We start from the raw sequence: 288,358 nt of genomic DNA on the forward strand, positions 1-288,358 counted from the left end.
ACATATGGAAAATGGAATAATTGCGAAAAATTGTGAGTTACAGTATACGCGCAATATTTTTTGCGCATGGGAGTACATACTACTCTCACACAAATTGCATTCTGTTCATATCCTTTTGATTTTCTCGAAAACCTGACCATAAAAGAAATCTCAAGAAACTAGTACCTCTGGCGACCCTGCCATGTTCCTCATACCACTTGTAAACAAGAAGTTAGTTTCCAACTTCGCCGCATACAGAGAAAAATCAGACGAATAATACGCTCCAATGTTTTCGAAAATGTGGTAGAATCAACAGGACCGAGACAGAGTGTACACCGGCTAAATTCAAGTAATGATTTGTGCATGCTACGAACTGTGCTTTAGGGCTCATTTCTTTGATACATTGTTGGACTCCAATATGTACAACCGCCATCACATCAACATTGCCGTATGCCTGCCCTCTATATTTCTGAACGTAAAATCTATCTTTCTTGATCTTGTCCACAATCAATGTCATCAGATCTTCTGCATTTCTTCCCCAACAACTCAATAAAATTTTCGAATGATTTCCTCTTTTGCGCCGTTCATTTTCACATACCGTAAAACATGATACGTTTTGGCTTTGTAGGAAACGTTGGACGTATTGTCAATAATGGTAGGCAAATACTTTTCCCTAATAGCACAAGTAGTCCACGGGACGTCCCATTATGATCCCGTACGACCCACAACGATCCTAAAAAATCCAGGATATAAATAGGTAATCCCAGGGAAGTCCCGCTTGGGACAGGCATGGGTCTATATGCATGGGAATCCCACGGTTGTCCCGCAGGATGGCCACTAGCAACGGGAAATAGAAATTCACAAAATTATACGTATTTCTCTCATAATAAAAGAATATGTTTAAAAATCTGCAGAAAAGAAAATATAAACCATAAAATTTCGCCTGGTCCTCAGTGCTGTGGTGCGCGTTCGGAACCGTCATTTGTTTGTCACAATTGCATTGTGGTTTGTGGTATTGGAGGGAATACGTGAGGTTCAGCGGTGACGCAGTGGTAGATGTTAGTGAAAATTGTGTTCCAACAGATTTTAGTCTGCAGCATAATTGATTTCGGTAAGTGTGTGAAATGAAAATTTTAGTGATTTAAAAAAAAGGGTTGTTGTTATTCTAGTTGTAAAAAAAATGATGAAATGGTGATCGTACAGCCGTAGTACTCAATGTTTAAAGTTCAACAGAGCAGGAATGCTATGAACAATGGATTAATATGAGCAGATTTACAATAGGTCGGAATATTTTAAAATATTTTTCACTTTTTATGTTTCAAATAATTATCTAAAACCTTCTTACTCTTATTTCACACTGTTATTTCATGCGGAAATTATGGCGTACAGTTTAAGAATAAACACGCAAACTGATTTACCATAAAACCTGCATTGTACCTGATGTACCAAACTGATAAGCAGCCATTCAGTGTCCAGCACCAGCCTCTGGGATTTTGTTAAGATATGTGTGGTAAAGCGAAGATGAGCAAATATTGTCTAGTTATTTTTTACTAGATTTGGGGCACTAGTGTTACAAAACGCTCCTCAAAACTTATAGCTGATCGACTGAAGGGTCTTAGAAGCCCCGAAGGGCTAGTTGTTTTCTACCTTTGAAGTGACACATGATTTGCACTGCAACCATTGTTTCTAACCATTTCCCAAATCTTCAGATACAACACTTACCATCTCTTCCTAACTTGTATTCAGCCGCCTTTTGCCTTAGCAAATAGTTCCACCATAACATATACTTTCCTATGTTACTTACTCCCACATATGGTTTATGAAATTGAATGAAATGAAATATTTATTTTAACGTCTCACGATTGTGCACCGAGGCTATGGGAAACGGTGATGATGAGAAATGAATGAAATGGTGGAATGAAGAAAGTAGGAGGAAACGGGAGAACCCGAGAAAACCCACGCACACGGTGTTTGTCCACCACAGAGTTCACTTGGCGCGAGCTGGGATCGAACCCGGGACCCCAATCACCAGAGATGAACGCTCTACCTCTGAGCCACCGCGGCCCCATATGGTTTATGAGTTTAAACAATTATATTACCGTTTCACTATTTTACTACTAATATTTTTCGACCTATAAATTTTTCTTTTGGTAGAGCCGTCTGCTAAAGTTAACCCGCCAAGGTGTTAGTTAGCGAAATTGATGAACATGGATTATTTTCAATTAAAACTGCTTTCATCATATGTTTTGTGTTTCTTTTCTGTTGTGAAGTGACTTAAGCAAACACAACAGTGTTGCACTTAAAAGCAGCGCAGCAGAATCTGCCTTTTTACAAATTTTAACCGGACGTATCTCATGCAAATTTCATCATAGTGTTGAAATTTGCAAAGACGATGCAATGAAACAGTTTAAAGGCTACTGGGGAGGCTTTTTTTTTTTTTTTTACGTAGCTTGAGTTACATCTCTCCACTATATTAATGTTTAAATTAAAAGTGGTTTATTTACTTTACGAAATGCAGGTCTACCTGAGCGAGCGAACGGGGTTAGAAGCCCCCCGAACATATTTGCGACTTACAACTACAAATAATAGCCGAACCCCTTCAAAACGCAAAGGAGGTTGAAAGGTTAGAATTTCCAAATATCGAGACTGTGAAGCGTGATTCGGGTTATCAGGCACCAGTGACGAAAGATTTTATACGAAGAACTAAAGTCTTAATGAAATTCAATTTGGGGGTTGCTTTTTGTTTCTCCTCCAGTCTTTTACGGTAGTGATTTTGATTTTAAAAAAAAGCAGGGTTGGCTGGTTTAAGCCAGGTGTTTTTTTTTTTTTCAAAAAAAAAAAACTGGTTTAAACCATAAAACGAAAATGTTCGTAAAAGTCTAAGTGTTTGTAAAATCTTGATGAACACACATTTGTGGGTTATCACGTTTCACTCCCGTATATTATTCGTATTATATTCAGACCTAAATTCCCCATTCATTACTCAAAAAGATTATACTACAAAAGCAACTCTTTTTATGTAAGTTTATAAATGTTTGTTTTGTGATTTTTTTTTGTAGTTATTATTGTTATGTAGGCCTAATTGCAATCAAAGAAACATTCTAAATATTGTTTTGTTTCAATGTTTACTATTAATAAAATACATCGAAATTCCGTACTTTGTGTGTGTGGGGGGGAAGGGTGATACAGACCCCACGAGAGGCATTTAGTGAAATGAGAAGTATCTTCGATATCTATTTATGTATAAATGAGTCTGAGCCAAAGTGGACCCAAATAATTCGTATCTTTGTGATATGCAAATTTAGTCGTTGTATTTCTTTAATTTGGACCAATATAAGTCGTTGTTAACTAACTTGAATTAAATTAGTTCTTCTGTACTCCGTAGTACTTTGAAATTGTCCATATGTAATTCAGTATAATGGTTTCACTTGTGCAACTGTTTATCTTTTTGTCCTTCTGAAATGACTCTTGAGAGCTATATTAGGAAGCATGTAAAGATCAGTACAACGTATTTTTATCAGGATTCCTTCGTGAGTGAGTCGGCAGACGTATCGCATTTGTGGCCAATTAGTCCTGGTTCCGAGTTCAAATGGAGGACAATTTCTATCGGATGTAACTCGAGAAGCAGTTTTTATTCCGCTTTAAGCTTATGTGACCCCTTCCAGCATAACCCGGCTGTTGCATAATAACATCAAGGCGAAACAAACTTATTTCTGTCCATATATGATAGGAATATATAGAGCAAATTATTTAAACCAAATAAACCTGGTTTAAACAAAAAAAAAACGTTTTTTTTTTTTTTTGGTTTTTTCAATAAAAACCATGGTTTTTGCCAACCCTGAAAAAAAGTGACTTAGTTGCGTTATGAAATATAGCTGAGCGAGCGAAAGGGGTGAGAAACCCCGCAGTTTTTTTTCTTTCTTTCATTAGCACAATGGTTCACTAAGCTGCAGTACCAGTTCCATGGATCGAGTTGGGGGAAATACTAAATGCCATCCCAGTTAGGCAACTTCACTCTTCACGCACTTTATTGTATTTTATTCGCAAAATACGCAAACCTAATTTAATGCTAATATATTAAAATATACTAGTTTAGATTTTTTATGACAACGATTTGTAATATAAGAAAAGATAAAAGTATTGCAGTAACTCAAATTGTAAAAGCTGAGCGAGGGTTGTATTCTGAAAAGAGGAGGAAAAGAGAAAAACAATATCTGTGAAGGGTAATATTGGCTGGAACATGTTACCTTATTCTTAATCTGCACGGTGTGATTTACGTAAAAGTGGTAATTCGCAAATATAATCGAAAAATATGGATGACTATCCCAGTCATGTGTTTCTTTTATTTATATATTTATTCAGCTTAGACAAAAGGTCTAGTGAGCTTTTGTCCTACACCCGCCAGTGAGTGATGGAAGGCAGTGTTGGATGTAAAAGTAATGGAAAGCTACAACGTATTGTGCTTACTGCTCATAAATCCTTGTTATTGCCAGGGTTGGCAGAAACCATGTTTTGTCGAAAGAAAGAAAAGAAAAGTTACTTTTTGTTCAAATTGATTTCTTTATTTATTTAGGTTACATATAACTAAGTTTGTGTAGCCTTAACATCCTTATGCAACAGGAGGTTGATGAGCCCTTTCACAACATAAAAGGCTATTCCGAAAGTAGACATCAATAAAAATGACGTAATAAAGTTGTCATGCGCTTAAAATACAAGTTTTCGTAAAAAGCACCTTGTTTGGTTTGGTGCAATCAGTACATTAGCATAATTACAATCTGATTTTTTACTAGGGAACAACAGAATTTGGGCTTCGCCCACTTCACTTTATTCTAATACGGATAGTATTCTGTGAATCGGGATTGTCCAGTTTCAGTACAGAGCTGGGCGGTATATGTATATTTTACATCGAAAAGCTCCCGCTTTAATCGTGCCGGTGTGATTTTTCATAAGCAGATATTTTGCATATTAATTTTCCTAGGGTTATGCCCTAGGCTAAAGGAGACTGATGATAATAATAAGTGAAATGGTGAAATGAAAGAAATGTAAGGAAATGGGAAAACCCCGAGGAAATCAACACTCATGGTGTTAAAATTTATTTTATTGTCACTGTATAATAGCCAGTTCGCTAAAACCGACGTTTATTTCTTAAAAAAGGCTGGAACTTTAAAATTAAAACTGAAAAGTCCAATTGATAAGATGTGGATGTAGCCAATAAGGTTTCGCAACTTCTAGTTCTGAAACTTAGTCGACTATGATCCTGCCAAGTTCGGTCACCAAATACCTGGGACTAGTTCTGTTAAATAAATAAATAAATAATAATAAAAAAAAGCTCGCTCACCTCAATAATCTGTATAGTGATTTCACTTGTGCAGTTGTCTTTCTAAAATAATTTAAAATATTCACAAGTACGCAAGATCAATATAACACATTTCTATCAGGTCTCTTCTGTACATGAGTCTACAGAGGGTCGAGCTAGGTCTTGGGTTCGGGGCCAGGCGGAGGACAGTTTTTCTTGGGTGCAAACTGGGTAAGTGATTTGATCCCACTTTAAGCTTTAGGTTCCATCCTTCATAAGGTCTCCGCTGTTACATAAAGATGTTAAGGACAATCTAGGCTTGGAGTGTAGGGTCTCTCAGTAGCATGGCTATATGAGACGTGCAACTACAGCTTAACGTGGAATCTGAGTCACATGAGCACCCATCGCGAATTTGAGTCTCCCGCATCAAAGGCGCGTACGCTAACCATACAGCCATGAGGGAGCTTGCTAAGGTCAAACGAAATTAGTTCTATTCACATGTAATCTAAATAATTAAAGCAAATCAATTTAAACCAAAAAACCTGGTTTAAACACTAACAAAAAAAAGGTCTGGTTTTAAACTCAAAGCTGTTTCTGTTTTCAAACATGGCTTTTGCGAGCCCTGCTGAAATTTCAAGCATTGATTTTTTTCATTAATTCTAGGAAATGGAAAGAAAGAGAAAATCCGCAGATTGCATATCTTCGAGGCATTTACGAAGACGGATAAAAGAAGAGACAGATGAATTGATGTTAACAATCTGTGAGAAGACTGTATCATCAGATAAGGAAGTTAATATTGAATCAAACAATGGAAAGTCCCCGATCACTGGTTACGTGTCAGCAAATGTTCGAGGTAATACTTTAGATGTAAAGCAGGCTGTACATCGATTAGAAGAAAAGTTAGACACTATTGGAGCGTTCAAGACGAATGATAACCAACCAGTAGAGGAATATAACGGAAGATCACCGCTGGAGAATTTCCCTCTTCAAACGCTGGACGACCTCTATGAGTGTGAGAGGAGGATTGCAAATGATCCAGCATTTAGGAGACGTTTGGTATGTTTAGCTCCGTATTTGTTGAATATATTTAGTTACGAGAAGAAAATGTATGTTTTCTTACAAATGACAAATATAGGGTTGCCACCTACCGCGAAAAGCCAGTGAATTTGAAGATTCTGGAAAAGTCAGGGATTTCTTTTTTAAAAAACGGGAAATTTGAGCTTAACTGAAAACATAAGAATCACTGCCAAACCAGTTTGTTTCTGTATGTCTTATTGTAAAGGAACTCATACTGTTCTTATGGGTGAGACAGATAGTATCCCCATTTCTGTTGGCTGAGCACTAAAAGAAGTAAACTATTACGTGATTAAAAGAAGAGCGGTAGTTCGGTTCTCCTATGTTATGCATGTAAATTATAGGTAAAAGGACATGTGCGAGTCATGTACATTTGTCAAATCAAAGTATTTTAACTTACAATTGTGCAGTTTTTTACTACTCATTTTTTGTTATGCTGGTGATCACTTTTAAATGTATAAGGAACGTTTGTGGCGTAACTTGCTTGCAGTTTTAGGTCCCATGCTGTGAAATTTTAAATTTAAATTAGAGTAGTAACAATCAGTTTTTCAGTTCTTGTTGTTGATCATCATCTTGAAATTTACGTTTTCCTTTTAGTTTAGGTTTCTTGTAATGTAAACGTGCATACAGAGGTAGACTACTGTATTTTTGTGGTGCACTAATGGTAATGTAAATTGTGCTAAGCTTCAGACTGAAAGTTGCCAAATAGAGATACATATTTATACCTTCTGTAATATTTAAAATATTCTTATGCTTCTACAATTCCTTACTTAGCTCTTCTTATCCACTATAGTATAGCTGAAGTGTTATTTATTTTCAAAATTCGAAAGTACCCATTTGAGTAACTTAGTGTAAAATTTTGTGAGAAAACTTGGAGTAAGGGAGTTTTGAAATCCCAAAAGAGTAGCCAGCCTCAAATATGTTTCTAATTCAGTTTTATTAACGATATGTGTATGTTTAAGATGTAGCAGGCCCGTTGCCACAGGAGACTACGAAGAGCTAAGACCCTTTTAGAACATTTTTTAAAAACGTTGATCATGGGTACATATGTGCTCAGCCAATATGTTCTTAAAAAAAAACCTACATACGGAAAAAAAAATCATCAATAAAAGAGGCATTTACCATACGTACAACAGACAAATCAATCAACATTTTTCAAAAAACAAACCACAAGAGACACCAAATGAAACTAATAAATCTACAGAACCAGACAACCGGCTTGAATGTGTCAGATACACCTTGAGTGCCTAAAAAATTTGCTTTATTTCTTTCTTTTTTATCTTGATTTAATTTCTTTTTTTCTTCTTCTTCTTTCTTTCTTGTCCACACCGTCGGAGACAAACATTTAGCCGAAGCCCAGTCTTCGAAATTTTTTTGTTGTGCGATAAAGCTTAGTATGTATCGTGAATATAATGGTATATGTTCTCGCTATGTGTACAATATATTGAGTATTTTTTGGTGTTTCTTAATGTCCGAGAAATATTTTTAACTGAAACATTGAAAACAACCAACTTCGATAAGAATGAAGTATACTTTAATGTGTTAGTATCGCTATTGTAATTTAAATACTTTTTTCAAAAATAATTACAAAGAATACCTCTAAAAAAATTTTTATGAAGTTCATAACGTTTAAAGTGCTAAGACCTGATAATTCCTGAAATTACCAAGTTTGCAATCAATAGAATTTTATATTTGTACTCTGATAAATTTGGTGCGTAATTTAATGTTAAATTTTATATTTCAGATTGCAGAGCTTCGTAAGATAGGGGGTACTAATATTGACAGTATTGTTACGAATATAATGAAGCGAATTCTAACCAACATGTTAGCAGCGGAAATAAGTTGGACAGGCGGAAAGACGAAGACATCATTCTCAGCCCTTGCACTTTGTGATGTTCTTACAGGTAATATATTATGATTTATTATATATTTTCTTATGTTATTATTTAAGACGATTAACTAGAATTTGTATGTGTTTCCACTCGATTCGACCATCCACTACAAAAATTATCCAGAAGTTAGTATTGTAAGACAATTCTCCGAAGTAATTTGTTCACAGAGCTCAGTTTCTCCAAAGAATTTGTATGAGAAAATAAATGTCGATATGTTTCGAGAAATTAAATTCAGGATTGTGAATTAGTATTTTATACCAGCTTACATAAACTTGTTCTCTTAGTTTCTTGATACTCACTACTTGTTTAATATCATAATTGACTTTTCTTAAAATTTAATGATCGTGAACTGTTGTTTCATTCTATTTTAAAATTTATTTTTGAGAAAGAAGAATGGATGGTAGATTTTTTTATAATGTTGAGCAGTTTGCGTTATCCAGGAGATTTTTTTTTAAATCATGGTATAGTACACAAATATTTCTCATGTTTTGAAAAACCTCTAAACTTAATTATAAGGTAGAATTACAAGCTACCACGTGTCTGAAATGCTTCGTGATTTTAAATAAAATTAAGATGTTGTTTTTGAAATACACTAAAGTCCTACAAGTTATGGAATAGCGGTATAGAACCACTTCATGTGTTGCGGAAAACAAATATAAATGCACATAGCACTCGACTTCTGTTACTTGAACTTCTGTAAAAGGTCATTGACCGTGATGTTGCTTCTACGACGAAAACTATCAATGTGTGTGTTGCTCTTGATAACTGCCAATATGCCGGATAGCCATACTGATCATGATCCCAGTTGATACGAACTGATGGTAGATTGCGTATGTGGCGGAGACTCTAGACGCCGTAGACTCAAGTTATCAACAAGGCAGTTACAAGCTTGTGGCCTGTAATTATGTGGTGCGTGTTTATATGGCATTCTTGGATCCTCGAGTCCGATTGACCTAGACAATATCAGCAAGCCAAAATTATTCGCGATTGGTTTGCAGAACATTCTAAACAATGAATCGACCAACTATACTGCTAGACATAAAGTTAATAGAAACATGTACGATATCATCGTACGAACCATTTGTGCACACGTTTTACTTGCAACAATCACGTCATAATAGCCAACAACCAAGACTTTATGAAGGATTTCCACCGACTTGTCGAGTCCATGCCATTCCAAGTTGCTGCACTCGCCATGCTCGAGAAGGCATAGCACGATAGACCTATTATCTTTGTATCCCATAACTTTTGGAACCTCATTTCACCTATTGAAATGCATGTCGAATATTATATTTCATATTCCTTCTTGTTATAACACATATCTATTGCAGAAATTTGCCAGTTTTTCTCATTCAGAAATATTATATTTCCAGAGACAGTGAGGCAACACGCGTCCAGCAAATTTGCTACAGATGCTGAGATCAAAAGACCAGTTCAAAGCTGGCTTCGTCACGCAACGGAAAGAATGAAAAGAGAGAAACGTAAGTAACATATTGACACTTTTAGGTTTGTAAATTGCTTGCTCTTGCTTAGTCGACGTGGTGAACGGAAGCTTCAAGCAATCAATTATAATACATAAAATTATTCTGTATTATAATGTAATGTATTGTTGATGTCGCACCAAAGACACCATTGTGCGACCCTACTTAATAGTTAAGAAAAGTCGTTGTAAAATTAATAATACACTCTCTTTGCATGTGTAACGCACCCGCGATAGGCATGGAAACCCATTTACGAAGTGGGATGTGTCTACTAAATACGTTTTATGACTTTTAAATAGTGTAGATGGCTATTGTAATTATTATAGTTCTGTATTTTTATCTTCATACAGGTCAGGCAGTCTTCGTTTTTAATGTTATTTTGCCATGTCCCAAGAAATCCTACACGATATACTTTCACATAAACTATAAACATGCCAAAAGACTGCTTGGGGGCGATCGTCCTTCGGGATTCTACAGGGTGTTTACTGGAGTTGACTTCTTGACTTACAAATTTTCAAAACACCACCCTGGATAAAAAAATAAAAGGCATACTATGATATTCAAGAAGCTGTAAAATGTGTTGATAAAGCTAGTTCTTCAATATTCTGATGGAAAGAATGCATAGAAACTAGTGGGTTAAAAAAAAAAGGAAACACTATTGATTTTCTTTCTCGAATTACCAAGTTCTTTCAATGTTTGACCAATTAATTTTATCATCACCTACACCCAGATAATGGGACTGCCATCTTGAAGGGTCTCAAAGGAAATCTTTATATTTCTCCAGTATTAGACAATAATTTCCAGTACATTCCAATATTTCCAGTAAGAAAATCAAATACCAGTATTTCAAGTACCAGTAGACACCCTGTTCTACACCACAGTTGATTCACATTATCGTCATTGTGTGTGTGTGTTTGTGTGTGTGTGTGTGTCCAGCGGAAATCTTGTTCTTTTTTGTACGGTTCGGGTAATTTTTGGTCATCCCATTGCAAATACTTGTATCAATATTGTATTTTGTTTATTACTTAGTTGCTCCTTTCTAACTTCTATCTCAAGGTTTGTAACAAAGTAATGCTAGTAATTTGGCTTCATATGTTCCGTTTTCCACTTTTTACATGACATCTGATACAAAAGAAAGTAAATGAATTCAATGGATAGTTTTTTTTTTCTTTCATTGAAACAATTTTTTACTTACGTCAAGGGATAGTAATGTTCAACAATGAATAAAAGAGACAAACGTCATTATCCAAAGCTCGAACTGGAATGTGTGTGTGCCTCGATTGGCCTGGACAGTTAGCTATGTTGCTTGTCTTTGCCTTTTGGCTTGATTACTGATTTAAAGGCTAACTTTATATATTCATCGCTATGCGAACTAAATCCAAACTTGGTGTGCTTTCTCTGCTTTTTAAAGTTCGTTGTTGGTTTATAATTAATACTTAGTATTATATTCACTTCTTGTCAGAAGCGCGACTGATTCGCAGCATCACATGTACTTACATATTTCTAGCGAAAAGATTTTTCAATTCAAGCAAAACAGGTCTCATTGTCTTATGACTGGATCATAATAATAAAGCGAGTAATTCCAACAAGTGTCATCTCCCTACTACTTTCCATACATCCATACGTATTTAACGTAATTATTAGATTTTTCTGTGGCTAATTTTTTATGAATATTTGCACTCACTTCGTCTTTTAACAGAATTTTTTTCCTTTTCCATTTTGTAGGGAAAGGGGATGAACAAAGCGCGATGTTGACAGGCAAATGAATACACATAAAGTGCGATGTGACTGAAGCCGGGATGAACATGCAAATGCTCACATTATAAAACCCTAGATGTATATTTTGAAAGGGTGAAAAAATCCCTTCATGTATGATAGCTTTTGAATAAAAGATTGTACGTGTGTAACCCATTTGTTTTATTAAGCATATCTTTCTTTGCTACACAGATGCTAGATTACTACGATCCAAACGTGACCTTCGGTTATTAATGATTAATTAGGTTCATGTTTCAGAAAAGGCATTTTTTTTCCCTAGTTGAATCATGTTCCATTCTTATTTTCTTTCTATCCCTTGAGGAGAAATTTACAGCTGAACAACACTAAGTTAGTTATTATTACAAGTAATGTGGAAAAATACTATATGCAGATAACTTATATATTGTAAATAGCTACATCTTCGCTCTTATTTCGCATAGTCCCATATATGACTATGTTGAATCGTACAGATCACTTTGTCACAAGGAAGACGTCTGAAGGATTTGATGATGATACAATGTGGCGTCAAGCATCCACTGGCTACATTTTGCAGTTTATCCCGCCAACAAGGAGATTGTCCAAAGGCACCAATTGATATATTTTCTCACGAAATTTAAATTTACCTAACCATAGCTAATATCATTGGAAACGTTACTGCGGTAATAGAGAGTGCAAGTCAACGAGTCAAACATTTGCTTTTGAAATGTTTACCTATAGCCAGTGGCGTATTTAGGGGGGTGGCTTCCGGGCTTAAGCCTCCCCCCCCGAAATCTTACTTAGTAAAGTAAATGAAATATCTTGCAGAATTTTCACATTTCCAGGGAAAGCCCCCCCCCGAAAGATAGCAAAGCCCCTCCCGAAACAAAATCGTAAATACGCCACTGCCTATAGCCTATAAATATGTACTACCATGAGCAAAATAAATGACGCGTCTCTTTATTTTGAAGTTTTTTGAAAATATCTCCGTTTTCTTTATATGTTCGAAATTTCGGAAAGTTTCCCCAGCAGGAAACGTTAATAACAAGCCCGTTTTAAATATTTGTGTTAGATATTAGCTTAAAATAAATAAATTAAAACGAAAAACATTAAATCGACTGAAATTACGGGAATTACCAACTCTGCTAAAGTGGGAAATTTTCAAGAACGCGAGGGAATTCTGCAGTTCAACACGAAGCAGCGACATCTATGTCATTGAGAGAAATGTGGATTAATTCTACAAACGAAACATTTCTAATATGGCTTATTACGTGCATTATCTGCAAACTCCAAATATATGAATCTATACTAAGTATTAACGTATAGATAGAACATATAGTGGAAATTGCCTATGGAAAAGGACGAATTGGTAGCACGATCGTAATGAAAAATCATATTTACCGTATAACATGTTCAGTTTGCGTAAGAAAACAAATAGCTCAGTTAGTTAAAGCAACGACTCTGTATGCCGATGGTAGCTCGTTCGAACCCCACAGAGGTGCAACTGTCATTTTTATTACTGTGGTTATTTTATTTATTTTTTATGTGGAAAAGAATCAAATTGTAACATATGTGTAAAACTCATGACAATACCAAAAAAGAAAAAATGTTGTCGCACTTGCATTAGTGTCCCTAATTTTGTTTGTAAACAGTTACGTAATTATTTTCCCTGTGCTCACTGCTCACAATATGCTCGCTGGTGCATACTGAATGTTTCCCAGTAAAAGCTAATTCTAATTTGGAGATTTTTATAAAGTTTCACAATGTTTATCATTAAATAGTCTTCTATCTACTTTTTTGGCCACTTTGATACCAGATTTCCCTATTAAATGTTTAATTTTCAGTAGATGTTTCATTACGGAAAAGTTTTACAGTGTATTTGTCTTGAATTGAAATTGTTTTGAATTTACCCCACGAGGTAAGTAGCCCGGAGGAGGAGAACTGAAGTAGCTGATATCTTACGTAAAAGCAACCAATTTTAGATTGATGACGCTTCTTACCTTCAGCACATAATCTTTACATTAGAGAGTCAGAGAGAAAAATCCTTTTTTTTCCCTCCCCTCTGACCACTCATCTTAAAGCTCTGCATGTAATGATTCGTGTCACATAATTTCGTCTCTCCAAAGATATTCATATAATAATAATAATAATAATAATAATAATAATAATAATAATAATAATAATAATAATAATAATAATAATAATAATAATAATTGTTATTATTATTATTATTATTATTATTATAATAATTATTATTATTATTATTATTCCTGAATATGCCACCCTTACATAATGTAGTAACCTTAGCCATCTTAGTTTAAAGTGCTTTCTTTAGTAATAATTTTAGCAATCACGTAACAAAATTTAAACTGTAGGAGGAACACGACGTGTTATTTTGCCCCTCTATTTTCAGCACCCTCCCAAAAAAAAGTATTTAATTTCTGACAAGCAGGGCAGACAAAATGAATAAGAAATATATTTAGAGCACCCTTTCCTCCGTGAGTGGAATATCACGTAGCATTTTTTTATTCTACCGAAGATGACTCTAGGCGGTTATGATTAGTTAACAAAAGAAATACGTAACATATTTATAGCGCCCTTTGGCTGTAATATTACAGCTTCTTTATTTGTTCGAAGGCTCCCTACACAACCAAGGGTGACAAAAAGAATAGGAAAAGTGTCTAAAGATTATAAAACACTTTATATTTTGTCAGAAGCATGGCAGTGTATGCACAGCATTGCTTTCGTTAACAAGTGTTTCACCCTTGAGTCGCTTATAAAATTAGCCAGAATAAACTTTGGCCGATCGTTGCTCTAGAGGGATTTGTCCAGGATGGTTTGTTGTCGGGCTAATAACGATGAGTATGTTTATTTACAACTTCGTTAAAGAAATATCAAACTTTCTGAAAGGAACTTACTTAGGAAATATCAGATCATCCTTATACTTAGCCAGAGCCCATTCTGAAATATTGCATCTGGTGTTCTGGGTGAAAGTTCTATGGGACTATTAGAAAAATATATATTCCCGTTTCCACGCTGATGGTAGAATTTCTGAAACAGTTATTGAATTACGTTCGAAGCATTGGCGTAAATAGCGCCCCCACAACCCTGTGGCGTGGGGACCGCACAAGCTGCAAAGTCAAAAAATATATAGAAAGTACGCAGGGACGGACCAGGCCAAATTTTCACCTGGGCAAAGTGACTTTATGGCGCCCTCCCCCCTAGTATTAGCCTATATTTTACATTTTATCCTAGTGTTTTTAATAGTTTAAACCCATTTTTTCAAAAAGACATTCATTACCTAGGAAAACTTCACAAAAAATATGGCCTGCTATAAACAATACGAGCAACGCCCCCCCCAGCTTGGTCTAGTGGCTAGCACGCCTGCCTTCTGTGGTCCCAGGTCCAATTCCCGGTGGGTTACTGTTGAACGATAAACGTGGTTCGGATTTCACTACAATCAGTATCCACATCTCCTTTGGCCATTAAGGCATAACTGTGGAACGCTAAACTCAAGCAAAGAAACAAACAATACTTACTCCCCCTCCACTCTTTATTCTACATGCCATCTCTCCATTTGTCGATACAGTCCCCTTAGTGCTATGAAACTCTTCTTCCATGGTGAAATGGAAAAAGATTATGTAATTGCCGCTACTTTACAAGAATATAAACCAAAAAAGTCAGTAGGAAACACATTATAAAATTTACTTTTTGAGGCTCGTTTTGGCATCCCTCTGACTCTTGCCCCGCCCAAGGTCCGGCCATGAATGTATGGACGCATAACTAAGGGCTGCGGACGTGAGGTTAACCTTCATGTTATGCGACTGGTGTTTGAAATGTTCAGTAACTGATGGGTTAGTAAAATAATTTCGACGGTTACTGATATTTAAAGTTTAGCTAAGACAAAGTTACCTAACCAAATACATTTGATATCGCGATGTTACAATTTGATTTTTCCTCACATAAAAAAAAGAGAAAAACAATAGTAAAAAAACTCTTACTCGTATTAGGCTCCAACTAACAACCTAATTCGTACAGACTAGTTGCTCTGACCAACAGAAGTCTGTTATATTACGAGGCATGCTTTTCATTATGATCGTGCTGTTGATTTATTCTTTCGATAGGTAATATCCACTCTTTGCTTTACCTATATAAATAAATGTATGGATTCATATATTAAGTGTCTTTGGGTAATGTGTGAAATAATTTCGCGACAAATATACTTGCTTAAATGTATTGTATGCTATGATTTGCCCTGATTGTCTGTTCATATGGTGGTTGGAAAACACACGTCAAAACTATTCGAAGTAATACCAACACAGCTTAAGAACAGGGACTGAACTGAATCATCACTCGATTGACCTTGAGGGCAAAAAACACCAAAGGGTAGCTATAACGAAAGTTCAGCATGCATTTCTGTGGAGCTCTGTTCAGTATCACGGTTCTCTGGCAAATACGTTTGTTCTTAGGAGTATATATTACAAACCTAACCTTTCGATACAGCGCAATTGCAGAGAACCAAAGTAAAGGAATTCTTGCCCTTGTTAAGTTGGGGTACCACCATGTGCAATAAAAAATATCGCGTCTCCTTGAAGTGATACTTTATCGAAAATAACTCGTTTTCCTTTATATATTCGAAGTTTCTGAGGGTTTCAAAATGAGGAAACATTACTGAAAAACAAGGACGCATTTAGGGGTGGGTTCAGGGGGTCCAGACCCCCTCTGAAATCCCAACTTTTCTGTAAATTTAACCTAATTTTGGGGGTTATTTTTTTAAAAAAAATATTATAATTTATCCTAATATTGAAGTCGGACCCCCAGATAACTTTGGACCCCTCCCGAAATAAATTCCTGCATACGTGCTTGCTGACAAATATATTTTCAATATATTCGTTAAATAATAAAGTAAAATAACTAAATTAGGAGCAAAAAGCTTCAACACGGTCCAACTTTTGTCCACTGCCAATATTGTTAGAAGGGATATTAATAGCAAAAACTTATAGTCAATGCTGAACCTTGGAACTTCATCCCGAACACAAGCATATTTTCGAAACACACTAAGGCCTAGCCAGAAAGAATTGTAACCGAGTTACGTTTGGCAACATCGCACGGAAACAAATGAATGCTGAATTGCATTGTAACCCGTTTCTACTACTACTATTTTTATTACTAACTTCGCTATGGATCTGTATAGTACAAGGGCAAACTTATTTTAACGAAAATTTTAAAAAAATAATTGTTAAATCACTTTTTCAATATTATTTTAAATCTTTTTTTAACGAAAGAAGTGTTATAAACTTTTTTTAAAAATAATAAAAATAATTGTCCCTAGGAAAGATTTGAACCCACGCCAAAACCAATCTTCCTAACTAGAATGCTGCGCTAGCTCACTCAGCTACGAGAGCCAACACCATTTAGCGTTTATTTTGTGCTATATTCACGTCATGACTCGTGATGTCACCAACAGGATCACGATATAGACGTCATTATTTTTCCTACATTGCAGAGTCCCCCGAGAATTGATCATTGTCTACTCGGACTGGAATTGTCATTTGGAACAAACACTTGAATATGAAGCCAAAAGTTCCTTTAAAATAGACGAAAACTTCGAAAGTTTTAAGAATTTTAATATTTTTGCCTTTTCCCATATGGGGTCATAGCCTCTACACCGAAAATCCCCCCAAGATTTGATCATTGACCACTCGGACTGAAATTCTCATTTGAAACCAAAACTTTAATATGAAGTAAAAAATTAAACTTTTACATCAATTTGAACTGACTGGATTCCGGTTAACCACACCATTATGTTTAGTTTAGTTAAGTGGTAATTTGTGACAGCTTCATATCAACAAAATAATCCTTCACTTCACCGCTTCCCCCCCACTCAGGAATCCGCGCTGGATCAGCCACTAGAATCAATAGACACTTTTCCTATTCTTTTTGTCACTCTTGGTTGTGTAGGAGCTCCCTCGAACAAATAAAGAAGCGGTAATATTACAATCAAGGGGAGCTATGTATTAGGTATCTCTTTAGTTACTTACCCCTAACCGCACAGGGTTATCTTCAGTAGAATTAAAAATGCTACGTGATATTCCAATCATGAACGGGGAGAGGGTGATATAAATATATTTTCTTATTCATTTTGTCTGCCTGCTTATCAGAAATTACGTAACGTTGTCCGTGTTTTTCAGTAACGTTGTCCTTGTCTGTTGGGAGGAAACTGAAATGAGAGGGGCAAAAAACCGTCGTGCCGCCTCCCACATGGTTGCTCAAATTATTACAAAAGAAAGCATTTTAAAGTAAGATGTGTAAGGTTACTACATTAGGTAAGTATGGTATCATGGGCGGCATTAGGGGGGGCAAAGGGGGCATTTGCCCCCCCCCCACTTTTTTGAAGTAACCCATTAATGTATATAGTTTCATTTGGAAATGTAAAGTTTTTGTATGTATTACTGTCTCATAGAAAAAATGGTGCCATATAATATTTGTCATTGCGTGAGTATATATTGGTTGTTTTCCCGTGAAGTTAAGAAAGCAACAGGAATTGCGTTTTAATTGCCACGGAAAACATCCCCAAAATTAACCTATTGAAGCACAATAATTCCAGCATACTTTCAATTCAGTGGTATAGAAACAAAACCTGATAAATCCATTATTCAATTTTGTCAGGAAACGAAGAAGTGACGCCCTTATGCTTCAGAATTGTTGAACATTTTTTTGTTTAGTGATCAATAATACAAATGAGTGAAATCAACAACTAAACAAAAAAGTTGTTAAGAAATTCTGAAAACATGAGGGCGTAACTTTTTCTTCGTTCCCAGCCAAAATTCAAAAACGAATTTAGAAGGTTTTGCTTCTATACAACCTTCTTACAACGGCTCGATATGTTAGTCAGTCGCTTTGAAACTAATTGAGAGAACATTTGCAAAAAAAAAAAAAAAAAAAAAAAAAAAAAAGTATTTCACAAGGAATTCTTTAATTGCACAAAAATTGACAGTTCCTAAAATGTCTTTTCTTCTTTCTAAAGTAAGGAATATTGATTAAAAAGAGCGTAATAAGAAACAACTTCTACCTTTTCCATTGTTTTGTAGTGTAATATACGAGTGAAGTGGTGTGTTTAGGGGTGTACGAGTTTATACACAATTAGATTTAGTAAATTCAACATAATTCTAGGTTTTAGAATTATTTTGTATAACTGGAGTGTGAAATGATTCTAAGTGTGGTTGTGTTTTGATGTATTCCAAGTGAGTTAAAACTGCACCTAATGGCCACGAACATGTTTCGAGAAGCTGCACAAGCAAATACATGTATTGCTTTAAATCTCGTAGCAAATGTTTGTTGTATTTACTGGCTTTGATTTTCCAAGAGTAATAACATTCATTTAAAAGCATATGTGGAATTAAAAATTAAGTTGTTCATTAATCCCCAATTTCAATATTATTCTACTTCTACATAGCATACCTCATTATTCATTACTATGATTAATATTATCCTTTCTATTCATTTGTTTTGTAAATTTGTTATTAAATAATCTGATTACACAATTTTCTAGACAGAATGTTAAGAGAAAGAAATGAAATGAAAGTTTTGAGTTTTATGTCCCACGCTTATGCCGGCTAGGCTAAAGGAGACGGTGAAGATGAGAAATACTGTAAATGAAATGGTGGAATGAAGAAAGTGGGAGGAAACGGGAGAACCCGAGAAAACCTACGCACAAGGTGTTTGTCCGCCACAAGATCCACTTGGCGGGAGCAGGGTTTGGACCAGGAACCCCATGCACCAGAGGTGAACGATCTACCACTGAGCCACCGCGACCCCCAGAATTTTAAATGTTCATGAGCAAGTAATCAAATCTCTTCTTACACCTTTGTTGTTTAACAGTACAAAGGGCTAGTGCCTACTTCTGTTGCTCTTGTCAATTTATTTAATAAAATTTAAAAATACGATATACGGTATTTTAACTGAAAAAGATAGTATCCTATTAGTTATACAACCTTTCGTCAAACAAAGTGTTGGAAACAACCAGGGAAACTAACAGTGATATACAAATATTCAGATCATGTCTTGCCCCCCCACTTTTAACGTCCAATCGCCGCCACTGTATGGCATATTCAGGATTATTATTATTATTATTATTATTATTATTATTATTATTATTATTATTATTATTATTATTATTATATGAATGTCTTTGGAGCACCGAAATTGTGTAAGACGAACCATGGTATGTAGAGGTGGTTTAAGATGGGTGGTCATAGGAGAGGAAAAAACAGGATTTTTTCTCTCTGACTCTCTAATGTAAAGATTATGTGCTGAAGGTAAGAAGCATCATCATTCTACAATAGGTTGCTTTTACGTAGAATATCAGCTACTTCAGTTCTCCTCCTTCGGGCTACTTAAATCATGGGCTAAATTCAAAACAATTTCAATTTAAAACAAATACATTGTAAAACTTTTCCGTAATGAAACATCTAGGGAAAATTAAACATTTAATAGGGAAATCTGTTATCAAAATGTCCAAACAAGTAGATAGAAGATTATTTAATGATAAACATTGTGAAACTTTATAAAAATCTCCAAATTAGAATTAACGTTTACTGGAAAGCATTCGTTATACACCAGCGAGCATATTGTGAGCAGTGAGCACAGGGAAAATAATTACGAAACTGTTTGCAAACAAAAATTAGGGACACTAATGCAAGTGCGACAACATTTTTTCTTTTTTGGTATTGTCATGAGTTTTACACATATGTTACAATTTGATTCTTTCCCACATAAAAAATAAATAAAATAACCACAGTAAAAGAAATGACAGTTGCACCTCTGTGGGGGATCGAACCAGCTACCTTCGGCATACAGACTCGTTGCATTAACTAACTGAGCTATTTGTTTTCTTACGCAAACTGAACATGTTATACGGTAAAGATGATTTTTCATTACGATCGTGCTACCAATTCGTCCTTTTCCATAGGCAATTTCAACTATTTGCTCTATCTAAACGCTAATACTTGGCATAGATTCATATATTTGAAGTTTGCAGATAATGCATGTAATAAGACATATTAGAACTGTTTCGTTGAAAGTTTCGTTTGTAGATTTAATCCGCATTTCTCTCAATGACATAGATGTCGTTGCTTCGTGTTGAACTGTAGAATTCCCTCGAGTTCTTGAAAATTTCCCACTTTAGCAGAGTTGGTAATTCTCGTAATTTCGGTCGATTTAATGTTTTTTGCTTCTAATTTATTTATTTTAAGCTAATATCTAACACAAATATTTAAAACGGGCTTGTTATTAACGTTTCCTGCTGGGGAAACCTTCCGAAATTTCGAACATATAAAGAAAACGGAGATATTTTCAAAAAACTTCAAAATAAAGAGACGCGTCATTTATTTTGCTCATGGTAGTACCTGACGGGACTCACTGGGACTTTGAAGCGGAAGTTTATGTACAGGCCACCCTGTGGTATTGCACGATAGCTCTATCGGTAATTACAGAGTGAAGCTATTGGTTATTTTTAAGCTCTGGCTTTTCAAAGGCGCCTCTCAAGTAGCTACACGTGAAATAACACATATTCCGTTTGATTTGCACTGTACATTGTGTTTGCAAATCTGAAACCAGAGCCTGAAAACAGTCAATAGATTCACATCGTCATTTCTGGTGCAATGCTACACGGTTACACATGAGCTTCCGTTTGAAGTCCCGTAGGATTCTCATCAGGATTTCACGGATGTCTCAGGAGTCCCACGGGATCGTCCCGGGATTATCCCATTCGCGTACGTGGTTCTGCCTGAGGATATCCTCTGGTTTCCTACGGGATTCTTCCTGCATGACTCCCGCTGGAGTCCCACGGGTCGTCCCGTTTCCCGGGACAAACGCGGACATCTGGAATTCGCGTGTCAGTCCCATGGATGTCGCAGGAGTCCTATGGGAGCGTCCCGGGATAGTCCCGTTTTCCCGGGCGGGAGGGCCATGGGACATCCTAGGGAAGATTTTGTGCTATTAGGGTTGTTTCTTAATCCTTTTGAAGAAGAGAAAGTTATCCATGAAACCAGAATCTCCTTTCCATTTGGCAGTGTATAGTAAAACCAATCCCGAGTCATTACTTTTTTTTTTTTATTTACCTTCGGTTGAATGTCGTCCACAAGCAACATCGGCGAAATCACAATTCGCGTGTTGAACTTCGTTAAAATTGACGATCAAGAAGCATCCTGAGGATATTCCTAATAACAATCGACCATTGAACCACGTATTCCACACAAGTCAACGAAGGTGCTTAGTGAAGCTAACTTTCTACGTCGTCTGAACATGAGCGGTTGTTTCGAGATTCAGGTTCTTTGGTAAATGTAATTTCTTCTAAGATGGACGTTCCTTCAGGCTCATTAATGCCGATTGAACAATTCGCCCTCTTTCATTACTAGTACGAATTCTGTCTTCTAAATTCTCAACACCAGTCGAACTTCCCCTAGCAGTAGGCATGTAAGGAGTTGGCTTTGGCTACCTGCACTTTATGAAGAAAAATGCTTCAATAATTCACCCTGGTTACGCTCTTTATTTTCGTTTATCCTTCCATTTTTTCCGGTACTTTCTTCTCGAAATTCGTTTCATCTAGAAATAACTATTTCATCAATTTCATACAAAATACGTGTATAACTAAGTACTTACCACTTCCTGATTTTACAGTGAATTAAAAGTAGGACACTGTTATGTCAGAATTAAATTGTAATTGAGTAAAGCAAGTAAATGTAGATTTATTTTGGGTGGAAGGTAAAATCGAGTGAAAAAATTTATCCTTCCTTCAATGCAAAACTACCGCACATTTACTTATGTTATTCGATTATAATTATATTAAATTAATACTAATAACCACGAATTTAATCGCATTTAATAACCCGAAATTCATATTCAATACTCAGTACTTACCACATACTACTACACAATCACCAACTGAAATCAGGTTCTTGCCTACTGGATTTATGTTCAGTAGTTAACAGGATATAAAACAAATTGGGGACTAGCTTATCAACGTTGACTTTCGTTAAAGTACAGTATTGTCAACCGAGAGAAAAAATTAAATTCGAGTACAGGCGAAAATTTTAAAACTGCCAATAGTAAACATTTTCAAAATTATTCTTTTAAAATTGAATCCCGTACTTCTGCCGATTCTTTCAGATTGCTGCCCGTGGCGGTTCGCTCCTGCTGCCTCTCATTCACTACGCCACTTGCCAAGATGAAGTGTATCAAACGGACAATTCGCCGTACGGTAGGCCACCACTTCGTCAGTACCTTCAGTCATTTTTTATGGCAGTGTCGATGAATGCTCAGCATCATCTGATACGTGAACTGTTACTGTATGACGTCGAACACGGACATAACTCTACAACAGCAACTCAAAAGGTTTGTCATACGAAAGTGGAAGTTGCAGTGAACGACAGAGCTGCAACTTATTTTCCAGAAACTTCGTGCATATTGTAAAAATGTCGAACATCAGTGTAAGTCCGCCATCCTAAAATAATAGATTCTAAGGTCATATGATACGCCATTGAGGGAAATCCATCCACCAGCAAACAACGATTGTCAAACTAACTCGGTATGTTCCAGTCCACTGTAGTGTGTTACCTTCACGAACTCGGGAAAACAATCAGGAGCTCCCGCATTGTACTATATGAGTTGACCCAGCTCAGGCCTAGAAAGAAGTAGATATGTGCCGACAACTACTGCAAAATATGTGATGCGTTAAAAAGTGAGTGCTTTTACCAAAACTCTTATATGCAAAAACTGGTTGAGCAACGGCCAGTTCCAAGAATCGATCTTCAAATAGAGCCATTTCGAGTACAAAGTTTGCTCTGTGCATAACGGAACTACAAGGCAGTTCAAATTCACTCCTAACGGTAGTGCCATCAACGCCGATCTTTGTCCCGAATAGTTGGAATGGATGTACTTGCATTACACCAAAAATACTTTGCATTGGTAAAGCAAAAGTGCTTTCTGCAGCAACAGCATAATGAAAATCCATTCTTGGCTCGGAAAACGAACAGAAAATGGAAAGCCTTCATGTTTTCTGTTCTTGTTCCTTCAGATTATTTCTTGTTTTGTTTCATTTTATACTTCCTGAAATAACGATGCTTCACCAACTAGTAGAATGTGGAAACAGGACCGGCTAATTTCATTTCTTTTATGTTCAAAACGCAGTATCGACGTGGAATCGAGCAGGTAAGAAGATGGTTGCAGACAATCTAATACTTGGGGCTGCAGTTTGATTCTTAACTTGCTTCCATTGTACTGTAAAAATACAGTTATCATATAAACAGGAATATTGCAATACTTACTACTTATCCTTGCATACTCAACAGCAAAAGTATTTCTCCCTTCTTCCTGAATGATATAACTCCATTAGGCTGGTTCCAGTATTTATTTACGCTGCTATCACAAACGACTGAACAGATGCAATTCAATTTACATCTAACGTTTCACCCAGCAGGTGACAGTTGGACAGTTGATAATCAACTAAAAATATCAAATCTGGAACGATTGAAACAAATTAATTTGAAAATCTTTATCTCCATTCATGGAGTTACTTCAATTCTCCACCATTCTGGTCAATCCAACATCTCTTTCTCCATTTCCACAGAAGATCTTGCAAATCACACAGAATATGGATTGAAATCGCAATTAATGCACATTAAAAATTTGTCCGTCTCTCCAACAATGTTATTTTATTAAAATTTTAATAAACGAACATCGTCTTACAGTTACATCATCTTATAATTTACCAATCGTCATTCTCATAAACAGTAGTATTTTTTATCTCCTAAGGAAAGACATACTTTACACCTTGAAATGAGAGGCAGTAGGGTAGTAATGAAGACGTCTGAATGCCAAGTTGGAGGCCCGGGTTCTATCTGAGGTATGAGTTGAAAGTTTTGTTCTTATATCTTCCTTCCATCCCGGATCTAATATTCCTTAGCATCTTTAAAATTAAACGTGCGTAAATCCAGTAAAGATGCAGGAGGAATGTGTTGATTACGTTAATTGCAAAGTTCAAAAAGCGTTTCAAAGTGGCCGGGTTATGCAGATTCTAACCAGAACGAGTAAACTGGTTATGCAAATGAAAAGGAGTCAACCAAATAGGTGAGGTACAATAAAACTCGTGTAACACTGCTCATGAAAACTCGAGTCAGAGTAACACTGCTCATGAAGACTACAGCAGATACGAGGAGTAAACTGTGAGCATCAGTTTAGAATGACTGGATGTGAGAGCATATAAATTCGTGCCCTCATTCCTAGTCATTCAGTTTCCCTGTTGTCTGAAAGAAAAAATATATTCAATACGGAATAAACGGATTGTAGCCTTTTAAATTTTTACAATTGAAGACTTTGGGGCAAAAACCCGTCAAGTCCAAAAAGTGAAAGTGTAGAGGAGATAGCTTCACAAGGGTTTCTCTTCATGCGATTTTCTTCAAACTTGGCACATATCTACCAGACCGAAAATAAATCGACACTTTTTTTTTGTTTCTTTCGGAAAATAGGTTAAGGGGAGCAAAGGACGCCTTTTCTAAAAAGGGTCCCCTTCATTAAAGGGAACACTTTAAAGAAACAAAACTCTGCCGATGCAAAGATGACTTCGAACTAGGAAATACGGGTTTTGTCGTTTTCGCGAAAAGGGTTGCAGGGGTAATGGCTCCCTTCGAAATGACGAAGGACTTCGCACATCCTTATGGGAATTGGTGTTCAATGGAATTGCTTGAAACTTGATATGTTGTAAATATTGTGTTCTTAAAAAAAGTCTCAATGGCTACAACTACAAATCACTGACCGTTTGTCCACCATAAGGCCACTTTTTTGAAAACAGCCGAAGATAACGACATTACGGATTTCAGTAAAAATGACTAAAACCGTGATATGTTGTAGATATTGTGATACCGAGAAAAAGGTTTAATAGGAATAACCTCAAATCATTTACCGTTTGACCACTACAGGTTCGGTTTTTTTGGAAACAGAAGGAGTAAGAAGTATATTGGATTTCGGTGGAATTTCTTGAAACCATGATATGTTGTAGATATTGTGATCCTGAGAAAAGGTGTTAATGGGCACAATCACTAATTACTGACGGTTTGGTCACTACAAGGCCACTTTTTTGAGTTGAGTTGAGTTGATTTTAGTTTAGCGTTCCTTTCAGCAGCGAGGCTATATGAGACGTAGACCTAATGGTTGTGTCCATATAGTCTTTTTCTGTAGATATTGTCATTCTGAGAAAAACACTAAATGGACACAAATACAAATCAGTAATCCTTTGGTCACTACAGGGCTACTCCCTAGAAAACAGCCTAGTATAAAGATACTCTGGATTTAGGTAAGATTGAGTAAAACTAAGATATGTTGAAGATCTTCTCATCATGACAAAAAGTCTTAATGGACACAACCATCGAATTATGACCGTTTGTTCACTACAGATCCAGATTTTTAGAACAGCCGGATATAACGATATTTTTGATTTCAGAGTAAATGAATGAAACTGTGCTATGCTGTAGAAGTCGTGATCCTGACAAAAAAAATTGCCTAGGGCTTTCCAGGGTTTTCCTTTGTCACACAAAATGAACATCTGCATGTTGTCTATGCTTATATGATATTGGCCTCTACTCTCCCCATCTCTTTTTCCGGGTTGTGGGATCGGACTTTTCAGGGTTTTATATAATTCTACCAAAATTCCAGAGTATCTTTACCTTCTGATGTTTTTTAAAAAAAAAATGCGTACCGTAATTGCCAAATGGTCACTGATTGGTGATTGTGTCCATTAAGACTTTTTCTCAGGATCACAGTATCTAGAACATATCACACTTTCAAGAAATTACACCGAAATCCGGAATAGCGTTACCTGCTCCACGTTTTTTTTTTTTTTTTTTAAGTCGCCCTATAGTGGCCAAACGGCCAGGGATTTGTGGTTGTGCCCAGTGAGACTTTTTCTCAGGAACACCGTATCTACAACATATCACGGTTTTAAGCAATTCCACCGAACACCAATTCCCATAAGGATGTGCGAAGTCCTTTGTCATTTCGAAGGGATCCATTGCCCCTGCAACCCTTTTCGCGAAAACGACAAAACCCGTATTTCCTACTTTGAAGTCATCTTTTCATGGGAAGAGTTTCGTTTCTTTAAAGTGGCCAATTTAATGAAGGGAACCCTTTTTAGATAAGGAGTCATTTGCTCCCCTTAACCTATTTTCCGAAAGAAACAAAAAATACGTGTCGATTTATTTTCGGTCTAGTAGATATGTGCCAAGTTTGAAGAAAATCGCATGAAGATAAACTCTTTGAAGCTATCTCCTCTACACTTTCACTGTTTGGACTTGACGGATTTTCGCCCCAAAGTCTTCAATTGAAGATAAGACACAAAGGAAAAGTAAGTTGAAATTTTTTTTGCGGCTTCAGGAAAATAAACAGATAATATAGGCCAGAGCACTAAACATTATTGCACTTGGGTTGAGTTGAGTTAATTTTGAGTTTAACGTCCCGTTCAGGGGCAAGGCTATATAAGACGACAATCTACCCATTTACGTGGAGTCCGAACCACATGAGCTTCCGCCGGGAATCAAACCCGGGTCTCCCACGCCAAAGGCGCGTACAATTCCTGCACTTATTCCTTACACTAAATCATGCCATGTTGCAGTTATCAACGAAATATTTTCGTGTGAAACAAGAAACTAAGTTACAAGATATTTTCTGGAAAATTCGTGCGAAGCAAAACACACTCTCAAAATTAAACTACCCATTTTGTATTTTTCATAAGATATTACTAATCCAAAGTGTTAGAGTTATTAAGGAAATATTTGCTCATCAAATATTAACAAAATCGTATGAGTCATATTTGAAAAATTTGTCAGAAGATAAACACTTACCCCGAAAAACAAGAAAAACACCCATTGTGGATACTTGTGTAGGAAATGATTCAATCACCATTATAGAGGTATTAATGAAATATTTATTTTTGAAACATAAACAAAACTGTCTGATATTTTAGACAAAATGATCTGTAAATCAGTTATGTCGTATTGTCCGAGTGTTAATGAAAGTTTTGTTTATGAAATGTAAACAAAACTGAACGAACCATTTTTGTAAAAGTATTCCGAGCTAAACAAATAAGTAGACTCCTTGTAGATGTGTTCAAAACAAATAAGTAGATAAATAAAATTATCTCAGTCAGTTTTGAGAAAATCAGCCGAAAAATACTAATTGGTATTAATAAACTATCACTCGTAGATTTCACTAGAAAAATAATTTAGAGCACTGAAATATTATAAACATCTTTATAGTTGCATTCGAAAAAATAGCATTTTTTTAAATTGCCACCTTTTAATAAATTTCCCTTATTTTGGGGTAGACTGAAAATTCGAGAAACTCTCCTACAGAACTTTGAGAGTTTAAAATTTGATGAGGATTCGTTGAATAATATGATTTCTAGAGAAGTGAACACGTTAGATTGGGACGTACGAACCAATATTCAATATCTCGTTTTCAATATATAGAGGCCATGCAACTTTGAAATAGCGGCCATGTAACTAAAATTCATTGAAATTTCGAATTCGATGGGGTTTGTTTTCAGCATTGTCATACTTCCTTCTCCCGTGCTTCACACTAGGTTTTATTGGTCAGACATGATTGAATTCGTTTCTTATAATTGGGACTTACAGCTCTTGCAAAACAAAAACGTAGTTTTCTCACAAACTACATTTTCATTTGCATCACAGTAACTTATGTAAAGTAGAATCCGAGAACTGGTGGAGGTTTGAAGTGATCGTTAATAATAATAATAATAATAATAATAATAATAATAATAATAATAATAATAATAATAATAATAATAATAATAATAATAATAATAATAATAATAAAGCAATAACAGAAAGGAATAATAATTAGCTAAACAATTTGAGGAAACTTTCGGAACTTTCTTTTTATTTAGAAAGGTTTATTTGGTCAATTTTTGAGTTGAAGAAGAAAATAATAAGTAACCCAACTAATGATTATCTCTTCGTAAAGGTCTTAGCATCTGAGCTAGTCTCTTACATGAAAAGTTTTCAACTAGCTAACACTTTTTGTGCATCAAGTAAGTAGTCGGTCTAGACAAGTGGTTACCCCATCGGTTAGTCCAAAATTTATAACATGCTTTAATTTTAATTTCAATCCTTACTCTTGTGTGAAATGCAAGATCTCCTGTGGAGGAGAAAATTGATGTTCGAATAACGAGAATTAAGGGAGAATTGAAGTAGGTCCATGAACTGAGACAAAGATTTACAAACTTGTTTCTTTCCATTGTTCTACGTTTGATATTTTTAGTTGATTTTAATCATTTTCTAACTCATGTATGATCAGTACTTTCCTCTTTCTTCTCACATGTAAGGTATAATGAAATAATATATTATGCATACAATTAATGATATTATACTTATATAGCGCTCAAAGTACAACATGTTCCAAACAGTAGAGAATATTCTCGAAATGGAGAAATTTCTTTGTGAATCAAATTCACAAGCAAAGCCTGTTTCAGTGCTCTGCAGGCTCAGCAACTGTCTTCTGTTGGTTTAAATGTTAGGTGTAAATTGGATTGCATATGTCCAGGTGTTTGCAATGGGAGTAAAAGTATTGGATTCGACCTAATGGAGTTATAGGATTCAGGGGGAGAGTTTTTTGTTGTTGACTGTAGTTCTTAATGATTAACATTTGTAGGTTCCTTATGCAATAGGTCCTTATTCAAATCCTACTGATGTTATTTTGATTTTAGACTCAAGTTGAAAAAATTACTTACGGTGTTCAGATCATGAATATAGGAGTTTTCTTTTTCATCGTCAGCTGCACACACAAAACATTTCGGAAAACATTCATATATTAGCCATCGTAAAACTCTAAATGTGCTGTAAAAGTATGCGAAATGGCAAACATACTTAGGTAAAATCTTCCATTAAGCCATGTTTATTTTCTTGTGTGTATTTATCAACGAGCGACTTCAGGAATGATATCTAAATGGAATCTATATGCATATATAGTAGTTGTTGATTTGTGATAACTATAACATGATGCCCTATGTGGTTTTAGTATCACTTTCAAAAACCTTTCAACACTAATGGCACAAACGTCACGTTGATCATATCTTACATAACCTCTATTTATAATGCTCGCTTAGCGTCTGTATGATTTCTGAGTGTGATAATCCGTGCTTAATATACTAAAGCCATTAAAAGTTGCATTTCTCCCTTTCAAAATTGCTTTTAATAGTATTGTGCAAGAAATTTCATTCTAAAGCTGGAAAGACTACATAATAAAAAAATAAGTAAATAAAAATACTTATCAAGATACTATGTAGAAAACATTCAAGTAATTTTACACATTAATGTTTCTTTATTTAACTTTGCAATCAGTATCTAGTTTTTTAATTGATACGATAAAAAGTTAATCATGAAATTAATGTTAAAAGTTCTGTTTTACGATTCATCTGAAATTCGATAACATGCATTTAAAATAGTTGAGGGTGTTTTAGAATAACAAATAGCATTGTTGCTTGTAAGAACATTGTTGCTGCAATATAAGAAGCAGAAACTACCTTTCAAAACAGTAGTAAACGTCTTAGTAAGACGGAAACGTCTTTTTTTTTTTAACGTATTTTGTTTATTCTTGTGTGCTGTTGTTGTTTGTATGAAACATATACCGTATCATTGTTTTATAGTTCTACAAAGTAAGAATGGCATCCACAAGTAGACAGAAGAAATAAGAGGTGTGTGATGCAGAGAAAATGTGAACACTGTTTGAAGATGACGATTCAAATGACAATATGGATGACTGGTTTAATACAGATGATGAAAATGAGAGAGACGTCAGAAAATGGTTCAGAAAGTGAATATAGTGATGGTGGTAATGACATTTCAGACAGTATGATTTGGAGTTCCAAGTCTTGTAGCTACGACGTAGTACTACGTCTGCCACCTGAGAGTATGCATTTTCATAAAAATATACCAGTCAAAATGTTAGTCTGTGTTAAAATATGTCCATTTTTCTTCTTCTAACCAGTGTTGGTGTATATGTTTTAATTTAGAACGTTTTGATGTGTTTATCTATTCTTCGTTCCATTTTGTCTGTTAGTTTATAAAGTTCTTCATCATTCCTGAAATTTCGATTAATGTTTCTATTTCTTTATATTTTATCCAGAACTTAATTAATTTTTCTAACATTATATCCTCTCCGTAACCTATTGTTCCTGCTGTTTTCTCTATGCTTTCCTGCATTTCAAAAGCTGTTTATCACTATGTCTGATTGTAGGACCACAAATAGAACCTTGTGGAAAACTTTTTGTAGTTTTTTCTATATATTTGTCTGGTAGCTATAGTTTTACTTTTCTGCCTTGAACAGTAGTTTTCATTTTTTTGTATAAGATGTTATTAATTTTGATTCTTCCTAATTTATTAAAAGGGGATGGCCACAACAGGTTGCAGAGAGCATCACTTATGTTTATAAATATTGTTACCTGATATTTGTCAGTCATTGCTAGTTTTATTAATTCTAACAGTCTTCTAATAGCTGCTTCGGTGTTCTTTTTCCTAAATCCATCTTTTTTACTAACTCTCTTTCAAATAATTTTCCAATTAAGTTAATTAAACAGATTGGTCTCTATGGCTTAGAGTCTTCCTTCCTTTTATCTTCTTTTCTAAGTATTATTAAATTTGCTTCGTTCCATTTCAGTGGCATTTCTCTAAAAGCAAAAATTAAAGACTCTGGCTAATATTATGATGGGAGTTTGGATTGGAATCCTTTGTATCCCAGATTGGGAAAGCCAGCTATAAGAGTACGGGTTCGAACCTTGGACCTTTCAAATAAGAAAACCACTTTACGACATTATTCAGTTCCACGGTCTAGTGGAATCACAAGATAAAAATTAACAAACTGAAATGCTGGCAGAATAACAGAAATTCTCTCCCACGGTCTCAGGATCGGGTGCTATAATAAATTAGGCATTTGCCGTGTGCCTACCATCACTGCCGTGTCAAGCTGTGGAGAACATCATCGAAACCTGTAACAAAGTACATAAAATGGGATCCATATGCTAGTTCAACACCAGATGAGTAGCGGAATACAAAATAAATGTTTGGTTTGATCCACTTCGGAGATACTATACCTTACTCAAATCCTGGATCAAATTAAGTATCCATTTAGGTTGATATCTTTCAGCCACTGAAAAGAAAGCATGAGATTATTAAATACACATATGGTTGGATATTCTTACTTTTCAAAAAATAAACATGATTTGTAGGTAAAATTTGTATTAATATCCACTTCCACTAAACAAATCACATATGACTTTAAAACAACACAACAATATTTTGAATATTTGTAATTTTCATTTATCACTACATTGGCCCATAATTCAAATAATCACGGAACGATACCGTTAACGCGCACGATATTCGCGATCGATGGATGTGGTGATTCGAACGATGATAAAAGTTCATTGTAGATATTTCACCTCCATTAAGATGCGTAATAAATACGATTCAGTATACGAGCTGTCAGGAACTGCGTATTGTACGTTTGCATTACATTTTCTTGCTGTTTAACGTCATTTACTGATAGATGAAATTGTTACGATTTCTTCAATTGTTTTTGACACAACAATGCTAGAAACCATTTGGGCTTTTTGTTTAATAATTTAACACTAGAATCTTATGCACTTCAATGATTTATGCCGAGAGTGTAGGCTTAGTACGCCGAACTCACATGGAGGATGTCAACACTCTGACGCGCCTCTTTTATGCGTCACATAGTTGCCAGTTAAGCAGCGTAAGAATACATCACAAAACAAATATAGTGCAGATAACACATTAAGTTTTTGCTCCATTGTTTTTCTAATAATACATAATGGATAATCCATAAATTAATTAAAATCATATTGAAGACACTGATACTCCCAATAAAATATGAAATCAGTGATTATAGGTAAATTTTACGTTATCACATAAAATCTGTTGTCACTACATTAGTCTATACTGCGAGGGCGTTCAGCATGAGAGTAGCAAAATTCCTCACCTAATTTGGTCTGACGGGAGGAAGCAGGGCTGTCTGGAAAAGTGAGGCACCTTTTGGGGTAAAAATTCCTGTGCTTCATTCTCCTCCGAATGTTAGCTGATTGCGTTTCACTTCTAAGAATTGGCGTTGGGAAATACGAGGGTTAATTTAAAAGTTTATGTCTATTCATCTCGTTACAATATGGTACCCAATTACTAATGTTTCTTTTACATATTTCTCGTTTTTATTATTTGGGACAGGTGATTTATTATATTTTAATCTTCTAATATACGTTTCCATTTCTTGGTTATTTAATTTCTCCGTTCCTAATTCTTCTATAGGTAATATTCTCATTTGTCTTCTTAATTCTTTTCATTTGTCGCTTTCATTTTCTACACTATCCTATGGTAATAAAAATTCCATCAAATATTTCACAGTATTGTCAATACCTTTTGTACGTGTTCCGTTTTCTTTTTTAACTGTAGATAACGAAATTGGTTTATTTATTTTCTTGTTTGCTATTTTGTATGGATTTCTCTATAGGTTATGATTTAGGTTTTCTGTTACAAATGTGTGCCAGCCTTTTTTGATTTATTTCCCTTAATTTTGTTTCGAATTTTGCCTTTAAATCCCTAAATTTTCTGCGTCTTATTTCTATCGGTTCTTCTGGAATAGTATATTGATATAATTTATGCGTGTTTCTAAATTTCTTTTTTTAATTTTCTTAATTCTTCTTTCCAAAATATGCTTCTGTTAAAACTTGCATTTATTGTTTTATTTTTTGTTGGATTCTTTATTGCCTTGATTGTTTCTATTTCTATTTCCTTTGCTATTGACTCTATAACGCTGTTTTCATGTATTTGCGGTAACTTGATTGTTCCCCAGAATGCATCTCAATTGATTTTATTTGGATTGTATTTTATGATTTTGTTCCCATATTATTCATCGTTTTTTTCTTTCATGTTATCTTTTTATATGACGGAAAATATTACACTGTGATCACTATTTGTTGCAGAAATGAGCACTATCCAATTTTTAATTTTATTTGCTATTTTTATTGTTCATAATGTTATGTCTATTTTAGATTCTTATACTTGGCTATTTTTATATTAGAGGTTTTCCTTTTTCATTGATAACCCCAAAATTGTTCCCATTATTAAGTTTTCTAATTTCTCCCCTCTTTCGTCTGTGATTTTACACTTGCAAATCACCGATTTAGCATTGGCATCTGCACATATAATTATCATTTTATGTATAGAGTTCTTGCTATATTCGCTACGTTTTCTAAAAAAAAAAAATTAAAAAAAAAAAGACTCAATCCATAAACTGACTTAACAATAGCAATTTATTAGTACAAAGTATTACATATTCGAAGTTACTTCTAAACAGTTTGTCCAGTTATTTCCAAATTTAATTATATCTAGTGTTTTGTCATATTTGTCATTGTCATAGGTTTGTTTTTATTGTTTAAATTTCCTGTTTCTCCAGTTTCTGCATAAATTACTTCTTCATTTGTCACATTCGTAATTTTAATGCTTTTTGTGTAAGGTTCTTATACGACAATTAAATCTATGTTTCATCCGTTACAGTTATTGATCTACTTGTATTTATTATGAATATGTGTACCAGTGATGGAATGGGTCACGAACTTCATGCCCCATGACCCCGGAAGAATCAGAGGTAGTAAGACCCATGACTCAGCAGACCAGGTTGCCCGGACAGACCTATGTCTCGCCTCTGCAGAATAACAGGGTGAGCAATAAGCATCAAACATCAAAAATTGTTCACAACCTGTAGCTCTCAAACAGTTGAGAGTAGAACCCATGTGTATATGAACATTTTTGCTCATAATCACCCATGCTATCATTTCCCAAAATAGTACCAGCACAAAATATGTATACAGTCATTGTCAAACGTCTGAGCACATTATTGATTTTTCAGAATTTTTCAAATGAAAGACACTGTGTCCACACAAAACATGTTTATTGGACTTGCTTTTGAAAATAAAAACTTGTTCATATAAGGATAGGGACATGGTCTTGCTAATATCGAGACAAATTTATTGAGGAAAACAGCCTGGCAATAAACAGATAACTAATGGGAACACAACTAACGTCACGCTTTGTTTGATGATGCTTCGTTTTAACGACACTTATTTACTGATGTGTATATGAACCCTTGTCAGTAGGTGTCTCTTTACTTCAACGAACAGTTATTTATGCGCTATTCAGTCATGTCGTAATATGGACAAGACTGAATGCAAATCTGTGACATGTAACCTTACTGTTCTCGTTTGCGAGAACCAGTCGAATAGTGTTAAGAATTTGCAAATATTATAAAATGCGGAAGAGAAACTGTTAACTAAGAGTCGAAACACGGTTCAAGTAGTTATTTTGACAGAAGAGTCATTCTTTGCGAAAAATCGCTCAGTAATCGGGCGGAGCATTGCGCCCAACTCTTAAAAGATATTCAGAAAGTGGTGTAAATATTACACGGAAATGCATAGATCGTACAAAAATTAAACTTCTTTTAACAGACAAGTTCACTGGGAAAATAATCAAATGGAATTAGATGTTAACCGCTCCGGAAGAATCAATAGAACTATGGAAAGGTCATTTGCAATCGGACGATGCGCCAGCACCTTCAGATCTGTAGTCTTGGGGGTAGGATTGCGGTAAGGTAATCATTCCTTCGAGCAAGATACATTACAAAATGATACTTCTGTGCCCAAAAAAGAAAATAAAATAAAGCCTGGAATGATGAACAATGGAAGAAGGCACTCTGGACTGACGAGTCTAAGTTCCAACTTTTCATCTTACAATTTTAGAAGTTTGTATGTCGTCGATCCCAAGGGAGCTTCCATCCTGACCGTCTAATAACTACAGCAAGACACGGGGAAGTGGCGGCACTGTTTGTTGAAGCTTTACAGACTACCAAGTTCACAATTTAGTTCGAATTAATGGAATAATGGACAAAAACATGTTTCGCAACCTTTAATTAGGTATGGAAACCCATCAGGAACGTTAATTTTGGGCTATAAATCTTTATCCGTTTGGCTACCAACGGGGTACATGTGTCCTAGATGAATACTTCAAACATCGTTGGGAATTTGTTTTTAGAAAATTCTAATATATATATATATATATGTTGTTCTCCCAGATGTGACCTGGAAACTGTGTTTAGTTTCCAAAACTGTGTAGAGATGTCAGGAATATCCCGCATTAAACGAGTTGTACACTCCGCATCAAAAAATTGCGACAGCTAATCTCGTGCAGCTAAGCCACCCAATATACACCTTCTTATCCAATAATCGTGTCTGGTAAAGGGCCCCCCTCTCTCTCCTCCGTCCTTCTCTCCCATACTAAAATTAGCTAACAACATCAACGCAATTCTAATTTCAAATACACATGCATTAGTATCGATAAAATGAAATAACAAAACCGAGACGAAACAAGATTCATAAGTTAATTTAGGGAGAAACTGGAACACACACAATGAAAAATTGAAACCAATGGATGTCTATTACACAGATTCAGAAATGAGGCAGAGAGAGAGAGAGAGAGAGAAGACGAGAGAAGAAGAAGAAAAAGAAAAGGAAGAACAGAAAAAATGTGGAATTTTAAACTTAGCAAGAAAAGAACCTAACATTATACATTTCCGTTACCAAAAATCCAACAGTAATACAGAAATAACGTTTGTTTTTATATATTTTTTCAGAACTATTCGAATATATAGAGGAGGCTTGAAACATTCTTTAAGTCACTTTCGAAAAGGATAGCATACTCAATTTCCAGTAGAACTGTAGATCTCACAGACACATCTAAGATAATGTCAAAAGTTTAACACATGCTTTGTTTCCGCGTGGTTCGGTTGTAAATTCGGTAGTGTTCATTGGACGTACTGATGCAAACTACATTCTAATAAACCCAGTATGTAGCGTAGGTCATATCTTCCATTCCAGACTACTAATGCAAAGTGAACAAAAAAAGAAGTAAGAAACGAAAAGAAAAAGAAAGAAACAAAGAAATAAAGAAAGATAAAATTGAGTGAGTGCTATTTTACTGGTAAATTTTTATCAGAAATATCCTATATTAAAAGTCCAAACTGTATCATAATGAAAAGTTACAAATGTTCAAATGAAAAATTGGATGTTCCTTATAGATGTAGCAGTCCTTGAATGTTTCAAATTTCAACATGAATAAATCACATTGAATTATAAGATGTCAACAAATTTGTGTCGAACTAGTATAACTAAAATTTTGTTTTCAAATAACCAAACAGGTTGCCATTTTCTGGTCTTTTCCGAAGAATTGTCTGTTCCGAACATCCAGCATCACTTTCATCTCTTGCGGATATAACGTTGTAATTTGCACAGATAGAATGAACACGCTGGAGCTCAAACGAATCATACTGTCAGTCGGATGATGTTGGTTAGCTTATGGACCACCACTGGATCGAGGATAGTGACCCGGTAATTCGACTGAGACTCGGTAACTCAGATGATAAAAAAGATATTTTGCTTATTCCGTTGCGTTTAAATAGTATTTCCTTCAGAGATAACCAGGACTGGAGATGTTATGCCCAGAGCACGAAAAACTCTACGCTGAAGTTGCCAGTTATTTACATTTTCCAGACCAGGTCTATCGGTCTCTTGCTCCGTTTTAACTTTGGAACACGCACATGAAGTGCGGGTGTACGTGAGACAGGGGGGAGAAGTGAATGATGCAACGACAGGATAGGTAAACGTCAAGAGAAAGAGAGACAAATATAAATATGAAACATACTTATCATTACAGTGTATGATGAAGAATGCACACACTGTTTATTCGATTTCTCGCCAGTGATGCTTTGTAAGTTCTCCAACAGTAAGTTCTCTGTCTGCAGCCATTATTTTATGCGAAAATGTTATATTACGTGGCGGGGAATCGAACCATGGTTTTCTGCTTGAAAGTCTGGTACTTAACTACTACACCACCGATTGCTTTACCCAAACTTCGTCCAACAAATGCTGTAATATATCTTTCTGGGAACGATAACACGAAAAGTATTTACTGCAGATCAATGAAGTGTTTCGAATGTTCTGGTAAATCCCTTTTCCTTTCTGAACCAACATTCGTAAATCGTCTCTATCCTGATAAAGGTGTTTTCTTCCACATTCTTAAGCATTGCACGTCTAATATAAGAAATCGATTCTTCACTATCACTATGTAAAATATGCAATTTTGGCGTGAACAGGATTCGAACCTATGCTGGAGAGCTGTATAAGTCGAAACTCTATTACGTTACCGCTACACTATCATGCCACCTGAAACTAGAAGCCAAATATTACTTACTTTAGCCTTGATCATTAAAACGCTCAAGCTTCTTTCTGTAAGGTTATTTTCACCTAAGTGCACAACGAAATTCATTTATACGACGACCTAGAGAGAAATTAGTGCCCACTAATAAAGGAAAGCACATTCAATCCAGGAAAAAATACAGAAATAAAAACATATTATGTAGTGCAAATTCAAAATTACGCGAATAATAATAATAATAACCTATATTATAAAATTGAAAGTGACTGTGACTTATAGTGTCTTGAACCACCCTACCGATCTGGATCAAATATTCAACATTGATAATGTTCGGACCTGGGAGTATTTTTATCTATTCGTTTTGATGGTGTTACTTAGGAGAGGGGGAGGAAGGAAAATCAAAAAATAAAGAAAACTGAATAAGTCTTGAATCAAACGAAAAATCTGGATGAAATTTTCAACATAGAATGCGTTTGTGCATGGAATGCTTTTAATCGTTTCACTCTGATGGAGGAATGTAGGGAAAGGGGAGGACGGGGAGATATACAAAAATCAATGCAAATAAAAATAAAAGTGACAATATTAATGAGTTAATAAGTCTTGAACCACCGGATAGATCTGCGCAATATTTGATATTGCTTGAAATATTGCGACCAAACCAACGAATGGCATACAAATGTAACCATCACGAATACGTTACAATAGAGACCCTACCTGACTGCTGCAGCAAGTCCTTTATGTATGAACTACAAAAATATACCGGAAGGTATTCAACTCTTGTTTAGCAGTATGAATAGAAAGTCCGAGTTGTGTGTTCATCGCATATTCGTTATATTCACGTAAATGATCTTGATATCGAGAGAACATTGTCGAACATGCATTAGTAACAAAACATATATGTGTTGTTACGGAATGAAATAATAGTTGAAGTGAATCGAAATTCAATTGTTCTTTAGTCTTCCTATTGTTTCTAAATACATAATAGAGAAAAATAGAGATTTAGAATTGTACTGGTATGAATGATATAGGTTTTAAGCGGCCATCTTGGATTCAAGGTGGCCATAGATTTTCAATTAAGCTTTGTTTACATTTTGACCCGCTACTATTTTGCACAAGATTGTCGTAGAGAGTCGAGACTTGCTCCATTTTCTTTCATTTTACAACTATTTTCAAAGATTTGCTATTTAACCCCCCTTGCAATTTGAAAATTTTGAGTTGGACCCCGTCTGGGACACTGCGGGGGACCCTGGAGCAAAGATTTTTACCCCAAAAAGTGTCCTTAAAAATGATGGCATACGTGTTCGCCGAGCTTTCCATTTACCCAACGGTTTCCCAACAAATAACCCGGTTCCAACTATTCTGCTAACTTTGTAGTTTTTATATTACAAAATATGTTATAATTCACGACATTCCACCCGGTGGCACGTTGGGATTGGTCTAGTCATAGCATATCAATGCAAATAAAATTGTCTCGTTGGGATCTCAGCGGAGCCACTTCGTGACCCTCCCTTGTAAGTTATATAGGTGCTCTAGGTGAGGTGGTTGCGCTGCTCTTCCTCCATCGTCACTTGACCAGTGGTGTCGCTGTTGTCTCCGACGTCTGCAGCTATAGTAATCCATAGTAAGACGCACATGGTTAATGTTTGTTGTAAACACAACCATGTGGGGATATTACAATGTAGTACAAAAGCAAATATGCACTAAAATGTGCAGTAAAGAGGAAAATATTCAATAATCCTATTCTACATTTTATTTAGCCACGTTATTATATCTGTTTAGGTACAATAGCGCGCTAAATATGAGTGTTACAGTACAAGAAAGTTATGTATATGCAGAAAGAAGGAAGTAATACATAAAATTGTGCCTATATTTAAGTTAAAATAGCGATTGAACTAATAGACATAGTTACTGAATTTTCCATATTTTTTTGGAGAAAATATTTTCGCCTGTCACTTATTTTTTTCTGAACAGAAAATGATCTGTAGGTGTTAAAATTGTTAGTAGGCAATATTTTACACTTTCGCTTCTGGGCTTATGGAAGAAAAAAAATCCAGTTTTTTGTCAGTTTACTGCATTTTTAAAAGATGTGTATCGGGTAGTAGAAAAGAGGCAGGCATAAGAAACACATAGCAAGTAAGAATTAAATCTTTAAACTTTCCATTTCAAGATGAATGCAACTTTTATTGATATTGTTAGGTGGAATTGCTACAAGTGCAGTACTACTGAAGATTCTGACTTCATTCATTTGTATGTATACGGGATACTTCAAGTAATTTATACTCACATTAAATTTACGGAAGAATGAGTGCTTACAGTTGACTACAAGACAAGATTTGGGGCTTTGGCTTTCTCGTCTCGGAACTCTATTCTGAAAGTGAAATCTCGTCTCGAAAAGTATGTTTCTACTGAAAGATCCCCGTCTCGTCTCCCCTGTTCTTTTTAGCACTTGACTCTGCATTTCACACAAATGCTTTTCCAATTCTCCCTGGAAGTATTTTCGTTGTTATTAATTAGAATAGTTCTATTGCAGTTGAAGTTCTAAGCCTCGTTCTTCTACTTGAATCCTTAGATGCACTGGTAATCCACGTGGCGACATACCGCGAGAAAAATTTCGATGCTTTGGGTATGGGTGAAGGTACTCCCCCCCCCCCCCCGGAGACCTCCAGAAATCATCATTGGTGCCAACTACATATATTTATGTAAAGCATCAGGGAGGAGTCTGACAATAGGAGACTTGTTCGCTTTATCTAATTCTTTACACACAATCAGACGCTGACTATTGAATGATAGTTTTAATGAAGAAAACTTTTCCAAACCATATTCCTGGGTATTTGTTTTTAATAGTTGGTAGAGAAGTACATAACTACACAGACAGTATTTGCCCCATATTTGGAGAATTCAGGTAAAGTTTTCAAATTCTCTATTTAGAGAGCCAAATAACAATTATTTTCTTCTACTAACAAAAAAGTTTTAAATACTTGTTTAGTACATACTTTGCAGTATACATACTCTCCATCAATTGGTAATGTTCTGTCGCGAGTTAACATAAAATCGAGAAGGACTTATGCTTTGGAAAGACTATACTTTCGGCATCCCGATTTTAAATACAATATACCCACTACAGAACGATTTTGTGAACTGACTTAATTGATTGAAGAAATATATTGTTGAGATGAGTTATGCCTATTGGGAAACAGGTATCAAGGTTTGTTTAGTCCTAATCCCAGCACGTGATTCTCGTTCTCTTTCTTTTTATTTAACCCATAAAATTACATTTCAATTGATAAAGAACTATTTTAAATTCTCATACCAGGCAGTTGAGTACCTATGATTTCCAATTTCTTAATTCCAGGGCTTTTATTTTATTTCATTTTATTTATTTATTTTGGTGGAAGAAGTTTGAAAAAGTAGCAAACGTATTAATCCTACGATCTATACATTTATATGAAGTTACGGTGGAAATATGCACTAACTTCCGAAATATTCATTATATACACTATAAAACTTTGTCGTTTTAGTTCTAAACTAGCTGTAACAGATATATATTAAAACAGTATATCGATATCACATTAGAGTAAAAATACGCAAAAATCCGAACCTGAGTTCACACATTTCTATGACTGTTGCAGGTTGGCCTGTTAGCAATCAGTTTCATTTTCTGATCTTCAAGCGTCTGATTGGCCAATATTTCGGGAGCTTTTTGAGTTTGTCTTTTTATCTCTTTTCTGTAGAGCAGAATGTTATCGATGTTGTCCGTGATTCCATTCTAGAATGCTGACGCATCGGTCCAGAGCGACAAGATTCATGATGGTCAGCTGAAATTTCGAGGTTACTTGGCTCGTCAGTAAGCTCTTGCCATGTTAACCGCCGCCTCGTTTCCAAGACTTTTCAACAGTTTCGTATTTTGCTCTTTTATGTCCGATATTTTGTTAAATCTTCAAAACATCAAGGTTGGGAAAGTTGTTCCGTCCATCAAAAGCCGAACGCCTGTGCGACGTCAGTTTCGTTCACTAAGTAACTATCGTTCGACTATTAGTATGCCTGCTCAATGACGTCCTAAGGACTAACCCCACATATTTTTCTAACATTTTGGACTTTCTTTCCTCAACTATTTCTAGTTCTGCACGTTATCTGTACTTTAATTACTTTCGTATTCTGAGCCGAATCTGTTAAACTTCTGTATCATTAATGCTAAGAAAAAACGTTCACTACCCGGATTTGGAGTTCTACTACAGTATGTCTTACGTAAACCGTCCAATAATGTTACAAAGATTGATTACACAGCTCACGATATGTTGCGCCATGTCTCTCGAGATACTCAATTTGCATTATTGCACTTGTTTATACGTATCTGGTCAGAAAAGACTTTACCATCTCGATAGCGTGAGGTTCTGGTATTTCCCATCCTTGAAGCATACATAGCCGCAACGAGTACTTCAGGCAAGAGGGTTATACTTCTTACGAATTGCGCCTTTAAGCTCTTTGAGCCTACGATGAACAAGTGCCTGCTGTGGTATTTGAAGTAAAAATCTCTTTTGAGTAAATTTTAATGTGATTTTTACAGAAAAAACTGTCTCCCCAAGACAGTTTACTTAGTGTTGTGTGGTTTGCTGTCACTGCCAACAGTGTTGTCGCAAATCCAAGCTCCTATCTGTTGGCTGCTCTATGTTCACAATTTTATTATTTATTGTCGCTCTCGATACCATCAATCATCGAACTGTTTGACAGATATAACTAACATCAAATAATCCTATTCGGGTTGAATCAGATAGTATTTTAGTTTTGTACTGAGAAAACCTGGGCGCACACTTTCGCCCCAACGATATTGACTCCTGACCCAGTCTTTACCTCCATGGCCATCGTTCCTCATTTAGTGACACAATCCGATTTCTGGAATTATTGTTTACCACTTAACGTGAGCACCACACATACTTAATACTAAAAACTTTTGTCCCCAAGTTATGACTTCGCTTCGACTACTTTCCCACACAGCATCTAGGGTGCTGAACGTGTTGTGTTGATTTTCGATGAGAGAATTCTTCGCTTCTAAAACGAATCGTTACTCTAAAATAACAGTATTAACAAAGCAAAACTAACCAAAGTACAAAATGTATATTAATAATACTTGCGTAATAGTTTCGGTAATGTAACATGGTCTTCATCGGGCACATTATGAACAAGATACAAATCCAAAATAACATTAACAATAAAATAATGTGCCGGAATGTATCAAAAGACGAGAACCACTGCTCTAGGATGTTTCCGAAAAATTGGGCTCCTATTGCCCCAGCGCTTTGATAGAAGCTATTGATTTAAGGTCATTATCTTCACAACCTGAAGCTCATTGGTATCGGGAATGATGCCCGCCTAAATTTTCTGACACACTCTAAACCACGAACTATATGCGCGGCTATAACATTCTGAAAATTTTATTTAGTACGAACCTAGCCGATTGATATCCCTATAGAAAATATCTATTACCTACTCTTCTTCGTGCGGCATGCTATAAATTATCCAAGACAATAATGTATATTTTTAAAAAAAACTCAAAAGTAAGTGTTACGGCACTTATTTCAGAGCCTACTTTTATTAGTCAATCACTGTATTTCTTATCTGAATTATCGATATCAGCAAAGGCAAAAAAAGTTACCTTTGTCTTTTCAGAAAGCATTACAAGCACGTCTACAGGTACCTTGAATTCGACGTCCTTGGATCTTCTCTCGGCCACCATGACTAAGAAACGACTGTTTCCTTTGGCTTTGACCAGAATAAGAGAAAACGTCCATGCAGCCTTCACTGAACTCCTGCTTTATTAAAACGCCATTAAGTGAAGAGATACCCTTGGATTTGCAAGTTGACTGCCTTTAGAACAGCGTAATATCTTCAGTTCATTAAACTGATTCGTCCTGGTCTCCCTCCAAATAGGAAAGAAATAGGTGGGCCCTGTTGTAATTCATTTATCAAGAAAAATAATAGTTTCATGAAACTGTGAAAAGTATTGCGTCGGTCTTGATGGATGACCAAATGTTCGCAATGATCAAACTGTGTGTACTACAATAACACCAAAGAAAGAAGCTCATTTAATACAAACAATTGATACTTCAGGTAAGACGCATCGCAATACCTAGCCGAAATGACTACTGAAACTATTTTAAAAAATGAGTCAAATTTGAATGTAAAATCCGTTCTCTTGTTATCGACAATGCGTCCAATGTTTCAAAGATGAACAAGGTCTTAGGAAATTATGAAAATTTTAATCTAATTACACATGGTTGCTCCGTCCACATTCTATAATTTCTGTTTAACAATTTCCAAGAATTTAACGTTAAAATACATGAAATACTTTGAAAACAGCCATTTTGCAAATGCGTTTTTGTCAAACAAATTTTTCTGAACTTGTCATTTGGAATGAAAATCGGTGGAATACTATACTGAATTGCCTTAACTAACATCAAATAATCTATGGAAGGTTGATCTAATTGCTTAAATTATGTTAAGAACATCGTGACTTCATAGACAAAAAATAATCAGAAATTAATTTCCGATTTGTCTTTGTTGTTGTAAAATTCCTAAAGCTCATTTCGATTCCTTTGGACAAAGTACACAAAAATAGTTGTACCCTCTCCGAGTCAGTCAATACATAGAGGGAGCTCCTAGCACTATTGCTAATCAGAGTACTAATAATAATAATAAAATAAAAGATATACAATATGGTTATAACTCCAACACAATTTTTAGCACACATATTTCATCGTAAAGAGAGCACTCGAAGTGGAGTCAATTCCAGAAGAGAAAAAAAATTGCATTAGAATTTGCTAACGACCGAAAGTTGATACAGTCTACTGTAAATATTGATACAATTTCAGCCATCCCAAGAGGCACGTTTTAGCTCACACACAATGTGAGGTAACGACTTATGAGTGATAAAGAAGTCAGAAAACAATATAATCTAGTTCAACGACAAATTTTCTTACAATAGAGCAACTGCACACAGCCCAGGCTTCTTCATCTGCATGTGTACAGCGAAAATTTTTATCGTTTGGTTTGATTCTTTCAAAATTTAGAAACACATTATGCAGAGCGAAAGTATTTAAAATTGCTTTCTTTTTTGAGGTGTTCGGCAATGAAACAAATATGGAAGAGCTTTAAATAAACATTTCCTTCAAGCTCATGTTTATTTGCTGCTCTTAGTTACTTTTACAGTGCTATTCCTTCTGCCTAGAAAAAACACTACAAGTCATCTTTCTCAAATCAAGAATCAGAATTATTAAGTATTGTAAGGAAAACTTGAGAAAAGATCATAAAAATCTGTCCCAAACTTGTTACAAAACGTGAATTCTTCTATTGTAAAAGTACTTTTGTTCGAGAAATGGGTAGTTAATATAACATTTAAAAATAACATGTATTTAGTTTGATATTTAGTAACAATGTGTATGCTTTTATTTTAAAGATCACCAAAAATCCACTGTTTAAACTAAGTTTGACATTTCGTAAAGTGTACTCTTACGGGGGATTATAAGTTCTCGGCCCTACCCCTTCCACATATCCCATCCTGAAATTATCATTGCACTTTCAACATTGACCTTTTATAAATTTAAGTGCCAGCTGGGATGATCGTAGCCCTAACAGTGTATTACTATTACATTATTTATTTATTTACAAGTCATTGACTGAACCGTGGTGCAGTTAAATATGAAATTCGCCAAGGAGTTGTTGCGATGTGTCATAAACTTCATCCTGCAACAGAAGTTGCCGAAGGAAATCGATGGTTGCATGCTAGACATACTGAGTGTGTATTGCCCTTTATACTTACTGTGAACAAATGGCGCTTACACTTTAAGCATGGTAACTTTTCAACACAAGGCGGTGAAAGGTGCGGGAGACCAGTATCAATGTCAACTCTAGAAAAAGTGGATCAGATTGATGACCTAATTTTGAGTAACACGAATTCCACCTCAAGCGATAGCTGAGATCTTGCACACATTCAAAGACCGCGTCTGGTCAATAGTCCATGATCAGTTGGACATACGCAAACTTTCCGTGAAGTGGGTGCTCAAACGTTTGAACGAAGAGAAAGGCTAACGTGTGATATCTTCTCAGTTGATTTTGTGGTATTTTGCGAACTCTACGAAATTTTCTGAATCTGCTTGTAACCCAGGATGAAAATTGGTTCCACCGCTTTGATCCTCAAACCAAACAGCAGTCATGCGAGTGGCGCCATTCAGAATCTTCAAGACCGAAGAAATTTAAAGCACAGAGGTCCGCAGGGAAGGTGCTTGCCTCAACATTCTGGGATAATAATGTATTTTGTTATCAGATACCTTCCAAAGGAACAAACCGTAACATTAGGGTATTACTGAGGTCTTCTGGCTAAACTAAAGGACGCTATTAAAGAAAAGCACCGAGGAAAGTTGGAAAGAGCTCTATTGTTTATACAGGACAGTGCTCCTGTTCACAATGCTGGAAGAATAATGAAGTTTCTGAGGGACCTAGGATTTCAGTGCGTTGACCACCCAATTACTCGCCCTCTGATTATTATCTATTATCTCTTCCGTAGACTAAACGAGTTCTGACAAGATAGAAATTTAGCAGTGATAACATGGTTATACCAGTTGCAAAACATTTTTTTTTTTTTTTTTTTTTTTTTTAAATAAGGGTTAGAAAAGTTAGAATATTGATGTGACAAGTGTGTTAATCTTTGGAGAGAATACATTGAATAGCTTAAACCTTTCGTGCTTGTAGCTAAAATCCTTCTGGATTGGCTCGAAAACTTATTAGTCCCCTCGTATATTTTAAGAATATAAAATATATTCATAATAATATATTCATAATAATAAATTCATAATAAATATATATTAAAGAGTAATGAAGAATTTCCTAAGAAACACATTTTGTGGAATGATAAAACAATGTCAGAGACATAACTAGATTTTTATATTTAACTGAGCCAGAATTACTTTCACTCAAAGGGTCAGTTTTTCCATCTCAAGTTAATACAAATTACGGAATTTTTAATTACAGTAAACAGAACTTTAACAAAAACTTTAGTTTTTCTATGTATTTGTAACTGGTAGTTTCCTAAATGATGCTGACACTTCAGCACTTTAGTGGTGATACTTCAGTTGTGTAGGTTAGAGCATCCTTTCGATCTATCTCCCACCTGTTACTATTTCATGAAGCATAAATAAAGCAAATGAATGCAAGTGGGCTTGTGTTACGAGTGGTGCTGTCCTTCGATTATATAAATTTACTGAAGGTTATTTGTGAGAAGGGAAATATGGAACAACTTGGCCAGTGTTGACTTCGAACGAAAACAGTTCCAACTTTACAAAAGAGGAAATGGAACCGTGTAGGTTTACAACAGGCTGCCAAATTATATATATGGAAGTTGTATTCATGGGTGCAAATTCACTTTAGAGCGACTTCCTCTTTGGGGATAATTACGCGTCTGGACGTATGCCATAAAAACGACTGTTCAAAGAATATTAACCATCTTGTGTTGGATAGCTACTAAAAGCGAGAACGCTATCTAGCTGAAACAAAGCAGGGGCCCGCGCCGGTTGCGTCTGTAGGAAGCAGACGCATCAGCGAAGAAGAGTATGCGCATAAACAACGACAGTGCAAAAAGCACTTTACATCGCATAAAAACGGAGCAGTTGTATAGGTTAGAGCACTTGTTATGGTATGACATTAGTAACTCTAAGTTCTATACTTATAAACATTTCCTACATTATGCAAAACTATGTTACACAGTCATCTTTCATATGCGCTCACTCATTTTAATCATAGTATAGGATTTGTATGGTTTGACACTTCCTACATCGTGCAGATCCACCGCCAGTGGAAATTTATATCCTAGACAGTCCTCTTTCATTTGCACTCACTCGTTTTAACCGTAAAATTACAATTTTTATGACGACCTATTGTATTGTAAACCTACACCAACGAAGCTATTGATAACGTGTATTGAAAGTTACAGACACATGATTTTCAAGAAAAACACCGATGCTGTGACCTGTAGGTATACACCCACCATGTGTCTCATGTAATGTGATAATAACAATAAACATCAAAGAGCAGCAAATTGGTCAAGGCACTTATGTATCCAATCGTAATTCGGGGTAAACTAATTCCCCACGTTAATCTGAAAGATTACCGCATACTGTATGAAACCCGTTTACAAACGCTTCCTCTCTCTCTCTTATTCTGTTCTATTGTATTTTAGGGCAGACACTACTCCATTCGTTCATTTAACATTGCGTTTTGGATTCAAATCAATCTAATGTTACTTCATTAGACCAGAATATATAATTGTACATAAACTACAAAAGGAATAAGAAATAAAAGGTATGGGTCATCGCACTAAACTTTCTCGCTCCAACACCTAAAACTAATCATTTTACGCTGCAATTATTACTGAAACAATTATTAGTGAAATACGAACAAACGTATAGAGCGTCTTCGGATAACTTCCTTTTAAAAAAATCCTTGTCGATTTTTTTCATGAGAAATTACATGCCATATGTTGGACTTATTAATGAAACATGTATTTACGAAATACAAAGAAAATCCCCTCAGAAATTTTTTGAGGAAATCGTTCAATAAAACTCACCCCCAAGAATAAACTATCCCTTTTGGATTTTTCCGAGAGAAATAACTTATATAACCTACAAGGCTGCTATTGATGTATGAAATATATTGATGTATGAATTAATATTGAATTAATGAATTAATATTAGTATTGATGTATGAAATATAAATAAAATCGTTAGAGCCGTTTTCGAGAGAATTGCAAGTTTTGATGTTTACCCTTCAGCAAACTATCTGTAATCGTGGGGTATACAGAAAATTTCAAAAAACACCCCTGCAAAATTTTTGAAAACCTTAAATTTATAATTTGATGTGGATACGTTCAATGGTATCGAGTCTAGACGAGTGAGCACTTTTACACCGAGAGGAACGAACAGACCAAGAGATACTCAAAAGTCACTTGTTCGGCTTCTAGAGGCCTTGAAGCATGTAAATTCGTTGAAATTTTCAATTAGAAAATCAACTGGAATTCGTATCTATCATTTTGACTTCTCTTCTTTCACGAGAACAACATTCAAATCATGAAGTTAGAGCTGTAATAAAGCACTGTTTAGCTTACCTAATAGTTTGCAACGTTTAACTGAAGGAAAAGAGTTGACTGAATATTGCAAAACACAATAACTGTTCGTGATTCTATAATCAGTGTTTACAGTCTAACAAGAAGTTTAACCGTGAATGGAAAAATTGGCCCTAATAATTTGTAAAAAGAACGTTAATGTTTAAACTGAATATCAATTTTAACAAGAAAACATACAAAGAAAAAGATGATTGTGACTTAGCGAACCACATTACATTATCAATGCAGGAAGTAGGCATTTTGCCATTTTACATACCAATAGTGTAGTATACACAGATTAGTACAGATAATACCTTTGTTTTATTTTAATTCAATACTATACAGATATGACTGAACTTCATTCACAAGCGATACATTTGAGCAGATAAAAATATTTTACTAGAAAATTCTGACTAGACAGTTATGTTGCCTCATTTGTACATGAATAACAAGTTAGTACCAAAAAATGAAGTTTGTAGAATTAAACAGATACAATTAGTAAATACAAAATAATACATACAACTTCAGAAAGTAGAAATTACTCTTCTACGATTGGAGGGTAAGTGCACCCATGGAATTCGATTAAATTATTTCATAAAAAATCTGGTTTCGTTAGTCTAATTACTTATAGTATTACTTTTTTAAAACATATATTCAACACCTGGTGAGAACGTTTCTAAGTACATGTAAACACACACGTACTTCAATATGAATTACATTAGAAAAAGTGCAAAAGTATCTCACTGTCTTCTGTTATATGGACAGTCCGAATATAAAACTGTACAGTCGGTTTCTAGAGTTGAATGCGGTTCGTGAAATTTAGCTCGAAGTCTTTGCAAGTCTCACAAAACTTAATAATCTGACTTCACACCTCAACAAGAACAAGAGAAGATTATACTATTACTTGAAGCACCCATGAATTGAGTGCACATGCACTTGATCTTTGAGGAGAGAAAAAAAAACTTTTGAAGTGGACTGGATACCAGTATCACTTCCAAAACAACAATATTTTATTGTTTTGCTGAATATTCACTCTACGTCATTACCTGGAATACATGACCACGATGAAATATATTTTAAAAGATAAAACTTTAGCCTGCCGACAATAACGATGAGACATAAAGAACTTGAATGTTACAAAAATCATCCACATGTTATCACCTACAACATGACGAACATATAAATATTCCTCGACGCCGTGCACGAAGTTCAAGCCACTGTTCCTGATTAGTCACATACATTTCTGCTGGCATTGCGTCCAGTCCAGTAGACTGTGGAGATCCTGTATTGCTGTCTGAAAAACGAGAAAATATTCTGTACTTATATATATATATTTTTTTAAATCCAATTTTATTTAATAGTATGTAATTAAACATTTGTTTGATAATACATTTGTTTTTTTTTTTTTTTTTCTCCGTCTCCCCTCCTTTTTTCATCTGACACAGTGATATAAACTATTTTGATAAATTTACTCAGTCAACTATTGTTGGACGAATAGGTTTGACATGTGGTTACTTTTGCAAACTAAATAATACAACCAAAAATGGAAGTTTCCTCTCTGGCTGAAGGCTTTAATTTAATCTTCTACTCGCGTAAAATAATCTTAATATACCAGATACTGAAAATCTCAGCAAAATAGGGGAAACTGGCTGTCTCCGAAAGAGAAAGGAAAACGACTTGCTAGTGGTTTGACATTACGCATCCCTTCCACTCTGACAATGTTTCTATGATCCCAGTAAGTTTCGTGACTGTTTTTACATTACAGTGCAGTACAACATACTGTAGTGTTCATTGAAAAAATGTTAATACAGTAAACGGATTTTCGAAAGAAGCTTAATAAAATAAGTAACCCATATAAAACTGCGTACTAATTATAACAAGCTTAGTTTAAAATACACTTTATTTACCTATAATGACAATCACTGAAAACGTGTTCATTGTAATGATATATTACACAACAGTTTTCTATTACCGGTTCAGTAGTAGTATACAATTCTCATGTGTTTCAATCAACTTGGGTAGCCAATTTAAAAAACATTTCAATCGGTTTTCTTGCGTTTTTTTTTTTTTTTTTTTTTTAATTTCTTCTACTGTCCTCAAGATAACCACATGCAATAGTTTTGTAAAAATGGTATTTTTTATAACTTTCACGGACAATGAATCAAATAGTTATTTGGGCTAACTAGTGTGTCATGTCGGTCCAACCACAGTAAATAATGAAAAAATTTACGTTTCACTGATTTATTAGACTGATATTTGGCGTCCCTTTCAGCACCAAGTTATATGAGATATGAACCTATAGCTTAACGTCAAATGTATGATCGATATCACATAAGCTTCCACAGGAAATCAAACTTAGATGTACCGGGCCGAAAATACGTACACTAACCATGTGTCTACGAGGGAGCTCTTAAAATTCATAAAATCACTCCGTAACTTTTGTATCAGTATCCGGCATAGTCTACACGGCAGGGAAATTTTGCGATACTTGTGTGGTACAGAAGTCACCAAACTTAACCGGTACTTGATTGATATAAACATATTATTTCACCTTATACTTCCTTCTTCACTTGTAAACATTTGAACATATGTATTATCACGTATATGTGTGCAGAAAGAAAATTTAAAAAAAAAAAAAAAAAAAAAAAACGAAATTTGGCAGTTATGTCTACTTTCATAGATTGAAATTAAAATACAAACTATATATACACGAGGGTTGGGAGTAAGTTATAGCAATCCAGTAATATTTCGACAGTAATATTTATTTGTAAAATATGTTATACTAGCTGAATATACCCATTCTTCGCATGGGGGCTGTATTTGGAAGTCAACGCCTGTGGGAGTATCACTATTCATTTCAGCGACCGCGAAAACTATGGATTTGACACTAATATCTGTCATTTTGCGTCTCTTTTACATGTCTCAGTATTTCCTCCTTCCACTGACCCCGGCCCGCAGTGGAATAGGGTGAATTTGGAAGTTAATGCAATCAGAGCTTCACCACTGATCTCAGCGACCGCGAAACTGAATTCGACACTAATATCAGTCATTTTCTACTACTTTTACATGTCCAGGTAAACGCCCCTCTAAGACCCCCTAGTTCGAATTTTGAAAAAAGCGCTTCGCCCTGGTCTGGGGACTGGATCAAGGTATCCGTGACCAAAGTCAGTAACTCTCGTTCAACTTGTCTGGTCTCCAAGCCGGTCCCAGTAAACCCCCTTCTCTGAGACCCCCTGGTTCGAAATTATAAGAAAAAAAAAAAAAGCTTCGTCTTGGTCTGAGGCCTGGACCAAGGTACAAGTGACCCAAATTTGGTAACTCTCGGTCCACTCGTCTGGTCCCCAGGCCGCACACAGACAGAAACAGACACACAGACAAACAATTTTATTTATATTAGATAAAACTGAAAGAGTATCCATAATGGATATTTTTGGGGGAAGAATCATGAAAGAAAAGCCAAAGTAACCTTGTGACATACAATGTGTTAATCAATGTATTAATGCAAATGATACACAAACTTGTCTCATTATGATAAACCCTGAAAATACGTCATGGCAACCCAGTAATTTTTAACGATATGCAAATGTGGGCGGCCAGAGTACGGAAGGAAGCCTGAGACAAGTACTTTACTCTCTGGTCAATAGATGGCTGTTGTACTGGATGAGCACGGAATACTGGGAAAACAGTTGTGAGTCAGTCATGGCATATCGTAAAATGGAAGTGACCAGAACGGAACAGCGATCGTACATCAAAGTGATTATTCTTCCGGGGAGAAATGCGAGTGTGTGTCAAGAATTGGTAGAATAGTTAGGGAATAATGCTCTGCTATATTGATCTGTCACAAGCAGCAGCAGCTTTTCAGCGAGGACGTCAAGCAATCAGCGACAGGAAACGGTCAGACCGGCCTATGAATGTCCGGACCGATATGTTACATGCCGTATCGGAAAATGAGAAACGATGGTCGCTGCGTGAATTAGAGAAAGAGACTGGATTGAGAAGCACACCATTCATAAAATTTTGACGCAAGATCTGAACCTCAGTAAAGTTGAATGAAATGGGTTCCACATACCCTCACGGAGGTTCAAAAGTGGACACAATATGCAATTTTTCCGATCACCTACAGCGCTATGAGAATGACGGCAACCAATTTCTTTCCAAGATCATTGCCGTGGATGAATTCTGAGCCAGGTCGTATGAACCTGAGTTGAAATCGCAGTCCTCAGAGTGGAAACACTCAGGATCACCGCGTAGGCAAAAGTTTCGGTAGAATTCTTCAAGTGATGGTGATTGTGGCACATGACAAGGGAGTACTTGTCACTTCGTTGTTCATGGAATCACAGTCACGTCATCGTATTACAGGCTTCCTATAGCGATATCTACGACGTACCGTTAGGGAGAAGCACCCAGATCTACTGCATAATGCAATCATACTGCACGATAATGTAAAACCACATTAGGCTGGTTGTGTACGAGACCTGCACAGATGGGGATGGAAAGAGTTGGACCACCAACATATTCACTCGATTCGTCACCATTTTTCACTTAATTCTCAAAGTCAAGAAACCACTGTGTGGTAGACGATATGTGACCCTCCTGGACATTGAAAACGCTGTGCGCCAAGAGATCAACCGTTTTAGATATGGTGCAGAATGGTATTCGACGTCTTTAACACTAACGACAGTGTGTTGTGGATAATGTGGGAGGTAATTTTGAGTTTATAATAATGAGACGAATTTTTGTAACATGTGCATTAATACACGTGTATGTCACAGAGTTGCTTGGGTTTTCTTTCATGATTACTAGTAACAAAATATCCATTATGAATATTTTTTCAGTTGTATATAATACATTTTTAACACATCGTTCGATTATCGAAATATTACTGGGAGCGCATAAGCGCGATGAAGTGATGATGAACCAACATGCTACACAGCAAAAAATGAGGTGTTGAAACAACACAAAATGACTACCACTTTAGCATGTTACTTGTGTGCTAATTCAGCACCAAGACATCGCTTTCCGAGCATATCAGAAATAACTAGTTACTACCTGAGAGAATTTGCATTGGTATTTATCGTTTAATATGAGCAAGCTTTGCAAAATATCTTTGGCACTTATGCCAAGTGACGAATAATGTTTTATGTTTTCTGTAATCGGTCACAATAATATTGTTGTAAAGCTGTGAATCGTCTGACAACAGTTACATAGGCAACAGTTCTGCCATCTTATGTTCATATATGCTAAGACACAAGAATAACAAATAAAGAAAACAGATGGAAGCATAGCTATCTGTGTAACTCTTGTCAGATGATTCACAGGTTTACAAGAATATTATTGTGACCGATTACAGAAAACAGGGAATATTATTCGTTACTTGGCGTAAGTGCAAAAGATATTTTGCGAAGCTTTGCTCATATTAAACGATAAATACCAATGCAAATTCTCTTAGGTAGTAACTAGTTATTAATATGCTCGGAGTCTTGGTGCTGAATTAACACACAAGTACCACACTAAAGTGGTAGTCATTTTGTGTTGTTTCAACACCTCATTTTTTACAGTGTATCATGTTATTATTCTGTAAACATTGCTGAAGTATGAATATATGTTGAAACAGATCTGTTAGAAAAGACACGTTAATAACTGCATTCATTTCTTTCTTTCTTTTTTTTTTTTTTAAAAAAAAAAAGCTACTTACGTAAATACAAGATATGAAGTTCAAAATGACTATGAAAACTGGCTTTGTGCACTTCCATCAGTAGTTTGAGTTGTCCGCTCAAATTCTTTATACACCTCCTAAGTTTTGATGAGGACCCTATACATACTAGGAATTACTTAATAAATTCAATGTACTGATTTCAATACTAACGGTTCACTCAGCTATTTCATTACTTACACATGTGAAATAATTTCATGTGTCGTACTATAAAATCTACCTTATTGTATTACCTTAACTGTAAGCTTGTCTTAACTTATTTATTGAGTACAACCAAATGCCCCTATATGTTACTGCGGATAATATTTGGTGCTTCTAGCCCTACGTCAAAGATACTGAATTCATAAAAGTGTGCGATATTTGTAATATTTGCATCGAATAACTCCTATGTAACACTATTTCGTGACTTTACCTCCAACTGCTAACAAATAAATAAATAAAACATTGAAATAGTAAAATTTTTCTTCACTCTTACCCAACGAGCTGAATATCAAAAACTTCGAGATTGTAAATATCGGATCCAAGTGATTGGCTAATATGATTTTTTTAAAATCTTCAGCTCAAAATTTCAATGTATTTTCTACGTAAACTTTATTAGTTTTTAAAATTATTCCTTAATTTCCCTTCCTTCAAACACACATCTGCTTACTATTAATTAGAAATGTATAAGATGGTTTTCAAGTCTTTAGCTGTAACGATTCCAAAATACTTTTTACTTAAAATATAGTCTTCCCCTCTCCCTCCACTCTCCTTTCCCCTGGGAGGTAAATTCAATAAACGCGTTTATTTTAAATGAATTTATGTTACGCTGAATTTACATCTCAATCTTTAGCAACCATTATTAATTTAGCATATATAAATCAAACCCTTTTCTCTCTCCTTAGGACTCACATTTACAACTGTTCTTTTCTTAACCCTTGTTTACCTACACCATAGCAGCTTCAGATGGGTATTTATGAAGTACGTCACTTAAGCCTGTTATAATGTAGATATTGAAACAGCTGGAGATAGATACGAAGATATACATATATTTACTTTCTAAAATCCAGTAAATCTTTTAATTTTCTAGTTCTAGCCCTTCTTTGAAACAACGATGTCATACAATTAAAACAAAAAAACATTCGGAGTAAGAAGTTATGATTTATTTCGCTACAAAGTACCAGAGCTCGTTTCCGCGAACAACGACGGATGACATTCAAATATGGCGGTCATTGTTTTCAGCAAGATGTGAAAATGGAATTAAATTGCCAACTTTAAAAATTAACGCATAAACAGAAGTATTTTCGTGATCAGTTAATTCCAAGATACTTTTTAGAATTTAAAAAATGTTTAATGATAAATTAATTCTATTTCAGTATAATTCTATAAAAGCTAATTCAAACATTACAAAATACAAATATTGCCGTGTATTACGATACTTACAAGGGAAGTTCGGGAGAAAGCACTCGCCTGCAGAGAAACTAAGCATATCACTTGAAGGACGAATTCATGCTGATTACTACAAGCTAATAAAATTCCTGTACGGTTTAGAACTGTTCGAGAGATTCAACTTGGAAGTTTATATGAAGAAATGAGCATATGCGCATTTGTACAACATTATTAGCAACGAATATTGGCATACGAATTAAAATCTATCGGAGGTAACAGAGAAAACTGTTTTGCAATAACTAACGGGTTTGTTAGTTAAAATTAGTCACTATACTGATCACAATAGTGATAAGTTAGAGATGAAAATTGATCACTGTTGAAATTGATCATTGTTGTTGTTGTTATCTGTTCTATGAAGAAATAACACAGGCAAAAAACTTCCTTGCACCACGAACATTTTATATGGATTGTGCAGAACCAGAGTGAACCAAACGCCATAAAGTAGAAAACGGAGAAACATAGAGGTAAAATTTCTACTCTACTGGTACGCCTGGTGAATTTGAAAGAAAAAAGTAATTCCGTATTTTTTATTACGAAAAGACTATTTTTTATTTGTCCAAGTTTCATACATCACACATTTCTTCTTATTAGAATGAGTATCCAAATAAGGCTAAGTGGAGATGGTTTGGTCTGGCAGCAATTAAAAACACTAAAGTTGGCATTTAGTACAAATATATCGGAAATAGTTCAGTCTGACAGAAACCACAAAGCTTTTAATGTGACAACTAATACTGTAATAATAATTTTCTATGTAAAATTGGACAAGTGGAGATGAATGAATTTGGTGCAGCTAGATATGAGGAGGTACCGGAACTTCTCTGGCCTATTCAAATAGTTTTCCCTTCTTGCTCAGTGATATGATCAAGATAAAACGCCATTAACAACTGCCCAAGATTATTTTTATTTGCAAGACAATACTTCCGCCCATTCAGTCTATGTTGTGATGGATAATTTGCATTACGTGAGCGTTGGATTGGTATCAGACCCTCCTACTTGTCTCAGCTAGCCATCTCTGATTATTTTTGGTTTCCTAATTTCAAAATGCACCTCAATTTCCGGTTTGCAGGAATTCAGTTGACACCAAAACCACACAAAATGGGATTGAGATACAACCAAAAATATTTTGTTTATTTATTTTTCAGAGGCTATAGGAGATACAGGAGTGATATACAAAATGTGTCACTATGAAAAGGGATCATTCTTGTCATATGTATAGCACCAAAGCTTTAAATAAATTATTTTCAAGGTAAAGCCAGCAACTTAACAGCACCTCCTAACATATGTACGAAGGGATAGCAAATATTTAGTTTCTTTGGTAAAATAAATTTAATAGTGTACTAGAAAAGTCCTACCTATCTTGAAATAAATAACCGAAGTCAGAACTAGCACATTTTTTCTCAATCTATGACAAATCAATGTAGTAGTAGTCCACTCTTCTATCTCTAGTACCTCTATAGTATTGTCAGATTTTCTATTTTGCACAGAACCTACAGTGATGATGCCAGCTTTAATTTCTAAGAAGGACAAGCAGAGAGGGAGTTCTGAGAGATCAGGTATTTCTTTTGTATTCTGAAACCAGCAGTTTTATTACTTTACATATATACTGCAATTTAACATGTTTGGAGGACAGTGGGAATAGACAAAGCCACCGAGCGGCACCTGCTCCTTCTAGTGTCGTCATTGGGCTTGTAGCCAATCTGATTGACCTCCGATATGTTAAGGCACAGGCAGCAATATGATCTCCTAAAAGCAACTAACCCTTAAGCATAACGGTGTATTCTCGAAGAAAGGTTCAATTAGCAAACCTGTTGTTTGGTTTGAGCCAGATATCTCCAATTATCTGTCCTCTATTAGGCATTTCTCTATTAAACAATTCTCTATTAAGCATAAAAGCACATAATAATTAACACGTCCTTCAGAAGCTACATACTATCACACAGTTGTTTATGGTGATTGTTGTTTAACTATTTTCTACTTAATTGTTCACTTAGTTCACTTTGGCATGAGACGAAACAAGCAGAACTCGTGAACTTCAACATAATTTACTTTCAATGCCTTAGAGAACCAAATAAATAACATTTCATTTTGTGCACCTGTATTTTCAATCTATGGTATGTACTCTGAATCACTGCTACGCATTTCCTCCTCTGTTTCAATTGCTTCCATTAAATATGATCTGTGGTTTTCCTTCCGACGCTTACCCAGTTTGAACTAAACGCCATGGCAGCTTGTATTTGGTTCACTCTGGCGGAACAAAAAATGAGTTTTTTTTACCACGAGATTACATCACTTTACAAGTGCTACAGCATGTTCATTCTACCAGCACAAACAGTTTGCCAACTCAAGAATCAGTAAATACCAATATCTGAAAATCAGCTGAAAATGGAGTTGGTTCACACTGGTTTTAACACCATCCATATGTGCAAAAATTGCGTTGCATCCGTCAAGGGAACAGTTCGCGTAACCAAAGCGAAAAGCAAATTCGACAGATAATTCAAAAAGTATATCATTTGTTCGGTAACTTGCCTTGTGGAGCGCAAACTGAAACAATCCAATGTATTGCAGTGATCGGAACTGATTAATTAGCATGGACACAAACTTTATTTTGCTTCGTTGGTATATTATAACGTCCGGATGAAGAAGTTTCATACTATGTACAAATCTCCTGCCATAATCTTTCATTGGTCGGAATCCAAACACATTAAATGGTTGAGCAAATCATGTGCAGTTCTTTGGTATATTCTCAACCATTAGTGTCTTTGCCATCCGTCATCCAACTTGCAATGGACAATTTGTCTGTGAATGGACCCCAGTGATCAAGCAGTAGCAAGTTTAAACCATCAAAACTGCATAATAACGGTAGATCGCTAGAAGGAACAATCGTGCATTTAACGTTGAATCTCTTGAAAAGTTCTCAACCGTACAGGAATTTTATTAGCTTGTTATAATTAACATGAATTGGTCTTTCAAATGTCATGCTTAGTTTCTCTGCAGGCGAGTAGTTTCTTCCGAACTTCCCATCTTGTTAGATTTAATTAAAATAGTCTAATTTTCATCAACTTATCGTTACCAATATCAAACAAGAAGAAAATAATGGATAATAAATTAGGACAGAATAAAAAGAAGTAAAATAAATATAAGAAATACACAGCAATATACACAACATATAGATGGATTTTCTTGTACTATTCTCATAGTTTCTCGTCGTAAATATTCTACCTAACTGTTTCTCTTTTTGTGCTGTGAAGGTTTATTTACTTCTATCAGTTCAGAGTACCAATGTCAAGAAATGCGAAGCGAAAGTATGATGGTTTCACTCAATCAGCTACCTTATAGCACAAAATAGAAGGGCAGCTTTATTAGTTGCTAATGCAGCACTTCAAGAGCTTATAAATTAAATATTTTAAAAAAATATAGTTCTAAACTTGTACCTAACAACATGAATGGAGGGTTTTCTTATTTATTTTATTTATTATTATTATTCTTAAATAAGCTGTCTTTACCTCTTCATGTTGTTAGCCTCTAACAATCGTTAATACGCATTTCTAATTAAGAAAAAAAATGTTCCATTTGATCTGAATGAATTTTTTAAAAAAGAATAATATCAAAGGAAGTTCCGACTAACTTTTGGAAACGATGCAATGAATTCCACAAAAAATTAGTATGCAACAGTAAAATTAACAGTGCAACAATTCCAAAACTAATCAAATTAGATCCTCTAAAACAACATTAAAATATAAAACTTATAAAACTATGAGTTTTAAAATTTACTAACCTGAAGGTGCAACTTTATTCCTTGGTACTGCCATGCCTAATGTTTCACCAGGGCGTCGCAAAAGAAGTCTGCCAACGCCTTCGCAACGTCGTAGTACTTCCATTCGTAGCAAATGCCTCTGGACTTCGACAGAAATAGTAACACGTTCTTGCAACCAAGTGGGAACAGCTCCAAAATCTGCCAACAGTTGTAGTGCACCCCACTCGCTTTAAAATAAAATATGTTTCAAACATTCCAGACACACACATTGGAATTAGATAACAATTCGAAATGCAATTCACAAAATTTGCAAAGCGTATTGAAAACACCAAGACAAAACTAGGGAAATGATCGTTTAACAAAATTAATAAACACAGCCAGAAAACTTTCAGAACGCCTACCAGAACTTGGAAATATAATTTCTTGACTTCTGTTTGCCTTGAGTATTAAATAGTATGTCCCTAAGAAACACCAAACAAACTTTAGTTGCCACTGGAATTAACGATTTGGAAAATGCTTACGTTCGTATTAAATTTGAATTACAATCTTTACATTAAAGCATCCGAAATTACATTTGTGTTTAATTCCAAATTATTCGACTTGTCCTCAGAAAGACTGAAAAATTCTAGACGTCAGAATTAATATTAATGATTTTCGTAATCAATAAACATTATCTACATTTAGAAATTAACAAAATTATTAACAGACTAAAGTTTACAATCAGAAAAATGTTGGTTCAATTGGAGAGAAGCAGCACTCGTTCATAGAACATTTTAACTCAAATTCATTCATTCATATAAGGTGGAAATACATTTAAGAACATTACGTACACATCGTCCAATCCGATTTGAACGAAATTCGCACTACAAAATATTGTCTGTGAAGGTAATACTAATCTTATTAGCCGAGAGGGCAGACAGATCGGGAATGTCTCTAGAGTCCGCGCTGGACTTAGTTGGAAAGTTCCATCACAAAGGCCACTTATAAAGGGTACGTTGAAGGTCGTTACTCAACACAACAAGTGTAGTAGTGTGTGAAAAACCGCTGTGTGGGAATCACAGTAAAGGTCCGCAACGCCAGCCCAGGACAATGCCAGTCACTCTCTACAATTAAGTGACTTCGCGCATGCCACATAATATGCAATGCCTCATCTGTGCTGTTGAAATCATCACATTATCCATCTCCACTAAAACCTATTCGACACTTATGTACGGTCGATCGCATCAATATAGCCTTTTCTATTCGTCACATAGTGAGAATTTTATTTAGATAGTGTTTGTCTCTCATTTCCCACTACCTACGGATATTGGACAAGCACATTTGCAGAGAATCAGTTCCAAGTTTCGCAACGGATACAGCTCATTATTGAGAGCCACGTTACAGATGAATTCGCGATAGGTGACTCGTTCGGTCCGGGGTCGCTTTAGGTTTTATTTTCTAGATACAATAAGTTAAGATTTCACGCATGCAAGTTCTTGGAATGACCTACCATTGCCCAAGAAGTGAAGTGTGCTTAAAGATACGCGAAAACTGGTAATATCAATTCAAGACAACAACTTTATCAGAAAATAATCTTAACAACACGTCAAATCAATTTCAAACAATATACTGTTAATCATTTTGAAACAATATAATTAATTTTAACACAAAACATGCTTAATCTGAAATAACAAAGTACAGTAATTAATTAACTTTCATTATCACGTTTCATCCTATTTCTGGTCTCAATTTTCATATATCTGAAGAGGGGAAAAAAAGGGTTCTAGACGTCGTCCAACACCCAGAGTTAGAAGATTTCCATCGTACCAGAAGTGAGAAGAAATTTCAATCATTAACAGATGAGAAGAGTTCCGATAAGCCACCCAAAAAAAAAAAAAAAAAAAAAAAAAAAAAAAAAAAAAAGGAGTTCCAGAGATCATCAAGAAGAAAAGAAGACTTCCAGGGATCAAAAGAGGAAAGAGAAGTTCCAGGATTTTCCAGTACAGGTAAGTACACAGTGTTGTAGTTACCAATATAAATTGTAGTGTAAGAGAACTTTAGAGTATGTAACAGCAGAAATATTGTAGATGTTCATCATCTGGCCTGTAATGTTGTATAAATTCTTAATTGATAGTCATATGTAGAGTTATGTAGAGTTATGAGAGTCATATGTTCGTAGACATGATTTGTATTTCGAAGTAATTATAACACACTTGAGATTTCATATGCTTTGGCCTATCAAGCATCTGCCAAATAAATAGAGTAATTACCATTTATAACGACTGGTAGCTGATTCCTTGTATTAATTACTCATCGCTGAATTCTTGTAATATGCATTAATATTACATTCGCTTTATTTTTACACTACTATTCTTTATTGTTTATATATTTATTTATCCTTCCTTTCGTAACTGATTTTATTAATTGTTTACTCCCTTTCTTAACTAAAACTACGAGGGCTGACCAAGTTCTCGGTCCGACCCCCTTCCACACATGTCATCTGGAAATCACTCATTACATTTGAAATATTGTTCTTTCTTAAGCAGTGGTCGAAGTGAGACGGTATGCGGTGGTATGCAATACCGCCTCTGTTTTTTCCGTGATGAAGGCATACCGTCTCTGGTTTTTCGGTGATCAAGACATACAGTCACTGGAAAGCAGATGCTAAATACCTTTAATAAATCAATTCTTATACACAGTAATTTACGAATAGCTTTGCACGTTAAAGATTTTATTTTTTATGTAGAAATAATTTCTAAGTTGACAACACCAACATTTTTGTTATCTTTTTCCTATCTTTTGTTTTTAAAATTAGATGTCTTCAAAAACGTTCCTCTAGTTTATATTTTGATGTGTCATATTGAATGGTTTCTTTCGTATGTACGTGTGTGTCTTCTATATAAATATAAATCATATAAATCTCGTTTTGAGCATGGGCGCTTTTACGGGTTGTGTGCTGTGGGGACGATTCTTCCGGGGGTTTGGAATATCCCTCAATCGAGTAGGGGATCCGGAAGCTTTCCTGCAGGAAATTGTTTAACATTTTCGTGTTAAAATACAACATAAGGGGATATTTTTAATCCCCCCCCCAGAAAGTTGTTGGAAGAGGTCAAAGTCTCTTCTTGCCCCACCCCCATAACAAAAGAGACGCTCTCCAGTGGTTTTCATTCATTATGTATCATAAATAGAAATGCAATCTTTTAGACAACATACCCTTACTGTATTTCAACATTTAGATAGCCGGTATGTCGAGTTAAAATCGTAATAAACATACCGCCTCTGCTTTTTTTCCACTTCGGACACTGTTCTTAAGTTTAAGTGCTAGCTGGGATAATCGTAACGATTTTATTTATTTATTTATTTACAAGTAATTGACTGAATCATGACTACTGTTGTAAAATTTCCGGAAATTTTGAACCCGGTGGTAAAAAACCGTTTTTTTCAGTTTCTTTCCGGAAAATTTGGAAAAATTGAGAAAATAACAAAAATCTTTGTATTAGATTAATTTTACTAGTAATGAAACATTTCTTTCTCTCAAATGCGTGAAAGTGTAAGTTGAGAAACTTCAATATTGCGAATATTAAAAAAAAAAAAAAAAAAAAAAAAAAAAAAAAAAAAAAAAGCAATCGAAAATAAAATTTGTAATTATTCTTGAAAATGAATAGTCTGCACTCATTTTTTTATGTTTTTTAGTCGTTTATTCGTGGTTGTACATTAATTACTGGACTTTAACAACTCATACACATCTACCATCATGAAGCATTTCTGTTGCAACAAATTAGGCTCTTGAATGAAACTGAGTTCTTAATATACTCCTTGATCTGGTGAAGTTTTCGTTATTTTTAACCAAATTATTTCTTAAGAGAGACAGTAATAGGCAAATTAATACTAATACAGACAGTAATACTAGAGGGACAGTAATACTAATACTCATGCACTAAAACATATAATTACTAATATTAAATATTCTAATATAGACTTTTATATAAACTTTATACACAAAATTGTGTATGTAAACAAATACCTGTTTTTTAGTGTGACAAATTATATAAAAATGTAAGTGACTATATTTGTAACTTAACAACTTTTGAACCACCAGACCGATCTCGAAAAAATTTTCAACATAGATGGGGTTCGGGCCTAGGATCGTTTTTTATCATTTCACTTTAAAGGTGCAACTTGGAGGAAGGAAGGAGGGATATATATTGAAAATAGCCGATATTAGTGTCGAATCCATAAATTAGGGGCGAGGGAGTGATATATATATACAGGGTGGCAGGTAACTCCACCGAAAAACTGTTGGGAAGTGTCAGCCACAGATTTAGCATAATACATTTGTATAATTTGAGATAGGTAACTATCTTTCCTCTAACAGACAGAAATGTCGAAATTTTCGTCTTTAAGAAAATAAAGCCTATTTTCTATATCAACTGCATTATCCTCCTCTGTTGGCTCATTTACAGGGTTTCTTGACAATGCATCCGCTATTTTATTGGATACGTCCTTACAGTGCAAAATGACAAAGTTATAGTCTTGAAAAAAATTACTCAAACGAGCTAGCTTGCCTGTAAGATTCTTGGATGTTTGTAAGTAGCTTAAACTAGCATTATCGGTGATAACAGTAAATTTCTTACATCCCAACAAAAATAATCTAAAAACACGAAATGCATAAGCAACAGCAGCAATTTCTAGAGACATGACATCATAGTTTTTCTCCTGTGGTCTAAGACTTCTACTGCAAAATACAACTGGATGTATATCATTATTCTCATCTTTTTGTTGTAATAAGCAAGCACCAAGCCCGTCATAAGCTGCATCTACATGTAAAAAATTCTTACGCGTATTGTGAAAGGGCGCTAAAACAGGCGCAGATGCAATGCACTTTTTCAACATTTGAAAACTTTTTTTCACATTGCTCGTCCCAATGAAATTTCACTCGTTTTTTCAATAATCCCTCAAGAGGTAATGTTATGTTACTATAATTCCTTATGTGCTTTCGTAAGTATCCAGTAAGCCCTAAAAATGACTTTACTTTTTTAACTGTTGTAGGACGAGAAAATCTTTCACAGCGTTAAGTAAATGCGGCGCAATTTGTATACCACGCTCGGATACAAGATGTCCCAAAATCAATGCTTCATTATAAAATAACTGAGTTTTCTTAACTCCTAATCTCACATTAGCTCTACGAAGTCTCTTAAATACTTCTTCCATTGTACTGAGCATAGAGGAAAAGTCTTTAGAATAAAATATAAAATCGTCCACAAACGTGGAGAGTTCAGAGGCTGAAATACCTGCAGTTATCATAGCTACTAAGCGACACATCACTGAGGAAGAAATACATAATCCCTGGAGCATACAATTGTACTCCCAACTACCAATATTAGGAATGCTAAAAGCTGTTTTAGGTTTAGAACTCTCCGTCAATTCAATGTTAAAAAATCCAGAATTTAAATCAAGAACACTGAACCACTTGCAACCTGCTAAATTCGTAAATATTTGCTCCATGGACGGTATTGCAAAATTCTCATTTTTTTGCACAATCCGATTCAAAAATCGAAAATCAGATATAAATCGATAACCACCTTGAGGTTTCTTTACAAGAAGAGCAGGATTATTAAATCCTAAAGACCTAGACTTACGTATCACACCCTGAGATTCTAATTTTTGTAATTCATCTCTCATTTGATCTACCAAATGCAATGGAACAGGATACTGCTTTACATTAGCAATAGTGCCATCAGTAGGAATATCACACTTAATAAGACTAGTAACACCTATACAAGTTTGGTCCCAAGAAAATGTATCGCTATATTTAAAAATTAAGTTCAAAATTGTGTCCTTTTGAGACTGAGACAAAGCCGGATTCACATTTAACAAAGAAGGATTATAGCGCTCCTAGTGAAACTCTATATGGTTTCTAAGCTCTTCTTTTTCAGTTTCGCTTAACTCACTTTCCCAGTCTAGTGCCTTTTCGCCTTCTCCATCTTCCTCAAATATTTTACAAACAACGTCACAAGGCGATGCATAACCAATAATTGTATTCTTCTTTAAAACTACATTGTGAGGATTAGGATTTATAATGGGAATCAGTCTATTTGATTTGGCAGCAATGCATTGGGAATAAAAATATTGCGCTTCAACAACAAATCTACGTTTGGTTCAAAACACGAATATTCCTCTACATTCTGAACATTTACTAAGTCTATAGGAACAAAAGTACGTGTGTGAGGCAAAAGTTTTGTTTTGACCTTTAATACTAATTGAGGCTGTCCTTGCATATTGACTTTTGACAAAATACTATCTGGTAAAACATACTGCATTTTCTGAGAATTTGTAAAATTTGATTTGGGAGGTTTACCATATCTATACAATGTCAATGTCAAGTCGGAAAAGGAAATGGAGGCATTCTGATGACTTAGAAAATCAATGCCCAATAAAGGTTTAGAATTCAAAGGTATAATTCTAAAACAATGAACGTAAGACTTACTTCCTAAGAAAAATTTCAAAAATATTACTTCCTTTGAAATAATTTTAGCACCAGATACCCCTATGAGATTGCTAGTAATTTTTACACGTTTCACGTTTTCTGGAACCAAATGCTCAGGCCAAACCGAAATCATGGCTGCAGTATCAATTACTAAGTCCTGTTGCATTCCATTAACTTGAGCTGTAATAAGACATAACCTTGATTCTACTCTTATGGGGATTTGATGCTTTCGAATATCTACCAGATCCCCCCTTCGATCCGTAGATGATTCTAGTTTAAATTTTGCTTAGGAGCTCGACAAAATCTAGCAATGTGGTTTATTCCTTTGCAAGCCCTACATATTATAGGTTTGTACGAATCAGAATTATTTTGACCTGTGTTCTGGTTACTGGCTGAAATACCCTGTGCTTCGTTCTCCCGGTTAAAATAATTCTGAGTTTGTGTTTTTTTTTTTCTTTCTTGTAATTATTGTTATATTTTTTCTTATCCTTCATGGATGATTCAAGAGCTAACACAAGATTCTGCATATTTTCGCACACTTTCTCAATATCCGCTTGGGAATTAGAGGTGCTAGCTTCACCCTTACTCGTCTCATTATGGCTTTTAGCTAAAGCTTGTTTAACTTCCCCTAATTCTTTAGAAAGTTTCTGTATTTCATTATTATGAAAAGAATTTGGAGCTGGTACTGGCGGTTGATAAGTAGGTGGTAAATGATACGAAGAAAGAAGTGAAGAATCATATTGCATCTGCGGAAATGAATGAGAATTCCCCTGTACATGAGGAAACATTGGTGTCTGACCAGACATCCAAGAGCTACCAGGAAAATTGTAAGATATTCCTTGCGGAATGAAGGGATTTTGTGCATAAGCATTAATTTCTTGTTGTTCTTCCTTAAGACGTTCACTTAACATTGTTTCTTTTCGATCTACACTGTTCAGCTGCTTTATTAATTCGTCCACTGAGCCAAAATGCTTGTCGGCAAATACACTCATGTACTTGGACCTAAGACCATCTATACTATACATAATTGTCTGCTGAACGGTAGCAGTGGGCAAATACAACGCGACTAATCTGGCTTATCGAATGGCATACATTTGTGGAGATTCACTAATAGATTGCTTAGCCCTACGTAACGTGTCTTCTACTGTTAAAGGCGAAGATATGCCTCTAAAGGTGGAAATCATGTCTTTCTTTACATCGTCATAAAATTTTCCATCATGTGTACTTTCCTTCTTATAATTTAAGAACCAATCAAAAGCTAAATCTGTCAAACAAGTAGGCAAAACTTCTTTTAGCTTGTCATTATTCCACTTATAATATCTTCCGGCGTTTTCTAACTGTTCAAAAAATAAATCTACTTTATGAGGCTCATAACCTGTATAAGACGGAATTTTCACCAACTGTCCTATACACTCCATAAAATTATTCCGATTTTCACTAGTCATTTTGCTACGTTGTGATTCTAATTGCTTACGAAGTTGTCCCCTCATACGTACGCCACTAAAGACCTCCGTAGTTATTGAAACAGAATTTTCCGCTAATACACACAAAAGGAAGTTTCAACTCAGTTTATTCATAATAGCGTTGGGAAACGAGGCCTTTAACACAGAGCAAAAGAAGAATTCATTACTACGCATACAAGAAAGAAAAAAAAAAAATGAAGGGAAAAAAGACAACGAATATTACTCGAAAACAACACGACATACGAGACAGTTCAAACACCAGATGCTGATTCGTCAAAAACAAAAGAAAATAAGAGTAAGCTATACAACAACCTTCACAATGCCAATCATGAAATGGATTCTAAATAAATTCATATTCTATTCTAACAAAGTTGAGTATTTTAAGCACTACTAAATAATGGGGAAAAATCAGAAGAGAGGGGAAAAAATAAATAAATAAGTGCCTGAGACCAGTATTCCACCATGCTTATTTGGGATCGTAGCAAGTCTTATGCGAGAGTAGTAAGAAATTGGGGATGCACTAATGAACTAATATTTGATTGAATTAAATGAACAGATGCAAGTTTATAATTTTTACATACGAATTTATTCCCTTCCTATTGACAAATAAGTCTATTGGCCTTTGTGTACATACCTCTTTTCCTGTCCATACCGGGTCCACTACTTCTCCTTTTGCAGGACGTCTTTCACTTAGGATCACCAAGACGACGGACAGAGGTTCTAACGAGAATTATCCTTAGCCTTACTGTAGTCTGGATTTTATTCAGAAGTCACTTCCTAGGTTTAATTCAGCCGTTTTCTATCATTGAACCCGGCAGTACACTAAAGAATGCGGAATGCAGACAGGGTGGTATGATCAGGACAGAGCAATGTACTCATAGAAAATACAGTAAAACTTCAATGGATCGTTCTCTCAAAGTATGATACAAACAATATCAGGGTGGCCACTCATTTGGAATTTCAAAATTCCCTGACTTTTCCCTGACTTTTCCAGAAAATATCCCGGTTTTCCAGAAAATTTCTAGAGAGATCTAAAATTGGTATAGCATTGTTTTTCAAAGCTTAAACAGAAGCTACAAGCGAAATGCAATGTGGACTAGAGGATCATTATTTAAAAAAGAATCACAAAAAACACTAGCGAAGAAAAATAGTTTAATTTTAATCACTTACTTGCCTAATTTTCAATTCTCCTGTGTGTTTCCACTCCACTGTAACCAACTGCTGCACAGGACGAGAAGAGGAATGTCTATCCCTATCGCTTTCCAATCTTAAGCTTAATACTAGTCACAAAAGTACACACACTTACAGTCCACTACTAAAATACAAATTACTGGAACGAACACTACTTTACTGAAATGTTTTAAAACCTTAAATCACAGACTTGCAGTTCACTACAATCAAACTGAAGTTAAGACCACATCCACTTAAATATTTTAAGACCTCAAACCAATAATCTCATCATCAATTGCAGACAGTTTCTCCTTGACATCATTCAACAACTTCATTTTCTTCGCCTCGAGTTCAATAACTTTATCCTTAATGGCATTTCTCTTCTTCTGTTTCTTCTCTTCCTCTTCTTGATTCCTCAGAGAATCAACATATACTCCATGAGCATTGCGGGCAGCATGGACAACCCTCTTCGTAATTGGAAACTTATCAATACCACCCACAGCTGAAATTTTATCATGTACCTGCCTGAGTGCAATTAGACTCAACTCGCTTTGATTTTCAATTAAACATTCTTTGTTGATTGAAAATCCCCTCTCCACACTAGCATTTCCATGAGATAAAATGAGGAGAAATTTCACAAAATCAGTCATATGTATTGAGCATGCGCCTAAATGCAGCATCTCCATCCAATGGTCATCTAATCTCTTACTTTTCCTGTCATAAGTCCTCATTGCTTCCAATACAAGAGGACTTTTAGCAAAAACTTTGAATTCACCTTGGATTTCATCAGCTAATGTTCCTGAAATCCAATTCTTGGATACTACAATTTCTAGGCAATTGGACAATCTCTTTGCAGCTACAGTATCATCCATAACAAACACACTTGGATACAGGAAAGAAATTGCTCTTGTCAGGTTGAATTTTAGAGGTGACCTGTCCATTATTTTCAGTATGAATTTCTGACATCCTGCGCGACAGTCTTGTCGAAATTTAAGAGTCTGTCTATCCGATACGGTATTGGCTTTTCGTATAGCATCCTTTGATGTGTACCCAATGTTTACAAACTGGGCTGGCTTTAAGTTTTCGCTATTATTTAAATCAATCTTAACCAATGGCCGGCCTTCCAAAACACTATCTTTCACAAAACGACCTGCAACAGACAATACTATGGCCTGGAGCGAGTTGTAAAGGAAAGGAGCTAATGGAGCTTCTCCCTGAAATTCACGCAGGAAAGGTTCAACAGTTTTTTGCTAATGTTGTGAAAAAGCCAAGTTTTGCACCAAGCAGGTTATCATTTGTGAAATGTCTTACAGTATCAAAGCTTTTGCACTGTGGTACTTTCTTCTCATCAACAGCCCACTGTACGTATTTCTTTACGTTCGGTAATATTTTCATCGCCCGGGAAGCAACGTCTGAATTTTCTGTCCATCTAATGCTGCAAAATTTTTTCAGAAACACAGAAGACCCTGTGCATCTTATGTAATCTGCACGACGAGCTGGAACGTCTTTGAATAAATTATAAGACGCCCTTAGGAATTCTTCTAATTTCCAACTTGTTGCTTGCATGGCAGCTTTAGAAGCACAATTCATAGTATGCAGCCCACAACTTCCAATATCAAGAAGAATTGGATCTGAAGGTGAACTTGCAAGATCTTTCTGCAGGTCACTTAAAAATTTGAAGTTAACATGTGGACCATCCATCGAAACTTGAACAATTTTCTTGAGGTCCAAACCTACGACACCATTCTTGAAACTAACTTGAATGTCTGCTGACGCTGAATGTCCGAGGAACACTGAATTTAAATATCTTGCTGACACTTGGTTTCTTTCATTATCCCAAAACCGAATCGTAAGGTCCATTTGCTGCTTTTGCGAGACTTTGTTAAGGCTTTCATCAAACAAAATAACATAATGCTTGCAAGCTTCTATTTCTTTGAGAAGATAACCTTTAAAAAGTCGTCCAAGACCATGAACGATAGTATAAGCTAACTTGGTACGTTGTAATTGTATCTTACTACAAATTTCGCTATCAGGGAACATGAGCTTGAAATTTGTTGCCAGTCGGGAAGCAGATCGGAATGACAAGTGTTCCATTACTGCCTGCAAACACCACAGAACTTCAGCTTTAGTTACTGACTCAGACACTAGAAACGACTTCATAACATTAGCATGTTTACTTTTAATAGATTCTTCGGAAGCCACCAGCATCTCTTTACTTACAACCAGTTCTTCAGCGGGACAAGAAGGACCTGGATTCTGACCACTACATTCCACTGCATTCTTTTGCTGACAAAAAGTTGTTATCGGCCGAGTTACTAGAGAGTTCTTCACAGCTGCAGTGTGTTTTTTGCCTTCCATGTGGCTAATAATAGCCCGTTTCCCCATGTTGCTGAGGCTAAAAGTATTTCTGCAAATCTTACAGAATGCAGCATTCCTGTTGTCCTTCACAGCAGAAAGCCACAATGAGAAATTTGGGTTGGAGAGCCAGTCGTTCGAAAAAGTAGCTTTTTTGGACATGATTGAGACGCAAACTGAGATGAAAAATAATAATAATATGAATATGAGTGTACAATCATTCACATCAGAAATTAATATATATAACAACATCAATAACATAAGTACACTGTCTATTGTTTCTCATTGCTCAACGTTGTTACTGAATTTGGTATACCGAAAAAGTTAGTTAGATTAATAAGATGTGTTTAAGCGAAACCCAAAGCAAAGTCCGCGTAGGAAAATACTTGTCCGCAAGATTTCACGTTGAGAATGGCCTGAAGCAAGGAGACGCTTTGTTGTCATTATTATTCAACTTTGTCCTGGAGTATGCTATAAGGAAATTAAAGGATAGCAACCAGGGCCTAGAGCTAAAAGGTGTTCACCAGGTTATGGCATACGTCTATTATGTAAATCTGATAGGGGAAGATAAAGGAACAATAGAACGAAATGCAGAGATTTATTAAATGCTTGCAGGGAAATGGGGTTAGAAGTAAACGCAGATAAAACTAAATACATGAAAGTTCGCCGGAATCGTGATAATGCAAATTGCAAATGCGTCAAGATTTGGTACCCGTAGCCCCTTTAGCTTGTAGTCTGAATATTTTGGGTACAGATAGACAGACAGACACGCGCATTAAATATATAGATGAGGCTTGTTTTGCAAAAGTTATTTTGAAACTGGGAATTAATTAACAACTTATATTTTTAATTCCACGCATGCTATTATATGTTATTACTGTTAGAAAGAGTAAATACTACAAGCTTATGCTGCGACATTTAAAGAAATACTTTTGCAGCTTCCCGAAACATGTTCGTTGCCATTAGGTACAATTTTCACTTTCTTGGAATACATCAAAACTCAACAATACTTAGAATCACTCCCCACTTCAGTTATGTAAAATAATTCTAAAACCTAGAATTATGTTGAATTCACTAAATTTAATTGTATATACAAAATTGTACCCCTAAACCAGTGGCGTATGCTGGGATTGTGACTTGGGCTATCACTAGACCTAGCAGATCCAGACAATAAGGCTAGTTGATTAAATGTTAACTTCACTAACAGTGCAGTCTTTTCTGTAGTTGTTTTATTACACATTTCGAAGAATTAGCACTAGCAACTGTCTAGTTCACTTAAGATATGGGCTTCAGTGATAGCTTTGATAGCCCACAATATACGCTACTGCCCTAAACTCGTATATTACACTGCAAAACAATGCCGCGTCTTTGACGTGGGAGACCCGGGTTCGATTCCTGGCGGGAGCTCATGTGGTTCATATTCCACGTTAATCAGTAGGTCCATGTCTCATATAGCCTCACTGCTGAACGGAATGTTAAACTAAAAAAAAAATCAAATTAAAATATCCCTTACTAGTAGAAAGAAGAAAAGACATTTTAGGAACTGTCGATTTTTGTGCAATTAAAGAATAACTTGTGAAGAGTGTTTCTTCCAGACATGTTTTTTGGGGAGCACTGCCCCCTGAAGCTCTGAGAGTTCCCCCCGAAGGAAACCAAAATAACAGTCTATCATATAATAATAAACAGAATATTACCTGCAGTGCCCCTCTGGAATACTAAGGGTGCCCCAGGAACATTGTTTCTGAAAGAAACACTCCTTGTGAAGGATTTTTTTTTTTTTTTTTTTTTTTTTTTTTTTTTTTTTGCGAAATTTTATCTCAATTAGTTCCAAAGCGGCTGACTAACATATCGAGCCCTTGTAAGAAGAAATGAAAGTACACTCGAATTGTGGCGTGCTAATAGGTTAATTTTTGAGCCATTTTTCGTGGCAATTAAAACGCAATTCTTGTAGCTTTCTTAACTGCACGGGAAGACAACAAATACGTACTCACGGAGCGGCAAATATTTTTTGGCACCATTTTTATTCTATGAACCGTTAATATATACAAAAACTTTACATTAATGGGTCATTTCAAAAAAGTGGGGGCAACTGCCCCCTCACCCCCCTAACGCCGCCCATGAATCAGACATCCGTTATTCTCTTTACATATTTAGAAGCGAATAATTTATATAGGACGAATCAACATTTACGCAATGTTACAATCAATATGCATGCTTATTTCCTCAGACCAAAACAAATCTGTACCAGAATTTAGGATCGGAAAATCGAATGTAACGGAAACTCAAATACGAATACGAACAATGCGCCAAAAGGTCGATAAACGGCTCAAAATTACAGAAAATAAATCCAACCCATCATAGAAATGTCGTTTTACATAATATTTACAAATCATTGACATTGGAAAAATTCATAAAAATTATCAGTGTATATTTTATCACTCCTACGGGTGGTTACGCGCATTAACGAAAACTGACACGTTAATCATACACCACGACAGGAACCTTGGGCAACTCAGGGACACGAACTCCTAAATCCCAGTAAAATTATTGTTTTTAATTATTCTTTTGTGATTCCAGGCTCCCGGGCATTTGTCCCCTATTCCCCCTCCCCTGTCGCCGGCCCTGCAAACCATTATTAAACACAAATCATGTGAGTTATACGGCAAAGAAGTCCATGTGTTAAGAAAAAGAATTACTCGAAAGCATGGTATTTTGATCCAGGCCCATAGCTAGGAAATGGCCAACGGAGGTGGAGCCCGCACCCTGTGACAATCCTCAACTCCCTTAACTGAAATTTTCATTTCTTTTTTAAACAAATATATGTTTAAAAAAATAAGTAGTCAATAATTCTTAAAGTTATTTTCTTGGAAAAACACCATTACAGAATTTACATAAAATCGGTTTAAAATTGCAAAATTCAAATCAAGAAACTGTTCTACTCATTATCTGCTTATTTCGTTAATTTGCAATCAAATAATTCTCCGGATTTAACAACAAATATACAATACCTTCACCAGCTGTGCTTATTAGCAACCTCTGTCATATTGCACTACAAGGTTATGCTATCGTTCTTTGACGTCACAAATGAATGTCACAAAAATACAGCAGACAAAGAACTCGTTTCTGATTGGTTATTAATTTCGGCATTTCTTTGATCTAACAACATATATTGTTGGCAAGCAATAATTCCATTGTTGAAAACAGTAAATTGAAACTTTCAGTTAAATATTATTTTATAATGTAAAATGAATTAAAATACAACCATATTGAATTAGAAATGAGTAGTTATGTGCAGATATACTGAATTTAGACCGAAATCGATTAAAATAAAGATATTTTATATTTGAAATTAGGCCTATTATACTGACGTACAGGCCTTTACAAATTGTTAGTATACTTTTATTTCATAGTGTTGTTTTAAAACTCTTATACAGCTCACACACGAGTGATAAGCTGGTTTTTCTTATTGTTCATTCACAGAATGAGCAAAGATCATCCCACATGCAGTGTTGAATTCAGGGGTGCCCCGGGGGACATTTCCCCCGGAGATATAAAATCCCTCCCCCGGAAGACACGAGAAAATTTAAAAGATATTAATAATGGTATGATTTTCTCCAACATATCCATCCAGCATTATCCCCCCGGAGAAAAGTTTCTAAATTCAACACTGCTCACGCGGGTTTTTCGCAGACCGTCAACTTGGCGGTGCAAAACGGGGGGAGGGGGGCGCCGAAGCGTAAAATCGCATTTTTTTTCTTTATGAAATTTTCACGAATTTTTTGCGACCTTACTTTTCAAGGTATCATATTGAAATTTTGCATACGTATTTTGTGGACCTTTGACTATTTTTCATGGAAATATGAAATTTCCATGCTACGAACCCGTCACCACTAGCTCAGCATATATTTCACTATGTTGTAATTGAACAGTACTATGCATCAGTCACGAACAAAGGCGTCCACAGAAAATTTCGCAGGGAGGGTGAAGAATACAAGCTTCCTTAATAAGTATAAACTTTTAATTTGAAAGCATAACTTTCTATTATAGAAATTATTATTAACCTATGCAATTTTCCAGAGTGGTCGACTGACCCTTCGAACCCCTCTGTGGACGCCCATGGTCATAAATATCGTGAGGAATTATGTATTTTATTAATACCCAACCCCCTTGCACGTAACTAAAAGATACCGTCTTTAATGGTCACACAGGCCTACATGAAAGAATAGTTAGGCCTATCTACATCCTTATTGCAAACAGTGTATCACAAAAATTCAGTAGGCACACCTCTATGGCTCTATAAAGTTACGTGTTTTCATTACTAATAATTCAAAGTACTCACAAAGCTGAACACAAACAAAAAATAAATAAAAAATAAATAAATAAATAAAAATAGATAAATTTATAATTTCGCTGTTGTTACAAGCCACACGACGTATGATCCCCCTCTCACACGCAAACATAAAACAGCACAATCGTGATTCGTATGTATTCTGAAATAACTCTTAATGCTTCATATATTTTTTAACTGCATATGCATCTATCTTTACTTACCTCCTTAATCCTCAACCTCTTAAATCCAGCTGTCGGATCATAAGGTCCAAAATACACGCGTAGCACGTTTAAATACCACACAATTTCACACAAGCACACATTGATGCGGCGTAGCTAACGTATATATATATATACAGGGGCGGATCCAGGATATGATCAAGGGAGGGGCTAAACCATATTTTGCCGTTTTATCCAGTGTAAAGCAGGATCGAAGCCCATTTTATCCAGTGTATACCTGAGCGTCAAGGGGGGCTATAGCCCCCCTTGGATCAGCCACTGTATATATATATATATATATATATATATACTGAACCGGATAGTTAGCGCGTGTGCGTACGATGCACGTAGTCCCGGGTTCGATTTCCTGTGGACACTCAAAAGTTTTGGTGTTGGCCCAGAGAGTATGGAGCTACCTGTATTAAGAAGTAGCGAACTTCGGTCTAGAAAGCCGGCATTAACAACTTTAGGTAAGCCCGGGTCCCAAAGGTTTTGTTTGCCAGCAGTGGCGTGCGATGGATATGCAACCGGGGAACAGGTCGACATAGATAGGAAATATTGTGTAACAAAACAACGGAACTGAAGTAAATGAGCACTAATAAAATGTGCTTTTAAGAAATCAGAAAATTTTGTTTGTAGCTGATTTTTTTAAAGAACAGTAGTACATGCAGTAGCGGAATTGGGTGTAAAAACTAGGGGGGGAGGGGAATGCCATTACTTCAAATTGGTGGTCAAAAGGTCAAATATCTGTAAAAAGCATAGCCAATTAATCGTGTGTCGCAAAAAGTACTGCCGCCACTGAGTACAAATGCATGTGGAATCCACACAGTTTTTGATTCCACATAGAAATACACGCATTAACCAAAATTCCACACATTTTGTGGAATTCGACACACATTCGGAACTCTTCCGGCAGAAATACTCAACTACCGTTCAGCCTTTATATTAATCACGTGGCTACCAAAACGGGATGCAGGGGCGCAGCCCCGAGCGAATTCTGGAAATCGAGCAGCCATCAAACAAAACAAGTGTGTTAATTACAAAATGGTCCCGATTTCGCTCCAGCTCAATTCATGGGCAGCACTAAATGACAAAAGAATATGAAGAAAGTATGCGCAGCCCAAACCAGCAGAGCTAGATAAACGAAACCTGGAACGAAGGAGAGATCTGGGGGCGAAGCCCCTAGCGACCAAAACTATTTTGTACATAAGTAAACCGGCTAAATGACTAGGAATACAGCAGAACGTAAATTTTCCCCCGAGTAAAAATTCCCGGTTTTTCATCAAAATTTCCTGACTTTTCCAGAATTAAAAATTTCCCTGACTTTTCCCGATTTTCCAGGTGAGTGGCCACCCTGAATATATATATATATATCGGGTGTTCTAAAAATGGCGCCCACGGACCACAGAACACTATTCTATATGTCAAAACAAAGAGAAAATATATACTTTCCGGGTCGTCCCCTGGAGACGCGAATTGCACTACGTGGCAACGTCGCAGATAAAGAACCATAGAGTAGGTCTACCAATCAATCAAATAATTACTTCGATTCTTGCCAGATGACAGTTAAAGTCGATAGACGTCGACACCAGCACCACTTATTAGCGTAACACTTAATATAACTACTTGATGGATTCGTATAGCAATGCTAATGGTTCCAAAATTAATCTGCGACGTTGCCACATAGTGAAATTTTGATTCCCCGTAGCGGCTGAAGGAGGCCCTGGAGGGTGTTTCATCATATAACATTTTCGCTTTACAGAGTCAGTCCTTAAAGTAGTAGGACTGATCTTTTTCTTTCCTTTTTACAGACTGACGGCGGTTACTCCACCTATTGTTGGTTGAGGTGGGTCTAAGGAAAGACAGGAAGCAGCGCCAGTCGGCTGCCAGCCACAGCAGGGTAAAGATCGCTCGTCATCGTAACCCCTGTGAGTGACCCTCGTCACGCTGCGTCATGGCCAATCTTTTGGAACAGCGTTACGCCATCAAATTTTGTGTGAAGCTCGGTAAAACTCGGAAAGAGACTCATGAAATGATCAAGACGGCGTACGGTGATAACGCCATTGGAAGATCGAGTGTGTTTGAGTGGCACAAGCTGTTTAGGGAGGGGAGAGAAGAAGTTGAAGACGCTGCACGGTCAGGACGACCTTCGAGCTCCAAAACGGAGGAAAATGTTGCAAGAGTGAAGAATTTACTGGACAGTGAACGAAGATTAACTGTTCGCATCATTGCCGATGAACCTGGCATTGCTAAAACCCAAGTTCACGAAATCGTGCAGGAACGATTGCAAATGAGGAAAATTTGTGCAAAGTTGGTGCCGCGAGTGCTGACAGGCGAGCAAAAGGACGTTCGCAAACGGATCTGCCAGGACCTTCTCGAAGAAGTGAGTGAAAATCCAAACTTGTTAGACAATGTGGTGACTAGGGACGAGACGTGGACGTTTGATTATGACCCTGCGACCAAACGTCAAAACGCGGAATGGCACACCCGAAATTCCCCACGTCCCCAGGCCCCAAAAAGGCGCGCATGACGAAATCAAAAGTGAAAAGCATGCTCATTTGCTTTTTCGATTCACAAGGAGTGATCCACAGGGAATTTGTTCCACACGAACAGACTGTTAATGCAGTTTTTTATCTCCAGGTCCTGGAACGGCTGAGGAAACGCATCGTCCGCGTCCGCCCAGCCATCGCCAACTCCTGGCGACTGCATCATGACAATGCGCCGAGGCACACAGCCCTCCGAGTGGTGGCGTATCTGGCCCAACATAACATTGCAACCTTGCCTCAGCCACCCTACAGTCCCGACCTCGCCCCACCAGACTTTTTCCTCTTCCCCCACCTCAAAACCACCCTGTGTAACCCACCCAAGTTTCATAATAAAATGAAAAAATTTGTAAAGGAAAATTTGTGAAATGAAACTCCGGCTTACTGTTAAGTTGGTTATTTCTCTCGGAGTTGGAAGCACTGCATAACCTTCGGTGGTTTGCGCGAGTCGTGTCGTTCGGGATGACGTCACGTTGCAACCGAGGTTCTTGCTCTAACACGGGAGCTCTTCGCAGTGTATAAAATTGAGGTGTGTGTGTTGGTCCTTTGAATGAACAATGGGTCTTTAAAATATCTTTCCGTATATTGCATAGTTAGATTAACTTCTTTTGAAAACTATAACAGATCCTGACTATGGTTATTATTCAGAAGATATCATTATTACTCAGTATATTTGGAAGCATTTATTTCTAATAATATTGCGGAAGAAAAAGAAAAGAAAAGTAAAAATAATTAACCGACCTGTTAATGTAAATGTTTTTGAGTAGGCAGATTTATGCCAGAAGTTAAAACATGTTGATTCTTGTTTTCTTTGATAAACTAGTTTAAAGTTACTAGTCAGGAAGTTGAATATATTGCAATTACGGAAATATTCAGGCTTGTGGAGACATTAAATGAATGATATATGTCTTAGTTCAGTTTAAAAGAGAAAAAAGAAAAGGAATCAATAGAATTACAGTTGAGCTGTTGCTCGTAATTCATGCATATTGACCCATATTTAAGGAATCCTTTCCTCCCACATTTTCATTCTAATGAAAGCCACTTGGCAGTAACTTTGAGTTCCATACATTTTGATGAAATTATTGTATAGGTTCGTAAGTTCTATATTTGGAATTACTATTGGTTATAATATTTATTTCAGAAACATTTTGTTACTGGAAAAAAAATCCTTTTTGGAAAAATAATTTTGCTTGCTAACAGAGATTTCTATTAATGCTATTATTACTTGTTACAAATTGTTAAAAGTTTTCTATATTTACATATATATATATCACGTTTCGGATTTGTTATAATAAAATTTTTCATTTGTTAGAAAACTTTTTACATTTTCAAGTAGTTGTAGAAATCAGAGTTGGCGTGGGTCAATGAAAACTTGACCCACGACCCACTGACCCACCACCCAGCGTGACCCACGACCCACTGACCCACCACCCAGCGTGACCCACTCTGACCCACCACCCACTGTGACCCACCACCCACGGTGACCCACTCTGACCCACCACCCACCGTGACCCACCATGACCCACCACCCACGGTGACCCACTCTGACCCACCACCCACCGTGACCCACCACCCACCATGAACCACTATCATCCACTGTGACCTACTCTGACTCACCAAAATCCATCGTCATTAACTCTGAACACGATCCACGGCCTATTCTTTACTGACCAAAGAGTTTACACTTGTAATAAAACAAGACTGTGAAATTGTCACTAATCGGAGTTTGAATTTCTAGTCAATCGCTCAAGCACCACTCTGCTACACTAACGGTGGATCTGACCTTTACGATATAAAATGGTAAAGTGTTTGTCAGTGAGGAAATTGAAACAGTTCGAGGTGGGGGGAAATTAGTGTGAGCCTAAAATATACTTGTACTAAGAGAGTATTCTTGCAAGTGTTAATTTCTGAACGCATTCCACAAGAAACTTCTATTCGCAGGAAAATACCCCTGTACAATATGAAAAAGGTTATAGTTTCTCAGTTCACAGTATTTTACTCACAAAACACTTGAAAAATCATGACCCACTGTGACCCACCACCCACCGTGACCCACTGCGACCCCCACCCACCGTGACCCACTGCGACCCACCGACTCAGTATGATCTACCGATCCTCTCTGCTCACTGCATTGTAGAGAATATCTTCTGAAGACTGGTAAATTTGTCTCCGTTTTACTTTCAAGACCTTCCTTTCCCTTTCTTTTCCACTTGTTTCTGTCTACTTACCTGAGGTGATTATATCTAACCAAGTGAAAAGAAAACCGGGCACTTTTGGATATTGATATTTTTAATAGTAATTATAGCAACAGGACTTACACTACAACTTGGCTTTCGAGACCTGTGGGTTTTTAGAGCTACTACTGGAAAAAATACATTTTTGAATCACTGTAATATATAAATTATTTATAAAAAAATTAAATGTAACTATGTGTGCCTGATCATCACGGTCAAATTGCAAAGTCAAATGAAATTACTTTTGGTATGTAGTTAGGCCTTAATCCAAATTGGGATGTTATATTGCTTTTATTATAATGCATAATGTCCTAAGGAGGAAGTGAGGATCCGAATTTTTGCGAAAAAAAAATGAGTATCTCGCAAGCCGTTAAACTTACGGAGTTGAAATTCAGTGTATTAACTCCTTATTGAAAATAAACAGAATGTGTTCTAGGATTTTTTAAAATTCTCCTTTATGTGTGTGGGGGGAGGCACTTTCTATATATGGAAACTTGGCAGTGAGTTGGTTTGTAAAAAGAATCGAAAACGATCGATGTTATTTCAGAAAAAAAATCAGAAACAAAAAATACAGTGCTTGGCTTCATATATCCATTGCTTTCTGCTGTAATAATTGCTGAAGCTTATGTTTATTGTATGGAGCGCTCACAGCACAGGGCAATCAACCCATAAAGTTGTGAGAAAAATAGGCATAAAATTTGTACTGTGAGCTTAATTACACGGAAATTTGAAGTTTGGATTGTACCGATAATTGTATGGAAAATTTTACACCTTGTTTTTTCCTTTACGTTGGTCTACTTACTTTGATTTGGAACTTTGAAATTTCATCCTTTTTTCCACTGAAAAGTATTGATAATTCAACAAGGAAATAATTATACTATGATAATTTAATTGAAATTCATCGTAATTTGGCACATGCCAAACGGCAGTGTGGTAATTGAAGTTGAAGAAGGAGGGAAATTCCCATTCACCTCTGAATACTTTCCAGAAACCTCGTTCCCTTTCGCTTTCTAGACGGGGGAGGGAAGTTCGTAATGGTATCAAACCTTCATGTGAAATTACAAAAATTAAATTTATAAACAAATAAGAAATCATCAGTTTATCAGGCTTTAATTGATAATTTATTCACAAGATTCCCTATCAAAGGTGTGGTAGATGAAGTTTTTGTTCTACATGGGTCGACACTGCCAACTGACATGGTCGATATGGAAAAGATGTTGTATGGTGATGGAGAGATGATACTTCTTGCTGAGTATTTCAAAACTGACCGAGAAAAATCGTTATCAGACTTATGTCTAACTAGTAGATTGTCGATGAGAAGTTGCAGAAATCGGGTAGATGTATTATCAATTTCCACGACAGAGTGCGAACGGGGATTTCCCCTTATGAATTACAGATGACTGATATTAGAAATAGATTAAGTGCTCAAACATTGTCTAACTTGTTGTTCATCAATGTTAATGGCCCACCGCTAGACAAGCTCAAAGTAGACGAGCTAGTTATTTCTTGGCTGAAGGATGGACATCATTCCACTGCGGATGATTTACCACCAAAAAGTTACTAACAGGAAATAAATCCGATTTCAGATTTGTTTTAAGGTGGAAAATTACGAGTTACGGAAAATGTGTACTTGTATTACTAATGGCTTATTTGTGTTATTAACTTTGTACCTACTTTTTAATAACTCTCTTCTTTGCTTTAGGTAAACTACTTTGAATAAATATTCATAATAATTGCAATTATGCATTCGGTGGGTCGCAGTGGGTCACGGTGGGTGGTGGGTCACACTGGGTCATGGTGGGTGGTGGGTTGCAGTGGGTCACGGTGGGTGGTGGGTCGCAGTGGGTCACATGCTGTTGACCCACGACCCACTCAGAAAACTTGACCCACTGACCCACTGACCCATTCCAACTCTGGTAGAAATTCTCCTGATTATCTTAGTAGTGATACTTTGCATACAGTATAAGCCTTTTCCAGTATTGAACCTCGCACTCCTCGTCGTCATTATTCTCAGCCGTGGGGGAGTGGAATTCTCCTTTCTCTCTCCTTTTAAAATTCTTATATTCTAAAGGGGGAAGTGGGGTGACGTCCGTTCTCGCAGGACTCTGGGTAGTGGGGGCTATTTAAAGGTTATATATGTGTCGTTCATCCGTTACACCTGACAGGGCATCATCACGGCTCGGTGGAAGCATTACAACAGGCCGTGACGAGGCAGCTGAACAGCATTCCAGTTTCCGCCTTCCAGGACGCGTATGAAAACTGGAAATCCCGCTGGCAGCGGTGTGTGGATGTAGGAGGATCATATTTCGAAGAATATTAAGCGTAAGTCTTATTTCTGTCAATATCTTATTTTTAATTGACTCAGTCCTACTACTTTAAGGACTGACCCTGTATTTTGACCTGTAGAATAGTGTTCTGTAATCCGTGAGCGCCATTTTTAGAACACCCGATATATAAATCCAAATTCAGCACCGTAACTTCATTGAGGGGGAATGATTGATATTAAAAAAAATTTTTAAAAATGATCGATATTGGTGTCGAATCTATAGTTTTTGGAGTCGCTGAGATGAATAGTGACACTTCCGATGTCGTTTAAATCCAAATTTAGTGCCATAACTTGGGGCTGCGCAGAGGGGAGATATATAAGAATGATCGAAAATGGCCGATATTAGTGTCGAATACATAGTTTTCGGGAACGCTGAGATGAACAGTGATACTTCCAATGTTGTTTAAATCCAAATTCAGTTCGCATCAGTACTCCTAAAGGGGGAGAGTGACATGTAAAAGTAATTGAAAATGACTTGATACTAGTATCGAATTCATAGTTTTTGGGGTCCCAGTTCATTGGTAACAGGATTGATGCCCTTTATGTCCAAAATTAAACGTATTCTCCCCGTGCGAAGAACGGGTATTTTCCTAGTATTTAATAATAATGAACGGAAGTTTCACATGTTAAATTGTTTAATATATTTCTCGCTACTCAAATTTACATTTGTGCGGTGTATATGGATGTGTAAATAAATCATCTCTTTTTCTAAGTTATTCGAAAAATATGCAAATAATAAAGAGGGATTTTTACCAGAAATCAGAAAACTAAAAAGTAAAATTAAAACCTGTTGCTTTAAGTACTTTTCCTGCTAGCGAAATACATTGTATATACGCTACAGACACGTTACAGTAAATAAGATTAACATCAGGCGAAGAAATAGTTTTTAAATAATATTTTCCAGTTTTTGCCGATATTTCCGAAGGATTTTTAATGAGTTCAAAATTAGCAGAAATTTTACACAGCACAAGTAAGATAGATCCTCCATAAAATATATAAATTTGTTTTTAACACACCAGTATTGACTAAAATGATTCTGGCCCCATCATTTTAACACTTCCCTGCCATAAAGTGGGAACTTCATAAGATTGCTTAAGATAATTTAAATGTGTTTATCTTAATTAATTTTATTTTACTATCTTTTGTTGCCATAATTCCATTTTATCACGGTGCTAACTTTAAAGGAGTACTGCACATACTCGCATGTTTGTTGACACAAATTTTCTCTATTCTAATACACGAAATACAAGCACTCAATGATCTTAAGTGTAAACTAGTAAAAATAAAATATTTTTCATTTTAAAAGCATAATGTAGTAAAATATTCGAAAATTTCAATTTTTCCTAAATTTTCCGTTTTCTTTCAAGCTCCGGAGAACAACGGTAAAAAAAACTGTTTTTTAACCAAAATTTCCGGTTTTTTTAAGGCCTTCACAACACTGTTCATGAGACAATCAAAGGAAGAATTCACCAAGGAGGAGTTGCAAGGTGTTATGCACTTCTTCTTCCTGCAACAGAAGTCGCTGAGAGACATCCATGCTAGACACATTGGGTGTACATTGCCCTTTATATGATGGCACTGTGAACAAATGGTGAGGTGGTAAGTACAAATTTATGTAGCCTATTTTTTGTCTTACTTTCAGGGGAATAAAATTTAAAAAAAGAAAATAACTTCTGTAAATATATATATATTCAAAACGTCAGCTGAGTTGAAGCCACATACACCTAAATGTGAGCGACATTTTAAGAGATAATCCCTTTTACAACTACAGAGGTTCATTTCTTTAAGCATTATTACAATTACCTGAATTTTATTTTTTGTTGGTAAATGTGATCAAGCCAAGCTTCACAAAGTATTCTCAGAACCATTCCAGTTACTGTTTCCTGTACTCGGATTTTCAAATGAGTAACTGCTGACAACACTGGACGAAGAATTTTATCTACAATAATAAAACATTGGAAGTATTATTTAAAACTATCTAGAAATGGAAAATTCTACATTACGTTAAAATCTGATTATTTTAATGTTAGACTAAAATGATAATACAAACAGTGTAAAGGAAAAGAAAAAGTCATATAGTAAGAACAGTATTAAAATATGATGTGATAAATACCATATTGCTCAAAGCATACCAGTATAAGATGTCTGATAAAATTCCAAAATGAAATTTCGTTACTTTTTCGTGACCGTTTCTTTACCAAACAATAAAATTTCATAACATTCTCAAAAGAAAATTTGGGTGCGAATTAGCCCGAATTTTCATGCATGCGATAGAAGCATGCTTTACTTGCGATTTGGTAGCGTCTAAAGGCGGTCATAAACATTTTTGGTGGTGAATTTTGACGTTTTATAGATCAAAATTTCCCAGTCTGTACTTATATTTGTACAGATAAAAAAAGAAATCGTGAACCAAAAGCCAAATTTCGTGACTTTTTCTCGACTTTCTTGACCGTTTTCTGATTTTGGGACTTTCGTAACTGATACACACCCTGTAGTATTATCGTATACATATACACACAAGGTTGATAAATGTACATACTTTCAAAATATAAAATAATCAATGCTAAAAAACACGGGAAATCTGTACTCTTTTGTTCCTTTTTCACTATCTTCAAGTAACGAGATACAAAATGCAGACTTAATGTGTCTACGAATATTTCTAATGACGGGTTATAAATTGCACGCAATAATGTGATACACGAAATTAATATTTTGAAAAAAAAAATATATATATAGCTGTTTGGGCTTGTTCTTTACATGTCATAATGAAAATTAGCTAAATTTAAATTTTCGGAATGAATAAATTGGTTAGTCGTAAATGATCCTCCAACAATTAGCAAATATGACCAGAAAATGTTCCAGTCTCGAAAATTATTCGAATGTACAAATTAGAATAACAAAAATATACATGTCGTTCATTTCGAAATTCTTTCGTCTTTTGATTAGGGGAGTATTCTCAAACTAAGGTTTCTGGGGAGCATAACAGATCATTGAATAGTCGTAGCGTATAGAATAAAGATGGTGATAATAATGACAGCATTTCCATCTGAAAGCGAACCCACGATAAAATGAATCAAAGGCACATCAAGTACGGTAGTACACTAATGACATGAGAATTTGACTTCAAAATTTACAAGATGGAAGCATCAGCTTAAAAGAAAATAATAATAACAACAGAAAATTTATTATTACCTGTTCGATGTCATTTCTAAACGATTCATAAACAAAATCACGAACAACTAAAGTACGCTGATTTGCTGCTAAGTTACTGACGCAAAATAGTACATTACTAGAAGTATAATTTTACAATAAAACAACACAGAAAACTGAAACACTACGGTAAGACACAACATCATTATAGAAATTAAGTAATAATACTGCAAAATGTATATAATAAAATAATAGTACTACTGCGTGTAAGCACTTGTGATGATTGTTTCTTGTAGTTCACGTCAATTACTTGTAGTGTGGTGAATATGTTCTGCTTTTAAGTTGGGAAGATGGCTTACTCCTCGTTCCACGGGTACGGTGGTGAAATAAAGACAAGGAAGGTCTTTACATACCAATGAAAGGTACTTAACTATAATCATTGGTTGCTCATGAAATTTTACAAAACAAAGAATAACTTTATTTTAGACAGCACTGTCATAGTGTTCTTAAGAACTGCGCATCATGTAGTCTGAAAGGATGAGCACCAACATGAATTGTGGTGTTTGGCTGTTCAAAGAGCGAACTCGCTAACGTAGTAGTTATAGCAACGACACAGTGTGCTGAAAACATAGGTACAATTACCAAGTCAGACCCATACTCATTCATTCTGAATTTTCGTACAGTGCTAATTTCCATACACTGTATGAAAAAAAAAAAAAAATGCTGAAAGCACTTATATATTATTATTATTTTCAGATGTGTCTGTGCACATAAATAGGGTTAACTAAAGCTAATGAAGTGAATATTGTATTCTATTTACTGTGATTAAATTATATAATATTTATTCTGTATATATATGTATGTATGTATATATATATATATATATATATATATATATATATATATATATATATATATATATATATATATATATATATCTTTATGTATATTTGTATGTTCCAGTATAATTGGAACACCAGAAGCAATTTTAATCAAATTTGATAGACATATTACTTACAGTCGTGCAAACAGTAAGAACTGCGGGGGTGAGTCTTCCCTTGCATACATAGGAGGAGTGGAAGAGGTTGATAAAAAATTATCGAAAACGACCGATGTTACGGCCGAAACCATAGTTTTTGGAGACGCTGAGATGAATAGTGACATTCCAGATGCTGTCTAAGTCCAAGTTCAGCCCCCATTAGAATGCCTGGGGAGGGAGGAGAATTATGGACTGTAAAAATAATCGAAAACGACCGATATTAGTGTCGACTCTATAGTTTTCGAGGTTCTTACTGTGGCAGAGCCCGTATTTTATTTATTAGAATTTTATTTTAACGATCAACTTCATTTATTTTGATATTGGGCTTTATGAAATATATTAAATTATGTGGGGAAGGAAAACATTTGTTAGAATTGAGGTTAATGCAAGTTGGTAGAATTGCATTATTTTGTTGTCAGCAGATAAAGTAAACAAAATGAATAATTGGTAGTCTGCGAATGCAGGAAGGAAATTTATGAAATGCGTTAGCTATAACATTTATAACATTCTGTAAAAATCATGAATTGCAGTTGTAACATGTTTGTGAACATCCAACACATTCACGGATATGTGGAAATTGCCTAGAATCGGGAAATCAGAGCGTGTCGAATGTTGCAGTTTTTGTTCTTGACACGAGGAAAGAATTTGTTTTCCGAATGAAAGGAGGTCACACGTGCCTGACAGCAGACGACGCCGCAGAATTCCGGGAGTGGATTTTCGAACAAAACCAAGGGACAGGAGGTGATTGGAGAAGTGTTACGGCTTTGATTAGGAGAAGTGTTAAGGTCTTTGAATAGAAGTCATACGGCTTGGATCGAGGTTCCAAGTTATTGGAGAGAAAAGTTCTACGTTTGTCTCCGAAGTAGTTTGAGTTCATCGCCATAAAGAGTGAATGAGATTCACTGTAAGAATTCAATCGCACCATCGGTGATCCGATCTTATAACGACTAACAGCCAACGTTAGTTCGTCCAGAGCATTGGTTGGAGAGGCCAGATCCAATGCAAATCATCTAGGGACCAGCAACGCCTGTCAGTAACGGTATCAACCTGGCGATACCGAAGTCAACGTAACAACCCCGGAGGTCAACAGAGAACGTCGTCAGAAAACAACAGTAAAGGTATGTGTTACTCCAATTCAGGGTACAAATGCTCAATGCTCGAAACGCACTACTCGTCTGGCAAAGATTCTAAATATCCGTCATTACTCACAACATTTACACTAGCTACACTCTTTTAATAAGAAACACAGTTGTTGTTGAATAATTGAATTGATGTGTTATCATTACGACTTAATCCCCAATAGTTATGTGCTTACTGTGAAACCTCTCGCTTACGAAACAGATACTTGCCCACTCATTCTAGATGGTGAGTGGAAGATGATCTGCTCAATTCAACTTTCGCATCCCCAAAATCAGGCACGAATTGAGCAGGTTGTCATTACGTTGATTGGTGATAGGTCTAATGTACCTTAAGTCCAACTTTAGCCCCAGTGGAGATAAGATCCTCTAGCACACCTAGAGGAAGTTGAAGTGTATGACATAAAAATGACCGAAAACGACCGATATTCGAGTCGAATCCATAGTTTTCGAAGTTCTAAGTTGATTAGTGACAATTCTGATACCCTCGAAATATAGCTTCAGCCCCCTATCATACCTAAGGGAGTGGAAGGAGGTGACATATAAAAATGATCGAAAACGACCGATATTAGCGCCGGAACAATAGTTTTTAGAGTCGCTGAGATGAATAGTGACATTCGGGATGCCGTTTAAGTACAAGCCTCCATTAGCGCCCTGTAAGAGAGTTAATTGTGGTATTTAAAAATAATCGAAAATGGCCGCGACCTGCGCAGATCGCCGGTTTATCATATCCAAATTTGTACGTGGAACAAGAACACACATATTCATGAACGAACATAACAATGAAAATATAAACCTAAAACACACGAAACAAAACTCGTAGCGTCGCCTTGTTGGTGGTTAATTGAACAGAAGTATAAGCCACTGAGCCGGTTGTGATTTCATTGCTGTCAACACGACAAATTTTAGTGGTAGAACCATATCGTTAAGTCGTAAATGCACATCGTGGTCGAAATTTACAAATGTCACTCGCATATTTTGTAAGTGTTTCGGATAATTTGGCGTTTTGTCATATAATGGATCCCTTATAGGTATGATTCGGAACAATGGAAGTTTTCTAAAATTCGATATGTCTCGCCTAATTCGGGACAAGTGGCAACCCTACCCTACTAGAAGATAAGATGCTTTGGCTGACTCCCAAATGGACAAGTAGCGCGTGCCATTGGGTCCGGGAAATTGACATGCGTATGTGGTACCTCAGCACGAAGTTTGAAAGCTGAGGAAAACAGGGCCAGGAAATAGCAACTCCCTTTTGGATTTCCAGAAATTCCCGGATTTAGGTTGGTCCCAGCAGCCTGTAGTCACACCATGGGATTCGATACCTTAGTGTGTCAGTGAGGCAGGCACGCATCGGAGCGTCTAATGGCATTGAAAATAGCTACTTTGTAGATTAAATGAAGCACAAAAGGAGACTTCGTAGACAAACTTGCCTTTGATAAGGAACTTCACAAATCAACTTTCAGTCATAAGTTAGAAAATGTAACATTTTTTAATAGTGATTTACCCCTACCAAGATGCCGGTTAAGACCAAAAATAAAAAATATATTTATCTACTTTCCAATCTTCCCAAATGATTAAAGTCATTTTTAATTTTCGAACATATATAAAGAAAGCTGAGGGACAACTCAGTTGTAGTCTTCAACAGAACAAAGCTTTTATTTCTGGTCCTGGATGGGGATTGGCTTTTTTTCAAAGATTCAATAACATCATTATGATTTGACATCTCAGGAATATTATATATAATCCTGTATGTAACATCATATATAACAAAACCATTGCTCTTCGATAAATTTTACTATTTTTCAGACTGTGCATTAGTGATTTACTACCAAGACGCCGCTTAAATTCAGAAATAAAAAAATATATTTATCTACCTTCCAATCTTCACAAATGATCCAAGGCATTTATTTTGAACATATATAAAGACAACAGCTGTAAAGACTTCCAACAGAACAAAGCTTTTATTTATCTCTGGTTCTGGATGGAGATTGGCTTTTTTTTTTCAAAGATGCAATAACATCATTATGATTTGACATCTCAGAAGCATTATATATAATATACATATTTAAAAAAAAAAAAAAAAAAAAAAAAAAAAAAAAAAAAAAAACCTTTGTGCTTGAATAAATTTCAGTTCTTCTTTGACTGTGCATTAAAAAACGATGTAATTAGAGCATTTCTCTTCTTTTCAACACTTTTCTGAAGAGCTTGAATGTTCTTGTACTCTTTGCGTTTCTCTTCTTTCAATGACATGACACCTTCCAACATCCTTTGAGTGATTTGTGCCTCCTTCAGTTCCCCTTTTTTAAGAGCCTTCTGAAGTCTATCTGTGTATTCACCAAGCAGAGAATTTGCAGATTCTTTGGTCTTGCTATACTTCCGCTTCCTTTCACTAAGCTGGCTTTCAATTTCTTCTATGTTCTTAGCATTTCTTGGATTTTCCAGTTTTTATTCTGCTTGTTTCAACTTCTCTTTCTCTTCTCTAAGTGTGGCACTTCTTTCCTGGGCTAGTCGCTGTTCCTCCAGAAACTGTTATGAACATTTTGATCCAAGGTAATCATCTTTTTAAGAATGGGAACGAGATGAGGCTTGTCACAAAACTTTAAGGCATCTTTCAAATCAAAATACTGTTTAAAGTTCTACAAGACATTTGAGTCTTTTCCTCTGTCAGAGCATTTTTTGATACTGAAAATCTCCTTTCAATATCTGCATTACCATGGGACAGGCAGAGTGTAGCTTTTATTACTTTACTTATTAGAGGAAATTTTGGTGAACCATCCGCCTTCTTAAGTCCCATAAAGAGAACCCAATAACTGTCAATACGTGAAGAAGTAATTTCACTTCCAGCAGGTTCATGCTCAAGCTGCAGACATTTCTATTCATCAACAAGGTGATCATCTGGCACTGCTACAGATAGTGCTCTTGCTACAGTTCTGATGTATCTGCAGCTACTTTGTGATTTTCTAGCCTCAGGATTGAGAAATGCTATTGCTCGTTTAATGTAAACAGAATTAGTAATTGTATTTTGCACCAAATGTTTACTATCTGAAATATAATGTGCTTGTACACTCTTCAAGAACTGCTGAGCATCTACTTCTGGTAGTTTGGTTAGTTCTTTTCTTGTTTCCTATGAAATGACAATTTGTTTTAAAGACAGTAAATTATTGAATTCAAACAACCTACAATAATTGGTCCAGTCATATGACGCTGACTTCATTTTATTAATAGCAGCACATTTAGACACTCTGTTTGCAATAGTTTCAATGACGTCTAATAACGCTGCATGTAAAATATTAACCAGCGGAACTTTACTCTGAAAACGATGTGTAAATTTCTCACATAACTTGGCAGAAGACAATGTAAAGTGCAATTGAGCTAACATCCCAGGCTTCTTGAGTACACCTACAATTTTCCTCACAGACTGCTTGTCCAAAACAACACTTTTCTTTGTAGATGGAATATACTTCAAGAAGTACTGTTGTACACCAGTCCACTGTTCAAGTAATCTTTCACGTATTTATTACCTTGTATTTATGTCATTTTCTATTCATCATCATTATTACTCTTTTTATTTAATTACTGACTGGCCACAATCCAAACCATATGACTAAGTAAGGATAAAAAAGAGACTTAGTAGACTAATGTTTCAAAAATAGAGACTGATAGAGACTGCCCCCCCCCCCCCAAAAAAAAAGATACTTTTAGATGAAAAAGAGACTCGCTCCGACGCCTGGGCAGGTGAGCTTGATCTACAACACTTGTGCGCCAACATTGTAGATGCTCGAGGATTCTCCTACTCGCTAAGAGAGTAACCTCAACCAATACGTATAACTGTTAAGGGGTCTTAAGGAACTGGAATCGGTCTAAGTTAATGGTTTAACCCAATACCTTTTTTAGAAAGTTTTGAGAATTGCATGGGCAATTACAAGAAAGGAACAATTGCTGTCAAGGTCTTGTAATTATGGACCAGCCACACGCTTTCACCCAGGTATTTTAAACTAGGGTATATACCCATCCCACAACAGTTTAACACGAGGTGATGTAGACGCTTCAGATATTACACACTCTCTTGTATGGGTATTAAGAATTTTAGAAATACGTTCCGAATTTTATGGAAAATTGCTTCAGGACATTTCTATTTTCGTTTAGTAAAATGAGCATCCCTGAGTCCATTGCTCGAAACCAACAGTTGAACGTGCCCATTTCAACCATTTCCGAGCATCTACAGCGAAGAAAGATGTGGACAACTGACCCCTTTAGAATCCTACTCAGTGTCACACATGGCAGCTAGTGAAGATCTGCAATAATTTGTTGGTATGTCACTGAAATAAGCTGTAGTCAATCGCATTATAATGTTTAATAAGGAAAGCCTCTTGCAGCAATTGGTAGCGGACGTTTTACTGGATATATGTTTATAAGCCCTCTTCAATTTCTGAAGAAAAAATCTAAAATTAAAGTGCCACACACAGATTCATTGTTAGTGTGGTTGACAGTATTAGGCGTCGTTCATTACAAGTTCTTTTCTTCTCGTGCAACCATAACTGCTATCACGTACCGTACAGATATTATCGAAATGCATTAGCATTTTTTAAACCCTCTGACCAATACGAAGAGTCCTCTGATCTTGCACAACAACACTAAACCACACATGGCAGAAATTACGAAGGACGGTCGTAGAAGCTAAAAGACTGATAGTTTGAATCCTATGAATACTATAGCATGAATCTAAGTAAGTCACGTTCTAAGAGAACAGGATATTTAAGAATAGAATGGTAAAGAAAGTAACTTCTGGGATGGGACTTACAATCTTGAAGATGGATAGTATTTTCAATGAAGTAGTAAGTTTTCTTCACTGAAAACTCAACAGCAGTATGTGGTACGAAAATGGTCATTTGTGAATAGGCTGGTATTATAAAATATAAATATCTCATATATCTGAGAGAAAGACATTACGAAAGATTAATTCGATTAGTAACACAAAATTCAAGCAGAGAAACGCTGTTGAGAACAACACCCGAAGAGCATTTTGTATCAGTTAAGTGCAAAGCATTATTTTCTACCCAGTTGTGCTCATTACAGAAAACTTACTTAAATATTCTTCCACATAAGGACTAGCAAATTCCGGTAAAGGACCACTTCCTCTCCAATATTTAGGGTTTGGCATACACATATGTAAGTTCGCCAGACACACAGTTCGGCACACAATTGCCATTCCAGCAATGCATTCATCTGGTTGTTTCTGCAATAAAATAACAGTTATTCTTAAATTTTGATTTCCATCTATTTCGTATTTAATTTTCATGTTTCCAAAACATTAGAAAAATACACTTTAAAAGGCCATCACTCTGTCGTAAACAACCAGTAGAAAATTAGAAGGAAAAATAACTTTTTGCAGATTTCAAAATTATTAGTAACAGACACCAGAATATTTATGTTTTGATAGAGAAAAGAAAAAGACTACAGCTAATCTTAAACATTTACTGGTGTCTGCATACTGGTACTTTAACGAGAATTATGTCATAAAATAAATCTTTTCGGCAACTTGCGTCGTATTATTTTGTTTATTATTGTTTTCCATGAATATTTTTATTAAAAGAATATTTTAAGAAATCTACAAAAAGAAAGAAAAAAAGCTGAAGATAGAAACAAAAGGCAGATCATCTATGAACAGCAGCGCTGGTTTCTAAGCTGAAGTGAGAGATATTAAATAGTACAAGAATTTCATTGTTACACATAAACCAACATTTTAAAAACTTCTAGGGTGTACAGAATAGTGAGAAGGAAATAGTACTGTACGTCTTTTCAATTACTAGATGTTATATTTTCATAATACGAGGTACATTCAAATTATAACCTCTATTTTCTTTTCTCAGGACCGGTAACAGATAGAAATGTGCTGTTTTAAAATACGCGAGCACTCGTTGTCAATGCGTGACAGAGATGGCAACACCGTTCGGCACACAGAACTCTAGCGGTAGCGGTGAGAGTGATGACTGTTTTTGTTACTACAATACTTGTCGTTTTCTCCATTTGCGTGGTGTGACACAGCTTGAAAGTTATTGCCAGTTGAGTGAGAGATGTGACGATATGCAATTACACATGACCGCATGGATGTGTCTAATGTGCGTTCGTGTGGGTACGACAGTTCAAAGAAGGCAGAACGTCGTATAACATTTATATATATATCTATATATATATATATATATATATATATATATATATATATATATATATATATATATATATATATAAACCTTTATAAAATACAGTGAAAATATTCTTTTTTCATTGAAACTGAACACAGAAAATTGAGTGCTCCTCATTTAATGATATATACAGTAATATGAAGATGTTTTAAAACGGATAGTAAAGAGCACGTTTTTAGCCAGCATCCTATGTAGGAAGGCCAATGGAATTGAACGCATCTTGCAAAGAAATTTTCTTTTTAATATCGCCATAGGAGGAAAGATGGAAGGAAAGAGATGAATAGGAAGAAGAGTACAACTGATCGATGGTCTGAATAGATGAAAATATTGGGAGTTAAAACAGGAAGCTGAAGATCGGGAAAGGCAGAAGAAACATATCCAGGCCCAAACCTAAATAAATAAAAGAAGACGTCTTGTTAGTCGCAGGGCGTGCCAAAAGGCAAAATACTTAATAATAATAATAATAATAATAATAATAATAATAATAATAATAATAATAATAATAATAATAATAATAATAATAATAATAATGTTGAAATATTGAGATAAATGAAGAATATGCGTATATTTGTATAGCAGAGGTGATGTGTAATGAGAAGTTGTTTAAACAATACACTATAAGGTAATATTCGATAAATATTGGCATAACCGCGGGACGTAAAACTCAGAGATTTCATTTTTTTTTTCGATAAATATTGATGCATTTTAGAACCTACGCTAGCATTAGATTGAACATGAAAATATACGGTGCTCTTAAAATAAACTTCGAATTTTCTTACAAATTTTAATCTTCATCTTTTACATCAGTTTTAAGGTAGATAAAGATGCGTTTAACATTCTTAATTTACGTCTATTGTTCCAATTATCCTACTAAAAGTACATGTTCACCTTCCGAACAAGTTTCTACCACCACAAAAGTACAAGCCCAGACATGCTTGATTACCTTTAAATATCCATGGTTAGTTCTAACTTCCGATACCAACTTCGTTCTCATTTTGGCACAAACAATAACATGAACACTTTCTACATTCGTCAGATCTTCCATATTCGATAGCTTGAAAGAGAAACAAAAACATATACAAATATTAACGTTTGAAAAGAACAGTATAAACTGCATATACAACTACTTTAGATTTTTACTCACAAGCAATAAATTTTGTGCTACTGATCACCAGTTATATTTTAATTGAACTGACTTTTGGTAACATTAAACATTTGTGTTTAGAATAGACGCTTCCTTTGACAATATTTTTTTCAATGTTTTTATTTAAATATTTATTTATTTAACCAATTTCCAGATATAGCGTTCGAAACCAATTTTCGCTGAAATTATTAACAATCTACAACATTGAGAAAGGAAGCCGGACAGGACCTATATCTGAAGGTGCTATTCGGCATTCCATTAGTGGAACTGACGAAAAACTTGGAAGAAACGCAATCAAGATGGGCCACTCATAACTTCCTGATTGCGAAGAAAGAACTCTATAAACACTAACTTCGCTCTCTCGGTAAATTGCATACACTGCCAATCATTTTCGAGTGAGAATCAATTGAAGTACAGTCTTCTGTACTGCACACAAAGAATTTAAGATGGTCAGTGATATACTGAAGTTTCATTAGTCGTCAAGTTATTAATTTATTTATTATCACATCTGCGAGAGACTATCTTTGAGCGAAATTCTCAATACTGCGAATTTTGTTAATTCTCTACAAATAAAACAACTTAAGCTGCTCTAAACTTCAACATTCACACATACAAGCACCCCTCCGCTTAGTTCCAAACTATATCAATTTTTAAATTTTTTTCCAACATTCGGACGAAGTAATGATTATGATGATTACAACTTGAAATAGATTGATTGGTAAACTTGCAATTTACTGTTCGTTTTTAGCATCGGAGCTACATCAGGAGTAAGCACACAGTTTAACATGAAATCTGAACCATGCAATCTCTACTGAAAATCGAGCCCGGGTTTTACCCGTCAAAGGCGTATGTGTTAACCATATAGTCGAGTGAATTCTTCTCCAACAATTGTTCAATTATTTGTATAATTATTTTGTCTGCAAATTCGAATTGGCCGAATTATTTAGCTTTTAACAACACTAGTTCAAATTAAAAGCATGTTTCTTCTGTCAACATGCTTTTGTGTTTTTGTGAACGATGCAATCATGCTCTTAACGAACTCATCATGTAAAATTTCAAGCATTTTAATATAAACTCAAAATAAAAATAACTTGTAATTTTAACCTAGGATTAAAATGTTTAATTAATTACAAGAACTAGATTCAGGAGTAACGAAATTTATTTTAACATGAAGTCAATCAAAACTTAACACTAATTTACTAACGCTATTTTAGAAGAGGTAAACTAACAAGATGTTCCAATAATATACAACGAAAGTTTACTTGCGTTGGGTGCAAAATTTCTACAAAAGTGATTAAGATAACAATAGGCATAATAGTTTCTGTTTAATTGATCTATGTTCAAATCTCATCTTCCACTCCAAGATATGAGAAAAGATAAGCATACTAACTTGTTTCTTTTTCTTTGTGAATTTAGAGCAGGGCGCAAAATTTCCGGTCGCCAGGTCGCCATTGGCGACTAGAAATTTAGAGCTGGCGACCAGTGTTCAGTAGGAATGGTTTCTGCCTAGGCTCAGAGGGTTGCGCAGTTTCTGTTTTGCACGAAAATAACTGTCACTGAGTGAGAAAAAAACACGGAATATGAAGTCTGGAAAATGCGTTACACAAACGTAGTGTCTTAAGGTAAGATGTTTTAACATGTATATGAATGGTCCAATTCAATATTAAGTATCCTGAATCTAATTGTCTGGTTTGGAAATTTTATGCCCTGCTATAATCTCTTTGATTGCGAAGAAAGCCGTGAGAGGAGGGTACCTCTCATAATTTGTAGTGTAGAGGGTACTGACGACCATCGCTTTTGGATTGGCGAGTGCGTCTGACTGACATTTTGCGCCCTGATTTAAAGGTTTTAGTTTTTAGAGATATAGACGTATTCATCACTTAAGAAATATTAGAGAGATGTGTATGTGTAATATAACTAATAAATTGGTAGTATCAAATTACCCCGGAAGTATTCCTAAGTGTACGTGAAAATAAAATTAATTATATACTGTACCTGTAAATTTTCCAAAACGTCGAGACACTTGTTAACATCTGTCTGGGAAATGAGGAAGAACATTGTTACAGACCAATTGTTGATCACCTGTTTGGATCTTTTGACCACCCACAATCGGCATGTATGGATTGAATGATCCAATCGATGGAGAATGGGAATCTGTTCAACTAATGGGAATTCTTCAGGGTGTCTACTCCGTTCACATTGGTTCACCAAAACAACAAGGCTCCGTAGTACTTCCATATAGAGATGACCAGGTACAGTCCCTTCACGGGAGTCTGTCCCTTCTTCACCCAGCAGTCTACAATGGTTATAGTTCGCATCTACCAAAGCTTTACGGAAGAGCTGGTCCCAGCTAACGGTCGTTATATGACAAAGAAGCCCATCAACTAGATTTTGAAGTGCAGGCACAACGATTAATGGAAGACTATCTGCAATAAGTAATTTACACTTCTATAAATTTTGTTTCAATTATGGGTGTACCTAAATTTTATACGGTGGCATTGTAGAACTCACAACATACATCATTTAATGTATTGGGTGTATGAAAAGTCCCTTACCACCCTTTTTAAAATCAACACGGATATAGTTTCATTGAATGTGAGACGGACGATACACATTAGTCCCAGGAGGACAATTGTAAGAATATGTCACGCGGACGGCCACCATCTTGGGTTGGAAATTTTTATTATGATCAACAGGTAGGTAGTGTGATATATAACCATGGGTTAAACTTCTCTCAGGATGTTAAATATGCAATCAAATTTCATATAACTTAAGTTGGTGAAAAGTTCTTAACAGCTGAAAGTTATGTTTATCTGGCCAACAAGTGTTCCACATGTTGTTTGTGCTTAGCAATGCACGTTTGCAGACGCTTCTCCCAATTGCTGTCAACACGAAACAGGGTATTGTATGAAATTTGTGCACAGGCAGCGCGATACGTTGTTCCAGATGACAAAGATTACGAATTTTTGCATCATAAACCATAGCCTTAACATGTCGTCAAAGGTAGAGATCAAATGGCGTTAGGTCTGGCAATCGAGAGGGCCATTCAACTGGCCCACGTCGACCAATCCATTTTCCAGGGAATTGTTCATCCATGCAGTGAAGTACTACGACGCCACAATGGGGGACGCCATCATGTTAAAAAAAAAGGAGGAAATACAGTCTTCGGACATCGCAGCTGGCAGTATCTGCTTCTGTAACAGGTATCGTTCCGCAGTTAAAGCTCGTGGAATGAAAAAGAGGCCGATTATTCGTATTTCTCATAAGCCTGCCCACACCATGATCTCTGCACCCGTCATTTTAGAAGAGTCTGTCCAAGCGGGATTGTCAGGTGACCAATAGCGCACGTTCTGCCTATTACGCTCCTCATTTACGTAGAAATTAGCTGAATCCGAATGCAGTATCTGCATAGAAAGTTAGGGTTTAATCGTAATTGCTCGATAGGCCACTCACAAAACTGCACCCGGCGTTCAAAATCGTCCTCGGAGATATGTTACTGTATTTGTACCTTATATGGATGCCACTTATATCTGTGCATCTCCTTGTGCACTGAACTATGATTCACCCCACATTGCATTGTTAAACGACGTGTGCTCCGCTGGGGTGACATCGACGAGGCCGTATTGCCATAGCTGTTGCTTCGTATGTAGCTGTTTGCAGTCGTCCGCTACAAGGTCTGTCCACAAGTGTGCTCGTCTTCTCAAATTTAGTTTATAAATGTGACACTGCAATACGTGACACTGCAATACGTTGTGAATGACGCTGGTTGAAATCGGAAGCTACTGCGCAGACACTTCTTCCGCCCCACAGTTTGATTATCTGGCTGCATGTTAACACGCATTCTTCACATGTTAACGGTATGGTTCCACATCTGTACGAAACAGGTAAACGTAACTTTCACCAAATTAAGTTACAAGAAATGTGATTGCACATTTGACAACCTAAGAAAATTCTAGACCACGGTCATTTACCACTCTACCTATCGTCCATAATAAAATTTCGAATCCAAGATGATGGAAACAAGACGCCGTCCGCTTGACATACTCCTAAAGTGTAGCCCTGGGAGTAACGTGTATCGCCATCTTACATTCAATGAAACTAAATCCGTGTGGATTTGAGAAAAGGAACTTCTGATACGCCTGTATTATAAATCTTAAAATAACTTCTTAATTACGGGCCACGGTGTCTCAGTGGTACAGCGTTCACCTCTGGTGCTTGGGGTCCCTGGTTCGATCCCAGCTCGCGCCAAGTCAACTTTCTGGTGGACAAACACCGTGCGCGTGGGTTTTCCCGGGATTCTCCCGTTTCCTTCTACTTCCTTCATTTTATTCATTTCTCATCATCACCGTCTCCTTTAGCCTAGCCGGCATAATCGTGGGACGTAAAACTCAGATTTCATTTCTTTCATTTCTTAATTACGGTTTAATACATACATACAGACATACATACATACATACATACATACATACACACATACACACACACACACACACACACACACACATATATATATATATATATATATATATATATATATATATATATATATATATATATATATATATATACACTTAAAAATCTGTACAGTCATAATAAACGGAAACGGGTAAATTCCTTACCATAGATGCGAATGCACTCGTACAATAAAGCGGTGCAACAACATTGCGGAAATTTTTCTAAGGATTAGATCGTTGATAATCTCTGTAACTTATAACTTATTAATAACGAGTAGAAAGTGCTGAAATTGCGCAAATTTCCACCGCGACATTGCCAACAACAGGATTGAAGAAATTATGTGAAATTTTGCACCGAAATAAAATGTATGAACGCCACTTCTTAGTGAGATATACTTGCATTGCGTTCTAATATTTACAAAGCATACAGAACATTTGGCGTTTACAGCTTGAATCCTTGGAATTTAAATCCTACAGCTTTTAAAAATGTCATACGTGTTTTCTCATGGTTTATCTAAGAATTCCTAATCTCAGAGTTAGTTTATTTGTACCTTAAGAATGGTGAACGAATTAAGATTCGTCAAACAAAATAACACTACTCTCAAATGTGTTCTATATTAATCTATAATAATAATAAAAAAATCTCTACATAACATTATTAATAAAAAGGAATAACAGACAAAAACATTAATTGAGCGTTGTTTTTTTTTTACTTGGCGAAAAAAACGATACTTAAACACATAAGGTTCCATTAATGCATAAGCTACATCCTTTCTGTTTTTGTCAATATAAACTCCATGCTGAAAGTTTCACTAATGTTTCTCCAGTTTATTGCTTCTTCTTTATAGATATTACCCTTCTCCCTAAGATTTGCTATTAATTCTCGATCCTGATTGGTTCGTTGTGATCCTCGTTTTTCACTGGCTTCTCATATTACTGTCTATAGTCCGCAACCAGCATACTGATCGCTTATTCTTGTAATAATTTATATAATATATATATATATAACAAATCTCTCTCACAGCATCTAAGAACAGTAATTAAGAAATATAAGGATCATATATAGAAAGGTGAAAGGACAGTTACTATACACAAGAGAAACACACTTGAAATAAATACTTGTTTGTGATTGGCCAAAACTGGAAAATGTAATTAAATCCTTATCTCTGATTAGTTGAACGCCCGTCCAAGATATTTAAAGGGAACTTCTAGAAATATTTATATGTTTTGTTTATTTTATATAACTTTGTTTTCCTTACATTTTTCCAATAACTATTTGTTTCCAATAAATACATATTTAATCTTACAGGCAATATTGCAGTTAAACATGAAACAGAAAATTATTGACTGGGACTTGTTACCCCGCTCCCCTCTCTAACGACGCTCCTACACACATACAGTATAATAGCAATAACTAAAAATGCTATTGTAGTCCATTACTTTGTGACTTTAGCATTTTGATGACTGTTTTTATTAGTCGAGTTGCTTATGGTAATGATGGCAACGTTGCACAACATTTTTTGCGCAATTTCCAATTTTGTTGCCTGTTCATTAAAACTTTATCTGTGTCAACAGATAAGAGAGTGAAAGTTTGCGCAATTTCAGTTTATCCCAATAAAGGGCCTATCCGGTATGCCATAAGGACCAGACTGTGTCACGTGATCAGGTCAAAAGTCACGTTGTGTGCTAAATCGAGTCTGGAGATTTCAAATCCAGATGTGAGATATTTCAAGCAAGTGCCCTGGGTAATTCGCAGAAGATGCATATACTTTATCATTATTATTGACTTTACTCAAACAACTTGATGTTTGACCATGTTCTATCCATATTTACTTTACGTGCTATACATCGTTTTTAAGTACTTCATTGTCTTTACAATAAGCTTCTAATTAGTGGACAACTTTATTTTTTTCATTGATTTTCCTTTGACTTTAATGTTTATGGTTCGTGCTTTTTTTGACTATGTTCCATCCATTTTAGGACTATTTGCTTTTAAAGTATAAAATCTATATAGTCTTTTCTATATTTAAGCTGAACTTCAGCCATCTCCCTCTTTTAGTTTTTGAGATAAATAGAGAAATTATTTGTTTTTCATTGATTTTCCATCGACATTAATGTTTCGTATTATTATTATTATTATTATTATTATTATTATTATTATTATTATTATTATTATTATTATTATGTATCATGCATTTTAAGACCATTTGCTTTTGGAATATAGAATCTATATAGTCTCTTCTACATTTAAGCTGAATTTCATCCATCTCCCTCTTTTGGTTTTGAGATAAGTAGAGGAATTGAAGGGCCAGGGGGAAGAACGCTTTCAGTCCAAAAAAATCGATATCTCCAACACCAATTTTCTCCAACACTAATTTTCTAATTTGCTGTAAAAATAAGTTTTCCTTTACATATATACAATATTTACCATGATATAAACTTAAAACTATTTTTCTAACAATGTAATTACAATGGTTATTTAATGAATAACTTAATTTGTTTCCCCTCTCCTGAAAAATTTCATTAAATGGACTGAAAGCGTTCTTCCCCCTGACCCTTCAATTATTTGTTTTTAATTCATTTCCATTGACATGAAATGTCGTTCGTTTCCTGCTTTCTGATTATGATCCATCCATTTTAGGGCCATTTGTTTTTAGAATATAGAATTTACATAGCATTTTCTATATTTAAGCTGAATTTTAGGCATCTTCCTCGTTTGGTTTTTGAGATAGGTGGAAGTTTTTTTTTTTTTTTTTTTTTAATAGATTTTGCACTAACTCTAATGTATATGTTTCGTGTTTTTTGAATACGTTCCGTCCATTGTAGGTCAATTTGCTTTTGAAATATATAATCTACATTGTCTCTTTTACATCTGAGCTGAATTTCGGCCATCTCCCAGAAAGTCTGTTCACATCATTACAACCGGATAGGCCCTTAAGAAGGAAAAAGTTCACACAACACTTCCAAATGTACTATCTAAATCAATCCAGAATACGATATGAATAACGCAGAGATAAAAAAAATAAATGATCCCTATAATACTCCTGATTTCCTTTGAGAAGACTAACATATTCTCTCACTATTAAAAGTATTTGATTATTACGACAGATATTAACAAATACCATTGTCTCTGCATTCATGAGACTAGTGATTGATATTATAATCATAATAAATATCTTAGTTCTTCTTTCCAGCATTTCAGAGTATATTATCATGCAACTTTCTTTGCATGTTGTAGTAAATATTTAAGTAAGCTATTGCATAAATCTGAATTCAACAGCGATTTTAAAGTTTCCACTTCAAAAACAAGTATCCAGATATATATATATATATATATATATATATATATATATATATATATATATATATATATGTATATGTATATATATATTTTGTCAAATTCACAAATTAATTATGTTGATTATTTAATTTCATATGTACAGAAGGCTGTTTCAGCCTTATAGTAGTGAAGTACGGACCCGAGCCCTAGGGCGTAAAACCCCGTTTCCACCAGCGATCATATTCGATGTGAGAGCCCCGTTGGTGAACGATTGCACGACATCGTAGTTTCCACTGAAGGAGACCTCTATTGAGCACTGCCTGATCCAATTTCGCCTACTCCTCCTTGCACACTTTCCAAAAGCCACCAAGTGTGGTCGGACGACGCTTATTGATGTTCCGTTTGAGGAGGCCGAAAGCACAGAAGTCCATAGGGGATGCATCTGGTGACTTGACGGGGATGTCTCGAAATGGGATAGCCTTTACACTTGTCTTCTCTTCCATACGTGTCATGTAGGGCACCGTTCGTTTGGCAGTATGGCTGCTGGCCTTGTCCTGGTGGATGAACACTCTGTCAGTGTCATTGCCATACAAAGCCGGGGCATGTTGGCGATAGATGGGTTCCAGTACATGCTCGATAATATAATATGCTACATTCACCTTGACATTTGATGATACCCGGTGTATCGGAAGCTTTCCTTTTGCACAGAAACCCGTCACTACCATAAATCCCTTTGGAAAACTCTCCTTGCAGGAGCGAACCCACTTTGCATGATCGGTTCCATCACTGCGGCGGTAGTAAATTGCACGCATCTGCTGGGATCCTGTCAAACAGACCCATGCTTCATCTAAGGTGATCACATAACGCCATTTGTCACCTGCCAGGTAACCTTCATACAGCCTTTTGCATGCCACCCGCCGTTCTGCGATGTGCGTTGGTTTCAGAACATGGACCTGCCGCTTGTATGCACTTCTGAGTCGCAAATTGTCGCGTATGATTCGGTGTACAGTTGCAGTTGACCGTCCAACACGCCTCGCTATGTCACATTGGGTGGGTGGATTCTCCTGGGTCACAAACCGGCGGACCTTGGCAATGACGTCTTGACTGCATTGTGGAGCCGGTTGCTTCTTTTGCCCCTTTTGACGACGCATGACAATGGTTTGCTATGAGTTTGCATTGCGATGGATGGCTGCATTAATCCCTTATCAGACACTGTGAAACCTTTCTTCTTGCACTGTTCTTATTCGGCTATAGCTGTAGCCTATATCAGAGTGCTACGATGTAGCCCTCCCAAAAAGGGTCGATTTTCGGCGGCATTCTGCTCACACACGTCTCTCCTCTGCACGGCTTGTACACAAGTGTCTGGCTATTCCGTACTGCGTGCGTCACGTTGCTGACGCGAAACTAGCGCCTCTGGTGGCGACTCCAAATTGCTACCATAAGGATAAAACAGCCTTCTGTAGTGACTATTAGGTAATATTAAAGTTTGCATTATTTTTTAAAGAATTTTTGCTTTTTAACGTGTGCGCACGCGAACACGCAACAGAATAACAAATATTATATAAACAGAGTTGTTAAAGCATAAGGCTAAGAAAGGTGTTATATTGTAGCATAAAATTAAGTAACTAATATTTTAAAAAGTAACTCATCTTTAAAAGCTTCAAAAGTAAGAGACTTACTGAACATAAATACTATCTTATAGATAAGCAAATGAAATACTAATACAGTGGAGTCCCGCTAATCCGAACTAATTGGAACCGAACCCTGTTCGGATTAGCCGGAATAACAGTAAAGTCGCGGTTTGAAGCGGGTGAATGGGTCTATTGTATTGTAATACATAGCGTATAGTATTTCAAAACATGTTTTCTGACTACAGTATATGTACTACACTGGAAAAATGTTTAAAATGTTGAGAACACTTAATGCCTTTATTTTTCCACATATAGTACGTACAGTGGTTACAAATCTTTCCGTTGGGGTATTATTATCTTTGTGTAGTTCACGTTCAGATTTATGTTACAGTACAGTACTTATTCTACTACATTACTCTATTTCACTTATACTAAACCTATAAGTTTCAATACTGTACAATACGTACCGTATTCTATTTCAAACTTTGTGTACTTGTCGTAATGTGGTTTAAAGCCTAAATACAGGTATTAAAAGAAAATATTGTATTTAAGGAAAGTTTACTTCGTTTTCTACGAAAACATGCACCCATTTTCATCATTTTAGTTAAATAAAGAAACTTTTCCTCCCGGACCTGTTCGGATTAACCGGATGTTCGGATTACCGGGACTCCACTGTATAGAAACATATAGTAATTTCTGAAAATATAAACATAAGATACGTACATATAAACATTTTGCAGAATTTCTGTAACTTTTTTAATTAGGAAGATCTAGGCACAGATGGGAGAACAATATTAAGATAGGTCTTGCACAAATAGGGATATAAAGTAGAAACTGTATCCAATTGGCTAACGACAGAAGTCAATGGAGAGCTGTTGTGAATGCGGCATTGAACCTTCGGCTTCCATAGGCCATAGAGTTAGTTAGTTAATTAATTAAGAATCAGATTCTAGAAAGAATCAATTACCTTTAGTACTTACAACATCCTGTAACCAATTTCTGAGTTTAAGACAGGTTTCAGCATACCATGTTCCAAATAGAGGCAAATCATTTGAAATCTTCTTCCACCACAGAAGAACATGATCAATGTATGTCCCTACTTCACCCCACAACACTTCCTGATAATATGATAACACTTTCATTTGAACACTTTTAGTCACTCGTATCTCTCCATTTTTGGAACGTTTTGTACCATTTGTCCCCACAAGCTCTGGAATATTAGCAACAACAGACAACAAAGCACCAATATATTTCTCTTCCATTTCCATGAAGTCATTAAGAATTTGTAAGTCAAGTTTAATATGATTGTACGCACTACTTCTCATATTACATTCCGGAATCAACGGGTTAGTTCTTTCCACAGGTGGTAATTGACAATTAAGCGGAGGAGTCAGATGCCCTGTTAAATCACGTGCGATTTCAAGACTAGTTGCATGAGAGCTATCACTACAAACATCACTGCCATCATGATCGTGATCTAAACACACTGTTCTCCCTTCTGGGGAGGTTACACTAATACTTCTTCTTAGATTTACTAATACCGGTACTTTGGCCCATATAGTACTATCTGGCGGAGCTTCTACATCCGGTAAACTATAATTTTTGAAGATTACTCCAATCAATTCGTGGCAACCATTTTCAGCACGTTGCTGAGCCAAAATCTGAAATATTTTTGTTAGGGACAAACGCCTCAGAGGATATCTTAAAACAGGACACGTATTTGCACGCAAACTACTCACATTTAGAGAAATTTTCGCACCAAGATTACCCTCTCCTGTAGGAGACTTTTTATCATCGGATCCACCGCCTTCAGAAAGCATACTATTATATAATACTGCTAACCTGAATAAACTTTCCAAATAACTTTGACTATTTTCTAATCCACTTAAAGTGCCACTTGATACCTCTTTTAACACTGTAACGATAACTTGGTTTACCATATAGTAAATTGTACTCTGACTATTTTGTAGCTGCAATTTCATATGTTGCACTTTGTACCATCTCACTATGGAACAATGTTCCTTCTTGCTAGTGACAAAATCAAGTTTGTCTTGGGTTGTTTGTAATGCACTCACTAAAGACTTCATTTCCTCTACAATGGGATTCAAGTCCACTCCTACACGGGATAGTGGTGGTAGTGTTTTCCTCATGATATTCCGATCAGTAGAGGATGAAGCTTTTTTCGCCGCGGATAATTGTTGTAGAATACTGCGTAACGCAACGATTAATTTGGTGGCTCGGCGCTGATGTTCCCAGCTTTCATTGAAGATCAAAATACAATCAGCATCTGCTGCCGATGGATCCCCAGATGATAACATATTCGTTACAAAGCAAATAATTAAACAAAAGCAGGAAAATATTTTAACCAGGCTGCAAACAACTTGAATGAGTCCTTCGATACCTAGGAGGAAGTTGAATACTAGGGCACCTCATGATGACGTAACTCATACAACTGAGATTTATTCTTTACATTATATCTGAAAATAAAATAGATTAAATCAGCATTCAATAATCCAAAATTTTAAATTACATTAAATAAAAAAATGGAAATAAAATTACAGTAAACAATACTTTTTTAATCTATACCGGTAACTATAATATATTTATACAAGCAAAACTTTATTATATGTAAGCATTACTTTAAATTTCCGGTTGATCATAAATTGTACATAGGCATAATGTTGCACTTTCTCAGAATGTAAAAAAGAAATGTGATAAATATTGGATTGGTGCAACTAAATTCTGTAACGAAAAATGATTGATTTATTGAAAGAGTTGGACTGGGCTGAGGTCTGCAATGTGAACAAGTCCACAACTTTACGTTGCATCTTCTGATCATCAGGAAAGTTATTTCTTGCTAAAAGTAATCAAGATGCCTGAAGAGGTAGTAGTCGGTTGGAGACATATCAGAATAAAGTTTGTGAGGAAAAAGTTTCATACTCCAACTTTTCACGGAGTTTCATACTCATACGGAAGACTCTGCACCGTCCTTTGAGCGACATGAGGGTGTGCATCATGAGAATACCATATCTGTTGGCCATTGTTGGATGTTTGCGGTTTGTGGTACAGTCAGCGACAAAAGTTCTTTCTGTTCGATGAAATTAGTTTCATAAATAACTTCTGAAGCGAAGGACAATTTAAGTAGACTTTTTCAGTAAATTCAAAAATATATATATATAACTGTTATATTCTGTATGTTACAGCCTTGAAACTCGGTGAAACTGTGCACATTCCACCGTTATTCTCAAAATAAATTTTACCAAACGAAAAGAACTTTAACGAAGTTCAGCAGTGTAACGATCTGAGTGATGGTTTCGTCTCGACGAAAAAGACACGATACATTACCCTCACCAAAAACTATCGTGTCAGAAACAACTTCTGCGGGTTTTGGAAAGCATTCTGGACATTACCCACGATCCAAACACTGTCCTGACCGTTTACAGATGTTGTAGCAGAACCATTTTTCATTTGAAATGAAAATTCAATACAGTAAACCCTTCGGTTATTCCGTACACTTAAAGAACTGTACATATTCAGACGCAGTTTCTGTTAGCAGGTGTCACCCGTGATTCCAAACTTTTTATCTTACAGGTCGCGCAGAGCCCCGAACGACAGTGAATAGGATATGCCTAACTCATTTGTATTTGCACAAACATTTTCCGAGAAGTTGCTTCCACGGTATTCCTGAGAAGCTCATCAGAAAATGCTGTTGGTCGGAGGTCTCGGGGATTATTTTGCAATGTTCTTCCACCAGCATGAAACTTCAAAAACCAATGGCATATGATGCGATCATTCATGTCTTCTACGTCAAATTAATTACTGTCACGGCTAAATGTGCAGAATGCTTCTGTTTGAAGCCGTAAAACTAGCAATTTTGTCCTCTACATGGTACACTTTCACACAATCCTCCTTTACTCGTACACTGCCTCCTGACTCACTGGGCCCTGTAGCCGATTTTATAAACATGCGTAGGATTCCTGGCATCAAATACTTTACTTTAGTCCATCAATTTCCATTAGTTGCATTACAGACGGTGGGTTCCAACCAGATGTATGTAACCAAGGATATTTCAATCGAATCAAGCCAATACAGTGTGCGGCAAAACAAACAGTACTGAAATCATATCGTTGACATTTATGTATTTATTTGTTATACAGCATAATGAAACATAAGAAATTTTGTCAAATGGAAATTTAAGAGGACGCCTGTAAATCGTGTTCAAAATGTTGACCATTATGTTGCGCACATTCTTCATAGCAGTCCTGTAGGACGATGAGCATGTTAGTGAACACAGGTTGCTGAAACGGTAAAATAAATCACCGGATCTTCTTTCTTTACTCTTCTATACTGGTACGGGGTTATCTTTTTGGAAAATTCCTTGCTTTAGCATTCCCCATATGTAGGCATCTAGAGCCGTGAGTATCTGGGAAGAATATGCAAAATCCGTCCAATGGAAGATCAAGCGATATCCAAACTCTTGTGGGCAGAAGGGCAAGTGATTCATTTGTAGTGTGGGCAGTAGCTCGGCCTTGCTGCATCCATTATTGTTCTAACGACAGATTTTTGATGCGGTAAAACCCACGCAAATCATGCAAGCATGGGTCAATAATCAACTGCCGATTGACATAGCGATTAAGGTACACATGGTTTTTAACACTGAACCATACGTTGCTGATGAAATCTTCATTTTCGTGTGCCATAATTAGACTCCACAGCAATACAATAGACGTGCGCACTCATCTCCTGCAGTTAGATGCTGCTCCATGCCGTATTGGCGGGAATAGTGGCCGACAATAAACATTTTCTTCTCTGTTGTGGATAACATTATCTTCACGCTAACTTTACACTACGCTTGTCCACACACAACTGAGTACATACGTGGCGCTCACGGCTCATACCACATTGCATCTGTGCGCCATCCGTACGTGAATTTCAGTACTGTTTGTTTTGCTGCATACTGTAACTACTACAGCAAGAATATTTTCCATTTTGGTTTATTAGAGTTAACCGGCCCGTTCAGCAGCGAGGCAATATGAGACGTGGACCTACAGCTTACCGGAATCCGAATCACATGAGACCCACCGGGAATCAAACCCCGTTCTCCCACGTCAAAGACGCGTACGCTAACCATATAGCCAAGAGGGAGCTCATGAGCGGTTTCGAAATGAATTTAAATCACACTTCTAATTTAATATTTCGTGGTTCAATTCTGATTTAACAGATGAACAATAAAAATAAATTATGGAAAATGGTGGAACAAATTGAAAATGAAATGAAATCTTTAAGTTATACGTCCCACGATGTGTATCTATTAGGCTAAGGAAAACGATTATTAAAGCAAGTGAATGATGATGGAAGAATCAGTAGAACGATAAAGTGGAAGGAAACGGGAGTACTCCGAGAAAACAGACGAACACGATGTTGTCCATCACAAACTTACTTGGCCGGAGATTGAACAGGGACCCCACGCACAAGAGGTAAGTGCTCTACCACTGAGCCACCGTGTCCCCTTGAACAAATTGAGAGGCAGGAAGAGAAAAATCAAGAAGAAAATTCTCGAATATGATCTTATCTACGAGAAATTTCAATGATAATAGTCGAACAAAGTACACGTATTCTCTGCATCACAAGATAATGCCCTACTGTCGAACAGCAATTCCCCGGCCATGCCTATCACTCCATAACATTGTGGTATAATTTAAACAAGACGCAAAGCTCAAACTTTTTCCTGTTTTAGTTCATAATATATTTTTAATATACAATTGTCAACAATTCCCGTCAAATCTACCTTCTTTTATGAAATATAGTACACAAAATGATGAAATATTCGTCTGTTATATGGAATATTGTGTTGTTAATTCACAATACACCTTGTAATGTCAAAACTCGTTTGATTTATTCATTTATTAACACAACTTACGACACAGATGGAGCCATTTTATACTGAAAACGTTAAATATGAAAGAGAAGAAGAGAATTTTGGGAGTCGACGCAAGAATTGCTGTAGGCAAGTCACCCATGATTAAAGATACCATGGAAAAATCACCTGGTACAACGGAAGAAAAACCCCAGCTAAACCTGTCTGAAGGGATAGTTCCGGGGCTAGAAACCAATTTTAATCAGGGACTCTCCCAATTATTAAGCAACAACGTTGACCATTTTCTATGCCCGCTTAGTTTTCAAACAAGTTTCAGATAAGAGAATGCTTTCAAGTGCGTAACATTCAATTTCAAATTTTTTTTACAAGAATGTTATTTGGAAATACTATTCTTTTACGGATGAATCAAATCTTTTCTAAACTTATGACCAAGTTCATACGAAAGCCAATGTTGAAATATTTGAACAGCAAAATAAACCAAAATAATAGAACACAATATACAACTTTGCTTACAAAAATTTATATCACATTGAACTAATAATATATATATATATATATATATATATATATATATATACACTTTTGTCTTTGAAAGTGGATATTATTTTGCTGGTACTTTCGTTTATACGGTTTTCGGATAAATACTGCAGAAAAAATATGGTGTTGGCTTCTAATAAAATGTGTGGTTTTGACAGTAATAAGAGGATTATTAAAAACAATTACGATTGTTCTCAAGTAAGTAAACATATACTATAAATTTAACCACACACATCAACTCCACTTTACACGGAAACAGAAACATACCTGCAATCTTACAAAAAGTGTATCAGTGGTACGGTGTTCACCTCTTACATGGAGTCCCTAGTATGATCCTACCGCACGCTACGTAGACTTTGTTATGGTCAAAAACCGTGTGCATGGGTTTACTCGGGATACTAATACCACTTTCTTCATTTTAACATTACATCCATCTCATTATCACCTTCTTACTTAGCAGTGGCACCTCAAATTCAAAGCGAACGAGCAAACACGATAACTTTAAGTTTGCAGTATGGAATATACTTAATAAACGCAAGACGAACACATTCGTGTGTTCATACATTAATATAAATTTCATTCTTGATGTTTGCAAAATTTTCAAAAAAAAAAAAAAATGTGAAAAAGTTCCAGCCGTGATATGAAGAAGCAAGTCACACATAAAAATAATGGAAGTATTACTCACATGTTCAAAGCAAACAATTTTCTATTAGCCTTCCATAATTAACTAACAAAATAAATCTTAAGATCCACTTCAAACACAAGTACTTTTTAAAAAACTTTTTCTGGTTGTAACTCTTTTCAATGATTCGTCTTGATAGCAACTGTTTCATGGTTATCCACATCATACTGGATACAGAAATATGAAGCACTTTACATTTAACACGAAATACATGATAAATGTTGCTTCCTCTCTTCATCAATCTTTCAACTTTTTGCAAAGTAGGTCATGAGGGCGTGACAAGATCACATACATACAATATATATGAAGGAAAAAAATCTGAAGGGGAGATATTTGGAGTTGAAGAGATCAATATCCATGGGGCAGTCGTGCAATCGGTGCCAGGAACCACCTGACACAAAATCACGAACTGCTCTTCAATGACAATTTTGCGCTGCCAACAGCCATTCCAACGCACCTTTCCTCGTTTCGGTGATTACGAAAATTTGATTGATATCACTAACAACCATCATCTAGCTCCAGTTAAAGTTGTGTGATTTCGATACCAATAATAATGTTATTGAACAGATGAGAATTCACAGCCGAAGTCATTCAACAAAATGCTTTTCTCTACTGAATTGACAAAACCATTAAAAATATTATATATATAATAATAAAACCAGAGATTTTAAAAATCTTTCTCGAACAAGATTACACTAAAATGCATTTCATAGAAAACTACATTTCTTAAAGGATATCGAATGAAATTTGTAGTTTTATGTTCCTCTACTATGTCCTATAAGCTAAAAGAGGTGGTTAACGAAAGTAAATGATAATAAAATTATTGGACTGCGAATGTGGAAGGAAACAGAAGAACTTCGAGAAAACTTACGGTGCTGACCACCACAAACTTAAATGAGCTGGGATCTAACCAGTAACCTCTCGCACCGGACGTGAGCGCTCTAGGATACGGACAAAATCTGGCTGCCGAAACATCGCCGCCCAAAACCTCGTGGTTTAAAATTTCGCCTGGTCAAAACCATAGTTTCTTAATATGCAAGCAATTATTATTATTATTATTATTATTATTATTATTATTATTATTATTATTATTATTATTATTATTATTATTATTATATGAAGACGAAGAAGAAAAGAAGAGGCTTCAGTACCTGTTTGAGATTAGAAGTGTAAAAATATTGATGGGTTTAAAATGAAATGAAATCTTTGAGTTTTACGTCCCATGCTTATGCCGGTTAGGCTTAAGTAGACGGTGATGATGAGAAATTAATGAAATGGTGGAATGAAGAAAGTGGTAGGAAACGGGATAACCCCGAGGAAACCCACGCACATGGTGTTTGTCCACCACAAAGTTCACTTGGCGCAAGCTGGGATCTAACCAAGGACCCAATGCAAAAGAGGTGAATGCTTTACCACTGACCCACCGCGGCCCCGGGTTTAAAATGAATGGACATATACATGTAACACAAACCCACAATCTCCAATCCTTGAATTTGAAGTCTTGGGTGACTGCACTGAATAAAAAAATCGTTAAACTTCAAATATGTTCAGGACGTCAATAGAAAAAAAACGTTTGTCTTTGACTTAGGTTGGAAATTAATTACACTTAATTATGGAGATAGGACTAATTAAAGATAATTAGTGAAAATGATTGGTCCTCCAATTACCTTTAATTAGCCCTATGTTCTTAATTAAACGTTTCCGATTAAAGTTGCAGATACACATTTTTCTTGTATTGCGGTCCTCAACATGAACGCGAAGTTTGTCGGTTGCTTTATTAGTGCCGTCGCCTTACGACCAATTCTAATAATTAGCCTTAATTAGTCATACTATCTCGGTAATTAAGCGTTTCCGATCAAAATCACAGATAAACGCTTTTCTTGTATTCAGGGTCCTGAATACGTATGCGAAGTATGTGGATTTAGTGGGCGGCTATTTGAAGCGATCGCAAAGCGTATTTATTGCTCATACGTATGCTTGAAATACGCTGACCATGTATTTAAATCTGAGCGGCTAAACATGAACGCGAAAGCAATAAGATCGCTGGGAAAACGTCGGCTCGAGCGTATTTGGTGCAGATCGGAACAATAGACCGCCTGCTGTTTAAAAGATTTCGAAAGGAAGGACAAAAAGGAAAGACGTGTTGCCGGGCAAGGGGATAGTAGCAAGAAACAGCTGCTTGGAAGACGCTTTGTGCAGAGATTGGAACTCTGCTATTATAAAGTGTGTGTGTGTGTGTATAACAAAAGAAAATTCACAAAAATAGAAGGAAATTCCGAAAAATTAGCTAATCACAGAAAAATCTATGTAACACAATAGGGTGATTTCTCGTGATACACTTGATTGACAGTTAGCTGGTGCCATGGTAATCTATAAGCAAAATATTTGGCTTTAGGCAAAAAATGAAACAACGAAATAACTTGAATTTGAGCCCTATCTCCGAAGCTCGAACTCCACCCCAAACAGATAACCAGAAGTGTAATCACAAAGAGAAATTTTCAGTTGTGTTTGAAAACGTGTCCTGTGTACATATCCAGTCATGGTTAGTGTGTTTAACACAGAGGCGTTTATAATCGAAATACAAAATAGGCCATGCCTATATGATTTAAGAGATCCGAACTACATGAATCGTGACTTAAAAATAAAAATGTGGAGAGAAGTGGCTGCGATATTTGTTCCAGACTGGGAGGGAATGGAACGGAATTCTCAGAATGAAGAAGGTAAGAATATTCTTATTTTATGATTTCATTTAGTACTGTTAAGTAGAGCTACATCGAGCCAAATTGTATGTTCACTATGAATAATAATAATAATAATAATAATAATAATAATAATAATAACAATAATAATAATAAATACTTTGTTAAAGTTGTGCCAACTTCCAATATACCTAATATATACCAAACCTTAAGGCGCAACAGCCCGAAAGGGCCATATGCGTCATTTTATGGGGTGAATACGTTAGATGATGGAACAATTGCCCTTAGATGGTCTAAGCCATAGATGTATGCACAGTAGAAAGGCGGAAAATGCCACCTCTAATAGTTTGGTACTTAGGTATATCGAAAATGTTTTAAACAGCAAAGACCATAATTTTAATCGGGATTCAATACATCTTATTCTCTTTCCAGTCTTTGAAATGACCGAAAAACTACGTTGCCAAATTATTTCGAAACTTAGTTTTGTAAAACAAACACATAATGTTTCAGTTTCCAGACATTTCTTTCCATGCAGCTTAGAAATATTCCTGGGAATGATATGTTTATTTTATTTATTTATTTTAACTGCAACTGCTCGTGTTTTATCAACTTTGTTCTGAAACTGAAAATAAGATGCTAAAATTGGTAGAGAGTAGGAATTTCAGAAGAAGCCAAAATCATGAGAGGAGAAAAAAAAATTAAAAGATTAAACCAGAGAATTGGTTAAAAATATCATGATGTAAATTTTATACTTGGTGGCTTGGAATTTAGCGGTCCTTTCAGCACCGAAGCTATACAAGATGTGAACCTACAGTTTAAGGTGGAATCTAAACTACCTTATGCGCTGAAACTTTTCAATGATCTCCCACATGATTCGAATCCGGAATCCCATTCTCCAAAGGCACGTGCATAGCTAGTAAAGTATAAAGTAGTGTAAATATTGGAATTTATTGATTGGGGTCTAATATTTGTTTTCGATACAGAGGATATCTTTTAAAAAAATGCCTCTTGCTCCGTCTCTTTCGACTATATCAGCGAGGCTACATCAGACGTGAACTACAGCTCAACGCAGGACCCTAACCACATAACCTCCTGTCTAGAATCGAATCCAGGTCTACCACGCCACAGACACGTACGCTTATCGCTTAGTCACGAAGGAGCTCCATATATTGATGGAAACGAAACCGAGACTAATACGATGTTTTTCGACTCGAGACGAGACCGAGAGTGTATTGAGTTTCATCTTGTCTCTATACCATTCCTAACACATACACATCCTTTTTAGATACACAGATTAATATGGATGTAGCAATAAATTGAAAAAGCAACAATCTAACACCAACTGAATTGTTTTCCAAGCTTGATTAAGATAAAGTAAGCTGTTTTGGTCGTTTACTTTGTCTGTACTTAGTTCAACAAAGGGTAAAAAATAACCATGACAAAGTTTCCTATATGTTAATACTATGCTGATAAATTTACCGATGACGAAATTACTGGTAAAAATTTCTGGTAACGAAATTACTTACATGCTAATATTTTGGTGACAAAATTACCCAGTGACGAAATTACCTAAGTTCGGCAAATTGCCCAGAATGGAGGTGGCAAATTGACCTACATAATGGGTTTTGTATCCACTTAATTTCGAAACCATACGCACAATAATCACTATGATCGCGCTAAATTGGGTCAACGTAACTCAAACCACTTTGCAAAACGAAGATGAAGTGCATTCTGTAATATTTGTAATATTATATTTATCCACTTGACAAATGTTTGATATTTAATGCTGTGATTTCGTTGTTCAAATATCTTTGGAAATATAAATGTTTTTTCATTGTTTTTTGAGTGGTGTTTGAGACTGACATTTATTTTTGTTGTTTTAGTAACAATTTCCATGTCACCCCTTTTTTTTTAAGATTAAGATCATAGAGTAAGGAAACTTCTTGTCCTTCCCAGGTAGGAAATTTATAATACTAACAACTAATGAAACTGTGCGTTCATAGAAAAGTCGAGCGCAATCTGTATTATTTTAATTGTAGGTTTGATAAATCCCAAAAAGAGTAGCACTTAAGAGTGTTGAATATCGACATCATCATGGTTTCTCAGCCCTTTAATTTATGTGAGAAAACATTCTATTTATTCTTTGAAATAAACGAGAATTTTAACAAGTTTATTTTATGGTACTGATTTATTCTTTTGAGATCTTTAATGTATTCTATGCGAAATTTAACTACTATATTATGTAATTTTAATATTTATAAAAAAACCTAAAGCAATATTACACTAATGTTAGAGTATTAATATAAGAATTATAATTATACAAGAATATTTTTAAAGCAAGTGATATTTAAATAGGCCACAAGGAAAAATTAGTAAAATCATACAATCAAAATCCTGTCCATTTAAAAGAAAAATACTTCCTCATATAAATCAATGGTGAAGAAAGTGGCAATCCAACATCCGAGAAAACACGCACACGCTTCCTTTCATTAAAGTCTATTTTCGAAAGCTACTCTGAAATGATGGCATGTCGTTTGCCAGAACTCGATTTTGGTGTAGTTTTTCTCAATAATTTTATTGCGGTTATATCAGTTCCTGACGAAATAGCTAGATATTGCTAGGCACTCAGGTCCGGAACCAGAGGGGAGCTAGGGACCCCTAAACTTTTCGCCTCCCCTGCAGACCTCGATATAAAATGCGATTTTGTAATTATTAATACAAAAAAAAAAAAAAAAACGCTATTTAGATATTTGTAAGAGAATTTATAATGACTTGGGCCCCCCAAACCTATATGGCTAGTTTCGGGCCAGCAGGCACTTATATTCATACTGATTTCTTGCGAATAAGTGGTGAGTGTTCTCGCCTTCGGGAGGAGAGAAGTCTCATATAATCTTGCTGCTGAATGAAATGAAATGAAATTAAAAGAAAAGACCTGGAAACCCTGACTGGTTCATAGTATGATTTACAACTTTGGTGAAACTAAAATTACCGTGTAGCCACCTAGGCCGCGTTCGCTGTGGGGGGTAACGCTTTGTCGACTAGCCTAGTACTTAAGCCAGGAGAGATTCTGTGTCGCGAGATTTAGGACCACGAGATTTTGGGTAAGACGAGATTTTGGAACACGAGGTTTTGGCAAGGCGAGATTTTGGCCCGCGAAGTTTTGGGGGCGAGGTTTTGGACCGCGTGGTTTTGTGCCAAAACCGAGAGCTTTACCGCTACGCTATATTTCTCCTTACAGTTCTTAATATGTTTATTAAACACTTCGATCAAAACCAAATACTTTATCTCCCAAACAATAACAAGGAGCCGCGATGGTTCAGTGGTAGAGCGTTCACTTCTGGGGCATGGGATCCCTGGTTCGATCCCAGCTCGCGCCATGTGAACTCCCCGCTCGGTGGTGCACAAGTACTGTGTGCATGGGTTTCCTCGGAGTTCTCCCGTTTCCTCCATTTCCTTCATTTCACTTCATTCATTTCTCATATCACATTCTCCTTTAGCCTAACCGACATAATCGTGTGACATAAAGCAAAGATACCATTTTCCAAACAATAACAAAAACTTATAAGATTTTCCATCTTCATTAGTATGAGGGTACCTTAAAGTGAGGTGAATTTAAATGCGAAATTATTCTGGTTCCACTGAACTTTTAACTAATCTTCCAGAATGAATATTAAACAAAACACAAATATAAATATCTATGATACAATAATTCAAATATAAGAAAAGTGGAACGGCAGTGCCTTTTTCAGTTTCTCAACCAAAAGCTTCAAATAGAAATATTGGCCTTTGGAATGTTTTCTTAGTCTACCGAGAACACAACTCATTTTGATTTCATCAACGTACTAATACTATACTCACATAGGAGATTCTAAAACATGGTTTTATATTATATTAGAGTTAATTACTAAAGACTTCCGACACTTATGCATAGCTTAAGCTGCAAGTGTAATAAGGGCGAACATTGAATATATTCTTGGGACACTGAATTGGTTCTGGAAAACCGCGTCTTTCTATATATTACCGTTTGTGTTCTATGGTAATCAACAATGTAACCGAAAACGATAGATCTCTACCACTTCTGGATTAAATAAAAGTCAAATAGATTAGATGAATGTATTCCTTTTGCAAAACTATGTATGCTTCTCGCTATTTCTTACCGCTCTTGCTCTGACACCTGTCGACAGACGAACGAATGGATAGACAGACAGATGAACATAACCCTTCTATAAGACTTCCTATACGTATGCATAGTATACTGTAGTTTGGAAGTCCTAACCAGTGGCGTATTTAGGGGAGGCTTTCGGGCTTAAGCCCCTCTCCGAAATCTTACTATAGCCAAGTATATGAAATATCTTGCAGAATTTTCATATTTTCAGGCAAAGCCCCTCCGAAAGTTAGCAAAGCCCCTCCCGAAACAAAATCGTAAATACGCCACTGGTCCTAACAAATAAAATGAATTCAGTTTGTTTTACGAATGTTATCCGTTACTTGGCAGTTTTCGTTTTCCGTTTCACGAAAAATGTTTTGTTTTTCCTTTTTTCGAAAAAAAATCGTTTTCCGTTTTTCGGAAAATATTTTCGTTTTCCGAAAAATTATTCGTTTTTCGTTTTCGAAAAATTCATTTTTTGAAAAAGTATTTTTCGAAAAAAATGTGGCCATCCCTACTTTGTTCGCCTGTAAGACTACTGAATGCAACCCAATTAGCATTTACGACGTTTGGGTTGCATATCCATAACCTTATCAATATCCGACAATGATCATTTCTGTAATTAATGATACCATCGTATAGAATTAGCCATCAATATAACACACACAAAAGATATATTATTTAAAAATATTTCTTAATTATGGAGAACAAAGCTTCGAACAATGCAAAAATTTGCTGTTGACGTTATAGCAACAGAAACAAGCTGTTTTAGTGTGACGTCATGTATAGTTTCCCTCTCTGAGCCGTATAGAAGGCTTAAGAGACAGGAAACGTTTTCATATTGCTGTTTCTTACTGTAAACTACAAACGAATTTAATGAAACAGTGAAAGGGAAGTGACAAAACAAGTGAAGTATATATACAAGTAACCTGTTAATAAGACCTACCGTCCAAGTTTAAAATACATTAAAAATCGCCCGTAACGTTCTATTATTATAAATATTTTAGGTATATATATTGAGTCAAACTACTAATTCAATTCAAATTAAAAATAAACTACGCGACGATTGAGAATATCTAAACCACCTTATTATAGCTACAAATATAGCTTTTCTTTATTTTCAAAACATATTTTCCAGTGCTTTGAAAGTTCATGTTCTATTGGCGTCTACACATTTCTCATATACTTAATTGTAGACATTGAAAATTTGTTGGCATACATATTATAAATGTATATAATGATAGAGACCGCTGTGCGCGGTGATATGTTCAAAAGGTAAAGATCAACAGCTTGGTGTCCCGACAAAACGTACCAGCGACAAAACGTACCACTTGAATTTTCGCGACAAAACGTACCACTTTTGACGACCTGTCACAAATGACAACCTATCATGGATTAATTAAAGCATTTCTGATATTTATTCCACGACAAAACGTACCACTTATATAAATTACAACCTGTCATGGACTAATTAAAACATTTTGGATATTTAATCCGCGACAAAACGTACTAGTTCATGTTAAGAAACTACTTCCTCATGAGCAGGTAAAACAACGGCAGTATAAGGTTGAGAAGAACAGACAGGTAATGTATCGAGTTGTCAAAGTGCAGAAACTCATTGGTAAAAGAGGGCTCATTTACAGAGGAAATGTAGCAGCCTATAAACTGAAAGATACAGCTATAGATCATGGAAACTTTTTGGATATTATTCCTTTCTTAAGCAAATTTGATCTTCCGCTTAAAAGTAATTTAGAAAAGATCACCGAGAAGAGTCATATATGAGGAAGTAAGTGGTCACATAACTTTTACTAAGCATGGTGAATTATGTTTTGAATGCCATCAGCACACTTATCAGAGAAGATATTTCGAAAGAAGTCTCTCAAGCTTCAATATTTTCTGTTCTATTAGACACTACTCAAGATATAGTAGTTTCAGGCCGGTGCTCTGTTGTTTTACAGTATGTTGTTAGAATGGTTGTTAAACAAAGTATTGTTGTCATTGTAAAATGCATATCTACCACAGGCCAGTGTCCTTGCGGTTTACTGCTGGAAATTCTGCTAAAGTTGAACCTTGATATTAAGAAGTGTATTTGAAATTCAACTGATGGCTCAAGTAACATGCAAGGACAATATTCGGATTTTTTCAATTCACCTATGATCAGTTATACGTGTGATTCAGTTGATTTTGAGTTTAACGGCCCTTTTAGCAGCGAGGCTATATGAGACGCGACATACTGATTTACGGGAAATCCGAAGCACATGAGCTCCCTCCGGGAATCGAACCCAGGTCTCCCACGTCAAAGGCGCATACGCTAACCGCTTAACTACTAAGAAACTCAGTTACACGTGTGGTGTTACGCTCATATACTCAATCATATCATATGTAATCTGACAAAAAATTGTATTGATTCTGTGTCATTGTTCTGCTGAATGACTGTGCGATATTTATGCGTGAGTCTTATCAGCGAATGTACATTTGGAAGATCAAATGTTAACAAAGGCATCTTACAGTTATTGCGGAAACAAGATGGTAGAAAACACACTGTTTTTCAGAGAGAGTTTGGTCATTTTTCGAACCCAAAAAGTGCTTTTTATATAGAGTTGACAATAATAATTAAGAAAATTGCTTCTACAGAAAATATCAAACCAAAAGCTAGGTGTAAAGCGAAAGGATATATAAAAGATCTTCTCAAGTTCAAAACAATTCAGACAGCAGAAATGTTCGTTAAGATATTTCAAGTGACGACCTCTCTGTCAAACTATCTCCAAATAGAGGGTGCTGCTAGTGTAGTCCTATCGGATGGTGCAGACTACTCTGTTCCAACTGAAAGAGTAGAGAGATGATTTTGAATCCGTTAAGAATGCAGCATTAAGCTTTGCAGAATGGGCCAATAACAAATTTGAAGACTTAGAACGTGATTTCTTTTTTGCTATTGACCTATCGACAATTCGCCTTCAGAGATAGACAAAAATTTTTCCTGTGAATATATGAAGCTGCTTCTATCCAATGACCAGATACTGCATCGAAGCATTCAACACAATATTGGACATGGTAGTTTTGAGTATTTCTTTAAGATTCAAGAAGCAATGTACTTTATGGATTGTTTGGACCCTAGCCACTTCAACCAAGTAACAGAACTTCCAGACGTGCCTTTCGATAAACTTACATATTTTCCGAAAAACTTCAGTTAAGAAGTTTCCAAGGATACTATAAATGTATTCTCTTGGACTTTTGAAGGACGTGGATATCCTTGAAAGTCAGTCTTGATGACGAGCACAACCGTGGAAAAATGACTGCTGATGGTGCAAGTGATTCAGAATTAGGAGAAAATACATTTGTTTACAAGGAAAGCGAATGCAAAACGTATTGCAAAATTGTCCAATGTGCTGCTTTTTAATTTTGCAGAATTGTAATTTGTGCAGTAATACTTATCCAGGTTTCCAGCATACAAATTTTTTTTAACTTTGCCCGTAACTCAGGTAACATGTGAAAGAAATTTTTCAAAATTGAAATAAACTGAAATACATTAAAAATAGGCTAACGAGTACCATGTCTCAGGAACATTTGAAAACATTTTGTTGATATCTATTGAAAAAGATTTATTAAAAAAAAATATTTCGAATGCAAAAGTGAAAGATACAGTAGCATCAAAAACTAGTACACTAGAACATCTGCTAATTTTATAATATAGTATACGTTCTCCTTGAACTTCATATAATATTTTGAACAATTCAGAATAATATACTGATGAAAGAATATCAGGTTTTAATTGTCAGTTGTTAATACTATTGACTGACTGTAGAAAGAAAACTGCAATTGATTTGTGACATTGAGATGCTGGTGGTCCTTGTGGGAGAAAGCGCCCGCGCCCCTCTAATAATGCCTATCCGTCTCTGGTCCAAAGCCTGGATAAAATGTGATGGAAATCAGCAAATATTCCAATATTGCATATGCAAGATTCTTGCTGGTCTTGGTCTGGCGAGAATCTTGCAGGTATGGTCTTGGTGTTGCGAGAATCTTGCAGGCATGGTCTTAGTCTTAGCCTTAGTCTTAGTCTTGGTCTTGCATCTGTTCAATTTTTAACCTTATTTTGGCCGATATACTTATATGCCGTCCTATCAAGTGGTACGTTTTGTCGCCTGACATTATTTGATGGCTGATTGGAAGACTCTTCGCAAGTAGCTCTCCAGGCAAGTGGTACCTTTTGTCGCTTGTCATTATTTAAAGTGTTTCTAGAAAACCCTTCACAAGCAGCCCTCAGGGTAAGTGGTACGTTTTGTCGGTGGTACGTTTTGTCGCTAGTACGTTTTGTCGCGTATTCCAACAGCTTCATCCACCAAGAACATCTACTCAATTTGCCTAAAGCTGAGTAATGTGTTGGTAAAATCTTGACACCGAAGCCCTTCTGTCTCAACTTTACTGGTGACGACTGTGTGATACACCGCGATTCATAATCTGTGACTGGTGTGAGAAAAGCTTTTGCTTTGAACATTTTTATCGTAATGTTCACTACCATGCAGATGTAAATGACTACATAAAATAACTGTATAACTGAACATGTCAATCCTTGTGATTTGAATGAATCCTGTGGAATATAACAATTACAGTATGTCATTCAACATATAGCTATATAACATAAAATAGAGAGTCATTTCATAAATAATGCACACTAATTTTTTGTAACTTACGTGTTTATTGTTTGGAGAGGATCTCTTTACAGTCCTTCAATACAGTAAAAGCTCCTTATTCGCGCTTCCTTCATTCGCGTTTTCACTATTCGCGGATTTAAAAAATGCGACCCAATTCCTATATTCGCGGCTAAAAATTTCTTTATTCGCGGATCTAATCAGTACGTACATACATAATAATAAAAAGGATTCCAATAGGTATCCAACCCAATATCCTTTGTAAACGCCGTCAAATGGACTAATAACATATAAAATAGACCTTATTACAACTTTGCCTAAAGTATGATGTTAAATGATATCGCCGCTGTATTGGTTCGGACTTCGCCGCCTTCGCCGTGATCGGTGTTTTTGAGAATGTAAACAAACAGAATGAAAGCAACCTTATTACTCAATGAATAAAGTATATTTTTAAATGCCGCCACATTATTAGACGTTCCGTCCTTTGGTAAGAGCCGCTTTGCGTGTTTTATTGTTTCGTCTTTCCATTCGTTACAATAATTGTGATCGAGTAACACGTCTCTACCGCTGTCTTCCTAATTTATACAGTAATGTCAACTTTAAAAAAAAAAAAAAAAAAAAAAATGAGAAACGAGTTTCGATACGAAAAAAATCTGTGTTACTGCTTAAAGTGAAAATAGAAATGCTTGGTCGTTTACGCCTTGGAGAGTCGTTTGCATCCATATCACGCTCATTCAATGTTAACGAATCAACTGTACGATCGAAAAAAAAAAAAAAAATCCGAAGATAAAATAAGGTCGTCTGTAGCTTCAACTTCACTGTCAGCGAAAATTGTTCGTGATCCAGCAATAGAAAAATATGGAAGTGGCGTTGTCATTATGGATCGAAGACCGCAATCAAAAAAAGGTGCCCCTGAGTGATCCAATGATCCGGGAGAAGGCAAAGTGTCTTTACGCTCATTTTAAAGAACCTGATGGTAGTTGTAGTGGTGAATGAACAGATGGAGGATTTCAAGCATCGGAAGGTTGGTTCAATAAATGTAAGGTGAGACAATCATTGCATAACATTAAAATTGTTGGAGAAGCTGCATCTGCAGACACTGCTGCAGCAGAACGATATTCAGAAGAATTTGCAAACTTAGTAGCTTATGGAGGATACAAACCTGAGCAAGTATTTAATGCAGACGAAACTTCACTGTTTTGGAAGAGAATGCCAAACAAAACATTCATTTCTAAAAGCGAAAAGTCTGCTCCTGGATTTAAGGCAGCAAAGGATAGAGTTACACATCTGCTATGTTCTAATGCATCTGGAGATTGTGTCATTAAACCACTGATGCTTTACAGATCGTTAAATTCTCGGGCTTTAAAAAATCAAAACAAGGACGACCTGCCAGTGTTTTGGCGTGTTAATAAGAAAGCGTGGGTTACAAGCGCTATTTTTTGTGACTGGTTCCGGAATTGTTTTGTTTCTGAAGTTGAAACTTATTTTTAAAAAACAGAATTTAGACTTTAAAGCAGTTCTAGTTTTGGACAATGCACCAGGTCATCCTCGCGAACTTGAAACTATGCATCCAAATATAAAAGTGACATTTTTACCTCTCAACACGACGGCTTTGCTTCAACCTATGGACCAAGAAATAATCCAGGCCTTTAAGCTCTATTACATTAGGCGAACCTTCAAAATCGTATTGGATAATATGGAATGTAATCCTGATATGAATGTTATTGAATGCTGGAAGAAATTTGACATAGCAAAATGCATCGTAAACATAAAAGAATCATTGGAAGAACTGAAGCCATACACATTGAAGTCATGCTGGAAAAAACTGTGGCCTGCTCTGACTGCGGAAAATGCCGAAGAATGTGTGCAAATTCAAACTTTGACTGCAAACATAGCCGAAATTGCGAATGGAATAGGACGAGATGGGTTTGAACAGATAGAATCAAGTGACATTCAGGAATTGCTTGAATCGCAAGATGAAGATTTGACTGAAACCGATTTGGATGAAATGTTAAATTCACAGCCCATTGAAGAAGAGGTTTCAACAAGCACTGAAAACGTGACGTTTAATTTGAAAAATCTTAGTGAAGTTTAAAGAATGGCAAATGAGCTTTGTGATTTCTTTATGAAAATTGATCCGTCTATGGAACGAAGTCTTATTTTTAAGAGGCAAATTGCTAATGCCACTGCTGAATATCAGTCAGAATTGAAGGAGCTTTTAAAAACTGCCAAGCAAGAAAAAATTACAAAATTCTTCAAACCATTGCCTAAGCCTGAAGATAATAATTAATCAATATGGTCAAAAACTTCAATTACAGTAATTGATTTTTTTATATATGTATTTTTTTTTTTATTTTGTCACCTAGGAACGTATCCCATATAAATTACCATTCCGTATTCACGGTTTCTGTATTCGCGGCATATTTATGGAACATACACCCCGCGAATAAAGAGCTTTTACTGTATAATCTCCCTGCTTGAGAATGACAGAATCCCAATGTTCAGGGCTTGAAAAATCTTGCTTACAAGTACTTGCCAGCCAAACTGTCTACTAGTCATATCATTTTGCATTCACAGTGTTTATACAAATAAACAAAAACACTTCTCTGGGACACAATATTTTTTTTAGTTTGTTTATTGACATATCTCTTACAAATAAAAAAAAAGAGTGACATCTGTTATTCTTGAATTCGCATTTTTGATTCATCGGACTTTACTCGCCAAATGTAAAAAAATATTCGCCACTGGACTGAGAAAAAAATGTAGGTAGCGTACTTAAAAAGGTAGGTTACATGAGTATTTCCTGTAGTTTTTGGACTTAACGTACAGCAGACTGAAAACGCATGTTTTATAATACTTTCCGTATAAGTGTTCCATCTATACGTATTTTTCGCATAAAACAATATAGACGGTTAGGATCTCACATACAAATGGACGTATATAACATGTAGCTGAGCAATGTAACATAAGTATATGCATGTGATATACGGAAAACTTTTAGATGCCAGACATCGTGCAAGGGCATGATGTAACATCTAAAGGCAGTGCCTATGTAGCATACGGATAACTTATGCTCCGTACTGATTTCTGTAGTACACAAGAGGATACCGTATATTTGTACAATATACCGCTGTCCGGAGAACGGATTTTTCTCAGTGTGGCGAGCAAGCGAGTAGATTTTTCAAGCCCTGCCAATGTCTAAGTAGTTTTTGTATTCCATCAAAAACTCCATCTTCTTGAAACTGTAGAATTGTTCGAGTCTGCAGAAAGCTCTTCCAGATATTGAAACTGACGTCCACGCATATGTTGTTTCAACTTTGGAAACAGTCGTAGTCTGGTAGATGTGTCCGGCCTGTAGGGAGCATGAGGTAACATTTCCCAACTGCATTTGCGAAGATTTTGATGCACAGCATTAGCAGTGCGGGGGTGGGAGTTGTGGAGAATCAATGGAACTTCCCTGAGCAATTGCGGTAGAATTTTGTGCATTTTTTCTGTGCAGTTTCAGCAGGAATTCACAATAAAACGCTACTGAAACACTTCTTCCACATGGAACTCTGCCCGTTATGATAATGTCTCCTGGTGATCGTAAGCAAAAATCATTTTCTTAACCTTTGATTGAAATCGGCGATACTTGAAGAAGATGGAGCTCTCCACTCGTTGGATTGTGATTTCAACTCCGCCTCAAAGTTTTAGATCCACGTTTCATCAATAACAATAATGCAACGCAGAAAGTTCTCAACTTCAATGTTGAATCTTTGTTTCAGCAACATTGCATTCTCCAGATCTGTCTGCTTCTGTTCAGCAGTCGTGGTGGACCCATTGGGATTTTTTTTCCCTGTAAATCGCAATTCGGTATACTGACGCAGATAGAATCCCTGTAATGTCAGAAAGTTCCTCACATGTCACACGGCAATTTTGTTGACGTGCATCTGCTACAAGCTGTACATTTTTTTCATCGGCTGGTGATTTTAGCCTTCCTTCAGCCGAAGTCCCAGGCGTTCTGCACGCACGCATGCCCTGCGACTTGGCATACCGGATCGCAGTGTAACGCATACGCACAAGGAACTGCAATATCACGCATACAAAATGCAGATAGTGCAACAACTGAATGCGGACGACCTCCCAAAGAGACTACGCTTTTGCCGGGAATTGTTGGAACTCATGAACGACAACACAGGCCTGTGCGACAATCTGATCATGAGAGATAAGGCCAATTTTTATGTATCAGGCTTTGTTAACAAGTAAAACTTTAGATACTGCTCATCTGAAAATCCTAAAATGCTTCATGAAAAGCCACTTCACAGTCAGAAAGTAGTAGTGTTGTGTGGCGTATCATCATTTGGAATCATCGGGCTTTTTTTTTTTTTTTTTTTTTTTTTTTTTTTTTTTTTTTTTTTTTTTTTTACGATCGCGGTAATGCTCTTTCTGTGAATACAGAACTTAATGTTCACATGTAGAACTATTTCCTAGTGCCACAGCTTGCTGATCTTCCAATAACTGCAAACATTTTTTTCAACAAGACGGGGCCACATGCCATATTTCGGGCATTTCCATTAACGCGCTACAGAACATTTTTCCTGGTCATCTCATCTCCAAGAACGGGGACATTCCCTGGCCTCCAAGATCCCCTGACCTTTCAGCGTGTGATTTTTTCCTTTGGGGTCATTTGAAATCTGATATCTTCCGGTGTGACCCATTACACACATCCAGGAACTGAAGGATCAAATTCGCGAGGAAGTTAATCGAATTTCAATGCCAGTCCTGCGAGATGTGATGTATAACTTCCGTAAAAGACTTGGAATGTGTGTGAAGGAAAAGGGGGGCTATTTACGTAATGTCATTTTGTGTCGTGACATGCCTGTGCAAGATGTGCAAGTTCTTCAGAAACATTCCTTACAAATTGCAAGCAATGTAAATTCATGTTGCAATTCTTTTATATCGCTGTATATAAATTTGTATCGCTGGTGGAGGTTACAAAATCGCCCGTTTCACTGCCGTACCTGTTATATATATAAACGTATGTGGGTTTTAACACGGTTGGCCGAAGGGAAGGAGGAACACCGATTGTTCTTTCCATTACCTGTACGTGAATGACACGCAATCAAAACTTAATTTATGAGTATCATAACTCAGGAGGAAGGTTGATGGCCCACTTGCAGTAAGGAAGAAACCCCAGAGTCATGCCTGTATCAGACACTGGTTCCAATGGTTGTCCTTGCAATTCGACAATATTCATTTATAGTTAAGTAAATGCCGTACCGAGTAATTTTATAAGTGTTATCGGGGATTTTGACCGTCGTTTGACAGTGATGGGTATGAATTTGAGCTGCCATCTGGGTATCGTGGGCGAAGTGGGTTCCTGAGCTGTTAATTCCACTGTGTGACGCGTGACAGTGGAAACGTGTAACGATGGAGTGGAATGACTATGAGAATCGTATTTCAGTCATAATGCTACACAAGGTGAGCCAAGGTGAGCATGCCACCACCACAGATCTTCGGCACCCTGAAACCCCTTCAAATCAGTGAACGATCTGTCTATTCCAACACCGAGTATTACAACGAAACGGGAAATGTCAATGACCGGCAGTGTTGTGGCAGAATAAAACCGTAGCTGCAAGGATTCGATGAATTTCCGTCAAGGCTCAATCAGTGATGTTCCGAGAGATGCCAATTCAAAAAAGAAAAAGTGAAATAAAATCTTTGTTTTACGTCCTGTGATTATGCCGGGTAAGCTAAAGGAAACTGTGACAATGTTTGTCAACCATAAAGCTCACTTGGCGTGAGCTGAGATCGAACCATGGACCCCACGCACCTCAAGTAAACTCTCTACCTCTAGCCACTGCAGTCCCCATGTCCATTTCGAGACCAACCATGTCATAATGAGTTCCATCAGAACCTGGGATTCAGAGCATATAAACAACGTACATGTCCCTTTTTGACTGATGCGTGAAGTGAAAGCCAAACGTCTCACGTGTTATGCAGGAAATGGTCACAGGACAATTCTCTTTTTCGACAAGAAGCTGTTTACAGTTGAGCAGTCCTTTAATGCCGCATACCCCTCATCACCAGTGCAAGCTGATAAATGTGATTCCAGGGCGCAAAGGTTCCATCACCCAGTATCAGTCATGGTGCGATAGGGTATCAATTTAACTGCACAACACGCCTCCGTTTTTGTGAACAAGGAGTGAAAATTTACCAAACCGTACTCCTGGAGCCTATTGTGAAACCACTGCATACCACCACCATGTTCCCCAACCAGACGCCCTAATGTGGACTCCTTGAAGCGCACCCTGGTTAAGGCAGCCCGTCACTTTCCTATCGACACTGTTCGTAATTCCACTGACGAGTAACTCAAGACTACGGGTCTGGATCCAGCTCAAGGTGTGTATTTTGAAAACTGATTGGTGCTCTTTACACTTCACGCTTCCATGTATCATCTTACAAAAGGAAATAAATATTTCGTCAATATTGTTTATGTACTTCATTTCCAAACCTCTGACTGTATTTATGAAATAACTAGATAGAACTTAGCTCACGAATCTCTGCCGCGACTGACGCCAAGAAAGAATTGCATTCCGTTGTTGTTCCAGAAAAAATGTTTCGGGGGAGGGGCACACTTAGTACTCTGGGGGGGGACTGCCGATACTATTCTATTTATTACTATATTGTAGACGTATTATTTAGGTCTTCTCCGGGGGGCAGTGCCCTTCAAAATCATGTCTGGGAGAAATACTGATTTTAATCGCGGCAGAGATTCGTGAGCTAAGCTATAATCATAGCATAAATAATAAATAAACACGCGTTAATTACTATACTGTTAATATCTTAACATGTGGAAATATGTTAGGAGGAAAGGAGCTAGACATATCTTGACAAGGTCACAGAAAAGCATGCAGTTAGTTATCTAAGTTGCGTACTCTTCTCCAAAAAGTGCTCTAAACATTTGTAGCAGTATTTATTGAACAATTAAAATCCATGCATTCAGGCTCTTCAAACCTCATATTAATATTTAAATCTGGATTACTCTACTGAAAATCATATAAAATGGTTTTAATCAACACCCATGAGAAAATATGTAACAAGATAATAGAACTTGAATACCTATTCACTCAACATTAATCCAAGGCAATAAATCACTTCCAAACACTGCTGACGCGATTGAAGTATAACCAAAAATGACAGTAATCACAGAATGGTACATGTTCGTTTACATCGCGTGATTGTTCGTGTGTAGTTTTGTTTATTTCAAGTAGGATTCAAATCAATAGACGTACCACACGAAAACATAATGCAGAACATTTCGTCAACAGTATGTGAAAGGTCGCTTTCCTATCAAACGAAACAAGTCACGGAAAGTATATTGCAATCGTTATTAATAAATGAAATATCATTATCGCTTCATCCAAGAAAGAACTACGGTAACATAAATAGGGGTCATTATTAGAACAAACGTGTTATAAATTTCGCTTGACCGTAAGTCACTGACATTAGGCTTGTAATTAGTCCGTTAATAAATAACAATTAATCAGTTAAAAATTTTGTCAATTTTTAATTTAATCAAATAAATTTCCAGGTGTATTTTTTTATTAATAACCGTTTGAAAAATTAGTAATGATTAAAAATTAAGCATTATTTCTTCTTGTAAACAATATAAAATGAATATTTTCTAAGTTGTTTTGCGACTTATTTCAAAAACTTCATAGCGGTTTTACAACAGTAAGCTGTCTTATACACAGTGTTCAATTCAGACTTTGTACAAGGAGGGGCAATAAAAATTTAAGGGGGGCTCTGTTCTAGATTACAATAGAGCAGCAGTAATCTGTCGCAACAAAACTCGTGACTTGTTATTGTCTGGTCGGTTGCAATAACCAACCATTTGCAATATGGACATTTTTCCCTAACTAACGTTGTAAAGCGTTTGTGTGCGTCTGTATCTAGTTTCCAAGTTTTTATTTAACTTCGACTTTATATGAGAACGTGGTTTGTTAATTAGAACAATTAGATTAGGCAAAACAAGAAAGTAATTTTCTTTAGCGAAACAAAAATATTTGCTTTTAAGACACTTTTATTTCAGAAAAAAAAGAAAAAATCAAATGTGTTATGCATGTATATAGATATTTTGGGGGGCGCATATATATTCTAGGTGGGGCTCAGCTCCCCTTTGGACATGCCTGAATTCAACACTGCTTATACATCAGACCTTTCTCCCAAAGAAAACACTATCCAGAGACGCAAGAACTCGTCTTAGCTCACCCCAACAGAGTTGGCGTGGGTCAATAAAAACTTGACCCACGACCCACTGACCCACCACCCACCGTGACCCACGACCCACCATGACCCACCACCCACCATGAATCACTCTCATCCACTGTAACCTACTCTGACTCACCAAAATCCATCGTCATCAACTCTGAACACGATCTACGGCCTCTTTTGTACTGACTAAAGAGTTTACACTTGTAATAAAACAAAACTGTGAAATACGGAGTTTGAATTTCTAGTCAATTGCTCAAGCACCACTCTGTTACAATAACGGTGGATCTGATCTTTACGATATAAAATGGTAAAGTGTTTGTCAGTGAGGAAATTGAAACAGTCCGAAGTGGGGGGAAATTAGTGTGTGCCTAAAATATACTTGTACTAACAGAGTATTCTTGCAAGTGTTAATTTCTGTACACATTCCAAAAGAAACTTCTATTCGCAGGAAAATACTCCTGTACAATATGGAAAAGGTTATGGTTTTTCAGTTCACAGTATTTTTCTCACAAAAGACTTGAAAAATCAGTTTTTCATACAGTGACGACGCCAGAGGGGGACAAGGGGGCAAGCGCCCCCCTAGTAGCTCCTTCTGCCCCCAGACTCCTACAATCTTTAAACATTCTACATCTAGTATTTTATATCAGTATCTTAACCAATCTCATTGTCAAATTGTACTCTACTTTCCATGCATTTACTATGTGCCAGATTAGTTCTCAAGCTTTCTTCTTTGAGCGTCTGGGCATGCACGCATATTTCTGTTTTCTAATTTAGCGCCTTTTGAGGTAAATTTTAGTTATACTTCTTTCTTCTGATTTTTAATTATTGTGCCTAGCGAACAATAGTAGATTTGGTCGACTTGTTTTCTTCTCATTGGATCAACTTCGATTGGAAACAAAAGAAAGTTAAAACAAGTTATGTAACTTGTTTGTATTTATCCAGATTTGAAGTTTTCAGTTTCATATTTTGTTTTATTTAAAAGTTCTATACTTCTTTTTTCTGAAACATCATTCTCACCTTTCAATATTCAGAGGATGTGCTTATAAGAGCTTAGTTTGCAACTACCAGGACTTAATTTTTTGAAGGGGATAAAAAGAGTTGTGTTTTCCCTTCCTGCAAATAATAATAATAAATGTATGGAATTAAATTGATTCCCAATAAAACGTATTGTCAGAGTGCTGACCTTTCGTTAGTAATTGGTATATACTAGTGCTTCCTTACTTATCTTGTTTCAAAGTGTGACGTCTACCATATTGACTAGGAACTGCTGAAAAACTCGTAGCCCAACCCAGAAGGAGTGCACATGGAATGGTGAAGTTTTACTTCTTCTACACTTCCCACGAGAGTGAATATACTACCTTGTACAGTTCTCCAGTTTTTGCAGAAAAGTTCAAAAATCTGAAGATTTCCTCGCATCACTGTTCGTAGAACTACCCCTACCAGATCTAAATTGGCGTCCTTTAATTGTTATTTAAGTTTGAGAAATAAGTAGGCTACACGTAATAGCTAGACGGAACTAAATCTGCGGAATAAGAATGATGATCTAGACATTGAAATCCTAGGTTATGCAATGTCAGTTGTGTTCGCAGGGCTTTATGGACAGGTGTATTCTCCTGAAGGAGCAGAATTCCTTTCTTTTTATTTTCCGCGGCGTTGAACTTTGAATTTTTCTTTCAGTTTTGTAAGTAATGTAGAGATTCTGGATTAAATATCTGACCGCTATGGAGGTAGTCTATGAGTACGACTCCATACTTATCCCAAAAGAATGTTGCAAACAGTTTCTTAACCTACTTCTGTGTCTTGAACTTCTTGGGACGATGGAGAAATGAGTGCTACTACTCCATTGACTGTTGTTTCGATTCAGGATCATAGTGGTACAACCGTATTTCATCTATGGTTACTACTCGTGAGCGAAATTGATCAGCATTACCGTCAAAATGGAAGAAGACTTCTCTTAATGCCGTCACTCTTTTATTCTCCTAACAGATATTTTGAAAACCCATTATACCGAGAACTTGCGCATACCCAAGCCATTCTTAATTATACCACCGACGAGTTCCAAAGAAATGCCCAGAACTGAGAAAGAGGGGTGCAGCCAGACCTCAGACTATAATAAGTATATCGTGAGTTTACTATACACTTTAAAAACTATATAAATAATAGCTTAAATTATTTTCGTCACTCAAAAACTGGGGTGGCCTAGGCCCTCCGGCCCCGGACTATATCCACCACTGGATGAAATGCTGGAATTTTCAAGAATAATGTCACAAATTGTATCCATGATTTTGGGGGATGTAAAGCATTTGTTGTTGAGAAATCGCCACGTTTATACTAAGCCACTTACTTCTTCACCACTGAATATAACGGAGGAGAGTCCCGTGGTGTTTCACTGATTTCCTAATTAATTTACTTCAGTGACTTTTCTTGGTGGAACAAAATGTTATAACAGTTAGGATCTGGATGTTCGTGAAATTCGCTGTTTGGGCACACATAATCACTTTAGAGGCCTGAGAAACAATAAGAATTTCATTATTAATATGAAAATTTGTATTTGTACATACAGAGATATGTTTCTCTAAACTACGGTCTCATTCTTCTACCCAGTACCTACACTCCTTCTGGATTGGACTACGACATTTTCAGCAGCTCCTCGTAAATTTTCTCTCTCTCTCTCTCTCTCTCTCTCTATATATATATATATATATATATATATATATATATATATATATATGTTATCGTCAGAACCCGAAATTAGCTAAAACTAGAATTTCCTAGTTAAAACTAATTTTCTCAAAGCCACTTCGAAAGAACTAGTATTAACTAGTCAATACTAGAATTTACGATGTTAGTTAGGTAGTTCTAGTTTTTACTATTTTTCCTTCTAGTTAAAACGTGTTATTACTAGTCAAAACTAGTATTAACTGAAATGTGTTACCGTCAAAACCCGAAATCTGTTGAAACCAGAATACCCTAGTTAAAACTAGTTTCGTCAGCCTTTCGTATTAACTCAGTATTAACTAGTGAATTGTAAAATTGACAACGCTTATTAAGAATGCGTAGTTTACTATTTATTTTCATTAAAATACAATATTACTAGTGAAACCTGAAGAAATGTATTTATTAAGACACTTAGAAATAACTTTTCTTTTGCACAAACATCATAAATTTTTCTATATATTTCTAAAAAGTATTATGGCACTCACAATATCATAGAAATCCTTTGTTTTTGCAGTACCTTGCGAAATATAAGCCCTCTTGCATGCATAACATGTGAATCCTTGTCGTTCAAATACAATTCTATAGAAACACTTATTTATTAAGAAATACACAGAAAAGACTTCCGTCTTGCAGAAATATCTGAAATGCTTTTGTATGTTAGCACAAGGGAAAATACACACTACTATTGCACTACTACTCATTCAATTCCGTGGTGCCAAAGCCAATCTACTGACGTAAAATAGTATATTTATTATGAAATACAAAGAAAAACGTTTTTATTGCTAAAACATCTGAAATGTTTCTATTTGTTACTACAAGGTAAACTATCATGGCATTTTGAGTTGCAGAGTTGATGTTGACCAAGCTCCTCCCCATTAATTTTTCCGTTTTTTGAAGATTGTGAGAAGTTGTAGGTCACTATCACCATTTTGGAAAGCAAGCAAGACAGAATTTAAGTAATTCTATGATCTAAAAGGATCAGCGCTGTAAATAGTTTACTTTCTGTATAGAAATTTGAATAGCTGTGAATAATGATGTCACACGCTGACTACTCAAAAATCTAAACAAAAAAATAAGTTGTTTACAGGAATAATCCTTTCAGATCACAGACTTATTAAATTTTATCTTGCTTGCTATCCAAAATTGTGATAGTGACCTACAACTTCCTACAATCTTAAGTAAAAGAAAGAAAAGAAAGTGGTGGGGAGCTTAGTCAACAGCGTTAACATATACAATATAGCTCTTAATTACCGAGCGGCCATAGATCAGTTGGTAAAGTGCTGGCTTCGCATTCGGAAGGTCGCAAGTTCGCGTCCAGCGGCCTACCATCCTGACTGAGGATTTCCACCTTTTATCCCTCTCATACCAATCAAAGAATGTGATAGTACCTAAAAAACTAGGCCTTAACCAACTTCCTTCTCATATGCTATCTCGTACCCCATCCCGGCGTGTACCAGAGATGCTTAAAGGCCATAAATGAAAATGCTTAAGGCCTTCTGCGGGCGTGGTCGCGGGCTCTAAATCCCGCTGGGAGCCCTCCTCCTCGGATACAAGCCCGAGCAATGGTTCGGATCCCACTTTAAGCTGTAGGTCCCGTCGTTAGAAGCTCCTTAGCTTGTTTAGGACGTTAATACAAATTCTATCAATAAGGAGCACATAAAAGACAGAAAACTTACCTGCAATATAATTTATCCAGCTTTCCATCCTTGGTTCCAATCTTGTGCAGATCTTCATTTTTTCTAGAACAACTCCAATGACATTCCGAAAATCCGCCTTTGCTCTGTCCACATCCGGGATTGGTATTATGACATTATCTCCCACTTCAATAGGTGGATGGGTGGCATCAGAGATAGTTTCATTTTCTTGGCCTGCTTTGACAAATTTTCACGTGCTTCTTTCCTGATATCAACCGCACTAGGACCAGCCTCATTTTCTCCTTCATCAAATGTTTCATGTTCACTAAGGCGCTCATTCATGTCCTCAATAATACTCACGAGGTCGTCCTCATCGTTTATGTTTTGGAGAACATCTAATGACAGTGCTGAAGTCGTAAGTCCTACTCTTGGCTCAATGCCGAACATCGCACGGTATGGAGACTGTTTTATCCCGGAATGATAAGCTCGATTTTTCATAAACTGAACAAAGCGGAGACCATTTGACTAGTTTTTTTGTTTTATTATCATGCATTAACGAGGCAAGCATATTTTCTATATCTTGATTTGCCCGATCTACTGACCCTTGGCTTTGGCTGTGCCTGGGCTTTCCGTTGACTAACTTTAACTCATGCCAGAGTGTCGTTAGTTCCTTGATGACAGAATTAACAAACTCTCTGCCATTATCAGAATGTAAAATGCAGGGGGCACCAAATGTCAAAAATATGTATATCAGTTGGTAGGCTACTTCTTCAGCTCTTTTGGTTTGCAGCGCTCGCAGTAAGACAAACTTCGTCAGATGATCTTGGTATACATGATAAACTTGAACTTACGATCAGGGTGTGCTTGCATGTCTATCAGGTCCACTTGACATCGGCTGTTCATTTCTGTGTTAAGTATTGGCTTAGAAACAAAGCCCTTCCTTTTCATACTTTTCTTCCGTTAACATGTTTCACACATTGACAGAAAAATATTTATCATTTGAGTCGTAACGTTGGTATATTTCCTAGAAGCTTCAGCTTTCATTCTATCTCGACCTCCGTGTCCCACAGCAACATGTAATGCTTCAATAACATCAAAGATCTCCTCGGCAGGTAAGTAGTACTTCACAGGCTCACTATTCGACACCAGTTTTTTTCTTTCACCAATTTCCAAAACATTAAACCGTTTCAAACGTCTGTACTGTAAAGGTGTTTTCTTTGCAGCAGATTTTGCCTCTTCAACTTCAGTTAAAAGTTTACTTGCGTCCTTACGTTCAGTTACGTCCTTGGTCATTGCATTATAGTGACTGTCTTTTTCATTTTCCAAACGAATAATTTCTTTGAAGAATCTTTCCTTCAAAATTGTTTCTTTATCGGACTGACTCATTACAACGAATAATCACCTCACACTTCCCGAAACACTAACACACGCGTAGCCACGACAAGAGAGACGCACCTGCACACTTTACAAAGACTCCGAACAGACTGAGAGAAAACAAAACAATACTTTCCCAGTAGGAGCAAGTCCGAACTTGCAGAAACACTGTTAACTGATCCATTGTGGTCAGAAATAGTTTTAACTAGTAAAAACTGTATATGATTCACATTATATAGTCTTTTTCGTTAATTCCAGAATAACCTAACTAACATAGTAAATTCTAGTATTGACTAGTTAATACTAGTTCTTTCGAAGCGGCTTTGAGAAAACTAGTTTTAACTAGGAAATTCTAGTTTTACCTAATTTCGGGTTCTGACGGTAACATATATATATATATATACATATGTTACCGTCAGAACCCGAAATTAGGTAAAACTAGAATTTCCTAGTTAAAACTAGTTTTCTCAAAGCCGTTTCGAAAGAACTAGTATTAACTAGTCAATACTAGAATTTACGATGTTAGTTAGGTAGTTCTAGTTTTTACTATTTTTCCTTCTAGTTAAAACGTGTTATTACTAGTCAAAACTAGTATTAACTGAAATGTGTTACCGTCAAAACCCGAAATCTGTTGAAACCAGAATACCCTAGTTAAAACTAGTTTCGTCAGCCTTTCGTATTAACTCAGTATTAACTAGTGAATTGTAAAATTGACAACGCTTATTAAGAATGCGTAGTTTACTATTTATTTTCATTAAAATACAATATTACTAGTGAAACCTGAAGAAATGTATTTATTTTAAGACACTTAGAAATAACTTTTCTTTTGCACAAACATCATAAATGTTTCTATATATTTCTAAAAAGTATTATGGCACTCACAATATCATAGAAATCCTTTGTTTTTGCAGTACCTTGCGAAATATAAGCCCTCTTGCATGCATAACATGTGAATCCTTGTCGTTCAAATACAATTCTATAGAAACACTTATTTATTAAGAAATACACAGAAAAGACTTCCGTTTTGCAGAAATATCTGAAATGCTTTTGTATGTTAGCACAAGGTAAAATACACACTACTATTGCACTACTACTTATTCAATTCGGTGGTGCCAAAGCAAATCTACTGACGTAATATTGTATATTTATTATGAAATACAAAGAAAAACGTTTTTATTGCTAAAACATCTGAAATGTTTCTATTTGTTACCACAAGGTAAACTATCATGGCATTTTGAGTTGCAGAGAAAACCTTTTTTCTTGCACAAGCATCTTTTCGAAATACATGCTTTCTTGCACACACAACGTGTGAACCCTTGTGGGGTTAATGCTGCTTCCCTGGCTGCAGTTCTCAACGAAATTTCAGTATCTGGTACTTCGACTGGTGTCAGGAACTGCTCATGGCAAATGTCGAATTCAGACCTACAACAGACACATTTTGTTTAATCACATGGTGTGGGAATCGTGAATCACTTATGTAAAAAATAATAATGACTTTTCAAAACAAAATAATAGTGTATTTTAACGCACAATTTCCACACTCGTCATAATTAGTATTTCAGAGAAACACCGGTAGTTAATCTGCGTATTTCCTACAAAAACGCCTATGCACTAAAGCACATTTCACGAGTACCGGTTTCACAAGCTAAACAACAGTCTTTTACCGGGATCAAGTTCGTGACATGTTATCAATCTACTGGTGAGTACACAGCAGACAACAACAGATGGATTACACATTATTAAATCGGTTCCGGAAAAACATAATGGACATTATAACAGAAAATTATTTTGACATAAAATGATGTGAAGAATCCATCATTATTTCGGTTAATAATAATATTACAGATACGTATAAAACACTTGACCAAACTCCTCCCCATTAATTTTTCCGTTTTTTGAAGATTGTGAGAAGTTGTAGGTCACTATCACCATTTTGGAAAGCAAGCAAGACAGAATTTAAGTAATTCTATGATCTAAAAGGATCAGCGCTGTAAACAATTTACTTTCTGTATAGAAATTTGAATAGCTGTGAATAATGATGTCACACGCTGACTACTCAAAAATCTAAACAAAAAAATAAGTTGTTTACAGGAATAATCCTTTCAGATCACAGACTTATTAATTTCTATCTTGCTTGCTATCCAAAATTGTGATAGTGACCTACAACTTCCCACAATCTTAAGAAAAAGAAAGAAAAGAAAGTGGTGGGGAGCTTAGTCAACAGCGTTAACATATACAATATAGCTCTTAATTACCGAGCGGCCATAGATCAGTTGGTAAAGTGCTGGCTTCGCATTCGGAAGGTCGCAAGTTCGCGTCCAGCGGCCCACCATCCTGACTGAGGATTTCCAGCTTTTATCCCTCTCATACCAATCAAAGAATGTGATAGTGCCTATAAAACTAGGCCTTAACCAACTTCCTTCCCATATGCTATCTCGTACCAGAGATGCTTAAAGGCCTTAAATGAAAATGCTTAAGGCCTTCTGCGGGCGTGGTCGCGGGCTCTAAATCCCGCTGGGAGCCCTCCGCCTCGAATACAAACCCGAGCAATGGTTCGGATCATACTTTAACCTGTAGGTCCCGTCGTTAAAAGCTCCTTAGCTTGTTTAGGACGTTAATACAAATTCTATCAATAAGGAGCACATAAAAGACAGAAAACTTACCTGCAATATAATTTATCCAGCTTTCCATCCTTGGTTCCAATCTTGTGCAGATCTTCATTTTTTTCTAGAACAACTCCAATGACATTCCGAAAATCCGCCTTTGCTCTGTCCACATCCGGGATTGGTATTATGACATTATCTCCCACTTCAACAGGTGGATGGGTGGCATCAGAGATACGTTTCATTTTCTTGGCCTGCTTTGACAAATTTTCACGTGCTTCTTTCCTGGATGATGTGATATCAACCGCACTAGGACCAGCCTCATTTTCTCCTTCATCAAATGTTTCATGTTCACTAAGGCGCTCATTCATGTCCTCAATAATACTCACGAGGTCGTCCTCATCGTTTATGTTTTGGAGAACATCTGATGACAGTGCTGAAGTCGTAAGTCCTACTCTTGGCTCAATGCCGAACATCGCACGGTATGGAGACTGTTTTATTCCGGAATGATAAGCTCGATTTTTCATAAACTGAACAAAGCGGAGACCATTTGACCAGTTTGTTGTTTTATTATCATGCATCCACGAGGCAAGCATATTTTCTATATCTTGATTTGCCCGTTCTACTGACCCTTGGCTTTGGCTGTGCCTGGGCTTTCCGTTGACTAACTTTAACTCAGGCCAGAGTGTCGTTAGTTCCTTGATGACAGAATTAACAAACTCTCTGCCATTATCAGAATGTAAAATGCAGGGGGCACCAAATGTCAAAAATATGTCTGTCAGTTGGTAGGCTACTTCTTCAGCTCTTTTGGTTTGCAGCGCTCGCAGTAAGACAAACTTCGTCAGATGATCCTGGTATACCATGATAAACTTGAACTTACGATCAGGGTGTGCTTGCATGTCTATCAGGTCCACTTGACATCGGCTGTTCATCTCTGTGTGAAGTATTGGCTTAGAAACAAAGCCCTTCTTTTTCATACTTTTCTTCCGTTGACATGTTTCACACATTGACAGAAAAATATTTATCATTTGAGTCGTAACGTTGGCATATTTCCTAGAAGTTTCAGCTTTCATTCTATCTCGACCTCCGTGTCCCACAGCAACATGTGATGCTTCAATAACATCAAAGATCTCCTCGGCAGGTAAGTAGTACTTCACAGGCTCACTATTCGACACCAGTTTTTTTGTTTCACCAATTTCCAAAACATTAAACCGTTTCAAACGTCTGTACTGTAAAGGTGTTTTCTTTGCAGCAGATTTTGCCTCTTCAACTTCAGTTAAAAGTTTACTGTAAACGTCCTTGGTCATTGCATTATAGTGACTGTCTTTTTCATTTTCCAAACGAATAATTTCTTTGAAGAATCTTTCCTTCAAAATTGTTTCTTTATCGGACTGACTCATTACAATGAATAATCACCTCACACTTCCCGAAACACTAACACACGCGTAGCCACGACAAGAGAGACGCACCTGCACACTTTACAAAGGCTCCGAACAGACTTAGAGAAAACAAAACAATACTTTCCCAGTAGGAGCAAGTCCGAACTTGCAGAAACACTGTTAACTGATCCATTTTGGTCAGAACTAGTTTTAACTAGTAAAAACTGTATATGATTCACATTATATAGCCTTTTTCGTTAATTCCAGAATTACCTAACTAACATAGTAAATTCTAGTATTGACTAGTTAATACTAGTTCTTTCGAAACGGCTTTGAGAAAACTAGTTTTAACTAGGAAATTCTAGTTTTACCTAATTTCGGGTTCTGACGGTAACATATATATATATATATATATATATATATATATATAGAGAGAGAGAGAGAGAGAGAGAGAGAGGGGAGAGATACGTAGCATATAGTACTAGACGAATGTGTTACTTGTAGCATACGCGAAAGTGATTCGATTTATGTTTAGGCTTCAAAAGTTTCATTGAAAAATATTTCATGTGCAGACGTTACTTATTTGTTAGTTACAAATTTTACTTGAAATAACTTTATAATCATATAGGTGTAATATAAAAACAACAACGAAATACACAATGTAATGTAAAATAGGTCAAACGTAATAAATGTCATTTTTGGTATGGCAAATAGCCCCCCCCCCCGAAAATGTATCTACCCCTCCTTTGCACCCTAAAGAACTTAAAGCTGGTGTCGTCACTGTTTTCATAGTGTATAAAGGTGCTCGGGTACCCTATGTGAGAGTATCTCCATAAAGTATGTTCATAATTGTAATTTGTGTAATCACTAAAACACCACGTTAAATTTGTTATAAATATGCATAACTGCAATTATTATAAATATTTATTCAAAGTAGTTTACCTAAAGCAAAGAAGAGACTTATTAAAAATTAGGTACAAAGTTGAATAACACAAATAAGCCATTAGTAATATAAGTATACATTTTCCATAATTCGTAATTTGCCACCTTAAAACAAATCTGAAATCAGGTTTATTTCCTGTTGGTAACTCTTTCGTGGTAAATCATCCGCAACGGAATGATGTCCATCCTTCAGCCAAGAAATAACTAGCTCGTCTACTTTGAGCTTGTCTAGCGGTGGGACATTAACATTGATGAACAACAAGTTAGACAATGTTTGAGCACTTAGTCTATTTCTAATATCAGTCATCTGTAAATTCATAAGGGGAAATTCCCGTTCGCACTCTGTCGTGGAAATTTATAATACTTCCACCCGATTTCTGCAACTCCTCATCGACAATCTGCTTGTTAGACCTAAGTCTGATAACGATTTTTTTTGGTCAGTTTTGAAATATTCAACAAGAAGTATCATCTCTCTATCACCATACAACATCTTTTCCATATCGACCATGTCAGTTGGCAATGTCGACTCATGGAGAACAGAAACTTCATCTACCACGCCTTCGATAGCGAATCTTGTGAATAAATTATCAATTAAAGCCTGATAAACTGATGATTTCTTATTTGTTTATAAATTTAATTTTTGTAATTACACATGAAGGTTTGATGCCATTACCAAGTTCCTTCCCCCGTCTAGAAAGCGAAAGGGAACGAGGTTCCTGGAAAGTGTTCAGAGGTGAATGGGAATTTCCCTCCTTCTTACCCTTTAATTACCACACTGCTGTTTGCCATGTGCCAAATTACGATGAATTTCAATTAAATTATCATAGTGTAATTATTTCCTTGTTGAATTATTGATACTTTTCAGTGGAAAAAAGGATGAAATTTGAAAGTTCCAAATCAAGGTAAGTAGACCAACGTAACGAGGAAAAAAGTGTAAAATTTTCCATATAATTATTCAATACAAACTTAAATTTTCCGTGTAATTAAGCTTACAGTATAAATTTTATGCCTATTTTTCTCACAACTTTATGGGTTGATTGCTCTGTGCTGTAAGCGCTCCATATAATAAACATAAGCTTCAGCAATTATTATAGTAGAAAGCAATGGATATATGAAGCCAAGCACTGTATTTTTTGTTTCTGATTTTTTTTTTCCTTACCAACTCACTACCAATTTTCCATATATAGAAAGTGCCCCCCCCCCCATAAAGAAGAATTTAAAAAAATGCTAGGACACATTCTGTTTATTTTCAATAAAGAGTTAATACACTGAATTTCAGCTCCGTAAGTTTAACGGCTTGCGAGATACTCTTTTTTTTTCGCAAACATTCGGATCCTCACTACCTCCTTAGTATATTATGCATTATAATGAAAGGAATATAACATCCCAGTTTGGATTAAGGCCTAACTACAGGGTGTGATTGAAAAGTACCGGAACTTTTTTTTTTAGAACAACAGGTTTATTAAACTTTTTTACAAAAACTGTTAAAATTCTTCAAAATACATTCCTTTTGCGTCAATACAACGCCAGTAGCGGTCTTTCCAGTGTTGAAAACAATTTTTGTAGTCGTTTTCCGGAATGGCTGTAAGCTCCGCGGTTACATTCTTTTGTATCGCATCAACCGACGCGAAACGCTTTCCGTTCATCTTCACTTTGATGAGAGGGAACAAAAAAAAAAGTCTGGGGGAGACAAGTTTGGACTATAGGGGGGAGCACTGGGATGCCACGCTTGGCCAGGTAGGACGTGCAGATGAAAGCGGTCCTCGGTCCTCGGTCAACACCTTGGGGATCAGTTTGGCGCACACCTTCCGCATGTTCAATTCTTCAGTCACAATTTTTTGCACTGCATAGTATATCAAATTAAGTTCTTCGCTGATCTCCCGGAGGGTTGTCCAACGGTCCAGGTTCAGGTATTCGCGAACTCGGTCGACGTTTTCATCGGTTTTCGACGGCCTCCCAGAGCGTGGTTCGTCATCGGCGTCCTCCCGGCCTTTCCTGAAGGCCTTGTGCCACTCAAAGATCCGAGTACGGGACATCACATCTTCCCCAAAGGCTTCCTTGAGCAGGTCCTAGGTCTCGGTGAACGTCTTTTTTAGTTTGACACAAAACTTGATGGCGTAGCGTTGGTCAATCTTTGACTTTATTTTCGGCGCTCAAAAAACGTGATCGACGACCAAAACGACGTTCGCGCGGACAGCGATGCTTTCTCAACCGCTGCTCGCAGCGCACTGGGCCAAGTTCCGCTTGAAAGAGGAAGGTCCCGCGCACATTTTCCCCCACCCCTCACATTTTTAGAACGCCAGGGAGCCGCGCGGCGGGAAAAGTTCCGGTACTTTTCAATCACACCCTGTATATACCAAAAGTAATTTCATTTGACTTTGCAATTTGACCGTGATGATCAGGCACGCATAGTTAGATTCATTTTTATATAATAATTTATATATTAAACTGATTCAAAGATGTATTTTTTCCAGTAGTTAGCTCCTCTATAAACTCACAGGCTGTGTGTGTGGAAAGCCAAGTAGTAGTATAAGTCCTATTGCTATTATTACAATTAAAAATATCAATATCCAAAAGTGCCTGAAGTTCTTTTTTCACTTGGTTAGGTATACTCACTTTAGGTAAATAGACAGAAACAAAAGGAAAAGGAAGGGAAATGAAGGTCTTGAAAGTAAAACGAAGAGAAATTCACCAGTCTTCAGAAGATACTATCTACAATGCAGTGAGCAGACTGGGTCGGTAGATCATACTGAGTCGGTGGGTCGCAGTGGGTCATGGTGGGTGGTGGGTCACAGTGGGTCAAATGATGTTGACCCACGACCCACTCAGAAAACTTGACCCACTGACTCACCGACCCACTCCATCTCTACACTCCAATGACCAACCAAACCAAAACGCTCCCCCAAATATCTGCCCAATGTTGTACCCATTTGCGTCCTAATCCGGCGCCCGCGGCACACGCCCCATTTGCCTCCCCCCCTAGTTATGTCACTGACCTATCGGCCTTATGCAATGTTGTTCTGAAGCGTGATTAATGTCATACTAAAGAGTTCGACTAACATGTTTCCTGCAGTAGTCAGGCTTTGAGAATGATACTAATCATACATCAAAACGAATCTACATAAGGCCCTTTAACTTGTGACGAGAGGTCAACGTCTCCTCCCAAACTCTTGAGGACGAGTTTGTATTATATTGCTCATTTCCTTTCGTATTAGAGGCACAAAGATGATTGTTTGAGATTTGTTTCCTCCCATCTTTTTATTTCCTTTTCATCAGCGTAGCGGTCAGTATATTTTTAGAACTGTTGGCAATCTGTCGACTTAAAAACAAAACCCAAAAAAAAAAAAAAAAAAAGTGCAAAAGGCAAAAACGACATATGTGATAAGTTCATTGATGTTGAGAATGTACGTCCTGTAAATATTTTCTCTCTCCTGATGTTTCTAATTAGATACACAAAAATACAGAGACAAGCCAAAACATTATGACCATTCGCTACTTTTTAAACGAAGTCATTAGGATGAAGCAAAATACTCATGGAATACTACAGAACCGCTTGCCGGATGGTGACAGGTAGTGTTTCTTTCAGAGGTATTCTCCTCCTGAGAAAAATTGTTAATGCCCACGATAAATTATACAGGGCGTTTCAAAAGAACATCGACAACGTTTGGGAGGTGATTGCTGACACCAAGATACGAGGTGTGTTAGAAAAGTAATGAGACATTTTGTACTAACTAAAGTTTTTGTGTTTTTCAAACAACAATGTTATCCCCTTCAAAGTAGTTCCCTTGGGCAGCTATACACCGCCGGAATCGTTGTTCCTACGTTTGGTAGCAGCGCTGGAAGTCTTCAACTGGTATGGCCTTTAACTGGTCGCAGCCTTTTGAATGTTCTCCAGAGTTCCAAAATGACGTCCGTTTAAGACATGTTTCAATTTCGGGAAAAGGAAAAGGTCACAAGGACTCAAATCAGGTGAATAAGGGTTGAGGAACGACAGTAATGCGTTTTGAGGTCAAAAATTCACTAATGGAAATGGCCGTGTGACACGGGGCATTGTCATGATGAAGCATCTACTTGTCTGCAATGTTTAGTCTCACACGAATCACTCTTTTCCTGAGCCTTTCAAGGACACTTGTACAAAACACTTGGTTGACAGCTTGTCCTGGTGGAACAAATTCTTTGTGCACGATACCCTTACTGTCAAAAAAACAAATGAGCATCGTCTTGATCTTTGATTTGCTCATTCGACATTTCTTCGGCCGAGGAGATGACGGAGTGTGCCACTCTTCGCTTTGCCGATTTGTTTTAGGATCGTACTCAAATATCCAGGATCCATCATCTGTGATCACACAATGGAAGAATTCTTGGTCATTGGCAATCTCTCAAAAAGATCAACGCACACGTTTTTCCGATTGTCCTTTGTTCAGTTGTGAGGATTTTCGGCACCAGTTTGGCACAAATCTTTCTCATTTCAAATTGTCTGTCAAAATTTGATGTATGGTGAAAGTGTTTAAATTTAACTGTTCACTCATCATCTTATTGTTAAACGACGGTGTGATCTCACAAGAGCCCTCAAACGTTCAACGTTTTCGTCAGTTTATGAACTTGAAGGTCTTCCTAAAAGTTGTTCATCTTCAACGTGTTCTTGGCCTTCCAAAAATTATTTGTTCCAGCGGAAAACTTGTGCTCTTGATAAACTGATAAGTAATGTTCCTCATAGGCCTGTTTCAACTTTTCAAAAGTAACACTTTCGGATTCACCAAGTTTAACACGAAAATTTATTGCACAACGTTGCTCCAAATTCCGATGCTCCATTTCTGTAACATAACAAAAACACAACTTCACTGATGGCGATGTCAAAAATAATATGTTAGCTGGACGGAGTTGTAACTCGGACTGAGGAAATGGAAGGGATAAACAAACCGGTCTAGCACAGGCCGGTAGACACAACGTTACCAGATCGCCCCCAGTGTTACCAGTCTCATTACTTTTCTCATACACCTTATAAGACAAAAAGAATAGACCAATCTGGGTGTAGAAATGCTTCCTTTTGGCACTATAACCAACCGAAAATTTGTCGAAAAAATGCTAAAACAGCCATAACTCGAGAACAAAATGTCGGATCGAAGTTGAGTAAAAGGGAATGTCTACTACATTAGTCGCAGATTCCACTGATACACGATTGGATGTGGTACAGGGGCGGCGCAAGAGCTAAACCCAAATACACTATAGAATTCCTTGGGTATTTTATTAAAAGTTGAATGACGAAACTAAGCAACAATTATGTACAATATTTCAACAAATGAAAATCACTGTACATTGTTCAAATGAGAAGCATTTGAAAGAAGCAGAACCACATATTTGATTTATCTAATTTGTCTCAGTATAGAATAAATTCTCGGAGAAAGAACTCAAGCGAAACGAAGTCTTTAACGTCTTGCGGTTTTGTTCTTTAGGCTAACGGAGACGGATCAGAAATGAAAGTGAATTATTGCGAACACAATGTTATCCACATGTTTCCATGTTTCATGGTCTGAGATCTAACAAGAGACCCCTTACACTAGAAATGAGTATTCTACCACTGAACTACCGTACTGTTACCTTCGGACGAAGAACTATGATTCCAATAGATGAATCGGTCAAGTGAATATTATATGTGATAAACCAATGTAAAACAACGTACTGATGCTCTAAAGTGTGAAATTCATAGTTTTCTGTTTCTGTAAATGGTAAGCCCATTATTCAGGTAAGTTATTCTCTACTGCCAGGTCGTAGGGTCGCCGTTAAGATTATTTTTAATACATTTCATTATTATTATTTGTAAGGAAGTGATAGTATGGGGCTATCAGAAGACTGAGAATTACTGTTCTAGTTAATTCTGAAAAACGTAAATTGTATGAATAGTGTATAAAGACCTCTAGTACATTGGATTTAAGTGTCATAAGCACCATTAGTCGTATCATGGATAAGGAAGTGATTGAGAAAGTTTTCTAATGATGGAGGGACGAGGAAATGGAATTCTGCGATGCAAAGTAAAGCTCAGTCAGATGGCAAAGACATGTTGTAGTGACAGGGGACTGTGTCGAGGAATGATGCAAGTAACTTTACATGCACAGTATGAGTGTAGCTAAAAGAAAGAAAAAATAAAAATGGTCGAAATTCGAACCTAGGACCATTATGTAGGAGTCCCTTACACTAACGATTCATCAAACACATAATGACATAAACGCGCTCTTTTATAAAGTTATAGGTTCTCATCCAAGCAGGGGCGGATCCAGGGGGGGGGGCGATCGGGGCGACCCAGAAGAAGAAACTTTATTGTTTTTTATATATAAATAAAATCCATCGCAGAATTTGGAGCCCTAAAAGTAGCATTATGACAACCCACCGCCCCCCTCAGAAGTCGGTCCTGGATCCGCCCCTGCATCCAAGTGACACTCTTTATATGCATTTCCATTCCTTTTCTTTCTTTTTTTTTCTTTTTTTTTTTTTTACTTTTTCTTTTCAAGTCTAACATATTTACGACGATTTGTTTCATTTTCCACTAGTCACAAACTTTTACTGCCTTAAAAAGTGTTCCTGAACAAGAGGGAGTTCATTATGCATCCTGTAACTAAGCTACAAGAGGTCTACGTCCAATGCTAACGGTGCACCCACAGAGTCAACTTTTGGAATATTCCATTCTATTGGTTTCTCAACGTAGCTAAAGGAAAAGTATATGAATGACTGCGTCGATAGCTAACAGGTTCGTAGTTCGAAACCCGTTTTGAAAACTGATGATTTTTTAAAATTCTTAATTTTCCAAATTTATAAACTTTCTCCCCCTGCGCAATCATCTGATGCTTTAAAGAGTTCTCTGACAATTTCCGAAAAGTCATGGGTCAATAGCTAACAGGTTCGTAGTTCGAAACCCGTTTTGAAAGCTGATGATTTTTTAAAATTCTTAATTCCCCAAATTTATAAACTTTCTCCCCCTGCGCAATCATCTGATGCTTTAAAGAGTTCTCTGACAATTTCCGACAACTGTATAACTATCTGATCCTCGCAGTTCGAAAACTTTCCTTCTTCTGTTTCATGAATCACAAATCCGTGATAATATGGATGCTGTCCGATCATTTTTATTTAATTCTAAACTTGCATATGTAAATCATCCCTCTGTCCCCGTATTTGAATCTCTCTTTATCTCTCAATGCCGTCCACATGGCTTGGGGTCAAACTTTTGACTCTTGAAACCAAATGTAAGTGCTCGAGCAATGCGCAATATGATTTTCCCGTCTAAATGGAAAGAGAATATTACATAACACAGGCTGCTTTAGACAAGGAGAGGAGGAAGATGAATTGGATTGAATACCAGAAGCAGACAGTCGATCAAGAAGTGTGATTCTAAATGTATAAGCACACGGCGCAAGAGTTTGTTAGTAATTTGGACTTAAACTTTTTGTAATATTTTCTGTCGCGAACTGTACTACATTTTATTACAATTAAACTTTTGCAGTAAAATGTAGATAACAATAAGTTCTATATGCAGTAAGTTGCAAATAGTTTTGTGACTGATTATTCTAATTCCACTTACAGTAAGAGACAGAGATACAAAAGTTATTGGTCATGACTTTTGTCCGTATCATCTGGATCTGGTTCTCGGTTATCACAAGGGAAGAGAGAGAGATTATATATCGAAGTGGAAGGTGGCTTATACACTAATCGAAAGAACTAATGACATCTATCATGAAACTGTAATATTTTTTTTTTCGAATGCATATACTGTGCGAGTTATATGAATATACAGGGTGTGCAGAAAACCCGTTTCCATCCCTAGAATAGCAAACGGTGAGACAGATGCCAAAACAGGAAAACACGTGTTTGATCATTTTAAAAGTACAATGGATCAAAGCAAAATGTATTGTCCCAGGGGCACCCGCAGGGTCCAGGGGGGTCCAACTCAAATATTGCAAATTTTAAGGGGTTCAAAGTAACACGTCGTTGGAAACGTGTTGGGAAATGAAAGAAGACGGAACAGGTCTGGACTCTAAAATTACGCTGTGCAAAATGGCGGCCAGTCAAAATGTCAACAAAGACGTCATTCTAAAGTCTATGACCACTCCTATAAATCTGAAACGGTGAGACAGATGTCAAAACAGGAAAACACGTATGTCATCATTTCATAAATACAATGGTTGAAAGTAAAAATATTTGTCCCAATCCTTCACAGGGTCCCAGACGGGGTCCTACTCAAAATGACAAATGGGATCAAGTAGCATATCGTTGGAAAGCTGTTGTTAATTGAAAGTAGATGAAATAAGGCTGGATACTCTGCGATAACACTGTGCAAACATCTTTCTTTTTAATTCTTCTTTCTGTAGTCGGGTGTTAGTTTGTTTTCACTTTAATTCTTGTACTCAACGAAAAGAAAGGAATGCCTCTATTGTGAGATGCAGCTCTTTGGGACCTGTAATGTCTAAATAAATAAATATAAAATAAAAGAAAATTAAGAAATAAAGAAAAGAAAAGAAACAACATTTGACATTTTTGAGCATAGAACTGACTAGGTAACATATAGTGTACAATAGTGGTACTTATGCTCGTTGTCTGGATTATGAAGTATTAAATGATTCAAACAAAAAACTTTCTTACATCTGGAGAAGCGAATACGTGCAAATGTCTCACAATGACAACAAGTGCCGATTACAAAATGGAAAGCGAATGCGCTCGGAGAATCGAAATGATGATGTACTCCCATGCGCAAAAAATATTGCGCGTATACTGTAACTCACAATTTTTCGCAATTATTCCATTTTCCATATGTTTATTGGTAAAATTCAGTTATTAGTAGGTGGAGATAATAGAAAGCAATCCATCTAAGGAGATATTTCCAAAAAATATAATAAAATAATAAAAATATAAGCAAAAAACAAAATTATGTTCGGTTTTGTGTATACTGGCAATAATGTTTTCGAGGGAATTTTTGGAGTAGCACAGCACGATTGCAGAGGGAATAACAAGATTAGTAGGAGAACAGCTGAATCAAGGAACTAGAAATTGGAGCAAAATATTGCATTTATTGGCTTAAATCTAGGGTGTAAATTGTCTGCCAAATATAAATTAGCTTCTGTAAGCAAGATGTTATACGGAAAATATAAACAAAGAGAAAAACTGTTGTCTTAAGTTTGGAAGTGACATGCTCTATAGCCATGAGCATTTATTTCTTAAGAAAAAGATAGGCAACAGAAGAAAATCTGTGTGGGAAAGTGGGTAGAGTGACGGACTAGTAATTCTTATACTGTTTTGACACCAGATCGAATCCCATCCGGTCTGGTTCATTTTTTTTCTTTACAAAAAATTGTAGAAAGTGTATAATTTTTATGTTAATAAGAAACGAAATAATATAATAATGAAATAACTTTTTGTTTTTCTGATGACGTATTAATTCAGAATTAGCTTACTATTTATTACTAATAGCGATTGTTTTTAGTTTATGGTATGGTATGCTTAACCGTTCCCTCTCTGTTTTTACACAGCTTCAACTCACTGCGAGTGTCTGTGAGTCAGGAACAGGAAAAAACAAAACAAGAGCAACCTGCAGCTTTACACACAGCGTGAGGAACACAGTCACAGCTATAGCTCGTTGTCATGAAGAAAAAAACTGTTCTAGTGTTTCTGTGTGTGTGTTTCTTTTTAAAGTATTGACTCTCTCTCTCTCTCCTTTTTTTTCATATCCACAAGTGCAACAAATGCAAATCTCTGTGAGAAAAAAATCATGAGTGCATTCTTTAAACAAAACTAAATTTTACAGCTCTCTTTGTGAGGAACGCGAATGCTTCCAAAAGATGCCATGAATATTAACTATAATCGTACCGAATTATACAGTAGCGTGAAAAACTTATAATAAAATGATGTAACATGCATAAGCTTTTTTTTTAGAGTAACCACACATTAAACATAACAAATTAAATTTTTGGGATTACAAATTATCACATTACGTGTCGGTGTAGGCCTATTCGTTTTCACATTCGAGCGACGAAAAAAGAAAGTGTGGTGATAGTTATAAAAACCGAATACCAGATTTCAATAAATTCAAGTTACATGGCTCCTACATAGAGAAAAAAAATGATTTTTCGATGTCTGTCCATCTATTTGTCTCTCGGTTCGTCACGCTTTTACACGCACTCAAATAGAGGCCATACTGTTCAACGTATCTGCACCGAATTCTAGACATAACGGTTTAGTAACATAATATCTTTCGAATTTTATGTCCTTCGACACCTAAAAGCAAGGGTAATTTACTGAAGGGTTAAAATTTAAAATAATTCAATTTTCTCAAATAAAAAAAAAAGCTGTGACGATTTTATTTACTTTTGATAAATATATATTTTATTAACAAATCTCCACCACATATGAATAATTTTTCTGAAAAAAAAATATATATGGTGTAATTTACTGTATGGTATGCGTTCTTTTTGCACAATTTTCTCAACCACATTTCATAAATAAACGTATCATTAATTACCTAACAATATGTCAACTCGTTGGAAGGAGTAGCTTAATCTTAGGGTGAGCTTTCCCCCGATGGTTTTCTAATTAACGCCTCAGGCAATTTTGTTCATATTTCGTAAAGAAATATTTCATTAATAAACTAACATAGAGCATAAATAGTTTATTCCGATAACATACAGAAGAAGTGGTTTTCTCAAGGGTTGATTTTTTTTTGGACAATTGTCTCAGTTATTACTGAAATTTCTATTTTTACGGAAATTTGTTCTAATTTCAGTAAAAATATTTTCTGTAATAATCTTACAATATGGTATAACTCGCTTGTTCCGAAAAGAAAAATCCAAAAGAGATAGTTTACTTTGACAGTGAAATTTTTCCCGACGATTTGCTTAAAAATTACTCGATATACTGTCAAAATTACAGATAGAAGAGTTTACCTTTGGGGGTAAGCTTTTGCCGATGACCTTCCTAAAAACAACTCAGGAGATGTTTGTTGTTCATATTTTATAAATACGTATTACATAAATAACCTAGCTATATGGTATAATTCCCTCATCCGGAAAATCTAGAAATGGTATATTACTTTTGACAGTAAGTTTTACCCTGCGATTTTCTCAAGAACGACTCAGGCGACTGTGTTCGTATTTCATAAATAAATGTTTTATGAAAACACTAACAATATAGCATAGCTCGTTTATACTGAAAAGATCCACAAGGGATAATTTATTCTTGGGGGTGACATTTTGCATAATTTTCTCAGAAATTATATCCTTTATAATTCTAATATATGGATAAAGTTATTTCTAACGGAAATATGACCAATGGGTACTTTACTTTTGGGCCTGAAGTTTCTTCTAGCAAAGTTTTCCAAAACATTATTTTATTCGCAATTTCACAAATAAATGTATCAATAACAGTTGCAGCCTAACATAAGTCAGTGTAAAATATTCGAGCGAGAAAGTACAGTGCGTTTACTCCGTACCCTTTCTTAAATATATTTTTAAATGTTACACCTAATCACAATTTTCCGAACAAAATCGAAACTTCTTTTTAAATGTGCCTTGTTGTGGTCAAATGGTTCAAGTGCATTGGTTCTGGATTAGATTTCCAGTGAGAGCTAGTGTATCTTCATCCAAGAGATGTGACACGTCGGTGCAAAGAAGAAAGTGTTTAAATAAGCCTAACCAAGCTAATCAACAAAAGAAATAATACAATGTTACGAAATTATCGTAGAAACGTTGTTAATATTACGTAGGTTCGACTGGAATGTCCAAACAATTGTCAATTCCAAAGGTCTTTGTTTTCGTCCGGCGGGAGCTCATGTGGTTCGGATTTCACGTTAATCAGTAGGTCCACGTCTCATATAGCCTCGCTGCTGAAAGGGACGATAAACTCAAAATCACATCACACATCTTTGTTTTCGCCTTTGTTTTAGCTCATAAATGTCTCTGTTCATAAGCTCCTTAGTGGTTAGCGTACGCGCCTTTGGCGTGGAAGACCCGGCTTCGATTCCCGGCGAGAGCTCACGTGGTTCGGAGTCCACGTTAATCAGTAGTCCGACGTCTCAAATAGCTTCGTTGCTGAACGAGACGTTAAACTCAAACTCAATGTCTTTATTCATAAATGTCTTTGTGTATGGTTTTTCATATACGTGGCATGGACATTAAATTTTGATTTCTACGCCATATGTATCTAATTACATACACACCTATAGAACGAACACAACAAACTTGGAATATCTATCTTGGAATATCTGTTTGCGTATGGAAAATAATCACGCTCTACTGTACAGGACAGCCGTGTGTATGGAATTCTATACACATGGCAATCAACGTATTAAGAAATGTATAATAATAATAATAATAATAAACAGAAAACGATACGATCACTTACATAATTTATAAATATAAGTTAACATTTAATAAGCATATAACTGCAATGGAATTAAGTTGTTTTTCTCTCTCCCTGAACGCTACAGCCCTTATTGTTCTAACGCGTAGAAGAGAACTTGTGACACCCACGATTTGGGCGGTGTGTGGTCACAACTTGGTATCCCTTTGTTGTTAGTCCTAGCTTTCTAGACGGATGCAGTTATTACCGGTAGAATATACAAGCAAATTGACTTTTGTATTACTATTAAAGTAAATAATTACACTCATTCCTTCAATGTGATACTTGTGGTTGCTTAACCGTATACAGACAGTTGATCCATGGAAAAATCGTTAATAATAATAATAATAATAATAATAATAATAATAATAATAATAATAATAATAATAATAATAATAATAATAATAATAATAATAAATAAAAGGAACTCGACAAATATTCTTGCAAATAATAGGAAAAAGTTTGCGACACACTGTTCACTTTGCTGGACACACCAGTGTGGCGCGTTATACCGATTGTGGCACACTGGAATATAGGGTATGTTTTTTTTATTTTTTTTTTCCAACTATTCCAACTGCTTCAATTGAAATGGATCTATAATAATAAGAGGATGAATTTAGTCTTCTTACCCTTCAATTTAGAAATAAGGTTCGCGAGAATTTCATAAAAGAATAATATACTCAGAATTGTATATAGTAGTTTGTTTTATTCGAAATTACATACTTCCTGCAACTGTTTTTTGATTGAAATGATTTGAAAAGAAATTTTTAAGTTTTATGTCCCACGATTATGCCGGATAGGCTAAAGGAGACAGTGATGATAAGAAATGAATGAAATGGTGGAATGAAAAAAGTGGGATAAAACGGGAGAACCTCGAGAAAACCCACACACACAGTGTTTGTCCAGCACAAGGTTCACTTGGCGCGAGCATAGATCGAACCAAGGACTCCATGCACCAAAGGTGAACGCTCTACCACTGAAACACCGTGGTCTCTGAAATTACTTATGGAACTACCGAGAACTATGCTGTAATATTTGAATGTGCTTCAAGTTTACAATAATTAGTTTAGTTAAATTCATTATTAACAATTAAATAATTGCATTCATTATTAACAGATAAATGCTGCTGATGCAAAGACTTAAATCTAGCGATACCGCGAGCGTAAGTATTAAACAGAGGGATTTTAAAGGGCCCCCTGAGCTGGGGGCCCTGGGCTCCATTGGCTCCGCCCTTAATCCGCTAATGCCTATAGATTATAAATTAAAGGGAACGGGCCGGGTCCGTTCTAAAAATTCCGGCCCGTGCAGACCTCTAGCTCCTGTGTATAAGCTATCTGAAAATACAGTAGAGTTTCGCTTATCCGACATAAAACAGGCAGGCAGAACGCCGGATAATATGGATGTGTTAAGGAAAGACCTATAAAAAGTCAAACTATGATATAATTTTACACATTACGCATCTAATTATCATCTTTGCAAGAAACAAATATAATGCATTGACTCAGTGACGTATCCAGCGTGAGGTCCTGGAAGCTGTCCCTTACCAAACCTCAAGCACTTTTTAATAAACCTACTTTTTCCCTTTTGAGTTTTTTTTTTATTTTTTTTATTTATGTAAGATTACTTTGAGTCAGTGTCCAAACTGTGGACAATGCGTTGTTGTTATAATTCTAACAAGTAACACTTCCCAAGTGTAACACTCCGATTTTGATAAAATTTGGCAGGTAGATACTATACATAAAATAAACAAATAAGTGCTTTTTTATTTTTGTTTGCTGAAAAACGGTTTTAGGGGGCAAAAGCCCTCACCCAAAATTTGAAAGTTGACGCTTGAAAGGCAAAAACAAGTGGACCAAAGTGAACGAAATTGTGAACAGATATTGCGGACATAAAATTAGAGAATACGTGTTTTGTATTTTCCTGGAAAAAACGGTTAGGTGGGGCACAGATCCCTCCAAACCTTTGATCATGAAATATCGAAAGTGCTAATAACAGTATGTCAGACGTGCCTAAATTTACATGAAGAATTGGAACAAAACTTTGTGTTAGGACAATAAGCAAAAAATAAACAAATTCGGCTTTTTTTATTTCCTGCGAAAAAACGGTTTTAGAGGACAAAAGGTCCCCCGCATGAATTTTGAAATTTGACGCAAGAAAGGCAAGAAAAAATGTACCGAACTGAATGAAATTGTTCACAAATGTTGTAGAGGTAAGATGAGGAAATACGTGCTTCGTATTTTCCTGAAAAGAGAAAAAAACCTTTTGAGTGGACCGAGGCGTTGAATGTCGGAAGGATTGGATCGAAGCGAATGAAATTGTCTGTAGATATTGGATATGAAAAATAAAGCCTCTCGTGTTTCACAAGTGTCTCCATCAGATTTCTTCAAATTTGGCAGATCAACATCAAGCACAAACAGTATAGCGTATTTTGTAGTATTTCACGAGGCAACTTTAACCCTTACAATGTTTTTCCGCATAAACAAAAACACGTGCCGATTAATTTCCTGTTTGCTGTTGATGTGCCAAAATTGATAGGGACATCTTTAAAACACGAAAGTCCTTATTTTACATACAGTCTATACAATATCTACACACAATTTCATTTGCTTCGGTCCACTCCTTCCTGCACTTTTACGGTAATATTAACTTTTTTTGGAGGGGCTCTAGGCCCCAACACTGTTTTTTCATACAAATTAAAATGCATTTCATTTATTGTTTTGCAAATTGTCCCTATACGAAGTTTCGTTGCAATTCTCCATACTCTTTAGGAGCTTCTGACGTATACATTCTTATTTGCACTTTTGATATTTCCTAATCAACAGCTTAGAAGGTCCGTGCCCCACTCAATCGCTTTTTTTTCAGGAAAATAAAATACGAAACACAATTACCTCAATTTACGTCTAGAATATCTGTGCACGATTTCAAAATTTTGGGTGGGGAATTCTGCCCCCTAAAACCAATTTTTCGCAGAAAATAAACCTTTTTTTTTTTTTTTTTTGCGTATTGTCCCTACACAATGTGTCGTTCCAATTCTTCATGTCCTTTAAGCACTTCTGACATACTGTTATTAGCACTTTTGATATTTCACGTTCAAAGTTTTGGAGGAGTCTGTGTCCCACCGAAACGTTTTTTTTTTTTTTTCAGGAAAATACGGAACCCATATTCCCTCATTTTTCGTCTACAATATCTGTGCACAATTTCATTCATTTCGGTTCACTTCTTCTTGCCTTTCGGGCGTCAACTTTCATCATTTTGGATGGGGGATTTTGTCCCTTAAAACAGGCATTCGTTTAGTTTTTGCGTATTGTCCATACACAAAGTGTCATCGGAATTCTTCGTCCTTTACACACATCAGACATATTGTTACTAGCACTTTTGATATTTCATGATCAAAGGTTTGGAGTGGTCTGCGTCCCACCTAACCGTTTTTTCCAGGAAAATACAAAACAGGTATTCCTTCATTTTACGTCTGCCATATCTGTGCACAATTTCGTACACTTTGGTCCACTTGTTTTTGTCTTTCGGGCGTCAACTTTCAAAATTTTGGGTGAGTGCTTTTGCCCCCGTAAAACAGTTTTTCCGCAGAAAATAAAAAACATGTATTCGTTTATTTTATGTGTAGTATCTGCCTGTCAAATTTTATCAAAATCGGAGTATTACACTTGGGAAGTGTTACTTGTAAGAATATACCGTAATGCCATTGATACCAGGTGGAATTAAAGAACACTTTTAAATGGGATTACAATTTCGTTTCCGGTCTGTTTATAACATTACTTTATTAGAACGATACACTCATTGCCATTTGCTATTTTTGTTATGTGATATACGTAGCAGACAGTTCCTTACATGTCTCTAGAAACTATTTTTTGATTTCGTGTGAGTTAGAATTAAGTTTGACCGGTTCATAAATGACAAGTAAGAAACGTTTAAGAGAAATACAGAACTGTTGCATTATTATTATTATTATTATTATTATTATTATTATTATTATTATTATTATTATTATTATTATTATTATTATTATTGATATTTTTGAAACATTAGAATTACGTGCTTACGAGGATTCGTGTCGGGTCCCCTCCGAAAAGAAAAGCTGGATATGTGCCTGCATTGAATGATAGACGTATGAGTCAAGGTATAGACGAGCGTGCTAGGCGATCGAGTCCGGAGCATCAGAAACAGACTAAGAGCACAACTTGCAGTTCTTCTTGCCGATTGATGCTGCTTTTTATCTGCTATGATATGTCGGATAATAATGTGAAATAAACGAAGGTCAAGACCATGGCGTATTGGTGTTTCATGCACCTAAACCTGTAAAATATTTGTGCCGAAAACATCTTTCACTCACTAGCTAAATTTGAGGGTATGATCGCTCATCTTGCCTTATAAAGTATAGTCTTATAAAGAATGTATATAGCATAATAAAAACCTTAAGACCAAATTCAATGATTTTCTATAGTTTTATTTTTTAATAACGGGAAACTTGATTATTTCATCACGATAAATCATGTTTGATACTAAGATGTCTGTTTCTGACTATATATATATTTTTCATACTTTATTGGAGACAATTTTTTTTTCAAGAAAAGAGGATGATAAAGGAAGCTATACAACACCATAAACTGAAAGCAATCGGTATTACTAATAGTACACAAATTCTAAATAAATACGTCATCAGGGTAAACAAAAAGTTATTTCCTAATTGTATTGTTTCAGTTTTATTAACATAAAAATTATACACTTTCTACAATGTTTTGTAAAGAAAAAAAAATGAACAGGACCGGATGGGATTCGATCTGGTGTCAAAACAGTATAAGAATTACTAGTCCGTCACTCTACCCACTTTCCCACACAGATTTTCTTCTGTTGCCTATCTTTTTCTTAAGAAATAAATGCTCATGGCTATAGAGCATGTCACTTCCAAACTTAAGACAACAGTTTTTCTCTTTGTTTATATTTTCCGTATAACATCTTGCTTACAGAAGCTAATTTATATTTGGCAGACAATTTACACCCTAGATTTAAGCCAATAAATGCAATATTTTGCTCCAATTTCTAGTTCCTTGATTCAGCTGTTCTCCTACTAATCTTGTTATTCCCTCTGCAATCGTGCTGTGCTACTCCAAAAATTCCCTCGAAAACATTATTGCCAGTATACACAAAACCGAACATAATTTTGTTTTTTGCTTATATTTTTATTATTTTATTATATTTTTTGGAAATATCTCCTTAGATGGATTGCTTTCTATTATCTCCACCTACTAATAACTGAATTTTACCAATAAACATATGGAAAATGGAATAATTGCGAAAAATTGTGAGTTACAGTATACGCGCAATATTTTTTGCGCATGGGAGTACATTTTAACCAGCGCCAGTTTGCACAGTTTAATTTTAGGGAGTCGAGACTTGTTCCGTCTTCTTTCACTTCCCAACACGTTTCCAGCAATATGCTACTTGACTCCTTTATCATTGGTAATTTTTTAGTTGGACCCCGCCTGGGACCCTGCGGTTGGCCCTGGGACAACACTTTTTCTTTGATACGCTGTACTTTTAAAATGACCAAATACGTGTTTTCCTGTTTTGGCATCTGTCTCGCCGTTTGTGATTCTAGAGGTGGAAACGGATTTTCTGGACATCCTGTATATTCATATAACTCGCACAGTATATGCATTCGGAAAATTTTTATTACGGTTTCGTAATAGGCGTCATTAGTTCTTTCAATTGGTGCATAAGCCATCTTCCACTTCGATATATAACCTCCCTCTCTTCCCTTGTCAGACCAGGTTTAACTACGAGACTCAGATCGACCCGACGACTCGAACAGACCCTGCGACCCGGAACCAGCCGAAATAGAACTGCAACATTACTGCAGAATTCTACAGTTGATCAATGATGTTCATTAAAGTTTGAACGTTAATTTGTTTCATTCCTGAGTAATATATCTTACTGAAAATATTATGTCTTGAATATTTCAAATATAATTTTATATTTATTCGTCTTCCCATACGGAAAAATAATATAGTGGTTTTTGAATATATACTATGCAAAAGACATTAGCAGAACACTGGGTTCAGGACCATTTTCATATTGCAAACGACAAGTTTTACAATTCGCACGACTAAACTTCGATGATTTCTCATAGAAAAAATGTAGCTTATCATTTCTGTAATGCTCACGCATTTATGCTGTCAAAATATCGTAGTTATCTTTCAGTGCAATACGTTAACGCGCACACACACACACACACACACACACACACACACACACACACACACAAACAAACAAACAAACAAACAAACAAACAAACAAACAAACAAGCGAGAAAGAAAATTTAGGTTTAGTGAGAAGACCGCTACAGTGAAATTTAGCGCTATGTCGGCGGTAGTTTAATAGAGGGGTCATCTATTCCAAACTGGTCTAAATAAAGAGTAGCCAGACGAAGTGTGCTCTGGGAAACGACACCAGTTCTCCAGTAGCCAAGCTGGCGGAAATCTTAGTGGTTGGTGCAACTTCAACACAAGTTCCAGGCGTGGTCAGAGTGACTTTAACGACTGGGTTACTGCGGGGTGGGAGGTAACGGGAAACCACCCTTCTATTTTTTCCTAGTTTGCTGACAGCAGAAAAAGAACATATGTATAACGGTCTTTCGCAAGCCAAAATACAAGTCCGGAGATAAAGTATCCCCCATTCGGATCTCCGAGAGGCGGAAGACTATGAGACAAGAAAGTAACAATGTGAGAAAGATAGAGAAAGAAAGGCAAAGGCAGAAGTTTTAGGATAGTGACATGGAATGTACGAAGTACTTTACAGGGAGGAAAATTAGAAGATCTTAAAGAGGAAATGAAACAAAATAATCTAAATTTGGTAGGAATTTGTGCAGTTAGATGGAAAGGTAATCGTGTGATGAACAGCGAAGGTTATAGAAGGTTTTATTCAGGTAATAGTGGTGTGAGAACAACTGTTGGCAAACGTTTACAAGAAAAGATAGTGAAAGCAGAGGCTTAAAGGAAAAAGAAGGATCCAGTAGTAATACAGACATATGCACCAACGACTTCGCACACAACTGAAGAAGTACATGAAAATAATCAGAAAATAGAACAAATTATACACAGGAACAAGAGGAATGCATGTGTAATTTTAATGTGAGATTTCAATGCAGTTGTGGGAAGAAAACAGGAAGGTAGCGTCGGAGACAAATATGGTTTAGGCTAAAGAAAAGAAAGGAGAGACGAACAGGTCAATTTTTGAAGACAGAATTCACTAGTAATCAGGAACACGTGGTTCAGTCAGCACAAGAGAAGAAGATGTACATGGAAATTCTCAACAGACACCGTAGATATCACACAGACTATGTTATGATTCAGGTATAGGAATAGCTTGAAGAACGAGATGGCTCTCCCCGGAGCCAACATTTTTTCTGATCATAACCTTGTGCTGGCTGAAGTGGATATTAGGGATGGCCAGATCCGGATATTTTTGGATCCGGATATCCGGATCCACTTGGGTCCGGATATCCGGTATCCGGATATCCGGACACTGGATCCGGATCCGAGATTTCGGATCTTGGATCCGGATCCGAAAATCCGGATCTTGGATCCGGATCCGAAATTTCGGATCTTGGATCCGGATCCGAAATTTCGGATCTTGGATCCGGATCCGAAATTTCGGATCTTGGATCCGGATCCGTAAAAACGGATCTTGGATCCGGATCCGAAATTTCGGATCTTGGATCCGGATCCAAAAATCCGGATCTTGGATCCGGATCCAAAAATCCGGATCTTGGATCCGGATCCGAAAAAACGGATCTTGGATCCGGATCCGAAAAAACGGATCTTGGATCCGGATCCGAAAAAACGGATCTTGGATCCGGATCCGAAAAAAAGGATCTTGGATCCGGATCCGAAAAAACGGATCTTGGATCCAGACCTTAGAAACCGGATCTTGGATCCGGATTCGAAACTCTGTGTCAGAAAATTCGGGTGTTCCGAATCAGCAAAATTTTCGAAATTATTGACAAAGTGATTTTCATTCCTATGCTTAAAATAAGATTTTAAGACACTTTTGGTATCTGATCGTGTGACAGCCTTGCGTTCTCTTCATTCTGTTGATATTTGGTTTCCGTGTCTTAATATGTCACAATTACTCCAAATTTGATTGAGTAAAACTGTCGACTTAGGTGAGAGCAATCTCATTGTCAGATTCGATTCTAGTAGAAATACTTGACCGAAAAGGTAGTAAATCTTTTTTAAAGCGGTCGTCCTGATGGAAATTTGTCCTTTGTTTTCTGTAACACTAGTCAAATCCTTGGATGAAACCTTAGTCTCAAGCCCAAGCTTCTTCATTAGACTCAGGCTGCTTACTTTTCTAATTCTTTCTGAGTTATTGTGGTCACTGAATGAGGCCATTTCCTAGTCGTGATGGGCTAGGCCATTGCTAATAGAACAGCCCATAAAATATAAATCAAATCAAATTAAGGAGCAACTTCCTTTTCTTGCTCTTGATGAGATTTTTTTCTTTCTTTAAAAATACGTTTCTCTGTGACAGTACCACTCCAGTTAGAATTAAGAATTGTGGTAGAGATGAAGTTCTAAATGGCAATTAATGTATCAAAATCAATGTATTAATGTACTGTATGTGTATACAAAATAATGGAGCCTCGAGCAGTAAAACGTATCTTTGTAATTAGTAATCCACTACTATTAACTCTGCATAGGTTGTATAAGGAGCTATATCATTCATGTAAACACATAGGCGGATGCAGGGGGAGGGCGAAAAGTAGGGATGCACACGAGACAAGATTTGAGACTGTCTCGACTCGAAAATGTGCTGTAAAAGTGATGTCTCCACTTGAAAAATATATATTTTTCTATTGGAAGAGCCGTGTCTCGACTCGAATTTTGTCAGGAAAATTCTATCTCGACTCGACTCGAACGCATCCCTAGCGAAAAGTCGTTCGCCTCTACCCAGCGCCACCATTAACAGTGTACTTTAGTAGTAATTTGTGGCAATTTCAGATCATCTAAGTAATTTTTCACTGCTAGCATCCCCAACCGCCCCCTAAGAATCCATCCGCCCCCTCCAGGAGTCCGTTCTGGATTCAGCCCTGCGCAAACATAATATACAACTCATTCAAGAGTACATTTTGGTAGCTTTTTAAAATTTTTATCTTAAAGGATTGTCATTTCTCGTGGCTACTTTTGCAATTTCCAGTCATTACGCAAATACATTTATGTACTTAATAGACCTCGGCTAGTTGGGGGCTTCGCCACTAGACCCCCGTTACTAGGGCCTCGCACCACTAAAGCCTCTAATCATAATCAATTTAAAAAGAAATGTCTGGGGATTTGCCCTTAGACCCTCTGATATCTCATTTGATCGTCCTATGATCTCGTACCTCGTAAACCTACAACCATACCGAATCTCAGTTCAAATATCAAATTGTATGTAATAACATTCCGGTATCCCGAGACATACCGAATTTCAGTGCGAGTACATGGGGGCTTTCCCCCCAGCCCACACATTTGCTCGGTCTACGGCCTCGCACATCATATGCCTGCAAACATAACGAATTTTTAAGAGGGCGCGGTGGCTCAGTGGTAGAGCGTTCACCTACGGTGCTTGGGGTCCCTGGTTCGATCCCAGCTCGCGCCGTGTGGACTTTGTGGTGAACAAACATCGTGCTCGTGGGTTTTCTCGGGGTTTTCCCGTTTCCTCCCACTTTCTTCATTTCATTTATTTCTCATAATCACCGTCTCCTTTAGCCTAACCGGCATAAGCGTGAGACGTAAAACTCAAAGATTTCATTTCATAACGAATTTTTGTTCAAATAACAAGTTTCATTTCTCTAACATTCCAGGATTCCGAGATATAAAAGTCTTTTCTCCCCGCCCCTTTTCTTCCCCTCTAAGACATACATCAAAAAACGCTTAAGTACATACCTAATTATTTCAAATGTAAAGTCCAAATACCAAATTCTATGCTCCTAACCTTCAGAGGTTCCCAGATATCGACATGTTATTATAATAATTACAATCTCCACCCTCTTTCCTTTCCATCTCTTCTCTTTTCCTTTTTACTAAAACGTCAAAAAACACTGAAACACATGTCAAATTATTTTCAATGAGAAATGCAAATACCAAATTTCAAGTCTCTAACCTTAAATGATTGAACATATTAATACAATAATTCTAATCTCCACTTAATTTTCTTCTCGCCCTTTTTCTTCCCTTCTGGGCCACATATATATATATATATAAAAAAAAAAAAAGTTGAAATACGTATCTAATTATTTTAAGTGAGAAGTCCAAATACCAAATTCCATGTTTCTAACCCTTTAAGTTTCCAAGATATAGGCATATTATTATACTAATTGCAATAATTGCAATTACCTCCCGTTCTTTTACTTTCTACATCTTTCCTGCCCCTTCTAATTTAAATATCAAAAAGCACTTTAACAAGTATCAAATTATTTTCAATGAGAAACCCAAATACCAAATTTGAGGTATCTAACGTCAAGAATCATCATTATTATCCACCCCATTTCCCCCCTTCCTCGTCGAATTTCCCAAAGTCCTTCCTTAGTAGTATCCTACGTCACAAAGCCTATAAACTGTCCAAATTTCACGTTTGTAGCTTAAGCGATTTGGCCTGTACGGTGATCTGTCACTCACTCACTCAGGACTTTGCCCTTTTTATATAGAGAGATTTAAGATTTTATGGGAAAGCCATGGATTTTGTCCTAAAGCCGCCAGTGTCTTAGAAATGTAATAGCTTTGCTATAAACTTTAAGCAATCAACTGACTGAACTGCGTCTATATGTATTATGTAAAATGCCGCTTATGATATTTATTTTGCTCGTAATAAAAAATAGAAATAATGACGAAAATTCAAAGACATCCATGATTTTAGCGTAATGCTGCAGGAGTTCAGATCATTGAATTAATCATAAGAGCCGACTGTATAAGATAGACTACATTAAATTCCAATGTGGCACAAAGAAAATATGCAGCATTACTATGCAGTTTTTCAACGTTATAACTCATTCTGAAAATATTATCATAGGTCTCACAAACAATCGAGTTTTAATCCTAACTCGATTAATATATAACAAAAGGCAGATCTATACAATTACTGACTTGAGATGAAAGTGGCATACTTGTAGTACGTTTAAAGATATACTAAAGACTAAATGATGGGGTGTGCGCAACAGTGGTCTAACCCCGAAAAATGTGAAAATGAGATTTTCATGTAATCTTTTGTCATTTAAATTGAATTGTCTTCCCACTGAGTTAGATAAAATTCACCTAGTCAATTTTATACATATGGATATTTTAGTTCTGGTCTCAATCTAAGGCCTAAAATATTCAAATCAGGAGTCCGAATCTGAACTTCGAAATTTCGGGTGTGGATAGAGGAACCGAATATCCGGATCCAATATTCGAAACTTCGGATCCGGATCCAAGATCCAAAATTCCGGATCCGGATTCAAGATCCGAAACTTCGGATCCGGATCCAAGATCCGAAACTTCGGATCCGGATCCAAGATCCGAAATTCCGGATCCGGATCCAAGATCCGGATATCCGGATCCGGATCCAAGATCCGAAATTTCGGATCCGGATCCAAGATCCGAAATTCCGGATCCGGATTCAAGATACAAAACTTCGGATCCGGATCCAAGATCCGAAACTTCGGATCCGGATCCAAGATCCGAAATTCCGGATCCGGATCCAAGATCCGGATATCCGGATCCGGATCCAAGATCCGAAATTTCGGATCCGGATCCAAGATCCGAAATTCCGGATCCGGATCCAAGATCCGGATATCCGGATCCGGATCCAAGATCCGAAATTTCAAATCCGGATCCGAGATCCGGATCTTATAGGATCCGGATCCGGATATTATAGGATCCGGATATCCGAGATCCGGATCCGTCTGGCCATCCCTAGTGGATATTCAACTGAAGAATGTAGGCAGAAGAAAAGTAGGCAACAAGATGTTTAAATGTTAAACGTAGAAAAATGAAGAACGAAATCTTTTTGTTGAAAAATTCGAAGAAAAACTACTCGAACGAGGAAAGGATAGGGGCAGATAGTAGACGATGGGAACATATTAAATTTTGCATCTAGCAGGCTGCAGAAATAGTAAGTTACGACAAACACAAAACGGCTAATACATATAGTAAAAAATAAAAAAAAAAACTGTACGGCAAGAATAGTAGAAACGTAACAAAAAAATCATCCAGTAGTTGGCTCAATGATGTCTACGTGTCATTTGTAGTTTTGAATGCAAGGACTTCTTTTTGGCGACGCGTTTGTACATTCACTCATGATACTACTGAACCATTCCCCGGTCTATACTCAAATCCAACCAACTAACCACTGGACCATTTGTGATGCTGTCAACTTCACAAATATTAGTATCAGGACTTCGCAAGTGGCAGTAAGACACAGGATTCTGTTATTACGTTACGAAGTACACGTTGATTAAAAAAATAAAAATAAAATCTATCAATCTTGCGTTCCAAGGTTATACCGTGTAAGCTAAAGGAGACGATGACAATGAGCATGAATGAAATGCTGGAATGAAGAAAGTGAAAGAAAACTGATGCACATGATGTGTGTCTTCCAGCAATCCCACTTGGCGCGAGAAGGGATCGAACTAGGAACCACATACACCAGAAAAATGATACGAAATTTTTGAATTTTACATCCCACGGTTATGCCGATTAGGCTAAAGGAGACGGTGATGATGAGAGATGAATGAAATGGTGGAATGAAGAAAGTGGGAGGAAACGGGAAAGCCCCGAGAAAACCCACGCACACGGTGTTTGTCCACCACAAAGTTCACTTGGCGGGAGCAGGGTTTGAACCCGAGACCCCAAGCACCAGAGGTGACCACATACACCAGAGGCGAACACTCTACCATTGAGACACCGTTGTCACAAAGTACAGGTTCATAAAATTTGGCCTGTCAATTATGTAAAACATCGTAAATGTGAATAGAGAAACCCACTAGGCTCTCTCATGAGCAAGAATTTACTTTGGACTTTAAAAAAAAAATACGATTATGCTCTGAAGGCAAGGAAGGCGGTAATAATGATAATAAAAAGAAGGTGAAATATAGAAAATGGAAGGAAACGGGGGAACCGGAAAAAATTCACGCATACAATGTTTGTCGTCTGTCAACCCTAAAGTCACTTGGAGCGAGCTGGGATCGAACTACGCACTCCACGCACCTAAGATGAGTTCTCTACAACAGAACCACTACATTTTCAGTCTGAGTTTTAATTTTAGGTAGATATTGTAATGAACTGAAGCCGCAAAGAAAATGCTGAATGAAAGCAGTTTTGACGCAAAAAAATTAAATTTCATGAACATTCCTTATATTCTCTCCACGTGATGATTTCTGAAACCTTCAGAATTTTAAAGCAATGCAATGGTTCATTAACCAAGGCTGCGTGGTTTGCATCAACGCAATGGAAAATTTGAATTTTACTTTACTATCAGTATCACAGAGGCCTTAATTGCTTGTTCCATTTTTTGTGTAGCGATCAGCAAATTTAACGAAAGCCAATACGGAATGACGTGCAAACTGCGCACGATAGCCCCAAAATTTAAATCTGTGGCTTTCTTTCAGGTATCTTTCAAATAAGAAACCAGTTTACGTCATATGTTTTCATTTCAGACGCTAATGAAATTTGTACTACTCGCCATGTAATTCAGTTCAGGACTACACGAACCAAAGACAACAAAGATTTAGAATTTAATGTCAACGTTAGCTATCTCGACAGATTCGTGCATTTTATATACAAAAAAAAAAAAAAAATCGTGTTTAACCCTGATCATCACTTTCATTTCACTTCTTCATGACACGCAAACATGACAAATACACATAAATTAGACATATACACATGCACACAAAGAAAATACCGCAATACGTATAAAATATCGTTATTTTCGTTCTACTGCAAATTGTTCTGAAATCCTATACACGCAATGAACTTTCTGAAGCTGAAATCAAAAACTTTTATCAAACCACTTTACAAATGCACAGATTTCATTTACAGTTGCTATCTTATCTAAATACAGGGAAGTGAGTTTTACATCAATTTACAAAGTATGTTAATTTAGTTATATTTATTTATTCAAACGTCAAATAAAATCACCTCCAATACATGTGGCTAATGAACAGGTAAAAACCATTACACAGATTCAATTCCAGAATTATTTTAAACTCCTTCCAAATACTTATGGACTAAAAAATTCATAGCGAGTGAAACGGTTACCACACCTGCTTTCAGTACGCACGGCTCTGGTATAAAATATAGAAGAAGCATAAATTTGTTGGTGTTATCTCACTATCACAAGATACTTCAGGATACAACTAAATAAACTCAAGCCGAGAAAGTTAAACAATAATAATAAAGCTGTGAGTGCCAATATATTACCCACACACAATCCAACAACCTTCTTGACCAGATTCATTAATATATATATATATATATATATATATATATATATATATATATATATATATTGTAATATCCCATGTGAAGTTGTTTATAAACAAAGACACGCATCAAGTGTTTATAAACACCACCGCGTGCTTCACCAAGAGGATCTTCCACCAGAGGGACCTGCTATCACCTGCAGACGACGTTTAGCCCCTCCTACGGAGCAGAAGACGAAATCGAAGCAGAAGCGCCACCGCCACCCAAGGGACGCTATAAATTGGGCAGAAGAATCCAGCTCAGTACCAGTTTTCTGGTGACCCTCCACTAGTCTGCTACGGGACTCTTGGAGTAACCTAACCCCAGGCCTCTAGTCTGCCACGGGACTACGCCTATCCTATCTCCTGGCTTAGCCTGCTACGGGGCTCTGTCTGGGAATCCCAACCTCAGCCGCTTAGCCTGCTACGGGGCTCTGTTGGCAACTTAACCTGCCTCTGCTTGCTACGGAGCATTGGTTCCTTAACTCCACTCCTCTTAGCCTGCTACGGGGCTCTGTTGGAGATCCTGTCTGCGACCACTCGGTCAAAGACTACCTTTTACTCACCCTTTTAAATAGAGACCAAATTGTATAGTATTTTGTACAAATACTCATATTTTTATAATAAAACTGGTAGTGGGAGTCGATTCCGGACACTCTTTTTATTAACTGCTCTACCTCTTCCTTATATGAGACGAAATTACACAAAGTTTTACATGGTAGAGGCTTGACCGACTCAGAATAAGCTCTGAATACTCCCCTACCGGACAGTATTTTTATTAATCGGAAGTGGACTTTTTTTTTCTTTGGAAGGTATGTGAATTTTTAAGTGTTAGTGCTTCTAGTGAACTGAATTTGTTTATGCCTCAAACCAGAACTGGTAAAAACACTTTTCCAGAAAACATTTTTAATATGGAGCAGAATTCGCGTCTTTCCTTTAATGTACCGCATCTTACTAAATACTCGGGTCACGTGACGGAGGATCCCGATAGGTTCTTTATGCTCTTTGACCATCTGGCATTATTACATTCGTGGAACGAACAGAAGAAAAAAGAACTGTTACCTATGTATTTACAGGATGTCGCTCTGGATTTAGTTTTGCAATTAAAAGCTCAGAATCAATTGGACACAATAAATTATGATCAATTGAAAGGCAAATTAATAGATTTGAGCAGACCTAAACTTCCAGCGTATAAGGCGGAATTTGAAATTTTCCAGGTTCAGCAAGGGGAAAATGAACCTATAGATGCTTATTTTCTTAGGAAATTAAGAGTAATTAGGCAAGTTTTACCTCAGGCCACCGAGGAACAGAAAATTAATTATTTATCATTAGGTTTGCAGAAAATTTTTTTACAAAAAATAGCACTGGAATCCTTTACAACTGTTCAGGCTCTACAGACTCACTTACATAATTTAGAAAAAGCGAATGACTTGATGAAGAAACGGGATTATGTTGAGCTTCAGCAGGCCATTTACTCGCTGTGCGAACAAAATACACCAGTCAGCAATTTACATTCAAGACCAATCGCTGGCGCTTCCTTTCCTGTTCACCAGCAACAACAACAAATCACACATCCGTTATATAATCCAGCGCATAATTGGAGTCAATATCAACAACCTCCTCCTATGTTCCCTGCACCTTCTGCACCACAATTACAAGCTACACCACAAAGTCAAATACCTACAAATTCCTCCCACCAAACCGCGAGTCAGAATCCCCCGCCCGACACCCCGGCGCCTAGCACTTCTAATAATTATAATACAACTAATTCGTTAGACTTTTCTAAATTAGCAAACCAGATGGCCGAACTATCACTTTTGGTGGCCCAGAATGCTATGAAAGCTTCACAATTTAGAAAAAACGGCCGTAATAATCATAAATCGAAAAACACAAATAATAATCAGAACCATCAGAAAAATGGGAGAAAGAATGGTCCTAAAAACAATAATAATAACAATAATGATAGGCCTAGACCGGAAACTGTCACTGTATGTGGGACGTGCTATAAGAGAGGTCATACTTCCAGCATATGTTTTAAAAATACACAACAACAGGGAAACGTATAGACGGGCCCCAGGACAGACCCTTACAAGAAAATGTTCTGGGAGCCGAAAACATAGATAAAAATACATCGCTATATGTACAGACAACAGGGAATACATCGCTATATGCAGTGGCTCTTTTGTCAGAAAGAAGAGAAAGTGTTAACATGTTAAATCAAGACCATAAATTATTAGTTAATGTATCGGTCAATAGAGAAAAATATCCTGTAATCATTGATACCGGAAGTTCGTTGTCTCTCTGGCCTAGATTAGCCATTCCTCCTAATACAAAATTAATCCCTTTTAACACTAATTTGAGAGGAATTGAGAATTCTATTATAAATCTACGATACATAGCTTTAATTAAATTTAGATTGGGCTCAACGACATTCCACATTACTTCAGAATCTTAGAACATGGAGACTTTCTACCTCTATTTGGCGAGGATATTTTAAACCGATTGCAAGCAAAGATCGACTTGCAAAATCATACACTGTCAGTGTACAAAAAACCTAGACCTCCTCAGTATCCAAGGGAGATTAATGCTCAGGAAAAACTATCGGCTAGTGCCATGAATACAATTAGGCAATGCAAGGCGGCTGATGTTTTCACAACCAGAAAAGTCACTATACCTGCCAGGACACATTTCTTTTTACCTATTAGTATTAAAAATCAGCAGAAGAAACACAAACATTTTTTTATTTCTCCATTAGAGAATTTATTAGACAGGCATGGTCTGCAAACATTGCCTACCAAAGTACCTAAAAATAACCTCACTCTATTAATATCGAATCCTACAAACAGGCCGGTAACACTAGCAAAGAACACACCTGTAGCATATGTAGAAGAGAACCTTCAAGAAATAGATTTACAGGGTAATTGTCCAGATAGTGGCCATGATGACGAAACTTTTTACAGATCAGACAAAGAAATTCAGGATCGATTAGAAGAAACAAAATCATTTTTTGATATTAATTTGTTTGACATAAACCCGGATTTATCAGAGGAAAAAAAGAAAGCCGTACAAGATTTACTCTTTAAATATAGAGATGTTTTTTCCTACACACCAACAGACATTGGATATTTCCGAGGTTATATACATAAAATACGGATAGACAAAGGAGCATCTTTCCATCAAAGATCTCCTCCGGTTCCATTAGCAGTAAGACCTCAAATTGACTTACAAATTAAGCAACTCTTAGACGCTAATATTATCAAGGAAACTAGCGATAGTTCGTTTTCATCGCCATTACTCATTGTAAAAAAACCAGGGACTTCGGAATTCAGGTTAGTCTTGAACCTCCAGGCTTGTAATAGGTTCTCACATTACCTAAGTATACCATTTCAAAATACGGAGGATATTCTACACGTTTTAAGAGGAAAAAACTCTATATCCACAATTGACATAAAATCCTCCTATTTCCAGCTATTGTTGCATCCCAAAAGCCAAAAATACATGACTTTTGAGGTCAACCATACTAGAAAGGCATATAAATTTCAGAGGTGTACCATGGGTCACTCCAGTTCCGCCGCCGGACTCAGTATAGCTGTACGCATGCTTTTAGAGGGCCTACCACCCCGTATAACTGCCTTTGCTGATGATTTGGTCATAGGAAGTAAAAATTGGAAACAACAATTATCGGATTTAGAATTACTTTTCAAAAGATTAAGAAAGCATGATTTTCGTGCCAGTCCAAAGAAGACCCACTTATTATACACAGAATTGGACGTTTTAGGCTTCACAGTTAGTGGGAAAGAAATCAAGATTTCACCTAAAATCGCTAACAAGATTCGAAACTTTAAGAAACCAACTACTAAAAGAACTCTGAAAAGCTTTTTAGGATTATGTTCCTATTTAAGAGCACATATCAAAAATTTCTCGGAAAAAATAGAACCATTTCAGTGCCTTTTAGACAAGAATTCAAAATTTAAATGGACCTCTCAGCATGACGAATTATTTGAGAACCTTAAGACGGACATCATACACGCGCCATCTTTGTTTCACTTCGATCCCTCACTGGAAATACGCGTGTATACTGACGCTTCCTCTATCTCCGCAGGAGGCTTATTAGCATGCTATAACCAAAAAACGAAACAAGAACGTGTTGTTGCCTATGCTAGTAGACGTTTTACACCAAGTGAAAGGAAAGCATCCACTTGGCAAAAAGAGCTGTACGCCTTAATTTATGTTTTGAGAAAATTTAGATACTTCCTACTAAATAGAAGATTTAAATTATTTATAGACGCTAAATGCTTGACATCTCTCACAACACAAGCGGACAAAGTTGGAAAATTTAGTCGCTACCGAATATTCTTAGCAGACTACAATTTCGAAATACAACACATTAAAAGTCAATTACACCCAGCGGACATCTTTAGTCGTTTAGAAGATAAACAGGAGATTCAACAGGGAGAAAAACAAGAAATTGACAATTTCTCGGACACGGAAGATGCTAAAGTATTTGCATCCCATTCTTTAGACACTACACTCCAAATCGAACAACCTATAATCCTACCAAATTTAGCAGAAGAACAAAGGAAAGATCCTTCATTCTCTGACATTATTACTGTTTTGGAAAATAAGGAACCTAATAAGTTGTCTACTCTTCGGGCCGCAAAATACTTTTCTCTAAAGGACGGGATATTATACAGGACACAGAAGCATCCCCAATTAGGATTGTTATATCTACTTTGTGTGCCGAAATCTTTATTAAGTAAGTGGTTTGATGCCTTACACAATAACCCCATGGCACCACACTTTGGATATACCAAAACATATCATTCGGCGCTTAGGAAATACTACTTTCCTAATATGAAAGCGTACATTGCCAACAGAATTAAAACATGCATTTCTTGTCAGAAACTCAAGAAATTACCAGTTAAACCAGCGGGTCAATTACTCCATCACCCACCTAAGCCGATCGCAACAGCTTGGCAATATGATTCTATTGGAAAAATAACAGTGGGAAATGGGCAATTTAAACATATATTAGTGGCCATAGAAATGTCCACAAGATATTGTGTAACCAAGGTGGTGGACAACATAACAGCGGAAGAAATTGAACAATTTCTTATACATGACATCATACTCAAATTTGGACCTTTTTCATATTTATACCTGGATAGACATCCAGTACATAACGCTAAGAGGCTGCAAAATTTGGCAAAATGCTATAACTTTGAATTTAAATTTTGCCCCGCATACGACCATAAAAACCTAGGCATAGTGGAAACATTCCACAAGACAATACAGAATGCACTTAAATTTTTCGTGCAAGAAAACCAAAATCTTTGGCCGAAGCTGATACCATATATTACATTCGCAATTAATACATTTGTGCAAGCCGGAACTAAATATTCTGCTTTTTTCCTCATGTATGGATATGAACCTAAGACCATCTCTGATATTGCGTTAGCGTCAACTCCAACATTATGTGTCAACAAAGAACATTTGAATAAAATACGTGAGAGTGTACAGAATAACTTGATCGCTAGCTATAATAAGCAGAAAAAGTATTTCGATAGCAGACACCGACAAACTCAATTTGAAAAGGGACAAAAAGTACTGGTCTACTTTCCTAATCGGCAAATAGGAGTGCCGGAAAGTTTTTCAGCTTCTTATGTTGGACCCGTTCAAATCTTGGATAGACTGAATCCTAACCTTTATAAGATAGAATTTCCAAATTCTTTTCGGAAGAAAATACAAGAAATCTCAATAGACCGAATCAAGCCATTTTATCAAGAATTACAAGACATAGAACAAGAATAAATAACTTCATTTTATTTTCTAAACGACCGAAAAAAAAAAGTGCAGTACTCACACTAGGAAGAAAGAAATACAAAGACGACTTCAACAGATAAAAACACTTTTCATAACGATACAAACATTCATTTCCTCTTTGTTTTATAAAAAGCTGAATCATTATTCTGCAACTGAATGAAAAAAAAAAAAAAAAGTGCTGAGATCTGCATTTCCGCATTTAAAAGGCAACTGATCTTTTACAAGGACAGCCAACATAATTCTACATTTTCATCGATATTTTTTCTTTTCTTCTGTGAACTACATATTGTCACCGACATTATGCAACATAAATATTGTATAGGATGTTCCAAAAGTTATGACCACTTCTACATTATACAGGATGATCAGAAATTCAGGACCATTATTACTATTGTCATTGGCATTTAAAATTGGATTATTTTATTTAAATACATATCTTTAACGCATATATTTTAGAAACTTTTACACCTTATACAGGGTGACCAAGAAATCACGCTGTTCGAATCAGAAGTTTCCAATATAAATTATCTCTATATAACCGTATTAAATGCAACTATTTTAGTATTCCTAAGTCTTATTATTTTATACATATTATATCGTCGTCATCGCTCGTTACCAGACAAATCTAGAACGACCCGCATAGAAATTTCATTTCCTATTCCATTGGAAACATTTAATACCAATAATACAACTAAGGAGCAACAGCTAACACAGACTCCAACCCCACTTACTATAAGTGAATTAGTTTATATTTATTGACGCCAAGCCAAAAACAGCCCTATCTCGAGGGAAATGAAGTATCATGTACTATGTACGGATCCTGCCTGTATATAGGGACCACCTGTTTAGTGCTCTATATTCCGCTACCATATTACTGCTCCGAAAAGTGATTTCATTTATTTCAGTGCCACAAGTGTTTAGTGCTCAGTGATTTCTTTTGTGTGTGTGTGTGTAATTCCTCAGTGTTGCCAACTATCACATAAACAAAAATAACCCTTCGGCTTATTTTTAAACGAGCCAGGGGGGTGTAATATCCCATGTGAAGTTGTTTATAAACAAAGACACTCATCAAGTGTTTATAAACACCACCGCGTGCTTCACCAAGAGGATCTTCCACCAGAGGGACCTGCTATCACCTGCAGACGACGTTTAGCCCCTCCTACGGAGCAGAAGACGAAATCGAAGCAGAAGCGCCACCGCCACCCAAGGGACGCTATAAATTGGGCAGAAGAATCCAGCTCAGTACCAGTTTTCTGGTGACCCTCCACTAGTCTGCTACGGGACTCTTGGAGTAACCTAACCCCAGGCCTCTAGTCTGCCACGGGACTACGCCTATCCTATCTCCTGGCTTAGCCTGCTACGGGGCTCTGTCTGGGAATCCCAACCTCAGCCGCTTAGCCTGCTACGGGGCTCTGTTGGCAACTTAACCTGCCTCTGCTTGCTACGGAGCATTGGTTCCTTAACTCCACTCCTCTTAGCCTGCTACGGGGCTCTGTTGGAGATCCTGTCTGCGACCACTCGGTCAAAGACTACCTTTTACTCACCCTTTTAAATAGAGACCAAATTGTATAGTATTTTGTACAAATACTCATATTTTTATAATAAAACTGGTAGTGGGAGTCGATTCCGGACACTCTTTTTATTAACTGCTCTACCTCTTCCTTATATGAGACGAAATTACACAAAGTTTTACAATATATATATATATATATATATATATATATATATATATTTAAACACAGAGATATGACTGAATTTTTACAAATCCATGAAGTCACTAAAAAGATGTCTGAAATTCAAAATTATCAAGAATTTAGCTCTTTCACTATGTTATAACCTTATAACAGCTTCCACATTGCATTTCATTCAATATTAATACAGAATATTATTATGTATGTTTGTTACATGATATAACATCACAAGCTTTCGTACTCACTCAGTAATCAAAATACATCATCTTCGTCTCGTATCATTTCTTTTCACTTCGATACATTTTTTTGATTTAAATACGTTAACATACTATGCATGTCAAGAGTTCTATGATGGAAAAGTTAACAGAAGACACGAATAAATGAACCAATAATATGTTGGAAAATTAGGATATTGCACGATCTGTTAAATGAAAGAGACTGGGATAGCCCGGAGAGCAAATCTGGCAATACATGAAATTTTAAGAAATAAAAGATAATGACATACCACAAAAGACTTTCAAGTTCGATTTCACTAAGAAGCGAAAAAGAATAATAAGCACTACTGTCCTCTCATAAAGAAATGTAATGAAACGTATACGGACTATATGGTGTACAGCCATCTAATATTTTTATAGGGTGTATACTCACCTTAAATTTACGAAAGAAAAACGAACTTATATGGAGCTGGATATACGTTGTATGGTTGAAAATGGTGGGGTGTATACCTACCACAAATTCTAGCACTGCATCACTATTTGCTCTTTTTTATTTATTTATTTTCTTTCCTTTTAAAATAACACTAGTTGTTGCGCCCGAGTCTTCCACTCGAATTATGTGATCCCGGGTTCGACTTCAGGTAGGAGAACACAAAAATTTAATTTTACAATCATTTACTTTCATTATTCATCCGTCTCCTTTAGACTAAAGGCCATAAGCTTGGGATGTTAAACTAAAATAATTTCATTTTTCATTTCCGAAGGTGCAGTGGTTTACAAAAACTTTTTTTCTTTCTGCGTTGCCCACCAATTAACTCTGTTTATGGGAAATACCTTGACTTTGAAACACAATCTTGAAATGAGCGCTCTTATTCACACTCTGAAGCAAGTCTATTTTCTGTTAGTTTTATATACCACTCTTTTACGGATATACAATCAACACACTTCGCCCTCGTGTGGCCGCAGTCAGAAGACATTTCGAACTCAATTCTTTTCAAACATTTTACAACTCAATCAACCGGCACGCCTCTCACAAAAGCTTACAGGTACTGTTGAACCAAAAATTTAGTGAACTGCTCTCTTTGTTTGCCTGTTGATAACTGAACTTTGAATTCACATTTGCATGGTAGGCCTAACACAAAAAATATTTGGAAAGTCCCAGAATGTTCTATTACATTCTAGAATAATGTGGATGGTGCCAGATTGTTCTAGAAGATTTTGTAGCATTCTGAAATTATCTAGATGGTTCCAGAAAATCTTCTATGGTTCTACGTAAAGGAAATCGAGAAGAATTAAACATTTCACCAGTTTAATTTATTGTTTTCAATCCATCATATTGAACATATCAATTGTTTTTTATTTTTATTATTTTTATTTTATTTATTTATTATTATTATTATTATTATTATTATTACAAAACCATTATGAAAAATTCCGGAACCAAAGTTCTCCTTTCCACGATATGTATAGTATCTATAGAATTTTTGGGATTATTTCTGAGGCAAAAAAAAAAAAAAAAAGCAAATAAATAAATTTAAAATACCGCAATCAAGATATTAGCCATGGAAATTAAAACATGAACATAATTTATAAAACATGTTAAACTTAAAAGTGGAAGTTCTCCATTTCAGACAATGTAGTACTGAATGGTACTGATCAACAATTTAAAAAATCTAATTTTGGGGAATTTTTATTATTTTAATTAAAAGTAATAAATCAAAAAGGTATAATACGATTTGGATACATTTTCCAAACAGATATAATTCGAATCAGTAAATTATTATCTTTCAAATACAACAAAAAACACAAAATATCTTGAACCATCCCAGAGATGAAGCATTTTAATATTTTACCGAAAATCACACGTGAAAAATAGCACAGAGGAGCGATCTTGGGCGGTCTATATATTGAACATTTTTTCTAGGAAACAAATAATACAGGTTTTTTTATTTGTCCTGAATTTTAACATATGTTAAATTCAATTACATCTGAGACCAAAAAGGTAACCCCCTGCCTGAATTAATATGGATTAGTGGCGGAGCTACAGGGAGCCGAGGAGAGGCGACCGCCACCCCAATATTTTTTCTCATCTCCCACTTTTTTATGTATAACCGGTGAACTCATGATCACGAACTGCTGCTGTAGAATTTGCTACTGAAATCTATATGACATTGAAATTTTTGTTGTTCATTGACATGTTTACAGATACAGAAGATATCTTTCTTCTTTAACACATTCTTTAATGCTTGTCCCTAATCCCTAATTAACCAAATTATTCTGAGTATGGCTAACCACTGAGTATTTCCATGATTCCATGTTTTACATTGAACATTTCACAATCTCTTTGTACTTCTGGCTATTGATAAACTGTAGCCATATGTGTGTTTCGGCACATGTGGAATATGAAATTTGTGTTTCGGCCACAGAGCTTCCTGCTTACCGCGCTCGAAAACTCCCTAAGAACATTTATTACGAAGCTGAGAAGCAATGGAAAAAGAAAAGTGAGTACTGACGACGATCTGAAAACAATGATTTGTTTCCCCATATTAGACAGAATTATTAGTGAACTAAAAGCCATGTTCACAGATAATGGTTCGATTCTGAAAGGAGTAAGTGTTTTGAATCCCGGTAGTGACTATTTTTTAAAACCTGCGATCCTTTTGCCGTTAGCAGCGCACTATAAATGCGACACAGAGACTTAAAAAACGGAGATCAAATTGCTTCCAAATTAATTGAAAGGTATGAAAAGGAAAACCAAAATCAAAGTTTCCGCCTTGTCGAAACTGCTGCTTGTGCTGGAATCCTATAACCCCGCCTTCAGTGAAATCCACAAACTGTACATAATAGCAATATGCATTTCTCCATCAACAGCAGAATGCGAAAGGACTTAATATCACCATTCGTGTTTCTCAAATATGAGCTTAAGAATCCTTAAGCTCATATTTGAGAAACACGATTGGTGATATTAAGCTAAATTCACTTACTGCTCTTTCAATGAAAAAACGAATTTCTAAAATTCTGGTTTGCGAAAAGTTGTAGCTAACATCCATTCCAGTTTTGTTAAATATGTTGTAGGTTTTACTTTTTATATTTGCCATTGCATTGAACAGAATCTCATATAAAAACTGGCAAACTCTCACAGCACTGGACATTAATGTTTCTTTACATATAATAGCTTTCATAATACTGTTACATGCCTATATAAAATGCATATAGGATATGTTACTTCTTGTTTCAAGTATAGTCATGTCCAAAATGATTGTCGCATATTTATAATGTATTGTTGTGGGATAATAATTTGATAATGATTTTGCAGCGTACTTTCAATACTGTTATTATGTGTATAATCGGGAAATGTATATTTGTGGTAAATTCATAGGAAAAGAATTATAAATACGGAAGTTAGAATGAGTAAAACAAAATGTTGAAAAATGGACAAGAAAAGTTTTTTCGTTATATTGTTCTTATTTACTGCTCTTTTAACATGAAATCTGCCACATACATGTCTTTGCCAATTATACACATACTAACATTATAAAAAATATCAGGCGAAATAGTTATCAAATTATATTGCTACAACAACGTATTTATAGACATGCGACAATCATTTTGGACATGACTGTACATTTTTATAGCATGTAGACTGTAGGCACACGCGCTTCTAACATTTAAAATTCACTTTCCTGTATCTGTGTGAAATGTTTCTTTCAATATTTGTTGAAACTTTATGTTTCTGTGTTATGCTTACGTTAAAGTGTGTCCAGAAACGTATTGATGTTCATTTGTTAACCACAAGCATAAAGTTGTGCAGTCAGAAATAAATTGGATTGTTAGAACCTCGGAACTAAATAATAAAAATAAAATAATAATAATAATAATAATAATAAGCAAAAGAAGTGTGGTTGCCTCGCCTTCACAAAATTTTTCTTGCCTCCCCTCTTGCCCCCTACTATTACGAGCCTAGCGCCGCCACTGATATGGACTATTTCCAATGCTGAGTTGAAGGTAGCTGTTACCGCGGAATTTGGGTGCAATAATCCTTCCTATGTTGCGTAAAATGTCTCAGAAAACATGGCATCACCTTACATAATGCAGTGAGAATGAGACACAACATACATATACGTAAGACACATAAGGTGTAGTAATGGGTAAGGGCCTACCTACGACCCAGCCTGCATATACAGGGTAGGTCATTTATCTCGATACGCCCTTGTATAGGTCGGCAGAGCGGTGAGCGGGTCGTGGCAACAAGAGAAAGTACCATCAAAACATCCCTTTCCAGCAGGGTTACCAACTACAGAATATGTTTCAATAATCTGCGTCCCAAGTAAGCTACCACCTACGCATTTGTGTGTGATCAAATGTCGTGTCAAATGTACGAGAATTTTGAAATCTTATTCAGTACATTATTAATTTAATACTGTTGTGCAATATTATTTAATACTGTGTTTAGAGGGAATGTGATAAATTTAGTCGGATAACTGGTAATTGATGGATAATTGGATTTTTCGCCTGTAACATTTATTTATAATCCATAGTTCACGGAACAATAGTTCTTACTACTAATAGATGAATCTAGGATTTCAACCCGAGATTTCATCGATTTTGAAACCAGCATGCTAAATGCTAACTTTTATTTGTTCTACCGAATACACAAAACACAATTCGATACTAATTACGGATGCTTATGAGAATGAGATATCTACGCAGAGTTCACTAAAAGTACATGACCCGTTACGTTCAATCACTCGTGTAGTTTCACAATCTGTCACTAGTAAGACCATTGTGAGAACCGATTTTTCGTACTGTAATTTCGAATGTTTTCATCAGGTGCTTCTAGTTCACCGAAATTTGCAGGGTGCATTCATTAACCTCACCACCTAAACATTACTTTTAAGCTCTGATCCATGTCTTATCTACCCCAAATAACTCCTTTGTTTCACGTAAAGAACCAGAAAGAAAAACAAAAACAGTCGGCAGTCAAATCATAGTAAAATCTTAGAGGTATACAGAAATGATACACTGCAGTATAACATTACACTTGCTTTGGACAGAAGCATTTCTCGAACGCTACTTACTATAAAGAAATTAACTGCAATTTATTATGGCAACATACAGCTGCCGACGTAGTAAGTTCTTACGATGATCTTGGCGAGAAATGTTCGTTTCTGGGCAAGAAACGTTTGTAACGCCTCCGTTTTTTTTTTTTTTTTTTCCTTTTCAAATAGTTAATCATAATAATAAAATTTCGAAATCAATTAATCTCAACGATTTTATTAGTGGAAAACAAATGAAAGATTTTTTGCTTTCATTATTGCAATGTTAAAGTAGCTCACTTCCTGTCGCCTATGTTAGTGGCCTAATATTACAAGAATAGGTGATAAGTTTGTTTCAAGTCACCATTATGTAATGTTTTATGTAAACAAATCCGAATTCATAATTGTTTGCATTTACATTGAACCGATGGGTCTTTATAAAATCAGTATCAAATTTTATTTAGGTTCTTTGACTTTGTGAAGCCTTTAAAAGCGTGAGGCCCTGGACCATCACCCACCGTTTGCGACGCCACTGACTAGAGATGCGAAAAAGCCGGCTTTTTTTGGGATAAAAACGAGAATTTTGGAAATTTTGGCTTTTTTCATTTTCATGATTTTTCTGTTTAAATAGCTTTCTTATACTATAGTTTAAATAGCTTTCTTATACTATACTCTAAAGTTAAATAAGATTCCATGACCTAAATGCCATATTTCGCTCTGGAATTCGCCATCATGATGGATGGAGCACATGCTCTGTGAATTAAAGTAAACTTAAAATACGTAGTACTTGAGGGCTATTTTAGAAGCTATTTAATTTTATTTTAACTTCTGAATTATCGATATTTTTTTCTTCTCTAGATCATTTCTTTTTAATCATCCGTGTTTCACTTCTTAGAGCTTAGTATTCTAGCTTCTAGCACATAATTAAACATGTTTTTCAATATATCCATCAGAATGTACGTTTTTCAATATATCTGTCAGAGCGTACTTACACATTTCCCTTATACTGTAGCTGTACAATGATTTAACAATAACCTTCCGGACACAACCTTGAATACCATTTGATAGTATCGGATTTAGAAAAATATTTGGGAGGGTTTTTCCTGATAATGTTTTTCTAAAAATTCTTAACTTTTATTTAAGAGGAGCTTAAGTTTATGAGTACAGGCATAACAAATATTTCGTTTCGTTTGTATATTCAGGTATAATCTTCTAGATACAACCTTGAAGACCATTTTATACTGATAATCAGTGGCGGATTTAGAAAAGTATTTTGGGAGAGGCCTTTCTTATTAATGCTTATTTTTTTCTAAAAATTCTAAATTTCTTATTTGAGGACAGCTTGAAGTTTATAAGTAAAGGTAAAACTAATATTCTGTTTGTTTTAGAAATTCCGTAATTTCGGGGTAGAGGCTTCAATCCGAAAGACATCCCCACCCTAATCCTCTTTGCAAATCCATCATTGCTGGTAATTAGTAATAACAAAGATTTAAAAACGATTAGAAAGAAGTCGGCCAGGACTCGTAGTACACGCACTATCTCTACATTCACAAATGGAATTAAGGCTGTTGCTACCTCTTCGCTGAGTCGAGTTTTCCCCTATCTAATAACATTGGAACTTTTTTCGTGTTTTTCTCAGCAAGCAATGAACAAATCCTTATAAAAATTTGCATAGAGTCAGGTCGATAATAAAGGATTTGTTATATGAGCTTATAATTTTATTAAAAGCCTCCAATTAAGTTCTTCATTCCCCCTTTTTTTCATGTGAAGATTTGCAAGAACGCATTGACGACACTGCGTTCTCCCTTCTAGCAGGTTGCGGCGAGTAACTGAGGGTTACTTTGAAGTTTCAACATTGTCCACAGCTGTGAGGGGACCCTTTTCAACAATGACATATTTATGGCATTTCAGTGAGGAGGCGTTGGAGTACGTTTTCTTTGCTGAAAGCAGAAAAAAATAAACACAGCGAGAACAGACCCATTCTTCCTTACATTAGCTTTTCCCCCCGTCAAGTATAGACAGTTATAAGCAATTAGAAGCGAACTGTCTCTATTGAATAAAGATACTTTTAATGTATACGAAAGCGAATGTCACTTTATTATTATTATTATTATTATTATTATTATTATTATTATTGCATTTTTCAAAACATGAAGAGACATACCTGTCTTGACTCCAGTGCCCATTCTATCTATAAATGAGGTATTTATAATAAACTTCTATACTGGTAAAAGAGAAACTACTTTTATAGTGACGTATCTTGCTAAGAGAACTATTTGTATTTTATTTATTATATTTTAATTTAAAATAAAGTGTATCGTTTGTAACAACGAATAGTGCTCAAAATAGTACCTATTACCAGTCAATTATAGATTTAGATCAAACATAATAATGGACAACAACACCAACATTTAGACCCTATTGGATCAAAAGATCCAATATATTTCAGACAAAAATTTTCTTGTAGGCCTTATATCTCGAGAACTACATATAGTGTACCCAAACTATGACTTAACTTAGTATGATGTGCTTATTGCGTAAAAAATACAAAAACTCGATTTAAGGACCATTCAAAAATTTTGTGGGCCCTGATCCACAAAATTCAATATATTTCAATCAAACATTTTCTTGTACGCCTTATATCTGGAGAACTACAGGTAGTGTAGCCAAACCCAAACTAACAATTTACTCAGTATGATGTGCTTATTCCGTAAAAAAGATTCAGCTGCTATTTAAAAAAATTTGTGGGCCCTGATCCAAAAAAAAAAAAAAAATCAATATATTTCACCCATTCAAACATTTTCTTGTACGTCCCATATTTTGAGAACTACATATAGTATAGTCAAACCAAAAAGTAACAATTTAGCCCGCATGATGTGCTTATTCCGTAAAAAATACGGAAACTCGATTTAGGGCCCATTCAAAAATTTTGTGAGCCCTGATCCAAAAAATCCAATATATTTCAATCAAACATTTTCTTGTACGCCTTATATCTGGAGAACTACAGGTAGTGTAGCCAAACCCAAACTAACAATTTACTCAGTATGATGTGCTTATTCCGTAGAAAATACGAAAACTCGATTTAGGAACCGTTGCTAACTTTTGTGGCCCCTGATCCAAAAACTAATTATTTTGCAATATCGCAATATTTTTATGCACTTTTAGGATCATTTTTAAAATTCTTAGCCAAGATCGCTATCTTTTGATCCATTTTTTGGATTATTCCTAACATTCTTGTTTTTATATATTTTTTATATTTATATATAAGGTGATACAAAGAAAATTTAGGAAATCAATTGATCTGATTGAAGATTTGTTTAAATCTATTTTATAGAATCTTTTAGATTTGTTAACTATATTCCTGTTAACTGCAGATTTTTTAAAAAGATCTCTTTTTAATCTACATTTGTATTCTTTCTTTACTCACTCATGAAGTATATCTATAACTTTTGTCAATTTTTAAAGTTGCTTCTTAGATAAGTTTCGAGAGTTGTCCGCAAAATTTCGTTAACATCTTATTTGAACTACTTTTTAAAATGGAATGTGTACGTTTAGAGAACTTGTGGTTTGATCTTACAATGTACATAGTATAATATAACAAAAAAAATAGTTTTTACGTACTGTAACACTGTAATCTCACTTTAATTTACCATAGTATATTTTTCTTTCTTTTTCTGCGTGAAAGTAATATTTGAAACCGAATTATTTCTTTAAAATTTATACATGAAATGAAAATTGTTTTTTAAAAAAACTATGACATACTCATTCTATAAATGAATGTGAAATACTAGTGTTTGTTTGATTTATTTGTATTGATTGAAGTCAATACTTCGAGTGTAACTTTGACCACTTATCAACAAAATTAAAAAGTCGTAGACCAGTATAATTTAAGCAAGTTACGTACTTGATTCGAGACATAATTTTGGAGGGGAAGAGTAGAAATTTTACTGATAACATTTTTTTTTATTTAACTTTTCCTGTATTTATGTTTAGCGTGGCCTTGTGAACTTTGTTTACTTTTTTTTCAATGTAGAAACTTACCTAGGGATTTTGGAGTATGCTCATAGATATTTAAATTGTGAATAGTGCTTCGGTGATATTTAGCATTTTGATTATACTGCTTGTTTATTATTTTTTAATAACTTCATTTACATAATGTTGTGGTTTGATGTAACGAAGTATTCCATCACATATTTTTATAATCATACGGTAATGCTTTAGTTTAATATGTATGACAATGACAAATTGGTGTACCTCAACAAAAGAGCCCTATATTTTAAAATGAAGCATGAAAAAATAATGCATAAAATTAAAATTATTCTGTTAATATGTGTTGTACTATTTATATATACACTCACTGGACAAAAAATTAGTCACCCTTGTGCAGAAGGAGAGATGAATCGTAAAGACTGTACAGATGGCGCAGCAGTCGAGTCACGTGCACAACTGTGCGCGCACTGCCTCTACGAAACCATAAGGCAACTTTAGTCAGTGAGACAAGTGTGTCGCAAGTGGACAGTGTCCGTCAAAATGGGTAAAAGTAACGATGTAACAGAGTGGCAAAAAGGGGCAATCCTGTTTGGCCGTGCCCATGGCCATACGGTGATGGAAGTTGCTGGATTTGTTGGTGTTTCGCAGCGAACTCTTCAGCGCGTGTACAAGCAGTGGTGTCATACACGTGGCCACGAAACACGGCGTCAGAATTGTGGTCGGAAGAAGATCATGACTGAAAGGGACCGGAGACGCGTTTCTCGGCTTGTGAATGGAAATCGGTTCCAAACCCGACAGGAATTGCTGCAGACACTGAATGCAGGTCCATCCCAACCTGTTAGCGAAAGAACATTACGACGGGAACTGCATGCATTGAACATTTGGAGTCTGGCACCTCGCAAGAGGCCATTGCTCACACAGGCACATAAAGCTGCGCGTCTTCAATGGGCGAGAAATCACCAAACGTGGACAGTAGCTGATTGGTGGAAGGTAATGTGGTCTGACGAATCACGTTTTAGCTTGTATTCCAATGACGCACGTCGTCGAGTGCACCGAAGGCCACATGAAACCTTTCATCCTGAATGTGTGCAAGGGCATGTTCAAGTCGAAGGTGGGTCTGTGATGTTTTGGGGGTGGTTTTCTTATCATGAATTGGGCCCACTTACTGAGGTCACCACTACAATGAACCAGCATGTGTATTTGAACATTCTGGATGGGAAAATGTTGATTTTCAGTCAACATCTTCATGATGAGTATGCTGTGGAGACTCCTATTTTTCAAGACGACAACAGCAAAGTTCATAGGGCTGGAACAATTTGTGCGTGGTATGATGAACACTTCCGAATCCTCTTCCATCTAGATTGGCCTGCAAAATCACCAGACTTGAACCCCATCGAGAACCTGTGGGACATGTTGGAACAGCGGGTAAAACGCCGAAATCGGCATCCACGCAGTTTGGCGGATTTGCGCGATCAAATCCTGAACGAGTGGCTTCAACTGGATGTGACATACCTGCAAAACTTTGTGGACTCGCTTCCAAACCGAATCCAGGCAGTTAACAAAGCCAGATGTGGTGTTACACGCTATTAATTACTGGTGTTCACGAATTCTTGAGGGGTGACTAATTTTTTGTCCGGTGTGTGTATGTTGTAGCTATAGATGAAATTTCGCGTTCACCATCTGGAAAATAAATATTTCTTATTTGTTTTGAATGCGTAAGTTACAAGGTTATTATTAGCAGGTAACACTAATAAGTCCCTATTCCCTGTTACCAAGAAATAAGTCCCTATTCATATTTCGAAAAGTAATAACCAAGAAAAGACGTTACCAAGAAAATGACGTTTGTATCTACATTAACACTACATATTTCATTTGTATAGATGTTTTCTTGTGTAGTAAAAGAATCCCTGATATTACACTTCACTTTCTCCTACAAATGTGCTCTGTTAGAAGGGTAATGTGTGGTCAGTTCTTCAGTTTCCCAGTTGCCTCGCGATACTGAAACAACACCGAAAAATCTGTCATCATTAGGAAAAGAATTCGACAGCATTCACGCTAAGAACACATTTGTGTAACAAAAAAATTTATTTCTAAATTTCCTTCTTATGTGGTAAAAATGAAATTATTATTTAGCATACTATACTATACTACGTAAAGGTGACGAAAATCGAATGGAAGCCTTCGAAATGTGGGTGTGGAGAAGAATGGAAAGAATTAGTTGGGTAGAGCGGAAAACGAATGAGAGAGTATTAGAAATGGTGGGTGAGAAAAGAACACTTCTAGATATTATTAGGAAGAGGAAGAGAAACTGGTTGTGACATTGCCTAAGAAGAGATTGTATCATGAGGGACGTCCTAGAGGGTATGGTGGCGGGAAAGAGAGGGAGGGGGGCGAAGGAGACTACAATTAATGGATGATATTAAAACAGAAAGATCATACGCGAAGACGAAAAGGTTAGCGGAGGACCGTGGAGCATGGAAGCTTCTCAGCTGCGGCAAGTGACCTGCCAATAAAGGCAGAATACCTATGATGATGATGATGATACTATACTACTATTCACAGTTTCAAATACATATACACAGGCCGGTAGCCAGCCCAAAAATGTAGGAGGGCGGCTGAAGTTAGGGGAGCCCGATCCAACCATATCATAGTTTATCACCATATTATAGTTCATTTGCAAGCCTACCGTGAAAAGTTTAGGGGGGGGGGCAGCGAAAATTTAGGAAGGCAAACCCCTAGATCCTGCTGGATACGGGTCTGCATATACATATATATAATAGAGACCTGCACGGGCCGGGCTTGGGCGGGCCGACTCTTATTTCTTTGGACCGCGCCGGGCTTGGGCGGGCCGACACTGATTTCTCTTCAGGTCGGGCCGGGCTGGGCCGATTAATTGCCATTCTTTAATAATTATTGACTTTCGTTAAACGATAATTAGAATAAAGGCAAACGTTGAAGAAGTGTGTCCGTGAAAAATGTTACAAAATGAAATTCTAAAATTTATCGGACCGGGCCGGGCTCGGGCCGAAAATCTCCAAAACTTTTTGGGCCCGGGCTGGACCGGGCCTAGGTACATTCGGGCTGTATTGGGCTCGGGCCGAAAAATTCGGCCCGTGCAAGTCTCTAATATATAATTATTCCAAAATGCTATCTCCACTGGTTTACCTGTTTCCTTGAGGTTACAAAAGTCAAAGAGCGCTGATGTTTTCAATGTGAAAACCCCACTGGTGTCGGCAACGCGGCCAGTCTCTGGTCAAGGAAACACCGGCAAGGAGGAACCGATGTGGTGACCACAAATTTTAACTAAATTACTAGTGCCAAGCCGCACTGATATTCCTTGCTCGTTACAATCTCTTGTGCAAAGAATTTCCTATTATTATTATTATTATTATTATTATTATTATTATTATTATTATTATTATTATTATTATTATTATTATTTCATACAGGAAATTTGAAAATAAAATGAAATCTGTAGGTTTTACCTCCCACAGTTATGCCGGTTAGGCTAAAGGAGACGGTGATGATAAGTAATGAATGAAATGGTGGAATGAAAAAAGTGGGAGAAAACAGGAGAACCCCGAGAAAACCCATGCACACGATGTTTGTCCACCACAAAGTTCACTTAGCGCGAGCTGTGATCAAACCAAGGACCCGATGCAACTGAGATGAACGCTCTACCACTGAGCCACCGTGGCCCCCACACAGGAAATTTATCTGCTATCACAATCGTCTGCTAATTTATATTTGTATAACCAATCACCAGGTGTAAGACTGAAATACATGAGATGCAAGAGGCACCTTGATATATTTGAAAGTAACCACAAGAACTCCGAATGAGACTAGACGAACATACTAAAAGCAATAGGTTTAGCAAAGAAAATAAAGAGCGCCCCCTCCTTCTCAGTGCCATAAATCTGTCTTCGAAAAGGACGAGAGGGCTAGAAAATTTCATTCCACAGATGTGATATGGACAGAGTTTAAAAACCTGTTTTAAATGGCTAACCCGAATTTCCCTCACGCTGCTAATAGAAACAGGGAGAAGCAGAGATCGCACTGTTGCAAATCTTCACATGAAAAAAAGGGGGGAATGAATAAATTAATTGGAGGCTTTTAGTAAAATTATAAGCTCATATAACAAATCCTTTATTATCGACCTGACTCGATGCAAATTTTTATAAGGATTTGTTCATTGCTTGCTGAGAAAAACACGAAAAAAGTTCCAATGCTATTAGATAGGGGAAAACTCGACTCAGCGAAGAGGTAGCAACAGCCTTAAGAAAAATCTTTGTCAAAATGGTCGAATGCGGGGTTGAATCCCGGACTTCACGATAGAAGTGCAAAAGCTAATCACTCACTCATGTTTGTTGTACAGTTGTGCTTAACTTAAATGTATTCTCTATTTCTCTTTCTCTAAGGCCACAAAAGCTCTCCATTGACTTCTGTCCTTATCCAATTCAATCCAGTTTCTACTCTGTATTCCTATTTCTGCTAGATCCATCTTAATATTGTCCTCCCATCTGAGCCTAGGTTTTCCTAATGGACGTTTCCCGATTAGATTTCCAGTTAAAACTTTGAAATTGTTCCTACTTTCTTCCATTTTGGCTACATGACCTGCCCACCTGAGCCTCCTAGACTTGATTACTCCAACGATGTTTGGTAAACCGTTTAAATTATGTAGTTCCTCCTTATGAAGTTTCCGCCATTCCTCATTCCCGTTCCTCTTGGGTACAAATATTCGTCTCAGAATTTTATCCTCAAATAATTTCAGGCATGATTATCATTTTATATATTTTAAGCTTTAAATTCCTTGACAGAATTCGCGACGACAAAATATTTTGAACTGAATAATAAGAATTTCCTAATTTCAGTCGACATTTAATTTCTTTGTGAGTATGATTTTGGTCTGGTAATACTGATCCAAAATATTTGAAAGTATCCACTCTGTCGAAAGTATTAATTGATATTTTAACGCATTCATAATTTGCCGTATTACGATCCTTGTAAACTTCCTTGCATTTAGATTTCTATGCATTTACTCATGTCCCTGCAAGTGTTTAATAAGGCCTCTGCATTTCTTTAAATTGTTCTCCTATCAGATTTACATCATCAGCATACACCATAACCTGGTGAATACCATTCAACTCTAGGCCCTGGTTCCTATCTTTGGTTTTTCTTATAGCGTACTCCGGGACAAAGCTGAATAATAACGGCGATAAGGCATATCCTTGTTTCAGGCCAATCTTGACGTGGAAGTCTTAGATTCATTTAAACACTTAATAAATCTAGCTTTTTCGGTATTTCAAATTCTGTAAGAATGTTGTACAATGTTTCCCTCCTAACCGAGTTGTAAGCCTTTCTAAAATCAATAAACAGTTGATGTATTGGGTAATATTTTCCCATTTCTTTTCGAGGGGTCTACGAAAATTCGGTGTACAGAAATTTAGGTGTAAGGTAGATTCGGTGTAATACATATTGAATATTACCACTTACGATAACTTCGACATTTCATATTGTGAAAACAAAAGCCATAAAATGTAACGAATAAAATGTTATTACCTATTTCAAGAAAAGCAAATTTATTTTTTTGCCTTGAGTCCAATACCTCTTGCATGTCTTTTGCGGGATATTATTATAAATTACTTTTCATCACACAATGAAGCTGACACTTTTTGTTACAAATAAAACAATTTCAACTATAAGTTCAAAGAATAGTTATGGAAACAACTAAACACATAGGGTGATTTTTTAAAAACATGGATTTCATTCCGGTCCAGAATTTTTAACTGAATTCCGATTTTGTGGCAAATGATCAAGGAAGGATGGAAAAATTATGGAACTACGTTTACTGGTTTAAATTCATTTGGGGTAATATTGGCCACGCCTCTAGAAAAACAGCAAATATTCGCCAGTGTACCTTACAATTTGAATTAGGTGAGGTGCGGTGTGGAAATTTGGGTTTCTTCGTTAGATGGCAACCTCGCGAAGGTCAATAAGAAACAGGAAACTGGCCATTATATTGAGAATTATGCTGTGCTACTGTATCAATATGATTAGGACACAGCTACAATAATGCACTCTTTGGAGTAACATGATTTTATCGTTAAAAAATCTTTGGAGAACGGAATCTGTTGTTGCTGCACAAAGGGCATTTACACGCAACTTTGCCTCATCTTCTGCTCCAGACAGGAACATAATATGGTCGTTAGTGAATAAACTGCAAGAAACAGGATCGCTTCTGAGTGAGACAGGGAAGCATCGGACTCCGCTGGCGGATGTTGTGGAAGATGTCAGTTACAGACTTTTTAAGTCGCCCAAGAAATCTCTCTGTCGTTTGTAGCGAGAAACCAGCTATAGCTGTTCAACATGTGATTTATGCGTGTTACCATTAACACTTAATTTGTATTCTCACCAACACTTAATTTGTATTCTTCAATTTCGCTTCAAATATCCAATATCTCATTCGAACTGTAAGGTAAACTGGCGAATATTTGCTTTTCCTTTTTTCGGCCTGCTCAATATCACCCCGGATGAATTTAAACCAGTAAACACAGTCCCATAAATCTCCCATCCTTCCTTGATCATTTGCAACAAACCGCATGAAAAATCGGACTTCAGTTAGAAATTCTAGAGCCAAATGAAATTCATGAGTTTTAAAAGAATCACTCTGTATATACATATGTGAGATGCAAAAATATATTGATCAAAAAAAAAAAAAAAGTCTTAGTGGAACGGGCAATATAAAGCAGGATTATTTTATCAGATAATAGTTGTACAAATACTTGACTCCTCTGTTTGTTTGCCTTAAGTTAAGATAAACAAGTACTGCAACCTTATTGACTTCTCCAATCAGGCTAGATACTTTAGTTGAGGCATTTATTTTTACACCTTTGAGTAACATTAATAATAATAATTAATATGTCGTTTTTGAAGACTTTAGATTTAAATACTTATTTATAAAATAGACATAAAATCGTTAGAACATTTTTGAAAAATCTGCAATTTTCAACTTTACCTGTCCAGTAACCCACATTTATTTTAGGAAGTAGAAAATTCTAGGAGACCCCACATTTATTTTAGGAAGTAGAAAATTCTAGGAGACACTATCTAAAACAGCATCAAAATTTAAGTTTTAAATTAAATGTCGATTGGTAGCAAAGGTCGTTTCGCTAAATCACACGAACGGACATTGAAAAACAAATTTCTCGTCATGTAAGGGCCATGAAATATTAAAATCCGTCGAAATCTAGAATTCAATTTATTTCAGGAACACAATTTTTTAAATTCCTTATAGTAGACAGTAAAAGTACGTTCTACACAAAGTTTGAAATTAAAACTAGACGCTCCTTTATCTTCAAACTTAAGTTTCTAATGGATTCTACGGTCTACTACAACTAATCTTTCTTTACACCTAGCATTCCCCACACCGAATTTTCCATGCAGCGAATTTTCTCACACCAAGTTTTCCTACACCGAATTTTCCTGCTCCCCTTTTCGAGTATTTGTCGAATGGTAAAATTCTGGTCGATTTCGACTAAATCCATACTGATAATCTCCAATAATTTCATCTGCGTATGGGGTCAATCTTATTAATAGAATGTAAAGAGAAATGCCTCGATAATTATTACAATCAATTTTGTCGTCTTTCTTGTGAATTCGAACAGTGATTGATTCTTCCACTCTTTTTAAATGTATTCCATAGTTTTCCTTTTTAGTAATAAAAAAAAAAAAATCGTAACGATATGTTTTAATTTTCTTGTTAAAAATTCAGAAACCTTCAGGACTGGGTAAACCGTGATGGTGGTCATATACTCTACAGCCTAGGAAACCATACACTCAGATGAACGTATACGTATATGATCCATGAACAGAAAATTCGATACTTTCCCGATTCTGAGTAAGCTTAAGGAACAGTCAGTACATTACAGAATTTGGAGCTTTGCCGATTTTGCAGATCCGAAGCACCTGATAGGTAGTAACAGATAATTATGTATGTGATCAATCAGTAAAAAATTTGTTCGAAATATTCATACAATATATATGAAAGATAAAACTTAACTGAAAAATTTCAAGAACGTACAGAACCACCCGAAACGAACCTCTTGATGTGCAGATTTCTCTCATGCTTTTCTTTATTTTGATTCAAAAAGAGGGTGTGTGATATTTTGAAGAAAAAATACTACATACATTTTTGCGAGTTATTTGTGTATCATTTTCAAAGTGCTTGTTGCATATAAGAGGTTAAAATATTTTTACATATATTGGTTAATCCTTTGGAATTCATAATGTAAATATGTTAAGAATTTTAAAAAATCTTTTTGAAATTCATGGTTTATTTTCGAGGTTTCATATTAATATCTGCATCAACCACTAATTAAATGAGTTTTTTTTTCTTGTTGTAGAGAAGCGAAACAAAGTCTGCTTTATCAATTTAAAGCAAAATTTTTAAAAAAGCCCAAAATTTCCCAAGCAAAAAAGTGAAGCAGAAAAAAACGATTGTTTTTCAAAAAAGCAGTTTTTTTTCCGAGCCCTTGCATCTCTACCACTGACAGAACAAATGCACCATAACTATTAAATAATAATAAGAATAATGCATTATTTTATTATTTTCAAATGGTCATGCCATGTTGTTTAATGTTAGAAGAACGCACAAGTTTTATTATTTCTGAAATAGTAATTCTTTCCGTTGTTCGTAAGCTGATCTTTTAAGAAAGATAAGATACCGAGCACTAACAACATGTATTATCTGCTATCGATACCGCCTCTCCCTTTCGATTCCTTTCTGATTTTGTCTCTAGCACGTTCAGTTTCCTATCGCTTTAAGCCGTTGGCAACTCTATAAAATCACCGTCTGCTATCATATAAACAAGCAATACTAGCGATCTCAAGAAAAAGGAGCCAGGGCTTGGTCGAACTGTATATTGTAATATCCAACGTGGTATTGTATATAAACAATACTCTACGGTTGTGTTTACAAACACCACCACATGGTTTTACAACAGTGTGCTACGCACCACGTGGATTTATTATAGGCAGCAGACGACAGACCTCTGCCTCCAGCTACGAAGCACATGATGACCTCGAAGCAGTAGCGCCACCGCCACCTTGGAGGCCTATAAATTCGGTAGCAGCCAGCGGATCAGTACCAGTTCACTGGTATCCGTCCTACTGTTTGCCATGGAACATTAGGAGTAACATAACCCCAAGCCTCTGGTCTGCCACGGAACTTTTGGCTATTCCTTTCCTCCTGGCTTAGTCTGCTGCGGGGCTCTGTGATTACTAACCTCTCACTTCTTACCACGGAGCATTGGAAATTCCTATATCTCTCTGCTTAGCCTGCTTCGGGGCTCTATAGAGATCCTGTCCTCTCAGTCAAAGACTACCTAATTTCAACCTAGTGATCTAGAGGAAAACATTTTTTATAGTATTTTCTGTAAATACTATTATATAGTAAATTTTTATAAAATAAACCGCTAGTGGGAGATCGATTTCGGACCTTGTTTTATTACCAGCTCTACCTACCAGGAAGTTTTAAATGGTAGAGGATTGACCGACTCAGTTTCACTGAGTACTCCCCTACCGGACGCTACTTTTATTAACCGGAAGTGAACTTTATAAATTCAAAGGTATGTGATTTTTCTTATCAGTGAAATTAGTGACTATAATTTTAGTAAATGCCTCACACCAGATCAGGGTAAAACACTTTTCTGGAAGACATTACAAATATTGCACAACAAAATTCCCGTCCTTCTGTTAATATTCCTCACCAAGTACTCTGGGCATGTTACCGAAAACCTCGATATCCTTAAATTATAGTGATAGCAAGGACTCAATAAACTTGGCTTAGATCTACCGATTTCACTCACCAACTGTGAGTGCGTGTTCCCTTTGTCAACCCCAATCCATGAAATTATGCAATTGTTGACTCTCGTACTTTACGGAGAATATCTCCTGAGGTACAGTTTTATAGGATTGCAACACTAAGCTTCGTTTCCGTTTTGTTTATTATTGTTGTAGTTGTTTTGTATTTTCGCTTTTACAATTATTATTACTGTTTGCGTAAAATCCTTTTAAGTTTAATTTTTTTTAAATTACTGTTCTTTAGAAACATGCCTGATTCTAGACACATGCTTGCGCGCTCTCCTAGTTTCGTCCTGTCCTTGAACCAGCTAGCACACATTAGTGTGTATTCTTCGCACATTCAAAACATAACAATTCCATGCGCAGTTGGTTGGTATGCGTCAAAAGTAACAATGAAGAAATCGCTATTATCTTACTATTTTCAATCGTTAAAAAACAGAATATTTACAGCAGAAATCAGTTCATGTTACGGAAGGCTAATAGACGTGTAAATAATCTGTGAAGATAGTGCAATGTAAAAGCAGTATGTTGAATGGAGGAGTGGGAAATATGGCATCCTACACACGAATATGTCATTTTTTTCTGGTGCTGCCGTTAACTTTATTTATGAAGTAGGGCATGTGAGCAAGCGCCAGGAAAGTAAAGGTTTTAGAAGTTGTATCAATCTGTCACTGTACTCCTGATCATACCAAAAAGAGTGGCTATATAATTTTCCTTATGCTCGCAGCTCGTCTATTTGTACGATATCGTTTTTGAAGGGATCTGAAGGAAACAGAACTTTACGCCACATTAACACTGGTCTTTAGAACTTAGGCTTCATTTTTTATAACTGCTCCTCCCCTTTAAAAAAAAGTCTGTATTTACCTGTATGAAACTGACATCATATGGGCAAGGTTCTAGAACTCAGGTCCCCTTCCCATTTAGCTGTAATAAAGACAGAAAACAACGTGTCCTGCAGGGCTCTAACCCGCCTTCACTCGCTTACGCTCGCACGGCAATACTATGTTATTTAAATATTAAACTTCGGTACAGGAAAGAACCAACCTAGCTACTAATCTAATTAGGAGAATCTTTGTTCTAGAACTTTCCCCATCATATGTACATTTCAAGGAATACACTTTGGTGATACCCTATTTTAGGGGGCATAAATTTATAAAAATTACGGAAGCAAAATGTTAATTGTTTTCATAATAGGATTGTGTATGTAATCAACATATATCATTGGAATCCCATCTTACCTCACATATATAATAAAGTAGAAATACGATATGTAAGGCGTGCTTTTTATCGCAAAGTACGGAGTATGTTTAGTACAAGGGGTCCAAAAGTACCTAAAAAACAAAAAAATTACTGGAGAAATGAATGATGCAAGCACTTATACGTAACATAACGTAACCAAATCTAACCTAACCTAACATAAACTAACCTATGCTAACCTAATATTAGTAGAAATAAGCGAAATTCTACATTTTTTTTTAATTATGCGGGTCCCCTACACTAATATAACATAAACTAACCTAACTTAACATACCCTAAACTAACCGAATGTAATTACCAAAGAAATTTTTTTTTTTTTTAAGAGAAAAGAGCTGGAACCCTTCTGCTAAACATAGGCCCAAAGTACTCCATAAGGGAGACATGATGAAGTGTTATGTGCAAGTAGTGTACAAAATGATCATAGAAGTAACGCAAAGCTGTACCACACGTAAGGCAAGTGATTGTATGCCATACGAAGTGTTTTTCATTATCCTTGCGTATGTGTATACTCAATGTTACTCACGCCCCTGTTTTCATCCCAGCAAGAAACCCACTGTTCGTACCCCTAGGCCTACCTTGACTCGGTTAGAGAACAATGGTGATTTTTAGTGGCCAGCTAGCGTAAGTTGGTTTGTGATTTTACGTTCGTCCGTGTGTTATGTAATGTAATTTTATGTCCACACACTATATTTATACTCAGCCCTTGTAAAGTCAATCTACATATATAAGTGCAACACATCACTTTAAGATACACTTCCTAAGGAAGTAAGAGTGCATTTCTTCCTAAGAGACAATAGTCCATGAATCTAAGCCGCCTAAAATAGAATAATACGCACACAATGTACGTTTCAAACTCATCTTCATTCAAAATGCACACTTTCTTCTTTTAATCATATTACTTAATCAGAATCTCACCTGAAGTACAAGGCTTTGAGAGAGAATCCGTACTTGAACTCTGTAGTATTACGCATCTGTTACCTTTTAGGTAAACGAGGTTTTACAACTGGCAAATCAATGTTTTACTTTGGTATTGTCACATCTTCAAAACTATTCTCGTTAAGCACAGACATTAACACTTTTCTGAACTTATAACCCAGAAAGACATTTATAAACAAAAAGACTGACTGACTTTTCCTCTCTCCTTTAAATACTCGGTAACACCGTTGAGCAGTTCTTGTTACATATTATTTAATAAAATACAGATACAATTGGCACATTCAGCAACGCTTAGCGTCAACCCATGGCAAACCCAGCGTTCAAGTTTATGATAATTGTCATATAGTTGTAATAGATATTATGTCACGCTAAGCAAATTTTTAAAGGCTTGTACGGATATTTTCTAAAATTACGTCATATTAAAAGCACATATAAGGCCATCAGCCAATGCGAAATTCCTGAAGCATATTATAGCAAATTAAAAATCCATTTACCGTTGCTTTGAACAATACAGAAAGAAACCCATAGACAATGCTTGAAGGCATAGATTGCCAGTAGCGATGCTGAAACTTGAACATTTCTGGCTAGAACAAGAATTGATATGTGCAGATTACGAATTAAAGAGGCACACGATGTATCGGTTTGAATCCACTCAACATATATTTTAATTGTATTTTACCATTGGTAATATGAATAAGACTGTTTTGCTGTAAAATAAATTATTCACGCAAAAACACGTATCAGTTTTTGTTTTTCTTCCCTGAAACGATTCGCTTCTCTTATTCTTCTGCCATCTATCAAAATGACCAAATAATTGCACGTACGCCTTGATGACGCGTGTTATGGTCAAGTATACAGGTATGTATGCTAGGATAGAAATGGCGAAATTAATAGCGTGAAGTAAATGAGGTTAGTAGAGTGGGTTAAATTAGGTTAGGCAAGTTAGTTGAATACCTTAGGTTAGGTTAGTAGAGTAGGTTTGGTAGGACTAGTATAGTAGACTTGCTGGGGTTAGTAACGAACCCTCTCTTGCATGGTCGTTTTGACGTATTGTTAGCGTCATACTAAAGACCTGACTACTGCATGAAATATATGTTAGTCGGTCTCTTTAATATGGCACTAATACAGCTTCAAGTTCAATTTACGTAACCTAAGCAGGCAATCAAAGTATACATTTCCCGGAATATATCACCAGACAACGCAAAAGTACATTATTTAATAGTAAACACGCAATCTGATTTCCTAACCTAACAATCAAGATAGCTGTATATTATGGGACACGTTCAATTTAAATCTTACCTAACCTAAGCAACCTAAACACATTATTTAATGAGGCACACGTTCAAAATGACATCTCAGAGTGAGAAAATTACTTAATCTAGCAATAAGAAAGAAATGTATCAATTCTGACATGGCAAAATATTAGAGGCACATTAATATCAAGCGGTGCGCTCAAAGTAAAATTCTCCAACAATTTTCAATGTTAATCACATATGCTTATAATATCTTTTTATTGAGTGGAAACGAGATGAGCTGTCCAAACGCGTAACGACTTTTGCTTTAACTACACATATTTATTTCGAAGCACTCCATTTGGTGAATTAGTGAATCTGTTTATGATCGGAACAAGAAGAAAATAAAATAAAATGGATAGACATTACCAAATTAATGGAGGTTCCTACAAATAGTCCTCTCGGTCCTTGCCACCTGGATCTTTGGCTTCACAGGACAGAATAGGTTAGTAAACCTATGTATTTACACGTCGAAACTGATCTCCTCGGGTATTAGTCCCACGTCCTATTAAATATGGGACCCTGATTCCAGTATCCGATGAAATGAACTTCGACAACTATACTTCCTGCCCCATTACTTCATATCACTCGTAATGGCGGAAGTAACACTCGATGGCTTTTGGCCAAAACTTGTTTCAATGAATTTTTACTTCGGTCAGACTCCTCAGTGTTCCTTTTCTTCCAAAATAAGTCAGGTTATTCCAATTAATAATTTATACTAGGTTAACTTCCAAAATTCTACACTTTTGGTTACGAAATTTCTAAGTTTTGAGGAGCTGACCTAAGCCATCGTTCTTCTTACACTGTAAAACGGCGTTTCACTGCGTCATCTTTCTCGCGTCACCAGACCTTAATAAACGCGTTTTTTAAATATTATATCTTCGACTATAATTAACACAGTTTTACCATAAATACATATCGATACAAGAATCTAACCTTAGAGATCACGAATATCTATATATATTTCTAATTTCTAACTTACCGAGAACTATATTTACTATTTTTTTTTATGTTCCTTTAATTTTGTCTGGCCGTTGTTTTTAAATCTTCTTAGAAACGAAGGAATCAACTCACGACGAAATCTCCATGTTGAAAATTTTAACATTTCGTTTTCTCTAATAGTGATCCGAATGCCCTCTTGCGGGGATAATCAGAAATGATCGCTATGTTCTTAACAAAAGAACGAGGAAAGCAACAGAGTAAAATAGCATGAGAAGTTTTAATTTTCTTATAATCGTAGTTCTGGATTGATATTTCTATAAGGTAAAGTAAATTGAGGTAGAGTAAAAGATATTAAGCTATAACATGAGTCGAATTATTTCAGTAACGCGAAACAATTGTAGAAAGAAACAGTTCGAAATTTTCGTGGTAAATTATTGGTGTGTCTGCGTATCTCATATGTGTTTTGCATATCGCATATAAAACTAATAACCTTTTGTGCCATTTATTTCATTGGCAACGAAACAAATTAACATCAAAACGAATCTTTGGAAACACTAGGGTGCAGTGTGACAATACACGAACCAACTTTAACGCTGCATAAACAACCGGTAAACATCAAAATACGGGAGCCAACCTAAACAGAAATGTAACCGATAAACGGTCGGTTACACCTAAGCCCTCACGAAGATCCACAAAAACAAACCCAATACTGTTATAAAATTGCGCCCGAACAGGGACCCAGAGGACGCGAACCTAAAACTGTTATATTATAAATGTTTCGTTCACAAATTACTGTACAAGAAGCCTTCATTATCTATATAGGTTGAAAATTAACTTGCAAATGAGTGTTTACTTTTATTTGCTTTTTAGTCTATTACATATTTTTTCGTATTTTTAAAATTTTTTTATCACTTTTCTTGTCATTATATTGGTTTGCTTCAGTATAATCCCATAATTTAAAAATATGAATGCATAAAAATAAATTCCATTTGTAATTGGTAGTGAAATAAAATTCAGAAATCTTATTTACAGCGAAAAACCTTCTCTTTCACTGGAAACCGTGCCGCGTTGTTCCAGAAGCATTGCAACGACTAGAGCCTTTAACTTCTGAGATAGGAGAAGGCATTCGCTCCAATTGCCACGCTGTAGAAATCTGTTCGTTGTAAGCTCCCTGCAACGAAATATAAATTAGAGACTCTCTGACGGACTGTTTTTCGCTTTTTAAAACGGATTAATGGATTTTACAGTTATAGAAGTAAAAACTATTATTTAACGTATATGGGAGTATTAGAGGCTTTTTCCTGTTCTTTACTACTACTGCTAATAATATTTTTCTTGGAATACTTTGGTCGTTGCGCAACACTGCAACACTAACATTAGCCACCACTGACTATATTAAAATATATATTTCTTGTTGGAAACAGACTCCATTATGATGGTAGTTAATATACTAAGTTGACCGTCTATTTGAGTACTGTATTCCTAATTAATGTATAGGTCTCATTAGTTAAAGCAAGGTCACATGGACAGTGTTAAAGCAAGTCGTCATGCCAATCCCAGCATGATTTGCTTGATTGTTGTCAAATACACGAACTTAATTCTCTAACAGTAGCGAATACATGTTCCGTTTAGTTAGTTTTTACAGTTTTGATATGAAAACTACTTTTGTATTTGTTTCAAACTAGTTATCATTGAAGTTGGGAACATTTTTTAATTTTTTTAACAGATGTAGAAAGAAAATCAAAAAATAAAGATAAAAGAGCTAGTTGCACTGGAGTTGCAAACGAATATATGAAGGTGCAAATGTGTTTGCTTTATCTTTCACTAACGTAATAGATTATTATTTAAAGAAGAAATCAGACATGAGGTTGTATTTGCAGTGTTTATGCATTTCTGAGTGCGAATGTTATTCCCTCCCCTTTGTTGTTCATGATGGGGTAATATTCTTACCATCGTGGCTTTTGAGATTAGTTTTTCTGGAGAGTGGGGCGGCAAATGATACCATTGCACGGGACGGCAGATTGCCTAGGGTCGGCCTTGAATGTGGAATCTGAACAACGTTGTATGTTGTAATTTTCTAAGTTGCACAACATATAATTTGAGAGAAAAGTGTACCGAAAATCAATACGTAAGAAATGGCTTTTATATGATTCATTTCTGAATATATGATTGATATATTGTCCTCTGAGTAGAACGAAATATTTCTGAAGTGTACATGAGTCAGAAACAAACTCTGAGAAGAAAAGTATAGTGGTATTCCTGGAATTCCACGGAATTACAATACGTGTGAAAGGAAACTTCCTTCTAGCTAAAAATACGGAGACTATCTACAAAATTCACTGGGAAGAGCATGAAGAGAGTTATATTATTCAAAAATGGAACAGACGTAGATGGCAAGGTATGTTTGGTTTAATTTGCGAGTTCATTATAAGTGATATAAATATTACATAACTTGTGTCATCGACTACAGAACCAGAAGTTAAAACATCATGAATTCTTTGTGTTTGCTTATTGGCGTAAGAAAACACCGGTAACTCGTACTTGAATCATAAACGCATTAATGAAGTGTTTAAACATTTCTATATGAATGTGGAGTTGTGCTTTTCCATTGTTACATATGCACTACTAGTCGTACAGGTGATGGTACTACAAGAATAAAATCCTCCGTTCAGGTCATGTTTAGACGCAGTCCTTAAAATAAGTGTTAGTAGAAGTAGCAGTAGGAGTAGGAACGGGTTAAAGACCCGCAGGGGTTCGTTAGGTTCTGTTCTCGACATTAAGTGAACAAATTAAAGACTTTCCCACAATCGGTGAGTCCGTATAGTAAAACTGCACCTTTCCTTCTTATTCTCCAAAAGATTAACACTAGACAATAAGACCTATTTGTTACTGTGCATTACCCTATTTAGCACATACAAAATTCCAGTGATCCTCCATGAATAGTCTAATTATCGAAAAGTTACAATTTTTTATGATTTGTGTATAAATTCAGTGTCCGTATATGTGACATATAAAGTGCAATGCAAAAACAAACCAACTATGTAGATTTGCACTAAAAAGCACGGATGCTATCTAACCAAGTCAGGACAGGGTGAAGCTTGTTGGACCGTACGCACGGTAACACGGCGTTGCATCCGAAGCAGGCTGGCGCGTCAGTGATGCTGGCTATACCCGTAAGTGAGGGTAGTGGAAACTTGTGTGTTTTAGCAACGTGAGCTTCAGTAGCATTTGTAATAGTTTCAGACAGCTCTGCACCCTAAAGCAGAACATGCTGCGATCTGCGATGTGCTCTGTTGTGCTCGCAGAAAATTTCCCGCGCCTGTGCAGAAAAATTGTCAGAGGAAAAAAAGATAGCAAACAGAAAAGTATAAAAATATGCCTGCTGTGTGTAGATGTCTTAAATGACGAACAACTCGCATAAATATAGTTTGAGCTGTTTCTTACATCACGTAAAGTGTATTTTTAACAACCACAAGTGTTTCTTCTGCAGAAAATTTTTGCAAAATTCCTGCAGAAAATTTTTGATCTTACTAAAACTTATCGTACAAAGAAAGTTCTGTCATCGGGGCTCTGCACTGTAGACATAAGATATTGCTATTATACACTTACTGAAATACTCCGCTGATGGAATATAGTAGGTATCTTTCATATGCACTTGATTCACTTTAACCGTCGTAAAGGATTTGGGCACTTGTAACCCTGAAATACAGCTGTATTTTATATACTAAGCTGCAGAAATTTGTTGCTTATAAATATTTCTTTGCATGCGAAGTGTGTCTAAACTTGACCAGCACTAAAATTTGCTCGTAATGGCGTAGAACAGTACTAGTAAACTTTACAACACATACTCCAGTGTCCTCTTCCGTATCGAAAAGCAGTTTTTTTTTTTTTTATTTATTTATTTCTGTTGTTTTATTTTCGGTGATAGTGTTAGGTACCAACGGCAGGGTTCTAGAACATAGGTCCCCCTTTCCATTTAGCTGTAATAGTGACAAAAAAGACGTGCCCTGCTGGGCTCTAACCCGTCTTCACTCGCTAACGCTCGCTTGGCAATAGTATGTGAATTAAATATTAAATATTTGGTACAGGTAGAAAGTAATCTGTATAGAGGGATCTGTGTTCAGAACCTCAGTACAAACAGATAGTGTTATTATAAGTTTCTGCATGTGATTAAATTATCGTTTGATTGTGTACAAAAGATATATCACAAGCATGTATTACTTGCTGTGATGTATATTGTAAGCGCGCTGTGTGTGTGTGTGTGTTACGCCTCCTGCTGCTTTGTTTTAAGTGTACTGTGTGTTCTGACAGGGCTTCGTATAATAACTTTAGTTGATAATGGTTGTGATATTAAGTTACTTGAATTTTCTATTGACTTGTATAATAACGAAAAGGAGCTGCTAAAGGTTTTGGAACGTCGCGGTTTAATTAAATTGAAAATAGAAAATATATTTGCCGTAAATGTGGGGCAAGTTTAAAGTTTTTTCCCATTCGTCATTATTGTTTCTTTGCTTGAATTTTGATTCATACTATAAATGAATTTTTGATCGTTGATTTTTTCGATTTTGCATTTTTATATTTTGGTAGGTAGTATAATATTTTTCATTGTATTACGGTTTTGGGGGAAGGAAGTAGTTGCCTTCCATGAATGTTTAATAATAGCGTTTTTTCGTAAATTACTTGGGGAGCTTGCCCCCCATTTGTTAATTGGGTTATAGTTGGAGTGTGCTTTGTAAATATTAGGCGCGGGGGACAAACTACAATACGCACTCCATATTGGAAAGGATGTTATCTATAGAATTGGGTTAGAGCTGGAGCGGGTTTTGTAATCTGTAGCCCCTGGGATAAGCTTTATAATACACGCTCCAGTATCTTTTCGCAAATATCGTGTAGCATGTGTCGTTTATTTTATTTTTGTTTTGTATGTTTTTCTGTTGTGTTTGTTATTGTTTTTTTTTTTTTTTTTTATCCTGAAATAATGTGTTATTGAAAATGGTTTTTGTTTTAAATAATGCGATGTGTTTCTTTAGTCGAAAATAGTCTCAGTGTACAGGGTTACTACCTACACCATTGGGTTATCACTGGAGCGGGCTTTGTGAAGTTCATCCGTTATGCCTTTAGCGAAAAGAAACAACCATGGAAATTGAGCTTTGGTAGGGTAAATTGAATGGCGAAAGAATGTTCCATTACAAATTTAAACGCTGAGTAGTATTAAAACCTGCGACATACTTGTGATCGCTGTAGTAATATCTTACATCTACTTTCCGATATTTGACGTAGTACCGCAGTTTTACAACGTGAAGACAGGAGAGGGAAGCAGAGTAAAAGAAAGGTTGGAAGCGAATGAGGTAGGAAAGTGGAATAAGCAGTGCAGTCCCAATGTGGGACCATACATTGGTTCCTGATTTACGTACTTGTTTCAGCTGTTGTGTTACAGGACGGGACCGAACATTAACTGCATAAAAATTAATTTTTCCCGATTTTAAAGGAAAGCAGAGTTGGGTTCAAAGGAGGAGTTGCAATCCTCAGTGCAGATGCACTTTACCGTTTTGCGAATAAATACTGCGTCAAAACGTATGCCATAAAAACAGCAATGTAAAAATCAAAGTAACCTCTGCTAGTTGATGATTAAAAAAGCAAGTGTGTCATCTAACCTAGCCAGAGCAGGGTGATGCTAGTGGGTCCGCGCGAGGAAATCCATAGGGAGTAGGCTCGTTATGGACATTGGATATAGGCATAGATGTGGTAAGATTCACTTCGATTAGTTGCTTTCATAATACATTCACATCACCATTACGATGTCCAAATTTAAATATGTAACAGTTTTTTTTCTTTCTTTTAGTAAGTCTTTCCTATTTTATCGCACTTTTTGCTCTATTTCAATAGTATGTTCCTCTCCGCAGAACGTTGTAACTCCTATTCCTCTCCAACATATGTAAAGCTTAAAATTGAAATGTCACATTCAGCTTTGAAGTACGGAGAACTAAGTGTCTCATTACATCCTCATGTGTGACGCAGCTTGCCTCCACTTGAAATTGTACCAGCAAGGCGCAACTTGTAACATGTCAAAATTAAACACATTAAACTTGCTTAGTTTGTATGAATTTTACGAATAATATCTGATTCATGATTTCGTTCCCGTTGCTTTTACTTACTTTTTAGATTTGTGGACCTACTCTCAAAGACTTAACCCAAGATTACATAAGGTTAGAGGGTTCCAAACGTTAATTGGATTTTTTTTTTTTTCCACAAATTAGAGGTGGGTTCTGATACGTTAGGTCAGATAGATTGAGTTACATTGATTAGATCAGATATGTTAGGTTAGGGATAATTCAAAATTCGAAAACATAAATTATATGAAATAACGAATTTTCATTCTTTAAAAATATATGAGAGTGTGGGGCTTTTTTAAGGTTTATAAGGTAGGGTTTGACGTTCCACTATTTTGCACCCAGGTTAAGAGAAGCTATGATAATGTGGATAATATGATGGAGTGAAGTAAGTAGAAAATGGGATAACCCATAAAAAGCCCACAAAATTCACTTAGTGTGGACTGAAATTAAACCCAGAACTCCATGCACTAGAGGTAATCGCTTTACCAGTTAGCAATCATGACCCTACTTTTATGCTTTCACACCTAATCGATATGTAAAATTGAAAGTGACTATGTTTGTGACTCTTAATCTCTCGATCAAAATTTTAACGAAAATTGAGTTCTGGCCTGGGAGAGTTCTTATCTATTCACTTTGACGGTAGAACGTAGAGGAGGGGGATGAGTGGGGTGTATATATATATATGTAAAGTCATTTTATATAAAAATGAAAGTGACTATGTTTGTAACTTAATAAATCTTAAAGCAACCGACCGATCAGAATCAAATTTTCAATATAGATGAGGTTCGGGTCTGGGAAGTTTTTTTTTTTTTTTTTTTTTTTTTTTATCATTTCGCTTTGACAGTAAAACTTAGGGGAGAGGGAGATATAAAAAATAAATAGAACTTAATGATAAGTCTTGAACCACCCGACCGATCTCGATTAAATTTTCAGCGATGGCTGCAGTGTATCAGTGGTGGAGCGTTCACCTCTTGTGCATGGGGTCCTTAGTTCGATCCCATTTCGTGCCAGATGAACTTTGTGGTAAACAAACACCGTGTGCGTGGGATTTCTCAGGGTTCTCCCGTGTCCCCCGACTTTTTTTTTCACCATTTCATCCATTTGTTATTATCACCACCCCCTTTAGCCTAGCTGGCATAACCGTGGAACATAAAGATTTCTTTTCTTTTTTTTTTTTTCAAATTTTCAAAATTTCCAGTACTTATAAATCAAAAACGACTGAGTAGAAAACGATGAAACAAAAGATAAAAAAGGAAAAAATCCATAGGCAACGTGGAGTGGTGTTGCCACGGTGTCCCCAGGGTCCCCATCATGGGACCCCGGGACCAACTTGAAAATTTCAAACGGGCATATAGGTCGAGTAATACCTTGTTTGATAGATCGTGGAAAACCAAACAGCTCAGTACAAAATTTGTTTCGATTTCGGGCAAACCTGTTTCGGATACAAAGCGCAGTGTTCAAACTAAGTGTTACAAGCCAATATCCCGCAAACTATGCATCAAATAAGAAATATGTTGAGTCAATGTACAATACAGACAGGCCTAAAAAATGGGTCAAACACGAGGTCCTAATTTTGTACTAAGCTGTTTGGTATTTCACGATCTATCAAAGAAGGTATCATTCGTCTTATGTTGCCATTTGAAATTTTTAAGTTGGTCCCGGGGCCCCATGAGGGACCCTGGGAACACCGTGACAACACCATTCCGCGTTGTCTATGGCTTTTTCCTTTTTCATGTTTTGTTTCATCGTTTTCTACTCAGCCGTTTCTGATTTATAAGTACTGGGAATTTTATCTGATACAGGACCATTTTTGGTGGCCATCTTCAAAACGGTGTCCCATATCAAAGATTGTTTCCTACAAAAATTGTTCAATTTTCCAAGCTCTTTCAAACGTGGTATCACTCGACCTATGTCCACATTAAAAATTTCACGTACACCCCTCTCCCCCAACATGGGGAGGGGGGAATCTCGTGTTTGACTCATTTTTTAGGCCCCTCTGTATTGTACATTGATTCTTAATATTTTTCTTATTTGATGTATAGTTCGCGAGAATACTTATTTTGCGAGTAAGTGGCTTGCAATACTTATTTTGACTCACGCTGTACACACACACACACACACACACACATATATATATATATATATATATATATATGTAATTACTCTTTCTTTAAACAATATTAAGTGTTCCAGGTAAGGTTATTTACAGTTTCCTCTTTTAAAGTAACATTAGTTATTTCCAGGGTGGAAAAAAATCATGATTTTTTTAATAAAAATCATTTTTGTTGATTTTTTTGATTTAAATCGATTTTTTTGATTTAAATCAAATCTTTCTCCTGGTATAATACAAGTCGCGAATTGAAGATAAAGCGTTAGGAATTAGTATTAAATGCTAATTATGCCATTTAAGTGAAAGTATTGGGGTTGAATTTTGAATTATCCCCAATCGTTAACCTATATCAATCCCAAACAATGTTTCTTAACCCTTTTAAATTATGGCTCTTTTTAAAGGTTAATTATAGACTTTCAGTCAAGCAGCTACATCAACATCCCTATTTATCCTGGGATCATGGTACATACATCACTCTCTTTAGAATAGAACAGCTTTTGAAACGGTAACATTCACATTTCCTTATCATGTCCCTGAAGCGGGAAATTTTGAGAGTAATCGGCATTTTTTTAAACTTTTTTTTTTAATTTGGTCCCCTCTGGATACCTCTGTGTTACAGCACGGATCTCAAAATCAACTGGGAAATGCTAAGGGGTGTACTAAATGTGTGTACAAAATTTCAAGCTTCTCTTTTGAGTAGTAAGAGTGAGGAAACTATTTAACAATGAGCTAAGAACATTCCCACAATGCCCCAGATGACCCGGATTTAATATAAAAATTTCCTCAGACATCCCTATTTATTCTAAGATCATGATTTGTACATTATTCTCTTCAGAATAAAACAAATTTTCAAACAGTACCCTTCAAATGTCTCCATCATGTATCTGGGGCGGGTAAATCACGAAAAAAGGAATTTTCTGTTAAAAATGTCTTTTTTTTTTAAAAAAAAATTTACTTCTGTGAACCCCTTCCCCTGTTTTAAGACAGAGATCTGAAACAAATCTGAAAAATACTGAGGGGTGCACTGAGTAAATGTGCAAAATTTCAATCTTGTAGGTGCAAAAGTAAGCCCGTGAAAAATATTCCCCAAATACCCCAGATTCCCGTATAAAACAGGATCTCAGGTAACAGTTTCCTGAGACATCCCTATTTATCCTAGGAGCATAGTATGTACATCATTTTCTTCAGAATAGAACAGCCTTTCAAACGGTATAATTTATATGTCTTCATCTGAGACGGGAAAATCACGAAAAAAGCTATTTTTTGTTAAAAATATCCTTTTTTAAACATTTTTGCCCCTCTGGACCCCGCTGTTTCCACGTAGAGATCTGAAAACATCTGAAAATTATTAAGGGGTGCACTGAACGAGTGTGCAAAATTTCAGTCTTCTGAATGCAAAATGTAACCCGCCAAATAATAATAATAATAATAATAATAATAATAATAATACCCATAACAAAAAAAAATATCTTTTTAAATTTATCACATCACACACTATGCCTCAACGCAGAAAGGCGTTGCAGGGTAGGCAAAAACCGTGGTTTTTATTGAAAAAAAAATCAGTTTTTTTTGTTTAAACCTGGTATTTTGGTTTAAACCAGTTTTTTTAAATTAAATAATTTACTCTATGCATTTATATCACATATGAACAAAAATAAGTTTGTTTCACTTTGGTGTTATTATGCAACAACCGGGTTGTGCTGGAACGGATCACATAAGCTTAAAGCGGAGTCCAAACCGTTTCTCGTCTCTTACATCCGAAACAAATTGTCCTCCATTTGAACTTGAAAACTGGACTAATTGGCCACAAATGCAATACGTCTGCCGACTCACTCACGAAGGACTCCTGATACGTTGTACTGATCTTTACATAATTTTAATATAATTGTCTAATTGTCAAGAGTCATTTCAGAAGGACAAAAAGATAAACAGTTGCACAATTGAAACCATTATACAGAATTACATATGGACAGTTTCAAAATACTGCAGAGTACAGAACTAATTTAGTCCAAATTAGTTCACTACGACTTTGATTAGTCCAAGTTAAAGAAATACAACGACGTAATTTTCATATCAGTAAGAAAAGTGAATAAAAATAAGAATTATTTGAGTCGACTTTGGCTCTGACCCATTTATACATAAATAGATACCAAAGATATTTCTGATTTCAGTAAATGCCTCTCGGGGGGTTTGTATGACCCCCTTCCCCAAAGTACGATATTTTGATGTATATTATCAATAGTAAACATTACTAAAACGATACAATATTTAGAATTTTCCTTTGATTGCAATTGCATAACAATAATAACAAACTATTAAAAAAATCACAAAAGAAACATTCATAACCTTACAAAAAAGTTGCTTTTGTAGTATAGGGCTAATTTCTTTGAGTAATGAATGGGGAATTTAAATTTGAATATAATAGGAATAATATGCGGGAGTGACATGCGATAACCCACTAATGTGTGTGTTGAAGATTTTACGAAAACTTACACTTTTACAAACATTTTTCGTTTTTTGCATGGTTTAAACCAGCCAACCCTGCGTGAAAGCATATGTAACGTGTTCTAAAATGCCTCCAGCCTTACAGAAAACGAAGTAAAATGCCTTATTGGTACTTTTTAAATTGAATAATGAAGATTCTACCATATCACCTAAAAATAGGTGATATAATTTAAAACGTCAAGCATTAAGGAAAAAGTACAGCAACGTTTATCAAAAAGACACTTTTTTTTTTCACAAAAGTTACTGATATTTGGCAGGGGCCTATTTTTAAAAACTCAGAACCAGCTTGCAGCATGAAATACATAAATTTTGCCTAAAGTTATAAAATTAACAAAAAAAAAATTGGAGAGGGGATAGGACCCCTCTAAATACGCCCTATTATCTGAGGACAAACAAACAGACACGCACAAAAAAGAATTTTCGTCTTAAATGTCAATGGTGATTTCCCCGTTGGAATAGTTAACGATTTTAAAACCCAAACCCAATGTTACGAAAAGAAGAAAGAAGGATTGCTCCGTTACCTGTTCAAAACGGGATTTTCCCTAATTATCCTCTGCATGACACTTGTTTTCATACTATACTGTACATTTGAGTCTCATTGTATTATGATTATTAACTTCCATAATCGAAATAACAGAACAGAAACGGGATTTTACTTATCTTCATTTTAAATTAATTTATTTAGGAATTCGATTTAAATCAACGATTTTTATTAAAAAAATCAAGTGATTTAAATCTTGATTTAAATCGTGATTTAAATCAGACTGATTTAAATCAATCCACCCTGGTTATTTCTTCTGTAAGTTTTACAAACCCAAATTGTTTGTCAAATGAACCGGACCGAATAAGAAAGAATAGCCATGGATCCACGAATGCGTGCTAAACCATGACTATCAGTGTTCTTATTTCTCATAATTATCTAACGTCAGGTTCCGTGCCTCCTACTTATTTTGCGCGTAATTTACTGGGAAGAGGAGCAATAAACTTCGACGTGACAGAGCATGCAGTTGGAAAGGGCTAGTTGTGTGCCTGCTACTTGTTTCTGCGCGTAGTTTACTAGGAAGAGAGGCAGCAAACTTCGACGTCACAAAACTTGCAGTTGGAAGTGGCTATCTTACACAGTAGTAATACCGTATAAGGTGCCAGCTTACTAATGCGTATAATACCTGCATCCCGGCTGACCTTCCAATCTGCCGCTGGTGCACTGCCATGTTCCATTCCATTCCATTCGATTCATCAAGCGATGTCAAAAATCCTCTTCATTCAAACATAAGTTAATGTCATTCTAGTACTGAGCAGCCGGTCCATTATTTAAGTAATAAATGTTCTTGATTCTTCCTATCTTAAGATATTCAATCAAACGCATTAGAAAAACATGAACAGTGATAGCATACTGGTGGAGGTAGTCACTGATCACACATGGTTAATATTCTGAAGTTCTATTTACATAGATGGTAATGTGGAGTGACTATTCTGCCATTGGAACTCTAATTTAGTTTCTCTTGGACATTGTTCACAGCATTGCAGTAGTTTCTTGCTTTCACTACACTCACTTTTTCTTGATCAGTTTCACATTGTGGTTAATTGTGTATGTGTGTGTGTTCTAGAAGCACCAACAGGTTAAGTGCCTCGTGAGACCACGTTGGTCTCATATAAGACATTTCCTTACGGCCCGTGGTGCCAAGTTGGTCTCACGCAACCTCGTCTTAGCTTATGGCCTGTGGTGACTTACTGATCTCACCTTTTACATTAAAATCTATTGCATGGGTAGTTGTGGGTCTGTAGTAAGAGAAACAACCTTGGCCTGTAGAATTATGAGTCCAACGTGGTCTCACATGGCTCTAGCCAAAGTGGCAAAAATAGATCATCTTTCCACATTACCCAAAGGTCTAATGTATTACTCAAGTCACTCAAAACTTAGGCGAGATAACTATCACGTGTAGTGAAAGTATAAAAAAGCGTGCAGAAGTTGCCGCTATACAAACTCGTTACTAACTTATGCGTTCGCATTTTCACGGGCAAATTCAGTCAGAATTGGCTAAAATTTGCGTGGTGACATGTTGGTCTCACGGGACCACTAAGCCTATTCCAGGACTCAGTCTATATGGAGCCGCATGAGAGTAAGGTATCATCACAAAATAGTATCAGTATTACATGGTACCGATACTACAGAGTTACCTAAAATGATTAAATTACTACTTAGAAGGACACAAAGGAACCAGAAATAAAGAAAATACATTTTGGCCATAAGAGATGTTTTTGTTGCTATATAGGTGGCACTTACCCTGTTAATCATTGATTCTCACTGCAATACAATCCTTTTTGCCTGGGTACTGGCGAGGAAACTCATCATCCTCAAACGAGCCGAGAACATTTTGTTTAATTTTATCATTGGGCATTTTCGTTCATGTTTGCGGATATTTCCAAAAATTTCCATCTTCTACCTTTGTTTCTGGCCTGTTCACCATTCTAGTTGAAACACCAAATTCTTCATGTTTTGCTATAGTCCAGCTACTTGGGGTCAGAGTCAGAATCTGAACTTTCTGGGAATGACTTGAACTCTAAAGTTTGGTTTTAAGATCTTCAGTTAAGATGTTCGTCTTGACACTTTTGGCACTCCGTCTCCATTTGTTTTTAATATCAGTATTACTCACATCAGCAGCTGCCGCAGTTACCTGAGTAATGTAGAGATGTACGGATACCACTTTTTCACCGAGACCCGATATCGATACTTTTGGACACATTTCTTATATATTATTCAGGAATTTTCAGGGGTAATGAAATCATCAACATTGTAATAGCGTATATTAGATATAAGGTTAAAATTTGATATAAAAAAAAAAAAAAAAAAAAAAAAAAAAAAAATAGGTTCCACACAAAAAATATTTCTTCTAAATTTAATATAGCTTATATAAAACGAACTAAAAAGTAGCAAATATTTATATAGCTTAATTGTAAGAGTCCGTGATTGATATTTAGAGTGATAATGTATTTTGATAGTTACATTGTATTTACAAGTCTCTATTACATACACATAGTGCAAACGGATACTTCCGTTACAAATTTTTATTGTTTACAAAATTATGCATGATGAACCAGGTGCTGCTGTGTATATCATAACAAAAAGATGGTTATTTAAGCGAAGTCGAAGACGATACAACTGTTTATTAACTTTAGAACTAATTGTTTTTAACCAGTGAAAATTTTCTACAAGATATTTTCAACAGTTATATGCATTGTTATGAATTAATTTTTAACTTCCAGTTCACACATCAAGGAAATTTGTAACACATCCGTCTCGCATAAATCTGATCATTAAAAAAATGACATACAAGAAACTAGATGAAAACTTTCTTCCAATTCTGAAATTAATGTTATTGTAAAATTATATTTTTGTAAATGCAAAGTCACTTGATTGTAGTTGTAAGACTTGGAAAAAGTAACATAAAAGAATAACAAGAAGTAAATTCTATATTCTATTCAAATCTTATAAAAAGTTAGTGAAAATACAAACTAAAAAAGTCTATTTCAAAAGTTTCATTCATTTGTAGTAGTTTTGAAATATTTGAACACAATTTAGTAATTTCCAACATCTCTTGCTACACTCACTATTTTCTAGTAGTTGAAATTCAGTAAACGCAAATTACAATGAAGAAATATTTCTTCACAAGTTGTACAAGTAAAGGAAAACTATTTGCATGTTGTTTCCACCACGATAGAGGATCATCATTTCTTGGAATGCGCTGCATTGCAAGATAAGTGTCGAGTTCCGTTAGGAGAGCTTTGGAGCATTCTTTAACTTGAGAATATCTTCTGAAATTTGCTCCAAGTTCCAAATATCAAAATATGTCTTTTTAGCAGGACGAGGATCATCCGGATCTGAATCAGAAGGTTCTTGCGAAGTAAGAATTGGTTCATTGCGTACCACTGACGAGCTTTGAGGTGTCAGCAACGCTTCCATTTCATTACCAATCCACAACTTTATTTCATCCTTTTGAATTTCACTTGACGCATTTAATTAAACTTATAACGCGGATCGAAAATCTAGCCATGAGAATATTCTTGTTGCACTTATATTGAGCTAGCCTACTTTGTATTGAACTCAGTAATTCGGCAGTAGTTGTTTTAATTCCAGAATGACGTTCCTGTTGTTGTAAATACTTGTCTAACACGAAAATTGATGGAAAAACCTGCGAATTGCACGCATGTTGGGTACTCATTTCCCTCGTTATTTGTTCCAAAAGTCGAAGCAGGTCCACCAGCTTTTCGGCAAGTGTCGATTGATTTGGAGTAAGTGAGCACGAAATATTATTGTCTGCACAATATATTACAAGTGCTCGTTTTTCTTTTGTTATTCTCTCCAGCATATAGAACGTCGAATTCCACCGACTGGAAACCTCCTGAATTAGTTCATCTACTGGTAGTCCCAACTGTTCTAATCTTCGCAATTCCTCTTTGGTTTTGGCGGAATGATGAAAGTGACCGACCAGATTTCTGCACACTCCAAGCATATCAATTATAGTTCTCTGCGATGAAATCGAGTCAGTAATGCATAACTGTAAAGTATGTATAAAACATGGAATATCTTTGCTTTGTAATTTACTTGAACGTATGCCAGAAACCATATTGGATGCATTGTCACGCATTATCACAAACGTGTTATCAGCTTCAATATTCCAGTTTTCTAGTGCTTCGTCAATCTTTTGCGAAATATTATCACCTGTGTGACTACCGGGAAAGAACGTAACGTTAAGTATTGCAGTCTCTCTTTCAAACGACTTATTCACGTAATGTGCAGTAAGACTCAGAAACGGGTAACCAGTGTGATTAGCTGTCCATATATCCGTCGTAAAGCTGATGAAATTCGAATCCTTAATCTTATTTTTTATCTTGGAACACACTCTGTTGTTAATGTCTCCAATTATTGTTTCAGAAAAGTACTTACGACTTGGCATGTTGTAGCATGGTTGCAGTTCTTGAATCAGATTTCGAAACCCAGTGTCACTTACGATAGGAAATGGCTGCAAATCAATGCAGATCATTTCCTCAATTTTGTTCGATACCCGACGAGCACGGGAGTCGTTGATATCCCACACTTTTCTTTTTTTCGAACATTTCTTTCACTGTTCGGTGGAGAAACGATGGCTGGCATTTGGAAGTCGGTAGAGTCGGGACAGATTTCGCTGCTGCTTTGGATTCTTCTAGAAATTGGTGGTATAAATCTGGATGCTTCACCTGCAAATATTTTTTCATATTGGTGGTATTAAAAGTTTGATGTCCTTGCCACCAGGAGACACCAGTACGCTATAGGTTTTGCACTTTGCCTTAGACTTGTCTTGGGAGAATCATCGAAATATTCCCACAAGAGACTAGTTCGTGTACTTGACATCTTTACACCTGAAATGAACTGTAGATAACAGAAATTATCTGCTGGTTGAAAAAAAAAAAAAAAACATTAAATGGGCTTAAAACAGTCCTTACATAATAAAACGGTAAGTTTCTATTTTGAAAAAGTTTTCAAAAGACCCATATCTTTCTTTCTTTCGTCTTTCTTTTACACTTTAGATTCCTTATTTCTTTCATTTTCGCCAAAGTTTATTTAAGCCCTCACTCTGGTAGTTCTTATTCCTACTGACAATAAAGTTGTAGTACTTAATTTTCTTCTTCTTGTGTTAAACCGCGTGTCCCCAAAAAGTTACGTAACCCGCTTGTCCCTCTATCTTGTAGTCCTTTAAACTAAAATACATAGGGACACAGCTGTTGTACCATAATAAAGCCCTGTATATAGCTAAGATACTAACCAACTAAATGTTACTCATCATTGAGGCAACATCATCGGTTGTAAGTAATGTCATCAGAGTTGGATTAAAAAAAATGCGTGTGTTGTCTCACAAAATCTATTTATGTGGCAGATTCCAGCATTTCTTTATGTCAGAAGGGAAACTGCATGGTTACGCATCGAAATATGTTGAGGAGTATTACTACATGATCCGAGAAAGTAGGTTTTTAATATTGTTATTGACCCTTCAACAGTTTGTGGGGAATGGGATCGGAAGATGTGTTTTTATCTGTCTACCTTATTACATTACTTTCCACGAAAAAAAAAAAAAAATGTCCAGATTTTTTTTTTAAACTTGACTGCACCCGGCAACGTTGATATATATTGCTAATAACATAGCGTGCCTTCCTGTCAGCATTGCCGCTTACATTGCCATTCAAGTTGTAAACAAATTCTGGACAGTTTTTCAACATTTTTTTCTCTCGTGGAACCGATATAGTAAGGTGGACAAAAATAATACATGTCTTTCGATGCCAGTTCACTCTAACAGTGTTGACAGTCAAAAATATTTTTAAAAAATACTATTTATTTTTTTAAAGTACGTCAGTAATAACTTTCCACACATCTTCTAATTTTCAGACACTAGTTAAGTTTTTTCTTGTGTTCTCCTGTAACCATGCATTCTCTTTTCTGACACCAAGAAATTTGAAATCTGCTACACCAAACGGATTTTATGGACTAACATACATTTCGTTAAAAAAGAAATCCGATTCTAGTAACATTACTTATCATTGTGCTTAAAAAATGAGTGCATTGCGCTCGTTAGTCTATCTAAAAGTCTCTCTACATATAGAACGTTATTGCAATACAGCTACGGTGTGTCTATTTATTTCAGTTCATAAGTTGCAGACTATTGAAACAGCGGGTTGTGTAACTTTTAGCATACGCGATTGAGTAAATTCATACCATAAAAGCTTTTCTCTCATTACTGTAATATATTATTCCTAAAACCATTAATGTGACATTGGATTGAAACAGTATTCGCAGTGTAACGATAATTTTGTAAGAACAGAAGATTTTTTAAAATTACTAAATATAAAAGCCCAACATAACCCCTGGATAAGAAAAAATCAGAAAACCCGATACGGTAACACAGGTAGGGTAAATCTTGGCCAGGACACTGAAGAATTTTCTTCAATGCTCCCATGCCTAATGCTCTGAGATGCACTCAGCCTCTAAAATTGAATACCAATATATTCTTGGTGCTCTTGAGTACTTCGGAAGGTAAAGGCGGCCGAACATAGGACTCACTTCAAAAATCTTTTCATGGTGTAGGTCGAGAATATGTGGGGCGCTAATTCAATATTCTTCATGCACTGTTCACGGCGCGTGCGCATTGCGTAGGGGCATATTTACCTTTACTATAAATAATAATATGTGAAAATAAATGGTTTTCATTTTCAATTTAATGTGTTTGAATATTTAACCGACCGTTGTCGGTGGCATACTGATAAAACTAGGGCGTCATTTACGGGAGGCAGGAGGAAGCAATTGCTCCCTCCAAGAGTTTGAGGAATACATATATACTTTAATAGATTGTCTATTAATATGCTAGTACAAAACGTGCAAGTCTTGTGTCGGTGATGCTCTTGCCACCTTCAAGCGAAATCTGAAATGACGCCCCTGGATAAAACCCCTAACCTAAATCAAAACGGAAGATAGGCATTTATCAGTGTACCACCTGAACGTTCCATTAGGAGAAAATAATCACAAAGTTAGTGTGGTGTGGGTTACTTTCATAGCATTTTCTTCTGAATCGAAACTTCTGTCTCGCTTGGGATTCAAATGACGGGTCTGCTGTCCTGACCATGGGCGCCCAAAGGGGGAGGGCAGGGTGGAGCCCGCCTTTCACCTGGCTCGGGAAAATGTATACGTAATATAGCAAACCACGTATATTAAATACCACACTAATATAGCAACCATGGAATGGATCCCCCTAGAAAATTTTCTTCGGGTACCCATGATCCTGACTGTGGTCCTTTTGTCTTTTCTTCACCACTACTATGCCATGGAGGGACTAAAATGTCAGTCGAGTATGAATAGTGCAAATCAAAGGCGTAAAGATGCATAAAGAAATCGATTGTACAATTGATAATAATTTAGATCAACTTTAAGTCTGAAAGAAATTGATGAAATATAAGTGTCAAGCCCCTAAAATAAGTTTCAGTTTGCTTTATTTATTTATTTTCAGGTTGTTCTAGTTACTCATTCGCTTAGTGAATTACTATCTTCTGCAAGCTCCAAGTTTAATATCGCAGCCAAACGTCTATTTACAGCTCAGGGAGGAGAAATTGATGATATCAAATTAATCCGGTGAGTGTTCTTTCTAAGCCTAAATAGTTTTTTTTTCCTCTTTTTATTTTATAAGTATTGTCTCAACATTTTCAAACGAAGCAATACATTTATATATGAAGGGTAAGGGGAAAAAAGAAGGAATGTCACAAAACTGCATTTTCGAGAAAACGGCGTTTTAATATTGCAAACCGCGTAAGAAGAATAGGGTTAGTTAAATCTTTTGTCCATTTTATATGGACATTTCTACATCTACGCATGCATGGCATATACAGTCAAATAGAACCAAGAGTCACCAACAGATAGGGCAAAGCACCCGAAAAAACACATACATGGACATTTCTTGTTTTTTCCCCTTACCCTTCATATATTTTTTTATTTTAAAGTTTTCTCTTGAGCTCGTATAAGACATGTTATCCCAAAACGTAAAGCCGTCGGAATGACACTGAAATGTTTCCGTAATAATGTTATGACTACATTTTAAGGTAAGGAAAAATCTTTCATCACTTCTAACCGTCATCGACGTCCATTATTATTATTAATAATAATAATAATAATAATAATAATAATAATAATAAAAACCGGAAACATTGTTGTGATAAGTGTGTGAAATAGCACTAGGAATACTCAAAAACACAACGGTAGCAGTAAACAAATCAAAACCAGGTAGACCGAAGGATACTATAAATAAGACAGTATTCAAGGGTGTATTGACATCCATACTGTAGTGTCCATAGTCATACGTCTGTTTTGAGAGTCAATCCCACGTCAGTTTTTGCGGATTCCTGGTGTTATTAAAGCAATGAGACGAACTTCCACGCAAACGAAGTGAACAAGCAAAATGCTAGGAAATTGGCGGTGTCTAATCCACATCGGATGGGTACACTTCGAATGATCGCGCCTGCTAAGATCGTGGTATGATGTATCGGCATGTAGAAAACTCGTCATATATGACTCTTTTTATTGGTTGTTGCCTTACAAGACGTTCTTCTTTTGGTTTGTTTGAAGAGATTCGAGGTCGCCAGCAGTAAGGTATAATGTCCCGGTCTCTTCGATCAAGCATTGCAGTCATCTAATTTTATTATTTGTTTTGTGTTTATTCATTTTAAAACAGTTTCATTATTTATTTGATGTTCATCTCTCTTAAACTGTTCATTATGTTGTTTATCCATGAGTTTAATTTTTATTCAATTTCATTTAATTTATCAATGCTGTCTTGTACTCTTATCTGCATCACAATAATTTTGATGGCAATATTGGTCAAACTTTCAGTGTTTACAAATTCTTAAGTTATAAAAGAAAACGAATAAGTACATTGTAACCCAATATGTATATCGACTAATTAAAAGCTAGAAGTTTGAATGCTGATTTAATGTAATGTTTTTACCAGCTTACATCAGCCAATATTAATTTATGAATAGTTGGCCAAATATTGCAGTTCGTTACAGGAGAAGAAACATAGCCTTGGTAAAGTAATCTTAGATATATATATAAGGCTGGTTAGTTTTAATGAATCTTACAAATAATCTTAAACATTTGTGTTGTACTGCCGTCTAGTGTTGGATTTACAAATAGCATAGACTGCTAGATAAATTAACACATTCCGGGTTCCTAATTTGCAAATATTTCCGATGTTTATCAATATGGTTTAATTTCTAAAATATCCAGCTAAATTATTGTTGATTTGTGCATTTCTTTTGGGATCATCTTGATCATAGTTCCCAGTGATGATGATTAGGCAAGTTTCTCTATAGTAGTACCAAGCTTACTATTTCAGAACTGGAGTTTTAGAATTGCTTATTTCATGGTTATTCTTGTGTGTATGAGAAGAGTTCTTGTTATTGCATGTTTACATTACGTACGATGATAAAGGGTTCGCTGAGAAGTAACTTCAATGTATTCCTTTTCATAATAGTTGGTACACATTTACACAGAGAGGAATTATAAAAAGATGTAATGGAACAACGATTATAATATGGTAAGAACTTATTAGCATACCCGACGAATTAAATAGTATCTGAGAATTATTATTAATAATAATACAATTATAAATAATATATATTTCAAATAGAATATGAATTAAATATAATGTATATAAATGCTATCCACAATAGTAGTAAGTAGTAAAGGTATCTTACTAGTATTATAATGAGCAACTAGTAATACATATAGCCAAACTACGTGAATGCATTCGGAGTTCTTTCTTACGAGCCCACTCCAAATATATTCAGCGTCACATAAATAGGTTCCTTTCCTCCGCTAACTCTCTGTTCAAATAGAAATGGTAGAAATCAACTGTTCTCAGTTTCAAAATTGATGGCCATAGTACGAAAACTGTAATAAATAGCAACAATCAATTTTGGGAATTGATTCAGTGCCTCAGGAAAATGTACCGTCTCCATCCGTAACACACTTTTAAAACCGGAAGCGCTACAAGTTTACTAGGACTTCAGATTCCAATATTGATCTCATATAGAGCAAAATTGATAAAATATATTCAAGAGCGTTTTTTAAAATCTATTCAGCATTCTAAAAATATGTTCCTTCTTCTGCTTAACCCTCTATTCAAACCGGAAGTAGTAGAAATCAATCCTTTTTGATTTCAACCCGTAAGGCTATAGAAGAAAAACAGTATTGCTAGCGAGAAGCGGTTTTCGAGAATCAATTCAGTGTCTGAAGAAAACATTCCGTCTCCATCCTAACACTCTACTAAAACCAGTGGTGCTAGAAATTTACTAATACTCCCAGTTTCAATATTATCTCTATAGAGCAAAAACGGTAAGAAATGTAGGAATATGATCTTTCGGAATCAATTGAGCGTCCCAAGAAGAACTTTCATTTTGATATTTATCGCTGTTTGTCAACCAGAAGTGGTGCAAATTTATAATTTCCGGTTTCAACACCGATCACAATAAACCAAGACGATAATAAATAACGAGAAACGATTTTCTGATGTGGAGTTAAGGCCGTAAGAATAGATTGCATCTTCGATTCTATTCCTCTGCTGCAACCGGAAGTGGTACAAATATACTACTACTTCGGGTTTTAGTGATCACCATAGACCAAAAACGGTAAAATATAAATGTAATCTTTCAGTCTAAGTCTTACGATTATGCTCTTTTAGGGTACGTGAGACGGATGATTAAGGCAAGTGAATGATGATGAAAAATTGGTGGAATGACAATGTGGGAGAAACGAAGAGTACCCTGAGGAAACTCACGGAACTGTAAAATATAATCCGAAATGATTTTCTGATGTGCTCAGCGTCCAGGGAATAAATTTTATCCCTCTGTTGAAACTGGAATTGGTGTAAATTAATGATTTCCGATTTCAACGTTGATCATTATAGTAAAAAACGATAATAGATAGCGAAAAGCTGGTGATTAATATGGATTCAGTACCACAAGAATAGTTCCTATCTCCTCTGTTTCAACCGGAAATAATAGAAAAGACTTACAGAATGAGATTGATTATTTGATAAAGCTTGGCAGTATAAGTGGGTATCCAGTTATATTATTAATTAATTGGTATAACTAGGTGACACGGAAAATATAAAAACATTTTAACATATTTTAAGCGAGATATTGAAAATTTTCAAAGAAAACTGTAGTAGTTTTCATAGAAAAAAAGCTAGTTTTATTGTAAGTATCTAGGCTTAAATGGGATATATATATAATATGCATTATATATTGTCCCTTTCAAAACATAAGAGCCTTGTCTCACACTACTACCAAAAAGAGCAACCCAACCTTTGTTAACCCAACCGTTGTTAAAAGGTGGTTGGTGGATGTTGCCAGATATCCGATGTCATTAGGTACAACAAGAAAACATGTGAGAAATAAAGTTGTTACTTTTTGTGATAAATAAAAGAAATCTGGAGGAAGGGGTACGTTTGGCAACTTCTTTTCCTGTTTTTAACCTGGGGTCACCTATTGTTTTCTTAGATTTATGGCCTGTTGACAAGGGACAGAGCCATGTGAATGTTTCGTATGTTTCCAAGAATTGAGGTTCTCTTGTGAAACCGTTTATGTATAATTATATTTATTCCTGTAAATTCTGTGATTAAAGGTATTCTTTTGGCAGAAAAGAGAATCATTAAAAGGTAGATTAAAAAAAAAAAAAAAAAAAAAAAAAGAGATGGAATTTTTGTAACTTACGTAAAATAACATGCAGATAGCTAGAACACACTTAAATCATACCAGGCACTTGAAGTAGAGTGCATGTTTGTCGCTTTGTGTCGCTAGTAGTTGACCACAGCTACGAGAGAGAAAAAGGAAGACTGGAGCGAAACTTCGGTATTTCCTGAGCATTGAGGAAGATATACACGCGCGGTTTTCACACTACTTTGAAGTCTCCCAAACTCTAGAAAAGAGCATCATCCAATGTAAGAGTTATTTCCGGATCCTAACGAGAAATTGGATATCTATGAAATAAAGTGAAGTTGCGTGAGAGTTACATAGCCATGACTAAAAGAAACCTCAAGGTGTTAAAGAACATATTAGGGATGCTAAAGTCAAAAATCTGGTATCAGATCTGTCGAAACATTTAAAAGAAACTAAACACAGCATAGAAGACTAAAAAAAAAATCATTATGGGCTGAAAAAATGAAGTTGAAAGACCTGTGTTTGAAAGTTCGTTTATTCATTTAAAATACCAAAGGAAATTTAGAAAGAGGATGGTTAAGTGTTGAATGGGAGCAGTAATTACAAAAATTAACACAGCATTGGTTTAATAATATACCAAGATGAATTGTGGCAGCCTTCCACCAATGAACAAAAGAATGTGCAAATTGACTCCATCGTATTGTAACCCGCATCTCATTTTAATTTTCTTTCACCTATTTTTATTCTCTGTGATTAAGACTTCAGGGAAGAATCGAAAGCTCGGAAGAAGTGCAAATGGTATTCAGGAATTGCATAAACCTGTAAGCAGAATTAGAATTAGAATTTCTGAGCGTGACATTTTATATGAGCTAGTACCTTTAGATTATTTGTACTTATCGCACAAAGACATTTTCTACATGCCGTCCGACATGGAAAAGTACATTTCCATGTATACTAAGATTGTTGACGTCATACAATTAAAAGGTTATATCCCCAATTGAATTAATTATATTTCAGATGTCCTAATACAGGACCAAACTATATACTTATAGCTTACCTGCGTAGTTTGTGTGTTAGAAAAGGAGATAAACCTATTACACACATGCTACTACTTTCCAGCCACCTCCCTATCTAAAATTATACGTTATTAATGATTTCATTTGTTTTCATTTTTCAGCGATGACGATATTCTGTATGTTTCCTGCGGTGAGGACTTTATCCCCTTTCAGACAACTGCCAACAACGGCACGAAGCAGCCAGCCGTTAACATTCCATGCAAATCTGATGAATGGGTGACGTTGAATTTGGGTGGCAAATGTTTTACAACATCAAGAAGCACTCTTACAAACAAAGAACCAATGAGTATGCTTGCGAGGTAAGTAAGCATCTCAAATTTGCGTACTAAAAGAAATGGGAAATTTGTTTTAAAATTCCGCTCATAGATGGGAAATTTTCCTTATTGTGCACATGAAGTTACCTAATTATAAGCCAGCATTTCTCTGTGTAGTTTTCATCATCTTAATGTTTTGTGTAGTACGCTTTCGTATTTTTGACCATTATGACTAAAGGGAGGAAGTTCATGGCCTATAAAATGCCCCCTCTAAAAAGAAGAAAAAAATATGGTGATTGAATCTGTAACTGTTACTTGAAAAGAATGCAACAGGCATACCAAATGATTGACATCATATCCACAATACCAAAAAATATAACCAAATGTGTAAGTTTGATTCTAAATGAAAATAACAAATTGAAATAAATCATTTAAACAATATAGTGAATAAGACAAATACAGTGAACTATTCAGTGTAAAATGCGCTTATTTCCTGCATTTCGCCCTATTATGTAGCATAGTGTGTTTCCATGTATTGCAAAGACAAAGAAATAATGCCACTATATAAATGGTATGATTATTGTTTAGAATTAAATTGTTCATGAAAAATCTGAAAGTTGAATAATCACACACACACACACATTCGGGGGAGGAGGAAGACTTTCTAGGCAATTTGCTTCTTTGCACCAAAATACAGACCATCAAAAAAGTAGCAAATTTAAACATCAAAACTTATTTTTAAATGTTACAAACACACAAATTAATTTTGGAAATGTGCAATGAAAATGAAAATTCCAGTATTTTCCACAGTAGAAAATACCATTGTAATATCTGTAGTTCAGATCCTTTTTATTTTGCTTGTAAATTGCCATCCTATGAGAAAATATGTTTATCTCGTTGCAAAATCTGGAACATATTATCAAAATTAAAAGTGACAAAATAATAATAGTAATGAAAATTACAGAATCTTACCAGAAATTATGACACTGAAGCTTTGAGAAAATGACCAAAAAATGACCTGAGATCGGAAAAAAGACCGAATCGGCAAATTGCTTGCACGCTAGCGACACCTATTGACCTCAGCTAGCGCAGATAGCGACATCTGTAAGCGTGATGTTTACTATTAGGAATTAACGTGACGTACGGACTGACACATTTCACTTTTATAATTAGGATGATGATGTGTGACATGTAGTTATTGCAAATTTCCTCATTATGTAATTCCCTAATTTATGCGGTTTTTTAAAATATAAACTTTATGTTGCACTGTGCGGTAAGCTACCTTTAAAGAGCTCACATCAACTTCATAATTTTTGTGAACGAACCTAGTGCGCGACATTAGAAGGGGTAGCAGTGAAGGGGTATGTTCTTTTCCCAGTATAAACACACACACAAGAAAAGATGATGATGATGACAAGAGATTTGTTCATAGAAAAATCACACATTGGAATAAACGGCAAGTTCCCTTCGTATAACTTTGAGGTTAGCGTCCCTTTCAGCAGCGAGGTGAGACATGGACCTACAACTAACGTGAATCCAAACAACATGAGCTCCCACCGGGAATCGAATCCAGGTCTCTCACCCCAAAAACACTCGTACGCTAATCGCTTAGTTATGAAAGAGCTCTAAATTAAATTTATAATAGAAATTATTACTTAAATTAATTTTATGGTAGAAATTATTATTTTTAATCTCGTGAAGATTTGCATTCCACACACAAGCGTTGGGGGAGCAAACGTTTTGTGATTGAAGAGAGGAAGGAGGAGAAATAGAGACTTTATTCTACAACTTTGCACTAAGTAATTAGTTGAAAACATATCCATCCTTTCATGTGAACACAAAATGTATCAGTAAGATAAATAATTTTAGTTTTGTAAAGGTAACGGTAGCTTTCCAGTATCAGCCACATGCGTTTGCCGTTTTCTTGGTTTGTTTGTTTGCTTATTGAAGTTTAGCGTTCCTTTTGAGCACGGAAATTGTATGGGACATGTATCTATAGTTTAATGTGGAATTCGAATCACCGTAATGCGTTTAAATTTTAGTGCTGTCCCACAGGGAATCAAACCCGGAACCACGTGCATCAAAGGCTTGTGGACTAGCAACTAGGAATCAACTTCAGTTTTATTGTTTTGTGTATTGTCTGTTATTATTAGGGGAAGAAAGTTGAGTTAATATCTTTTTTTTTTTTCTGGTATCGCGGATACTGCCTATCAAATACATATAATATTACACTTCCTTCTGAAACGAAAAGGGGTAAATTTTAAACTCTTTTTTTTATATGTATACAGTATATTTTGTCCATTTTCAGCTTTCAGATCATTTTTTCATTTTAGGCCATTTTTGTTTAAATTTTCCTAAGTTTTGGTGATTTCTTCTTCATTTTTGGAATGCTTTTTTTTTTTTTCACACTTTTCTTTTTGGCTAAATGCTCGAGACTTTGCACCTAGGTAAACACGTTTTCTCATAAAGTGACAATTTATAAGCAAAAGAAAGAGGATCTGCACTACAGACATTAGTATTTGTTTCTATGTTGTCATTACAACGATGATTTCCTGTAATCTTATCAAAGATAAGTAGAAAAACTTGGAGTATTAATTATCATTAAATATTTCAAAAATTAGTTTGTGTGTGTTTTTCTAAATAAGTTTTCTGACATTTAAGTTTGTTTCTTTTTCAACGATCTGTATCAAGGCGGAAAGAGGCTGTATGTGTAGGAAGTCTCATTTCCCCGTATGTGTCCCCTATTTTCACTTTCCGATTTTTTATATACAATTGGTTAATTCTATACAATAATTACACGGTTTACTTGGATGCACTATTTTTTTTACCTTTACAGTAATACTCAGGACATGGAAACACACCATGCTACTCGTACGCAGTATGTCGATTTGCGGAAATAAGTTGATTTTCCCTGAATAATTTACCATACTTGTCGTAACCATTGTTTAAATTTATATTTTATTTGGATATTTTGATTTAGAATCAAACTTACATATTTCAACTGAAGAAACTACTTTACTTTTTCTGGTATCGCAAACGCGATGCCCACCATTTTATCTTTTTATTTTTATTTATTTATTCTTTATTTTATTATTCTTTTAATGTTCGTTACAAATTTAATCATCATTTTTACAATTTTAGGTCATTTCTCCATTAGGTCACATATTTATATTTATTAACTCATGAACTTCCGCCCTCCAATTATTATTTTGAATTTATGTTGTTATAGTTTTCGTTAAAAAAAAAAAGTCGGACCCTTGTTCTCCTGACTCGTTGTGATTGCCATCACTGACAATATTCCACATATAGTATTACAGTGAAGCAAAGTTGTTTATTAGTGAATAAGAACCACATACATTACCGTTGGGAATCAAAACCAGGCCTCCCATAAGGGAGTTGTGAACACTAACTACCCACGAAGGAGCACGAGAACCGTAGATATTATATATATTATGGCACTACATGGGAAATCCTTAAGTGTCAAAAATTACAATGTTAGAAGTGAATGTATTCTGACAGTAAGTGCCTTACGTTTTGTCTTCGGAGAAGGAAAAAAAAAAAAAAAAAAAAAAAGACTTTATCCAGATATTAATACTATGTATTCTTCAGTGTCTTCTGCAACGATTCTCTGTCGTCTTGGCAAGAAGTTGAGTAAATTTGTGACGTACCAATATCTCTGTAGCATTTCCTCCCACGCATCAGTAATAAGCTCCCATAGTACGTAATTTTTTTTTTCTTTTTTAATGGAGTTGTAATAGTTTACGCCTATAGATGTTCCATTGCATTTAAAGAGTTCTTCGGAAACCCAGTCTACCAGTTGAAAGTTAAATTTCTATTGAAACCCAACTTACACTGTAAACTGAATGGAAATCTTGAATTGGAGTTTAATCTCGCTAGACTTGTACTATTCCATCTTAAATGCATTACTTGTACCTAGGAGTAATCCATATCATAAAATGTTCAGATGCTTCTGGCTATTCAGTCGGTCCTCTACACGAGGTAGCTTACCTACTACATTCTTATGTAGCCACACCTAGCAATGAACAGTGGCACACCCCATTAGAAGTATTCAAAGCTTTAATGCTGAACATACTGTTTCCTTACAGGACATAAACTGCTCTGAGGCTATCACTTTACGATGAAAACATCTTTTCTTGTGTAAATTTCGTTATCTCTGTGACGTTCAGTACTTGTCTCTGCAAGTGCAATCGATCGGCTATTTAACAGTTGCTCTTTAGAAACCACTCAATATATTCTGTAATGTGTCAAAATCTGAGTATTTATATTTAACGCTTATAATTTTATAACTTTAATGTTATGGGAAATATATGCGTTCTTTTTTTTTTTTTCTTTCTTTCTTTCTTTCTTTCTTTCTTTCTTTTTCTATAGGATGTTTGCAGAAAATGAACATGGCTATCAAATGACACCAAGCAACGTTGACAGGAATGGGGCTTACCTTATAGATAGGAGTCCAACCTACTTTGAGCCTATTTTAAACTACTTGCGGAGTGGTCAGTTGATTTTTGATAACAACGTGAATCCTGAAGGTATATATTAGCTACATCTATTTTGATATAATAGAGTATTTTTGATGCATCTGTAAATAAGATATCTGAGATGTGAAACAATTTATACAGTATGTGGAACAATTTATACAGCATTCAATGTAGAGAACCAGGTTTTTGTCTTTTTTAAATTGTGTATGATTACTTCTTGTAAAGTTAAGGCACAGAAACGCATTGTACACACTGCACTTCTCAATTAAAATCTGCAGACATGATTTACACTTAAATGTTCACTAGTTTGAAATAAAACAGAACTTTATACAGATGAATTTCACTTCTGAAACTACTACAAAATTAGCGTAATCATAGTATTTTGCAACTTAAAAAAAAAAAAAAAAAAAAAAAAAATCTTGTTTATAATCATGTATACTTAAATTGATAAAATAATTTGCCCGTTGAAACATTGTGTTAATTATAAACCACTACAATATTTCACTTCCATTTAACCTTGCTGGAAACCTCATTGGACAAATATATTCAGATTAACATCTTGATTATTCCGATTTTACGTCCTGCAGGTTTCTATTGGATTTGGAGGAAGAAAAAATAAAAATAACTTTTCACCTTGAACACATTTAATAAAGAAACAGAGCTGTTTAGGTATCGGAATAACTTAAAAATAGAACTGTTAAACTTGTTCATTGTAAGCCAACGTTTATAACTGTAGTGTAGTTACTCTCTCTATGTATGTGTATATATTACTGATTAAAATAAAAATGAATATTGCATTACATGGAATGAAGTGTTTTCACAAAGGATCTAATAAATCAACTTGTGCACAAGTAATTGATAATAAACACCCGTAGCTCAAGTGCTGTTTTATACATATTAATTGTGACTACTAAGCAAGTCAGTGATTTTAGTAAGAAAGAACCATTAAACGCCAAGATGTTTATCTAAACCTCACCTTTTCGCTAAAGGTCACAGCACAGTGTTGAGAATTATTGGAGTGTAAAAGAACTTCATTACAAGAGTATGTTAATTGAATACTTACTATTTAAGGAGATATATTGACACACGTTTATAGTAAAAGTAAATTATTCACTTACCCTTTTTATTGCGTCAGATATAAATGAATAACTTTGTTTTACACTAAAACATGTTTCACTTGTGTTCAATCTCAATACAAATTCTATATTTTGTCTTTTCATCAATTGTTTCGATAGAAAAGAAATATATATAAACGCAATATCAGTGTATTGTTCCTTAATTGCGTTAGATTAGCTTTCTGTTTTGTTTGTCATGTAGGTGTTCTTGAGGAAGCTCGATTTTTTGGCATTGAATCAGTCATTCCACAACTGGAGACAATGATCCAGAACAATCAGCGATCCCGTGACAACATTCCTTTGACACGACGAGACGTTGTGAATGCTCTTATTATTACTCCTCACACGACGGAGCTCCGATTTCAGGGAGTTAATCTAGCCGGTTCAGATCTTTCGCGACTTGATCTGCGAAACATCAATTTTAAAGTAAGTAATATTGCTATTTAATTAAATAGTGGATTATTATACATCTATATAGTCAGGAATTTTATATAGGTCTTGAAAAAATTTGGCTTGTCTGTTATAACATATAACTGTTATTCCTAACTCTCAATTTATTTTAAAAACACACTTTCGCTTATCCGAGTGGTTAGTGTTTGATATCTTTGTTGTCTAGTTTTGATTAGCCTGTGAGATATGTCACCTCAATATTTAAAGATTTCAAGGGAAGAATCAGAAATGTTAGAAAATTATAAAAGAGGCTGACAATATGTTTTAATATAAGGCAAGTTTGAACACATTTTTATTGGTTATATTGGGAAACGGAGAAACAAATTCTGTCAATGAAAGATAGGGAGGTTTTGCTATATAACACTGGGACACCTGTTTTTGTCTACAATTTAATTTCTTACATCGCGTTATTTTTCGTCTGTAATTTTTAGTTGAAATGTTATAGTAGTAGTGTATGTTCATATAACACTGTAGCTTTCAATCACTGCGAGCGTCTAATTTGCTATCTATATGTTAACATACTTTCATTCTTTTCGTTCAGTATTTATTGTAATGTGTTCTTGAACGCACGTAAGACTCGTTACAAGAGTTTCAGGGTTAGTTTGTGCCTCGTATACTGTGAACTCAACTGAAATATTTGTGCTAGCAAAGTTAATGAAAATAGCCTTATTGACTTGTAATGCAAGTTTTGCTTCTTCTCTTCTATGAAAGAATTTTACTATCATCAAAATCCTTTCCAGTGTATATTTAACCCTTTGCGGTCCTTTATCAAGTGGGACTCGTCGTTTAGTATTTTCATTTTTGTCCGATTTTAACCCATGCTCGATCCAGTACCGAGGCTATATGAGACCTACACTTTAAGATGAGGTAACCAGAATTTTTCATTGATTTCGTTGATGCTTCTGAAGTTTGCCTTTGTAAAACTTGTTACCATAAGTCTGGTAACCTTACCTTAAAGCAGAATCCAAACCACAGTAATACATTCAGTGCTTTCTAATTGGAAATCAAGCGCGAGGCTCATGTACCACGCGCACGCTAGCCACTAGACCAACAGTAAGGGCTATATAGCTTTTCGTCTATGTTGATTTATCTCTAACAATTATTGGTATTATTCTTTGTGTAGTATGCTTGCTTGCATGGCTGTCGTATGGTTGGTGCCAATCTCAGCTGGTGTTGTTTGGAGCGAGCAGATCTTTCTCATGCTCAACTAGAAGGCGCACAGTTACTGGGAGTTAAAATGTTGTGTGCTAATTTGGAAGGAGCAAATCTCCGTGGCTGTAACTTCGAGGACCCTGCTGGAAGTCGAGCTAATATGGAAGGTACGTATAGGAAAATATAATTTGCAAATACGAAATATTAAACAGAACCGCATTCAAATATTGATAATGACCGAATATGGAAGCCATTTGCATACCACATCAAAATAAAAATCGTACTTTGGTTGCTTACAGTATTCAGAAAGTCCATAGCGAAAACCTACTATTTCGTGTGGAACAGCCAGATGTAGTCTTAAGTTTAAATAATAATAATAATAATAATAATAATAATAAAAAAGAGGATAATCTTAAGAACATGGTAGGCAACTGACTTCTTGTGAAGCAATAAAACTGCGTGTGTGGATCATGCACTTAGCTGATGATTGAAGGTAGAGCAACAGAAAGTTGCGGGGTTCGTCAGAAACATACGTGATCGGTGTGATTTTGATTTGTATTTTTGTGCTTGAATAAAATTATTATTTATAAAATTATAACTTAAGTTTAAACTATGCTAGCGTGTATGTAACTTCGTGTGTTTTAATGAAGAATGATAGTTTTTAGCATGTGACGTATTGACTTAGTGATTAGATTCCTTCAATAAAGTGTTGGTTTCTTAACAACAACAACAACAAAAAAAAAAAAAAAAAAACGACTTCATATGTTTTTTTTTTTAACCTAGTTTGTTTCTGCCCTTTAAAATATTATTGCAACTGCATATTCCTTTGTAAATGTCTGACGGGAAATCTTATTCTACAGAATAGCTTTTGCCACTAATAAGTGATTTTATTTCCTTTTTTCTTTTCGTTTCCTTTTTCTTTTTTTAATATTTCTAGAAATAACTAGGGAAATGTTAAAAAAATATTGGTGTGGGAATAGTTCGAGGCTGCTAGAAATACCTAGGTAAGGTAGGATTCTGATCAGTTCAAGGGAGTTCTTATCGATGTGTGGTGTTTGTTTTATTTTCATTGTAAAGTTTAGTCTTAACCGATTTTTTTCAACCCTAAGGAAGAAATATGATCTTTTTCAATGTAAAAATATGTAATTTGCACAGTAGCATGAGAGAAGTCAGTCATGTCATGTCACGTTGAAATCTGTGATCTCTCACGATTAAATTTGATGACACTATCATATCCAATCGAGTTTATATAAATCAAGTTCACTTATTTACTATTTAGGAAGCTTTGGTGTTTATATCCGACATATAATTCGGGTCCTGAAACCAAAATCATGTGCCGAAATATTGTGCAAGATGGACGTTGGATTACTTGTTTAATGCTCGCAGGTTCGATCGATCTTATGATGGTACCCAATCATGTCAGTAGACTTTCTCGGAGTAATTCAGTATTTCTGCTTCCAGACTTTGACACCAATTATTTGAGCATCGTGATTTGCGTTTATCATCCGTATTTGTCAGTTCATAGAAAATAAATTATAATTTCATTTACAAGAAGCTGTCATTATACACTACGTAACTTCTGCTTAAAAGTGATCATGAAACCCCATCCATTTTTCACATGTATTTCAAAATATAGCACAAGTTGAAATATAAATATACAATTCTTCTAGTACTTACAAAGTATTGTTTAGTAAGTTGTTTCCCTTTTAAATGTGACCAAGTGACAAAACACTAACACCAGTAATTGAGTTCGATTCCCGGCGGGAGCTCATATGGTTCGGATTCCACGTTAATCAGTAGGTCCACGTCTCATATAGCCTCGCTGCTGAACGGGACGTAAAACTCAAAATCAATCAATCAATCAACCAGTAATTGAAACGAATCCATTTACGTAAAATTGCTAAAAATTTCAAACTATCTTAACTTGAATCTTTATATGCCTCGTTAATATAATTTAGTTGTTAAATAAACAACTAGTTAAACCAAACACGCACAGTTTTCTTTCAAGGATAAAAGTATCTTATAACAAAGGTATTAGTGTTTGAATGTTCGTTTATTGTTTATTTATTGATGTATTGTTCGTATAAACTTTTCCTCTCCTTAATGAATGTTAATAATACCGTACGTTATTTTTTTATTTGTTCCAGGAGTGAACTTAAAAGGAGCCAATTTGGAAGGAAGTAACATGGCAGGAGTTAATTTGCGAGTAGCGACTTTGAAAAATGCTAATTTGCAAAACTGCGATCTCCGTGCTGCTGTATTGGCAGGAGCAGATCTTGAGGTACTTTTTTAAATCTCACGAAATCTTTATCACTTGCTTACTAATAACTGTTTTTGTTCTTTTCATACATAACGACCTAAATAGCACAATATCTTTCTTCTTTATAGAAGCTTTATACTTGAATGTAGGCAAATGTTTTGCACGTTAATTTTGGTACGCGTGGTTCCAGATTTGATTCTTTATAACACAAAATTTTTAGTGTTAACGTAGCATTGGTAGGCAATCAAAGAGTTGTTAGGTCGCTCAGTTCTGGTACGTGGAGTCCCAAATTCAGTCCGAGCTCTTGCCGTGCAAGCTTTGTGATGGACAAACACCGAGTGCGTTGGTTTTCTCATGGTTCTCCTGTTTTCTTTTCACTTTCTTCATTCCACCGTTTCGTTCATTATCATTGTCTTCCTTGGTCTCAGTACATAATCCTGAGACGTTAAACTTGAAAAATGCACCACTGTCCGTGTCCGTCCAAGGACTATCGTTTTTCTTTTCTTTTATACAGAAAACAGTAAAAGATTGTACTTGTTTTACTACTAATAGTATTGTACTTTTGTAGTTGTGAATGTATACGAAGGGTTGATTAGTATTAATTTCCCAGTTGCTTTCTCTTAGTGGATTTTCTTCTACTATATCTTAGCTTATACCTTAGATACAGCTCTCAATGAGCATTTAGTGAGTGGTCTTGTGTCCGGAATGGGGTAGTTGTATCCTAACACACTCTAGTACCTAAAGAGTAAGAGAGGTAGTGGAATCAATCCTTCGTGACAGGTTTTTTGTATTGCGTGCAGGACCCACGACTTTACCAGGGGAGCCATTGTTCCCAAATAACCATTGTCTTCAAAGGGAGACAGTCTACATCAGCCATGGGTTTGATAATGTATGGTGTTCCTCTTCCGTAAGTAGTAGTTCCGTATTATTTGAACAGTCCTACCGAGGGAGGTCATGGTGGCCCTCCCAATTGGATGCCCTACACGTCCGTTGGGTTCGGAAGGTAGCTTAGCTACAACGGCACCTAAACATATAAAAGACAAGTAGTCTCTTGTTGCTTGAACAAACCCGCCGAAGGAGGTTGACTCCTAAATGAACACATCTGTTCTCAAACGGTTTACATTAGTCATTGGCTCTGATAATGTACGGTGTACCTCTACTATAATTAGAGGAAGTCCTGTATTGAATGGACGATCCTACCGGAAGGGGAATGTCAATCTACTGTCCTGAGGGGAACCGAATCGCGACTGGAGATAGTACCGATCCCAAGTTTTGGGTAAAGGTTTCCGATCCCAGTGGATGGGAAGGATCTCTTAGAAATAAGGGACTGGCATCAAACTCAAATCCTTTTGATCCGGGAAGATATACGGAAGTATCTTGACATGTTCGCAGTACTTCTACGTAGAAGGCGGTAACGATAGATCTGGACAGGGCCAAGAATGATCAAGCCTCTTGGAGTCACGGATTGGGTTGGACGCTGCCGAGCTGTGGTCAAACCGTGGCATGCAGTAGCAAGTGCTCGCACTTGTGGGAGGTGCGCTTGCGTAATAATGTTCAAACGCCATGCCTGCAGAGCAAAGAAGGAACTGACGCGCTACCAGGGCCGTCTCAAGTAGGATAATTAGTAGGGATTCGGGACTTTGATTTGGCTGCGCAGTTGCGTATCCCACTCCCTGGAAAAATGGGCTTATGCTCTTATAGTTTATCAAGGTCGAGGGACACACCTTGAAGGTACAGTATGTACACATGGACAACTGGAGTCCAAGTGCTGAGGAACGACGGGCTGGGGTTTTAAAAGTCCCAGTCTACAAAGGAGAGTGAGCGTCCGCAGCATTCTTTGTGACATGTGAAATGCGTGGTGGTAGACCTCTCTAATATCTGGGAATAGCGCTATAGAGGCCTTCACCAATAGAACACCAGTGTGTATAGAGAGTTAAATACCTACTGAATCATATGGAATATAGTGTGTGTTTTTTATTTCGAATAAAGCAAACTTTGCATTTGAAAGACTGTCATGTTGATCGCACATTTGAGTTTCAATCATCAAAGATTCTAAAATTTCCACTTTATTCGTGTCATAATACATATTTTTGTAAAACTTCTCGATCCTCGATAGAACTACTCAAATCGTAAGAAAGTAGAAAAAAAAAGTAGGCAACGTTGAGGTTCTTTGATAATCTGAATCAGTATGTTAAATGGTTACTTTCCTTCTTGTTGAAAGAATCAACTGGCTAGCAGAAAGCTCTCACGTTACTTTTCTGTTCGTTAGACTCAAATCTTGCAACTAAAATAATCACACTTCCATACTGACTGGGGCCCTGAAATGTTGTGCAGATAAGTAAAAAGAAATGAAAAGTAATTTTTTAGTTGAACATCCCACGGTTATACCCTTTAGGTTAAAGGAGACGGATGATTAATGGAAGTGAATGATCGTGAAATTTAATATTTTGTGATCTCCCACCAGGAATTGATCCTTTGAGCATGTGCTCCAAAGGCACGCGCATATCCACTAGACCAGCAGAGAGGGATACAAATAAGTAAACCCGATAGCAGTATAACATTTTCATGTAATTTTCACTCCTAACTTATTATTTTACTGTAAAACTGATTAAGTTATCACAAATGTATTTGGAATACATGTATAGATAGACAAATCAGTTAAGTATCAGTTCAATGGATGACAGGATTTTGGCACGGGAGACCCGGGGTCGATTTCCGGTGGAGGTCATGTGGTTCAGATCCCACCGTAAGTTGTATGCCTGTGCCTTATAAGGCTTAAAGGACGCTAAATTCCAATCCAATCTACCAATAAATTGCAGAGTGATAAGACTTTTATTTGGCGCCTTTAACGGAGAAGTTAAGAACTATAGCCTCGCGAAAGTGTTCTTTCACCTCATTCACCTGTTCAAAGATTTAAATTTATTGCACATTGCCCTTGCGTAAAACTACTTTGCATCGCATCCCCCACAGAACTCTGACTGGCTAGACGGCTTTCACATATGTAATGTGTGGTCAGCAAATCAGCTCGCTTAGCCGTTATTTCTGGCATTTCAAAACACATATCGTTACCTTCTATGTCAAGTATTTCCCTAATTGCCTGTGTGTGCTGACTTAGCGTTAATATTTTTTGGCTCCACTGTAGGTCTAACTCGGCATCATGAGTACCGAAGAACACTCATCTACAAGGAAGAATGTGTATACTAGAATGCTGTGTAAAATGCCTATACAGGGTGCCCCAAAAGTAGGTATACAATCCCGTATGATCAACTTATTGCTTTTTATATCATTTCTTATTGTTATCCATCAGGTAGACTTAGTTTCTTTATTATTTGTTCCTAACGTCTTTTTACTTATATTTTAAACTTGGAACAGCAGAAGCAGATAAACCTATAAGCTAGAGTGTTATACTTGATCAATGCACAGTGTATACCTACCTTTGGGCCACCCTGTATGTACAGTATATATACACATATATATATGTTTCATATGTCCGGTATGGAATTACTTTGTTTTAATAATCTTATTTACAAATTTTTGTTTTCTTCTTTTCTCTCTCTTCCATAGAACTGTGATCTATCTGGAAGTGATTTGCACGAGGCCAATTTACGAGGAGCCAACTTGAAGGATGCAGCATTTGAGTTAATGTTAACGCCGCTGCACATGTCACAAACGATCCGCTAAGCCAGAGGAATAATCTTGTTATATTCTTAATGCTCATTCTCTTCACGTGTATTGATTCTTGGAATAAGCTTGATTAAAACGATTATGAATTTTAATGTGTGTGTATATTGTAGATTGAGTTATGTGGAACTGTAAGATTATGTACGGGTAAAAATAAAAATTGTAGTGACAATGCTTTGTGTGTATGTGTCTGCGTGTGAATGCGTATATGTGTGTTTAGCATGTTAAGTGCTTCCTGCTAGGGTACAAATCATGAAAGAACCATGTAATTCATTTTGTAAATTCTGAAGTTATGTAATATATATATAATATATTTATATCTTTCTGATATGTTCCTTTTTAGTAACAAATACATAATAGTTCAAAAATATTTCTTTTTTTGTAAATTATTCTTAAAAATATGTTGTTTCATTAAGATATATTAATGAACTTGCACAATGTAATGTGTGAATATTTTTTTAAAAGATATAATTCTAAGAGAATATGTTAATGTAACATAAAGATTTAATCTATATTTAAAAAGAATATTTATTATGTATAGTTTTCTGTACATAGATTGTTTCAAACTGAAAAGTAATATCCAGTGCATTACAGGTACATTTACTCATGTGAAAGAAAATGTTTGTGCAGGAAAGCATCTCCATTTATGTCTTACGAACTATGTGTGAGCAGAAATCAATGCATAATACATGGGTGAAGATAATCCGGAAAGACATATTGTAACTTGTAAACCAATATCAAAATTGTCTTATGTACTATAATTAGTATCTATCTCTAATGTTGATATTTAAGGTGATTTTTCATTCGGCATAAAAATTTTGTGCATGTAGACATAAGAATGAAAGTAATCTAAATAAAATTTATTGCTGTACTCTTGAGTAACGAATATCGACATTATCTTTGAAATTTTACCTTGTGGAATCAAGGAGGAAAATATACGATTATAAAACATTATGTACTTAAGCTCTGCTTAAATAAAGGTGGGTTTTTGTAAGCAGTCTCCAAAGTTTAGAAAGTAGATCTTTTGTTTGTATATTAGGAAATCCTTATAGTTATTACAAAATTGATGCTTGATTTCCTGCTGTGATTTAAAATTCCATGCCGGTATTTGTTGGAGGTAAGGTGGAAGTGGGTCAGGATATCTGGTCTCCATATTTGAACCTGGAACCGTTTGATTATGAGACGAAAAATGTAGATTGTATACATATACTTAAATATATGATAGTATGACCATCGCTATTATAGTTTCTCAGACTGCAAAAGATGATAGGTCGACTTTAGTGTGCCAGTGAATGTGTCAGTGCCAGCTGTTTATTTAGATAAGATGTGTTCTTAATCGAAAGATTCATGCATTTCTCAAAGAACCAACATTTTCAGTTACGTCTAAAAAATTATTTCTCTACTTATTTTAATACTCGGTTTTGTTTTATTGAAAGTAACTATTTTAGAAATAAATAAATACAACTACTAAACTGCATAGGCCAAAAAGTTATTACCCTGACTGTGATCTGAATGTGCTGGAGATCTGAAATTTTGTCCCGTACGTATGTACTGTGGTCACATTTTCTTACATCTATCTAGTACTCCTTTGATATCAACTTCGTAAATGTCTGCAAATTTTTACACCCGAGCAGTTTTCCACTTCAGCAATAACCTCACCAATATTGTGGAAATGTCTTCTTAGTAAAGGGTTCTTCAAATTTGGAAAGAGGTAGAAGTCGGAAGGTGCTAGATCTACTGAATATGGTGAATGGGAAAGCTTACTGTATCTGCAGTACAGCATGTAGGTACATTGTCAGCTAACAGCAGCTCACCTTTTATAACAAACCTTCTCTTGTCTTTTTTTTCCTTAATAGCATCGTGTTACGCTAGACGTGTTGGGTAAGAAATCAGTCAATATCGTAGCTTTGGGACCAATAACAGATTCAACATGACCTTGCTGAAGGCGGTGTACCTTAGCCTTTTTGAAGGTGGGTGATGGGGTATATTCCCAAGTCTTACATAAGCCTTTTTGGGGATGGGTAATGGGGTATATTCTCAAGTCTTACGTACCTTTTACCCTTTCAAGATCCAAAAATATACCCATCCAGTTTCTACCAATTACTCCTAACATGTTTGAAGTATTTTTGTGATATGTCAAAGTCCTTTGTACACATTCCATAACAACGTTTTCGGAAGAATGGTAACCTGGTTACCTACTTACAGGCACCTTGCTCATACGCAAGATTATGCAATATATTGTACACTGACCTAATAATATCTTAACTTTCTGGCTAAGAAGTTAACTACCAAATGTCAATTTTCAAGCACTAGCTGCTTCCCTTCTGCCACCGTGCTTGAATTTCTGAGTGTGAATAGATGTCCTTCTCTTGTGTCATCCTATTCAATTGTGCCCATATTTGAATTCACTTTGTAATCGTTTGATAGCATCATTATTGATATGCAATTTCACTATTTCTTATACTCATTATATATAATTCTACTAAGAGAAGAAAGAACTCGTACATGCCAAGAGAACTGCAAAGTGAGTTCAGACAATGAGCACTTACAATGGGTAAAGTTAGTAAAATGATCAGGAAAATGCAAAATATATAGTGCGTCAGTGGGGCATTCGAGCTCGTGTAATCAGCAATATTAAGCTTCTACAACTCTCAATGGACTGAGCTAACTTTATATGCAATAGAGTCTCGTAACTTGTGTTGGATGAGACTAACGCTCCCTCGGATCATACGGAAAAGAAGGTAAAATTTAATTGCGCATTAATTAATTGGAAAATTTAACGTATTTTGTACAACTAAAGTGTGATAAATCAACTTATTACTACGGGTGTGGCGTGAAATGAATGAATATTTTACAAAATTAGTTTTTGTTGTATATGTAGAGATTGTGTAATGTCTTTAGTAAAACAGAATTCTCTATATTTTATAAGGAAGTGGTTTTGATAGCGACATAAGAATCAGATGTGTAAATCAATCGAATCCAAGGAATAGGTCTTTTCAATAATATGTATACATTTTTGTAGGACCTTCTTTTATTATTTGTGTTGCAATTCAGCTCACTAAAGGTGCAGAGTTCTCAAGTTGTATGCCACTTGTATCTTGAAAGAATATATAAAAGACATCATTTTTCGAGGAGAATTGCATGTAATCTTTCGAATCGGGAAATTATAAGACGCGTTGTGACGCATTGCATGCAATGGCTGCATAGTGTAAGAAAGCTTTGATTTGATTTATTAACCATTCTGTAAAAGATATGCACAGAATGGTATAGAACTCATCACTTTTACAGTCTCATTAAAATATTTATATACAGATTTTGGAACATAGAATTCTATGAAAGATATGTGTATTATAGGTAAATTTAAAATGATCTTAGTTTTCTTATCGAATTTATTAATGAAATTATACTATTATCCATTCTATTAGGTACAAGTTTATCGAGTTATATTGTGCATTGATTCACTTTTGGATAGGAGTAGGAGCCTTATCCTTTGTATATGGGGACAAATTTGCGTGTAGTATTTGTGTAGTACTATTTCTTTTCTCTCATTCTCTCGTTAGCCTACGCCATTGCGAGGAAAACAATTTATTTAGATTTTTTTTTCTAAATCTAACTGTTCATAAAATGAATTACTTTTGGCTGCTGTAGGTAGGAGTAAGTAGAGAGTAATCAAGTGAGTACAATATACCCTCTTTTTACACATTCACATTTAATGTAGAGCATTCTAAGTAAATGAGGTGTACATGTTGTGAAACATGTATCGATTATTTAGTAATTAGGAATTAAACATTCTGACACACTTGCTGTGAGAAAAATATGGAAGAAATATAGATGGTAATAAATGTGAGAGCAGTATAAATAACTCGCTAATATATATGCATAGTCATTGTTAAAAGTCAGAGCACACTACTGAGTTTTCAGAATTTTCAGAAAAAAGTCATGTGTTCATACAAAACCCAATTTGTTGGACTTGGTCTGTAAAATAAATATCATTGCTCATATAAAGAAATTAAAACATGTGGTTCTGTTTCCACTGAGACAAATTTATTGAGTATGTTTGTGTTTAATGTAATGACGACCTTTAGTCTTCGTAAGAGCTGTATCAATTCCAGGCATTTGTTTTATTAATTTATCTTTTGCGAAGCTATGTGACTCCAGTAGCTCTGAAGAGCCTTTCAAAGACCTTCAGTATTCATTGACATTTATTTACGGACTGGTCTGTGAAATTCATCTTACAAGAGCTCAATGGGTTTTGCATTGCAGATAATTGTAAGCGTCTTCTTTGCATTGCAGATAATCACTGCATAGCTTGGAAAAATGTTTGGGATGGTAATCATGTTGTAGTACAAAGTTACTGTCTCAAATTCCAGTTCCGTGTTTCTGGTGGAACTTCGTGTCTCACTTAAACGTTGTGAAACACATTTTTGTCCATTAATTCGAACTAAATTATGAACTTGGAAGACTGTAAAGTATCCCCAAACAATTATGATATCTTCTTTGTGTCTTGCTTTAGGTATTACAAGTCGGGATGAAAGTGCTCTTCGGAACGATGACTCTCAAACTTCTAGCATGGGAAGGAAAAATGTTGGAATTTAGATTCGTCAGGCCAGAGTGCAGATTCCTCTTCCATTGTTCATCGTTCCAGTCTTTTTTTTTTTTTTTTTTTTTTTTTTTGTTTTATTTATTTTTTGGGGGGGAGGAGTATCTTTCTGTAAAGTTTTCTACTTGAAGGAACAGTTTCTTTACCCTAATCCTGCACCTAAGACCATAGACCACTGTTCTATTTAATACCGATTGGAAATGGTTCTTCCGGAGCAGTTAACGTCTATTCCATTTGCTTGATTTTCCAGTGAACTTGTCCGTAAGAGAAGAAGTTATTTCTGAATGATCATCGCGTTTCCGTGTAATATTTACACCACTTTGTGATTATATTTCAAGTGTCTCGAAATATTCCGCCTGATCACTGAATGATCAGAGAATGGCCATCTTCTCTCAAATTACCACTAGAACACGTGCTTCGACTCTTAGTTAACAGTTTATTTTCCACATGTTATAGTATTTGCATGTCCTTTATACTGTTCAATCGGTTCACGTGAATGAAAACAGTAAGATCGTATGTTACAAATTTGCATTAAGTTTTGCCCATATTACGACATGACTGAATAGCGCGCGCACAGCTGTTCGTTGAAGTAAAGAAACAACTTTTGACAAGGGTTCATACACACACCACTAAATGTCGTTGAAACGATGCATCATCAAACAAAGCGTGACGTTAATTGTGTGCCCATTAGTTATCTGTTTATTGCCAGGCAGCTTTCCTCAATAAATTTGTCTCGATATTAGCAAGACCATGTTCGTATGAACAAGTTTTTATTTTCAAAAGCAAGTCCAATAAACATGTTTTTGTGTGGACACAGTGTCTTTCATTTGGAAAATTCTGAAAAATCAATAGTTTGCTCCGACTTTTGACATTTACTGTATATAATATGTATAGAGTTTTAAGTATCAGCTGTTTTAAAGCAGAACGTGAGGGAAAGTTCCTTCATTAGCATTGACGCAAATATTAGAAAGTCCATTTGCCGTCACTTTCAACAATAAAAATAATACACAAAAGCATTGAATTTAATGGTGAAAACTTTCACTTTTGTAAAGTTCGATTTGAAATTTTGAAAATGGTATAAAGATGATTTCTTTGACATTTTGCCATAGTTGATTAATTTGAGATTGATTATTGGTATGATAAACTTTTAAATGGTTTGCAAAATAAAATTTGTAACTTGTTTATTATTATTATTGAAGTTGACAGTAATGGGATGTGGTCCTGCAGTGACAAGCTTCTCTGCTCATGACTAAATGCCTTACTTCACAAAATGTAATTTTATCAGTACTATCGTGTACATACACGTATAGATAGGTACAGTTGGTATAATTTTTCCGTAAGAAATATTTAAGACTATTCATGGCTTTGGATTAATTGTTTTAACAAAAGAGACACTGACCAAAGCTTAATACTTTACTTTATTTTAAATTATAATTTGTTACTGTTTCGGATATCTAGCATATCCTTCTTCAGACACGATCGAAATTAATGAAAATACAGACATATATATAAATGTTGTTATAACAGAGTTTAAATTCTTTAACCGTCCTTTTTTTTTTCGGATATCTAGCATATCCTTCTTCACGGTTAAAAAATTTAAACTCTGTTATAACAACATTTATATATATGTCTGTATTTTCATTAATTTCGATCGTGTCTGAAGAAGGATATGCTAGATATCCGAAACAGTAACAAATTATAATTTAAAATAAAGTAAAGTATTAAGCTTTGGTCAGTGTCTCTTTTGTTAAAAGAAATATTTGTTGCAAAATTCGATTTCTTTTTACACATATGTTAATGTAATGTTTTTTAAGTGTTCAAGAAAACTTGCATGCTGATGTTTTAAGAGAACACTACTTTGGTAGCCAGAAGTTGTTTTACTTAAATTCTTTATATTTCCATTGTTAGATGACAGTGATTTGTGAGCGAATTATAAAAGGAATACGTTTTTGTGGACGTTAGTTTAATTTTGACATATGTTGTACCCCATGGTTTATCATGTAGAACGAACTAGCAATTTAGTGTCTGTATGCTGAAGATGTTTATTCTATAGCAATACAAATGTAAGGGATAGCTATAAATTCTGGAAACAGTGGCAGAGACTAGATTTAGGAGAAAGTTTGACCTTAAACCCTTGGATTTTACTATATGGGAAATGTTGAAATTTGAGGTACCCGATATTTAGACAGTCTCCGGAAGAGGAGATGAATTCTTCCACATTATACCCAGAGTAACAGTAGAATGTTTTAGCAAGTATTTCGAGAATTGTGGAGCCATGTAGTATTTTAAGATAATATAGTGTACGTTATTCTCCCATTTTTCCAGTCTTTATAGCTACTATGTAAATGCAAGGAATAGAGAGGCCAAGAACTAACGTTGTTGCGGTTGAGTGTTGAAGAATTGGTATCTACCATGGGCTCAATTGCTTGTTTCTGTAGTTTTGTTTATAAATAATACTTTGTTTGCATTAACTGTTGAAACTCCAAGAGTCAGGATATGTTTTTTCTTCTTTCTTGTTAGTTCTTCACTTACATTGGCATTTATCAATTGGACACATATTTGCTAATTTTATTTTTCATGAACATGCTATGAAGTCTCTTTGAGCAAGGAGATCTTTTGCATGAACTGATATAAGAGTTTATGGTGAACAACATGATGTCCATGGGTTTTCTCGATGTTTTCCCTTTTTACTCACCTTCTTGTTCTACTAACTCTCTTACGATCGTTCACTTTCATTAATCATCCGTCTCCTGTAGCCTAATGCCATAACTTGAGACGTTAAATATTTCATATCTTTTTGATAAATAAGTTTTGCTGCACCAGGGTGTCTACTAAAATTCCGAAATGAAATTTCGTGACTTTTTCATGACCTTTCCTTTTCCAAACTATAAAATTTCATAATATTCTCAAAGCTGACCATAGACATTTTAGGTGATGAATTTTGACGTTTTATAGAACAAAATTTTCCAGTCTGTACTTACATTTGTACAGATAAAAAAAAAAAATCGTGACTCAAATGCTAAATTTCGTGACTTTTTCTTGACTTTCCTAACCGTTTTCTGATTTCGTGACTTTTTCGTGACCCTTGGCACTAAAGAAGAAAACGCAGACCTCGAAGCTTTTATATAATCAAGGCCATATGTGGGTGATGGAAATCGCAATTTAAGGAAAACAGCGTGGAACAACGTAAACATGTGATTGTGCTAGCGGAGCTGTCGTGAAAGTAGTTTGATAAATAAGGTCATAAGATTCCCTGTAGATTTATTTGTAAAAGAGATTCAAGAAACTTTATAGGACAGCATAATTATGGAGCATTATATACAATTTAAAGACCTCTACGTCCCTCTCCTAAATTGTTTCGTCACCGCCACCCTCTATTTCTCATAATCTTAATTATTCTGTTAAGCGTAATCGAGTTTGAGCTTTGTTCTTTCTTCTTTTTCTAACATTCTTATACAACACCGAAGCTATGAAGGACATAACACACTATTAACATGGGCTCCGAACCATGACTGGGGGGGCTTCAATCCGGTGCAGTTGGTGAATGCGTAGACTATCATGAAGGATCAACTTTTACAGGGTGTCTATCGGTCACGAATGTCACGAAATTAGAGAACTGTCATGAAAGGCAGGAAATTTAGCTTTTGGATCACGTTTTTTTTTTTTTTTTTTTTTTTTTTTTTTTTTTTTTTTTATCTGTTTAAATGTAAGTACAGATTGGAAAATTTTGTTCTATAAAACGTCAAAACTCACCACCAAAAATGTCTATGGTCTGCTTTAGACGCTACCAAATCGCAAGCAAAATACGTTTCTATCGCATGGATGAAAATTCGGCCTAATTCGCACCCAAATTTGCTCTTGAAAATGTTAGGAAATTTTATAATTTGGTAAAGAAAAGGTCACGAAAAAGTCACGAAATTTCATTTTGGAATTTCAGTAGACACCCTGTTTTACGATATAGGCTGTTTACTAGCACATTTTCACGCCTCAAAGAAAGCTACATTATCCGATCACGCTACTGGTCTCGCCTGTTAATCATAATTGTAGAAGGTAAAACAAAATTATTTCGAAAAGATTTATATGCTACATATATTTAAAAAAAATCGGGAATGCTTTGAAACTTTGAGTAACTTTAGAATCTTACTATAGTCAATGATGCAATAAATATATTGTGCAGTCTTTATAATTTATATATATATATATGTCTAGTAACATCTTTTCTCAGTACATTTTTATTGAGACTGCACATTTTAAATGATTATTAGTATATTTTGTTAGCTATTATGATGAAATTAAGTATAGAATTCAATTAAACTATGGAAACTGTACAGTACGTTGACATTCTGATATGTGTTAATCAGATATACTTGTATATTATACTCATGGAAACGTTGAAATTATTACCCGTAACATTTTCTTGTGCAATAAGTTCACGTGAAGTTAAAATAACAATAACTGCGGATATTTTCACATATAGTGCAGCCTCTGTTCGAAAAATTTTGTTTTCGTAAGAAGTAAGTGTATTTGGCCTGATTTGATGAATGATGTAATAATAATAATAATAATAATAATAATAATGGTGAAGTTTTGGGAAACTTCTCTATTTCATTTGTGAAATACATAGTTCAAGAAAGAATCTTTAAATAAATATATTTTATTTCACATATCGAATTCAGTGTCTCGTATAAACTTGTGTGTGTAAGAAACTTTCTTTGCTTTTATTATATAAATATAAATGAATTCTGTACTTGGCTTGTTTAGAAATCATTATCTTGTGATTTTATGGCATAAATTAGTACGCAATAATTACCAGGATTATATAGAGAATAATTACGTTAATTTTATGGAAAAAAAAAATGTTCACATGCGGTTAGAATTAGACACGTATTTGTACAAATGTAATGTGTTCATTCTAGATCTAGTTGTAAGATAATAGACAAATAACTTTTTGAAAACATATATTCTACTGTTACGGTCCACACGTATAGTTTTGTTGTAAGAAGTTCTAAACCCTATAATATTGAATTTGTTACTGAAATATATATATTTTTTATATGTTCTTGCAGTCTTGGTCTCTCTATACAATTCAGTCACACAGTTCTTCATTATGGTATATTTGTATCAAATGTTAAAGCTCACGTTTCAGACGTTATATGCTCACTTTACAAAAGAAGAAAATATTGTAGTTACGATATCGTTTATGAATATCCTATAATGTCGTTTCTGAAATTCTGTATGCACACATGGAAGTTACTTATCGCCATGTGTAAATCAAAACAAAGATTGACACTATCAAATGGGTACATTAAAATATTGGTAAAATGATGTTAGTAGTTTTATTTATGAGTAAAATACGAGTAAACTGTAGCGAATGGTGGATTTCTAGTTTTAGTTTCTAATTGAATAATGGTTTGATTATTGGTTTATGGTTGATAGTAAAATTCTAGAACTGCTACTGATACGAGGTTAGTTAAAGGCACTGCACCAATCTGTATCCGTGGTTATTCAAAGTATTCCCTATTCTTCACAATCAATAATTTTGATCACTCTACCGGATGTTCAAAATCTTTTAAAGTCGTTTAACAAAATAGCAATACCTTTGATTATCAAGGTTTTCTTGTTCTCTTAAATATTAATGAAATTTCATAATATCAGTGTTTATTTTAGTTTGGTGAAAAGAAAAAAGTCGTCGAGAGTCAAATTAAGAAAGATGGAGGATTCTCGAGCCTGTTGACGTTGCACTTAGCAGTGCCATTGCATTGTCATCTACAAGGTATCAGCTGCCATATTTTTCCAGAACATCCTTCAGAGCCTGCAGGATTATTTCATGATTGATATTAACTTATTCTCCATCATTTGGGCACTTGTGAGATTATCTGAATGCCCCAATCTCCTTTCTGTTGTTTGACTGTAGTCCGCTCCTTCAGTCATTCTTAACGCCTTCATTTCCTTCGCAAAATCGATTATACCATTCAACACATGACTATGGCATACTGAATTACCTCAGTAAATGATTTGGATAATTTCGTAGGTCTTTGTTGCTGATTTCCCTTCCTGCAGCAGGGTTGATGTACACTCTTTGTTCCATGTTTTTTAATGTATAGTGGAAAAGAGGCGAAACATAGTTACAAATATAAAATATACAGGGTGATTTTTTAAAACTCACGGATTTCATTTGCGTGTAGAATTTCTAACAGAAGTCCGATTTTCATGCGGTTTGTGGCAAATGATCAAGGAAAGATGGAAGATGCGTGGGACCATGTTTACTAGTTTAAATTCATCCGGGGTAATATCCGCCACGCCTTCAAAAAAAAAAAAAAAAAAAAAAAAAAAACCGCAAATATTCGACAGTGTACCATACAATTGGAATCAAGTGCGGTGCGGTGTGAAGATCTGAATTTTCTTTGTACATGGAAACCTCGCCAAAGTCAATAAGAATAAGAAATAGGAAACTGGGCCGTTGTATTGGGAATTGCGCTGTACAATTCTGTGCTACTGTGTGAGTATAATTAGGACACAGTGAGAATAGTGTACTCTTTGGAGCAACATGAATTTATCGTTAGAAGTTTTTGGTAAACGGAATCTGTTGTTGCTTCGCGAAGGTGATCTAGAAACAAATTTGCCTCACGTTCTGCTCCAGATAGTAACATAATATACCTATGGTCGCTAGTGAATAAATTGGAAGAAACAAGATCGCTTCTGAGTGAGACAGGGAAGCATCGGACCCTGTAGGCAGCTCTTGTGGAAAATGTCATTTATCGACTCCTTAGGTCGCCCAAGAAACCTCTCCGTTGTTTGTCGCAAGAAGTCGACTGTAGCTATTCAACATGGAATTTTTGGATATTACCGCTAACACTTTGTATTTTGCAATTTTCCTTCAAAAATCCAAAACCTCATTCCAATTGCAAGGTACACTGGCGAATATTTGCTGTTTTTATTGAGGCGTGGCCGATATTACCCCGGATGAATTTAAACCAGTAAACATAGTTCCATAAATATCTCATCCTTACTTGATCATTTGACACAAATCGCATGAAAATCGGACCTCAGAAATTCTAGACCCAAATGAAATCCGTGAGTGTTAAGAGAATCACTCTGTATTTTCGTCATTAATGTTAAGAGAATAACAGCAACAGCCTTGAAAGAAAGATATTTCATGAAGTGGACTTTTGGATGACGTCATAAACTGCGCGTCATAAAATATATATATCGAAACTGTTATTAGTATACTTAATAATATTTTGTTCAGTTCAGTTTAGCGAAGAAAAACGTAGGATCGGTGCTCCTCGTGCCGTGTTGACATATGAGTGATACTATTGAATAGTACAGAGATGTCATAGGCAGCTTCTGTACAGGAATTCGACAGCTATCAAAAAGAAACCACGTGATACGAAACTTACAAAAATGAAGGGAAATGTGCCGTTATCAGTGCCACGCTAATAGTGATACTATTATCGTAAGCAATAGAGGCAAACTTTGAACCGGAGAATGACGACGTGAGAAACGTACTGCTAGACCTAAAAAATGGACAAAATGACACACCAAGAATTAAAGCATATGAGAATAGACGTACAAAACATGTGCGCAATAGTAAAAATACTTGAACAATTAAAAAAAAAAAAAAAAAAAAAAGGAATAAGTGATACAGATATTTAACGAGAAAAATTAAAGTGCAAACTAGAGAGGACAGTCAAAACAAAAGAACGTGATGATGCACGGTGTGAGTAAACAAAAAAAATTTAGATGAACCATGAGAAGACATGAAACGAAGAGGTTTAGACATCATCAAGAAATGTAGAAATATGAACATAAGAAGTGACATCGGAAGATTGTCACAGTGGGCAATCAGTTGGGGAAACGACCCATCATCAAATTCCTCTCTTACAAAAAAAAAAAAAAATCTATGGAACAGTGCTAAATTACGAAGTGACGGAATAGGTGCACCAGAATATTTCTCTGCACCAAAGAGGTGAGAGAACAAGTAAAGCCTCATCTCATTAAAGCTAGAGACGACAATATCGTCGCACACTTCCGATACGATAAACTTAAGGCAAATGGGAAGAAGTATACATTACAACAATGTATCGAATATGAAAATCCGCGTGCAACGAAAGCTAGCTTCCTACCACCAACCAAGTCAGAGAAAGTAGCGGAAAAAACTTCGCAGCTGGAAACCAAGAAACAAATTCCGAAAAAAAAAAAAAAAAAAAACGTTCGTGAAACCAGGGAGGATACCCACAGACGATAACAAAAGTGAAAGTGCACGTAACACCTACACCGTCTTTTCTAAGTTCAATAGGATTCAGTGATCATAAAACGTAAAAGTATGCTCAAATTTTGCAATTATGAACCCAATACAATCAAGAGACGAGAATGAGTGCTAGAAATAGAGGCTCTTATTCCCTACTCGTAGATAGATAGGCTGTGGTTTTCCTCACAATGAAGCAAGAGTCACATGTATTTCCTTTGTAATTGTAAGTAAGGGAATATTATATCTTGCACGCTTATATATGGTAATTATCCTGAATCTGAAATTTGTATACTTTATGTGGTAGATATAAAATTTGACCATTTCCCTTTACATTAAATTCTTTCCAAAATCGTGTGGTAACATATGCGCGCACACAATAGAAAAAAGTACGATGTTCAAGTCCTATTCCATGCAGAACTTAATCTTTTTCAAGCCGTTAATTGGTTCTTCTACCTCTAAATTAAGGATATAACTTCAAAGTAATTTTGGAGTATAGAGGATTTTTAAAAAGAAAAGAAGTAAAAAAAATATATAAAATTGTTTCTCATATAAACACTTCAATCACTTGTTTCTTTATCCTTGTTTGGTTGTTTCTTCTTACAGATTGACTCCTCTTACAATGTTTATTTCGCTTGTTTGTCATTTTTGGTTATTTGAGACAAACCTTTTACCAAATTGTTCTTACCTTTTCCCTTTATTTTTTTTAATACTTAAGTATTTCTGTTTGAAGTTCGTTTTTGTAAAGAGACTTCTGCATCCTTGTCATACTTTTCGTCTCTTCTTTTTCAAATGAAGACCACGGCAAGCAGTGGCGTAGGGAAGGGGTGGGCCCAGGGGGGCCGAGTCCCCCCCCCCAAGGGTTCCGACAATTTACTTTGGTGCTTTGATGTTTGTAGTTTTTTCTCCGAAGAAACAGCAATTGCCTTCCACGTACTCTATTTCAGAACAACACATGTCACAATAGTTTATAGACAAGCTGAACGAAAGAAAGGAGGGTAAAAATAAAGATTTTCCTTTGATGTTTTGGTTTCATTCAAATGAAAAATATTTGAGGGAAAAATATTAACAGGAGAGGGTAGAAAACAATAGTAAATACTTGTAGCATGTGACTATCTCAGAATATCTGATGTTTGATCAATTGGAGCAATTGAGAAGATTTGCTTAAGTTAGACGAGTTCAGGGTGTCGAAATAAGCAAACTTCCTTTGCAATTGCCGCAAAACGTTTCACAGAAGTGGTTAAAGCGGAAAAAAAGCAATTGTGTTAATTCCAGTGAGGAAAATGTGCGAAGAAACAAAAAAACAACGGAGAAAAATCTAAACAAGATATTAATTCTGAGGAAGACTCGCAAAATGTTTTAGAAAAACGCCTAGAACGAAAAAATGATAGTAGTGGTGTGCAAAAACAGCAATTGAGAAGCAACGAAGAAATATCTAGAGAAGTCAGCACTTCAGAAAAAGATATTATTATTATTATTATTAAAAACTAAACATTCTGGCGCAACAAACGCATATACATACATAACACTAAAGCCTCCCCAAACAACAATTCTGGCTACGCTACTGACGGCAAGTGATAGTCGATAGAAATCTCCTGGAGTAGGACGTTTAAAGTTTAAGTCATATATTTTCTATCACTTAGTAGACACTTATAATAAATAGGATGCTAAAGAGTTCTGATCACACCAGCAGACTACGGAGTTAATTTAACTCTTCCTAACAGTCTTGTTTGTGAGACTTTAAAAGAGTCAGCTGCACCCTTAATGACCTAATAGTCTTGCTTGTGGGACTGAAAGAGTCGGCTGCACCCTTAATGACATTTCGAAAACATTTTTCGATTTCTGATTCCGCTCTCCTTGATCAGACTTTTCTACGTCCGAACATCTTAGGTAATCTACAAAAATAAAAGAACGAGATAAGAAAACCGAGGAGCAAAATGAGGTACTTCCCCATCATACTCCACATTCAAATCCTTGTCTTGTCCCACTGATGAGGTGTCGGGTTGTCTTTGCTCTTTTTACGTTCAAAAGCTCACTACACCAATGAATTTCCGAGAAAATTGTACTTGAATTTGATGTATCACCTGCACTTATTCCCATTTGAAAATCCGAAAGTTGAATGAAAGATGGCGGCCAGAGTGGGTAACATTTCAGAGAATCAGTACTTGATCCAGTTTGTTTTGCATATGCCCACATTCGTATCCACTTATATCTGAAGAAACTAAAAGCAGTTTTGTGTCCGAGCGTTATAGTAGTGTATGATTGAATTCCGTATATATGAAGGCCCATAAATATGCAAGTTACCCGTATGGGCCGCTATAATTGGTACAATACACATTGGACCCCGGAGACTGCATTTGAATCAAGTTTACACGAACCCCGAGGAGACACATCGTGATTGTATCTTGTAAGAGTAACTATAACAAATGTAAATTAACCATTAGAAACAACAATTTTCAGTAATGTGTATGTTGTTATTAATTAATAGATTTATATTACCTCCCAGATAGCACGAATACTTGCGGCATATTTTTGCTTTCTTTAGTGGAGCAAACAATCTGAAAGTTTGCGAAGGCAAAATTTCTTAATATTTATTAAAAGCTTTCAATATAATCTGCAAATTTTCGCTGATTTGTAAAAATAAATTCACCACTGCAATTAACTTGCATCTTTTTTGAAAATATAGCGTTGAAAGTTTGCCGTCGCAAACAATTTGCAACTCTGTAAAAAAAAAATAAATAAATAAATAAAATAAAAAAATGTTTCGAAAAACTTGCTGAAAGCAAATATGTGATAATATATCCGAGTGCGCGTGCATCGTACCCAGAATTCACTTCGCTACATCAACTGTGACAAAACAAGCGGGAAGTGAGAATCGAGAAAAACCAATACATCAGAGGACTCCAGAATAAACTCACTGATCTGTTATCAGATGTTTTTATTGACCCAGGCAGCCTGACGTTATTTTGTGAATGTGTGTGAGAGATATGATCGTTCAGTAAGTAGATAAATTGCGATATCCTTTGTCTGTGCGTTTATCGTTCTTAAGTTTCTTATCTTTGGCAAGTAGCTAAAGATGTTTAATGCTTGCCACTAAGAAAAGACGGATCCACATTATAAAAATTTTGATGTTTCATAAAGTTAGGTTTCATTTTATAAATTTCTGCAGCAAACATGATCTTCCGATCGTGAGAAAACTTTCTGCAATGTTGCTGCAAACTTTTTAATATTTTCACCAAATTTATCAGCTCATTTTCGGAAATTTTGTCAAAGAAAATTTGCGCAAAATATTTGTAGCAAAGTCCTGGCAAACTTTCTTGCTGTGCAGTCGCAAACATTTCGTTTGCATTGGCAGGTGTTTTCATTTTCTGAGGCAACTTTGCTGCAAACTCAGCCAGCATCAACCTCGTTATTTGCATTGAACTTTCGGCAAATTTTCTCGTTTGAAAAGGCAAGTTTTTTGCAAACTTTTTAGTTTGCCTTTGCAAATTTTTAAAAAATTTTCTGTGCTATCTGGGCTGTATTCGGCATCAAACTGCATCCATACAGAAAAAGTATCCAATAGAAATCACCCCGCTTGAACGAGAAGCTAAAACTAAACTAAGCACTCAATTTTACTGTTACTTACACGAAGACTTTTTCTCTACCCTTCCTATTGGTACCGACGTTTTTAGCTAGATTACAGTAATACTTGAGCCAGAAGCTCAACTATACCGTCTTGCTCTACTCCCCTGTAATTCCCCCAAAAAATGATTAAAATAGTGTTTCAGAAAATGTTCACTTGAGTTTTGGTTTGCTTGATCCTCTTGTGGAAATTTTCGCTAATCGTGTCAACTGCTCTAAGTGCGCTTTCGTACGACAAATTTTAGGGGAAGTGGCCGGTCTCTCTTTGGTAGTAAACTTCTGTTATCTTCTGACTCGTAAACACAATAATACTGTACTTTTATAACTCAAGTGCTTTTTAACAGCCTTTGCACAACCAACGCTTAAAATAAATGTGAAATGTAACCCACTTTTACACATATAAATATTTTTTTTCAGTCTATAAATATATTATTTTAGCAGTATGTTTACGTTCCTGTGACAGTGCTGTTTATAATTTTTCACTGAAAGAAGTGGTAATCACTGGGATAAATAATAGAACTATGAATTCAATATGCAAATTTTGAATTTTGCTAACAAGCAATGTACAGAACAAGGCACGATCAGATCCGACTCAAACTTCGCCCAGAGAACACATAATAGAAAAGAAGAAAAAACGCCAATTGGAGCTGCCCCCATCCAGAAAGACCGGAGATATGCTCCGCAACATAACGCACCACGCGACAATATGATATAAGGTAAGCATCGCAAGATACCAGTTTATGTTGGAAACGAAAAGGATGGGCAGCACCAGGATATCAAGAAATTTGATATGCTATAACACTGACTTGGCTGCCATCTTGAAAGCCGCCATCTTGGATATAGCGTAAGGTATTGAAATGAGAAGCGGGGTGTATGATATATCAATGTAAGGTAAAATGCAAAAGGAAAACCAATGATGTAACATATGTGTAATGGTATGGTATGCGAAAAACATATGTGTAATGGTATGGACGGGACGAAGTGTAGAAGACTCGGGCAAAACAAACGTGTATTCGAAGGGCAGAATAATAGGGCAAGACCCCACGATAAATGGTACGCGACAAGTAACTGCAACAGTGTCGGTGCATGGAAGTGCATCCGCCTTGGCAGATTATGCCTTCCGAGGATATTGGTGCCTTTCTCTGATATTGTGACTGTTTGGGACCGTCGTGAAACAGTGTAGCAAACCGCGCAAAGGAAAAGATACATTCGTAAAGAAATGTAAGCTAGAACAGGGCTGGCCTTTCCCATCCGTACGTACTTTGTTTCAGATAGTGTTGTTTAAACAAACGTGGGCCGAAATGTCTCTTGTTTACACGAAACAACAAGAAAATTGAACAAGAAACGTACGAAACGGTGTCCAGGAGTGGGCTTCAATCACAGGTAGGTCGCGCTTTTGATCACCAATCCAAGATGATATGTCCTACACTCCGGGGTGAGGTGCCGAATTGCTGTTTCATAAGAGGTAGTCCTTTGTAGATTATGTAGTCTCCAAACGAGTGATTGTATCGTGGGTTGCAATTGTGGTTTTCACTGTTCCAAACGAAATCCCAATATCCTCGGAAGGCATAATCTGTCAAGGCGGATGCACTTCCACGCACAGACACTGTTGCAGTTACTTGTCGCGTACCATTTATCGTGGAGTCTTGTCCTATTATTCTGCCCTTCGAATACACGTTTGTTTTGCCCGAGTCTTCTACACTTAGTCCCGTCCATACCATCATACATATGTTTTTCGCGGTTACGTCATTGGTTTTTCTTTTGCATTTTACCTTACATTGATATATCATACATCCCACTTCTCATTTCAATACCTTACGCTATATCCAAGATGGCGGCTTTCAAGATGGCCGCCAAGTCAGTGTTATAGCATACCAAATATCTTGATATCCTTTTGCTGCCCATCCTTTCCGTTTCCGACATAAACGGGTATCTTGCGACGTTTGCCTTATATCATATTGTCGCGTGGTGCGTTATGTTGCGGAGCATATCTCCAGTGTTTCTGGATGGGGGCAGCTCTAATTTGGCATTTTTTCTTCTTTTCTATTATATGTTCTCTGGGCGAAGTTTGAGTCGGATCTGATCGTGCCTTGTTCTATACGTTGCTTGTAAGTAAAAAATCGACTAAAAATTTTCCTGCTTTTGAGAAAATAATTTATGCAAACACTACGTAAATCGCAAGAAGTTAACGAAACTTACAGTTATCTTTTTAGTCGTCCCCAAACCCCAGTTACGATTTTACAACATTCAATGTTGGACGCAAGATTTGAAGATATCATTCCGCCAGTTAACACTGATTTTGATCTCAAACTTCATTATCTACAGGGAAATCATCTCGTAAAACGTAAGAATTAAGAGAAATGATTAACCAGAATGATTAATATATATGAAGTTTTTTATTACTAGAATACATTGTTAGTTTCAGTGTTCTTTTCTCTTGATGAAATGTAATCTAAAATCCTGTTGTACGTAAAATCCAAATAACTCTTGCCAAAAACATTATGTGCCATTACACAACAACTCAAGATCAACATTTTCGTTAAGTCCTAGATCTTTAATTGTGAATTTGACGTATCCAATTAATCGGATTTGTTGATTCGCCATCCAAAAATCCAGTACATCTCTTGGGTTTACCAATATCTCTCCTCTCAGAACAATAAATTCACTTAAAGTTTGTGACGTTGAAATGGACTGTAAGGAGTTGCAAGTAATATTTCCAAAACGCACCTTCTCCAAAGTCGTGGCACTTTGTAAGAATAATCTTGCTGCTTCCTCAGATACGTCACTATTAATACAAGTGTATTTCAGTGCATGCATTGATAGGATATTTTCACAACCCCATACTATTTTCCCGTGTGTCAGGTTTAAGTATTCTAAGTTCTGACAAGGTGAGAGTAACGAAAAGAGTTCAACTGTGGTGTGATGTGGCAACGTAAGCTTCAGTTCAGTTATATTTTTACCTCTTTCTTCCAAATAAACTTCAAAATGTGTTTTGACGCTTTCGAAAGTGTCCATTTGAAAGGTTAAGTTCAATCTAGATAGGTCCTTGCATGTAAATCTGATCATCAGTAACCGTTCTTCAGTTAAATTCTGAACACTAACAGACTGCAAGCACCAATCACGAAACTCATATTCATTGCGTTTTCTTACATATTGTTGATACAAGCTGTCAAGCAATTTATCCATTTCTTTACCAAAGTCTCTTAGAAATACCGCAGTATTAAGAAGCAAAATTAGTCCTTTTTCAGTAACATCAGTGCCTGAGAGATTGATTCTTTTTAAAGAGAAGCAAATTTTATTTAGTACCTTTTGACATGTTGGACCTGATCTCAAGTAGCTTTTAATTTCTTCCATAATATTTTTTACTGAAGAAAGATTCCAGTTTTTGAATTCTTGACGTTGCAAAAGTGTATCTATTCCCGTGTCAGTTACTTTCGAACATGAAATATTTAAACATTCAAGCAAATTACATGTTGCCCCAATAACTTGTAATATTTTATCATTACATATTGTTGGAATTGCAAGATGTGTGACAAACTGATTCCTGGAGATCAGAGTTCTAATCAAAACTTGTACGTCTTCTGAAAGAGGGTTGTTTCTCTCGAATGCTGCTCTTGAAGGAAGTTCTAAAACTGCAAAATCTGAAGTTTCTTTATTCAGGAATTCTAAAAGATTTCTTAATTGTGTTGTTGTTATAAACGGAGTATCTTTGCATTCTAAACGCTTCATATCAGATGATAATAATATTTTAACGGTAGTCAGCGGCGCGTTGTTGAATAAATAACTGCGTTTAGAGAGTTCAGCAATCTTACTAAGCGTTTGTTTCAAGATTAAGTACCGATTATTCATATGAAGCAGTTGAAAATATTGTCTAATCTTTAAGACTTCTTTGTCATTTGTTAACTGAAGAATACCTTCATTCAAAATACTGTCTACAAGCCTAGAATACAGGATAATTCGTAGTGGTTGTGGTTGACGCAATCGGTAATTTGATATTTGGTTAAAGTTTGTCTTTAATGCTTTTTGACTGTTCATGCTGCTGCGTTCATTATATTAAAAACATCCAAATTACATCATTCAATCCTGTAGCTCAGCAAAAGTTCCGACTCCTTGAAAAGAATAGATTTAAAATATTTGTCAATTAAATGTTATGATTCAATTAAATAAGAATTTTGATTAAATTTATTGCGAACTTGCCACGACAGTTTATTGTTTAGTAGATTACAAAAGCTTTCCTGTATATGCAGCTTATATTCATTCGCTGTTATTATGTAACTACGAAAAACTCTTACTTAGTTGATTTTACAATAAAATACATAGCATTGCTCATTTTGCGTAGCATCAGTCGTGCTACCCCAGTTTACGAAAACAAGCATTCATTCATATTGCATGTACTTCTTCCATTAGAAAATGTACTCTGGTACCTTATGAGTTACAGTGAAACTTGCATAAATTTGAACCTGAATAAAACATGCTCTGTACATGCCGGAAACTATTAAATTCCCAGCAGTTCTTATGAATATTTTGCATAAAAGGGAAACTTCCGTAACGCAGAAACGGAAAACAAAAAAAGTCCCTAGGACCCTTCAAAGCTTGCATAAAATTCAAACCCTCTTTCGCAAATTCAAGCCAGCAAGCAAGCTGTTACTATAATCTTCTATTGCGTACTTGCCTCGTCCAGAGGTTAAGAGATCAACATGGTAATGTCACTTGATAGCAAATGTGCTCCACCCTCCGTTTCTCTTTACCTCTAAATAGCCCACCACAGGACACCGCCAGAAAGCACATTATCTCGCTTTTCTATTATGATCTTCCCTCTACTGCAGCGCATAAACACTGTAATAGCGTGATTGACAAGTTCTTATAGTTGTATCCATTTTTCTGTCTGCAGTTCTTTTTAATCCTCCATCTTGCTCTGGTCATGTGAACTTTAAAATTGATCTATCCTTAAAAGAATGCTGGAATCCACAGATCTTTGTATGAATGCTTTGTGAATAACTGAGAATCTTGTATTTTCTTTTATAGCCTACCTACAGTTCACTAACTTTGTCCCAGTCATATGCATCTGGAGAAATATGGATGAAAAGCTGTTACCATTAAAACACACACATACACACAGAAATAGAGAGGGAGAGAGAAAGAATTGAATATGAAAACCACTTAGTAAAATTTTTCAATGCTCTGTGTTTGAAGTGTTAAGTATCGTACTTTTTTTTTTCTGTACGCTCTATACAAATGGCTAAAGGGCACGTGATTCTTATGATAAAGTTAAAAATACTGATTTTTGTTGTTCTTGAGTTTAACACCCCTTTTTAGCAGCGAGGCTATTTGAGATGTGGACCTATATTTTAACGTGGAATCCTAACCACATGAATTCCCGCCAAGAATCAAACCCAGGAGTCCCACGCCAAAGGCGCATATGATAACCGCTTAGCCACGAGGGAGCCCTCAAAAATATTGAAACCAGGAAGGACAAATTTTCGGTTTAAAAAAATCATGTACTATTTCAGAGGTGTGGAAAAACACTAATTTTTGAAACGGTTAAAAAGAAGGAGAAATTACTGAAATGCTGGATGGGTGGGAGTTGTAACGTGAAACGAATGTGAGAAGTAACCAACAACGAGAAAATTACTGAGTTGGTATGGGAATGGTTTGTATGTGCCAGATCGAAAATCTTGTCTATTTCCGGTCCCATCTTATACCTCAAACTCTTTCGATTGCCAAATCTTTGAGGAAGACTGATCTTAAACCGTCGTCTGGATGTTTCTGCCTTATGCAGAGTCGTTCTGATGGGTGATTAGTGCATACTAGAGAGTTCGACTAACATATGTTTCCTCCAGTAGTCAGGCCTTTAGTATGACGCTAATTATACGTCAAAACGACTCTGCATACGGCCCTTTAAGTCTCGGCATAACATCGTGTGGTAAGTAGTTTGTGGTGAGTCAAAAGATGTCGACTCAAAAGCAATTGAAGAGTGGATTCCCAAAGTGCACAAACTGACACGGAACTAAGAACCAAGAGACATCTTTAAGGGTGAAGAAACTGATCTATGCTTTTGGACACTTCTGAATAAATCGTTCCATTGGGACAAGTGTACAGGGGTGAAAATGTCAAAAGAAAGACTCACTGTGTTTTCATGAGCTAACATGGCAGGAGAAATGGAAAAGCCTCTTGTGATTGGGAAGTCTGAAAACCTCAGTGCAAGTGTCTCCCAGTACTATGGCGAAATAATAGTGCTTGGATGACAGGTACCAATATGAAAGAATATTTAAATTCTTTCAACGCAAAGATAGGGAATTAAATCGTCATGTTGTACTATTCTTGGACAATGCACGTATCAACCACATTAGTATATTTGGTTGGGGACAAATGCCACAAGCGTGTCTCAACTTATGGACCAAGGTATAATTTTCACTTTCAAAAGTCACTATAGGCGATTAGTGTTGGAATCTCTAGTTACAAATACGACCCGCTCGGGAGAGTAATACTCCCGGAAGTACGTTTTTCCGCGCGCTACTCTGGCCAGCTGTTTTACGCGCTATCCTAGTCAGTTGTTTTAAGTTGGTCACAAAATTTATATCATAAAATACAAGGGGAACAAAACGAGCCCTATATCATGGAGTACAAGGGCATAAGTACTACAACTGCTTATCTGCACAAAAATAAATAAATCACTTTTTCAAGTATTATTTTCATATTATTTTAATTTAATAAGTGTTATAAAATTAAAAAAAAACTTTCCTCGGGCCGGGTTTGAACTCGCGCCAAAAGAGACTTTTATTATTAACGTATAGCGCTAGCCTACTCTTTTTTTTTTTTTGAACAGTCAGTTTTATTGCGAGAAATTACATTACATATATGTATATATAAGAAGAATAAAAGAGTAATCACAAATTACAAAAAGGATACCACTGCAATTCAATTGAAAATCAATCACATGAAGTATACACACAAACACACACGAAAAAAAATTAGTAAACAGCAGTCGGGTAGTGGGCAAAATGACGCAAGTATGTATCTGAAGGCATTGTTTTTAAAGAGCACTGTAGTCTAAAAATGTACATGGCTTGCGTCACCAGCTCATTTTCGGTAAGTAGGATAGCCGCTGTGTGAATAGTTAACCACACTGATATTGTGTTTAGGACGTGGGAAGTATTTGAAATCAGGCAAAAGAAAAAACGGCTCACTATTAATAATCCGTTGATCAACACGAAGTATTCGTGCTATAATATGTGTATAGCTACGCCACAAATGCTGGATGGATGGACATGTCTACAAGCGATGGATGAGTGTGTCAGCTTGTCCACATCGGATACATTGAGCATCTGGTCGAAAACCGAGTTCCCATGCTCGATGGTTAGTAAGAAATACATTATGCACTAACCTATACCATAACTCTCTCATTCCAGAGGGTAAAAAAAAGGAATTAATATTATGCCAAATTTGCGCCCAAGAACAATTGGGATGGCGAGTAACACATTTAGGGGGGGTATAGAGATAATTTGCATAATAAGTATACAATTTCTTTACAGTCATATCTTCAATAGCTGTGTGACTGATAAGAGCATACGAAATGTCTAGAATGACGGTGCGCAGGTAATGGTAAGGTTGGGACCAGTTCAGAATAGAAACAGGTGAATTAAGAGTCACGTGCCGAAGGCAACGCATGATATGGCACGCGGAGAAAGACTCAGGAAAGGAAGTTAACAGCTGACACGTGCGTTGTAGTAGTAGACAACGACCTTGAAGAGCCACGTCTTTAATACCTAACCCTCCTACTTGCTTGGTCGTGCACACAGTTCGACGATGTACTCGCAGTGTCGATTGATACCACAAAAATGCAAACAGATGTTTGTTAAGTGTGTTAGCGTCTGAGACAGAAAGCTGAAAAATCTGCATTATATAGTACAATAGACTGAAGGCAAAAATATTTAAGAAGGTCGCTCGCTCATGTAATGTAAGATTGCGAGCTTTGTGTTGATAAAGCAAGTTAATGACCTTAGGAACAGCCACTCCATATGTTGCCTGAACAGATGCTTTTATATTGGTATGCCAAGTAATGCCGAGAATTTTATGAGTGTTAACGACAGGGAAGGGGGAGACAAAAGGGCAAGAAGACGTATCATTCAAAACAAGTAATTTGGTTTTCGTGGGATGTAATTCCGCACCAGACAGTTGACTAAATATCTGGAGATTAGTAAGGATAGTATCTAAATCGCGCTGGGAGCGAAAGAAAAAGCAAATATCTTCTATGAAACTTTGAACTTTAATAGTAGCCGGAGGAACACACAATCCCGTCATTTCATTCCGGATCTTATGCAGCACCGGCATAACGGCAATGCTGTAAAGCATGGGGGACAAGGGACAGTCCTGAATAAGCCCCCGGTTAATTGGAAAGACCCGCGTTAAGACTCCGTTCAGTTTAAGTTGGGCAGTACGCTGGGAGTATAACGTCTTAACCATATTTTAAAATACTGGCCCGAAATGAAGCTTCTCAAGAACTGTAAATAAGTACTGATGGTTTAGTGTATCGAAGGCCTGAGAAAAATCAGTACTCAAAAGCGCTGCAGTTAATTCCGGACGACTTTCAAAATAAGCGATCGTGTCCCTAATATTCGATAAAGCCAGATATGTAGGATGCTGCTGATCGTGACCAAATTGTTCCGGTAACAGAATGGAACTTAAAGTATTACGTAACCGAGCTGCTAGAACTTTTGCGAGAAGTTTATAATCACAACATGCGAGACTGATAGGTTTAAATTGGTTGATGAGGGTGCTCTTGGGCTGCTTAGGAATGATCACTATAATACTGCGTGTAAATGTTTTGCCGACTTGTAAATTAGAACGAAAGGCATTAAAAAGTTCAGTAAAAAAAGGAATGAAAAGATCTGGGAATGTCTGGTAAAATTCGTAAGGTAGAGAGTCAATGCCACTAGATTTATTCTTTTTTGCCTGGTGGAGGGCATGCTGAATTTCTGCTTCAGTAAAGGAAGCATCAAGCTCTGCTTGAAGTTCAACTGGGAGAGTGTTCAAGGTATCGAAAACACCGTCATTACTAGCTGGAATATCATGGTTGCGATATAAATCAGCAAAATACCGCACAAAGTATGGAATAATATTACGAGGGCTATCCAGAAAGTAGATTACGTTTTGGAATAAAAAATCAACAAAGTATAGGAAACAAATTTTATTATATACAGATGAAAGCCACACACAAATACTACTTTTCGACATAGTCACCATTCAAATTAAGGCATTTATCGTAGCGATGTACGAGCTTGGAAATTCCTTCGTCGAAAAATTCGGCCGCCTGCGACTTCAACCACTTCGTTACCTCTTCTTGCAGCTGTTCGTCGTCATCAAAACGCTGCATAGCCAGCCACTTCTTCATTGCTGGGAATAGGTGGAAGTCGCTCGGTGCCAGGTCGGGACTGTACGGCGGATGAGGAAACAACTCCCACTGAAAAGATTCAAGAACTTCACGCGTGACATTTGCCGTGTGGGGCCGGGCGTTGTCGTGAATCAACAAGATCTTAGAGCTCAACATTCCTCTGCGCTTGTTTTGAATTGCTCTTCTGAGGTTTTGCAGAGTTTGGCAATACCTTTGAGCGTTTATTGTAGTGCCTCTTTCCAGGAAGTCCACCAAAATCACACCTTTTCTGTCCCAAAAAACAGTCGCCATCATCTTCCTTGCCGACATTGTTTGCATGCATTTCTTGGGTTTTTGGGGAGAACCTGTGTGCCCCCACTGCATTGATTGCAATTTCGTTTCACAGTTCACGTGTTTCACCCATGTTTCGTCACCAGTAACGATGCGATCGAGTAAAGAGTCACCATCCTTATTGTAGGCGTCCAAAAAGTGCAACGCTGCAGCCATTCGCTGATTTTTGTGGTCCTCTGTCAAGATTTTTGGAATCCATCTTGCACAAAACTTGTGGTAACCAAGCTTTTCGCTGATGATTTCGTGCAACAAACTTCGCGAAATTTGTGGAAAACTCAAAGAAAGTTCCGTTATTGTGAACTTTCGATTTTCACGGACTTTAACATCGACTTTTTCGACAAGTTCGGCAGTCACTTTGCTGGGTCTCCCACTTCGATCTTCGTCGTGAACATTGGTTCGGCCATTTTTAAATCTTATGACCCACTGTCGCACTCCACCTTCAGTGATAATGTTGTCCCCATACACTTCACACAGCTGCCGATAGATTTCTATCGGTTTACAGTTTTTTGCTGTCAGAAACCTTATTACTGCACGCACCTCGCAGCTCGCGGGATTTTCAATTAACGCAGACATTTCAAACCGTCACAGTATCTTAACGGAGCACAGCACGAACCTCTCACTAGCACGGCTAGATGCCGACTGAGCTGCGCAACGCTCTGACCCCAAGATGGCCGCGCTAGCCCCGCCCCTAGCGGACACAGACGAAAACGTAATCTACTTTCTGGATAGCCCTCGTAGTTCCTTCACATAAAACACCTTTATCATCCAGTATATTACGAATAACACTAGTTAACAAAGGTTTTGTTACATAAAAGGAAATACCTGTTCTTAAAGGAACTTTTTGCGCTGAATTCGAATATGCGCTCGGTTTTTCTCCATCACGTACGATTTTCCCGTAACAGAGGGATTTTCGGGAAAATCCCTCAAAAATTTCCCTTTTCGTTTATTTTACACCCCAAGATCTTGTCCCCTTGCATATACTAACATAGAAATTATACCTAAGTATAATTTGATTCATATTTAAAAAACCCTCCAAGTTTCGTAATAATCGCTTTATTCTTTCTAGAGAAATAAATATGTTTGTATGTATACTGTGTGTACTGTTTATTGCACCTTATAGTAATGCTTTCAGATCTCTTAAGTTGAGGTAAAACGTTTTGCTTTACTACCACAAACACATATATAAAATATAATACAATATAATTTACAAGTGTGACAATTTACAATAAACAATAATACAAATGTACCAAAAGGTCATGAAAAGACAATCAAAACTATCACAATATATGAAACTTCCATTGGGTTACAAAAACGTACACTACTTCCTTCTTTTGTAAGAAATGTTGCATTCTCTAACAAGACCCCAACAATAGTCCCCCATCATTGAAGGATCCCATCGTCCCTGGTACCTTTTCTCCATTGCCATTATATCTTGGTGGAATCTTTCCCCTTGTTCGTCGCTGAGAGCACCTAGGTTAGCAGGAAAGAAGCTGAGGTGGGAGTGCAAAAAGTGGATTTTTAAAGACATCCTACAACCCAACTCTTTGTATTTCTGTATCATGTCCTGTACGATTTCTGTGTAACTCTCAGCTTTGTTATTGCCCAGAAAGTTGCGCACAACACACTTAAATGCTGTCCAGGCAGCTAGCTCAGCACTGTTTAACTTGCTGTCAAAGCTATCATCAAGCATTAATTTCCTAATTTGGGGACCAATAAACACTCCCGCTGAAATCTTAGCATCACTCAGGTTAGGGAATTTATCTCGCAAATACTTGAAACCTTCACCAGATGTGTCCATGGCTTTGACAAAGTTTTTCATAAGTCCTAACTTGATATGAAGTGGCGGTAGTAATATCTTATTAGGATCTACCAAAGGAGCGTATTTGACGTTGCATTCTCCAGGTACGTAATTCACTCTAGGTTCCCATTCCTTCACTTCATAATGTTTGTCATCAGCTCGTCTATCCCATAAACATAAAAAACATTGGTACTTCGTGTAACCGCACTGCAGTCCTAATAAAATACCAACTACCTTGAGATCACAACATATTTGCCAACAATGGTCCTTGTAATTTATAAGATTTAGCAAAGTTGACATGGTGTCATAGGATTCCTTAATCTTCACTGAGTGCGCAAGTGGTATAGAAGGTTTTTATTTCCATTATGTAAAAGGACAGCTTTAAGGCTGACCTTTGACGCGTCGATAAATAACCTCCATTCTTCTGGAACGTAAGGAATTCCTAGCTCCGCCAGCAACCCATTTATATCCGTACATACGCACACATTATCTTGCATTGAGAAATAGTTTGAAAATTGAACATGCCTTTTCCTGTACACTGATATGTTCGTTTCTGCATCCAATAAGTTCCACTGCTAGAGCCTTGATCCCAGAAGTTCCGCCTCTTGTTTTGTCAGGTGCAAATCACGGACTAGGTCATTAAGTTCACATTGCCGGATGAAATGTGGCTCGCGAACACAGTCAGGGATGAACGTTGGATCCTTGGATGTACATGTTGATGTCGATGGTTCATCAAGGTCATGATCATCATCAGAGTCTTTTGGCCATATCTCTTCCCAGTTGGTAGAGGGCTCGGGAAATGGAAGTTCATCCCCGTGCGGAATAGGTCTAATTGCGGATTTAACGTTGGGATAATTTATTGTGTATTTGCTTTTTTTTAGAATGTCCCTTAATTACTGTGAGACAAAAATAACAATCATCCAGATGGTTGGTGGGTTCTCTCCACACCATTGGTACAGCAAATTTCATGAACCTCCGTTTCCCTTTGGCCCATGCAAGTAAAGTGACGTAGCACAACGCACAAATTATGTTGGGTGCCCAAGTTTTGTCCTGATCTCCCACACGACATCCGAAATATATATAATATGCTAGTTTCACCGATGGCGTAATGGATCTACACTGTCCTTTAACTACAAACTGGCCACACACATAACAAAAACTATTTGGTGAGTTAACAGACGAACGCCGTCCTCTTGACGCCATTGTACTGATCACAAACTAAACTTCTGGTCTTAGTTGGGATAATGCCGTTAAGATCAAACATGAAAGCACTCTTAGCAGCAAAGACAACTTTGAAAGTGAAGTAGTGTTAAACCACACGTCAATATAAAAATGTACAAAACTCCCTCACCAGGTGTCAAGAACACAAGAAAGAAAGAAATGCGCGGGGGGAGGGGGGAAACGATACCGTAGTGGAAAATTCAGACTGCATTAGTTCATTGTTGTCAACAATGAGTCTGTATTCCATTCTTTCTTTCTTTTGCATTCTGTTACATTTGATAACAAATATTGATAACCATTTCATGAACAAAACGAAAAAACTTGGAGAATTGTATATATATATATATATATATATATATATATATGTATTAAGATATACATATACTGTACGTTTAAAAAAATATACGTTGGAAGTACATTCTATTTTTATACACGTTTCTAATTTACAGAGAGCAATACAAGTGTGTTGTTGACTATTGTAAATATTCATTTTTATGTCTATGTTTGTAGTAATAAAGCAAATCGTTTTTACCCCAACTCAGGAGATCTGAAAGCATTACTATTAGGTGCAATAAATAGTGCACACCGTATACATACAAATATATTTATTTCTCTAGAAAGAACAAAGCGATTTTTACTAAACTTTTAGGGTTTATTAAATATAAATCAAGGTATACTTAGATATAATTTCTATGTTACTATATGTAAGGGGACAGGAGCTAGGGGAATAAAATATCTGAAAAAAAGAAATTTTTGAGGGAATTTCCCGAAAATCCCTCTGTTACGGGAAAACTGTACGTGATGGAGAGAAACCGAGTGTATATTCGAATTCAGCGCAAAAAGTTCCTTTAAGATCAGGTGATTTTTCTCATGTAACAAACAAAAAGTTTAAATTTGTTAACTAGTGTAATCTGTTGCTTACCTCTGCGACGTTCAGCACTGATATGTACAAGACTCGGAGGCTCAGTGGGTGACATTGATGAGATTTTGCTGCGAGCAGTAATACCGTGGAGTCTTTTGCGGTGTAATGTAAACAAAAAAGCCTTTACCTGTTTAATTTGTGGAAGTACATGTTCACCGTTAAGGAATGCCGTATGATAGTCGCGTAGAAGCTGAGAGTAGTAATTATATTGTTCGTGGAATCGCTGTAACCGTTCTCTGCTGTATTCTTTACAGATTTGTTTCAAAGCTGGTTTGCCCCGTTGTTCCCACCATTGGATAATATTGTTCCGTCGCAAAAGTTGCTGATTAATTTCTCTCCAGCCGATATTGAGGAGCCGGTATTGAGGTGCCATAATTAATGCCGGTATTGAGGTGCCATAAGCTATTATGGTTCAGAAGCTTTTGAAGCGGTAGTTGGATAGTCATAACTAGCCCCATGTGATCCGAAAAACAAACAGGAATCCTTTCCACAGAGTGCACATGTGGAAGTAATGACCATGAGATATAAAAAGAATCGAGGCGTGAAGATCCAGTGGCGTAGAAAAAAGTATGTCCAGGATTGTGGGGATTAAAATTAGGGATGGTATCGAGACGAGACGAGACGAGACTTTGTACAGTCTCGGTCTCGTCTCGGTTGATAATTAACGGTCTCGGTCTCGGTCTCGTCTCGAGTAAAAAATCACAGTCTCGGTCTCGGTCTCGTCTCGGTCAACAGATGCATGTCTCGATCTCGGTCTCGGTCTCGAGTACCAAATCTCGGTCTCGTCTCGAAAGTCTCGAAAGTCTCGAAATAAATTGTGTGAAATTAAAATAGTGAAAGTATTATTCTCGTACAGTCTGTCGTTTCCGGTTATTTTTTCCTTTCATTTTGACTTAGAATTATGGTATGGTGTACCTCTTCATAGCTAATTTGCTAGTGCTAATGATTTCCATGCGCGTATTCCAGGCTCAGTGATCAGTGGGTATATCACCCTAAAACCCTAATAGAACCCATATTTCACTTTCAGCAGTAGAGTTTGTCTCATATAGCCTCAGAACTCATATATACAATTAAACTCTATTAAATTAACTCCAGTACTATACAGTAGTTTATTTCCTTCCTTTGAATCAGAATTGTTCAATACCTACTAACGGATAACGCAACACATAGCAGCACGAATGTATTTAATCGTACCGAAATTGAAACTTTACAATTTCTCATTATTCAATACATTCTGCTTTGACTGTAATTTTAAAAACAGAATATAATGTTCATTATCTTAACAAATAGGATAACGTATTACTACAATATACGTATTTTGTTTGAAATTGATTAAATGCTTTATTACCGTTTCACATCTCCGTGTTTAATTGACACTTTATAGCACGAACGTCCTGGACCTTGTGGTGGGAGCCACTACACTCATCTTTGCTATGTGAGGTCTCGAGTTGGATCACAAAACAAGTTAGATTCAAAGTCCGATGTTTCGCATAGTTCGCGTCTCATTTTAAGTGCATTCTGTTCTTATACTAGTTCATAAGGTAGTAATGCATTACGTAAGCACATATTCAGTGCGTAACATAGATTAATCTTATTCTTGAGCTCTCAACGGTGCATGCAATCTTTATTCGAGAAACCTAATCTTCCGTTTATTACGTTGAAATTTTATATTGATTGAAAATTAGTTGCAGAACATGGACATACATATTATATAAGTATATAGGTAATTCGAGTTATCTGTATCTATTTTTTCTTACTCGCCAAAACAAGTTATTCTTAACTTTCTAGTTTTCTTTTGTATTAATTTTCGTAGTTTTGCTGCAACATGATGGATTGAATAGTCAAAAATACTTTTTTCGCTCTATGATTTTCATTAAATTTTGGATCCATTTTTACCCTACCTTATCTAGTAAAAGTTATATATTTAGTCTTAGCTGAGGAACCAATTTTTCGCTTTTGTAAAATTACGAAATTATGACTTGGTTTAGTTTACCTCCGAGGTCCATATATAATAAAATCATCACCATCATCATAATCAACCATTATCAACCCATTGCTGGATGAAGGTCTTTCCAAGTCTTCACAACTATCTAACGGGCAATTCTTTTCCAGGTTACTCCTCCAGTGGCTCTTGATTTCGTCACACCTTCTTGTATGCGGAGGTTTCCTAGGCTGTTTTTGCCTCGTGGTATCCAGGCTAGAATTGTTTTCGTCCGTCGATCATAATTTCTTCTTGCAATACGTCCAGCACACTTTCCAGCTCATATTAAATTGTTTCATTAGCACCATCAGTATTCATTTCTATATATTTGGGCTGCAAATAGTTCGAATTCGCTACTTTCGGAGTACAGACACGCTACTTTTTAATAATCGGATCTGACAACACTGACTGAATGATTTAAATCAACACAATGTGAGGACCCCATTTGGTCTAGCGGCTAGAACTCTTGATTTCGGTTCGCGTGGTCCCGAGTTCGATTTCCGGTAGGGGTAAAGTTGAACGACCGAAGTGGTTCGGATTCCACTATAATCATTAGCTCCACGTCTCCTTTAGCCGCCCTAGCATAACTGTGGGACGTTAAACTAAAACAAAACAAAACAAAAGTGAACACTGTGTATTACTAACTGTAAATTCTTGAATAATTGCATATAGCTATATGGTATGGATCGAGTTTGAGGTGCTCAAACTAAAGCAAATGAAATGTAATTAGTGTGCAATTAGAACTTTTAATTAAGCACGATCTTAATCTAAAGTGTACCCCAGCCTAAGGCTTAAGGGGAACAACTAGTGTTACTGAAAATGTATCAGTTACATTTAATCTCAGTAACAATTTGCATTTACATGTATTGCTGGAACGAAGATTTAAACATTAACATTATAAGTTAAGTAGCCCAAAGACTATGAAAAACATCGTCTCTTGATAGCATTCTTGCACCATAAAACAAATTACGAGTAATTTTAAAATATTTTGCAGTTTATCTACGTTATTTGCACATATTTAGAATAATATTTAACTATCTATTTAAGTGGGCAACACTGCTTAAAATAATGTAACTGCGAATTGTTGTAATTAAAACCACCAAAAACTGTTATAGAAGCAAAGGAAAGCAATAGTCATTATAAAAATTTAATAAAAATGCGTCATTTTAAGCAGTATAACAATCACTACCAATGTGTTCGGTATGTCAGCGCGTTTTCGAAGTAAAGTCTTTAGAAACATTTAAATTTTCCGTTTCTTGTAACTTTGTTCCTTCATTCATTCGAAATATATTATATCATGATCACAGTATTTGACGCTAAGGTACAGAGGTACAGTTGATGCGCATTGCACCGTCCATGCCATTTGAGTTATTAGAGATTTCCAAATTACATAAATAATGTATGGGCTATTGTGGTTTTGTTAAATAACTAAATATGTAATACTTTACGTAGCGCAGGGGCCGCGGTGGCTCAGTGGTAGAGCGTTCACCTCTGGTGCTTGGGGTCCCGGGTTCAAACCCTGCTCCCGCCAAGTGAACTTTGTGGTGGACAAACACCGTGTGCGTGGGTTCTCCCGTTTCCTCCCACTTTCTTCATTCCACCATTATCATTCATTTCTCATAATCACCGTCTCCTTTAGCCTAACCGGCATAACCGTGGGACGTAAAACTCAAAGATTTCATTTCATTTTACGTAGCGCAATTTGAGAAAATACAACTTTATTTTGCTTTAGCAACATTGCTTGTTTATCTAATGATATTGCAGAGTATCAAGAAGAATTTCCCAAATTGGTACAAAATTTCAGCGTTTTTAATATATATATATATATAGCAGATTCTAGGGGAGGGCTGTTATAGGGACTATAGCCCCCCTTAACGCTCAGGTGTGCACTGGATAAAATGGGCTTCAATCCTACTTTCTTTACACTAGATAAAGCGGCAAACCATGGTTTAGCCCTTCCCTTGATCATATATTGTGTCCGCGGCTCTCTCTCTCTCTCTCTCTCTCTCTCTCTCTCTCTATATATATATATATATATATATATATATATATATATATATATATATATATATATATATATATATAGGATGGTCAATTTTAATCTTTCAATGGGGATATCTCGAAAACGGTTGAACATAATGAACCGAACAAAAACTCAAATAGGAAATGCCATGGGGCACACCGAATGGTGCTGTCGCGGCGCCTCCCGGGGCCGCCTTTCATGGGGTACCAGGGCCAAATTTAAAATTTTAAATGGAAACATGGGGCGAGTAATACCTCGTTCCACAGATCTTTAAAAAGTAAAAAGTGTTGTGGCAAAAGATTTTTCACATCAGTCACCGTTTTCAAAATGGCTGCCAAGACATGGTGCCTGTATAAGATAAAACGTCCAGTACCACTAGACCCCTAATATGAAAATAGTTGGAGATAAATGATCGGTATAAAACTCGTATAGGAAAGCACAGAGGGTATTTATCATTCCACGGCTCGAATATAATGCAACGGAGAAAAAGATTATTAAAGTATAATTGACATGATGCGAAAGAGGAAATGATAGAAAATGATCTTTCCGATCTCTGTCCGTAAGTAGGTGAAGCGGGAATGAATGGTAAAATCTCAAATGAGAACCTCACTTTTTATTTGCAATAGATATGGTTTGTCTGAAACACTTGTGTATACAAATGACTGGTACTATAATGAATAAAAATAAAGTGAAATAAGGTGAATAAAAATAAGGTGAAATTCAAGTTTAACAACATTTTACCCACTCCTTCGCCTCTGATAATTTAACGCATTGCGTGCAAGATTTTTGGGACATATCTGCAACAGTATGTACCGTTTCGTTACTAAGGATCACAACTGAAATTACCGTTGAAAGTTATTCGGAATGTAACTGTGGACATCTGTGAAACTCATATTCTATCACATGCAAGAAGTCATAGAAGGAAAAGAAGCGAACCAATATCATGCAGACGACTGTTGAACAAAACCAACGTTTGTAAACATTGTTCTAAAATTGCATTGTTCGACAAATTGGTTTCGCATTTCAGTTGATTCATTTTTGCATCAAACTATTGCCTGCAATCAAAATGGAAGGTACCATTTAACAAGAATTTTACATACTTTATCCCATTACAGAGACATTTATCTCTTATAAAAACGCATTTCAAATAACTTTGTTTCATAGATACAATATGCAAAAACTAAGGCTTTCATTTGCAATTTCACCGATCCTTCCCGCTTTACTCACTTACGGAGTGAGGTTAGGATAAATTTCTAGGAATTAGATCTCTTCCTTTCCATTATGGCACTTTCACTCTAATCATCTTTTCGACTGTTACAACATTTCCGAGCTATAGAATGATAAATATCCTCTGTGATTTCCTATTCGAACATTTGTTCTGGTGTTTTCATATTAGTGATACTGGACGTTTTACTTGATGATGGTACCATGTCTTGGTGGTCATTTTGAAAACGGTGACCCATATGAACAATCTTTTGCAACAGCGCTCTTTAGTTTTTAAAGATATGTCGAACGAGGCATCATTCCCCTCATGTTTCCATTTACAATTTTGAAGTTGCACCCTGGGCCCCCATGAAGGGTGGCCCTGGGAGTCTCCGCGACAATATCAATTGATGTGCCACTTGACATTTTCTATTTGAGTTTCTGTTCGGTCCATTTCTGTTCAACCGTTTTCATGTTAGTAGTACTGCACGTTTTACTGTATCTGATAGAGGCAACATGTCTTGGCGGCCATTTTGAATACAGTGCCCGATATGAAAGATCTTTTGCCACAACGCTTTTTAGTTTTTCAAGATCTATCGAACGAGGTACCACTCACCCCTTGCTTCCATTTAAAATTAAAGTGGGCACCGGGAACCCATGCAGGGCGGACCTGGGTGGCACCGCGACCATATATATATATATATATATATATATATATATATATATATATATATATATATATAGAGAGAGAGAGAGAGAGAGAGAGAATTCTATTCGCATCAGCAGTGAGTTTTGTTTCGGGAGTGGCTTGAACTTGAAGAACGAGTGAGAAACATTTGCGTTGTACGTGCAATGCAAAAAATTATCACAAATTTATTTCGGGAGGGGTTTGAGCCCGATAACCACCCCCTAAATACGCCACTGTACATCAGTCAACCGTTCTCATATTATCTAACACAGCAACGAAACAAATTTTGAGTGAAGGCAATTTTAGTATTTATCAATATCAACATTCGAGACGAGACCGAGACTTTCGAGACTGACCTAAGTCTCGTCTCGGTCTCGTCTCGATTTATAGAGGTCTGTCTCGGTCTCGGTCTCGTCTCGGTATTTAAAAGTCCGTCTCGGTCTCGGTCTCGTCTCGGTATATAAAAGTCCGTCTCGGTCTCGTCTCGATAATTCGAGACGAGACCGAGACTAGTCTCGGTCTCGGTACCATCCCTAATTAAAATGATCACATAAATTAAATTAGTTAATCACCTGTAATAAAGTAGGGCAGAAGTTCGAAGTAGAAGTGGAATCTTGAGCGGAAACTATACCGTTATTATCTCTATCCCATATAATCAGACGAGAACTGTCATGTAAGGAGGAGGCTACCTCGGAATTAAAGAAATTATGACGTTCACGCCGTCTGTGTGAACCTGCAGGGGCATACGAGCTGCAAAACCGGATATTGGCCACATTTCTAGTAATAATCCGGCCGGTGGGATGTTTGTATAACTGTTCAAATTCTATATCATTACGAAATATAAGTGCAGTACCCGTGCCGTTAACAGTTTCGTTAGAAAAAAAGGTGTGCTGATAAAGGCTTTGAAGGTCGGTCAAGGTCACTTCCTGAGCAAACAGTATATCAAGAGAATAACATTTAATGAAATCCAAAACAGCACTTTGCTTGGTAGGAGATGTTAGACCATTAAAATTGACTGTTCCTATTTTAAAAGAGTACATTAAGAGCTGCAAGGAAAGGCTTGGTGTGGAGGAAAAGGCACACACACAAAAAAAACCGGCAGGCCCAAGGAAAGCAGCAAAAAGATGCAATATTAACAAAAACAAAAGTCCCAAACAGACAACTAGCATATTCTCACTACGTGGCGGGTCTGTTCAAAGTTTCGGGGACAACCTCCCCATCATTACATGTAGTAGCATCTAATTGAGACATCTGTCGTAATCTAGTGCGGGTTAATCTACTGGTCGAATCATAGGTCTTCCCGGTCACTTTCAGAACTTTCCCAGTATTCACCTCGTGACTGGAACGTTTCTTCTTTTTCAGTTGTTCACTAATAGAAGGTTCAGGAGTGTCATCAACACTGGATGTAGGCGTAACTGGGGAACCACTACCAGTCGAGTCGAGCACATCGGAGGAGGCACCGTGTCAAGGAAATCACTAACAACAGGTTCAGGCCGAGCAGGTGCTGAAGTATCGAAAGTCATTGGCTGGGGTCCGGGACATTCAGTCTTATCAGATAAGTCACCTACCTTATTTGCGTCGGGGTTAACCTCAGGAAGAATTTGGCTGGCCATACCCTCTTCATGAAACGGGACCTGTGAGGATGTATCATTTGGTCGGGACACAGAAGCTGCCTCGCAGGGAGCTGGCGGGGTAGTCATCCAGAGTTGTCGGCATGGTAGTAGTAGCGGGCTCGCTTTTTGTCGGCAAAACCGGAAACACACTATAGTTGTGAGTAGCAGGCGCATCCTTCAGTTGTAGGATAGGTCGAGTAATTCGGCTACCCAAAGTAGAAATTCCAGAAGGATCACTGGACCGATGATCTAAACGGGCGCTAAATGTTCGACGATCACACTGGAACACCAAATGCGTTTCACTGTCAAACCTCGCACATGTTTTTGTCTGTCCGGGATACGTCACCCAACAACGAAGAGAACTGAGAGTAATATAGGAAGGGATATTCTTTTTTTAAATCATTTTCAGAACTTTGCGGCCAGTATGTACTTTATAATAATGACCATCAGTATAAAGTTCGTCACTAACACTAAGAATTTCACCATAAACTTGAAGCACTTGTTTCACTTGGTTATCAGAAATTTCCATAGGTACCGCGTGGATACGTACCAATTTAATTGTATGAGAAGCCGAGTCAAGCGGAAGGTCGTAAGTACCTTCTGCATCTACATACGTTACTTTATTGTCAAATTTAGTAATGATCTGTTCACAGAGCTGTTGAGTAATTAATTTGATATATAGAAGTTTACGTGGAAAGTCTAGTTCAATACTTAATACTGCATCTTGTGCAAGCTCAAAGGTGGTTCGTATCCACTCATGGAGCGAAATCGAATTGGGAACTTTGGAGACATGTTGAAAACTAATGCGAAGAGTGTTAAGCCTAATATTGGCCATCGTAATCAGTTGTAATCTTGCACTTCACTTAAAAAAAACGGGGAGAAATCATCCAAATCAAGTGGTAAGCTCACTCTGCTCAAGTCCAAAAAGCACAGCAAAAACTCGCACAAAAAACTATCGCTACTGGCAGAATCAGCACCAAGGCGCGAGCAACACAGGACGTGTTGCTTCGACGAAAACTCAGGCGCAACTGAGCACTCGGCCACGAAGGCCGACAGCAGCAAGCGTTTGATTTCTGCTATTTTAATGCAACGTGGCAAGAAGTGGTTAACGCCAACCAATCAGAACTGTGTTTCTCGTTTCTACTTCCGGGAGCATTACTCTCCCGAGCTAGTCCTTTACAAATATGTCATCAAACAATCACAGAATACACACAGACGAGCAACTTCTTATATGCGCTATTGAAAGCAGTTTGGATCGTCTACACAGCTAAAGAACGAATCAACGCTCTCGGTGGACGGGATCAGTGTCGTCGTGTGTGGATGGCGCTGCCATCGGTCTTGGGACGTGACGTCATGGGTTGTCATAGTAACAGGCGAATTGTTTTCGTCTGCTTCGCATCTCAGTGTTAGATGTAGTGCAGAAAGATCAGATAAGCTAATGTTCACTTTTTCTTGTACTATATCTGGACTAGACGTTCTATTCCAGCCTTTTATATATATATTAACAGACTTTTCTTTCTTTTAAAGAGTTCACTTTGAAAATATCTAAGTTCCGCGAAGTACGTCAACAGAAAAAGCTATTCCCCAAATGCAACTAAAGGAGCGAAAATCTAGTCTATGGTTACTTTCGAAATTTCCAAGTAGGTGACGTCAGATCGATTCGTTAGTTCCGTCGTAGCGTGTTAGAGGCTCTACTGTTGCCAAGTTTCCAGTTTCTCGCTGAGTTTTCGGTCTGTATATTCTAGTCTGTGCAAACAATACTGCAAGCCATTTAGTGAAGTCTGTATTTGATGCTGTAAATTGTATTGCTGTTTTCGCTAAAGTACTTAGGAAGGAAATATAGCCAAATGTTTTATAGAAGCTCCGTTTACTGAAAAATCTTCTTCTGAAAAGTACTCCACTGAAATACCAGAATTAATGGAAATGCTTGAACCGTTGCACTTCTATGTCAATAAAACGGACTACTGGATGATGCAACTGTCTACATTTAAAGTGATCAATATATAGAAACTTATTCTACGCTTGAATCAGCTGCGGAGCCCTTAAATGAACTTGAAACTGAAGAAAAAAGTCGAAAATGACACCAACGTTGAGGAGAATCAGACAACACAAAATTGCTTCATTAGATAGCTCTTCAACACGTTGAAGACCTTATTGAAGTTACAATTAACTCAATCAGATCTTGCAGAACTATTTTGTTCTACCGTACCACAGAAGAGTTACATAAAAAAAGTTACGCCATAAACGGAACAATTTACTTTGAAAGAAATGTGGAAAAAGTGTGCATAAGGATTAAAAAAAAAAAAACGAAAAACTTTAAACTGCAACTAATTAGAAATATTTAATTCTACCACGAATATTTTCTAAACGGCTACTGAAGTTTTAGTAGCTTTTCTCTCTTGTATTTGTATAGTGTTCTCATTGTTTTACTAAATGTTTTAGTGCTGTGAGAATATTAAGTGTTGTGTCGTGTAACCTAAAATGCATAATATTTTACGTGTATTTGTGCATATGCAGCATGTGGGAGATTTCCGGAGTTCCAGAGTAAATATAAAGGTAAATTACAAGACAATCTATTTATTTTATTACTGTACTTATTTATTTTCAATTTTGTATAAAACGGAAATCCATCCAAAACAGAAAAAATCAGACCCATCGCTTTCGAGTTTTATGCAAATTTAAATGTATTTCTTGTGGGTGAAGTTTCATTTCTAGGTGCCGATTCACTTTATCAGGGCTTAACTGTTATGGGTATAAATACAGCGTCGAAATGTGTCATGAAGACAATAGTGCAAAAAGCCCACCAAACTTGTCCTAGGTGTTCACTAAAATGCGCGAATTGCATTTAACCCGTGTAAGGGTAGAGCGAAGCTGGTGGACCTCGAGGATGCGCGTCAGCGATGGGGACGTGAGTGAACTAAGGTGGAACACACTATGTAGCTATGCTTTTACTGTGAACTAGAATTTGAATACTTCGATGGTTACGGATCATGACTTAACACATTGCATTGATATACAAAATGGCTTCTTTTTAATGGGCTATTAAGCGCCTGCAAGCGCTCACTTTGGATTACGTTTTACTAACATTATTAGAGAGGTCGAGGGTTAGGCCCTCTTGAAATAACATTAGATATTCCTTCTGTAATTTTTTAAAATCTTATTTCCACAACCTTGGATAACACTGTATCACTAATGATGTTCATGTTAATCTAATTAGTACTAATAGAAAATAAATGTATATATTTTTAATAAAGACTACGTCACTATTGCACTAACAAAAATTTGAACGTCAATTATCTATTAAAAATACAATTAAATAAATTTTTGAAGTCTCACAATCAAGAAAAATTATATTACATTACCTTACAAATAACATTTTAACTAAAAATTAGGAAATGACGTTTCGTTTCTAAAGATTTCGTTGTATTGTTGAATCCTACTTTGATAGCACATTGTTGATACCGTTGTTTATGCAATATACGTATTACGTCTACACAAAGCATTTCAACTTACACTGTTTGTCTTTAGTTAAGAATTGTGATTATTTGCTACCCAATCAATCTAGTCCAGGAAATCTAGAGCAATTTTACCCTCAACCTGGGCAAAATTGCAACACAAGCTTTTTAACCAGTTTTCAATTCAGGAATTACTACTAAATAACATATTCAAAATCCGACAAAATCGGACCACGGGAACACCCCCCAAAAACGGTTTCAAAAAGGCGGACTATGGTTTTTCGAAAAAATCGTAGACCTTTACGTTGGCGACTCTAGTAGCCCTGCTAATTGACACAGAGACATGAATGATACCTCGTTGGAACGCTCATAGACCACAAATTCCAACAAAGTTACTTTTTTTACCCATCATGCCCAAACCGTAGAAGAAGAAGAAGAAGAAGAAGAAGAAGAAGAAAAGAAAGTCGATTTGATGACCGTCACGTGTTGAAATCAGAAAATATGCTAGTGAAAACACAAGCATTACCACACAGCATTTTAAAGTGGTGCAATGAACGAAACGATACCTGGTCCCAAACTGTACGAGGTCGAATTGAGTACTTTTCATCTAATCTTCATGCAGCAGATTGTGTCTATCACAGATCATGTAGTATCAACTTTCGAACAGGTAAAGCAATTCCTCAACAATACTGCACCGATAATCAGTCAGCGTCAAAAAAATTCCGAGCTGGCCGACCTACAAATGATGAGAGAATCCGAGCATTTCAGCGCATCTGTAGTTATTTGGAAGAGCTCGATGATGAGCAACTAACTGTGGGAGAACTTGTTACAAAAATGGGCACATTTCTTGAAGGGGCTGATCACATTGGATATGACAGATGGCACATGAAATGTCAACGAATGGAGTACTTCGGTGAAAAAATTATAATTTCTAGTGACAGTGGAAAGAACTACTTCATTACACTCCGAGAAACTGCCAATCACATTCTACGGGCAATCGTGATTTACTACGAGAGTATGATGAAGAAAAGGAAAAAATAGAATAATAGAAACTGTAGCTCGACTGATCAAAAGCGACATAAAATCCAAACTACAAACTGGAAGTGATACATATCCTTCACCCAGCGACTTGACCATTCAGGAATCCTTTCAGTACATTCCACCTAGCCTTAAACTATTCTGTGCCACACTTTTTGCCGAAAAGAACAATGAAACCAAAATAGCATCGATTGACCAGTGTTTGATGCAAGCAGCCAGACCAAGAGCTATATTAGCTCCTCTGCAGTTAGGTGTTGGTGTGCAGCTGCACCACCACCATCGATTGAAACACCTGATTGACACGCTGCGTCACCTGGGATTTTGCTCTTCATACGCGGAAGTGCAGCGGTTTGAACGCTGTGCGGCAAGTACATTTGGTAATCGTGTGGTCGAAATGTCAGCAGACCAGGCTCTCCTCTTTGCAGCGGATAATATAGACCATGATCTCCAAACGCTGAGTGGTTTAGGCAAATTCCATGGTATGGGAATGTTGGCGGCCATTACTCCATCCACTACTACCAGTCTAACCATTCTTCGGAAGCCCGTCTCTGATGCTGATGTGAAGTCCCTTGCCAGTGTTTCCATTCATGCATACACTGAAGCCAGGGCTATTCTTGAAAAGGTCAACTGTGAATTGGTAACAGCACCATCACCGAACGAAAGCTCCCTGGATATTTTGTGGAAACTTTCCTGGCACTTTCCGTCACGCACACCAAACTGGTCAGGAATGATGCGGGCCATTCACGCAGATCCATCTCTTCATCATCCAGGGAAATTCACTGTTCTCTGCTTACCGATTATTAACCTCCATCCATCTGATATGTCATGCATCTATTCCACTTCAGTGTACCTGAATAATCTTGCGAGAAAATATAAAGTCACACCAATCATCACCTTAGACCAACCACTGTTTCGGAAAGCTTCACGTATCCTGGATGACAGAGCACATAACACCAGTATTAAGGACACAGTTCTCCTGTTGGGCTCATTTCATACTCTGATGAACCTTCTAGGAGTAATTGGTTCCCTGATGGATGGTTCAGGCTTACGTGAAATCTTGCATGAGCTTTATGGAGAAAATTCGGTTATACATATGTTAAGTGGCAAGTCCGTAGCAAGAGCCTTCCCTGCGCACATGATGGTTGACCTGGCATTAAGTGCATTGCTTGTGGAGAATGTTTTTCTGGAGACCGATAACGGAACAAACAGAACTATCAACGATGCGTACTCTCTCTACTAGAGTCTGATGTCGGGTGAGATTACTGTAACTGGAGCTAGTGCTTCACCTCTTCTTCAAGAAGCCCGAGAAAAATAGAAGAACGAAAGTCAGAATTTATTAACACATCAAAAACAAGTCAGTTTTGGCTTGTATACCAGCGCATGTTGACTACAGCATGGAAACTTGTCGCAGCAGACCGAACAGAAAGTTGGGAGGATCACCTTGATGCTATAGCAGAGTGCAATCCCATATTCGCTGCAGCAGGACACTTCAATTATTTGAAGTCGACGTGCTTGTACCTGCAAACAATGTTAACGCTGTCATCGGTTAATCCAACACTTCACGAAAGCTTTCAAAATGGGTTCGGAGTTATTAGAAGAAGCAACCGTTATTGGGCTGGGTTGTCCTCTGATCTAGTCATAGAGCAGGTTCTGATGAGATCGCTAAAATCCACTGGAGGTCTAACCCATGGGAATGGAATGTCGGAGATGCAAGATCATTGTGTGTGCTCTCAATGCCAGCATGCTCCGAGTACAATCTGGCGATGCAAACTCTTACTCACACAGCATGTCACTAGCGAATAACATAAAGAAGCCGAAATGTCAAGAATGTCACGTGATATCAGTGACAAACGTCGCATTCTTGCACGACTGCAGCCCATCTCACCATTTGACGGAAACAAATCGTTGAGAAACATTGCCACTGACGTCACAGCGAATTCCTCGGTCAACGTCCATAATTTATTTTCAGTTGAGGAAGAGCTTGCGAATAGTGGCGGCGTAAGGGCGGGGCGAGCGGTGCCGCCGCCCCGGGCCCCACTTCGTGGGGGCCCCCGACGGTAAGTAAAGAATAATTACTAAGGAACCTTATTAGCATGAGCAGTACAAGGGCCGTCAAGGTTTATAATCCACACCTTCCCTAAATGTAAACTCAATTAATTGTCAATTAATATTACACCACATAACGTATGAAACAACAGAAATATCTGTCTAATAAAACTAATCAGTACTGGATTTCCGTATAAGCTAAACAAACTATAAGCTTCGGGCCTCACTCTCTTGGGGACCCGAAAGAAATTTAAAGAATAAAACTGAATGTAGATTCAAAATAAATAAAATAAAGGTTTCATTATCTTGGAAGCTCCTAAAGAAATTTAAAGGAAAAAGCTCTGAATATAGGTGAAAAATAAAGTAAATGTTTTATACTCTTGGGGGCCCCCAAAGAATTTTAAAGGAAAAGGCTGAATGCAGGCGAAAAAATAAAACAGACGTTTCACTTTCTTGGGGGCCCCAAGAAAATTTTAAAAAAAAAAAAGTTGAATGTAGGTGAAAAATAAAAATAAAAGTTTTGCTCTGTTGGGGCCCCAAAGAAATTTAAAGGAAAAATGTATGTGGATTAAAATATGAATAAAATAAAAGTTTCACTCTGTTCAATAACCTCAGAGAAATTTAAAGGAAAAGCTGAGTGTAGATTAAAATATAATGAAAGTCAAAGTATATTGTGTTATTTACATTCTAAGGTCTTATGATGCAAGTAATGGGGCCCCGTCTGCTAGCCTGCTTCCTAAACTATCACTGTTTATTTATTTATTTATTCATATATCAGTTCAAGAGAAGGGTAGAAAGAAGGGATCAACATATATAATGCTTTATTAGGGTACTAGAATTCTGTTCTAATTAAAAGCTCTTTGCTGCAGACGCTATAGTTGCTGATTCACTTGTTTTCCTTCTGTCTTTATTCTTTTGTCCTTTACAAGTCGAATTTTCAGCAAGCGAAACCCGTTTGCTTAGCTGGTTTCCCCATTTCTGCTCTTGTTTTTTGGCGTATCAATTTACATTTCAGCCCACAAATTTAGAGTGAAGAAAATGTTAAATAAGAAAACAAATGTTCAAATAATCAAAATACTTCAGCATTATAGTATTTAATTCAACCCCTGATTGTTCTCATATGGAACACTTGTCACAAATCATTCGATTTGTTGACATACAACGTGATTCTGTTCAAGTTTGGGAAGCATATTGATTTCATCTCTGTCGAAGGAAAGAGTGCTGAGAGTATTTCTGCTGAAATACTGAAGAAACTTCAATGTGATGGGCTTGGTATTAAGATTCCAGAGGCCAGTCTTGTGATAATCAGGCTACAATTGCCGGGCAATATTCTGGAGTTCAAACTTTGATACGGAATATGTCCTTTGGCCATTTTCGTTCCTTGTAACAATAATTCATTGAACCTTGTGGCTTACATGCTGCGCACGTTAACGTTCTGGCGGTGACTTTGTTGGGAGAAATAAAACGTTTGTTGGTATTCTTCTCTAGATGTACTCACCGATGGAATGTGCTGCAAAATCACGTAAAGATTGGTCTGAAACATGAAAATGACACTAGATGGAGTTCAAAAGCAGAAGCTTTAAAGGCACTTTCTAGTCAATTGGATGAAGTAATTGATCTGTTGGAAGATCTGCGTGACACTTCGATTGAAACGCTTGATACTAGAAGAGATGCTGGTCTTCTTGCAAGCATCCAGTTATTTAACTTCATCGCTTTACTATATTTCTGGTCTGCAAATCCCTCATATATTGATCGGATCCAAAAACGCCTTCAATCTCAGGATATGAGTTTCAATCAAACTCTTATTCAGTTACAGAGCCTGGTTAACACCATTAATATCTGGAGATTTGAGCTGGGCAAGGAAATCATATCCACAGCTGAAAGAAGTTGCAGGGCATGGAACATAACTGTGGGTACACACAGTAGAAGGAGATGCATGCCTGGAGAAGGAAAGAATGAAACCAGACTGCACAGGCCGAAGTGAAGCGCTCTATCAATGCAATTTTAGATATGAGACAACAAATGTATGATCATTTTACTCAGATGCACGACCTGAACGACAGATTTGGATTCCTGTGTTCTATGGCCAACTTTGTGCAGCAGCTAGATGATGAGAGCGAGGAAAGGCTAAAAAGCATGTTGCTCTGATTTGGCTTTGTTCTACCCGAATGACCTGGATGGCTTATTATTATTTCAGGATTGTAAGGATTTAATCCGTTCACTAAGGTGTGCTCAGAAAACTAAAGAACAACTTGACTTTTCACCACAAGGTATCCTGAAATATGTATCTTCAATGGGGCTTCAAATTTACTAAAGTTTGGCAACCGCTCTTCAGATTTTGATAACACTGCCCGTATCTGTCGGATCATGTGAAAAGTTTTTCACCAAAATGAAATTGATAAAATCATAAATTTGCGTTCCACAATGAGTCAGGAGAGATTCACGAATCTGGCCATTCTTTCTATCGAAAATGAAATAGCATCCACTGGATTCTGATAATATAGTTGAGACTTTCGCTGCTACCAAAGCAAGGAAGGTATCATTCTGCATGTTGGTGGAACATAGTCTAATATGGTAGTGGAACTACTGTCGAAAGCAGTTTCATGTTTCAAGTAAAGGCAATAAAAATACAAAAGTACCAAAAGAAAATGAAATCTTTGTTTTACGTCTCACGGTTATGGCGGTTAGGCTAAAGGGGACGGTGATGATGAGAAATGAATGAAATGGTGGAATGAAGAAAGTTGGAGAACCCCGAGGAAACCCACAAGCACGGTGTTTGTCCACCACAAAGTCCACACGGCGTGAGCTGGGATCGAACCAGGGACCCCAAGCACCGGGGGTGAACTCTCTACCACTGAGCCACCGCGCCCCCAAAAGTACCAAACGAATAATAAAAAACTATAAAGATTTGCCAGTTGACTGGTGATAGGTGATAATGAAAAGTAGGATGGTATAACCCGTAATAGAATTCTGTGCTAACATATTTAATCTATAATATCCCCAATTATTCAATATATTCAGGATTTTTTCTTATAATATATTCTAATACTAAGTATGTTAGTAAATGGTAATGGAAATAGTCATAAGTGACAGAATATAAACATGACTGAATTATTAAATACAAAATAATATAATCACAAAACAAGTGCGAACTCTAGAAACAATAGTAAAAAAAAAAGACAAGCAGGAGAGAAATATTCTAGTGCTTAACTATTCATTGATATTTCGGCAAAAGCAGCAGGACTAAATAGATCGTACATTATCACTGGAGGGAAACCGAATGTTAAAGTGAATGGGGCTAATTGTAGGAAAAAAATTAATCAAATAAAACCCATCTAACGTAAATTCAGACAGGTGAGAAACTATGAATAAACTTAACCATATGAGAAATTGCTCAGGAGAAACACCAAAGGCGAGAACCCAACAAAACTATTCTAGAAAATATAGAGCTTACATTTAAAAATCGCATCGGTTATATTATTATTTGCAATTTTTGCAATATCAGCTCATTGTTACGTTTTGTACGTAAATTTCTCTCTAACTGTATTATTAGGAGCATTACTTCCACTATTCCATCTAATTACAGTACGCGTTGATACTACGATAGTATAGGTGTAGGATAAATTCTGGATTCTTGATTGTTACGTTTTGTTTGTTCTTAAGATTGTTATTTCTGTTGTGGATTGTAGTTTCCGTTACATTTCTATCCCTAATCCTTTTTCTATCGTGTCCTTTGTTTAAAAATGAACAAAAAAGAAAAAAATATGCAATGTTAATCGTGGTCCAGTTTTATTTGTAGATACCAGCCTGAAGGCGGTTCTAAGCATTTAAAAAACAGACAGGGATGCGGAATGTCAGCCCTATTTGTTTAATATATCCCAGATTATAATGATCTAAACACACACACCAACGGAAAAGGGGGAGGAGAAAACAGACAGAATGATTATGTAAATAAATGTCAAAAATAGAAATGCATAAATCACGATTGTTTGAAAAGGGGCCCCAACCTACTTCACTGGCCCCGGGCCCCAGTTTGCCTTACGCCGCCACTGCTTGCGAAGAAACTATCTGGCAAAGACCTGTTCACTGTGAAGTGGAAATGTGCAGATAAAGTCAAAACTCTAGCATCCTCGAGTAGTGTTAAAATCAGCAGCGATATTTCCGTCGATTCGACTCTTTTGTTTCAAGGACTGTTAGTTGTCGCTAATGCAGGCAGCACATCCTTAGAGGAGACCTTAGCGCATGAGTTATGTGCCTACCCACCAGCTTTATTTTACTCACCCAGCATGATGCGTAAGGCAGACAAACCCCCACTGGCTTATGAGATACTAGAGTTCAGCAAGCAGCAGACCGCACAGTTTGAAGAAACGAAGCCAGAAAATATTCTGTATGTCTTAGACGGAGGATCTCTGTTACATAGACTACCATGATGTAAAGGCACTTCGTACGACAATATCGCTGCATCATTTGCTGAGTATACGGTTCGTAAATATGGCACATCAACCATCGTGTTTGATAGGCATGGAATTTGTTTACCATTGTTCATTACAACTGTGCTACCGAATGTGAAAGAACGTATTGTACTTGCAAAAAGCATGGCCTTCCATGTGCTATTGTTTGTGGTGTGTGCCAAGAAACTGCATGTTTTAACTGTTTAAATGAATATGGTGAGGACAGTGTTAGCGTAAGCGATGACGATGTAGATTTATAATTTGCCTCCCATAGATTTGTAATTTGCCTCCCAAAGTTTTTTGTCTTTCCATTCTTTTGCTTTAGAATATTTTTGTTTTATATATTGGTATTATGTTTCTATAAAACGAATTGTCTTGTACACTGTATTATGATATGATCTTCTATTTGCTATTGCCTGTGGTGTGAGCCATGAAACTGAATGTTTTAACTGTTTAAATGAATATGGTGAGGACAGTGTTAGCGTAGACAATAACGATGTAGATGTGTAATTTGCCTCCCATTCTTTCGTTATTCCCATTCTTTTGCTCAAGAATACTTTTGTTTTATGTATAGTATTTATATTAAAGCAACCTTTGATTTGAAGAAAGAAACAATATTTTTTCATGCGTAGAATGACTATCAGGGTTGCCAGAACCCAAGAAAGGTAAAAGTGTAGATTTTCCCAAATTTTTCAAGGTTTCTTCTTCTTCTTCTTCTTCTTCTACAGGTTGGGCACAGGAAGCACAAACGATACATCGTTGGCAAGTGGGTTTCATAAGCTTTAAAACGCGGTATTCTTCATGTCTCTGTGACAATTAGGGAGGATGCTAGATCTAAGAAACAGAAGTTAGACCACAGTAAAAAATATAGAGTGTGACCCTCCTTGGTCCGCGGCTCCGAATTTTTATCTCCCTTACTGTTGACCCTACGTCCTTCATTTTTTATATTATTGTTACCAATGTCTGGTATACGTGCGGGAATTTTTCTGCCGGCGTATGAGGACGTACAGTGTTGCCAGCGTTCAAGAAATATCAATTTAAAAAAACAAAAAATCGACTTCTTTTCTTCTTCTTCTTCTTTTACGGGTTGGGCATGATGGGTACAAAAGTAATTTTGTTGGAATTTGTGGTCTATGAGCGTTCCAACGAGGTATCATTCACGTCTCTGTGTCAATCAAGAGGGCTACTAGAGCCGCCAACGTAAAGGTCTATGATTTTTTCAAAAAACTATAGTACGCCATTTTGACACCGTTTTTGGGGGTGTTCCCGTGTCGGATTTTGGATATTTTCATCAGGAGAAGTACTTAAACAAAATACATGTGTAAAACTAAAGGTTACAATTTTGCCCAGGTCAAACCGTATTTTGGCTCGACTAATCTTTTAAATTTAAGTGAATATCTTAAGAATATCAAAACTTGAGGAACAATGCTACTAACTATCTGACTGATTTCATATTTTTCCTATAGCCCAGAAATTAAGGTGCGCAGTTTATTAAGACATTATTGTCGGACACTAACATTTCTGTGAAATATGTGAAGGTCTTGTTCACTCCTCTCTGTATCAGAGGCGGTTCGTGGCTAAATAAATAGGTGAGGTACACAAAACTGGGTTGTAGTGCTTAGTGTTCGTGAAACTGGCTCTTCCTCCCTCCCTTGCAGGATTTTCCCTGACTTTCGGACTTCTAGTAATCTATGAAACCAATCGCTTGAGGGGCATAAAAGACGAGGTTTGCCGCGTTGTGGAGGTGTTATTAACGTCACTGGTAATGTTATATCTGTAGAAGACGGAGTGATTCGTTAATCTTTATTTTCTTATATTTTATTACAAAATAACATTACTTTTAAGATAGTGACCTTCGGATTAGATTTATTCTTTCTTCAACGTTCAATTATATTTGC

At 36.2% G+C, this 288,358-nt stretch overlaps 3 protein-coding genes and 1 pseudogene across 4 annotated transcripts; 1 reads left to right on the forward strand and 3 right to left on the reverse strand.

Moving 5' to 3' along the window:
• Positions 1–44,028: 44,028 nt before the first annotated feature.
• On the reverse strand, positions 44,029–200,446 carry LOC145666741 (uncharacterized). Of its 2 annotated transcripts, none has more exons than XM_081734282.1 (8): positions 200,423–200,446; positions 105,946–107,455; positions 97,609–98,039; positions 95,413–95,523; positions 93,352–93,502; positions 84,745–84,880; positions 59,858–60,063; positions 44,029–50,235 (listed from the first exon to the last, which is right to left on the reverse strand). In XM_081734282.1, the coding sequence occupies exons 2-8, from the start codon at positions 107,294–107,296 to the stop codon at positions 50,099–50,101; spliced, it is 2,523 nt and encodes an 840-aa protein (XP_081590408.1). In that variant the 5' UTR covers positions 107,297–107,455; positions 200,423–200,446; the 3' UTR covers positions 44,029–50,098. The 2 variants fall into 2 exon arrangements, with proteins under 2 accessions (XP_081590408.1, XP_081590406.1); XM_081734280.1 differs by lacking the exon at positions 200,423–200,446 and adding an exon at positions 198,128–198,424.
• Positions 140,209–141,459, reverse strand: LOC145666145 (KRAB domain-containing protein 2 pseudogene; annotated as a pseudogene).
• Positions 200,447–202,607: 2,161 nt separating the features above from the next.
• Positions 202,608–243,240, forward strand: LOC145666742 (BTB/POZ domain-containing protein KCTD9). Its single transcript, XM_081734283.1, has 8 exons — positions 202,608–202,780; positions 219,141–219,262; positions 224,522–224,719; positions 229,064–229,221; positions 230,488–230,711; positions 231,859–232,054; positions 234,035–234,168; positions 237,712–243,240. Exons 1-8 carry the CDS (start codon positions 202,733–202,735, stop codon positions 237,826–237,828), a joined length of 1,197 nt encoding a protein of 398 aa, XP_081590409.1. The 5' UTR covers positions 202,608–202,732; the 3' UTR covers positions 237,829–243,240.
• A 13,447-nt stretch (positions 243,241–256,687) lies between these two features.
• LOC145665804 (uncharacterized) lies at positions 256,688–278,891 on the reverse strand. The gene is made up of 2 exons (XM_081732916.1): positions 278,833–278,891; positions 256,688–258,409 (listed from the first exon to the last, which is right to left on the reverse strand). Exon 2 carries the CDS (start codon positions 258,333–258,335, stop codon positions 256,800–256,802), a length of 1,536 nt encoding a protein of 511 aa, XP_081589042.1. The 5' UTR covers positions 258,336–258,409; positions 278,833–278,891; the 3' UTR covers positions 256,688–256,799.
• Between the last annotated feature and the right edge of the window lie 9,467 nt (positions 278,892–288,358).

The sequence above is a fragment of the Thermobia domestica genome, chromosome 12, assembly GCF_964235325.1.
Source record: "Thermobia domestica chromosome 12, izTheDome1.hap1.1, whole genome shotgun sequence".
NCBI classification, from domain to species: domain Eukaryota; kingdom Metazoa; phylum Arthropoda; class Insecta; order Zygentoma; family Lepismatidae; genus Thermobia; species Thermobia domestica.

What these genes read in the sequence shown, in the direction of transcription:
- LOC145665804 (XM_081732916.1), bottom strand. Translation starts at nt 258,335, where the DNA reads ATGAACAGTCAAAAAGCATTAAAGACAAACTTTAACCAAATATCAAAT.
- LOC145666742 (XM_081734283.1), top strand. Translation starts at nt 202,733, where the DNA reads ATGAAGAGAGTTATATTATTCAAAAATGGAACAGACGTAGATGGCAAG. An exon ending in GAACAGACGTAGATGGCAAG is followed by an intron (nt 202,781 to 219,140) that starts GTATGTTTGGTT and finishes ATTTATTTTCAG; the next exon opens with GTTGTTCTAGTTACTCATTC. An exon ending in TAACAACGTGAATCCTGAAG is followed by an intron (nt 229,222 to 230,487) that starts GTATATATTAGC and finishes TTTGTCATGTAG; the next exon opens with GTGTTCTTGAGGAAGCTCGA.
- LOC145666741 (XM_081734282.1), bottom strand. Translation starts at nt 107,296, where the DNA reads ATGTTATCATCTGGGGATCCATCGGCAGCAGATGCTGATTGTATTTTG. An exon ending in TTATGTGGAAGAATATTTAA is followed by an intron (nt 84,881 to 93,351) that starts GTAAGTTTTCTG and finishes TTATTATTGTAG; the next exon opens with ATAAAATTCTTCGTCCAGTG. An exon ending in CAACAAAAAATAAAATTCAG is followed by an intron (nt 60,064 to 84,744) that starts GTAATTGTAATA and finishes TTTATTTTAAAG; the next exon opens with CGAGTGGGGTGCACTACAAC.